This window comes from Mesoplodon mirus (genome assembly GCF_964341445.2).
Source record: "Mesoplodon mirus genome assembly, chromosome: 19".
In the NCBI taxonomy this organism is placed as follows: domain Eukaryota; kingdom Metazoa; phylum Chordata; class Mammalia; order Artiodactyla; family Ziphiidae; genus Mesoplodon; species Mesoplodon mirus.
The window spans coordinates 28,788,282-29,025,420 of NC_138995.1; the positions used below are offsets into that span (position 1 = coordinate 28,788,282).

General features: G+C 47.6%; 2 protein-coding genes across 5 annotated transcripts; one reads left to right on the forward strand and one right to left on the reverse strand.

Moving 5' to 3' along the window:
* Positions 1-42,627: 42,627 nt before the first annotated feature.
* On the reverse strand, positions 42,628-43,478 carry LOC309795412 (peroxisomal membrane protein 11A-like; the record flags this gene model as incomplete). Its single annotated transcript, XM_082607730.1, is given in 2 exon segments — positions 42,628-42,920; positions 42,924-43,478. Coding segments are annotated over 2 exon segments (741 nt in total). The 3' UTR covers positions 42,628-42,734.
* A 17,436-nt stretch (positions 43,479-60,914) lies between these two features.
* On the forward strand, positions 60,915-232,633 carry GNAO1 (G protein subunit alpha o1). Of its 4 annotated transcripts, XM_082607729.1 has the most exons (9): positions 60,918-61,803; positions 62,020-62,062; positions 149,501-149,642; positions 208,363-208,523; positions 213,283-213,411; positions 215,313-215,442; positions 219,376-219,529; positions 221,374-221,470; positions 221,699-221,763. In XM_082607729.1, exons 1-8 carry the CDS (start codon positions 61,686-61,688, stop codon positions 221,424-221,426), a joined length of 930 nt encoding a protein of 309 aa, XP_082463855.1. In that variant the 5' UTR covers positions 60,918-61,685; the 3' UTR covers positions 221,427-221,470; positions 221,699-221,763. The 4 variants fall into 4 exon arrangements, with proteins under 4 accessions (XP_082463853.1, XP_082463852.1, XP_082463855.1 ...); XM_082607727.1 differs by lacking the exons at positions 219,376-219,529; positions 221,374-221,470; positions 221,699-221,763 and adding exons at positions 229,219-229,372; positions 232,442-232,633 and having other exon boundaries at positions 60,915-61,803; XM_082607726.1 differs by lacking the exon at positions 221,374-221,470 and having other exon boundaries at positions 60,917-61,803; positions 221,699-226,120.
* Positions 232,634-237,139: the final 4,506 nt, after the last annotated feature.

Here is a 237,139-nt window from a genome sequence, read left to right on the forward strand (position 1 = left end):
AGAAAGTAACAAAACGAATTGTTAAATCTATTTAGGTATTGGTTGCTAATGATAATAATCATAATGACAACAACTAATTTTTTACCTTTAAATACTGGTAAAACTAAAATTCTATGTGACAATAAAATGGCAGATTGAAGGAAGGATTCTGTGGGTAATTAAAGTCTGCTAAATTCCTTGTCTTGCTCAGAAGGAGAACAGAGAAACTAAAGAGTGATAGAAAGCTTAATGTGTATGTTAAAAATGTGAAGAAATTATTTTTAAGAACCCAGAATCTAAAATTTTCCAACCGCTGGGGATGAGGTGGAGGAACAAATAATAAAAATGTATAAATCTTAAATAAAACAAGAAAGGATAAAAAAAGAAGTAGGTAAAAAGCTTATTAAATAGAAAATAACATAAGATGGTAGAAATAGGTCCAACTGTGCCATAATCACAATCAATGGAAACAGATTAAACTCAGCTAATCAAGAAAGTTGCCATAGCTGGGGATAAAGAAGCAAAATTAGCAATTGGCTACTTCCAAGAGACAGACCTAAAGCAAATACAGAAAGGTTAAAAAAAAAGAGATGAGAAAAGGCAAATACTTACCAAAAGAATTCTAGTGAGCAATACTGATAGCAGATAAAATGGAAATTAAGGCTAAAAGCATTAACAGAAATAAAGATCTTCACTTTAAAATGAGTTTTTTAAAGTCTACAAGAAAATATAACTATCATGAACTTGTATGCATCAACTAATACAGTTCAGGCATACATAAATGAAAAACTGACAGAATTACAAAGTAAATTGGATAAATCCACATTTATAGTGGGACAGATTTTAACACAACCCTCTCAGACACTGATAGATAAATCAGACAAAGAATCAGACAATACCACTGACAAACATGATATGTTTGACAGCTACATTAAAAGAAAACTAAACCCCTCAAAATGGAGATTATACATTTTTTGATGTATATGTGGCATATTTACCAAAAAAATAACTGTTAAATCACAAAGAAAGTTTCAACAAAATTCAAAAAATCAATAGCACATTTTTGCATACTCTGACCACAATGCAATTAAATTAGGATCAAGCAGAAAAGAAAGGAAAAATAAAACATCCTATATTTAGAAATGAAATTGCACTTTTAAATAATCAAAGGTTAAGGAGGAAATTACAATGGGAATTATAAAAGACTTACACTGAATGACAGTGAAAATACTTGCTCTCTGAAAGTGCTCTTTCAAAACTCATAGGATGGGTGAGCAACACCACCCCTGAACCTTCTCACCTCTACACTCCCCCCCAGCCCATTCACCTAGAGCCAAGGCTGAAACAGGCAAATTTCCTTTCTGACTACCTTGAGAATGTGAGAGGAGTGTATTTTTTTTACAGTTTAATCACTGAATGGGTCACTTTTCAGGTCCTGGACTCATTCTGGAGGTCTTTAATCCAACTCCTCATCTTGCTTGAAACCTTAGCTTTCTCTCCTGCTCCCCATTAAGGGTCTATTAAAATGGAAGCACAAAGGATAAAAACAGAAGGGAATCTAAGGTTTTTCTCACTTTCTTTCCACAATTCATCTTAAGATTTTCAAAAATGTTTTATTCAGCATTTTAGATGTTTGTATTAGAAGGGCTTCTTGGGATATCCAGTCTACCATTTTGCCCCAAATGGAGGGCCACCATAAGTAAAGTTACCAACCCCCTCTGCATCTTAGCTTTCTCTTCTATTAAATGGGGCTAATAATATAATATATTTTATAAATTTGTTGTGGAGAGTCAATAAGGAATGCATGGAAAGCCTCTGGCACTAGTAAGTGCTCAAAAATTGCTGACTATTACCAGCAGCAATTGTAGTGTGAACTTGGTACCAATAAGGAGAGTATCAAAAAAAAAAAAAAAAAGAATATCATAGAGCAATCTCACCTGCGAAAAAAATTTTTTACATGGAAAATTCCCAAGTAAAAACAAAAGTTAAGCAAATTAAATCCAACAGGGTATAAAAGAGTACAAAATAGCCAGGTAGGTTTATCTCTGGTGGCTTTACACTAAAAAAAAGAGATTAACTAATATAGTTGACCACACTAAAAGATTAAAGGAAGAATCTACATGCCTATCCTAACAGATGCAGTCAAAACAATAGAATTTAATCTTCGTTCATTATAATTACTCTCAACAAAGTAGGAATAGAAGAGAATTTCCTTAATTCAATAGACAGCTACGGGCTTCCCTGGTGGCGCAGTGGTTGAGAGTCTGCCTGCCGATGCAGGGGACATGGGTTCGTGCCCCGGTCCGGGAAGATCCCACATGCCGCAGAGCGGCTGGGCCCCTGAGCCATGGCCGCTGAGCCTGCGCATCCGGAGCCTGTGCTCCACAACGGGAGAGGCCACAACAGTGAGAGGCCCGCGTACCGCAAAAAAAAAAAAAAAAAGAAAAGCTACAAAATACCAAAAGCAAACATCAGAAAGAAGGGTTTCCACTGAAGTTACAAATAAAACAAAGAAGTCTACTTTCACCATGATTATTTAATATTATACCGGAGTTTCTAGACCTCTGCTGTGCAATAGAAATGTACTAAAATCTACATATGCATTTTTAAATTTTCTAGTAGGCACATCTCAAAAAGTAAAAAGAAACAGGAGAAATTAATAATATATTTTATTTAACCTAGTATATCCAAATTATTATCATTTCAACATGTAATCAATATAATTATTTTTTTTTATATTTATTTATTTATTTTTGGTTAGGTTGGGTTTTTGTTGCTGTGCGCGGGCTTTCTCTAGTTGCAGTACACAGGCTTCTCATTGTGGTGGCTTCTCTTGCTGCAGAGCACGGCCTCTAGGAGCATGGGCTTCAGTGGTTGTGGCACATGGGCTCAGTAGTTGTGGCTCGTGGGCTCTAGAGCGCAGGCTCAGTAGCTGTGGCGAACGGGCTTAGTTGCTCCGCAGCATGTGGGATCTTCCCAGACCAGGGCTCAAACCCGTGTCCCCTGCATTGGCAGGCGGATTCTTAACCACTGCACCACCAGGGAAGTCCAATATAATAATTAATGAGACATTTTACATTCTTTTCTCATATTAAATCTTCAAAATCTGGTGTGTATTTTACTCTTTCAGTGCAACGCAGACTAATCATGTTTCAAATGCTCAATAGGCACAAGGGAAAAGGTGTTAAACGACACATGTAATCAGGGAAACTCACCAGACTGACAAAATTTAAAGGTCTGACAATGATAAGTATTGGCAAGGATATGGAGGACTCATACATTGCTGGTAAAATGTTCTACTATTTGGAGAACAATATCTAATATTTGAAAATGTGAATAATATTCATCCCAATGAGTCCACTTCTAGATATATACTTTAGGAAAATTCTCCCCTAAGTGTGTAAATGAATATTTTTCAAGGATGTTCTCTTCAGTATTATTTGTAATAGGAAAAAAAAATGGAAATGCTCTAAATAATCATAGGTAGAAAAACAGACAAATTGAGGTATGCTCACACAATGGAATAATATATAGCAGTTAAAACAAACTAGATGTATACGCACTAAAATGGGTCAAGCTCTAAAACAATAAAAGAACAATGTATACAGCATGATAGTATTTATGTAGAATTTACCAAATGTATAGAAATAATACTACGTGTATTTTAGGCAGATTCTATACCTAGTAAAAATACAAACAATATAGGGATGGTTACCCAGCAGAATCATAATAGTGGTGCCTCTAGGAAGAAACAGAGAGAGAGAAATGAGAATGAGAAATGAAGATATCAAAGATTTATCAGTAAAGCATTACTTCTTTGATTAAAACTGAAGCAAACATAACAAATGTCCCTTGGAAATTCTGCTTGATGGCTACATTGGTATTTCACAGTACTGTCCTCAGCACTTTTCTGTATTTTTGAAAGTGTTCATAATAGTAATCATACAGTCCTTGCCATCTGTGTATTAGGGATGAATATTTCGTACTAACTACATAGAATCAGGCCATCTGCTATTAAAAGGAAACTTAAAGGAAATGAAATTCTACACATGAAGATCTGCATGTACACCTGCATATGGATGCACACATGTAAGTGGCAGAAGTCCAGTCTGGTACCAGACATGCCATGGCCTGTGTCCAGAATTGTGTCTGGCACATAACAGACACTCCATTGGCACAGGTTCAGTGAATGCACGAAGTGTGTTGTGCTGGTGGGTGGGACCTTCAAGAGTCAACTTGCATGAAGAGAGGTTTGCCACTGTTGTGCTGTGATTGCTTAAGAATGAGAATTTGCTTTTGCAGGTACATTTGAGGGTTCACCATGGGGAACAGAATATGGTGCCTGACCCAGATATTGGTCTCTAGTCCAACTGAGGTCATTGGTTTTTGGAAAGAGGAAGTGACTATAGGGGAAGTCTATAGGGGAAGTGACTTTTCCCTGTGTTACTCTGAACACAGCAATTCTCCTTTGGTAGCCAAGTGACAAAGTGTGTCACCCACTGGATGAGCATGAGTGAGTTGCAGAAAGGATATTTTCCCTACTTTCTCAGACCCAGCATGGTATTGACTCAGAAAGGACTCCAGGAGACTCTTAACTACTATGGTCCTTAAAGAATTTGTCACAGAAAGCTGCATGTATCTCTACTGATAGAGCTTCATGGTAACTTGACCTGACATTACACAGATTTCAGTGTCTCTTCCCCATATAAAATATTTATGTAGCATAAAAGCTGATCAAACAACAATTTATAGAAAGACAAAAAAATAGATGAAAGATAGTGATAGACAGATTGAGATAATAGATATAGAGATATCTTTCCCTCTATTTGAGAAGATTTCCACTCTTAGATAAAATGTAGCTGCCAAAAGATTGAGCAAATATACCAAAACTCATGAGACTTCTTTGTTAAAAAAAAAAAAAAGTAAGATCCTCAGGAATGTTTCACAATTAACTATGCTCCAGGCATAACAAACCTAAATATGTGAATTGGCAACCAGACCAGCAGATAGTGTAAAGAAGGGGATTTGGAGTGCCTCACGTTGTCTTTTTTGGCTCCAAGTTAAGAGGACCAGGATGTGGTTTCAATTTTGGATGTGCCAATTATGTCTGTCAACTGTGAGCTTTGCTTAATTAATTGCTCATGCAAATTTAATTTAGTATATTTTGCACATCTAAATCATTACTATAGCAATTAAAAAGCTGCTTTGATTAGCTCCTTTCACAGTGTGTAGCACAGCATACTTTTGTCAACTTCCTTTTGACAACCTAGCATTTGGGTACTGTTTAGAGAAAATATATTCTATATGTTTGGGGGAAAATAAAAATCAAGACAGGTGACAATAAAGGTGGCCTAGCAGTGGAAGATAAATCAGCAACTGTTGGCACCATAAAATCAGTGAATACAGACTAGAAATTGTAATAGCACATGTTCAGGAGTTGTTCCCAGGGGTGGAGAGAGTTGGTGTGCTGAATAAACCAGGAACATGTATCTCTTGGTAAATTAAGCTGAAAAGACGATGACAGTCAGATATTTATATGTCTTTGCCCCAAAGTCAATGTCAAAACCTATACAACACCACAGGAACCAGGCTTGTCCCTGACTGGGAGACCCAGCCTGACTCTCATACTCACTAGTAAATACCATGGCCTGGTGAAGCCTGTGCCAAGTGCAGCTCTCCCTGAGGGCCACTACACATTTTTAACAAGCCCAACTGTCAGGAACATTTTATGATATTAGGTTGAACTTCCTCTTAATAGCTAAACAGGTGTTGTGTTCCCCTATGAACCGCCTTGTGGATGCTGTATTACTCTCCTTTCTCTAGAGTGAGAACCTGACACATAGTGGGATTTAACATACTTCTCCCATGCCACACTGGACATTAGTAGCAAATTCAAGAACAAATATAGGCTTTTAGCCCCATGAAGAGATAGGTGTCAACCAGATCTTCCCATCCATTCCTCTCGCCATCAGCCCTACAGGCAAGAGGATAGCAAGTGACATCTACGATTTTTAAAAGCACAAAACAGTGACTGTTTACAGAATATGATGCCATTTCTCATTTTAAAGTCATCCCCAAAGGCTAATAACTTCACACATCTGGTTTGTCTCAGAGGATCACCAGCATCTCTGAAAGAATCCAGCTGTGGAATAGAAAATAATATTTCATCTAAGAAGTGTATGATCCATAGGTGGCAAATGAAAAACCACTGTTGAATGCTGTAAGGTACATTTAAAGGGGGGGGGGGGAACAGCTTTGAGTGACTCATGGAAAACTCAGAACCAACAAGAATAAAGGAATGGAAAAAGGTAAAAAAAAGGAAGAGTTTCTTAAGGAATCTCCAATGATTAAAAAAAAACCTATGCAGTTCCTGAGCACTCCAGAACAGATTATTATCAGTCACGCTTAAACAAAGGTGGCTCTGTCATTCAGAAATGTGAATGTCCTAAACAGAGAAATTTAATAACTAAAAAGGCATGATTTGAATTCCACAATTCCTTGATACCCCAAATCCTCCACTACCCTGAAAAAACAAATTTATTTTCAAACATTCCTCAATAAATTTGCCTCCTAAAATATCCTAAATATGTGGATACGCAGATACATGTACGCATATGTGCTGAATACATTCCAATTAAATTCTCGTATATTTAGGGCTTCTCAATAAAGACCCATGCTGGAGACTAGTTTCCTCCCACCTGCCCACCTGTTCAGGGACCTCCCTCAGCAGTTACACACACACACACAGAGCATTATCTCCAATTTTCCATCCTTCTGGATTTCTCTACTGTGCATATTGATAAACTCATGCCTCCCACTCCAGCATTTTCTCTAGCAATCATGCTCTCTCCCCTTCTGCCTTCACAGCCATTCTCATGAAGATATCTAGTCTTACTGTCTCCACTTCCTCACCACTTCCTCACTTCTCAGCCCACTGCAATCTGGCTTCCACTGAAAATGATTCTGCGAAAGTCACCCAAGCCTCTGTATTTGCCAAATCAAGAGAACACTTCTCAGTCTATCTTACAACGTTTTCCTGACAGCGCTGGACAATACTGGTCTCTCCCTTCTTGAAATTCTGTAACCAAGCCTTCCCTGGTAACACTTTTTCCTGTTTTCTCTCTCTCATTCTCTCTCTCTCTCTCTCTCTCCCTTAGTCTCTTTCACTGGCTCTTCCTCTTCCAACATCTCCCTAAAAGTTGAGAGCCCCAGGGTTCTACTTCGGTCCCCTTCTCTTTCTCCTAGATTCCTTATGGTACATACATCCATCTAAGCCAGAAGCCTGGGACTTACACTACTATGCCATCGTCCTCTTCCCCACATTCAACGTACCTCAAGTCCTACTGATTTCATCCCTTCATTTTCTGCCCAGCCTCTCTGCTCTCTCACCTTCTGTCCAAACTGCAACCAGAGTGAGATTTCCAAGAAGCAAATCTGATCACATCACTCTCTTGCCTGACACTCTACAGTGTCAGGTTCCCCATCAATTATAGCTGTGGATTTCTAACTTTTTTATTTATTTCTTTCTCTCTTTTTTTTTTTTTGCGGTATGCGGGCCTCTCACTGTTGTGGCCTGTCCCGTTGCGGAGCACAGGCTCTGGACACGCAGGCTCAGCAGCCATGGCTCACGGGCCCAGCCGCTCCGCGGCGTGTGGGATCTTCCCAGACCGGGGCACGAACCCGTGTCCCCTGCATTGGCAGGCGGACTCTCAACCACTGCGCCACTGGGGAAGCCCATTTCTAACTTTTTAAAAGGAATATTTTATGCACTGGGTGACTAGGAATTGTGTATGTCAGCCAAATGCCTTGCACCTAGTATGTGCTCAATAAACATTGGTTGAGTAAAATAAAGTCCAACTTAAAACATGCACACATGTGAAATCTGAGTGGTTCCTGCTGAAGCAGGAGTAGGAGCAACTCCCTACCTGTTAGGCCAGATCACATTCCCACCAACACCTCTGGGTGCCTCTGTGAATCCTCTGGCATGCTAGGGCATACCTGGAAAACCAGAGACCCATGCTTCCTAGCTTGGTTACAGACCCTGGACAAACTGATTTCTACCCACTCTCCAACATCATTTCCAACTGCTCTCCATCTTCACCCTTTACTCCAGCAGTGCCTAGACGTGCAAGGGCTTTGCATGTATAGTTCTTTCTGCCTAGCATACTCTTACCCTCCTTGACATCCTTGAAAACTCCAACTTATTCCTCAAGACCAGCTCAAAGATATAGCCTTTTCTGATTCCATAAGCAGAATGTATCACTCCTTTTGTGCCATAAATACATCTCATACCTACCTATCTTTATTATAAAACTATCACACTCTAAATAAATCAATTTTTATTTATAGACATATCTCCTCTACTTAGCTATGAAGGCAAGAATTGTTTCTGATTTATCTTTATAACCCAGGGCCGAGCAAGTTGCCCAGTACCCAGGAGTTACTCAATACATGTTTGCATTAATAAACAAAATTCTACCGGAACAAATCATTCTTTTAGTTCATATCCTTTTTTGTAATGAGGTGGAGAATAAACAGTTTTTAATCCTTTCTATCATTTTGCAAGTCACATCACTTTTTACCATGTTAAAAACTGGGCAGCTAATCTTCTTCTACCTATGTTTCAACAGAAATGAGTTGTGATTAAGCCTTATGGACTCACGTAAATGTTTAGAGAGAATATTAGTCTTTTTAATTGAAAATGAGATGTCTGAAATCTAATGGGTTATTATAACTGTCCTTCTCTTGGGCACTATTGAAATAATGTCTCGCATCTTAGATTTTAGACAATGAAATAAACAAGACAGGAAAAACATGTGGATCATATTTGTTCAATGTGGATGAGATCAACAGAGCAAAAGAATCTGATCCCTTAACAGATTCAGATGAGGACCATCTCTTTAATGATATAAAATAGGAAATGAGAAGTATCAGATGCAAATTAAGAAAATTTGATAGCAAAATTTAACTCAAGCTATGTAAATGAGTCTTTTCCCAAGTAATTAAAAAATATCTAATTCTCCTCCATTGGTCTCCAGAGTCAGTGTTTCTGCATCAATTCTTGTATTAGTTTCCTCATGATTCTGAAATATCAATGTGTTGGTCTCCTGGGAGATGATTTTTTTGACATTTAGGTTGTTTCCTTAAATTGGATTCTTTTTTTTTTTTTTAACATCTTTATTGGAGTATAATTGCTCCACAATGGCATGTTAGCCTCTGCTCTACAACAAAGTGAATCAGCCATACATACACATACATCCCCACATCTCCTCCCTCTTGCATCTCCTTCCCTCCCACCCTCCATATCCCACCCCTCTAGGTGGTCACAAAACACCGAGGTGATCTCCCTGCACCATGCAGCCACCTCCTACCAGCTATCCATTTTACATTTGGTAGTGTACATATGTCCACGCCACTCTCTTTGTCCCAGCTTACCCTTCCCCCTCCCCGTATCCTCAAGTCCATCTCTAGTAGGTCTGCGTCTTTATTCCTGTCTTGCCCCTAGGTTCTTCATGACCATTTTTTGTTGTTGTTTTTTAGATTCCATATATATGTGTTAGCATACGGTATTTGTTTTTCTCTTTCTGACTTACTTCACTCTGTGTGACAAACCCTAGGTCCATCCACCTCACTACAAGTAACTCAATTTTGTTTCTTTTTATGGCTGAGTAATATTCCATTGTATATATGTGCCACATCTTCTTTATCCATTCACCTGTCGATGGACACTTAAGTTGCTTCCATGTCCTGGCTATTGTAAATAGAGCTGCAATGAACACTGTGGTACATGACTCTTTTTGAATTATGGTTTTCTCAGGGTATATGCCCAGTAGTGGGATTGCTAGGTTGTATGGTAGTTCTATTTTTAGTTTTTTAAGGAACCTCCATACTGTTCTCCATAGTGGCTGTATCAGTTTCCATTCCCACCAACAGTGCAAGAGGGTTCCCTTTTTGATGATGGCCATTCTGACTGGTGTGAGATATCTCATTGTAGTTTTGATTTGCATTTCTCTAATGATTAATGATGTTGAGCATCCTTTCACGTGTTTGTTAGCAATCTGTATATCTTCTTTGGAGAAATGTCTGTTTAGGTCTTCTGCCCATTTTTGGATTGGGTTGTTTGTTTGTTTTTTTGATATTGAGCTGCACGAGCTGCTTATAAATTTTGGAGATTAATCCTTTGTCAGTTGCTTCATTTGCAAATACTTTCTCCCATTCTGAGGGTTGTCTTTTTGTCTTTATGGTTTTCTTTGCTGTGCAAAAGCTTTTAAGTTTCATTAGGGCCCACTGGTTTATTTTTGTTTTTATTTCCATTTTTCTAGGAGGTGGGTCAAAAAGGATCTTGCTGTGATTTATGTCATAGAGTGTTCTGCCTATGTTTTCCTCTAAGAGTTTTATAGTGTCTGGCCTTACATTTAGGTCTTTAATCCATTTTGAGTTTATTTTTGTGTATAGTGTTACGGAGCGTTCTAATTTCATTCTTTTACATGTAGCTTTCCAGTTTTCCCAGCACCACTTATTGAAGAGGCTGTCTTTTCTCCACTGTATTGGTAGATGATTTTTGTCTCTCACTTCTGGGGTAGTTTTTAAATTGTGTAGTAGAGAATCATATTTATCTTTGACATATATCACTCAATCGTACTACAGTGACAAGTAGTTCACCTACCATCTTATTAACCAAAAACTATCTGGTATAATCCAAGACTCCTGTACATACGAACATAACGTACTCAATGTTCACAAAAATGGCACTGCAGAACCCAGAAGTACCCTTTGAATCAAGGAAGAGAAATGAAATTAATCCCTTAAGTTTTCTTTCAAATCCAAGTGTACATTACTGTATTCTAATTTCCTGAAAAATCACAGTTCTCATAAAGTGTACATGAAGTGTGTATGTATGTGTAGGATATTTGTTTGTAACACCCAGTCCACCAACCATGACCCATATAGGAAACTTACTATAAATTAGGGGTTCTCAAAGTGTGCTCTAGAGACCTTTGAGGAAACTGGAGAAACTTTCGAAAGCTCCACAAGGTCAAAACTACATTTGTAATAATAATAAGACATGATTTGTTTTTTTCCTTTTCATACACTCAAAACTTGGAGTTTTCCAGAGGCTACATGATATGTGATATGGGAACAAATTGAATGTGGAAGCAGATATGAGAATCCAGTTGTCCTCTTGAGCCAAACATTAAAGATATTTGCAAAATGTAAAACAATCTAATTTTGGGAAAATATAGTTACATTTCATAAAAACATGTTATTTATGTCAAAATGCAATGGGAGAATTTAGAATTTATTGTGCTTCCTGAATCTGATGAATCATGTCTTTTATCTATTCCATAAAATTCTCACCTCATCAAACATTTCCTATTTCCCTCCATTCTCTTCTCCATCTAGAATACCAATACAATGTATGTTTGTCCTTTTCTTGCTCACATGTTCAACATCTTTCATATTTTCCATCCTTGTAACTTTGTTCTGCACTTTGGAAACTTCCCTCAGATCTTCCCAGTTTGCTAATTCTTTTCACAACTGAGCCTAATCTTCTTAATGAGCCCTTCTATTGCATTCCAAAATTTAATTGTCATATTTTTTTTAGAAGTCCTACTTTGTTTCTTTTTAAAATCTGTCAGGTCTTGTGTGTATTCTGAGTTGTATCTTACTTCTGATATTATTTCCATAAACCTTTAAAAATATAAAACTCATTTAATATTCACTATCTCATTACTCAGTTATCTGAAAATCCTGCTAATACTGCTGTTTTCTCTGCTTACATTCATGCATAAAAATTTTTTTCCTATACGATGCTACTTTGGATTGTGAGTTTATATTCAATCAAACCTTTTATCTACAGGAATCTTATGAAGCCTGGGTTGAAGACACAAATCTTTGGAGAGGACTTACATTTGCTTCTGTTAGGCACCCAAGGTGCCCAAAGTAGTATATATTAGAACCCCTAATCCACTTGAGGGCAGGCCTGTGGTTATAAATCCTCAGCAGAAACTTTTTTTCCAACAAGGCCACTCATTACCTAATGCTCTAAATATAATGGTATAGACTGAAATAGACAGACTTCTTACTCCCATCTGCCCTGAGAAGGAATGGTTTGCAGTGTACATGAAGGACTTAGATTTTAAATGCCACACCACTGCAGAGGGAAAGGAAGGGCTCACTGAGGGTTAAGTGAGAAGCCAGGCCTATTACTTTGACTGTGTCACAGTTTGATCAGCAGGAGATACTGATTTCAACATCTGAGCCCAGATGTAGTTTCTGGCTAGAGCTTGAATTTTCAATGAGCTCCTTAATTTTGTAAGGACTAGTAGCTGAGTTAGGCATTTATGCAGCTGGAAACATCTTCTGGCATGAGCCTGAAGGTTTTCCTTTGAATGGTTTCATTCTTTCACATGATGAACTCCTGGAGATGACAGTGCACAGCTTCAGAGTTACTTAATTTCTCTTAAATTTAGACGCACAAATACTATGACACATCCCATGTAATTTTACCTAGACTTTCATATACTAAAATGCTACTTCCAGGCTTCCCTGCTGGTGCAATGGTTAGGAATCCACCTGCCAATGCAGGTGACACGGGTTCAAGCCCTGGTCCAAGAAGATCCCACATGCCGCAGAGCAACTAAGTCTGTGCACCACAGCTACTGAGCCTGCGCTCTAGAGCCCGCAAGCCACAACTATTGAAGCCTGTGCACCTAGAGCCCGTGCCCCGCAAAAAGAGAAGCCACCACGGTGAAAGCCCACACGCAGCAACGAACACCTAACACAGCCATAAATTAATTAATTAATTAATTAAAAAATTTTAAATGCTACTTTCCTTTTTCATCATCCTTGAACTAGGCTTCATATTAGTGCTATGATGAAAGCTGGCCCAGGTATTATTCTACATCTGGACTACAATTTTCACCATTTTGTGACGCTATGTCATGAATTATATGTTTAAAACACTTTTGTGGAAATAGGTTATTTTGATTATGGGAGGATCGTTTTATTGTTTTGGTTTTTTAAAGTTTATTTTGTTTTGAGAAATAATGGAGAAAAAGATTAGAAGAAGAGAGAAATTTTCCTTTTAGGAGGATGATTATTTCCCTTTTGGGTTTTTCTTAATAGTATGATACTGGTTAAATAGAGTTTAAAAACATGCAAAAGAGCACTATACATTGTCTCTGGGTGCAAGCATACAAATCAGTGATAAAACCATACCTACCTATAAACAGTATAAAATTGCAGGAGATCTGTGCCTTCGATTCGGTTTCCCTCAGCAAAGCCTTAGACCAGGATTGGGTGCAGGGTGTTTACTGAGGGGTGATCCCAGGGAGTAGGAGTGAAGGAGGAGGGAGAGTGAGATAGAGGAGGAGAAAGCCAGGAAAGGAAGTGTTACTGAAGTCATTGTTTTAGGCAAAAGGGCTCGACTCCACTGGGTCCTCTGAGAATTGTCTCTCCTAAGGGCATTAATACAGGGCTTGGTCCCCGTTGGTTCATATTTTTCCTGAGGGTGTTATTTCTCCCACACTTTCTTTTTTTTCCAGGTAATAGTTCCTGACGTGATTTGATTTCAGCTTTACTGAAGTATAACTGACAAGTAAAACTGTAATATATTTAAAGTGTACAATGTGATTATTTGATATATGTATACATTGTGAAAGGTTTCCACCATTGAGTTAACACATCCATCACCTTACGTATTTACCTCTTTCTTTTTTGATGATAACACAAGTTCTACTGTTAGTAAATTTCATTTATACACTAACAGTGTTATCAGATATAGTCAGCATGCTATACATTAGATCCTAAGACCCTATTCATCTTTTCTTTTTTAATATTTATTTATTTATTTGATTGCACTGGGTCTTAGTGTGGCAGGTGGGCTCCTTAGTTGCAGCTCGCCTGCTCCTTAGTTGTAGCACGTGGGCTCCTTAGTTGTGGCATGTGAACTCTTAGTTGTGGCATGCATGTGGGATCTAGTTCCCTGACCAGGGATCAAACCCAGGCCCCCTGCATTGGGAGTGTGGAGTCTTAACCACTGCACCACCAGGGAAGTCCCCCTATTCATATTATAACTGAAAGATTGTACCCTTTTACGAGTCTCCCCCAATTACCCCAACTCCCAGCCCTGGCAACCACCATTCTATCCTCTGTTCCTATGACTTTGACTTTTTTTAATATTCCACACATAAGTGATACCACGCAGTATTTGTCATTGTCCAACTCATTTTTCTTTCCAGTAATCCACTGTTAAGTATTTAGAAACACAACTGATCTTTGTATATTGATTTTATACCCTATAGCTTTACTGAATTCATTTGTTAGTTCTAATAGTTTTTTGGTGGAGTCTTTAGGATTTTCTAATGTATTATCACGTCATCAGCAAACAGAGACAATTTTACTTCCTCCTTTCCAGTTTGGATGGCTTTTATTTCTTTTTCTTGCCTAATTGGTCTGGTTAGGATTTCCAGTACTATATTGAATAAAAGTGGTGAGAGTGGGCATGCTTAGTCTTGTTCCTGATCTTATAGGAAAAGCTTTCAGTTTTTCACCATTGCGTATGATGTTAGCTGTGAGCATGTAATATACCTCCTTGATTATGTTAAAGTGTGTTCCTTCTATACTAAATTTATTGAGAGTGAGTTTTTATTATAAAAAAGATGTTCAATTTTGTCAAATGTTTTTTCTGCATCTATTGAAATAATCATGTGATTTTTATCCTTCATTTTTTTAATGTGATGTATCTAATCTATTGAGTTACAAATGTTCAACCATCCTTGCATTCCTGGGATAAATACCATTTGATCTTGGTGTATGACCTTTCTAATGTACTGTTGAACTTGGTTGGCTAATATTTTGTTGAGGATTTTTGCGTTTATGTTCATCAGATATATTAGTCTGTGGTTTTCTTTTCTTATAGTGTCCTTATCCAACTTCGGTACAAGGGTAATACTGGCCTCATGAAATGAGTTTGAAAGTGTTCCCTTCCCATCTATTTTTTGGAAGGGTTTGAGAAGTATTGAAAAGGATTGGTATTAATCCTTTGGTAGAATTCACCAGTGAAGCCATTTTGTCCTGGACTTTTATTTGTTGGGAAGTTTTGATTACTGATTAAGTCTCCTTACTAATAATTGGTCTGTTCAGATTTTCTGTTTCATCATGATTCAGTCTTTGTAAGTTGTATGTTTCCAGAAAGTTATCATTTTCTTCTAGGTTATCTACTTTGTTGGCATATAATTGTTCAAAGTGGTTTCTTATGATCTTCAATATTTCTGTGCTATAAGTTGTAATGTCTCTCCCATGCACCTATGGTCAATAAACCGATGACAAAGGAGGCAAGAATATACAATGGAGGAAAGACAGTCTCTTCAATAAGTGGTGCTGGGAAAACTGGACAGCTACATATAAAAGAATGAAATTAGAACATTCTCTAACACCATGCACAAAAACATACTCAAAATTGATTAAAGACCTAAATATAAGACCAGATACTATAAAACTAGAGGGAAACATAGGCAGGACACTCTTTGACATAAATTGCCACAATATCTTTTTGGATCTGTCTCCTAGAGTAATGGAAATAAGAACAAAAATAAACAAATAGGACCTAATTAAACTTAAAAGCTTTTGCAGAGCAAAAGAAACCATAAACAAAACCAAAAGACAACCTACAGAATGGGAGAAAAATATTTGGAAATGATGCAACCAACAAGAGATTAATCTCCAAAATATACAAATAGCTCTTACAGCTCAATATCAAAAAACCAAACAATCCAATTAAGAAATGGGCAGAAGATCTAAATATACTCTTCTCCAAAGAAGACATAGAGATGGTCAAAAGGCTCATGAAAAGATGCTCAACATCGCTAATTATCAGAGAAATGCAAATCAAAACTACAATGAGGTATCACCTCACACCAATCAGAATGGCCATCATCAAAAAGTCTATAAATAATAAATTCTGGAGAGGGTGTGGAGAAAAAGGAACCCTCCTACACTTTTGGTGGGAATGTTAATTGGTACAGCCACTACAGAGAACATTATGGAAATTCCTTTAAAAACTAAAAATAGAGCTACCATATAATTCTGCAATCCCTCTGCTTGGCATATATCCAGAGAAAACCATAATTCAAAAAGAAACATGCACTTCAGTGTTCACTGCAGCACTATACACAATAGCCAAGACATGGAAGCAACCTACATGTCTATCTAGAGGTGAATGGATTAAAAAGATGTGGTATATATATGCAATGGAATATTACTCAGCCATAAAAAAGAATGAAATAATGCCATTTGCAGCAACACGGATGGACCTAGAGATTATCATACTAACTGAAGTAATCCAGACAAAGACAAATATCATATGATATAGCTTATATGTGCAGTCTTAAAAAAAATGATACAAATGAACTTATTGACCAAACAGAAAGAGACTCACAGACATAGAAAACAAAGTTTTTGTTAGCAAAGGGGAAAGGGGGGTGGGGGGAAGGATAAATTAGGAGGTTGGGATTAACATATACACACTACTATACATAAAATAGATAATCCACAAGGACCTACTGTATAGCACAGGGAATTCTACTCAATATTTTCTAATAACCAGTATTTTTTATATATACAGTTATATATATAACTGAATCACTATATAACTTATAGTGACTTATAAGTAGTTCATTAAGGTGTAAAGTTAGGTTGTGTATTGGAAATCTTTCTTGTTTATTAATGTAGGCATTTATTGCTATAAAAGTCTCTCTTAGAATTGCTTTTACTGCATCCCATAAGCTTTGGTATATTGTGTTTCCATTTTAATTTGTCTCAGATTTTTAGAATTTCTGCTTTGATTTCTTCTTTGGCCCACTGATTGTCTAGGAGCATGTTGTTTAATCTTCAGGTATCTGTATATTTTCCAATTTTCTTCTTGTAATTGATTTCTAGTTCCATACCATTATGGTCAGAAAAGACGCTTGATATGATTTCAATCTTCTTAAATTCATTAAGACTTGTTTTGTGGCCTAATATATAATCTCTCCTGGAGAATGTTCCATGTATGCTTGAAAAGAATGCCTCTGTTGGATGAAATGTTCTATATTTTTCTGTTACATCCATCTGGTTTAATTTATAGTTTAAGTCCAATGTTCCCTTATTGGTTTTCTGTCTGGATGATCTATTCATGGTTGAAAGGAGTACTGAAGTCCTCTACTATTATGGTATTGCTGTCTATTTCTCCCTCCAGATCTATTAATATTTACTTTATATATTTAGGTGTTTTGATGTTGGATGCATAAGTATTTACAACTGTTACATCCTGTTACTGTTACAACTGTTACTGTTGTTGAAATGATTCCTTTACCATTATATAATGACCATTTTTGTCTTTTGCTATAGTTTTTGGCTTAAAGTCTATCTTCTCTGATATATGTATCGCTACCCTTGCTTTTTTTGGTTTCCATTTGCATGGAATATTTTTTCATCCCTTCACTTTCAGTCTATGTGTTTCTTTAAAGCTGAAGTGAGTATCTTGTAGGTGGCATATAGTTGGGTTTTCTTTTATATCCATTCGATGACTCTATGTTTTTTGACTGGAGAATTTAGTCTACTTACATTTTTTTTTTTTTTTTTTTTTTGCAGTATGCGGGCCTCTCACTGTTGTGGCCTCTCTTGTTGTGGAGCGCAGGCTCCAGACGCGCAGGCTCAGCGGCCATGGCTCACGGGCCCAGCCACTCTACGGCATGTGGGATCTTCCTGGTCCGGGGCACGAACCTGCGTCCCCTGCATCGGCAGGAGGACTCTCAACCACTGCACCACCAGGGAAGCCCAAAGTCTACTTACATTTAAAGTGATTATTGATAGGTTTGGCCATTTAGTTAATTATGTTCTGGCTGTTTTGTAGTTCCTTTCTTCCTCTCTTGCTCTCTTGCATTGTTATTTAACAACTTTCTGTACTTGTATGTTTTGAGTCTTTTCTCTTTATATTTTGTATTTACTATAGGCTTTTGCTTTGTGGTTACCATGAGGTTATATAAAATATCTTATAGTTGTAACAGTCTATTTTAAGCTGATAAAAACTTCACTTCAAATGCATGCAAAAGCTCTACCTTTTTATACTCCCCCTACATTTTGTTTTTGATATCACAATTTACATCTTTTTATATTGTCTCTCCATTATCAAATTAATGTAGTTATAATTTTTAATACTTTCATCTTTTAACCTTTATACTAGAGTTATAAGTGATTTACCCATCACCATTACAACACTAAAGTATATTGAATTTAACTGCATATTTACCATTACCAGTGAGTTTTATACTTTCATATGCTTTTGTGTTACTAATTAGCATCCTTTCATTTCAGCTTGAAGAACTCCCTTTAACATTTCTTGTAAGGCTGGCCTAGTGGTAATGAACTCTTTCAGCTTTTCTTTGTCTGGAAAATTCTTTATCTCTCCTTCAATTCTGAAGGACAGTTTTGCTGAATAGGGTATTCTTGTTTGACAGTTTCTTTTCTTTCAGTACTTTGGATATATCATCCCACTCCATTCTGGCCTGCAAAGTCTCTGCTGAAAAATCCGCTGATAAGGCTTCTCTGGTGGCGCAGTGGTTAAGAATCTGCCTGCCAATGCAGGGGACACAGGTTCGAGCCCTGGTCTGAAAAGATCCCACATACCATGGAGCAACTAAGCCTGTGAGTCACAACTACTGAGCCTGCGCTCTAGAGCCCACGAGCCACAACTACTGAGCCCATGCAGCACAACTACTGAAGCCCATGCGCCTAGAGCCCATGCTCCACAACAAGAGAAGCCACTGCAATCAGAAGCCCGCGCACCGCAACAGAGTAGCCCCATGCTCACCACAACTAGAGAAAGCCTGTGGGCAGCAACAAAGACCCAACACAGCAAAACATAAATAAATTAAAATAAATAAATTTTTTAAAAAAAGAAAAATCTCCTGATAGTTTTACCGGGTTCCCTTGTACATAACAAGTTGCTTTTCTCTTGCTCCTTTTAAAATTCTTTGTATTTAGCTTTTGACAATTTAATTATAATATGTCTTGATGTGGATCTCTTTACCTTCATCTTATTTGGAATTCATTGGGCTTCCTGGATCTGGATGCCTGTTTCCTTCCCCAGGTTAGGGAAGTTTTCATCCATTATTTCTTTGAATAAGCTTTTTGCTCCTTTCTCTCTCTTCTCCTTCTCAGACCGTTATAATGAGTATATTGGTCCATTTATTGGTGTTCCATAAGTTCCTTAAGCTGTCTTCACTCTTTTTCATTCTTTTTTCTTTTTGCTCCTCTTAAGGGATGAATTTGACTGCACTGCCTTTGAGTACATTGATCCTTCCTTCCAGTTGGTTTGTCTGCTATTGAACTCCTCTATTGAATTTTTCAGTTTAGTCATTGTACTCTTCAGCAATATGATTTCTGTTTGGCAGTTTTTAATATCTTCTCTTTGTTGACATTCTCACTTTTTAAATGCATTGCCCTCCTGACCTTGGTGAGCACCTTTATGATTGTTATTTTAACTTCCTATCAGGTAAATCATTCATCTCCATTTCATTAAGATTGGTTTCTGGACATTTAGCTTGGGTTTTTTTTGTTTGTTTGTTTAACATATTCCCCTGTTTCTTCATTGTCCTTGACTCTCTGTGTTGTCTTCTGCAGATTAGATAAAACAGCCATCTCTCTGAGTCAGAACAGATTGGTTGTATGTATAAGATGAACATCACCAATCAGCCTGGCCCGACCTTCTGATTGTCTCTCAAATTTTTGTCATTGTCCAAACCACTGTTTTTGTGCTTATGTGGCTCCATTAGAGGATATGCCAAGACTCATCAGTGTCCCAAAAGGGAGGATTGTGGCCATCACATAGATGCCAGCTGATTAGAAGCTAGACCCTCAGATAGCAGCTGGGAAAATACGTAGTTAGGCCCCTCCAGGGAGAATATGGGAGATGAGCATTTTTGCCTGCTCCCTCTGGACTGAACCTGACTGTATAATCATAGAGGAGTGTTCCCACACCTGTTTAAAAACTGTTTGCTTGCTACAGTCCTATGGGACCCACTGGCTATCAGAGCCAGGTGATCCAGAGCCCCATCCCTCAGTTTACAGCTACAAAAGCTGAGGTGCCAGGCATGGCACAAGCTCCTTCCAGAGAGATGTTGGCAACCTGGTTTTATCATTGGACTGAGCCAGAAGAAGGTGATATAAATACCCACCAGCTCTCCCAGGCTTTGTGGAGGATTTCAGCTAGCCCCTGGACGTATGCAAATTAGAAGCCAGACCCTCAGGCAGCAGGTTGTAAAGTATGCAGTCCATGCACTTCCAAAGAAAGACTGGAAGATGGGCATCTTTGCCTGCTCCATATGCACTGAGCCCTGGAAGGATAGCCACAGTGAGTGCTCAGTCACCCATTAAAAACTACTTCTTTGTTTCCCATAGTCCTGTGGGTCCTGGGGATAAAAGCCCTATTGGCTTTCAGAGATAGATGTTTTAGGGGCCCATCTCTTAGTGGGAATGTTAAAAAGTTGGGGCCCTATATGTGCAGTCCAAATCCTTTGCACCTCATGGAGAAGTTGGAAGTTTCAGGTTCTCTCCCAATTGTATGGTGCTGTGCTGGGGTGGGGCCTGGCCATAAAGTGAGAGTGTGTTTTAGCCTTTCCTACGCATTTCTATGTGGGTATTTTCTCAGTTGCCTGATGTGTAGAAGTTACTCAGCTAGTTTCTAGGTTTCTTTCAGAGGGAATTGCTCCATGTGTAGCTATTCATTAGGTGTATCCATGGGAGGAGAGAAGTCCTATGGTACTATCTTGATCCTTCCCCAATTTTTAGTTTTTATTCACATCAAAGTTCATGAGATTTGACACTGAGTTCTTAGAGGATGCAGATATGTTTAAATAGAAATAGCAAAGATAGCAGTTTGTGAAATAATGTAGTCTATGGGTACAAAACAAAAATCACACCAAGCCAGATGGTTTTTTAGGAAAACACAGACAAACCTACAATGATCATTATCTTAATGTTTTTCAAGAGAATACAAAAACATGGAAAACTTCCTATCCCATTTTAATGAGGATGACATAACTTGACACCAAGACTGAAAAAGTACGATTTTAGAAAGAAAATTTGTAACTTAGCTCATTTCTGAACATATTTGCAAAAATCTAAATAAGATATTAACATACAAAAGCCAATAATTTATACCATAAACACATATATATGTAATATTACCAAGTAAAATTTATCCTAAGAATTCAAGGATGGTTTAACACTAGAAAATCTTTTAATGTATTTTAACACATTTATAGACTAAAGGAGAAAAACCATTAATTATCTTACTATATGTAGAAAAAAGCATTATTAAGTTTAGCATATCATCATAATAAAAAGAAAAATCCTCAGAAAATCAGGAATACAAGCAAATTTCCTAAACCTGACAAAAGCATATTTTAAAACTCTACAGAAAACATCACAATTAATAATGAAACTTTAGGGACTTCCCTGGTGGCACAGTGGTTAAGAATCACCTGCCAACGCAGGGGACAGGGGTTTGAGCCCTTTTCTGGGAAGATCCCACATGCGGGGGAGCAACTAAGCCCGTGCGCCACAACTACTGAGCCTGTGTGCCACAATTACTGAAGCCTGCGCACCTAGAGCCCGTGCCCCACAACAAGAGAAGCCACCGCAATGAGAAGCCTGCGCACCGCAACGAAGAGTCGTCCCCATTCGCTGCAACTAGAGAAAGCCCACGCACAGCAATGAAGACCCAACGCAGCCAAAAATAAATAAATAAATAAAATTTTTAAAAAATAAATAAAAATAATGAAACTTTAGAAGCATTTCCTTTGAGACAAGGAGGAAGAGAAAAATGATTGTTGGGCCTCCCTGGTGGCGCAGTGGTTGAGAGTCCGCCTGCCGATGCAGGGGATACGGGTTCGTGCCCCGGTCTGGGAGGATCCCATATGCCGCGGAGCGGCTGGGCCCGTGAGCCATGGCCTCTGGGCCTGTGCGTCCGGAGCCTGTGCTCCGCAACGGGAGAGGCCACAACAGTGAGAGGCCCGCATACCGCAAAAAAAAAAAAAAAAAAAAAAAAAAAAAAGAAAAATGATTGTTGTCACCACAATTATTCAACACTGTTCTGGTAGTCCTAGCCAGTGGTATAAGATGGGAAAATAAGTAAATACAACTTCAAATAATTACAAAGTAATCATTGTTATGTAGGCCTGTCCAAAAGTTTTTGAAGGCCTTGGGCTGATTTTGCTATTTCTCTACAGAGTAAATCTTCCTAAACTAGAATCCCCAACTACATTTCCCAGACTCTTTTGCTGTTAGGTATAGAACTGGGTGATGAGTAGGGTGTCATGTTATAATTATTAATAATGCTTCCTTTCACACTCAAAAGAGTTCTGATTTGGGGGCTTCCCTGGTGGCACAGCGGTTGGGAGTCTGCCTGCCGATGCAGGAGACACGGGTTCGTGCCCCGGTCCGGGAAGATCCCACGTGCCATGGAGCGGCTGGGCCCCTGAGCCATGGCCGCTGAGCCTGCGCGTCCGGAGCCTGTGCTCCGCAATGGGAGGGGCCACAACAGTGAGAGGCCGGTGTATCGCAAAAAAAAAAAAAAAAAAGAGTTCTGATTTGGATGATAAATTGTATTTATCTCAATCACATGGGCAAAAAAGCAACATGTAGAGATCTGTTTGGCTAGTACAAATCATGACATGGATCTAGAGCCCTTAGCTATGGAAGCCTGGATTTAGCAGCTTTTGTATTATGGTGGAGAGCCAAGCAATTGGTGTTTTAATATGCATTCGAGGTGATTCTGATACATGCCCAAGTTTGAGAGCCACTGCTCTCAATGAATTCTTGTCCATTTGCACAAGGAGAAACACATAGGATGTTTACTATAGCATTATTTGTAATATTAAAAGAAGTGGAAACAACCTTAGCATCTTCAGTAAGAGGAGGGGTAAATAACTGGCTTTATTTATGAATGAACTATGGATAAATCTCAAAAATCTAATTCTGAATGGAAAAACCAAGTTGCAAAAGGATTTATATGGAATGATGCTGTTTGTTTAAAATTTTGAAACACACAAAAACATGGAATATTTTATGATATTTACACAAGTTTTTAAAAACAGAAAATCATTAAGTGAATCTCACACACCAATTTCAGGACAGTGGTTACTTCTAAGGAGGAAAGGAAGAATATGGTTTAAGGGCATCCTTTAATTTTTTTTTTTTTTTTTTTTTTTTGCGGTACGCAGGCCTCTCACTGTTGTGGCCTCTCCCGTTGTGGAGCGCAGGCTCCGGACGCGCAGGCTCAGCGGCCATGGCTCAGGGGCCCAGCCGCTCCGCGGCATGTGGGATCTTCCCGGACCGGGGCACGAACCAGCATCCCCTGCATCGGCAGGCAGACTCTCAACCACTGTGCCACCAGGGAAGCCCTCCTTTAATGTTTTATAGGAAAATATGACAGCATTTTAGTATTTATTAAAACTGGGTGATGGGTTCATTGATCTTTGTTATGCTTCCTATACTTTTCTTCATATTTAGAAAAATCATAGTTAAAAAACATGTTTGTTTATTTTTTAAGTTAACTTTCACTTGATAAAATGGTTTTATAAAACATCCAGTAATGCTGCTGTGTTTCATTTCCAGGGACCTATTGTCAGACAGAAGCTCAGTCCACATTCAAAAGTAAAATGGTATACCAAGCACCTCAGTAAACATGTATTTTAAGTTCAGTTTGTATTCAACTTGATTGCTGGAATTGCTGGAAGCCAACAATTTAGGGAGGACAAATATACCAATCCCAAATGAAAACTATAGGAGTAACACATATATGGGACTGGCTTGCCTTACATATTACATGAGATCTAATGTTTCTTAAATAAGGAGTCTGGGTAAATCATTTTGTAAAATAAATAATTATTCTTGAATCCATTTGTAAGTTCCTATTTTCAAATGTTTTATTTTCCTGAAATATTACACACCTATAAAAACGTATAAACTAGAAAACTCAGCATTCTAGCATTGTTAAACTCCTATATCACTGAAAGGGTAATTCAAGAACACCTTGGGGGAAGAAAGTCAAAGCATGAGACTAATCTATCTATCTATCTATCTATTATCTATCTATCTACTTATCCATCTATGTTTTTCCCCCATCCATCCATCCATCCATCCATCATATGCTCAGGTACTCATCTGACATGGCTATCACACACTCATTCCAGACTGTGCCAGCATTTAGTATTCATGAAAAATCCATGACTGTTAGTTTTTAAATACTACATTGACGGGTAATGAGTGACTATTTATAAGAATTGTATATGTTTCTAGGATTTTATTTACTTAATCTTACAAAATCAGCTTAGAATTTCTACTAGGTAACATTAAAATGTATCACCCATGTGAACTTAGCAGAATGCATAAAATTGTTTTTACTAATCTTATAGTATGAAATATTTATGTATTGTTAACATTTAGCTACCTAATCAAACATTTATAGTCTTTGAAGAAAATTGCTAAAGTGTGAAGAACTCTGAAAAATGGTAGGAAAAATGCTCATGAGACATGAGAGAAGAACTCACAAAGACTAGGAGATTGAAACAAAACGCTAGGAAAAAAAGAAGGCACAGAAAGTTGAGGAAAGGCAACTTCTGAAAATGACAAGAGTGAAGTGCTGTAGTAGGAATCATTAAAGAGAAGTTCCAGATTCAAATCTTTAACTAGCTGTAAACAAGTACAAGGGTAATATAAAAAATGAGAAGTACTACTCGGCAGACTGCATTTCATGATACTGGGATGAAAGTTAAGTGCATCAAATAAATTCATTAAATGTGGTCATTGTGGAATATTTCACTGCAATATGTACTCGGCCATGAGAGCTGTTTTCGTTGCACACATGAAAAGCAAAAAAAATGTGGACAACGTATATACAAGAGGGCATTGAGATGGAATCACTGTATTTAGTCACAAACCGTATAGCTTCCTCGAGTTTAACAATTATACTAATCAAGTATTGTATTTAAGATAGTTAATTGTGTTTATCAGACAATATAAGTAAAGAAGAATAAATAAAATGTGTTGCTCTTTTATCAATTATAATTAAGAGCTTCTAGAACTACATATGTTCAGTAGTTTATGTCATGAATCTTTTGAAATAACAAGAATCATAATGTAAACTTCCATAAAGAATCACAGGTTTGAAACAGGAAAACTTGAGATCAAAACAGAAAAACTTCCCCAAATTTTAAAGTACAAAGAAGATGGTATCATCACAAGCTTACAATCAATGTCTATCAGTAGTTGATTTTCGGCCCTAAAAAGGGTGTCGAGGGTGTTGCCTGTGGCACATTAAAAAAAAAACACTCTGAGGGTGTTGCCTGTGGCACATTAAAAAAAAAAAACAAAAACAAAAAAACAAAACCTCCTTGAGGTTCTTCCAAGATTAGATGGGAAGCAAATGTGAGGGGCCTTAAACCAAGGAGAATATTGGTTGGTGCAGGTACAGTTTGAAGTGTCTTGGTTTGTTTGTTTTTGTTTTTTCTGGTTTAAGCCTTTAAATATACAATTTGTTTCTAAACAAATTGATTTGTTAGGTGGAGTTTAGTTTTTGTTTCTGTTGGAGAGAGTGTTATTCAAAAGAACCACCAAAAAATTGGGGGTTATATTCCACTCCCCAGGAGCAAATATTTTTAAATATTTTAGCTGTTTCTCTCTGTGGTTATCTTCTTATTTCTAAATAATGTGCTTAAACAGCTACATCTTAATTCATCAGTTTTGGACACTGACTTACCATACTATTTTGGTGAGAACGTAGCTTACTTCCACCCATATTCTTCTCCCTGTTTTCCCATCATAAATATTGATATATCCCACATTTTCTTTTTAAATCAAAGCAATAGAGTTTACATTAATTGGACATTTAAATACTGTTCACTGCTGAGTTAAGCAGTTGACTATGACTACCTCTCCTTTTTCTGGCAATTTTTTTTTTCTGGAGTCAGTAATTGTTGCTCCTTAGAATTTGTTGAGCTTTGTTGCTGTTGTTGCGTTTTTCTAGTGGCTAGATCTTCCCATGCCCTTTAACAGCAATAATTCAACTTTCCATATGGTGAAAGCAAGCAGATGATCATTTTCTCCTGGAGCCCTCCACACTCCCTGCCAGTCTGGACTGGTTGCTCTCTAGGATTAATGCACAGCTGTCATCTTGGGATTTTCCTTCAGGACCATCCTGAGAATTCCCTACACATTCTTTCTGCTTCCTGAATCCCATACCTTCTCTTTCTTGGTTTAATCCCTCATTGTGATGGAGTACATCTTCCTGCAGCTTCCTGAGAAAAGATAAACGGATAAGGAAGGAAGCTGAGGGATCTCACTATTCTTGTGTACATTTTAACCTAATCTCCCTGTTTTCAGTCTAGGACCTCATTCCCTGCCCCTTTTCCTCAGTTTTTAACTTCTGACTTTCATAATAGGTTCTTAAATAAAGAGTATTTCAGAGAAAGCAACTGTTAAAGCTAAAGTTTTATTTCATTTGTAAGGGCCAGGGTTTGTGGCAGGGAAAAAAAAAAAAGGATTTATAGGTCAAAAGCTTGGAGTATGTGGAATGAAGCATCTTTACTCTGAGTCACAGAGCAGGAAGGATATAATTTATGATGTAAGGGCATTTCCCAGTACATGGGGTACATGGGGTAGAAGGAAAAGGCCTTCCTGGGCTGGGGGTGGGGGTGCGGTGGGGTAGGTATCTAGGGGGAAAAAAGCAAGAAACTGGAGATTCAGAAAAATCCTACTTTGTGCCTTGTCAGCTTAGAATCAAAACCCCAAGGGATGATGGAGACTCTCAGGCCTTAGGAAATGTGGTTGGTCAGAGCATAGCCCAGGAAGCTGCAATATGAGCAGAGGGGCGAGGCGAAATGTACTGAGAAGATACACTTAATTTAAATCTGATTTCACTTATACCAAGCTAGAGTGATGGGGGAAACAGAGAGTGATATGCCTTAGCTTCTATTCCTCCTAGAAGTAGCCTTGGGTTCCATACCACCTTGGAATAGTATAGTTATAATCAATGTATCTTATGGTAGCGTGGTTAGGCTTGAGCCAGGGCAGGGGTGCCTGCTTTGTCAGTCAACGATCTGAAACTCTGGTGAACTTTTTCAGGTTGATGACACATTGCTGACATGGCTGAGGATGTGGAAGCTGAGCATGACTGAAGACTTTACAAAGGGCCATTTTCCTATTCAGATGATCCCTTTTTACTCTATCTAGCTGAAGGGAAAACTGAGTTATTCAAGAATACAGTAGGCCAAGAACAAACTTGTCAGTGAGACTTAAGTAAACAAACTTTTGGCATTCCCCTCAGTAAGTCAGACACCCTATCTCTTTTTTCCAGAGCCCATATGAAAGCCCATGTGAGATTCTGAGTGAGGCATGCAATGATTGGCTGGTAGCTGAAAGAACACCTAGACTGGAGCTTGCAAGAGTGGCTTCTACCCTTATGTACTGTATTGGTGGGAATGTAAACTGGTATTGCCATGATGGAAAACAATATGGAAGTTCTGCAAAAAAAACTAAAAATAATACTATCATCTGATCCAGCAATCCCATTTCTGGGTATATATTCAAAGGAAAAGAAATCACTATCTCAAAGAGATATCTGAACTCCCGTGTTCATTGCAGCATTATTCACAATAGCCAAGATGTGAAAACAACCTAAGTATTCATCAACTGATAAATGAATAAAGAAAATGTGAAAGCTATATATAATAATAATAGAATATTATTCAGCCTTTTTTTGAAAAAGAAGGAAATCCTGCCATTTGTGACAACACGGATGAACCTAGAGGGCATTATGCTAAGTGAAATAAGCAAGACACAGAAAGACAAATACCACATGATCTCACTTATATGTGGAACCTAAAATAGTCGTATTCATAGAAGCAGAGAATAGAATGGGGGTTGCCAAGGGCTGAGGAGAGGGAGAAATGGGGAGATACTGGGCAAAGGGTACTAAGTTTCAATTATGCAATATAATAAGTTCTGGAGATCTAATGTACAGCATGGTGACTACAGTTAACAGTACTGTATTGTATACTTGAAATTTACTAAAAGAGTAAATCTTAAGTGTTCTCATACACAAAAAAGATGGTAACTATGTAGGGTGATGGATATGTTAATTAGCTTGATTGTAGTGATCATTTCATAATGTATTTGTATATCAAAACATCATGTTCTCCACCTGATACATTTCTATTTGTCAATTATATCCCAATAAAGCTGAAAAAAGAGTGGGTTCTAATCTATTTCCTCAGCAACTAGCTCTGTGACCTTAAACCGTCACATCTCTTCTCTCAGCTTCAGTTAGCTCCTTTGTAATTGAAGGGGTTGAACTGTGCCTTTGTCCTATGGGTCATCTGTGTGCTTCAGCAGAAAAAACAGCTAAACATTTTTAGGTGGCTCAAATGAATAAAAATTAGATTTAAACCACACTGCTGTTATTATTAAATGGCTACCTAATCAGACCTCTCTTTCATCCCAAATTAATCTGTAATGATATAAATGGTAACTTACAGGTTTTGAAGTGTTTGCGTCTACATTTCCCCCTTTCTCTCCCTTCAACCCATTTGTGGTAAGTAGGGCAGACATTCTATCTCCATAGTCGCCATAGTCTATAGCAGCAATTCTCCAGAGGGTATCTATCACAAATTCTTATTCCTGGGCCCTACTCATTTAGAGCTACTAAATGAGAATCTCTGAGATTGAGGCCCTGGGATTTATTCACTTTTCTGACATAATACCTCTAGGTGATTTTTATACACCCTGAATTTAAGAATCACTAGTTTACAGAAAAACATTTGAGGCCCTATTACATGTCAGGCACTATACTACCTGCTTTGCATATATTCTTTTTTTTTTTTTTTTTTTTGCTGTACACGGGCCTCTCACTGTTGTGGCCTCTCCCGTTGCGGAGCACAGGCTCCGGACGCGCAGGCTCAGCGGCCATGGCTCACGGGCCCAGTCGCTCCGCGGCATGTGGGATCCTCCCGGACCGGGGCATGAACCCGTGTCCCCTGCATCGGCAGGCGACTCTCAACCACTGTGCCACCAGGGAAACCCTGCATATATTCTTTCATTCAGTCCTCATAACAACTCAGTGAAGGATATATTGTTTTTAAATAAACTTTTTATTTTGGAATAATTTTATATTTATGGAAAAGTTGCAAAGATAACGGTGATAGTATTCACCTCCCCCAGTTTCAGTGGCTCCTATTGTTATTATTTATATTACTGTGGTTAGTTTGTCAAAATTAAGAAACCAACACTGGTAAATTAGTGTCAACTAAACTCTAAATTTTATTCAGATTTCACCAGTTCTTTCATTAATGTCTTTTTCTTTTCTAGGATCTAGTCTAGGATACTACATCGCATTCAGTTGTTGTGTCTCCTCTGGTCTGTGACAGTTTGTCTTTGTTTTTCATGACCTTGATAGTTTTAAGAAGTACTGGTCAGGTATTTTGTAGAGTGTTCCTCAGATTGGGTGTGTCTGATGTTTCTCTCACGATGAGACTAGGGTTATGGGTTTTTTGAAAGAATACCACAAAGGGGAAGTGTCTTTCTCATCATGTAACATGGGGTATATGATATCCATGTGACATCACTTGGTAATGTTAATAAAGTATATGTTTGTAACCCCAACTCAACCGATTAGGAAACAAAATTTTATCAAGCTTAGTGTTCCACAACTGCTAAGTGATGGAATTAGGGTTAAGTTTCATTTCTTTTCTCTGCCATTTTGGTTACAAGTGACCATTCCAGCTTTATCGTCCCCAAATAAAACTCTCCATTTCAGCTTGACTTGTCCTACCCTTATGTTATTTTATACTCCACTCAACTCCCAAGTTTTCCAAGTTCTTCAGTGTTCAGCTCATATCCAATCTGCTCTTTGAAACTCTCCATGACCCCCAACATATTCTTCGATAAAATCTTGAAGTGCTTACTGTCTGCCCCTCTAATCTTCCACTTTGCATATACTTTCTTAACCTCTGTCTTTCCAAGCTAAAATGGAATGTTAATGGAGAGAGACCAACCTACATGTGACTCTATGTGCTCCTGAGCTGAATGACCTTGGTATCTCACCAACTGCTATCTTACCCTCTTCAATCTTCCACACTGTAGTCAGAGGAATGCTTCTAAACTGCAAATCTAATTATACCATTACCTTGCTTAAAACTCTTCAACGCCTCTCCACTATTTACAAAATAAAGTCCAAATATCTGACTCTAACATATGAGACCCTTCATGATCTGACCGTTGGCTACTATTTCACCTTGTCTCTAGCCATCACCCCACTCTCAACTCCACGGTATCCTGCACTTCAGTCATGAAGAACTATTGGCAATTTCTAGGTGGCCTGTGGCCTTTCTGAGCCTTATGCCTTTGCATCTGCTCTGTTATCAGTGAGGATGCCACTGCAGAAGACTTTTCAAACTGGCTGATAGAACAAAAATAATTATAACATCATGTAACAGGAAGTTGAAAAGGAGGAACGGTTGTTCAGAACTCAACAATGTCATTAAAGATGCTGGTTCCTTTTATTATCTCTTTGCTTTGCCATCCTCAGAAATTTTGATTTGCCCTCAGATTGGCTCCCTTCAGTCACAAGATGGTTGTGGTAGTTTTAAGCATCCCTTCCAAGCACAGCAATATCTAGAGAAAAAAATGGGGGCGTATCTCTTCCAGTGTTTCCCTCTTAAGGGAAAGAAGCATTTCCTAAAGCCCTCCTAGCAGATTTCCTTTTATATCTCATTGGCCAGAACTGGTTCATATGCCCAGACCTAGGATAATCAAGCAAGAGTGGACTTACCATAATTGGTTTAAAACAATCAGCACCTCCTCCTGAAGGTAGCAATAAGGTCACTCTCCCTTGGGTCAAGTAGGGGAGGGGACACCTGAGCAAAATCTCGGCACTTCCCAGAAAGAAAGAAGGTAATGAGTGCTAAGTGGGCAGGCAGTAGTGGCTGCCACACTGTTATTGTTTTCTTATCTTTCTTGTCTACTAGATGGACTCCTTCTCATTTTTTAAGATTCACCTCAAATAATACCTCTTCCAGGAAGCCTTCTCTGATATCACCAAGCAAAATGGACTGCTTCATCCTCTGAGCTCCCATATTACTGGGTTCATACCTCTACTATAGCAGTTAATACATAAGTATAATTCTGCTACCCTCAGAAAAAGTGAAACCTTGGAAAAAGGCACCATGTTCTATAAGGCTTTTGAGTTCAAGCTTGTTGAAAGTAAGAGAGAAGGAAAGAGGAAGGAAGAGAGAGAGGGAGGGAGGAAACAATTTAAATTCTCTGGGTTCCAGGCTGTTCATCTGTAAAACAGGGATAATTTTCATTCCTAATAGTTGTTTTAAAGATTAAATGGGATAATATACAGAAAGCACCCAACACAGTTCTTAACACATAGCCTCCCATATATTTTTGGAGAACATGTACTCATCTTGTATTTTTTAAATACCATCCTCCCACCCTTCACACACATTTCCTAACAGAATGCTTTGTATACGTATAGTTGCTCAATAAATGTGTTAATAATTTGCATCAATCTAAAAAAATACAGATTACTGAATAAATTAAACAACCAGCCTAGTTTGCTATGTCCTGATTTCCTTTATTAGATTGGCTTAGAGAACTTTTTAATAACATTTCCTAATTTCTCTATTAACAGAACTCTTAATTGAGGCTTTCCTACAACCATCCAGAACATTAGCTCTGCACTCACTGCTTCAGTGACCTTTCACTAGGCACTCTTTTGCTTTTCCACTCCACTCTCTTCAGTATTCTGGACTTCATTTCAGATCTGTCCTTCTGAGGTTATGTCTTCCTCCCCTTCCTAACACTTCTTTGTTGCCCAAAATAGGTGATGTCCCTTCGGAGCAAAAACACTTGGCAAATCAGCTAGCTTTAATAGGTACAGCTGTATACTGGTGTCTGAGAGATCGGGGCATGGATGGATTAAATAAAGGAAGAAGCTCACCACCATCTCTTTCTCTCCATGTACCCCTGCATTCCTCAAAGGAGTTTACAAAACATATAAAAATAGCAATACCATACTCATCAAAAATGCACAAGCTAAAGGATGCTAAGTGAGACTTTGCAGAATGCTAAAGAGTAACTAAAACAGCCAGCTCAGAAGATCATCAGAGAGCATGATGAGGAAACATTTGATTAAAGGGCCCTACGCCCAATCCAGCAAACTGGGACTGGAGCTGTTTATGATCACAATTTAACAAACACACTTCTTCAAAGAAAACTGGAGCATGTAATGTGGCCTGTTTCCTGTAGACTATAATGGATATCTTTAGGACTTCTCTCACCTAGACTAGCTCCTGGTATGATACTGTCAGCTTGGGTTCTGCCTGTACTCAGTTCCTTAGACACCCTGTGAAGTTTTGTGACATTAACCCTGAAAGAAGCATCAGTATATTACCTAAAATATTCTTCTCATCCATTGGATATTTGCTTTGAAATACTCTTATTTCCCTGCATGTGAAAATTTTCTATTAGATACCATATTTAATCCTCCTTATATCTGGCATATGTGTGAATGAATATATTCGTGTGGATCGATTCTTATCTCCATGGGTATCAAGGCATGAACATGTTGTTTTATACATGCATATATTCATGCACAAATTTATATATGTATGTACTTGAAAAATGAATGTTTTTACCACTTTGCATTTCTGAAACTCATCTTGAGTTGCATTGTCCTAATTTCTTTGAATGAAAGTAGCAAAATTGCAGCCCAAACTAAAATTGCTCAGAGGCCTCAATTTACAGGTAACTAGCCCAATTTAGTACTCAATTAAATCCTATTCTGTTTAATCTATTAGCAACTGTGTCAACCTGCTTGTCAACTACTATCTTCTTATCTTCTATCCTTAACTCAAAAATCATTCTACCTTCTCTTCATTTTCTAGAGTTCATGCCAAGTACCCTACCTGTTATTTGGTATTTCACACACATTCTTAGGGTCATAGTTCTCAAAGCTTGATTTGTATGCCTCTGGTTATCTGTCAAAAAGATTCTTTAGGTGTATAAATAGTCCAAAGAGTGAGTCACACAAAAATGGTATGGGTGTCAGGGGAAGGTGTGAAGAATGAGAAGTATTCTTTAGTGAAGACTGATATTATCATAGAATCATAAGGCAGAAAGATCCCAACGACATTATCACTGTTGGGTCATCCAGCTATTAACATCTCCAGTGTTGGGGAACTGAGAGCCATCCCCAAACATGCTTTCCGATCATGACAACACTCTCTTGTACATCAAGGTCACATCTGTCTTCCGGTTGTTTCTCCCATTCAAGTATTCATCAAAAGCCCATTAGAGGGCTTCCCTGGTGGTGCAGTGGTTGAGAGTCCGCCTGCCGATGCAGGGGACACGGGTTCGTGCCCCGGTCCGGGAAGATCCCACATGCCGCGGAGCGGCTGGGCCCGTGAGCCATGGCCGCTGAGCCTGCGCATCCGGAGCCTGTGCTCCGCAACGGGAGAGGCCACAACAGTGAGAGGCCTGTGTACCAAAAAAAAAAAAAAAAAAAAAAAGCCCATTAGAGTGGCTAACATATAGTGGTTAGCCATTGAGCCACTGACCCCCTTGAGAATCTAATGAAAATGTTGGACCCGCTTCAAAAATTGCACATGCAAAAATAATTTTTCTTACAATTTCAGGGAGCTCACAAGTTCTGTGAAGCCCATCCATCCACGGACTCCCTGGCAAAGAATTCCTCACTACTGTTTTGTCCTGAGTAGAGACATAGAGGAGAAATAAGCCATTGTTTCCTCCTTCAAGGAGCTTACTTTTTAATAGCAAATGCTTGTGAAACATTTCATAGCAATGAGGCAATATATGGTAAAGTACTCATCATACATAGAAGGACAGAAAATTCCACTCTTGCTTATATAGCAGGCTGGAAGGCCTTACAAGTGGCCATGATGCACTCACATTTTATAAGGGAAATAAAAGCCTTCTGCTGTGTTCTCAGAAGCATCACCTGATGGCACAATAACAGGAGAAAAGTGGAGAGTGCTGGTCATGGTCTGGTACATGGCACTCAATAAATGTTTGGTGAATAAATAAATGATCCAAGAATAAAGTGCTCCTTGATCTTCTGAGGAGCAAGTTGAACAGAACAATAAAAATATTTTATTCGCCTCTAAGCTTTTTTAGGAATAGCATTTCCATCCACTTCACCACTTAATCCAAAAATGTTAAAGCATTTCTAAACCCAAAACAAACCTCTATGAGACATGTTTTAGATGAGTTAATAAAGGTTAAAAAGATGTATCTAAGGTCACAAAAGCCAAACTACAGATTAGAACCCAATCAAATCTTAGGAAGGGGGCACTGGTACCTCCATTTTAATTTCTTAATAATGATACCTTCTAACAAAGTATTTGGACAGCTTTAAGAAGAAGTGATTAATTTTCTTTGAAATCCAGATGTTAGTCTGCATTCTTTATGTGAGTGTGACCTTGGAGTTTCAGTAAAGAAACTTCATCAAATAAGGTAAAAGGAAAAACCTTTTAGCCGGTTCATAATCACTTCTATTTGTGCTGTTAACACTGCTCTGTAATGAAACACAAAATGTTTTCTTTCAGCTGGGATTGTTGCTCTTTAGTTCTTTATATTTATGTTATATATTGTAAGGATTGTTTTGTTTGGTGTAGTTTTTGCTTAAGTAAAAAGTTATTACAGAAAGACAAATAAAATCTTGCAAGGGGTCAAAGCAGTTAACACTCTACCAACTATAAATGGAATATTCCCCCTTACAATGTCTTTCCCCAGAAAAATCAAAGATTTTGCCTAATGTAAAGAGAGATTTGAAAGTATGGATTCAAGTCCTGGCTCCACCATCCAATAATTGTGTGCCTTTGATCAAATCACCTAGCCAATCTGAACCTCTATTTGTCACCAGTAAAATCGGGGTAATAAAACCTGCCCTATTACCCTCCATGGTTGAAATGAAGTTTACATGAGATTATGCACATGAAAAGAGCCTTTTAAAAGTCTCTATCAGTGTTAAGACAATATAGTTTCATCCAGAAGAGATGCTACCCGGTGATGGTTGGGTCACTTGCGCAATATCAGAGTTTTAGGGGTCAGACTGTAGTAGTGGGTGTGAGAATTAAGATCACTGCCACGCATACTTCCCTTTTACCTTCTCCTGCACCTCAGCTCGGCTCTACCAGAGTGCTAATCAGCTAAAAAGCATCTGAGTTGCCCCTAATTTCATGAACATTCAAAGCTATTTATTTGGGGGAAAGATAAGACGTACATAATGACTTGTTCCAAAGTCTGATAGCAGAGTAAAAACAGTCAGCAACTGAATTCAGAGACTCCAGGATTCCCAATTTAATTTGTTATTCAGTAGTCAATTGACAGTTACTAATGCACACTAGAATATAAGTACATCTTTATGATAGTGTTGATAAACAAACTTGATAAAGGGGGAAAACGGTCCTTATTTTTAAAATTAATATATACAGAGTCCAGTGAGTTCAGAGAAACAGCAATTCAGAAGCGTAATCCTGAACAGATGGCTGCTCTCCACATGCTATCTCTGAAGGGGAGTTTTTTTTCAAGGTAAATAGAAACAAATGTTTTGGTGCATTGTGTACCAAAATACAGATCTCACAAAAAGCATTTTCCAGCATGAAACAATTTTCTTATTAATCATATCTTTATGACAAAGACAAAAACTGGTGTGAGCTACTTTAAGGCATTCACTGTCATTTCATCATTAAATTATTCTTATTAATAGACAATATGTTCAGTTACTTTTAAGATATTCACGTTATTTTAAATCTGCCCATTCTATCCCCTCATTCCTACCCCACCCTCCCTTGGTTCCTAACAACACTAAGCCACAAAAGTAGTTTGTCTCTCTTTAAAATGTTCCTTTTATAACCAATAAAGTATGAATATACTTTAAGAAATATGTTAAGAATATGTTTTAAGAAAACAATACATATTATTGTTTCATTAACTTATTTATTCAACAAACGTAGTTCAGGGATCTACACAAAGGGTAAAAGATACAAATCCCAATTCTGTCACTGATTATATGACATTAAAGACCCCTCATAACTTCTCCTAGCCTCAGTTCCACCATCAATAATAATAATACCGGACTTGCTCACTTGACAAGCCTGTGTATGAAAATGCTCATCTGTTCATTCATTCATTCTTTCATTCAACAGATATTCATTGAGCCCCTACTCTTTGCTGAGCACTGGCGTGGTGCTACAGATATGGTAGTAAACCAAACAGACATGGCCCAGCCTCACGAGCTCAATCTATAACTATTCACAGAAGGAAACTAAAGTGAAAGGTCTTATTTGAACAGGAAAGTGAGAGAAAGATATCCTAACTTTGGAGCCATTAGACTCTAGCCTCTTTTTGCCCAGAGCTACAGGTGAGGCTCCAGAGAATTGGCGTGGATTACAAGAGAAAAACTTTATCAAATATGCAAAAAGGGACCATCTCATAACTGCTTCATTTCTATATTGGCACAAAATATGAGTTAAAATACAATCCAAAATGTTTCATCCTTTAGGTGTGTTTTTTTCCCCCATAATTGCTCATAGTGGCTTTTTTCTTTTTGGAAGGTAGGTGTTATAACTTTAAATACAAATGCATAAACAAAAATAGCATTCTAAACAACACAGGACAGTGTGACTTCTTTTCTAGTCCAGAATTTCCCAAAATGTGGTATGTAGACCACTGCAAGACATGAAATCATTTTAGGTAGTACACAGATAAAATTTTCTTAATGGTTATGTGTCTACTTTAATTTATATCAGAAAAGACATAGCACATCAAAACCATAATTTTACTGATATTTGGGCTTAATATGAGGTTAAGAGCCCCCATGAATTATAGGAGCAGGGCTCAGGTGGGCCCATGAATGTTTCCAATCTTCCATCATAACTTTAGAGACACAGGAGGAAGTACAAGTGAATTGAATTTCGCATCCTGAATGTCCACATGTATTGCAGCAATCTTATCTGAGATAGACCATACTATTACTGAAAACAGTAGCTCCAGAAATGGTCTTGGGGAAGTCTTCACTGACTCAGCTTGCATCACTTGCCTCTTTAAAGCGAACATTGTGGCCACTGGGATGAGAATCTCAAATTGGCCAGGCCTAAGCTTTGTTGCCCCCTCTGGAACCTGGGACTGGAGCAAATCTACCTAAACTGTATGAATTAACAATGGAAGAGATGTGGTTCCACAAAAGAAAACTGAGGGAGTGTTCCTTGTATGTATAATGAGGATAGTAAGTCTTACATTAGAGGACTGTGGTGACGATTAAATGAAATAATATATTTTGCCTGACTGACCCAGTGAATGGCTCAAAGCAAGTGCTCACCAAATGGTGGTACTCTACTAGCGGTAGTAATAACTGCTATTATTATTTGTTAACATGAGGGTTGTTGTTGTTGTTATAGCAGTGGTTTTCTAAAACAGTTTTAGGGTCACATTTTTAACTTAATTATTTTATCAACCTAGAAATGAAGAGTAATTATTTGAATATAACCTTTGGAGAGTCATTAAGCTAAGGTAGCAATTCCTTCGATTATATCCTTAATTTGTTTATCATCCATGCATAATCCAGGCACTCAATTACCACAATAAAATTTTCAGTGTCTCACCAAATAGGTTTTTGATTCATTCTTAAGTGACACAAGTTTTATCGTAACATAATTTAATCTAAATAATTATGCAACAATAGTGTTAGTATTTCTGGTAATGCTATATTTACAATAAATTGCAATGTATTTTTCATAGAACCCATATGATCTTGTGGGTTAATTTACTGTTTAGAGTTTCAAAATTAAAAGTAGTGATTATAATAATAAACGTATCAGCAAGAACTTACTAATGTTGCTAGAATCTTTACTTGTTAAAAAGCACATTATGTGGTTAGGAACAAGAGTTAAAACAAACGTAAAGACTAAAAAAATAACAAAGCTGGTTAGCCCTCTGTGGACCAAGGATAGCACTGTATACACCCTTTAAGTAACCCAATTAATTGAGGATTTATGATAGACAGACATGAATGCAAAAGTTAACCAAAATATTTCTAGTAAAACAATATATGAGTAAAACATATTTGGTTCATAATTTTATGAGTAAAGATTATTATCTGTTAAGATTATCATGAAAAAATACACATAACAAATATAAAGCACTGAAGGAAATGAAGCATTGAAAAATTGAACTTTTAAAATATACATACAGTATATTTCTTTTACATGCATTACGTCAATCCTTGACAAATTTCAGGAGAAATGAGACAACGGTGGGTGAAATATTATCTAAATACTATAAATTTTAAATATTCTAGAAGTCATAGAAGGAGTTTTAAAACCCTGAAATTACAAGTGGTAATTGCTGCTGAATTTTTAAAATGTTAAAGTGATTGCCAAAGGAAACAAAGAATAAGCTTACCTAAAAGTTAAATCCTATCCAGAGTGTCAAAAAAATTAAATGATGTATAACCAGAGGTGGCCAGTCTACTACCTTTATATAGTGAAGGCAGCTATAAAGTCCCCCAGAGGGCAAAGCCATTTCTGTTTGTGGCTTTTTTATGTTCTAGTGCTTCTTCACTAGAATCAGTTTTTTAGGAACACCAAATACCAAAATGTACATCTATAGTACATACTTATTAGAAATATAAATGCATGTGGCTTTCTACCAAAAACCTCAACTGAATTAAGAGAAGCACTGGGGTTTTGCTTTTAGTAAAGAATTATGAGTTCTTTTTTCTTTAGAATGTTTGCATCTATATTCATGAGGAATATTGGTCTGTAATTTTCTTTTACTGTAATGTCTGTCTGGTTCTGGTATCAGGGTGATGCTGGCCTTATAGAATGAGTTGGGAAGTGTTCCCTTCTCTTCAATTTTCTAGAAGTGTTTGTGAGAATTGGTGTTTTTTTCTTCTTAAAAGTTTAGCAGAGGGCCTCCCTGGTGGCGCAGTGGTTGAGAGTCCGCCTGCCGATGCAGGGGATACGGGTTCGTGCCCCGGTCTGGGAGGATCCCATATGCCGCGGAGCGGCTGGGCCCGTGAGCCATGGCCGCTGGGCCTGCGCGTCCGGAGCCTGTGCTCCGCAACGGGGGAGGCCACAACAGTGAGAGGCCCGCATACCGCAAAAAAAAAAAAAGTTTAGCAGAATTCCCAAGTGAAGCTATTTGGGCCTGTCATTTTTTCATGGGAATATTTTTAAATACAAATTTAATTTCTTTAACAGATAGGATTATTCAGGTTATCTATTTCTTCTTGAGTAAGCTTTGATAGTTTGTGTCTTTCAAAATGAATTTGCTTATTTCATCTAAGTTGTTGAATTTATTAGTATCTAAGTTGTTCATAATAGTCCCTTATTATCCTTACTAATACCAGCATAATCTGTAGTGATGCCACTTCTCTCATTCTTGGTATTAGTAATTTGTGTCCTAAATCTCTTTTTCCTTATCAGTCTGCCTAGAGGTTTATCAATTATATTGATCTTCTCAAATAACCAACTTTTGATTTCATTTATTTTTCTCTATTTTTCTGTTCTATATTTAAATGATCTTTGTTCTAATCTTTACTATTTCCTTTCTTCTGTATACTTTGGGTTTAATTTGCTCTTCTAGTTTCTTAAGGTGGAAGGTTAGGTTACTGATTTGAAACTTTTCTTCTTTTCTCACTTAGGTATTTAGCACTATAAATTTCCCTGTAAGTACTGCCCTAGCAGCATTCTATGTGTTATATTTTCATTTTAATTCAGTTCAAAATATTTCCTAAATTCCCTTCTGATTTCTTCTGACCCATAGTGAGTTAGAAGTGTGTTATTTAGCTTCCATATATTTGAGGATTTTTCTAGACATCTTTCTATTACTGATTTCTAATTTGATATCACTGTGGATAAAGAACATACTTTAGGGCTTCCCTGGTGGCGCAGTGGTTGAGGGACTGCCTGCCAATGCAGGGGACACGGGTTCGTGCCCCGGTCCGGGAAGATCCCACATGCCGCAGAGCGGCTGGGCCCGTGAGCCATGGCCGCTGAGCCTGCGCGTCCGGAGCCTGTGCTCCGCAACAGGAGAGGCCACAACAGTGAGAGGCCCGCGTACCGCAAAAAAAAAAAAAAAAAGAACATACTTTATATGGTCTGAATCTTTTTAAATGAATGAAAAAATGTTTTTTTGGCCTAGAATATGTGCTTGAAAAGAATTTGCATTCTGCACTTGGGGCGTAAAGTGTTCTATAAATGTCATTTAGGTCAGGCTGGTTGACAGTGGTTTTCAAGTCATTTATACTTCTATTGATTTTCTACCTACTTATGAGTCACTGAGAAAGGAGTGTTGAAAATTCCAACTATAGTTCTGGATTTCTCCTTTAATTTATGTCAGTTTTTTTCATATATTTTTAAGGTTGTATTATGATGTGCATAACATTTTTGATTTTTTTTTTTTTCTTTTGCAGTACACGGGCCTCTCACTGTTGTGGCCTCACCCATTGTGGAGCACAGGCTCCGGACGTGCAGGCTCAGCGGCCATGGCTCCCGGGCCCAGCCACTCCGTGGCATGTGGGATCCTCCCGGACCGGGGCGCAAACCCACGTCCCCTGCATCAGCAGGCGGACTCTCAACCACCGCACCACCAGGGAAGCCCTTGAATTTTTTTTCTTGATGAATTATCCCTTCATCACTATGAAATGATATTTTTTTCTCCCTGGTAATATTCTTTGCTCTGAAATCTACTTTGATATTAGTTAGTCCCTCTAGTTTATTTTTTTATTTTTTATTTTTTTTAAATTAATTAATTTATTTATATATGGCTGTGTTGGGTCTTCGTTTCTGTGCGAGGGCTTTCTCTAGTTGCGGCGAGCGGGGGCCACTCTTCATCGCGGTGCACGGGCCTCTCGCTATCGCGGCCTCTCTTGTTGCGGAGCACAGGCTCCAGACGCGCAGGCTCAGTAATTGTGGCTCACGGGCCTAGTTGCTCCGCGGCATGTGGGATCTTCCCAGACCAGGGCGCGAACCTGCGTCTCCTTCATTGGCAGGCAGACTCCCAACCACGGCGCCACCAGGGAAGCCCCCTCTCTAGTTTATTTTTGATTATTGTTAGCACAGTATATCTTTTTCCATCCTTTTACTCTTCTTTTGCCTATAAATTTATTAGGCATAATTTATTACAGTAGAAGATCTGGACAAAGTAAAAATAGTTAAATTTTTTATTTGCCCTGACCTAGCAGCTTTTATTTCTCTTAAAATTCCCAAAATGTTCTTTCTCAAATCCCGTATCTTGATTGGTCACTTTAAAAATAGAGAGCCAAGGACGTGAGTCTACTTTTTAAGAATCTCAATCACATTTATGGGAAATTTACTTAGTGCACATTTCTTTTCTCATTTCCAATTGAATAAATGTGATGGCTTTACTGGCAGGACTGACACTGACCTCTTACCTGATGGTATCCTATTTCTCTACCTCACTTGCCTCAAATTAAGAGGATCTGTAATCACAAATAAGAACCCAACATCCAAGATGAGAAGTAGAAACACGAGTAAGTGGCATTGACCCATTGTTCTACTGTCCTCTTCACTAGCCACTTACTGCTCTTCTCCACCTCCCCCAACCACCCTACAAATATGAACTCTGATTTATCGTAGAATATAGTAGAATTTCATCATATTTGTGAAATTTCTCAACTGTACAAATTTTGATGAAAATTAATGCGTAAGTGCCCAAACTGTTATATGGTTTTAAATAAACAATCCTACTGGTGGATCTAGATATAGTTTTAATTTTTGTAGAACAGAATATAAACCACTGACCAAGAAAGGTTCTAAAAAAGGATTTTCACAGAGGATTCTGGAGAGTCTTGCACTTCCACTCAATCAGGAAGGCAGTGAAATACGGAAAGAGCACTGGATTGGGAGTCAGTTCTGTCCTCAGTTTTAACCTCAGTCTCCTCATCTGTCACAGGGAAACCCACAGGCACCAACTGTGACTTACCACATTATTTTTACCTCAAGTCCTTTCTATCTGCTTCGGATTTTTTGTTTCCTCACTGCGTTACCTAAAGACACAATTTATACTATGAAGGTGCCTGATGCACTTCTGATTTTACTACTGGACAGAGGAAGGACAGGAGCACAGTGATGTAAAAGTCAAGTTAAGAGGCTATAAGCCCAGCTCTCCTCTATCCTGGCACTGGCAGCTATGGAGGAAGTGGGGTAACTGATCAGAGAATAAGGGGCCTCTACTAGATCTGAGAGAGGGTGTGTATCAGTCCTACTGTAGTTGGGCGAAAGTAGTAAGGCACATGGCCCAAAAGTCGCTTACATTAGTGTCCACTTGTTAGTTTGGATCTTTCTCAATTTTTCTCTTTCAATTTTTATCCGTTCAGCAACCAGTAAGTTCCTAATATGCACATAAGAGATGTTCAATAAATGTTAGATGAAGGAAAAATACTCAGAAATTCAGAAGTCACTCCAGCGCTCTAGAAAACACATAAACCTTCACATTCTCCCCTCCACCATTCTTGGCCCCACCTCTGTTCACATCGCAGGTCACTCAGTGCTCATGTGAATAAGTCCGTAAGCACAGCATTACATGGCTGTGCCTAACGCAAATGTCCATTTCACTAACAGGTTGTCTTGAAAGCAGGTACTAGTCTTCAGCCCAAAACCACCTCAGTGGGTCTTCAGTTTCATCTGAGGATACGCCACAGTGATGATGCCTGCTATAGAGGACACGAGACCTCCAAGGCCTATGATGCCAGGATTGGACTTATAGATCCCCAGCTGGTCCAAAGGGTTCAGGATATCACAGAAGTTCTTCACTGTGTACAGGAGCAAGGGAAGATGTTTCTTCAGAGATCAGAATAAGAGAAGAAGAAAGAACTGTAGCCATTCTGTTTCCTCACTAGCCACGCTATACCCAAGAGGATCCTGGGATGGTGATTTCTCCCTCTTTGCCCTGTCATGTGCAACCTGTTCCATCTGCAGGGAGATTTCATACAGATCCATGACCAGGCTCAGCAGAAGAGAATAGTAGTAATGGCGTCCAGCCCACATTCGCCATTTCTCTTTGTTAATGCCAGAGGCGAGCCCTGCACTCCTCACGAAGATGATGGGGTCACAACTGAAATAAATCACAAGGTTCAGGCTGGCTAATGTTAGGCATACGTGGGGCACCAGGTCAGTGGCATGAATGCTCTGCTGAGTCGCCTGTACAGCATGTACCACATTGCCTAGTCTGAACCATTTACGGCCAGTGCTCACACTGGACTCCAGTTTCTTGAGCTTCATAACAACCTCCTCTTTGTCAGCTTTAGGCTCTAACAAATATCTAAGCAACATGCATGTGTACTTAGTGGCTCTGAAGAATTGGTCCTGGCCCTGGGTCTGGTTGGTGAAGCTGATAAAGGCGTCCATGGCACCCAGCCCAAGGACAAGAGTTGCACTGGGCTCTGTTGCGAGTCATCAGGGTTGCCGACAGGTCCCCACGGGAGGGTTGGTCTCTGCCCATCTGAGGGGCTGAGTCTCCCCGCCCCTGTGGGGGTGGGTGCCCATCCTTTTACTTTTAAACCTATTTGTGGCTTTATATTTCATTTGTATTTCTTGTAAACAGTACATATACTTTGGTCATGGTTTTTTAATCTGATCTGACCATCACTGCCTTTTAATTAGGGTGTTTAGACTATTTACATTTTATATAATGACTGATATGGTTAAGTTTAAGTCTATCATCTTGCTATTTCTTTTTTTTTTTTTAAGTTAAACAACAGGCTTTATTTGGGTTTCACCAGTTTTTCCACGAATGTCCTTTTTTCTAAGATCTAGTCCACTATCACCTTGCTTTTAGTTGTCATGACCCCTTAGTCTCCTCCAATCTGTCTTTCTGTGTTTCACAGTCTTTCCTTATTTCCCATGGCTTTGACACTTTTGAAGGTCACTGATCAGGTGTTTTGTAGAATGCCCCTCAATTTGGGTTTGGTTGATGTTTTTCATGATTAGATTGGGATTATGGATCTTGAGGAAGTCTACCACAAAAGTGAAGTACTCTTCCCATCAAACCATGTTAGGGATGCATTGTGTCATCATGACTTAGTGCTGATGTAAACCTTGATCATTTGGTTGAGGTGGTGTCTGCCATGTTTCTCCACTGCAAAGTTACTATTTTTTTTCCCTTTTCATACCCTCTTGGGTAGAAGTGAGTCACAAAGTCTAGCTCACACTTAAGGGGAGGGGAACTGAGCTCCACTTTCTGGAGAAAGGAATACTGAAAAATTTTTGGACATACATTAAAACCACCACAGTAATTAATGAATGCTATTTATTTTCTATTTGTCCCAATTATTCTTTTTTCCCTTTTCCTATTTTTCAGCCTATTTTTGTACTGAATACTTTTTATTACTCCATTTTATCTCCTTTGTTGGCTTACTAGCTATAACTTGTTTTACTAGTAGTTGCTTTAGGGTTTATAGTATACATCTTTAATTACAGTATACTTTCCAGTGATATTATATCAGTTTACATAAAAGAGCCTTAAATTGTACACTTCCATTTCTTTGCTCCTACCCTTTTTTGTCCAGTGATATTATATCAGTTTACATAAAAGACCCTTAAATTGTACACTTCCATTTCTTTGCTCCTATCTTTTTGACAAAAAAAGGTAGGAGCAAAGAAATGGAAGTGTACAATTTCTGAAAAGCTTTTGTATTTCTGAAAAAGTTATTATTTTGCCTCTGTTTTTTTTTTTTTTTTTTTTTTTTTTTTTTCCGTACGCGGGCCTCTCACTGTTGTGGCCTCTCCCGTTGCGGAGCACAGGCTCCGGATGCGCAGGCTCAGCGGCCATGGCTCACGGGCCCAGCCGCTCCGCGGCATATGGGATCCTCCCAGACCGGGGCACGAACCCGTATCCCCTGCATCGGCAGGCGGACTCTCAACCACTGCGCCACCAGGGAGGCCCTTGCCTCTGTTTTTTAAAGAGATTTTTTTCTGGGTGGCAAATTCTATGTTGGCAGTATTTTTATTTTAGTACTTTAAGGATATTGCTCCACTATCTTATCACTCTCATCCTTACTTTTTTAGGCCGCACCACACGGCTTGTGGGATTTTAGTTCCCCGACGAGGGACTGAACCCAGGCCCTCGGCAGTGAAAGCATGGAGTCCTAACCACTGGACAGCCAGATAATTGTCTTGCACTTCCTTGATGGTGTCCTTTGAAGCATGAAAGATTCAACTTACCTAGTTTCCTTTTGTTGCTCGTACTTCTGGTGTTGTATTTAAGAAACCATTGCCTCAGAATCACAAAGATTTACTCCTATGGTTTCTTTTAAGAGTTTTATCATTTTAGCTCTGACATTTAGGTCTATGACCAATTTTGAGATAATTTCTGTGTGGGTGTGGGGTAGAGATCCAATTTTATTCCTTCGAGTGTGAGTATCTAGAGTGTTCTTTCTCTATTAGATTATCTTGGCATCCTTGTCAAAAATCAGTTGACCAAAAATGTAAGGGTTTACTTCTAGACTCTTAATCCTATTCCATTAATCTATATGTCTGTCCTTGTACCAATATTACACTGTCTTCACTACCGTAGCTTTCTAGTAAGTTTTAAAGTCAAGATGTGTAGTCCTCCAACTTTCTTCTTCTTGTTCAGAATTATTTTAGCTATTCTGGGTCCCTTGCATTTCCATATGAATTTTAGGATCAGCTTGACAATTTCTTCAAAAGAAGCCAACTGAGACTTTGATAGGCATTATATTGAACTTGTAGATCAATATGGGGAGTATTACCATCTCAATAATATTGTATTCCAACCCAGGAACATGGGATGTGTTCTCAGTTATTTGGATCTTCAATTTTTTTCAACAAAACTTTGTAGTTTTCAATGAAAAAGTCTTGCATTTCTTTTTAAAAAATTCATTCTTAACTATTTTATTGTTTTTGATGTTATTGTAAATTTGTTTTCTTAATTTCATTTTCAGATTGTTTATTGCTTGTGCATTGAAGTAAAACTGACTTACATATTGTCACTTGCAGTGGTTAGGAATCTGCCTGCCAATGCAGGGGACATGGGTTTGAGCCCTGGCCCAGAAAGATCCCACATGCCGCGGAGAAACTAAGCCCGTGTGCCACAACTACTGAGCCTGAGCTCTAGAGCCCACAAGCCACAACTACTGAGCCAGTGTGCCACAGCTACTGAAGCCTGTGCGCCTAGAGCCCGTGTGCCGCAAGAGAAGCCACGACAATGAGAAGCCTGCGCACCACAATGAAGAGTAGCCCCTACACACCACAACTAGAGAAAGCCTGCGCACAGCAACGAAGACCGAACACAGCCAAAAAAAAAAAAAAAATTGCAGGATTTCATTTATATCCTGCAACCTTGCTAGGTCTTGTCAACTACAAATACAAATAATTTTACTTCTTTCTTTCTTTCCAATCTGGATGCCTTTTCTTTTTCTTGCCTAATTTCCCTGGCCAGTATTTCCAGTAAAATGATAAATAGCAGTAGTGACAGCTGACATCCTTACCTCATTTTTGATCTTAGGAAGAAAGCATTCAGTCTTTCACCATTAAATATGGTGCTATTTATCTGTGAGATTTTCATAGATGCCCTTTATTTATCAGACTGAGGAAGTTCTCTTCTATTCCTACTTTTTTCACTGCTTTTATCATGAAAGACTGCTGGATTTTGTCAAATGCCTTTTCCGCATCAACTGAGATGATCATGTGTTTTTGTGCTTCATTCTATTAAGATGGTATATTACATTGATTTTCAGATATTAAACCAAATTTGGATATATTCCTGGGATAAACACCACTTTCTCATGGTGTACCCCTTTATTCCATGACTGGATTCAGTTTGCTAGTATTTTTAAAGGATTTTTATGTCCATATTCACAGGGGATACTGCTTTGAAAATTTACTTTCTTACGATATCTTTGGTTTTGGTATCAGAATAATACTAATGTTACAGATTAAGTTCTTCTATTTTTTGAAATTGTTTGTAAAAGATTGGAATTGATTCTTTAAATGTTAGGTAGAATTCACCAGTGAAGCTGTTTGGGCCTGGGATTTGTGGGAAATTTTAAATTACTAATCCAATCTCTTTACTTGTTATAGGTCTATTCAGATTTTTTACTTCTTCCTGAATCACTTTCAGTTTGTCCATTTCATTTATCTAATTAGTTGACATACAATTATTCATAGTACTCCTTTGTAATCTTTTTTCTTCTCTAAGGTTAATGGTAATATTCCCTCTTTAACTTCTGATTTTAGTAATTTGAGGCTTCTCTACTTTTCTTTATCAGTCTACTAAAGGTTTGTATTTTATTGATCTTTTCAAAGAACAAAATCTTGGTTTCATTGATTTTCTCTATCATTTTTCTATTCTCTATTTCATTTATTTCCACTTTTATCTTATTATTTGTTCCTCTGCTAGCTTTGAGTTTAGTTTGCTCTTCTCTTATGATGGAAAATTAGAATATTGATTTTAGATTTTCTACTTTTATAATATAGGCACTTACAGCCATAACTTTCCCTCTAAGCATGACTTTAAGTGTTGACATGTTGTGCTTTCACATTCATTTATTTCATAATATGTTCTAATTTCCCTTGTCATTTCTTCTTTGGCCCATTCATTATTTAGGAATGTGTTATTTATTTTCCACACATTTGTGAATTTCCCAAATTTCCTCCTGGCATTAATTTCTAATTTAATTCCATTGTGGTTGGAAATGCTCTTTGTTGATTTCAACCCTTTTAAGTTTATTGAGGCTTGTTTTGTGGCCTATCATTGGTCTAGCCTGGAGAATATTCAATGTCGGCTTGAGAAGAACGTGTATTCTGCTGTTTTGGGGGTGGAGTATTCTATAGATGCCTGTTAGGCCTGATTGATTTATATGTTGTTCAAGTCTTCTATTTCCTTGTTGATCTTCTGCCTAGTTATTCATTCATTATTTTATTATTATTATTTTTTTGTGGTATGCGGGCCTCTCACTGTTGTGGCCTCTCCCATTGTGGAGCACAGGCTCCGGACACGCAGGCTCATTGGCCATGGCGCACGGGCCCAGCTGCTCCGCGGCATGTGGGATCTTCCCAAACCCGTGCCCCCTGCATCGGCAGGCAGACTCTCAACCACTGCACCACCAGGGAAGCCCTATTCATTCATTATTGAGAACAGGATATTGAAGTCTCCAGTAATTACTGCTGAATCATCTATTTCTCCATTCAATTCTGTTTTGTCTGTCTGTTTTGTTTCATGTATTTTCAGGCTCTGTTGTTAGGTGCATATATGTTTATAATTGTTATATATCTAAATGTTATAAATTATTATATCTTCCTGATATCTTCCTTTTATCATCATAAAATATCCCTCTTTGTCTCTAGTAATACTTTTGTCTTAAAGTCTATTTTGTCTGATATTCGTATAACCACTACAGCTCTTTTTTGGTTACTATTTTCATGGTGTATCTTTTATCCATCCTCTTACTTTCAACGTATTTGTGTCTTTGAATCTAAAGCGTGTCTCTTGTAAACAGCATATAATTGAATCATACCTCTGCCTTTCACTTGGAGCATTTAATCCATTTACATTTAATGTAATTGCTGTAAGGTATGATTTATGTCTGCCTCATTTTTTTTTATTTTATTTATTTATTTATTTTTTTTTTAATTTTATTTTTTTGCGGTACGCGGGCCTCTCACTGTTGTGGCCTCACCCATTGTGGAGCACAGGCTCCGGACGTGCAGGCTCAGCGGCCATGGCTCACGGGCCCAGCCGCTCCGCAGCATGGGGGATCTTCCCGGACTGGAGCACGAACCCGCATCCCCTGCATCAGCAGGCGGACTCTCAACCACTGCGCCACCAGGGAAGCCCTGCCTCATTTTTATAAATTCTTTTTCCTCTGTGTTTCATTTTTGATAGTTTGTATTTTGTGCAGTCAAGTTCATGAATTTTTCTTCTTTAACATTTAATATGCTGTTAGTGTATTTTTTATTTAAGACATAATTTTCACCTCTAGACATTTAATTTGTGCCTTTTAAAAAAACATATTCTGGGCTTCCCTGGTGGCGCAGTGGTTGAGAGTCCGCCTGCCGATGCAGGGGACACGGGTTCGTGCCCCGGTCCGGGAAGATCCCACATGCTGGGGAGCAGCTAGGCCCGTGAGCCATGGCTGCTGAGCCTGTGCGTCTGGAGTCTGCTCGTCCGGAGCCTGTGCTCTGCAACGGGAGAGGCCACAACAGTGAGAGGCCCGCGTACCGCAAAAAAAAAAACCCAAAAAACCATATTCTAAGTATCTACCTACAGATAGGATGCAATTATAATAATTTTTTTTTTCTTGCAGTACGCGGGCCTCTCATTGTTGTGGCCTCTCCCGTTGCGGAGCACAGGCTCTGGATATGCAGGCTCAGCAGCCATGGCTCACGGGCCCAGCCGCTCCGAGGCATGTGGGATCTTCCCTGACCGGGGCACGAACCCGTGTCCCCCGCATCGACAGGCGGACCCTCAACCACTGCGGCACCAGGGAAGCCCTAATAATTTTTAATGTCCTTCTTTACTAATTCTAATATCTGTGTCAGTTCTAACCTGGTTTTTATTGATGGACTGCTTTCCACATTATGGGTAAGATTTTCTTGCTTATTTGAATGCATAGGAATATTCACTTGCATGTTAGACATTGCGACTGTTCCCTTGCTGGGAGATGAGTATTTTTGTATTTCTTTAAATATTCTTGAGTTTTATTCCATGACATAGTTAAGTTCCTCAGAAACCATTTGATCATTTTAGATCTTGCTTGTTAGGCAGGATCAACGATTAGTCCCTGACTACTGATTACTCCCCACTACTGAACAAGATCTTAAGTACTCTCTCCAATACTCTATGAATTATAGATGTTCTGGTCTGGCTAACAAGAACAGGCACTACTACTGGACCTCTGTGAGTGCTGCCACTGCTCCCTCTAATCCTCTCTGATGGCTTTTTCCCCAGTCTTGGGCAGTTTCCTCACATGCATGTACCAATCAGTAATCTGAATACTCAAGAGGACCCCTGGAAATATCCAGAGTTCTCCCTCTGTGCAGCTCTCTCCTCTTCAATACTCTGTCATGAGAGCTCCAGCTGCCTTGGGTCCCCTCGATTCTCAGCTCCATCTCCTCAACGCAGGGATTCTGCTGAGCTCCACCTAGATTTCCCCTTCCTGCTCCACAACCTGGAAACTCCCTCAAAGCAGTAAGCTTTGGCAATAATAGGGTTACCTCATTTGTTTCTTGTCTCTCAAGAATCAATGTCCTTTACTGCCTGATGTCCAAGGTCTAAAAAAACATTATCGTGTGTATTTTGCTTTGTTTTATTTTCCAGTTGTTTCAGGTGAGAGGGTAAACAGGCAGTACCTGTTACTCCATCTTGGCCAGAAACATAAATCTTTTCCTGAGTTTCTTGATGACACCCAGGGGTTAAAAAATTGCTCAGAATTTTTTCAAATTTTGGGCACTGGGAATATACCTTATCACACACTTGACACAATGGAATAGGAGGTACACAACATGCCCTATGACGTATTCCTTCCAAAAGTGTTTAACCTGAATCTGAGGAATACTGCATCTGAGCCAGGGTGGGCCTCATATACGGCAATACCTTACAATAGAGAGCAGTTCTTCTGCACCTATATTCCTCCTGTCTCCAGAATTCTTGTGTCCAGCTTCATTCTCTTTATGCCATCTATACATGAATTTATGTTACTCCTATAATGGCATACATAGGCACATTGATGAGGCAATATTTAAGCATGAATCCAAACCCAAGAGGAAGAAGACACTTTCCTCTATTGCCCTAAAATAAATGCAGGGTGCTGAAGGAGAAAATAATTCATGCATTTCTAAAACACCCTGTTATCTTTACCACAAGAAATCAGAGCCCAAAGCATGAGCAAAATCTGCACTCTTTAAATTGTGGTATGCTTGAATGACTTACTAGCTAGGTATTAGAATCTCTGTAAAGTTTCTAATGAGCAGAAAAACAGAAACAAAAATAATATTCTAAAATGTAACAATGATTATGATATTCAGAAATTCCTTATGGAAAAGTCAAAATCTTTCTGTCAAAATCAAGTTTGGTTAGTAATGGGATGAGCCTAAGGAAGGATCAAGTCCCAGAAACTAGAATAGGGGTCTTAAACTGTGGTTTTTGTACTATCTACCTCAAAATTATTTAGGGGTATACGTTTAAATGCAGATGTCTAAGCCCTGTTTCACAGAGTTACTGAATCACAATCTCTAAGGGTGGAACCCCAGAACCTGCACTTTTACTAAGCACTCTTGGTGATTTTCATGAACATTAAAGTTTGAGAATGACTATAAGTAATCTCATTGGAACAAGGCAGGACATCAGGTCCACTCAATAGGCACCAAAAAGAAAAAATCCAAAATGCAGGCAAGACATGCTATCCAGGGAATCTGACAGTAAGTAGAGGGTTCATGTAGACAATTACAGGAGTGGGAGGAAGGTTCTACAATGTCAACACATGGAAATCCAAAAGTGGAGTGATTTGTTAGGAGGCAGGCATTGGCAACAGGTAAAGTTTCAAACAAACTGATGATGGGCATCAGAGATGTAGCAGTTTGTAGTAAGGATCCAGTTGTGCAGACTTGGGTTTAAGGATTGGGTTCTAATTTCTATGAAGTTGAGGAGATCAAAGTAGAACTCCAATCCCAAAGCAGGGTCAGAGTCAGATACGAGAACCTAAAAAATGCCTGTTACTGGAACCAGTCACAAGGACCAAGGTGAGAGCCTACTCCTTAGGGACAAGGTTAGCTCAAAGAAGGACCAGCACAGAGACTAATTTGATACGCAGCCACCAAGCAGCACAACTAGGGGCTCTTGGATTTATCTGCTCATGGCCTGTATCAAGGGTTAGCTTGCCCCAGGGAACTAAGTTGCCCCTGCTGAAAGGACTGGAAAAGGCCTATCTGACCCAACTTCTCATCCCCTACTTGAATTCTCTTTCAGACATAGCCTCAGGATGTTGTCACAGAGGTAATAGTGGTTTTTCTCAGTAGTTATAATGATGGCAGCCAGCTGTGAAAGAGGCTGATTGCTAAATAGAATAGCTCCCTGAGGTGAGCAAGGGGCAACTGGATTCTGGAGCCAACAGCAGGTTGTCTGCACCCCCAAGAAATTCTGAAATGTCACAGCCTAGGGTTGAGAACCCAGGTGTCCCGTGTTCAACTCTACTTTTCTTTAAAATAACAGATCACATTCTCAGTGAAAGAACAACTAATTTTTTTTTTTTTTTTTTTTTTTTTGCAGTACGCGGGCCTCTCACTCTTGTGGCCTCTCCCGTTGCGGAGCACAGGCTCCGGACGCGCAGGCCCAGCGGCCATGGCTCACGGGCCCAGCCGCTCCGCGGCATGTGGGATCTTCCCAGACCGGGGCACGAACCCGTGTTCCCTGTGTCGGCAGGCGGACTCTCAACCACTGCGCCACCAGGGAAGCCCCCTATTACAACTAATTTTTAGCTCACTATTGGATGAACCCATAAATCCTTTCTTTCATGCTTAAGTTCCTTCATGCTTAGAGACTGATATCTGTAAGGTGGTAGAAGCATATGCTGAATTCCTCCACTCCCTCGATGAAACCTTTTCAGCAAGTAGGCAGGGAGCAACTAGTAATCACTAACCAAGCGATTACTAATCTGGCAGATACACTCTAGGGGTGTGGGAAGTGAGTGAAGAATTGAGATAACTGTCAGAACAAATGCCAGAGAAAATCACAGGAAGGGCAGGACTGAATAGATCTAGTAGAGGCTGTTGAGAGAAGGCCAACCCCTTGTCAAGCTCACCTGTCCCTTTGGTTACTTACCACTGGCTGTCTCGCTCCTGGATCTATGCGACTCCCTTGACACTCCTTCCCCAGCCCTGTGGGATGTTCCCCACTCATCCTATTCACCCACAAAGAAATACTCTCAAAATCAATTGGGTGGTGATAATGAGCCATGATGTGCCTGCTATGCTAAAACGGATATAAGGCAATCTGGAGAAAACCTTTCAAGACAGGCTTTAAAAAAAATCCCAGTATATCTAGGAGTGGTGTCACTTCTAAGTTGAAAAATCAAAGTCAAGCTACAGTCCTTTCATAATATTGGCTTGTTTTGTTTACAAAGGTGTTATATTTCTAAAGCAAATGCCATAAGAAGTATGAAAGGTTTACTCGATCTGAAGGGAGGAAAAAAGAAACAGGAACCATTTCAATAGTGGAACAAATGGACCTAGATTCAAGAACTGAATGGATTTGTAACGTTTTCTTGCTTTGCCCTTTGGAGGGGTCTATTGCTCTGCCTTCAATAGTTTCCTAAATATCACTCTCCAAGATCTCTGTTCACTTAACTCAGATTTAGAATTATGGATGTAGAATACAGAAGATGCCTAAAATTCCATTCCTTAATTGAGGAAATTGAGGTCTGGAAAGAGAACAGAATTTCCCAAACCAAGACTAAAAGTTTTGTCTCTTGATTCCTAGTCCAGTGCTCTTTTCACTCTGTTGCCCTTCTTGATGTTACTTTTTTTTAGTTTTGAAAATTACTTTCCCAACCTACTGGGACTAAAGCTTTTCAATATCTTCCTTTAATAGTTCTATATCATCTACTCCCCATTTCTGGTTGTTACCTTTATGAGGGAGAGGGTGTAGCAAAACATGGAGAATATTCTGATAATTATACACTACAAAGATAATCTATTTTGTATTAAGAACTAGGAATAATTTATTGGAATAAATATCATTGGATCATGAATTGTTTAGATAAAGTTCATTTATGATGATTAATAATATCTGACAAAGGGGGGAAGGAGTATTGAGTAAAGTAATAACTCACTAAAATATAAATAATATAATTGGTCTAGGTACTGTTTAAAAAAGAAACTTAAAAAGAATCTGAAAAAGAATATATATATGTGTATATACGCATATATATGTGCATATATGTGTATATATATATATATATATATATACCCACATATGTATAATTGAAACACTTTGCTGTACACCAGAACCACTGCTGTACACCAGAACCTAACACAACATTGTAAATCAACTATACTTCCGTTTAAAAAACAGCAACTTAGATATAATCTTTGAACCTTGGATCTTAGGGAAGTGGCATAATGTGGCAGAAAGGACACTGTCTTTGAATTCAGAAAATTTGGGTGACCATCTGATTACACAATTTACCAGCTGCATGATCTTAGGTAAATCAGTTGAACTTCCCTAGGCTTAATTTTATTATGCATAAAATGTAAATAGAAATCTGGGCTATTTCAAAGGGTTCTTAAAAGGATCAAATTAAATAATGTATGAGAGAGTGCTATAATTCAAAGATCAGAGACTATATGCATCATGATGGCAGGGGACCTAGCGTGTTGTTTTCAACAGTGTATTCCCAGCGTGTTCCTAGAACAGAGTCTGGCATAGTAAACACAGTAAACACAATAAGTATGTATTAAATAAATGAAGGCAACGATAGGAAAAATTTCATTCTTATCACTATTTTCTTACTGGAGAAATGTTTATGGTAGGATAAAGCCAAGTATCGGAGTACAGCAGAAGTGGAAGAAGCAAAAAAGAAGGAAAGAAGGATTGGTGTCACATCTTTCCTAAAACAGAAGCAGAGGTGGTAGAATCAAAGAAAGGATGATCAAATTGAACAATCCCCAAATTTACCCTTTTGCTTTCCCTGCCCCATTCATCCCACCTCTCAATCCATGAAAATTAATCCCAGTATTAATTTTTTTAAGATTGTCTTTGGGCATCCACCTCTTTAATTTTGGTCATTTTAAGCCATTACATTCAATGTTTTTATTGAAATCTGTATATGTCCTCTCTTTGGTCATTAGGAACAGTGCTGTTTTTAATTTATATTGGATGTAACTAATTCAGAGTCCTCCCTCCTCCTTTTTCTTTCCTCTTCTCTTAGCCCTCTCCAAAGGCTACAGTGGCCAAGGGGAAAGACAGCCAACTGCAGGTGTTCCTTGAGAGGAAAATAAGTTCAGTTCTTTCCTTTCTACTTCAAGCTCTGAATGATCCTAGCTAAAAGTCCTACGGGATGGGTGTCTGGTTGAAAATACAATCTCACTCTGAATTACCCTTCTTCAATTTTATAGATGTGCTCCATCACACACACACAGGAATTTTATAAAAATGTTTTTCTCTGCCACAGATGTCAGGGTTTTACAGGCCTTTGGGGAACAGGTAATACACCCAAATGTTAGCTCAACTGAAGAACCATGTTTCCCCACTGGAACACTATGTTCTTGGTACTTGGCAGACTTTGGGAACACCCCAAACCACATGTACTTTAGAGGATGCAGACAGGTCACAAAATTAAATCATTCTAGTCTGGCCAAACACCCTCAACCTACTTCTAATAAGTTTGAATTAATTGATAGCCTCCCCCTCCCCCAGTCACACTTGTTACAGACAATCCAAACTGGTTTTAACTGAATTCAGATAAATTCACCTACTTTTTGCCTTCACAAACACAACTGACAGGAGCAAACAAAAACATTTCTATCTTTAAGGAGCAATGCGGTAATAAGACTTTGGACCTTGAAGCTTACAGAAGACTAATGAGATAATGTCTAAATGTGTTTGAGCTGCATGTGTGAAAGGCTCTATGGAGATAGAGAATATGATAAATAATGCAAGAAATCTTTGTGTCAGGAAATCTTTTGTCTTCTGGAGGACAAGAGTATTAAATAATATTTTACAAACATGTACCAGCTAATCACATCTGTCAACTCTAGCCCAGGTAGGTTAAAAAGTCCTATTATTCCTATTATAACAAATAAGAATCTTGGTTTCCGATGAAAGATTTTCCAAGAAAATGCCAACAGGAATCACAGCTGTTAGGAAATGCTTTCATTTTAAGCCAAGCTTCCAACTTCAATTTCAGCTCTTGGTCAGTCTTATCAATGTGAAAGCACCAGTCCTAGCCCCCTCCAACTTTCCACTCAATTCAAGCCAAATGCATCCCTGTGGGATTCTCTTGCTATCCTAAATTGAGAAAAATCACAAAGCACACTCTCTTTGGGGTTCTTGAACCATCAAAATACACTCAGCAAATAATGTTCTCAACACTGACCACATAATGGACTTCAATAACCTAAGAGCTCAACTCAATTATCTACAAGCCTTCAAGCAAGTCCCTCCGTTTAAAAGTACACAAAACCTTTATTTCTTCCCATGTCATCTTTTATTCCTAACAACGATAAACTGATTTTTTTCATGAAGTCCGAAAATAACAAATGAGAGACGAAATTTAGCAAAGAATATTCTGATTGAAACTTCAAAAACATTTGGCATATGCTCTTCTCACAAGTTCCTAAATACCAACAAATCTCCCATTTTGTTTGTTTAAAATCAGTATCATTTCATTTTTCAGAATCTTACTTGAAAATAAGTCATTACCTCTTTGAACTCACCCAATCTTAAAAGTTTTCCAGAATCAAGTCACAAAATTTCTATTAGAATAATCAAAAAGTCTCAGAACTGCAAAGAACTTTGATATATGATCTGATTTAGCCCTTGTCTACAGACAGGTGAATTTGGTTAATAGCATTAAAATTGATGACCTGTGGACAATGGGCCATGCTTGACCTTTTGGGATATATACAAAGTGGTAACTCCCTCACCTCAAAGGAGTTTATAGTCCAGTGATATGTTTCCTGAGCACATCACTTGGGGGAGAACGTATGATTGTAAAAATGAACAACATCAGGCTCCACCTCAGACTCACTGATTCAGAAATTCTAGATATCCACCCAGGAATCTGCATTTTAAAAAGCATCCCACGTAATTGTTATGCACAATAACATTTGATAACCACTGTTCTGGTAGGTATGAGAGATGTGCACAAAATAATATTAATACCAGTCAGAGAAGCACTGAATAACAGCTAACAAGGACAACAGGATAAGGATAATAATATCTTCTAGGGACATAAAAAAAAATTGGATCAGCATCTTCCCTCATTAATGCCAGATATTTATCAGAAAACTCTAAGTCATTTCTTAGCCTTACCTAGACATTCTTCAAAGTTATATTCACCACTAAGTTAGAGTGTGAGCTATCAATTTTATAATAAAAACCCTTAGTGCAGAAACTTAAAAATTTCTAGTGATCTACCATTCTCCCCAAAATGCCTAATACATTTGACATTTAGTTTGATTTCATTTAGCTCATGAACCACACATTTTAGCCTATTTTCTTCCCACGAGGAGAGTAACGTCTATAAGGAATAGTAATTCTCATAAGTTTTTCCTTTGACAGAAATACAAAAACTACTAAACATAAAGAAAATTTGAATTCAGAAACAGGAGAGATATTTGGACTTTAAGAATGTAAGCTATTAGAATTAATTGGCACAGATTCTCTACAAGACCTAGCACTTTGTTCAGAAAAATCACCTAGGGAGTGGATACCAATACAGATTTTAGAATAGTCTGACTTGGTAGAAGTAAGATGGGTAACTGAATTTTTAACAAGCACCCCAGCTGATTCTGATGTGAATTGTTTTGAAACATTCCAGGGATTTCAAGATTTCAGGAAGCCAAGCTCATGTCTAAACCTCCCTTTGAGTCTAAGTCAATACATTAAACACAGTAGATGGTCAATACATGCATATTTAATTAAAGTAACCTCAAAAGGGAACAAATACGGAAATTCAGTTCATCAAATCAGAGCCCACATTCTGTAAGTTAGACCTGGAGGATCTTGCTTATATCGTAAATTACTGTCCTCCAGAATAGGAGCCACATGTGGTACAAAAGCAGCTCAATGTAGGCTTTTGTTGTTCCTTTTAGAAAGTATATAAAATATTCTGATCACCTACTTTTAAAATTAAAAGTATGCTGAACCATGTGTGGTAAGGGCTATAGTTGACCTAAGGTGGGGTAAAGGAGAATTATTCTTTTGGTCAACAGGAACAATCAGAGAAATATAATTCTGAGGATCATATAAAATAAAATCAAATTGAATCCGTCCCTGATTTCTTCTGATGTTAGGACTATAATTTCCTCATTCCCACAGGAATTAACTATGGACAAATTAAACACTTGTGGTATTATCTAATTACTAATAACTCACAAAGAACTGAGATGTTATCCTTACTTCTTTTGGTGGGGGGGGGCCAGAATATGATTGGTTTCTGGAGTTGTAAGCTTTCTGTGAGTCTAGGAAGTATGATATATATATGCAGACATAAATATATATATATATTTAAATATAAAATAAATACGTATAACATGTCCTCTCTCAAATAGTCCACAAACCTGTAAAAGGAGCCCTGCATTAGTACTAAATGACTGCATGACCTTGAACAATTTATTCAGCCCCTCAGAGGCTCAGTTTTCTCAGCTGTAAAATGGGTACCCAGGTTGATATGGGCCCAGGCTCTTTCCACTCAGCCATGACACTGCTCACACCACAATCCCTAACTGAGGTTTATGTGGGAGGATCACTAGAGATAATTTTCAGAAAAGTGCTCTGTAAGCCGTAAAGCACTCTACAGGTGAAGCAGATCATTATTAGTCTTTTATGAAGCCGAGCTATAAAGATGCAAAGTGACCCAGAAAAAGAAAACAGCGTAGACAAACCTGAAATACAACACCTACAGTGCCTAGAACATTACCCTGTCCATGGCAGGTACGTGCTTAGTAAGTATTGAGTAAAGAAAAACACAAAACATAGGTTTGTGCCTCCTCCATACTAGGTATGATACCAAGAAGGAATAAATATACCCAAAATCAAAGATAGTTTGATTCAACCATGTAAACCACAATGCCCCAAGAGTCTAAGATCTTCAATTAAAAATTACTTCATATGAAAGAGCATTAAAATGTAAAATATGACCCACCATTTACAAAGAAATGGTTATGGTCTTACCTCTTCAGTATTTCAGATGCAGCCTCGTAGGGATTGCAGAATCTGGGTGAGGTGGCTGAATTTTTTCCCTATATCTGAGAGATCTGCATAACCATCCTAGCAACCTTTAAAAGAAATAACAAATTCTATAGAATATTGGTCACCTAAGCTCTGTTTTGGATCTGGGAGGCTGATTTTTAGTGACAGCCAGATTTTAAGCAAACCAGATTCATCCCCTAAGCTCCCCTCCTCAATACACACACAAAAGGAGACTGGGTAGGGGTGGAGGGGCAAGTGGGGAAGAAGTTATTTACTTTATAAAACAATTCTTTATAAGAGTCCTTTGTCAGTTTTCTACAATATTTAAATGTGATCTAAGTTTAAATATTCAAATTACATTACATACAACTTTTGACATAGACAGCTATTTGTGGAATGAGGCAAACCCAAACTGGGAAACAACAAATTGAAAAATTCAGGGGAAAAAATGTTTTCTTCTGTGTGGGCCTTAATTGCCCACCCGCCCCCCCCCCATTGCAAATGTATTTTTATGCTGGGTAACATTTCCAAAAACAGGGGTGTTTTTTCTATTGTTGAAATGAAACAAACAAGTTTGCCTTAAGAGCCACAAAAATGCCCAACTATTAGAAAAAACGTTTTCCACTGGCCGGTTGCCTCTCCTATCCCCATGCAATCTTTCCTATTGGCCCCTTTTTCTAGGAGGGCCCCTGAGGCTCTGATGGAACTGATTGTAAAACCATTTTGTGCAGTGAGAACTAATTTCTTCAAAATCTCAGAGACCACCTAGAACATGCCCGATCTTTGGCAGAACTGTATGTGTTTCCTCAGTATTTGATGAGTTGTACGCTGAGTAACTGACCCAGGGTTGCTGGGTCTTTATTTTAAAAAGAGATGGGGCCGGGGAGTGTTTTCAAAGATTTAGAGGAAGAAGCTCTCTTCTCTCAACATCTATTCATTTAATGTATTTGTGTTTCGGGAAGAGGCAGGACAAGAGGGCTCAGTGCAAAAATCTCAACGGAACTAAACCTTTCAAAATGAGCAAAAGCATTTAAGCTCTGTGTTGAGAAAGTAAGCACCACTCGCATGAAAACCTGTCCCTCCCATCCAAAAGCTGCCCAGTGTGGGAACCGTCTCCTGCGTTGCCCTTTTGGCCGGCAATCTTGGAGCAGGGTCTGCGATGGCAAAGGGAGGCAGAGGCTCCATGAGAACAGGCCCTGGCTTTGTCTCATCCCGCTGTGTTCCTCTCCTCACAGCCTCCTCTCTCACATACTAGGTGCTCAATAAATGTTTGTGGGACGCAGGAAGCGAAAAACCCGAATCTGCCCCTACGCCCCAAGGGCGAATGATTGGGAACGCAGGTTCCCTCAGAACCACGGTCTCCTCAAGTTAACCGAGGCCACCTGACCTCGGCAGCTACGGCCTCAGCAGCCGGAGAGCAACCAAGAAGGCGCGCTGCTGGAGCCAAGATGGAGAGGAGGCAGGAGAGCGAGGGAGGCGGCGCCGGCCGCGACCTAGTGGACCCACCTGACGGTGGCGCGGGCGACCCAGCCCCGAGCTCGCGTTGACCAGGCCCGAGCCGCCAGAGCACTGAGCGAGGGCGGAGGCGGAGGCGGAGGCGGGGAGGGGCGCCCCGGCTCGAGCCCGGCCCCAGGCCCCGCCCCCGCTAGGCCTCGCACGAGCCCACCTCAGGGAGCCGCGGGCCCTGAGGGGAGTGGGGGGAGGGTGGGGGAGGGGAGGCCGCGCCGCGCGCGCGCCCCCGCAAGTTACGCGGACCTCAGCGCGCGCGCCTCCCCCGCCCCCCGCCCCTCCCCGTCTCGAGGGCCCGGCGCGCGGCCCTGTTGACGTCAGCAGGCGGCTGGCCGTGCGGGGTGCGCAGAGCAGCTGGCGCACTCGCGCGCTGCGCTCGCCCCCTCCCCCGCCTGGTCTGTGGCGCGCGCGCGCTCGCTCGCTCGCTCTCCCTTCATTTTTTTTCTCCCCTCCCTCCCAGCGTCTCTCCTCTCTCGCTCCCCCTCGAGCTCCCGGCTGCCCGCGGCTCCGTCGCGCTCTTCCTTTCTCTTCGGTAGGCTCCACCGAGCGATGCGAGCTCTGGGAAACAGCGACGCCGTCTCCCGCTAGAGACTTGCCCCCCGGCCCGGCCCCTTGCCCAGCCCTGCCCAGCGCGCGGGGGTCGGCGAAGGCGCCGCGGACGCACCGACGGCTGAGGAACAGCGATGCAAATAAACTAGCAGCACCCCCTAACTCGCTCCCTCCACACCCCGCGCCGCCTCCTCCTCCGGCAGCAGCGGCAGAAGGACCCACCCTGCCCCCCACCCCACCCTCCGCCGGCTCCGGCTGCGATTCCTGCCTCGACTATTATTTTATTTATTTTGGGTCGTGCACAAGCTTCAGTGCCTGCAGCCCGCGCCTCCTCGGACCGCGGGCGCCTCCTCCCTCGGCTCCGGAACCCCAGACCCCGGCCTCCCTCGCCTCGACACCCCCAGAGCCCCGCCAGCTGCCGCGAGTCTCCGCGGCTGGAATCTTGTTAGAGGCTGTCTTTTTGGGGGGTTCTGTTTTCCCGACATTTTTGTTTTCAGCCAAGGGGAGGCTATCGTGATTTTTTCCCCTTTGAGCCCAGGCTCTGCTTTCTGGGGGGGTGGGGGGCGCGCCGAGCCGGGGAGCCGTGCCAGCCGAGTCGTGCGGGCTGTGGCAGGGAAGGGGCCACCATGGGATGTACTCTGAGCGCAGAGGAGCGAGCCGCCCTCGAGCGGAGCAAGGCGATTGAGAAAAACCTCAAAGAGGATGGCATCAGCGCCGCCAAAGACGTGAAATTACTCCTGCTGGGTAAGGACCGGGACTGCCACCCCCATCCCCCGACCCCGGCCACTCTGCACCCCCCCACCAGTCCCCCCCCAACTCGCTCCTGGGGAGACCTGGTCCCCGAGTTGGCACCACCATGTGCCCAGGATCGCCCACTCCCTCGCATGCCTTACCCCCCAACCCCCCACCCCGGTCCCCTAAGCTGACACTCACCAAATTTTCCCCCGTCTGTCCCAACAGGGGCTGGAGAATCTGGAAAAAGCACCATTGTGAAGCAGATGAAGTAAGTCCCTGTGGCATTGGGATTTGTACTTTTATTAAGCATAATTTTTAAATAATTTTTATTACCTTGCTCACTTCACATTGCTCTCCAGGCCCGGTTTTTAATTCGTGCACACACACACAAACACACGCACACGCATACACACACCTGAATTTGACTCCCCTCCCCCATGCCCTGCGTTGGTTCTGGGTCCTCCACCCCAACTCCCAGGGTGGGTGTTTTCTTCTCCGGGGGGGTGGTGGAGGGAAGGGGAGCGCCTGTAGTTGTATGAATGACAGCGTCCGCCATATTGATCAGAACATCACATTATTGGCATGATTATGATCATTACTCGATTGTGTGGTGTTTCCTGTGTGTCGCTGCCTCTATTTCTATCTCTGTGTCTCTGTATCATTCTGTTTCTATTTCTCTCTCCTCCTTCCTCCACCCCCTACTCCACATCCATAATCCCACTTCCCCCTACTCTTCTCCTGGGGCAGTGATTTTTGAACTTGGCTAAAACGTGGAGGGGACCCAGCCCTAGGCTGGGGTGGAGTATCAAGTGTCTGCTGTTCATGGATTTGGTGCTGAATTAGAGGCTGTGGTTTCTGCCCCTCCTCCCCACCCCCAAAGGACGGAGGTTGGGGGAAGGGGCGTGTGGTAGGGGAGGGTGTGGGTGTCCAAGCGAATGTGGCTGGCGCAGGTGTATCCAAGGTAGAGGTGGAAGGAGGACGCTGGCTGTGAGGCTGAATGCCTGCCCCTTGCTGCTCCCCCGCCTTTCTCCCCCACCCTCCCAGCCTTTGCTCTCCTGACACTGGCAGTTTTCGTTCACTCTATGGCCTTTATCAATGTATTTATTTACACTCTGCATAGGCTGTGTTCCGTGTTATCTACCCACAATGCGGATTTCAGGCCCCACTTGCTGCACCACCCCCTTCTGCCTTAGATATCAGTTACCCCTCCTAATTAACTGGGGGTGGATTTGAGTGATGGTTGAAAATTAAAACAAAATGGGATATTCCTTCCCTTCCACACTTTCTCAGTAAGGAGCCTTGCCCCTCCTTCCTACTCCCAGGCTTGCTTCTTGCCCCATCCACTCCTGGTTAGCAGTTCCTGGTGAGCCCACAGGCAGCTTTGCTTGGGGAGGGGGTGACCTTAGGAAAGGGGTGCGCGCCCTTGGGCCTCCTAGCCCCGCTGCTTCCGTCGGCCTGTCGGTTCGGGACGGAGGAGTTCGTTAAGACCGTTTAGCGAGGATTCCACGTCGCTTTGCTGTGACACCTTCGTGCACACACAGCTCCTAATTAGGGGTTGCTGTGCAGTAAACAAAAATGATTATTTTTCAACTTGACAGAATAGCCGAAGTAATTGCATCCCGTAGGAAAACAATGGAAAGTAAAAACCCCTTTCGCAGAAAGGTGGGTGGGAGACGAAGCATGCTTGCGGTTTCAGAACCAAGATGCAAAAAATCTTGCATGTGTAACAGGCATGACAAGCGGGTTCTAGGCGGCGCCATGATGGTAGGGAGTAGCGTCTCGGAGACAATTTCTCCCGTCTGCTTGACGTGTTCTTATTTTTGTTCGAGAGCTCCCTGGGGCTTTCTGTGCAGAGGCCCCTCGGTTTGCCGCACCCAAATTATCCACGGGTAATTTGGCCTGGGGCTTCTTTGAAGCTTGTGCAACCCAAATGGATGGGAAGGCGGGGCCTGGGGAATTGCTCGTTGCAACAAGGTGCATGTTGCATCTGCCTGGAGGAGGCCTTGCAGGTCGGTAAATGCAAGCAGCACCACCCCTTTCTCCCTAAAGGGGACGTTTCAAAACTTCAGAACTCTAATCTGCAGTGGCAGGCTTGCAGCCCAGTAGAAGCCCCAGCCACCGGAGCTGGGTGAGGTTTCAGGCGCTGCGAGTGGTGGACAGCGCCCAGCCGAGGCTGGAAAAGTCGAGGAGGCTCAGCTTGGTGGCGCTCGGCTCGGCTCGGCGCAGGCTGGGCGCGAGGCTCGGAGGGACTCGGCAGTGTTCGGAGCCGAGCCGGGGCCTCGGCGGAGAGAGCCGAGCCTCTTCGAAGGAGGCCGAAGGCATTCGGAAACGCTCGGTTGAGGGAAGCGGGGTGTATGCTAGAGTCTGGAAATTAACTTTGAATCTGCCAAAGCAACTCCTTACCTGCTTTTCCTGAACAAGCCCCATAACTTAGGTTGATTTAATAAGAAGTTTAAAAATATATACTGAGTACCCTGAAGGATACCTCGCCTTTTTTATTCAAACAGAGGCACGCTCTCCAAGGAGATAGGCGTGCCATTTTAGAATGAAATTTCCTAATTATGTACTGGGGCAGAAAATGTTAAATGAAGGCTGTATTTAGACTTCTCCGGGAAAGTCTTCTGCGTCTCATATTTGGTTACACGGAGGGGGGGGCGGAAATCAAGCGTTAGCTATTTCAGATGGTTAAATCAGACGTCCTGGCACTTTCTCTCTTTTCCCTGCACTCCCCGCTTTATCACCCGACAGGACGCCTTTCTGGAGAAAAATAACAGGCAAAATTGAGATTTTGTAGGTAAAACTGTTAGTATATTTTTAAAAATACACCAGTTCTCTTTAGGAAATGAGTAAGTTTGCTCAAAAGGTGAGTCAGAAAGATTTCTGGCCCATGTAAATTTTGCCACAAGGGACCCTAGTGTCCTGTCCTCCTGAAGCATTCATGAATGACAGCTTTTCCTGTAAGCCCTCCAGCTTGGCTTGAAATAAATCAGATCAGGGCCTTGTGCCAAGCTGGATGCAGGACTTGTTTTATTAACCACAAAATGTGGGATTGGTGTCACTGTATCCTAGTGACGAATTCTTTTGAGCCTTCCCTTGCAGAGGTGATTTTCCAGATTGCCACTTGGGTGAGAGTCACTTGAATCAGGAGAACTGTACTTATGGGTGGGGCTGGCTCTGAAAATCTAGGTGGCATTTACAAAACGCAATTTTGGACTTGCCTGGCCAGTATGATTGGTTAACAACCTATCAGACCATACTTACGAGTTAATCAGGATGCTCTTTTATTTCACCTGGGCAGATGAAATTAGAGCGTTCTCTGTGAGTGATGCCCTGTGAGAACTCGATGACTTCCTAATGGGGACTGGGGTTTAATAGCTCAGCCTGTTGCATTGAGAGGAAGAATATTGATATTGAGACATCTCCAGATCCTTTTTAATCAGCATTTCCAGAGGAGCAAAGAGCCACTCCATTCAGCGTACATTCTTATCCACGTTATGGCGTGTTGATTAGAAGACGGACGGGGCTTCCATATATGCCTGTAGTAACTGAAATTATATTACAGAGGCCTTGGCTGGCAGATGCTGCTTAGAACAAAGTGTTAACACCCATACCAGCCTAGGAACATTGCAGGGAAACTGACCTTTGACATTCTTTTGCTTGATACATGTTGCAGTGGGAAACTCGCATCCATTAAGAGAGGCTACCTGTTAGACTGTCATTTGAAAAGCGTGATTCTTAATACTTCATTAAAATTTTCATTTGAAAATAGCTTGCTAGGTTTTTTTTCCTTTGTGTATGTGATTGTGAACTAGTGTTTGGGAGCTCTGTGTCGGACAATCCAGAACATTTCCGTACTGAGAAATAAACAATGATCATTGAGACGGCAAAATATAATTTTACACATATCATGAGTAATCAGTGACTTTTTATGTGTGACATTTTAAATAATTTTGCTTGTTAGGAGGTCCTGACCTCACCTGTGATACAGCCTCGTCATTTTTGCAGTCAATCAGGGGACTCTTTTATTCCAATTAATCAAAATTTTAACAGCAAGTGTTAATTTTATTTAATCACCAAAACCCTCTCAAAGAAATCTCTTCAGGCATTATATATGGAATCAACAGAATCACTTTAAGTGACTTCCCATTCTGAGCAAATAGTGACAACTACTTGGACCATCTACCTGATGAAAATGTAAAATGAACTGTGGAATTGCTATGGACACCACAGTTTGTCCTCATTTGAGATGTTGAATTTTCTGTGATGTCATATTCAGGCTAGCTGTTGTCTCTGGAGCATTAAGTGAATTTTTAGGGAGCTAGAGAGTCCGAAGGTGACAATTGAGGCCTGGCTTGCTAGCTGGTAGGCTTTATATAAGTGAACACAGTAAAGTGGAGCACTTTGGATGTGTGTTCCTTTCCAAGGTGCTTGCTCAGTGCCACTGGTAAAACAAAATTTAAGGATTTGCCTGGTGAAGACACCATTGCTCATACAAACATCCCAGCCCTTCCAGTAGGATTGGAGTCTGAGGACAGACCCTACCAGACAGGGAAGACAATCTTAAGATTGCCAAAAGCTGTTGGTTTCCTCCTACCAGCTGACCCTGACTTTGTAATTAGGGTGTTTAGTCTTTGGCTTAGGTTCAGGGCAAGCCTGTGTTCATTCAGCGCACCGCTGTTTGGCACCGGCTAAGTGGCAGGCATGAGAGGAGGTGAATAGCAGCTTGCAGCCATTACTCAGTAAAAGTACAGTCGTCTGAAAGGGCGTTTCCTGCACATCCCCAAACGGTCCCATGTTGGGGCAGCGCTCCATTGAGAGCTCCTCGATCTGTGGACTTCTTGTTTCTGCAGTCATCTCTTTGGCTGCTTTGCTCCCCCTCCCCTTCCTCCTGTCTCCATGTTTATTCAAATGGAATGCACCTCTCTCTCTGGAGACAGTGTGAGCTCAAACAGAATGTCAGATCAAGTAGCAGATGAGTTCTCCTTTGCTGATGGATGGTGCTGTCTCCCTTCTTACTGTTCACTGAGCTGTAAATACCAGCAGACCTTCCTGCCAGAAGAGTAGCACACAGTCCACCTGATCTCCTCAGGAATCAGCTGTGGAATTCTTGAACCTCAGTCACCTGTTGGATTCTGAAATCGAACCCGTGTGCTTACTGAAAGGGTTGTTGCTGATGAGATTAAATGGATGAAGCTTCATGCAGGATTGACAAGACTCCAAAGGAATCCAGAATTTCTAGTCTCTGTGTGGGGCTAGATTAGATTTATAGTGCCCAGAGTCAGAGGACTGTCTTGTTTTTTTAGGACTTGGAACTCCCCAGATTATATCATGCATCTTAGCCACACCTGCTAAAGATAGGACAGGATCACTTATGTTTTTCAGCTTCTCACTGTTAACACTGGAGATTTAATATGAGTAGAATAAGGTCATATTTTTCAGACATGTGCTCAGTCAATCTGGATGCAGGGACTTGGTTCCCTCTCTCCCAGGGTGTTCTAAGTCTCTCATTTCTTACAAAGCTAGACGGACCATTATCACAAGAGCACATTTTGATCTGAAAGACAGACAAGCTGGTGAGGAGGTGATTTCAAACTGAAAAAAACATTTTGGAAAGAATTACCCCAAAATATGACACTAGCAAAGAACAACTTTTGATTTTGAAAATTTTTTAAAAATGTGCACGTATGTGTATGTTTACATACATACTGCATGGATTTTAAAATGGTTAGCAGATGCTGTAAGAAGAGCACTTCACCTCACTTTATTGACTGCATCATAAAAAGCTTGAAGGTGCTTAAACTGCATTCTAAGAATTTGTTCAAACCAGTATCACATTCTTATTTTATTCTATGTCTCTCATTTATGCACAATACTGGTTAGGAAAGAAACCTCCTGAGAAATCGGTCATTAGCATAGCGGAGGAAGGAGAGAAAGGAGCAGTGACCTGTTAGTGGTTCAAAGAGATAGGTGGATTCCTATTGAGAGAAGCCGTTTAGCGTGCTTTTAAAACTGAGAGGCAGTTAGCAGCTTGGGCTCTGTAACCAGGCTGCTTGGCTTTAAATCTTGACTCTACCACTAACTAGAAGTGTGCCCTTAAACAAGTTACTTTTTTGTGCCTCAGTTTCCTTGCCTGTAAAATAGGGCTGATAATAAAAATACCTAACAGGGTTGTGAGCATTAAGTGATGTAATACATGAAATGCCCTTTTAACAGTTTTCTAGAAATCATTTTACACATGTCAGCTACAGTTTTGATTCCTTTGATTGATTAGTGGGTGTTCTCTTCCTATATGGAGTTCTCAAGTATGTGGGCCTTAGCTTCCCTGAGAGCCAGAAGTGGGGCGCTGTGGTTCACGCTCAGGGCTTCTTCCCCTTGCCTGCTCTGCAGCATCAGTTATATAACTAACTGTGTTGTCATAAGTGATATGACATTTTTGATGGCGCAGCTGCTTCAGCCCAGGAGGCTGGAGTGATATTACAAAGAGTGGGAGAGAGCGCTGGACCAGGAGTCGAGATAGGTGGCTCTGCTCCTGCTGCTCTGGGGGCTCCGTTTCCTGGAGTAGTTGGCCCAGGGCTACCCCAAGCTCCTTTCCTGCTCTAAGTGAGCTATGAAATTGGGAATTACCTTCATGTTCAGATTCTTGAGGTCTTTGATGCGAGGTTCTAAACATAGAAGAATCAATTCTGGCTCCCTCCTGAGGGGGTGCGGGGTACCCATGAAAGCTCTTTTAAGGCCAAGATAATTGCAGAATAGCAACCTCAACCACAAAGCTTTCTCAGCCAGGAAAGTCAGTCCTGAGAGGCATTTAGAGAAAACCACCTCTAACCAAACTTTTCATGCAGATGTGCTTCTCAAACCAAAGAGGAGGATCTGAAAGTATCCTGTGATTGAGAAACAGGATGTTTCTGGGAGGAGGGACCCAGTGACATGTTAAAGGAAGAAGTGGTTTGTCTGTGGCTTCCAGGATGCTTAGAAATGGAGACAGCCCTGACTTCCACCCTGGATGGGAGGGCTACATAGACAGGAAGGAACTTGCCGGGGTTCAGGTGCCTAAGATCCAGGGAGTTGGGAGATTTGCAGAATAGTTAAAGGGGAGGATCAGGAGAGCTGTGTTTTAATTTTGGCTCCTTCTCTAACTTGACTTTGGGCAAGTCGTTTAGCCCCTCTGAGCCTCAGTCTTTTCATCTCTTACTTAGGATATGAGCTAGAATTCCTCAGGCCTCTTTCAGGATTCTAGCTCAGTAAATGCAAAGAGAAACCTAGAAGCCTGAAATGCAGGGGGGAATAGTAGGAGTATTTACCGCCCACAGCTTTTATCTGCTGAGCCATCTTTAGTTCTAATTTTCTTTACAGAAAAGAGGAAAAACATTGTGCTTTTCATAGCACCAAAAAATTAAAGTAAAATAAAATCCTGCACGGCTAATAGTCGGTGCCTTGAATTTGTCCCGCTGCTCACTTGATTTCTCAACCAAGAATAGAGGAAAGGGAGGTAATATATTTAAGGATAGGACTGTATCACCAAGAATTTACCCTGGATTCCCTGCTGATGACTTAGCCAACAGATAGGTTTTCTGTGGAAAATTGTTACTTATGGGAACAACTTCCCCATGCTGTAAAATCAACCTGGGCCACCTGCCTCCAGAGTCTTAGAGCACTAATATTTATTACACAGTGCAAATTAATTAGGTGTTTATGTATCTGTCTCCCTTGCTAGTCTGGGTGCCCCCTCCCTACCAGGGCTCCCTAAAGCAGGAATGGTGACTTATTTTTGCTCATCATACAGCACTGAGCCCAATGTCTGGCACAAAGGAGGTGTTTAATAAATGTTAGTTGGAGAAAAGAGAGAACTGAGGTGCACAAAGAATGCAAACTCATTTCTACAAAAGACGGAATAATAATATTGAAAGCCTTTGATGGTCATAGACTGTGTTCGTCATTTTCAATCCCATCTGTTATCCTCATTTGTTTCTTCTCATCAACCTATGAGGAAATACAGTCATCAATTCCATCTTACAGATGAGGAAGTGAGGGTCAGAGAAGTTAGGTTAACTGTGTAACTTAATGTCACACAGCTTAGTAAGTGACAGCAATGTATTGAGATCATGATTTGCCTAATTCCAAAACCTATGTCCTTTCCATTCTAATACCACACAGTTCTTACTAGACCACCACTAGTGTCGGCAATAGAGAGCTGGCAGGCCAGGACCCAGTACCCATCAGCAGACAGTATGGCACAAGCCTTGATTGAGGTCAGTGGCTGAGAGAATAGCAAGTGGTTGGTTGGGGCCAGGTTCCTTCTGGAGGTGGAGGTGGTGGTCACCATCGTGTATCACATTGATTCTGACACGAAAGTGGTTCCTAATCATCATCTGGACAGCTCCTGGAATCATTTTCCATTCCTGCCTCAGAAGTGTGGGCCATTAGTAGGTGGCAACAGAGAGGAGCTGCCACTGAAGGTTCAGGCTTTGGTGGAAGGAAGTGGTCGGAGAAGACTTGGGAAAGACAGGATAGTAGGATATCCATCCATTCAGCCAGCCAGCCAGCCAGCCACCCAGCCGTTAATCCATCTGCTCACCCATAAGCACTTACTGAGCACCTAGTGTGAGCTAGACATATACATGATGCCATGGAAGTAGGGAGGAAGGTCTTAGTCCCTGCTCTTGAGGAACTCAGCCTAATGGGAGATATGTGTAAAAGACCCTTACATCTCAGAGCAGGAAGTGCCACGGGGCTGTGGGAGAACAGAGGGCACCTTCTCTAGGCAGGAACATTGGCCAAGAGAAATGACACATGGGCTGAGTCTTAAAAATGAGTGGTAGTTAGCAGGTGGAGAAAAGGAATGCCAGGCAGAGGGACCAACATGTAAGAAGGCACTGAGATATGTCGCCACATGGAACATGCTGGGAATGCGAAATAATTTGGTTTGATTAGAACACAATATATAAAAGGAGTGTCAAGAGATGGAGGATAAAAGATGAGACAGAGATCCAGTCGTGAAGGGCCTTCTTATTGTGCCAAGGACTTTGGATTTTATTCTGAGTATAATGAGATGCCACCAAACGGTTTTTTTAAATTCAAGTATAACTGACATAACATTATATTAGTTTCAGGTGTACAGTGAGATGATTCGGTATTTGTATATATTGCAAAATGATCACCACAGTAAGTCTAGTTAACATCCATCACCATACATAGTTAAAATTTTTTACCTTGTGATGAGAACTTTCAAGAACCAGAGAATTTTAAGGAAATGGGTTGGCAGGATCGCTTTGTGCATTAGAAAGATCACCTACGTGGACTGGAGGAATCAGGTTCTGAGGTTAGGAGACCAGATGGAAAGTTATTTCTGTGATCCAGGTGGGAAAAGATTAAGAACTAAACTAAAGTGGTGGTAGTGGGAGGTAGGAAAAGGAGATAGATTTAAGAGCTATTTGGGCGTTGCAATAATAGAATTTTTTTCATGATCAACTGGAATGGCGTTGAGGAGGAACTACATTTTAAAGGATGTAGACAAAAATGAGTCCAGGATTCCTGGTTTGGGCCACTGGTGGGATGGTAGTGCCGTTCCCTGAGATGGAGAAATGCAGGAGGAAGAGGGAAGGCTTGAGGAGAAGAATGCTGACTTATTTTGGTCATGTTTGGTCATGATTCTTGTGGATCATCCAAGTGGAGATCCCTGGCAGGCAGTTGGATATGTGGATGAGGAGATAGGATGCACTTGGGGAGAAGGGTCAACTTGGAATTCTGTGGTGCTCATGGGCAGTGAGAGCCTTGAAAGTTGGGAATCTCACCAGGCTAAGTGAGAAGGGGAGAGAAGGCAGAGGATGCATCTCCCACCCCCCCCAGCTCCAGGAGCTGAGAAACGTCTAGGGAGAGGAGCCTGTGATGGAAACCAAGAAGGAGTGAGCTAAGAGGCGGAAAAGAAAATCCAAGGCAGAGCAGCATCATGGGAGCCAAGGAAGGAAAGAATTTCAAGGTGAGGAAGTAGTTAGTTGAGTCGGATACTGCAAGAGTCAAATAAGATGAAGATTGGCAGGTGACCACTGGGTCTGGAAACTTGTTGGCAACCTTGGCAAGAGCAGTTTCAATAGAGTGACAGGAGAAGAGACAAATTGCAGTGGGGTTAAGCATGTGGGATTGAGGAAGTTGTGGCCACAAATGGAGTCTCCTGGAAAAGAAACTGGAACTGTAGAAGGAAGGTGGGAGAAGCGGGGAGGGCTCAGGGAGGATTTATTTGACCTCATTTGGCTCCCATGTGGGGACTTGGATCCACTGAGAAGCCGTAAAGAAAGAGTCCAGACCAAGGGAGATGCAGAAGGTACAGGAAAGAGGAAGTGGTAGAAAGAGCAGAGCCCCAAGAGGATGGGCAGGGAGGAGGGGGTGCAGAGTATGGATGGGCAGCTTAATCTGGACATGAATGTGCATCTCCTCCCCTGAGACTGACAGGAAGGCCATAAGCATGGGGTGTGTGTACAGAAATTTGGGGCTGGGATGGTGGGGACAAGAAGTTGGAGTTCTTGCCTTATCGTTTATTTTTCTCTGTGAAGTGGGAAGAATTAAAAAGCAGCTGTGCTTGTTTACCAAACACCAAAGGCTGGTAACCTTTGTTCTATTCAAACCACTCATTTATTCATTTACTCAATATTTATCAAGCCCCTGTTATGTGTTAGGCACTGTTCTAGGTGCTTGGAGATTCGGTGGGGGGCAAGTCAGTCCCAGGGGAATCAGGCAATGACTTCACAAAGAAATAATTGGACATAGTAATTGCAGACTGTGAAAACTTTTCTGGAGACACCTTTGCGTGAAGCCTTATACTGATCACGTAGGAATCCAATTCCTGCCCTCAGAGAGTTGGATCAGTTGGGGGAGACAATCAGTGCACAGAAGAGGCAAAACTAGAATTTGATTTGGACAAGGGCTCAGGATTAAGTCTGGAGGCAGTAGGTGGAGAAATGAGAGTTCAGTGGAACTAGGTTGTTCTACTCTGCCCAGATTCCCTCATTCCAGGCTGTCCCCGTGGGGCTGCCATGACTACCCCTGCTGCTTGAAGATAGAAATGGGCATGTGACCCAGGCCTTGCCATTCACAATTTCCCATGCCCCTGGTCATAGTGATCTTTCCAGGGGATGTGGTGTGACTCAGTCCAGGTCGAGCAGAGTCCTTCTCTGGGATTTTGTAGTTACTATGAGAAAGGAGCTCTTCATCTGGGATCCCAGCAAGGTCCTCACTGGGTTGGATTGTTGAAAGCCCAGAGCTGTCTGTGGCCATGTTTTCACATCTCCATTACTCTGTGCAGGAAGGAAGTTTACCTATTGTGGGAGAGACTTCGGGGGATGGGGGAATGGGGGAAAGAGAGAAGGAGAGAGAGGGGTTTCCAGAAAGACCTTTGATGATAATTATTGTATTCTCTGAAGCTGGCTCTATGCACTGGACAGTTATGTGAACCAATAAATCCCTTCTTTCACATAAACTAATTTGAGCTTGAATTCTCTCTCCTTTACAACCAAAATCATCTTAAAAATGGGTAAGGCCTTCCAGGAAGATGAAACAGTATGAGCTGAAGCACAAAAGCAAGACTCAAACATGCAGGGCACCATTATGGAGTAGTGGACAGTCTTATGTAACTGAAGAGTTGGGATTTGTGGGAATATGAGGAGAAGTGTGGAAAGGAAGAGTGCAGCTGGACTGTAGGCTTCCCTGAGCATTTCGCTATGGGGTACACACTGTGAATACATGATAGGGTGCACTAACCTCCTCCCTACATGGTAGGGTAGTAGAGTGCCAAGTTAGGAGAGCTTGAAGAGGGAAACCAGAGAAGAGGCTCAAGAGCAGAGAGAGATTTTTGTAGTCTGCACTAGAGGATTGCTATGAAAGGCAATGAGGAATTGGACGGGGGAGAGATTTTAGAGGCAGAATAAGTGAGACCTGGTGTCTAGTTGAACATGGGGAGAAAAGAGTAGATCAGAAGAGTCCTCCCAGTTTTGAACCTGGGTTTTGGAGTTTAGTTATGTCAAGTTAGGAAGCATAAGAGCAGGGAGGGAAGTAGCAGAGGGAAGATGGCAAGTCAGACCGCAAGCACGAATTTCCGGTCCTTGTAGGATAACTTCCGTGTTCACAATGTTCAGTGGTTCTCTTGGAGAAGAGAGGTCGGGACTGGAAGGAGAGTAGGGGACTCTTGGCTGCCCTGTGTGGTAAGACCATGAGAGTCAGTGGATGCAGTGCCCCTGGGGTGGGAATGCAGATGAAGAGGAGAAGGGGTCTCAAGGAAGGATTTCACCCCCCACATTGTGGAGGTGAGGCAGGGGAGCCTGCCTTCGATAGACCCAGAGGTAGCTCCAACTGGGAAAAGGGGCTGGAGGTCAGAGGCACAAGAGGAGGCCCTGCCACGTGTGCTTCAGGAAGTTTTGTGTGGCGAGCAGGGTTCTGTTCCGTGGTATTGTCCAGTTAGATGAGGACTAAGAAAAGGCTGTTGTATTTTGGTGATTGAGGCTATTAGTGGCCTTTAAAAGAGCAGTTTCAGTGGAGAGGAAGGGATAAAAGCCAAATTCAAGAACATTTTAAGGTGGAGATAAGGCTGAACTGGGATTAAGGAAACTTGAGTTCTACCCCAGCTCTGTCCCTATTTAGCTTGGTGGCCCCAGGCAAGTTCCTTAACTTCTCTCGGATTTAGTATCTTTACATATAAAATTAGGAGACTGGACCGAAAGAGCTATAAGCTTCTGCTCAAGTCTTGAGGTCATAATTTAAGTTTTGCTATCCAGCAAAACAGATGTTCTCGTGGCAAAGGAATTCCCCGCCTTCTCCCTTGGCCACCCCCACCTGAGATAATAAATTATAACAAAATTAAGCTTTCAGAACTCTAGTGCTAATTGAGAGAGAAAGCTGGGACATCAGCTCAGGGAACTGTGGACACCAGTGTATACCCTTCGCTGAGCGCGTGGGGCCCTGCGAGGCAGGAATTTGTCTCATAATCTCTCAGGGTTTACAAGACCAGGGTCCTGTGTGGCTCTTCCCCGGGGAAGAGTGCAAGACAGAATAACCCCTGGGCTCTCCCTGCCTCTCTGAATTCACATGGATAGGAGAAAGAAGGCCTGTGAGCCTGAGCTGGCTGTGTGTGGGAGCTCCAGCCAGGTGGGCAAAGAAGAGTTGAAGGGACCCAGGCCTCAGGAGAGAAACAAGCCTGACGGCTCCAGAGGGCCAGGATGGGAGAGGCCCCAGCTCTGTGTCCCAGGCACTCTGTGGCCCCATCATTGGGGACTTTGGGGAAGGGATGGTAGAATGGCAGTAGGGAGACCCTGGTTCAGAGTTGTGGCCAGTCCTCCTACCCTTTTTTTCCCCCATGTGCATGCAATATAAGGCCTGTTTCTTCTTTGAATCTTCTTAGAGTTTCAGCCACGTGGACCTCACTAGTCCCTGCTTCTTTGGCACACGTGTGTTCATTCTGTGAATCCCAGTGGAAGCCCAACCGTGGGTTGGCGTTATTCTAAGTTTCTAGGAACGGGAGCTCTTAATAAGACCTACAAGCTCCCTGCCTTTAAGGACCTTACAGCTTTAGAGAAGGGGGATAGACAGTAAACAAGTAAATGAATGAGCAAGGTCATTTCATGTAGTGATGTGTTTGTTCTAAAGGAAGAAATAGGGCTCAAACAGTGGGGAGTGGTGAGAGGCGATGAGGGAAAGAAAGCTGGTCAGGAAAGAGCTGAGGAAAAGGGAAGAGCAGATGCAAAGCCCCTAAGGCAGAAATGAGCAAAAAGGCAGCCCGAGAGGCTGGACCACAGGGAAGGAAAAGTAACGCGGAACAGGATTAAAGAGGCAGAGAGCCACCGTGCAACCCACGGAGAGGCATTTGGGTTTCATTCTGAATGCCATGGGGGCTTAAAACACAGGACGACTGGACCTGACTTATGTACTAAAAAGATTCCTCTGCATTCTGGAAAAAGCAAAACGATAGGGACAGAAATCACATCACTGGTTTCTAGGGATGGTAGGAGAGAGATGACTACAAGGGGGTAACACGGGAACTTTTGGAGGTGATAGAAAACATTCTGTCTGTTAATTGGTGGTTACACAACTATATATGTTTATCAAAACTCGTCAAGCTGTATACCCAAAAAGAGTGAATTTACTGTAAGTAAATTATACTTCAGTAAATCTGACTTGTAAAGTGTCCATTTTTTAGGAGTTCCCTGGTGGTCCAGTGGTTAGGACTCTGCACTTCCACTGCAAGAGGCACGGGTTCGATCCGTGGTCAGTGAACTGAGATTCTGCATGCCACGCAGCTCGGCCAAAAAAAAAAAAATACATTTTTTAATTAAGGAAAAAAAATTGCAGTATGCCTTAACAAAATACCTCTGGCTGTGTTGCTGCGTGGCTGGTGGACGAGAGAGCCAGCCTTGCACAGCCCAAGCAGTACACCCACTGCTGGTCTGACAGTTGAGCCTGTGTTGTGCGCTCTTCCTAAAGGCTTCCTTAAATCAGTTTACTGATGTGTGTTCCTAGTTTTCCCGTTCACATAGCTTTCCTTTACAATTGGCTTGAAAGCTCAATGTGGGTAGAAACCATCTGCTTGTTTTGTGTGGGCCCATGGTAGATGCTTATTACATATTATTTTCCTTACCTTTGAATGGCACTCTAGAGTTTACAGGCTGCTTCTACATTCGTTAATTGCATTGGAGCTTTACTTACAACAGCCTTGTCAGGCCACACAGACATTCCTGTATCCCCATTTTATAGATGAAAAACTGAGGTGAAAATCAGTGTAGTACTATCAGGAAAGCATGAATTTTGGAGATCTTGGCTTTGCCATTTGTTGGCTGTCATGTGCTTTGGGGAAAATCATTTCATCGCTCTGAACCTCGGTTTCCTAATCATTAAAAAGAGATTGAAAAAAAATTAAACTCATTGCAGATACACTGTGAGGATTAAATGCGGTAACACAGCTAAAAGCACTTAGCATAATGTTGAAGTTCCCTAAATGGTAGCTATTTGTAGTATTTTTACTATCAGTGAAAAAAGTGATGTATTTAAGGCGATATGGCCAGTACATGATGGAACCAGAGCCTAGTTTTTCTGACTCCAGGTGGGTCTCTCCTTCCATAACATCACTCAGTACGTCCTGCTGGTTGTCAGTTGATTGGTCTGGAGCTAATTACTTTTTTACCAACTCAGATCCTTCAGTGCAGTCGTTGATTAATTTATATTTGTTGAGCACTCACCATGTGCTCAGCACTGTGTAGACACAGGATACAGTGGTGAGCCAAGACAGGCTCCATGGCTGCTCTTGAGGGCAGAGACGCCCTTAAGTTAATAGGCATTACAGCCAGCTGAGAGGTGGAGGATGCCGAGGGAGCATCTACCTAGGTTTGGGGTATGGAAAGACTTCTGGAAGAGGTAACATTGACTTTTTTTTTTGTGTAGCAAAAAAGCATTTTTGTGACATAGATCAGTACATATGCAAAATGTGCATTAATCTTACACGTTTAGCACATGTTTAAAAAGCATGCACTCATGTAAAGAAGGTCCCTAAATATCCCTTCTTTTTTTTTTTTTTTTTTTTTTGCTGTACGCGGGCCTCTCACTGCTGTGGCCTCTCCCGTTGCGGAGCACAGGCTCCGGACACACAGGCTCCGCGGCCATGGCTCGCGGGCCCAGCCGCTCTGCGGCATGTGGGATCTTCCGGGATCGGGGCACGAACCCGTGTCCCCTGCATCGGCAGGCGGACTCTCAACCACTGCGCCACCAGGGAAGCCCAATATCCCTTCTTGATCGTAGCTCTTTCCCTCACTCCCCACTACCTTGATTTTCATGGTGTTTCCTTTTCTTTAGAGTTTGTCACCTATACATGCATCTTCTTCTCAAAGAAGATTTATTGTTACCTGGTTTTGACCTAATTGGAATCATACTGTTATGTATTAAGTTGCATCTTTCCTTCAACATTGTGTTTGTAATATTTATTCAAGTTGTTGTACATAGCTGTAGTTCATTCATTTTTATTGCTATATAGTATTTTATAGCATTCTCTTCTGAATATTTATAATTTTTCTATGGAGCATTCACAAATATTTGTGTATACTTATGAATTTGCCATACATTATTCAGTTCACTGCTATATAGCTATACAGCATTATATACCAGCTCTGACTACCCTGCAATTTATTTATCCATTCTACTGTTGATGTGCCTTTGGGTTATTTTGAGTTTGGGGCAATTATGAAGGATGCTGCTATGAATATCCATGTAGATTTATATCCTGAGGCACATACATTTGTAAATGGTTCTTTGGAGTAGAATTGCTGGGCATCTTCAATTATATTAGATAATGCCACATTGTTCTCCACAGTGGTTTTTCCATATTACACTCTCTGCACTAGCAGAGAGAATTCCTGGGTTGTTCTGAATCCTTGCCGATATTTGGTGTTGTGAAACTTTAAAATTTTTGCCAAATTGATAGTGTATCTCATTGTGGTTTTACTTTACATGCTCTGCTAATGAGGCTGAACAGCTTTTCATATATTGATTGGACATTTTGGATTTCCTTTTCTGTGAGGCACCTGTTCTTTTGTTACTTTTTTAAAATTAGGGGGTTTTTCCTCATTAATCTGTAGGAGTTCTTTATATGTTCTGGACAATAGTCCTTTTCCAGTTTTATTCATTATAAATATTACCACCCTTTGTCCTTTCACTTTGTTAATGATACACTGTGATTTTTAAAAGTTCTTATTTTTATGTTAGATTTTTCAATCTTCCCCTTCTTGGTTAGTGTTTTTTGTGTCCTGTTTAAGAGATCTGTGTTTTACTTTGAGATGGCAAAAGTTATCCTTCTTTTCCCTCTTCAAAAAGCTTTGAAGCTTTTCCCTTTCATATTTAGGTGCTTAATTCCCCTGCATTTGATTCTTGTATATGGTGTAAGATAGGATTCCAGTTTCATTTTTTTCCCTAGATGGATACCCATTTGTCCCAGCACCACTTGTTGAAAAAGGGATTTTTTTTTAGGTCACTGTTCTGTAGAACCACCTCTGTCATAAATCAAATGTTTATATACACAGGGACCTGTTTTTTGGCTCTGTGTTCCATTCCATCGGACTCTTGACTCCTAGCTCATTGCCACACACACTATCTTGATTACTGTAGCTTTATAACAGGTCTGGATATTTGGTTTAGTAAATCCCCCCCACCTTGGACATCTTCATGAGTGTTTTGGCTGTTCTCAGTCCTTTGTGTTTGCATGTAAATGTAAAAATCGGTTTATGTTACACACACACACACACACCCCCCACTGCTATTGGGATTTTGAGTAGTATTTCTTTCTTTCTAATCTGTTTGGGTAGAATTGATATCTTTACATCTTGAGTCCTCCTGATCTATGAGCATATTACGTTTCACCAACCTATTTAGGTTATCATACTTTCTCCTAAAAATATTTATAATGTTTCCCATAGAGGGCTTATATACTTTCTGTTAAATTTATAGCTGGATCCTTGATATTTACAATGGTCTTATAATTGCTCCTTTTTATTAGTTGCATTTTTAAAATTTTTATTTTTTGTTGACACTAATAGTTTATTTTTTTAATTGTGGGGCAGTTGACTTATAACATTATATTAGTTTCAGGTGTACAACATAATAATTTGATCTTTGTATACATTGTGAAATGATCACAATAAGTCTAGTTAACATTCATCACCATACATAGTTGCAATAAATATTTTTTCTTGTGATGAGATCTTTTAAGATCTACTCTCAGTAACTTTCAAATATGCAATAATGAAGTATTACTAACTATAGCCACCATTCTGTACTATATGTCCCTATAAAATAAATAAGTCCCCATGACTTATTTATTTTATGATTGGAAGTTTGTACCTTTTGACCCTCTTCACCCATTTTGCCCACCTGACACCCCCTGCCCCTGGCGGCCACCAGTCTGTTTTCTGTGTCTGTGAGCTAGGTTGGGGTTTTGTTTTTAGAGAGTCCATGTGTAAGTGAGATCGTATGGTATTTGTCACAACATTTTAGATACTAATTTAACTGTTCCAACGTTGTTGGTATTTCTTGGTCTTGACATTAGATTACTCTTCTAATTTAGACAGATACTCAGTTTTAGGGTTATCATCTAGATTGACTTGTGCTAAAAACATAGAACGCTCTGAAGGGTGTTCTCATTCAATATTGCCAGCACCCAGAATCTGTACAGTGTACAGAATATCTAGCTTGTTTGCCTCCTCCCTCCCTCCCTTCCTTTGACATAGAACTATTCTCTTTATCCTCTCCCCTTTCCTGAATCCCAAACTCCCCCTACTCTACCCGACTCCAGGCAGGAATACAGCTCAACTGACATGCTTTTAGCAGCAACAATAGCAATTCAGGTCTTTGGACTGGAAAGGCTTCCTAAGGTGATGGTATAAGCATTTGAATTGCATTTTGTATCTGTTGCTGGTATATAGAAATACAGTTGATTTTGTGTATTGATTTTGTATTCATCAACCTTATTTAATTTTTATATAATTCTAATGGTTAATTGTAGATTGTGAGGCCTAGAGAAGGGAGTGAACTGTCCAGGTTCCCATGGCTAGCTAGTACCAGAGCAAGAATGAATGTGCTCCTATTTCTCCCTTGACTTCTCAAGGGAGAATGTTCAGGAAGGGCTGGGGGAAGCCAGTTGGGGAGAAGGAAATAACATTTATTGAACACTTATTATTTTAAAATGTTTAATATACATGATCATCTTAACTCTTACTGGTGGCAGGTTACTGGTTATCCCCATTTTAGAGATGAAGAAAGTGAGACTCAGGTTATCTGAAAGACTTGCTCAGGGTCACATCTTGGTTCATCACTGAGTGGACATTCCGGAGTTGGAGGAGTCCTGTTGCTCTATCATACATATACCAGTCAGCACACCTTTTGCATTCAGGTTTTGGACTCTCTGGGAACTCCTGTCCCCGCCATGCTGTCTCCCAGGGCCCCAGCCCTTGCAGATCTGGTCTGCTGCTAATAAAGCTGTCCTAGCATTTTGGACTCAGGAAGGCCTGCTTATTGTCAGCTCTTGGGTTACATTCACCCAAAGTCCCAAGATCAGTTTCCACCCCTGCCCCCCTACATAGTTCCCTCTCAACCGAGAAAATGAGTTCACAATGTGTTGGGTTCTAGGAACCAAATTAGGTGTTGCCCTGGGCCTCTCGTTTCAGTCCTGACTTGAAAATACGGTTGCAGTTTTACCACCCTGCTTTGTTATACAGTGAATTAGAACGAATTTATGGTTGCAGTCCTTCCCGGCACCCCTTTCCCCCAATCTCACTGATTGTCAGGAGCTGCCTGCACTCAAGGAGGAGGTTTGCTGTTGCTGGCTGTGCAGAGGAATTGTGCAATGCTCTGTTTGTGAATGCAGCCCAGCAGTGCTCTATTCAGTGTGACAGCTTCCTACTCTGGAACACACGGCCCTTCGCAGGGTGACTGTAAATTATGCAACCCCAGAGCTAAACAATGAGGAGTAGGGGGGAAAAGGAAGGGACAAGCTGGATTTTAGCCTGGATCTGAAATGTGAGTGTGCGGACTTAGGCTGCTTGGCGATTGATGGGAGGAAGGTCTTTAGCAATTGAGAAAAGCCAGGAAGTCCTGTCACAGTGCTACTTGTGAAAGTGGGTTTTACTTTTTTAAAAATGTAAATGTTCTTTTCAAACTCTGTTTATCAATTCAAGGAGACTTTTAGAAACTAGGAGGGACGTTTACAAAAGAAAGTAGTCATATGTTGTTACCAAAAGTAATTGAGTGCTGAACACAGTATTTAACCTTTGTCCTGGTAGCCCCAAGTCATCATTTTTTGTTACTGTTTTGATGCTAAAAATCAGCAGTTCCCCAAAGGGTAATTGATGTGCAGACTGTTTCCGCCCTAGCCCCCCGCCCCCCAGTGGTCCTGGAATGCAATTCATTCGGCTTTGATATGCTTTATGTAACTTTCCGGTCTCTTCACTTGCTGTCATCTGTCACATCTTGCTCTTTCAGTGTTCCTACCTCATACGTTATTACCCTTCTCTTCTTCTACTCTGAATCTGCAGTGGCCTGGAAAACAAAATGCCTGGCTTTGTCACAATAGTGTGTAGGGCAAGAATAAATAAGATATAAGCAAGGACCTGAGGAACTCTTGTAAAGTAGAGTGCTTGTGCTTTGGTGCCTGTACCTGGACTTTCTGCATTTCTGCTTACTTATGACATGGGATTAAGTATGTAAAAATGAATTGGCAACCGTGAAATGCTCTATAAATGTGAGTGATGGTGACAGGGTTGCTCTTGTTGTGCAATCTGCGGCTCAGAGTTCTTCGTTGTCCTTCATGACTCCTGGCAAGGTTTCGATTCACAGAAATTGCTGGACAAGTGGCTTCCAGATAAGAGTGATGTACTGTCATTTGTTACAGATGTTGTTGGCCTGACTTTAGCAGCAAGGAGGCTGGTATGAAGAATCTCTGTAGCAGAAGGGCTCTGCTTGGCCCTCTCTGTAAAATGGCATGGGTGTACCACACATGGTCAGGCTGCATGAGAGGGTTCCTGGGGAGCCCTCCCCAATGGTGGGCACCAAGGATGTCTTCTCACCTGCATGAGAACTTAAGGTCACTCAGCTGAGCCAGGCTGGATGCACTTGCTACTTTTTGGTCAAGACCTGCACTAGCAGCTCTTCCAGGGAAGAGGGAACGTGAATTTGGCTATTTTCAGATGTTTATAGTCTTTGCACTGAAGCGTTTGAAACCCTTTGGTTAAAAAGCTTTCCACCAACATTATTGTTCATTCATTTTTTTCACTCTTCAGGTATTTATTGAGGTCCTACCGTGTAGGAAAGGGGGATTAAAGAATGCAGAGGGGATGCTACAGTTTTTCAAAGTGGTCAGGGAAGGCCACAACAAGAAGATGAAATTGGAGCAAAGACTTGATGGAGGTGAAGGAGCCAGCTGTGTACAATGGGGAAAGAGTCTTGTAGGCAGAGGGAACAGAAAGCATGAAGGCGCTAAGTCCTGCTCCCGTGAGCGTAGCAGAGTGTGCTGCGCGTGGGCTGTTCGCAGAGAAGCAACTTGGGCTGGAGGGTGCCACGCCCGCCTTGGTGTCAACACTGCCTGGTTAGAATCCTGGCTGTGCCACCTTCCAGCGAGTAGGTTTGAGGAATGTATGAAGCAGAGTAGAAAATAGTTAGCCCAGCACTAGGCACATCATAATAATTATGGTTGTTATTCTTTACCAGTTGGCAAACATTTGATATGTGTAGGACTTGTTTCCTCGTCTAGGCTGTAACCCTCCTGTGGAGGGAATCCCAATGCCTATTCCGTTCTACCCCACAAGCCAAATAGGTCCATGGTGCACAGTGATATGTGGGTCAACCTTACACCATAAGTAGAGCAAACCATTTACACTGTCGTGGGTTTTCTCATAAATTGACTGTTGGGTGGGGAAGAAGTTTTCACAGGGCTTATGTGAAACTCTACTATACGTATTTGATATGTATTGTGTATGTGGGTCCCCAGTAGATTAAGAATGGCTGAGCGTATGAAACCACAGCTTTTTATTGAGCGCTATTGAGAGGGAAGGGCCTTGCTGCCCGTGCTCCGGTGCAGGAGACTTCCATCTCTGGTTGCCCCACCTCCTCTCTCCATAGCCTAGGCCTGTCCCTCTGCTCCCTTTTCCTACAGATCTTGTAATTTTCAATTCCTTCCTACAGGTGCTAGGGCCAGGTCCAAGCAGTAGAGGAGTTCGCGGCAGGGCTACAGTGCTAAGCCCTTCCTTCCTACACTAGGGGCAAAAAATCTAAGAGAAATAACATCTTGATCTAGGCAGCGGTTACACAGGTTATACATCTATAAAAATCTATTGAGCTGTACACCTAAGATTTATATGTCTTACTATATGTAAGTTATATCTCAGTTTCTTAAAAGGTAATAATAGTGTGTTTTGTTAAGCAAAGGAAGGTCCAGAAAATTAAGCAACGCTCCTCTGAGTCTGTGAGCCTCAGGAGAGTCTGATTCTGTGGGGAGCAGGGAACGGTGCTCCGTGGGGAGATGTTCGAGTCCTCAGAAGAGAAAGGCATGCCCCCCACAGCCTAGTTTTCCCTACTTAGCTGCTAGCATCAGCCATCTGTGAACCTCGCTCATCCCCCACATTTGCAGCTGGGGGTACAGGACTGGCAGGAGATGCTCCAGCACCCACTTTAGATGCCCTGAAATGCCAGCATGTGAGTTCACAGCCACAGTCCACTAGCCTGCACAAACCTGCCTGCCATTGTGAAGTGCAGGTGCTCAAGTCCTGTCTCTGCTGCTTGCCAGGTGAGGAATCAGCAAGTCCTAACCGTCTCTGAGCCTCACGGGGGATGGCGGGTTATCCCCTGTAAAATGGTGATAAGACCTGTGTTGTCTCATATGCTTGCCAGGAGTAGCAGATGAGATCATGGATGTGAAAGTCTCATATAAACTATCAACAAAGTGGACTCCCAAGCCCAGCTTCTTCCCCTGGGTTTTGAGGGCAGTAAAGCCCAGTGGTTCAGTGTGCAGGCGCTAGAGGCAGACTGGCCTGCCTGGCCCTGCCACTTACTAGCTGCGTGACCTTGGCAAGCTGTTTACCCTCCTGGTGCCTCAGTTGCGAAATGGGAATGATGACAGCACTTGCCCCACAGCTTTGAACTAGGGATTGGATGAGGAAGTCCAGGTAAAAGCACTTGGCTCATGGCTCAGTTATGCAGCTTGTGTTACCATGGGCAAGGCTCTCTGCTAAACCTTGAGAGGACATCTTTATTGCACAGAAACCAGAAAAAACAAAAACAGAACAGGTCTTATTTGAATATAACTGCTTCATGAACTAGCTATATTTTCCATGACTGGGGGCTTGAGATTGATTATTTGCTGTATTGGGGAAGTTTTCCATCCTGAAACCTTTAATCTTTCGAGTTTACCTAATACATAAAGGTCCCCTGTGACATGTCCTTGCCTTTAGGAGTTTTTCTGCAGCATCAATTGTGAGCTGTCTGATTTACGATTCAGTGAAAAAGTGACAGACTGGATATTCTTGTTCAATTCAAGGTGATTGCTGCATAGTCTTTTTTTTTTTTTTTTTTTTTTTTTTACGCGGGCCTCTCACTGCTGTGGCCTCTCCCATTGAGGAGCACAGGCTCCGGATGTGCAGGCCCAGCGGCCATGGCTCACGGGCCCAGCCGCTCCGCGGCATGTGGGATCTTCCCGGACCGGGGCACGAACCCGCATCCCCTGCATCAGCAGGCGGACTCTCAACCACTGCGCCACCAGGGAAGCCCCTGCATAGTCATTTTTAACAGGACACCAGATTTAGCTAAACACTTGCAGTAAGGTAGTATGAATATTCAGTTCAGGATGCTGCCTATACAGGCTTGAGCCGCTGTGGCTTTTTGTCGTGAGCCCGGATCCTAAAAACTCATACACAGCTGACATAATGGCTCTGTGTTGCCTAAGGGGCAAGAGACCCCTGTCGTTAGAGTCAAGCATTGACTCCTCCTTCACCCAGTTTTGAAGTGAGTATTTGTAAAGCCCCGGGCTGGAAGCTGTAGGAAAATGCAGAGAAGGAGTAAGAAGGCCGATTCATTGAAGGTCTGCCAAGTGCCAGGTGTTTTATATGCATTAAGATTATTTAGTCATCAGACATTACACCGGGAGTTAGGTATTATGACTCCCTTTTTACAGACAAAAAAACTAAAGCAAGGTTAAGTCAGCTGTCCAGCTGTCCAGGGTCACTGTCTTGGGGTGTAGTCGGGAGGTGATCTCAAGAGCTTTCCTAGGACTCTTGGTTGCACTGTTCTAGGGGTGCCATTCCCATTGTGTTATGTATGAATGACACCCCAGGATCTTATTCCTGAGTAGCTTAAAAATCAAGTAGGAGAGATACAACATACAAGGAAGTTAACAACACATGATGAAGTTCGATAAGGAGCAGAGAACGAGCTCTGTATGTTCCGTGGAGGGAAGAGGCCCTTACTGAGGTGGAGGCAGGGTGGGTGCCAAACAACTCGTAATCTGAAATAAGTTCTGTTGTGCTTTGCATTTTGTTCAGGTGTGTATTTCTTATATTTTCGGAATTGCCAAAAACAATTATCAAGCTGTGCCTGGCCCCAGGTGGACTAGGAAGTCCTCTCAAATGTTCTGCCCCTTCGTTTCCTCCCTGCCCTTTGCCGGAGATGGAAGATGCCCCACGGTACTGAGTAGAGCCGCTCTCCCCTGAAACTGGATGCCCGACTGGCACGCACTTTCTTGAGCAAGGAGGTGACTTGTATGTGGGCCTCAAATGTCTTTCCTGGTTGGTGGGGATGGACCATCACCCACCCTTTGGGTTCTTCCAGGGGTGTGAGTGGTAGGGAAGGGTAGGAAATGAGGTAGCAACGTCAGTGGAGAAATCAAAAGCAGAGCATTAATATTCTACGGCAGTTAAGTTGGGCAAGAAAGGTCCCAGCATAAAACTGCACAAAATGAGAGATGATGAGACCTGATGGTGAACTAGGGGCCCAGCCATGCTATCCACCGTGATAACTGGATCCACGAGCCAGCTTAAGAAGGGCATTTGCTTTGCTCCCAAGACAGCTCAGCAGCGACTTGCCGACTCCCTGTGGCCTGATTCCCTAGGACAGCCTCCAGGTTCTGCATGACCTGGCCCCTGCCTACCCCTCCAGCCTCTTCCCTTGCCAGTCGCCTTGCCTCCTTCTGTGCTTGAACCACACTGATCTTTCTTCAGTTTCTGAAACAGACTCTGTGTGCTCTCTCTTTTATCTCCAGGCCTTTGTCCATGCTGGGCCCTATTCATGGAGCCCTTTTTACCCCGCTCTTTGCTTGCCCAAATCCCACTCACCATCCAGGCCTCAGCAGAGATGTCACTTCACAGAAGCCTTCTCTGAACCCTAGGCCACTGGTATGTCCATTGCACATTGAACAGACCGACCCACTGCTCATTCTGTTATCTTTCCATGGTTGGTGTGCACCCACACCATTTTTAAAATGTGAGACACCACTCTGAGGGAATGTGCATAGTTGGAGTCATTCCTTGCCTCCACCCCCAGCCACACCTCTGAGTTGACCCACTCCAGAGAGCAGTCACTCGACCCTCTGGTCACTGTGGGCCATGACCACCTAATGTCAAGGCCTCAGTTACTGGTGGAGATGTGGTGGACTCAGGGAGGGTACTGGTGCCCGATCACCACAGCATTCCCATCCCACAGGATCTTGAGTTGAAACCACCACATTGGGTTAAGATATGCTATGATTTACCCTTCCTGTTCCCCTGCCTTCCTGGAGATCCAGAGACCTTCTGGCAGTGAGTTCTCACCTAACCTTCCCCTCTCTGGCAAGACCCCAACTTAGGGAGGAGGCTCTTGTGTGGTTCAGAAGCCAGCCAGTCTTGGAAAGCTGAGGTGCCCCATCGCATCTCTGTTCTTGCTTCCACTTTCTCACAGCAAAAGGCTTCCTGAGGGGCCCTTGAGTTGGTCAGAGTATCATGACTGCAGTTGCCTTCCAGAAAACCAGAGGTCTTTAAAGACTTTTTGTGTGTGTCAGATAATAAGAGATCTTTCCTTCTCCCACTCTATGCCCCATCCCCCAGATAAAGATACTAATACACAAAGAGGAAACTTAACTTTTCCTAGGTCAAGGCACATACCACAAGTTAAGACTTGAACCAACATCTCTTGACCATTGATGCAGGCCCTTGTCCATTGCCACGTTCTGCTTTTTGTGTGGCTCTGTCATGGCTCTGACTTACTCTGTTCTCCGGAGGAATCCTGAAGCCCCCAACCTGTGAAATAGCCCCTGAGAGAGAAGCATCTGGAGGTGTGTACCAAAAGACCCAGAGCAGCAGGAAAACCTACCACGTGGCTCCCGTCCGTAGGGTAGGCCTTGGTGCCTTGGGCCCTCCAAGGCCTGAGAATTTGAGTTTCTGGAACTAGAGGAGGCCCTGGTTAGTCCAAATATCCAACAGAACAGAAGAAACGTTTATGTCATCCTGATGCTGAGAAACAATAGGACTGGAATGGTAGCCCCAGAAACACAACAGGAAAGGCAGAAGATGACAAAGCTCCCCATAGCTCCTTGGACAGCCATGAAGGACAAATGGCTCTGGCCTCTTTTTGCTGGTAAACTGAAGTTGGAGGCAGACCTGGGACCAGAACTCTAGGCCTCCTAGCCTGGGGGTCTGCCATCATATCCACCTGCCTGCAAAAATTCACCCCCACCTCCCCCATGCACCCTTGCCTCCCCCCATGAAGAAATCACCTTAGAGGGTGCTTTCAAAATCATTCTTTTAAAAATCATTTAATGGGACTTCCCTGGTGGCGCAGTGGTTAAGAATCTGCCTGCCAATGCAGGGGACGCAGGTTCGGTCCCTGGTCCGGGAAGATCCCACATGCCACGGAGAAACTAAGCCCGTGCACCACAACTACTGAGCCCTCGTGCCACAACTGCTGAAGCCTGCGCACCTAGAGCCCGTGCTCCGCAACAAGAGAAGCCACCGCAATGAGAAGCCTGCGCACCGCAACAAAGAGTAGCCCCCACTCGCTGCAACTAGAGAAAGCTCGCGTGCAGCAACAAAGACCCAACACAGCCAAAAATAAATAAATAAAATAAAAAAACTTATTTAAAAAAATCATTTACTAAGAGCCTACCGTGGCCAGGTTCCATGACAGTTCCAGGCTACCAGAACAGAATGATACTTGAACTTTCTCCTGTAAGTGTTCATCAGAGCCTCCTGGAGGAGTTTAGTTCCTAAAACCAGCATTCTTAATGTCTTTTGGGTCACAGACTCCTTTGAGAAACTGATGGAAGCTATGAAGAGTCTCCTCAGAAAAATGCTCCTGCATTTTTTTTGCATTTGTAAAAACAATACTTGTATATGGGGGTTAATAGTCTCCCAAAGGCAGTCCGTGGATCCGACACACCTGGCCTTGATGGCAGATTAAGAAGGTCCGGACCAGATAATGAGATTATAACCTTGTTCTTTGAGAACAGTTGTTAATTCTCCAAAGGCAGTTTGTCATAGTGAACAGAGGATGGAAGCAGGGGTGTGACTTTGTGGTCATCGTTATTATTTTGACAAAGTTGTACATGCGCCAGTGTCCTGTGGTCTTTAATTTTTCATCCTGCCCAGGGTGTGAGAGGAAACCAAGGCAGAGGGAAGGGTGACCAGCCCCAGAGCCAGCGATGGTGCTTAGAGAGAATGTAGCCATTGGACCCAAGCCTCTGCTTCTGGGGGTGGGGAGAAGGAAGCCAGGTGGGGTGTGGGAGAAACTTAGGAAAAAAGCCAGGAGCCAAGCACAGAAGTTTTGCAATGGGATTTAACAGGGTTTTAAAGAGAGCTCAACTTTGAGATGAACAGGAGGTTTAGAAAGCCTTTATAAGGTCTTCCTAAGTGATGCTGACAGCTAAGAGTGGCATGCCCCTGAGAGTCTATGATTATCTCGAAGGAGAGATCTTTATGGGAGCCTTATTAAGAACAGAGCATGTCAGTGGGAGGGAGCAGCAACGTGTTCACAGCTCTGGAGGGCAAGTGAGGCAACCTCCTCTATTTGCAACAAGCTTTGCAGTCCTTTTCCATTATTTCTGCAACAGACCATGGGGTTGGTAGAGGACCCCCTTGCTCCCTAGAAATTGTAGAACACTAGGGTCGTTAGCGCAGGACGTAGTAGGCTGCCCGTCTAAAGGTATCCTTAAAATAAACCCTTAAAAAATAATAAAATATGGCTTCCCTGGTGGCGCAGTGGTTGAGAGTCCGCCTGCCGATGCAGAGGACACAGGTTCGTGCCCCAGTCCGGGAGGATCCCACATGCCGCAGAGTGGCTGGGCCCGTGAGCCATGGCCGCTGAGCCTGTGCGTCCGGAGCCTGTGCTCCGCAACGGGAGAGGCCACAACAGTGAGAGGCCTGCGTACCGCAAAAAAAAAATAATAATAATAATTAATTAATTAAATAAAATAAAATAAGCCTTTAATTGGGCCTGGGGTTTGCCCCTCTACAGCCAGGGTGATGTGACAATCTAGATTAGAATGTGCCCTCCGCCCCCCGCCCCAAGCTCTGGAGCCCTGGAATTCCCTGGATTGGTGGCCTCCAAAAGAGCATGAAAGCCATTTCCCCTGTGAGATCTTATCCCCTTCATGTGTGCTCACCAGGTGCAGGGAAATCTGTCAGCCCCGCTGAAGGCTTGAGGCTCACCCTGGAGCCTGGCAGCCTGTGCTTCCATCTTAGGTGGAAATGCAGAAATGGAGTGAGCAGAGGATAAACCCAGAAGAGCCAGGTCCGGGAGAGCAAGAGAGCGTGTAGTCCAGTCCCTTCATTTGATACATGGGGAAACAGTGCAACATAGCTTTGCTGCTAGATTGTAACAGCTGATGAGGAGGGTGACAATAGTAGTACCATATTTTGAGCACTTGCTGTGCACCAGGCGTGGTGAGGGTTATCTCAGGCACTCTCCATGAGATGGGCATCACAGCATGGTTGGGTGTCCATGTTATGCACAAAGGTCCTACATAGAATGCGGGCCCTGGAGCCCCAGCACCCAGCTCCAACACCTGGGTGTGTAGCAACTATATTAGTTTTCTCTTGCTGCTGTTCCATATTACCACAAGTTTCATGGCTTAAAACAAGACACATTTATTCTCTTATCATGCTTTAGGTCAGAAGTCTGGTACAGGTCTCATCAGACTAAAATCAAGGTATTGGCAGTCTGTGTTCCTTTCTGGAGTCCGTAGGGAGAATTTGTTTCTTAATCTTTGGGATTGTTGGTGGAATTCAGTTCCTTGCAGTTGTAGGAGTCCCCCTCTTCTTCTTGGTTGTAAACCGAGGGCTGTCCCCAATTTCTAGAGGCCACCACATTCCTTGGCTTGTGGCCCCTTTCCTCCATCTTCAGTGCCAGAAGTGGTGAGTCGAGTCCTGCTTCATCACGCCTCTCTGATCCCTCTTCTAGATTTGCATCTCTCTCTGACCCAATTGGGAGAGGTCCTCTGCTTTTAAGGACTTGTGTGATTAGATTGGGCCTATCTGGATAATCCAGGATAATCTCCTCTTCTCAGTGTCCATAACCTTGATGACATCTGCAAAGCCTCTTTTGCAAGGTTCCAGGGATTAAGGTGTGGCCATCTTTGGGAAGGTCATTATTCTGCTTATCACAGTGACCTAGGGAAAAGTGCTTGACTTCTTGGTTTTGTTAAGTGAGGGAGATGATGGTACCCGCCTTTGGGTTATGAGGATCAGTCCTGGCACATTGGTAAATGCTTATTTGGTGTTAGCTGTGGGAATTGTTACCAAACCTGTTTTATTTTGAGGAATCTGAGACTTGGAGATGTTAAGTAACTTGACAAGGGATAAGATTCAGAACTCCTTGAGGGAAAGGACTGCGTTTTATGCATCTCTTTCATCCCCCGTAATACCTAACACAGTGCCTGGCCCAGAAAAGATGCTCAGGGAATGTATGTTGGATGAATGGCTGAGGACCGGAAAGAATGAATGAATTGTATGAGCACCATTAGAGATGGAGGGACTCTGAGAGGTCAGCAGTCCCAGCCCCTCGTTTCACAGCTGAGAATGCGAGGCTCAGTGGGGAAGGACGCTGCCTCCGGTGATGCCTCAGGTAACGGTAGAGCCCAAAATGTAGCCTGTGACTCCCTGACTAGTACGTCTTCCTCTGCATCAAGCTGTATTCACTTCTGTCGGGCTTTCTAGACCCTGTGGTCTCAGCTAAGCTGGAGGCCAGTCCCATGGGATAGAGGTGTTGAACCTGACCCTGGCCCAGCCTTGGAGAGAGGAACTAACAGACAAGTGAGAGCTCCCGTTCTTTCTTCCTGGAGGTGGCCTTTGGCAAGGCCTTTCTGTAGTTTGTTCCTCGGCCTTCTGTAGATTTCCGGCGGCAGCGACCCGGTAGGACAGCAAGCAGATGCCTGACTCACTCTTGCCCACATCAGTGCCCCTCTGCTTTGACATAAGGCTGCATGGCATAGTCAGGGGACCTGGGGGTAGTCTGCTCACTTACACTTATAGTGTGATGGAACCAGGGACCATTTGGCTCCTTGGGACTCAGTTGCCCCATCTCTAACCCATCTGGACACCTCCAGGGTCCCAAGTGAACCCTGCATTTCAAGACCCTTTCAGAGAGATGGCTGGAAAACATTCACATCACACTCCGGGTCAGAGATGCACTGTCGTCTCCAGGGCTCCCTGGCTCTGCTTAGGCTGAGTGCAACTCGGCAGCCAATGAGATCTTTCTGGGCAGCTGGTAGTGTCCCCTCTCTTCACAAGAGCCAGCTAAAGCGGGATGGGGTGGTGCCCCATATCTCTGGGCCCTCAGCTGTGCCAGGCTGCCCCTGACACGAGGCAGCCACAGGGACAGCGTTATATCACTGTAGAGCAGAAGGTGGCATTTATGCTGTCTCATTGGAATGAGGGCTTTGTCGTTGTATCTGGTTGTTTGAGGAGAGTTGAGCAAAGTCAGAACTGTTCTTTTCTGGGCAAGAAATGTCAAGTGTTACAATGTCAGGGGTATCAGGTAACTCATGGAGGAATGGAAGGTATGGTGGGTGGTACCATGAAAAGGACACTGATGTGTTCCTCCTGTATGCCAGGCCTGGGCTCGGCACTTACTTTGATTTACAGTAATCCCTTGAGGCAGGTATGATTTTCCTAGCTTTACAGATGAGGAAATGAAGGTTTGGAAGTGCTGACTCCCTGGTCACCCGGAGGGTACTAACAGGAATTATTTGGCCTGTAACTAGTTGAATCTGAGCTTTACTTGGTTGTCAGGTGAGGAGGTATGCGCTTTCTGATGGGGCCGGAGCATCTTCCCTGCCTTCTAATGGGAGGATGGAGTCCACTCTAGCAGAGAGGGAATGGATTAATCAGTGGCCTAATAATCATAGCCCCATTTATCAGTAATGACATGTCTGCTGTGTGTACTGTTCTAGCACTGGTAATATGGCTGTAAAAGGAAGAGTCGGAGTCCTTGCCCTCAGGGAGCTGCCATTCTAGTTTCAGGAAGACCTACAAACACACAAATAATAAATTGCAGGTACTGAAGGCCATCCAGAGAGTAAAAGAGGGAAGTGTGATGGAGGCTAGCTGGGAGGCTGCTTTAGCTAAGGTGGTCAGGGGAGGTCTTCCTTAAGGAATGAAATCTGAGCTTAGACTCCAGTGGTGAGAAAGGGGCAGCCATGCAGAGACCTGGGGAAAGAACTTTCCAAACAGAAGGAACAGGATAGTGGTGAGCATGTGATGGCCCGGAGACGGGAAGGCTGCCAGGGTGGCTGAAGCCAGGGGAGTGAGGGAGAAGGGGGAGGGGAGGGAGCTCTGGAAGGGGCCGGCAGGGCCCTCAGGAAGTCTTTCTGAGCATGTTGAGGAGCCGTTGGAGGGAGTTAATTAGAAGACAGCTATGCTCTGATTTATACTTGGAAAGTTCACTCTGGCTGCTCTGGGGAGGATAGCAGTGGAGGGGCAAGAAGGGAAGCAGGGTGACAGGAAGAAGGCCATCGTGGTCTTCCAGGTGGGTAACAGGTAGTGGCAACTGGGACCTGGTAGTGGACTGTGAGAAATTACTGCAATCAGGCTATTTTGGAGGTAGAGTCAGTAGGGCTTACATATAATTAGGACAGTGGAATGCTGGTACGCTAGCCAGGGTGTAGTGTGCCAGTTTCTGTGGTGTAATATCCCCACCATGGCTGATTCCAGGCTACCAACCTCACAGTGGATGATGCAGTTAGCTCTTGTGAGCGCGACTGAGCCAGCTACAGTGCACTCCCCGGTTCGGCTGTGGGATCCCAGGGTCTTTGGTCTGCGCATCTCGGTGGTAGTGATGCTGTCCACTGAGGTGGGAAAGATCAGAGGTCGAGAGAAAGAGGCTGGGGCTGGGGAAAACAGTTCTGTTCTGGCCATGTTAAATTTTAGATGCATGTATTAAACAGCCTGTTCTGTAAGTTCTGGGCAATTGCATGCTTTACCTCATTTTAATGCTAGTCCCTCTGATACCTATCTGTGAGTTTGGTGGTTTCTCCATTTACGGAACAATAAAAGAGGCCAAGAGGGGCTTCCCTGGTGGCGCAGTGGTTGAGAGTCCGCCTGCCGATGCAGGGGACATGGGTTCGTGCCCCGGTCCGGGAAGATCCCACATGCCGCGGAGCGGCTGGGCCCGTGAGCCATGGCCGCTGAGCCTGCGCGTCCGGAGCCTGTGCTCCGCAACGGGAGAGGCCACAACAGTGAGAGGCCCGTGTACCGCAAAAAAAAAAAAAAAAAAAAAAAGAGGCCAAGAAATTGAACTGAAGTTGTACAGCCAGTGAATGGCAGAGCTGAGTTTGAACTTAGTTGGTTTGATGTCACCCCAAGAATCTAACCACTGCACACACTGCCCTCCAGAAACCACCCCATCCTCAGTGCCATGCTACTTTTCTTAGGATGTTAAAAGTGGGTCTTTAGAAAGTTTTGGAACAGTCTTCAGACCAGAGGTTACAGTATGGTTACCCACAGACCTCATCCACCCTCAGCTGTGTTGTATGGGGTGGGCTTTTTCGATGAGGGGAACCTTTTCTTGTTGGAATCATTTTGTTTTATTGGCCTGTACAGTGTTAAAAAAAATAGAAGGAGAAGAAAGACAGACATGTAATTCATCTCGCCTTAGACGAGAGTGTGTTCTCCGGCTGCCACCCTCAGGGTCCTCCATTCCCTCCTGTCTCACCACCTTCCTGCTTTACACGCGTGTTACTTGCTCGGCCCAGGAAGCATTGAGGTGTCCCTTGCTCGGGAGGAACGCAGCTGTGGTGGCCTCCGCAGGCTAGCTCTTGGCTTGGTCCTCGCACATCAGGAAGTGAGCTCTGAGGCTCCTGTCCCGACTCCCAGGCCTGAGCCTGGCCTGGGGCTTGAGGAGTGTTTGATCTGCACCCTCAGCGGCTCCCTTCTTGACCAGCACCATCCACCGGAGGCACCACTGTACTTGAGCAGCGAGAACTGTGATTGTTCTGACTCAGTAAATACTGAACCTATCCCACCTCTTTCCCTGGCTGTATTACTATTAATTTGCTAACAAAATGAGACATGGGGGCATTGTTTGTCTCCATCAGCAGCCTTTTGACCTTTCTCACTGGTGATACAATCTATGAAATGGTACACTTCAGCATCGCCAGGCGTGGCTGGAGCTGAGTGAAATCTGTGGTCAGGGAGGCTGAGTGGAGTGCACAGCCCGCTGTGGTGGCTGCATCTGCCTGGCTCCCCTGGACCGAGAGGGCCGTGCTGGGCTGTGTTACCCGAAGCAGCATAGCAGGATTGACTGGAAGGTGTCACCCAGAGTTGGCATGACCAGTCGGCCCTGAGCACTGCTCTGGAGCTGATGGCACTTTCCTGAGCCAGGGAGGGAGGCCAGCCTGCCTGCATCTGGGCAGGTTCTTGCATTCCAAGTGCAACTGGCAAGGAGAGTTCCCCCCGGGTTTGGTCAGGGCCCTGCCAGGCTGGAATAGGGTAGGTAGAGACTCACCTAGGGAGCATCAGGGCTTTGCAGGCATTTCGGACTTTGCACGTCTTTAGTAAAAGATGTTTAAGTCTGTATCCCCAGTACATGTATTTTTATATTATGTATATTAAAATGCATAAGGACAAAAAGAAAAATAGAAAAGTTAACTAAAAATTATAACTGGAAATAACACTTTCTCCCATGCGCCCATGGGTCACGGCGGTGTCCTCCCTCCCTTCTGCTGGCCTAGAGCTAGTGCAGTGGGAAGAGCACCAGGGGCTCAGAAACCTGCGTGCCGAGTCCCAGGTCTGCTTATTAATCTACTATCTACTGCACGCTGTCTCCTCGCCTCACCGCCTTGCTTCCTTCAGCTCTGTGTAAATGTCACTTTCTTAGGTCTTTTCAGACCACCCCACCCTATGTAAATCCCAGCCCACTCCTTACCCTGCTTTGTGTTTCCTGAAAGTACTTACTGCTACCTGGTGTGTTTATATATTTTTGTTTGTTTGTTGTCTGTCTTCCCCCATGTATGCTCCAGGGGAGCAGGGGTTTTCTGTTCTTCGTGGTATGCCTGGCACAGAGTAGGAACTCAATAAATATTTGTTGGTTGAACAAATTAACCTTCTCTGTATAAGGTAATGCTGCTCAGTGAACTTTTGTGTTGGAGGAGAAATGACAAATGACTTTAGTGGTTGAAAGGAGGATTTAGAGGGTAGAAGTGGAATTGTTTTAAGGGATGTCTGCTTTGTTGGAAGACATCACTGTTGCCTTTACCCATGGTTGGGGACAGGAGCTACAAGTAATTGGATCTCTGCTGACTACCAGGCACTGTTCTAGGAGATGATAGCTAGGTAGGTAGGTAGGTAGATAAAAGGAAATAATTTAATCTTCACAATAACCCAATGAGGTAAATTCATTATCTCCATTTTACAGATTTAAACAAAACAAAACAAACAAACAAGCAAACAAAAAATAAACTTGAGGCCCAGAAACTCAAGTGCATCTAACTCCAAAGTGCCTAAAACCATGGCTGGCACAGATCAGACACCCAGTGAGTATGTGTGGAATGAAAGAAAGCCCAAGTATGTATATCCCTAAAGCTTCTCAAGCTTTTATACTAAGTAGCCCTTGTGGAAGAGGCTGGTGAGTGTGTGCCCAGGAAGGTCAAAGGGTATCACCTGAAGCAGCCCATCTCAAGCTCAGAGATTCTTTGATATCTGGCTTTTTATTTTAAAAATTAATGTGAATTTTTGCATTTCCTTTATATTATAAAACAAACCCCTCTTTATACTATAAAAACGATGCTTTCGATTATTTAGCAACTTACATAATTTCTTCAAACACTCCAATTAAAACTGCTGCTCTGCGTTTAGCTCGTGGCTGGTATGCTCCTGGTGTGAGTTTTATACACCCAGGAGTCGTTCAGCCCAGTGTGCAGGGGCCCCAGTGGAGCCTGGTGTGGGGCCTGGTCTCTTCCACGGCCCTCAGCAGGATCTCATGCCGCTTGTCCCTGTGTAAACATGGCTTGTCCAGAGGAAACGGGATGTTCGCTTCCAAGCCTGGGCCATCTGTTGTTTCAGACCTGGATGGTGGCTGCACCTGGGCAAACGGGGCCTTCAGCAAACAGTGCCTTGCCGGCCCCCTGATAAGGGATTGCCTCCCAAGCAGATTTTATAGCTCTGCCCTTCATCCCCAGTCGGAGAGCGGGCGGGGAGTGTATAAAATATCCCTGAAACTGTCGGAATAATCATTATGGTCTGTTTTATATAAACCAGAGGTCCAGTGTGGTGTGTGAAATGGACCACTGAGACTCGGCCCACAAGACTTTGGTGTCAGAGAGCTAAGGGCCTCCCAGAAGGACCTCTTTTTGGGCTAATGCTTCAGCGATTGCGTTTCCAGTTATTCTCTCCAGTGTGGGAGTGAATGTGTTCCACTTCACTCCCACAGAAACCAAAAGGTTTCTTCACTCTCTGTGTCTTTGTTTGCCTCTTCCCGGAAACCCAGTTTGTGTCAGTCCAGAGTCATACAGTGGTTTAGAACTGGAAGGGCTCTTAGAGACCATCCAGCCCTCGCATTTCACAGATGGGAAACTGAGGCCCAGAGACAGAAAGGGAGGCCCAGCCCCACCATAATCTACCAGTCTGCACCCTCACAGTCCAGGGCTGTGGAGTTGGGGCACTGGATGTCTGTCTCTGTAGGGAAACAGCTGATGCTTTGTTCACTTTCCTTGTCTTGTTAACCTCCACCCCACGGATACATCGCAAAGCCAGGTGCCAAAGACTGCAAGAGGTGAGAAGAATGAGGGTGTTCAGGTTCACAAAGAGGATGCTGCCGTGACCTGGGCAGTTTGGCTTACTCTCTCTCTGTGAAGGGCTTGGCTGGTTCCTGTTCAGACCCAGCTCCATGTTCAGGTCCTGAAACCCAGGGTGGCTGGCTTTGAGAGCCATTTGGAGGTGGGCTCAGAGCAGACTCACTCTTACCCAGGGAAGGGACTCCCTTTGTTCATGTCTCTGCCCAAGTGTCACCTCCTCCAAGAGGCCTTCCACGATTCCCTGCCTTTTAAAATAGCATTCCTCATCACTCGCTGTTCCCATACTCTGCTTTAAGTCTTCACTTATGACCACCTCTTGTGTGCTTTTTTGTTCATTTTCTGTTTTCCCTTTCTAGAATATACGTCCCCTGAGAGCCCAGTCCAGGTCTGTTTTGTTCACTGCCGTATCCCCAGAACATAGAAGAGCACCTGACATGTTTTGTGTGCTTAATAAATACTAATTGACTGAATAAAAGGAGGACTCGGGGATCATGGGGAATAGGAAGAACTGGGTACAATGTGAGGATACTGGGAAGATGTGGAACGGACAGGAAAGAAGTGTGTGGGCCTAGGGGCCTTGCAGGACATGGAGCACCTGGAGGTGCTTATGGACTAGGGAGCAGGGGGAGCTGGGAAGGAGAGGCAGTGACGGGAGTAGGGATTGGGGATGGATCAGGAAAGAGAGTGGACACAGCCTACCCTCTGAACCACCTAAACAAACCTGAACACAGACTGTGCACAGAGCTGCTTCAAGGGGCTCATCTGTGATTCTTTCCAAAGTCACCAGGCTTGATACTAGGTCATCAAGGTCACTGGCATCTGAGGTCACGTGTTTTTGATCCCTTGGTGGCCCAGCCTATATTTCCGCAGGGGCCTCTGCTCCTTTGAGGCTTGACACCCTTCCTGTTCTTGATACCCTGCAGGGCAGGGCCCCTGGCAAGGTGGCACCTGGTCTCAGGAGACAGATGTGTCTCAGTTACAGTGTCATCCCCAGGGCTGCCCACCAGCACTTCCCCCATTTAGGTGGCAGGGCAGAGTGAGAAATACAATGTGGGAGCTGGAGGGGCCCCCAGACCATTTGGTCCATTCCCATCTATTGCAGAAGGGTGAGTGTGGACCAGATTGATGCCCAGAGAGGGTAAAGGACCTGTCTAAGGGCACACAGCAAGACAGTGGCAGAACCCAGTCTAGAACCTTCTTTTTTTTTTTTTTTTTTTTAGTTCTTACTTTACTATTGCTTATCTTTTGATGGTCCTCCTTCCTACAGCCTCCCCTACAAAAAAAAAAAAAAAAAAAGTCCATGAAGCCCTGACGCAAGGACCTCCTGATGCCTACTCTAACATGATTGATTGACCCTCTGAAGCCTCGTAACTCTGAGGTAGTTGCTGGAGAAATTCATGCATCTTCAAAGATGTGCCCAGTAAGAAAAACAGTGCTTCTGGCAGAGAAAGTGGTTCCAGTGAGTCGAGCGTTTCCCAGGTTCATATTCCTTGGATTTCTGGTTTCACGAGCTTTTAATATTTGTTCTGCACCTCCCCCTAAGATAGTTGTACGGTCAAGTAAGAAAATGCTACCTCCTGTATCCCCATCTTGGAGAGACACAATGGTCTTTAGCGTATTAAATGCTCTGAGAAGTTCTGTAGTTAAAAAAAAACAACAACAAACCCAGCAGGACAAACAAATTCAGAGTTTCCCACACTTGTTTGACCTCAGAACTCATGAAAAACTGTTGACCTCTCACAGAGCTGGTCTTCCCCCAGCTACAGACCAACTAGGTCGCTCACACAAGGTAATACCCAACTTTTACTCTTTATTTGATATACTCCTGTTTTTTTTAAACTTTAATCATAAAATATATTTTAAAAAATAGGTCATAAAGGACTTTACAAAAGGGGTGAAGGTGGAGTGCCCTCCCACCAGCTTCTTCTAACTAGACGGACAGAAGAAAGACAGCTTCACAAAGATTATCTCCTCTTCTTTATATCCTCGTGATTCTGTTTTTATTGTCCTCAGAAAGCCTACCGGCACTTTCCATTTTGTGAGTAAAACACGTCCTCTACAGAAATGGCTTTCAAGACAGGCCAAAAAGAATTCCCCATCAGGAAATGGTATCAGTGACTGTCACATACCTCGGGAGGCAGAGTATCAGAGTGTTTAAGTGGGTTTGAATCCTTCCATCACCACAAAACGTTACTTCCTCTGTCTTTCTGATTCCTCCTCTCTTAAGTGGGGTGCTCATAGTAGGGCCTGTGAGCCTAAGGTTGTCTTGAGGATTACACAAGATCTATGTTGAGCATTTAGAATGGTGTCCGGTGCAAAGCCAGTGCTTACTGGGAGCTCACCTATTAATATCACTGTCACCGCAGTGAGAGCTGTGTGTAGGCAGCAACTTTGTTTTGTTCACTTCTGTACCCCCGGTGTCTAGAACAGGGGCTGGCGCATAGCTGATGCTTAGTAAAGACTGGTTGAATGACTGAGAAAATGAATGGATGGCCTTCCCTGTATGGAGAGGAAAGCACATTTCTGAGAGTCAGATTCCAGCAGAGTAGGTGCCAGGGTAAAAGTGAGCGGCTTTCCGCAGGACGAGGCTGTTGTTTCCTCTGCCTTGTCCTCCCTGCACATGAATGAGGAGCCAACACCCGAAAGGATGCAAGTCTCGGCGTGGAACTCAGAAGTAGAGCGTGAGGTGATTTCCTGGAAGGTGACAGTGTCATCTGAACATTTTGGGCCTTGAGGTTCCAAGCCTCGTGGATTTCTATTCCTGGTGACTACGCAAGGTCTGTGTTTGTCCCAGCCAGAGAGTTGCCAGCAGAACTGCTTACCTTGGGAGTGCCACAGGAAATTTGCTGCCTGGGGAGCTGCTTTGGAAGGGGAAGTGCCCACGGCTGTTCAAGGGGGACCGAGAGTCCCTTGGCCACCTTGACACCCTTGCCCCGCAAACGCTCCACATTCTCTCCTCTGCGAGTTGGCACCACAAAATGGCATGCGAACCCTTGGCCTGCTGATGTTGACTTTACCCTCTCTTGAGAAAACAAAACCAAGTCACTGGACCAAACTAAGCAGCCCAGACACTGTGCTAACCCGGCTCTGCCGGGAAGTCTGATATTGATTTGCCCCTGGCCTCTCTTTGCCTTCAGTAACCTAAGGTCTGCCTGTCACCTAAGCTGGGAGGTTGACTCCATTACATTCCCTCCAGACACCCACACCCGCATTGTTTTTATTCTTGAAGGAGTCCGGGTTTACCTAGAGTTAGGGACTTTTAAGGACTGTGAGTGGCCCAACCCACCTGGTCTGTGGCGGGAGGTGAGCGGTCGCACCCCTGTCCTACCCTCTCTGGCTGGAGGACTCAATAGCAACCAGTCTAGGGAGCAGCAAAGGCCTGAGCAAAACTTGTGTGACCAACCAGGTTCATGACCTTGGCCCCCTGGCCCAGAATGTCCTTAGGCTGGGGATACTTATGGCTGGGGAGGGGGGTAGATCTCTGGGGAGGGGGTGGCCTGCAGCTGAATGCTGTCTTTCGGGAAGTATAGCTGGAAAGAGAGGTTATTGTGATTCAGCCAGGCCTGAAGTTCCTCAGGCTCTCCCATGGGGTTCTGATAGCCAGTTTGGGGAGATCTCACCAAAGGCAAAAGCCTGGATGAGCCTGTGAGCTGTTTCAAAGCTGAAGTAGCTTCTCAGTTCTGCCGCTCCCATTTTCCCCACTCTCGGGCTCGTTTGCTCTACCCAGAGGGTGTTCCGTGAGGGGATAGGAGTTCTTGAGGTCCAAATAGGACCAGCACTCCCCTCTACCCTCCCCACAACGCGCCTGGTCTGATGACCACAGTGGGTGTGCAGGGGGCCCTTTCCAACTCAAAGATTCTCCAGGAGAGCACATTCTAGCCCTAGGAATTGAGGAGACCAGTCTGCCTCTCTCCCCGTGGTCATCTGTCTATGTCAGAAACCTGTTTGCCTTGGAGTGGCGAGCACACGGCCATCTGCAGCTGCCCTGCACCTGGCTAGTTAATGTTCAGCCACCTGCTTGCCCGGAAAATGTTATCCATGTCTCTCTCCCCATTGACTCATCAGAGTTTAAATGTAGCTCCAGTGCTTGAGTTCTAGAAATGACACCTGTTCTCTCACCGGGCAGACATACTTAGCCACAGCTTACAGCTCTCAGGGTGCTGTTGGAGGTGGGGGAAAGAGTGTTAAGGTCATGCTCTCTTGAGGGCTGATGACTGAGGTGCAATATTTCTTCTAGCATTTGGCTCCCTCAAAGAAATTCAGTACTTCCCTCTGATTGCAGGGAGCTTTAGGATGTTAATAAAAGGCTCAGTCCATACAGATCATCTGGCAACTTGATAGAGATTTAGACTCTTAGAGAAGACGGGAGCTTAGAAGAGCATGCAGCCCGGCGCATTTACAGATGAGGAAGCTGGTGCCTGCAGAGACCACAAGAACGTAGAGAGTGCTAGTGCACCTGGAGGGCAGCCCAGGTGAGCATCCTCCACTCTCGTAGCCTCTGCCCATCCACCATTTCCCCTTGGCTCCTTTAGAGCACACACCAAACTTGTTTCCAAAGGTGGTGCTTATGGTGGAATGCTTGCTAAGAGAGAACCTTCCATTTTCCATGGGATTTTGATGGATTTGTGGAGTATGCCCAGCCCTCCTCTGGCCTCCCTGGCTGTCCTGCTGGGTAGACTGCAGTCTCTGTGTCCTTCACCGTCTGCCCCCATCACCCAGCTCTCTGCTGGGGCTAAGAAAGAGTAACCCCACCTTGTAGCTAGCCACTTGCCTGTTGGAGTAAGATGAATGTGCATTGATTCTGGCGGGAGGTAAGATATTTATCTTCATCACTTGACCTGTGAGGATCTCATGGCCGTATGTAAAATAGGAGGAGAAATGGAGTGGCACTTTATGTACATGACTTGGGTGAGTCTCTGTCATTGGAAATCACCATAAAGGGGGATTGAGCCTGCCCTGTTTTTACCTGAGATGGTGACTCTTTTGGATCAGTGCATTTTGACACAGAGAAGCTAAGCATCAGTCTTTTTCTTTTTTTTTTTTTTAATTAAAAAAATTTACTTATTTTTGGCTGCGTTGGGTCTTTGTTGCTGTGCGCAGGCTTTCTCTAGTTGCGGTGAGGAAGGGCTACTCTTCGTTGCGGTGCGCTGGCTTCTCATTACAGTGGCTTCTCTTGTTGCGGAGCACGGGCTCTAGGCACGCGGGCTCCAGTAGTTGCAGCACGCGGGCTCAGTTGTTGCGGTGTGCGGGCTCTAGGGTATGAGGGCTTCAGTAGTTGTGGCACACGGGCTTAGTTGCTCCAGGGCATGTGGGATCTTCCTGGACCAGGAATCGAACCCATGTCCCCTGCATTGGCAGGCAGAGTCTTAACCAGTGCACCACCAGGGAAGTCTCAGCATCAGTCTTAAGACTTCGTCAGGCATGATTCTTGATTCTACTTCTTAGTTAAAGTGAAAACAGTGTTCTCCCATCATTGCTTCCTAGATCTTTCCTGAAGCTGCCGAACTGGTTGACCTTTGCTGGCAAATCAACATTGATCTACTTTAAGGAAAAGAAATTAATGGTATGGGCAATACTCACTGTAGTTTAATTCAAAGAATCGAACCTTAGGTAAAACTTGCAAAATAGATCATGTTGGAGAAAAGGGAGGCTTTGGTAAATTGTATCTTTTCTATTCCCCCCGCCCCCCCACATTCTGTCTCTGTCTGTCTGTCTGTCTGTCTCTCTCTCTCTCTCTCTCTCTCTGAATTTACTGTCTGAGGTAAATTGGAAGAAAGGAAGGGCAAGTAGAGGTGCCCTTCTTAGGGACTTTAGAGATTCCCAGTGATGACTTCCAAATAGGTGTGAACTGCATTGGTTCAGGCCAGCCCAGTCACTTTAATTGGCCAAGGTCAGAGAAATGAAGTAGCAGTCTTTGTTTATCCTGCAAACAAACCTCTTAACTTCCAGTCAAGAGCTGTGTTTCACTACAGTGTGCTACTTCTCTCCTGGAGTGACCTTTCCAAGCTGGTCCGTGATTCACCAGAGCAAACTGGTCTCATGGCGTTGTTGTCACACCAGCAGCTTTGTTCCCAAACTCAGTGATCCTCTGTAAGCATCACACATCTTATGGCTTTGAATGACTTTTATTTCACGAAGTCAGTGTCATCAATAGAGAATCAAGTTTTACCACCATTAAATATTTTCAGATTCTGAACACATTCTGGAAAAGGCAGTGAGAAGTGCTTTAGCCAGTGGCAGTGTTGGTGGAGTGTGTGGGTTTGTGCATTTGGGTGTCTGTGTCTAGTTCCACCACTTACTGCTGGGTGATCTTGGGTAAGTTTATGTAATTTATCTGGGCCTCACTTACATCATCTAAAATATGGGAGTGATAATAGGACCTAATTTATAAAGTTGTGAGGATTAAGTGGCATGCTGTACATAAAGTGCTGACTAGCTTGTTGCTGGTGCATAACAAGCACTCACAGAATATTTGCTATCATCATCATCATCATCATTTTATTCTTCTCTCTCTTTTGTGTTTAGATTGGTCTCTCGTATAGCTGTAGATGTTATCACCCAATGCAGATAAATATAAAGAGTCAAAGAACTAAAGAGTAGTGACATTAGGCTAGTGGGATTTGTGCAGCCTTTCAACAGACATTTATTAAGCACTTACTGTATGCAAGACATAGAGCTGCGCATTGGGGTGAATAAGACAGATGTGGTCCTACTTTCATGAATCCTATCCTCTTGGAGGGGAGACAGGCATTTAATGGTTACTTACCAGTGTGCAGAGCGTTACAACATGGATGCCCTCTGTCTGACAGAGGAGGGAGAGAGGAGAAATCATACATCTTGGTGGCCACCCCGCTCTTCCAACCAGAAGAATGCCAAGATCTCCCTGGAAATCCATCTGTGTAAATTTAACTCTAGGGGGAAAAACACAGCCGTTCCATTTCCAAACTGGAATTCTCCCCCATGTGTTTTTGGGAAGCACAGATGCCTTGGTGTTTCCCTCTAACAATAACAGAGATTGTTCACAATTATGAATGGTATTGGTTGACTTCAGCTCCAACAAAACCATGAATCATTTCATAACTTCTGAAATTGCAAAGAAATAACAAACACTCTGGCTCTAGAAAAAAAATGGACAAGTTATGGAGCACAAATTCATCTAATTAAAACGTGAATTCTTTTTTGTTTGTTTATTTAACAGCTGCACATTGCAAGGCCAGCTGGCAATGGATAAAAAGGCCAGTTTAGTGTCTAGGTACCTGGGGTACCCCTTGAACAGTCTCATCTGTGTAATCTGTAACTGGCTATCCATAACTTCCTTTCTCCATCTCTCTCAAAGCTTTGAGCCAGAAGCATTATTTCATACATTTTACCATGTTCTAAGGAAGTGAGGGTAAAAGGAGATACATGGGCTGAGGCTTATGTGACAGACAGTCTCCATCATGGATCCCCGTCACAGATACCCATAGGCACATACACCCTTAGGTGGGACCACTTTTTCCAGCACACTTGTTGGATCCTCCTGATACCTGGCCACAAGATGAAGTTTTCTAAAGGTGGGATTATGAGGGTCAGGCTTTCCCAATGTGTGATAGCCTATGAGGTGCCAACAGGGCCTGGTATTTGAGATACAGGCTGACAGCTCCTCCTCTTCCCTCTTAATCGAGAAAGGTGCATTCTTTCTTAAAAAAAAAGATGCATTTTGGCCGTCGACACCCGGATGCCTTTGCCCATGCATACATTCAGAGGCACAGCTGGGTTCTAATATCTCAGAGCTGAGACCAGATGGAGAGTGGGGACAAAAACGTGATGTGTCACAGCATCTGAATCTTGCCTCCCATTGTATTGACATTCTTTTTTAAGTTAGTAATGTTATGTGCTATAAAAATTTGTTGAAAAGGTACTTCTTTTGGAAAACAGGCTCAGGGAAGCCAACTCTGCTTCCACTCCTGGTCTTTTTCCACCCTGGAGGGTACAAAACAGGTAGCAGGAGACTCAGACCCATTGGCATAGCATGCCCTAACACACACACATTTATTCTTAATAACATTTTTGTTACACAATTAATACTTGTTTCTCATAGATAAAGCATACAGACTTTATTTATTTTTAAATATTTATTTATTTATTTGGCTGCATCGGGTCTTAGTTGCAGCATGTGGGATCTTTTACTGTGGCGCACGGGCTTCTCTAGTTGCAGCGTGCTGGCTTCTCTAGCTAGTTGTGGCGTGCAAGCTCTCTAGTTGTGGTTTGCGGGCTCTAGAGCACATGGGCTCAGTAGTTGCGGCACGCGGACTTAGTCGCCCTGTGCATGTGGGATCTTAGTTCCGCAACCAGGGATCAAACCCGTGTCCCCTGCATTGGAAGGCAGATTCTTAACCACTGGACCACCAGGGAAGTCCCAAGTATACAGACTTTAAAATGGAAGAAAATAAATATAACCTGTATTCTCACTACTCAAGGAAGCCACAGTTGGCATTTTGGTGTATGTATTTCCAGACTTCTTTCAATGTATGGGTACATGTTTTTAAACAAAAATTAGTGTCAGGGCTTCCCGGGTGGCGCAGTGGTTAAGAATCTGCCTGCCAATGCAGGGGACACGGGTTCGAGCCCTGGTCCGGGAAGATCCCACATGCCGCAGAGCAACTAAGCTCGTGTGCCACAACTACTGAACCTGCGCGCCTAGAGCCCGTGCACCGCAACAAGAGAAGCCACCGCAATGAGAAGCCCGTGCACTGCAATGAAGAGTAGCCCCTGCTCGCCGCAACTAGAGAAAACCCATGTGCAGCAACGAAGACCCAACGCAGCCAAAAATAAATAAGTAAAATTTATTTTAAAAAAATTAGTGTCAAACTGAACACCCGATTTTTTTACCCCTCCTCACACTCAATATACACTCTGAACATTTACCCATATCAACAAATATGATTGCATATCACTTTGTATGCTCTGCTTATCTCTTGGAAGATCTTTCCTTTCGTTTCTGTCTTCTTGCTCTCAGACAGAGAGACAGTAGAAACTACACTTTACCACTGTATCGCAGACTCACATCTTGGGCACCTCTGAAAGGTTTGCACTGGCCCATCACAAACACTCCACCTAAGATTCTTCCCACTCCAAGTTGTGATTATAAGTATGCCCACCATTGCCAGGGTGAAGGGCAGCTCTGTAAAATGCACCACCAGCTTTGGCACCATGGAGACTGTGGGAAGTTGCCTTGGGTACCACTTAGAAGCACTAAGTAGGTTTTCTTAGCAAAGAAAAAGGGACTAAATTTTATTTATTTATTTATTTATTTATTTTGGCTACGTTGGGTCTTTGTTGCTGCGCGCGGGCTTTCTCTAGTCGCAGCAAGCAGGGGCTACTCTTGGTGGCGGTGCGCAGGCTTCTCATTGCAGTGGCTTCTCTTGTTGCAGAGCATGGGCTCTAGGCGCGTGGGCTTCAGTAGTTGCAGCACACAGGCTCAGTAGTTGTGGCTCGCGGGCCCTAGAGCGCAGGCTCAGTAGTTGTGGCGCACAGACTTAGTTGCTCCGCGGCATGTGGGATCTTCCTGGGCCGGGGATCGAACCCATGTCCCCTGCACTGGCAGGCGGATTCTTCCCTGAGCCACCAGGGAAGTCTGGGACTAAATTTTAATAGAACTCTCTTTGGTGGTTAGATACTTATAAAACGGAGCCAAGTCAGCATTCCCCTCCCCAGCCTAGGCTTCCTGCAGCTGAAAACACCTTCCATGGACAGAGTGGGTCCTAGGGACATACTGGACAGGCCATCCTTAGCTGCTGAGCCCACAGGGGCTGGTAAGGCGCCACTAGATAAGAATATCTGTCTCCTTTTGGAGCCTAAATCCAGAGGTGCTGAGGCATCACATCCTTCAGGTTTTTTGTTTGTTTGTTTGTTTTTGCGGTACGTGGGCTTCTCACTGTTGTGGCTTCTCCCGTTGTGGAGCACAGGCTCCGGACGTGCAGGCTCAGCGGCCATGGCTCAGGGGCCCAGCCGCTCCGCGGCATGTGGGCTCTTCCCGGACCGGGGCACGAACCCGTGTCCCCTGCATCGGCAGGCGGACTCTCAACTACTGCGCCACCAGGGAAGCCCCATCCTTCAGGTTTTAATGAAGAATTGTTTCAGTGATGAGTTCTACAGATGATTGCTGAGGGTTTGTTACTCTGGGGGGAAAAAATGTTAAGAACTTCCGTATTTAGAGCAGATTGGCTAATGTGGGAACAACTACAAATAATCCAGGTGGGGGACCCTTGTAAATGTCATTGTTAATTATCACTGGAGCCTTCAGCTCTGGATCTCTTTCCCAAAGTGAATGAATAAGATTGCCATTTATTCACTGAAGGTTAGAAACAGCATACAGCATCTTAGCGTAGGCGACTCAGCAGAGGCTATGGTAGTACCGTTGAGGAGTGAGGGGGTCTCAGTAACTGTCCTTGAGCCATTCAAAAAAGGAGTCCTGTCTCCACAAAGGTGCTCACAGGTCAAGCTTTTAAATCAGAAGAACAACTTGTCATTGTCCCCTGGGACTGCAGAAGGTGAATAGGTGGGTGGTTCTAGAAAGCACAGCAGGAGGCTTCATATAACACAGCATGGATTCAAGGCAGGGGCTCGACCAGCCCCTGGTGTCTGAGGAAGAGATGGGGACTCTTCTTCAGGTGCCTCTGAAAGCCACCTCAGTAGCCCCTGGGGAAGTGTCCTCTCATTGGTTTCAGCTCAGTCTCTGCAGGGCTCAAGAGTAGCAAGAGGCAAGGTTGGAGACGCTTCCTCTTGTGGGCACCATTCCCTGGATCCTGTTTGTCCGTCGAGTTATGGAAGGCGTTTTGCTGCCCCCCATATCCAAATTCGGTTTAGCAAATCGTCATTGGGTCCCCCCTCTGTGGCCTCGTCTCCAGGTTTCTACAGATGTGAACACCTGTAACTTCACTCCCCAGGGTAGTATCAGTTTTCAACCACTTCCTTAAAGTGTCCCATCAATCCATCATGGCTCTGTATAATGCTTTTATTGGGTGGTGGGTCCCATATGTGTATACATTTGAGCATGTCAGTTTGGTGGCCTTTTTTCTGCTGTCCTGAACTTTTATCTGAATCTCATATCAGAATCTAATTTTTCCCATTTCTGTAGACTTCCCATTTCCTCCATGGAATCCCTATGCAGGGTTGTAAATGGAGCTCCATGACTTGATCTTGGTTTAATTGGTTGGTCTTAGATTGTGATTTCCTCTCTCTCCAGGCTCAGGGCTACTCATGGCCAGGTGCTAAGGTTGACACAATTGTGAGCTGTGAAGCAAGCCAGGGTGTTCTCCTGAAGTGGGGTCATCCTTCACAACCCAGGTGTTAGAGAGGTATTTGGAAACTGTAATAGGACAAGTTCTGTGTGGTCTCTGGTTTGATTCATCTCAGCTCAGGAAGGCCACCCTTGTGCAGAGGAAGAAGGTAGGTGACAGCCAAGGCCATGGTGCCTCCAGGGCCTGAGTGCTCCTTCCAGGAGGTGGCATTGGTATCATCCAGCTCTCTCTAGGGTTCCATGCTCTTCGTGCTCTGTGTGCTTGGTGGCTTCGTGGAGCAGGGGCAGACCTTGAGAACCAAGCAGTCCCGTGGCTACATCCCGATGAGCCATGCAGGACTCTCCTCTGACCCTACAGTGCTCTGATGCTGCTCCTATGGAATTTTTCATGGTGAGTTCAAAGCACTTTGGGTGGGTGACATTGCCCAGAGCCTGTGATGTGATTCCCACCATCATAGAATGCCAGTGTGGTTGAGCAGTAGAGCTGGGGGTTAAAGCATCATTTCTCAAGCCCCTTCCTCAGCCTAGTGTGCAGCATTGGGGTGCAAGGGTAACTATACATAGCACACCCCTCCATCACTAAGTGGGGGGGAGTGAGTCCCTTTTCTGTTCTCTTTCAGTCCTTCTGATCAAGTCAAGGAGAGAGTTTCACTTGGGCACTAGGATGTCTTTAAATCCCTCTAAGCCTTGCTAATCTTCCTTTTTTAACAAAGAGCATTTTATTATGTGGTCTTACTGTAAGGTTCTGTTTCTGTTGTATTTGCTTTCATGGTTATCTCCTACTTAAAGCATGTGGTAAGGGTTTTTCATTTAAGGCAGTAATATAAAATTTCTTTTTTAAATAATAAGATATATTTGTTCCTAGCATGTGGAATTAAATTAAACTACTAAACTAATCAAGCGTGGTACGTATTATGGCCAAAAATCATGAGGGTGGTCCTTGAGTGACTAAGGTTTGAGAAGTGCTAAATCAAACTTGCTCTTTTCCTTACCACGCCATCCAACGTCCCTTCTTGCCAAGGCAGCTGAGAAGGTGTTTTGATTTGAGTGTGTGTGGTTTATGTCACTCACGGGAGCTCCTGATTACAGGCCTGTGGGACTGAACATGAGTAGAGGTTGTGCTGTCCGCTGGCAGAGACTTTGACCTTGACCCTCAGTAGGAAACCATGCTTGGGATAAAGAAAAGTCCTTGACTTGGGAGTTCCTGTAGCATACCTGACAACAGCCTGCATTCCAGTGTGGTCACCACCAGAGTTAGTGGGTACTGTGAAGGTCACTCAGCCCACTCTCCTGCCAGTCTAGGACAGCCTCTGGAGCCCAGCCAAAAACACTAATAGCAAATGTGTATTGAACTCTTACTACATGCTGGCACTTCACATGGGTTATCTTACTTACTTATCATAATGCTTAAAAGGTAATAGTTATAGTGGTAGTAATAAGAAGAGGAGGAGGAAGAAAAAGATGGAAAAAAGGCTAATATTTATTGAGAACTCTTCCCAAAATGATCAACAGATTCAGTGCAGGCCTTTCAGAATCTCAGATGCCTTCTTTGTAGAAATGGACAAGCTGCTTCTAAAATTCATGTAGGATTTCAGGGGACCCAGGATAGCCAAAACAGAGTATGGCCTATACCTCCCAATTTCAAAACTTACTACAAAGCAACAGTAATCAAGACAGCATAGTACTGGCGCAGGACAGACATACAGATCAATGGAATAGAATCGAGAGTCCAGAAATAAACACATGCATATGTGGTCAGCTGATTTTTACAAGGGTGTCAAAACCATTCAGTGAGGAAAGAATAGTCTTTTCAGCAAATGGTGCTGGGACAACTGGATAGCCACATGAAAAAGAATGAAGTTGGACCCTTATCTCACACCATATATAAAAATTATCTCAAAATGAATCAAAGACCTAAATGTAAAAGCAAAAACTATAAAACATAGGGATAAATCTTCATGAGTTCGGTAAAGGGTTCTTAGATATGACACCAAAACATGAGCAATAAAAGAAAAAAATAGATTGGACTTCATAAAAATTTAAACTTCTGTGCTTCAAAGGGCATCGACAAGAAAGTGCGAAGACAACCCAAAGAGTGGGAAAGCATATTTGCAACTCATAAATCCAATAAGTGATTTGTATCCAGAATATATAAAGAACTCTTAAAACTCAGTCATGAAAAGACAGATACCCCAATTTTTAAAAATGGGCAAAGGATCTGAATAGACACTTCTCCAAAGATGATATACAAGTAGCCAATAAGCACATGAAAAGATGCTTAACATCATTAGCCATCAGGGAAATGCAAACCTTAACACGCAGTACGATGGCAAGAATCAAAAAGTCAGATAACAACTAGTTTTAGTCAAGGTTGTGGAGAAATCGGAACCCTCCTACACTACTGGTGGGAATGTAAAGTGATGCAGCTGCTTTGGAAAACAATCTGGCAGTTCCTGCAACGATTCAACATAGAGTTACCTCATGGCTCTGTGGTCTGACTTTATGATTTCATGGTTGGAAAACAACCCAAATAGACAACTGGATAAGCAAAATGTGGTATATCCATACAATGGACTATTATTCGACTATAAAAAGGAATGAGGTACTTACACATGGTATGATGTGGATGAACCTTGAAAGCATTATGCTAAGTGAAAAAGCCAGTCATAAAAGACCATGTACTATATGATTCCATTCATATGAAAGTCCAGAATAGAGAAATTGATAGAGACAGAAGGTAGATTACCGGTTGCTTAGATGTGGGAAGGGGTGCGGGGGAGGGGAAGAGAGATGATAACTAAAGACTTCAGGGTTTCTCTTTTTTTTTTTAAATTTATTTTGAGGGCTGTGTTGGGTCTTCATTGCTGTGTGTGGGCTTTCTCTAGTTGTGGAGAGCAGGGGCTACTGTGTTGCGGTGTGTGGGCTTCTCATCGCAGTGGCTTCTCTTGTTGCGGAGCATGGGCTCTAGGTGCACAGGCTTCAGTAGTGGTGGCACGTGGGCTCAGTAGTTGTGGCTCACAGGCTTAGTTGTTCTGCGGCGTGTGGGATATTCCTGGACCAGGGCTCGAACCTGTGTCCCCTGCATTGGCAGGCGGATTCTTAACCACTGTGCCACCAGGGGAGTCCCCAGGGTTTCTTTTTGAAGTAATAAAAATGTTCCAAAATTGACTGTGGTGATGGTTGCACATATCTGTGAACATACCAAGAATCCTTGAATTGTACTTTAAATAGGTGAATTGTATGGTATGTTAATTACATCTTAATACAGCTGTTAAAAATATTTATTAAGTACTTACTAAGTGCTAAGCGGAGTTCTGAGCATTTTTACCTATATTAACTCAGTTTATTTTCACACTTACCCAGTGAGATAGGCCCTATTATATGTATTTATCCCCCATTTTGCAGCTGAAGAAACGGAGGCAGAGTTGCCCAAGGTACTCTTCTCACCTTAGCGCATGAGGAAGCCGGGGCACAGAGTTTAAGTGCTGCATCTCCGGTGATGCAGCAAGTACACAATGGAGGCAGAATTGCAGTCTGGTACCAGGCCCCTGCTCTCGGCCACTTACCGTGCTGTACTAGAGGTAAAGGAGGGGTCCCTGTCCCGGTGGAGTTACCATCTACTTGAACACGTATTCATAAGGGAGAAAGAAGCCCCAGAAACACTGACTGAATGACCATCCACACTAATTCACTCTGGGACTTTAGTTAAGGACAGTATTACTGGGCCTCTGTTCCCTCATGCTTTCAACCATGTCTTAGGCTAGATGCAAGAGGGCCCCATTCTGGGGTTCTTAAAGGTAGTAATGTGGTCTGTGGATGACCTTTAGCACTAAAAAGAAAAAATTCTAGCAGGATCCTATCTGTTATCAGGTCTTGCAGGCTAACGAGACCGCAGAGCGTCTTTGCTCTTGGCTGGAATTACATCCAACCAGGGCAGTAACCCTGGTTACCTCAGGCTGATGAGAAGCTCTGATTAGCAGTTACGTATCTGACTCTGCTTAGCAAGAATAAGAAATTGAATCCTTCATTGCTTGAGAAGTGCTGTGTGGTAGGATAAACCTTCATAGCCTGTTTTTGGGCCACTGGGTAGGAGAGGCCAACTGCAAGTCTGGGGGCTTCCACCCCTCTGTCAGACTATGATTCTCTGAGGTCATTTGACCCCCACAGGACTTACCCTGCCCTGGAACCCTGTCTTTCTGGTCACTCAGATCCCAGCTAAGGAAGCTTTCTCTTACTACCCAGGGGTTCCCTGTTGAAGGCTGGAGCCCAGGCGGGCAGTGGGTGGGCAGTGGCCACCACAGCCAGGCTGGGCAAGCACTGTGTACTGTCAGGAAAAAGGGCAGGGCCCTCTGTGCTCTGAACCATCAGTTTTTCTCTTTCTGTAGGCAGGAGGCAAGGCCTGGGTCCTGCTCATCAGCACCGTCCTCAGTTGTGCCTGGAGAGCTCTGAAAATAAGGCAGATTAGGAATAATGGCCCCTGGGGTCTACTCCAGCACTAGTATTCTCTGGCACTAATTTTCAAAGCACGTTCTACTAAAGTGTTTTCCATTGAGCAAAATAGTGCCTCTAGGATCAGCCTGTGAGAGTCTTAGGACAACTGAGCCGGAAGGAGCCGTCAAACAACATTTATTTTATAGGTGAGAAAACCCTGTTGGTTTGTCCAAGGAGCTGTCTCAGCTACCACTGTTGGTCCAGAGAGAGGTGGTCTGCAGTCTGCTGTGGCTGCTGATCTGATCATCAGGATCATTTATCCATTCGCACAAGTCCGTGACGGCTGCTTCTGTTCTTTGCTAAATTTAGTTTGTGTGGATTTGCCTTGGGATCACAGCCTCAGTGTTCCACTTGATTCAGCTTGGCTGGGGCAATGCTCAGGTCTTTTGTAGAAGAGTCCATGGCCCCGGCAAGTTAAAGGGTGGCCTGCCCTAGAGCAGCCAGAAAATCTTGCTCACTGACTCATTTGTTAACTCACGAACATAGCAGGCATTGCCCCAGGAATTGGAAAAGTATGAAAGCATTTGATGCGGATATGTTCCTGACCCAGAAGGAGCTGACGGGTGTACGGAGGAAGATAAATCTGTGTACTAATCAGGGCAGAAAATACTTGGACCAGTTGGAGGGCTGGGGCACTTGAATAGTAGAGGCCCACAGGAGGTTTTCTGGAGGAGATAGCATTTGAGCTGCCCCTGAGGAATAAGTAAGATTTGGGAACTGATATGATGTACCTTCTCTGTCAAAACATGGCCCACTGGGAACAAAAAACAAAGCAGTTGAGACATTCCCAGTACTGAGTCTGGAGGCTGGAGCTGGGCAGTGGCAGGGAGGAGGGGGGTCCTTGAAAATCACCAGGGTAATCACTTCCCCTCTTCCCCTCTCTGTGCTGGGTTTCCCATCCTCAAACTGGTGGGGTTGGTAAAATAGATGATCAGCCGCTTTCTGCTCTGACTTCTGAAAATCTAGTCCAAGCTCCTCGTGTTTTAGAAGTACTAATGTGCAGCTATATCCATTAGGTGCTGAGCGTGACCACATACTGTGCTGAGTGCTTTGTACCAGAAACACCCAGTGAGGCTTAGAGGTCAAGCCACTTGCTCACCAGGTTCATCCGTTCACTTAGCAAATAGTGGATACGTCTGTGTGCCAGATACTGCCCTGGGCATAAAATGATGAGCAGTGCAAACACAGCCTGTGCCCTCGTGGGGCTTATAAAGTTTTGTGGAGGAGAGGGACACTAAACACACATATTATGAATCTTATTATAAACTGCGGAAAATGCAGGCATCTTAGGAGAGAGACCAACGGGAGGTATGTAATTTAGATTTGGCATGTTCTGGTAAGGGGCAGCAGGATTCAAACCCAGATCGTACCATGTTCAGAGCCCCTTCCATAAGGACTGCCCAGCCTCTTCCCAGCTGAGATCTCTGCAGGGCCCCTGGGTAGTCAGGGACAGGAGTCAGGTCTCCCAACCACCTGGGTCTGCCTTCTTTCCTCACAGGCTACCTTCCACTCAGGTTACTACCTCAGGGCATGTGCCTGTCTGCACGGCTGATGAGAAAACACGGCTGACTCCTGCAGTGCCCTCTTTGAGGGGAGGTCAGGGTCAGCCCTAACACCCAAACTCTCCTTTCCATCCACCTTCTCAGGGCTCACAAGTCTCAGGTCCTCCTAAAACAGTTGGTAAGCTTTCCTCAAAGGTCATGTTATGGAAAACCCCTGCTTAAATCTGCCTGCTGCAATCACAAAGGGCATCAGTGAGAAAACCTCTTCCGGAGAGTGTCTGTGTTCATGGTAACGTGCCGAGGTCACAGTGTGACATTGGAGCCCTGTACACAGAAGCAAGGATCTTGTTGCAGGCATCCCGGGGCCCTGCACTAGAGGATGCTGGATGTTTAAGTTCAGTGTCTCTGGCCAGTAGCAGCTCTAGGACTCTTCCCAGCTGGGGGCTGAGGAGGACAGGGAGCCAATGTGTTCATGAACCAAAGGTCCTTTTCTCTGCCAGGATTGTCCTCAGGGAAGAGCTCACGGCACCACAGTCCCCCAGCATCCTGCCACGGACCTTGTTCTCTGTGCTTCCGTGTTCTCCCTCATGTGCCCTCCCCACACAACAGTACTTCTGGGGCCAGTAGGCTGTCCTTTCTCCCCTGCTTGCCCTCCTTTCCTGGCCCACGGCCCTTTCGCCTAGTTACAGCCCTCTCATCTCTCTTCCCTGGACATCAGCCTCTTCAAAGAGCAAAACTGTAATTTATGTTTGTTAACTAAATGAATTAATCAAATAGGCCTTTTTATTATGTAATATTCTGTCCATAAAAAGAATATATGACATCAATATGAGGTGTTAATAAAATGCCCATTTTGCCGAGTTAAATCTCCTTGCGCCCCACCCCTAGAGTAACAGCCTCTAATTGGCCATTTTTCCTGTTTTCTCCCCAGTCTAATCCAATGTCCACGTGCCTGCTGAAGCAGTCTTTGCCCAGCTCAGCTCCCTGCAGTCACCATCTCTCCCTCTCGCGCTCTCTCGCTCTCTCTCTCACACACACACACACACACACACACACACCCCTGACTGCACTGCCCAGAGCACACAGGCTGGGACTGGCCGTCCTGAGCAGATCGGAACCACCTGCACCCTGCTGCCTCCATGCCTTGGGTGCATGGTTTCCCTTACCTGGAATAACCCCCACCCACACGTCCCACATCTCTGCCTGTCACACCCACCTCTCCTTCTAGGCCACAGAGTGTCATGGTTTTCCCGAAGCCTCACCTGATTCCTCCAGTCAGCTGTGCTTCCTCCTCCTCTGAACCCCTTTATAACATGGGTGGTTTTTCTTTTCTCTTCAGGCATCTGACATTTTGCTGCTTTTTATTAAGGTCAGTTTTTTCCAGATCTTATCTCACATAGTGGATTATAAGCTTCTTGTGGACAGCCCTGTGTCTGAATTTGCAGGGCCTGGTAGAGCACCTTGCACATAGTAGATACTCAGTGCATAACTGGACAGTAGTGACTTGAACAGTGCTCCTCCAAAGCCCAACTCACATCCTCTTCCCTGAAATCCTGTAAAAATAGGTACCCCTTTGTCTCCCTAGGGAAATAGGGGCTCCTTGAGCAGGAATGTGGTTAGTTCTTGAAAAATACTGGCTGGATGTATGAATATTTGCAAGCATTCTGCCCGAGATGGAGGGTTAGACTCAATGCTTTCTAAGGCAAAAATTGTTTAACCTGTATTGCTTCTTGATAATTAACCCCCATGAAATGATACTTGAAATTGAAAATTAAATATCACATAAAGACAGAGCAATTGTGATATCGACTGTTCATTTTCACAAATACCTCTTGAAGATTGCGGCTCTCAGAAAGTCATTCATAAAGGTTTTTTTTCCTTTTTCTTTTTTTTATTGAAGTATAGTTGATTTACAATGTTGTGTTAACTACTGCTGTACAGAAAAGTGATTCAGTTAAATATACACTTTTAAAATATTCTTTTCCATTCTGGTTTATCATAAGATATTGAATATCGTTCTGTGTGCTGTACAGTAGAACCTTGTTGTTTATCCAGTCTGTGTATAAAAGCTTACATCTGCTAAACCCAGCATCCCACTCCATCCCTCCCCCTTGGCAACCACCAGCCTGTTCTCTACGTCTGTGTTTCCGTTTCATAGATAGGATCATTTGTGTCCTATTTTAGATTCCACAATTAAGTGATATCATATGGTATTTGTCTTTCACTTTCTGACTTCACTTAGTATGATAATCTCTAGTTGCATCCATGTTTCTGCAAATGGCATTATTTCACTATTTTTATGGCTGAGTAGTATTCCATTGTATATATATGCCACATCTTCTTTATCCATTCATCTGTCAGTGGACATTTAGGTTGTTTCCACGTCTTGGCTATTGTGTATAGCACTGCTATGAATACAGGGGTGCATGTGTATTTTTGAATTATAGTTTTGTTTGGATATATGCCCAGGAATGGGATTGCTGGATCATATGGTAATTCTATTTTTAGTTTTATGAGGAACCTCCATACTGTTTTCCTTAGTGGCTGCACCAACTTACATTCCCACCAGCAGTGTAGGAGGGTTCCCGTTCATAAAGGTTTGAAGTCTCTCTGTAGATGTCTCTGGGGATAAGGGGTTCTGAGGGAGATTTTGTCTTCATGTCTCACTTTTCAGTGCCTTTAACAAAACACAGACTGCTTTACTTTAACTGACACTGCTAAGAAGAACATGTACAATTCTTTCAAATGGTTCTTAGATAGTATAACATACCTGTGCCTTTTAATTGTACTGTCATTACAATGTTTAGAGAATATAGCATACAAAAGTTTCCACCCTTAACTGCTGTTTCTGTTTTTCTGTGCTACTTTCCAGTCCTTGTCCGTATGTAGCAAGGAAACTTTCATTTCTGCCGGAAATGAAATTGAAGTGCTGACGTGATCATCTTATAGACAAACTTTGTGAGCACCTAGTATGTACAAAATCCTGTGCCGAGAGCGGTGCAGGATGCAAAAAAGAGTTTGTCCACTGAACAGGTGTTTACTAGGTGCCTGCTCTGTGCCTGGAGCTGCTCTGGGTCTCGAGGTGCATTAGCAAATAAGGCAGAGCCCCAGCTCTCAGGGATGGGGAAGCAGACACCTAAAGAGATTTTAAAAAAAAAGTATCAGGGCAGATGGGCTATGAAGAAAGATAAAGCCGAGTAAGAGGGATAGAAGGAGCTGCTATTCTAGGTGGGTGGTCAGAGACATCCCCTCCAAGGTAACTTTGAAGCAGAGATTTGAAAGAAGTCTGGGAATGAGGAAAGAGTTTTTTGGGAGAAAGAACATCTTTTTTTGCATTTCCTTTCACACTGAATGTGAGTGTGAGAGAAAGAGGAGTCGAGGGTGAATTCCAGGTTTTTGGCCTGAGTAACTGATAAGATGGAGATGCTGCTGAGCCCTAGAAGAACACAGGAGGAACAGATTTGGGCAGCAAAATCAGGAGTTTTGTTTGGTCACATGAAGCTGGATAAGCCTCCTCCTAAGTTCGTGGCAGACACCGCCACGACACTGTTCCCTGCTCAACCCAAATGTGGCCTCAACATCTCCTCAACACTGTGCTTCAGAAACCCACACTTGGGAAGAAAACTTTCACTTTCCTGCTATTGACAGAGAATCCAGTGAGTGTGTACTGGGGAGGCCAGTGCTGGGGAGGTGGCATGATCTGGGAAAGTTGCAAGGAGGAGAGAAGCTTGAAGTGAGCTTCCTGTCAGTTAGGGGGCTCTTGGTTGTAAGTGCCAGAAAACCCAAATCAAAATGGCTTAAACCATACAGGAAATTAGTAGCTCACATATCAAGGAGATTAAGCAGTCCCGCGGTTGCCCAGTACAGCTGTCAGGGACCCAGGTCTTTCTTTTTTTTCTGCCAGGCTCAGCACTTAGCTGGCTTCTCGCTGTCGCAGCTCCAGGCATCCTGGCTTCACACACCTAAGTCCAAGGGCATCCCAAGGAAGGAATTCTTGAAGAACTCAGAGGCCTGGGCAGTTAGAATAGGAAAGGCCACTGCTAATATTCCCCTGAGCAGTTGCACTTGTGCAGAAGTTGGACCGCCCTCAGCATAAGCCCTGTGCGGAGGCCAGGTGTAGCTGATGGCTCTTGAGTATAAAGCAGAGGACAGTGCCTTCCCTTGGGAAACAAAACCGGAAACTGATACTGATTCTTTGTCATTCCCACCTTCATTCAGGTTGTGTGTTAGACCCTTTCGGCTGCAAATGATAGAAATCTTGCCCATATCAGCTTTAATAAAAAGGAAACTTGGCAGTACCCGGCACTGAAAAGCGTGGATCCAGAGGCTCCAAAGATACCCTCAGCACTTGCGTCTCTCTTCTCTGCCTTCCTCTCTCTTAACTTTGCTCTCAGATGGGCTCGCCTGTCAGGCCCACAAGATGTGGCCTCAGCCTCAGGCCATACATGCCTCAGCTTTGAATGCCCATGGAAAGTGTGAGTTTCCTTACTGGATATCCCAGGAGAGGGCTTACTGCTTCTCATTGCTTCTGACCGGCTTGCATTCCCATCCCTGAAACAATCACTATGGCTCTGGGGAGTCCAGTGTGCCCAGACCCCACCTTAATGACACTGAACAAGAGTCAGGGTGAGGTGGCGCGCCAAACCGCTGATGCTGGCAGAGAGGTGAAAGAACAGTTGGTAAACCCAGGCCACGGATGTCCCACCCAAGGTTCTACCTCCAAGTCCAAGAACTATCCAACATATTTTGGTTTTGTTTCAACATCCCCTTACGTGTTTTACAGTCTACAACAGGCTATCACAGACATCTCACTCGGTCCTCACAATAACTCTGTAAAGGTGGCTGGGGGGGGGATTATTCCACTTTACAGACAAGAGTCAGAGAAATTAAATGACTTATTCTGGATCCTCCAGGTAGTAGATAGCAGGTCTGGCCTTTGAACCCAGGTCTTCTGACCCCAAGTCCAATGTTCTAGCCTACTCAGCCAGCAGAATTGCCTGTTACATTTAAGACTCGCTGTGAATCTGCATGCGTATTTGACGAAAGAAGTTCTTAAAACTGCACAAATGAAATCAAGTTGAAGAGTCAGCTCAAGGAGTTACCATCAGTTGAAGGCTTGTGATATGTAAATGAAAAAATAAAGAATGTCATTAAGTTCAAGGGCATGTTTAAATAATAGTTAATTAACTTTTACTTTTACAGAATAGCAAATATTTTCCCCTTCTGCTGAGTTGGGTCCTAGGAAGAAGGATTGTAATACCCACAGGTGGTCAAGTACCAGTAGGATTTTCCTCAGCCTCCTTCGTAAAGAAGAGCTTGCTGTGGATGAGTCTCCTCACCCTCCCCACCCTCACCCTCCCCTGACGAACATGCAAACCATTGTCAGCTGAGGGTCCTGCAGATCATGTGGCAGAATTCAGTCTGCCCCCAAGGTTGGCACACCAAGCTTTCCCCTGCAGGAGTCGATTCTGTACCAAGTGGGATTATCTGCCCACCCCCATCTCTCCATGAACTCCAACTCCAGTCTGTCAGCCAGGCCGCCTTTTTCTCTGATGAACAGGTGGCTCCAGGGTGGATTCTGAAGCATCTTCTTAGATTTCGGGGTGTTTGGAAGTAGTTTTTCTGGGGTCTTAGATGGAATCAGAAGGCTTCAGGCCGGAAGGCATCAGCTACAGTCTCCAATTCTCTGAGGCTCTGTTTACAGACAAGTTAGGTTTGTCCCCTACAGAAGGAGCAGTGGGCAGATAAATTACAGGGAGGGCAAGAAATCATCTTCCCACCAGCAAAGTAGGGCCACGCTGAGAAGCATAGAGGGAATTCTCACCTCAGATGAGCTGATCAGGCCAGAAATGTGTTTATGATTCATTGAGAACATAAGTGAAGGTACAAGGTAATTATAGGCACTCTGCCGTCTCCCCATTGGTTATTAGTCTCTGGATGACAGAGCAGTAGCAGGGCTGGTTGGGTACAGCCTCTGTGAACCCAGGTCTTCTGACTCCACGTCCCTCAGGTTGGCCCCAGACGCCAGGCTGCTGGAAGGACCCCCTCATATTGAGGTTCAGGGGAAGCAGTGAGTCCTGGGCTGTACTGGCAGCCTCAGCAGGCCGCTAGGCACAGGGAGAGCAGGGCCAGCCCAGGAGGGAGTCAGGGTGAGCTGGGTCTCGGAGCGCCTTGGTAAGAGCACAAGCTGTGGAGTTAAACAGAAGCCCGCATCTGCCACCTACTACCTGTGTAACCTTGAGCTAGCGAGTTCATCCCCCTAAGCCTCTATCTACTTCCTCCTCTGAGACATGGAGATAATAATAGTACCTTCCTCAGAGAGTTGTTGTGAGGATGAAATGAGATGGTGTGTGTAAAGCACTGAGCACGATGTTGGCACAGAGTAATGCCTCAGTGTGTTCGGGTAGTGAGGCCGTTGACCTCTTCCAACCCATGTCTGAGGTCTGAGTCCTGCCCTGGGTCTCAGGAGTGTTGTCTCGGTACCAGCCCGTTCTGAGGACCCGTGGCCTCACCGAGCCATCAGACCAGGAGCAGCTCATCCACGTGCCGTCATCAGGGATACTCAGGCGGACTCCCAGACGCCCTCCCCACTTTTCTCCTGGCCCCATCATGCTGTACCTTCTCAGGGGCAGCTGGGTGGGCCCTGTGTTCACAGCGGGGAGACACCCCGCGGCTTTGCTGAGCTGCCCTCATGCAGCTCACAGGGCCCATCTGGTGGGTGGAGCCCCTGTGGCCCCCGAAGAGGTGCCGTGCCAGAGCCGGGTTCTGAGGCTGCGGTGGGGCTTCTGGTGATGGGCTCACCTGCTTGCCTCGCTTGCCTCATTCCAGGAGCTCAGCGGGGGAGTTGCTCTTGACTGACCTCTGAGTGTCCGACGAGATAGCAGCAGCAGCAGCAGCTGTGTCTGGAGCCAAGTGTTGGAGCAGGGAACAGCGTCACCCCCCTCGGGGCCCCTCTAGCCTGGCCCAGATTTTGGCCAGCTCTCCCGAAAGACTCCCTCGAGGACCCTGGGTTTGGTGCCAGGACCCATCACCCCCACCCTCCCTCCATCTCACCCGCAGCAGTGTGTGACTCGTCTTATCACAGAGATTAGCGGGGAGGAAGCCTGCAAGTGGAGGCAGAAGGCCGAAGGTGAGCCCCAGCACTGGCTGCTTGCCCACTGGTAACCTTGAGCAAGTCACATTTCCTTTCCAAACTTGCTTTGTTGCCTGGAAGAAGAGGGGGAGAAGAGAACAGCTCCTTTCTCCTTAATAGGGGATGCGTGAATGTCACCTAAGCTAATCATAAGGCAATGCTTAGCTGTTTGAGAAGATTTTAAAGAAAGTCAGAGGTGAATTTGAGAAATGAAAAGATTCTTTCCAGCCCAGTGGAGCAGATATTGGCCACTCTTTTCATCTATTTGGAGTGAAAGCAGGCACTCTCACTGGACCACCCTGCTAGTTTCAAGGCTGAAACTACAATTGTTGGGTCCCGCTCAGGTTCGACCCCCAGCAGGGGGTCTGCACAGACATGGAAGGTCTCGGAGGCCTGGCTCTGACCTCGTGGGCTGCATGCTTCTGTTCTCTTGTGGCAGAAGAGCGGAGGCATGCATGGGTGGCTGAGTGTGGTGGGGGATCCAGCATTGAGCCTCGACCTCCTCCCCAGCCTGGGGGTGGGAGGGAGATGTCAAGTCTTCCTGAGATTGAGGTTCCAATTAAAAACACAAAACAAAACAACCTTGTTGAAATTCTAACTAAAATTTATATTAAATTCCATTATACAAAGGGAGAGATTTTAAAAATAATACTGTGTTCTCATTTGAGAACATGTATCTTTTCTTCAAATCTGGTTTTATATCCTTCAGTAAAATTTTTTTTTGAAGTATAACATACCTAGTAAAAATACACAAATCCTAATGTACAGCTCAATGAATTTTCACAACATGAACACACCTGGATACTCAACATGGCCTGCACTGATCTCTTTTTGTCATCACCCCTACTCTCCTGACTTCCAACAGCATAGATCCGTTTTGTCCATTTTTGTGTTTTCTACAAATGGAATCATTCAGTATGTACTCTTTTGTTTTTGTCTTTTACCTGACATTCAGGTTTATCCGTACCGTTGGGTATAGATGTCGTCGTTTCTTTTCACTGCCGTATAGCATTACATTGCGTGACTAACCTCAGTTCTATTCGTTTCTTCTCCAAGTGATGGGGGTGACTTCTGGCTTTGAGCTATCCGCATTAGTGCTGCTAGGATCAGTTGTGTTCATAGCTTTTGGTGAACTTTTGCACGCATTTCTCTTGGGTATGTACCTAGGAATAGAACTGGTGGGCAGTAAGATTTTTATAGTTTTCTTCATATAGGTTCCGTAAGTTTCTTGTGTAATTTATCCCTAGATATTTATAATTTTGTTGTGGATAGGCTCTTTTTAAATTTTCTCTTTTAGGTGTTTATTACTAGAAAAAATATTAATTTTTGAATATTTATCTTGGATCCAGCCACCTTACCAATTCTCTTATTAATTATAGTAGACTTTTTTTTCTTTTTTACAGGAGTCTCTTAGGTTTTCTGGATATCCAAATATCATCAAAAAGGTTATTTTAGCTCTTATTTTACAACACTGATACCGTTTTCTTGCTTTACTACATTAGATAGTAGTAGTAGGTCATGATAAATAATAATGGTGATTACGCTTATCCTTATCTAGTTCTACATTTTAGTTAAAATGTTTTTAGAATGTCCCTGTTTAAAATCATATTTGCTATCGAGTTTTGGTAAATAGTTTCTATTTTGTATAAGCAATTAGCTTCTATTCCTGGTTTTTAATGAGAAATGATTTAAATTTTACCAGGTACCTTTCCGGCATCTGTTAATGTGAGCATATGACTTTCCCATCTTTGTAGTTGTTATAGATAATGATGTTGAACGACTTCACATTTCTAGGATGAACAGGTTTAGTTGTAACATGTTTTTTTCTTTTGCTACTTAGCTAGATTCAATTATGCAAATAATTATTGCATCGGTTTTAATAAATGAGAATGGTTTATAGTTTTCTTGTGCTGTCTTCTTCATGTTTTAATAATTAAAGTTATAGTGGCTTCATAGCATTAATTGGGGAACTCTCCATCTTTTAGTATGATCTAGAATCCTTGAAATTATGTTGGAATTACCTGTCATTTAAAGGTTGGATAAAATTCATTGAATCTATCTGGCACTAAAAACCTAGAGCCATTTTCAACAGTAGATCTTTGATCATCTTTGCAGTTTTTCTATAGTAATTTGTTTTTGCAAATGTTCCTCTACCTCTTGGATCAATTTTAGTAATTTATGTTTGTCTATGGAATTATCAGGTTTTCAGGTTTGTGGCCATAGGGCTGCATGTGGTATTCTTTTATGATTTTGCTTTTCTCTTCTGCAGTTGTGGTTGGGTCTCCTTTCTCATTTCTGATCTTTGTAAATTTGCTCTTTTCCTCTTAGTCTCATTAAAGTCTTATTTTACTTATTTTCAGTTTTTGTATTTATACTCTCCACTCTTCTACTATTTTTTAATCTTATTAATTCCAGCTTTTAACTTTATTGATTTACAGTCATGTTCCTTTCATTTTGGTTTGTTCTTTTTGTAATCTTTTGGTAATCTCTTAAGAAGAGGGCTAAGTTTCTTTATTTTTTCATATTCCTTCTTTAATCATAGAGCCTTTGAATTTCCTCTGAGCATGACTTTTGTTCTGCCCCATGGGAATTGGTATGAAGTAGTCTCTTTAACTGCTTTCTAGCTAGTTTGTCATTTCCCTTTTGATTTCCTCTTCAATCCTAGATTTATCTAGGAGTGGGCTTCTTAATTTCTAAGTCAATATTTTTCTCCTCACTTTTTTAAGTTTCTAATTTTATTGATTGTAATTAGATATTGTGGTATATAAAAGCTCTTCTTTGTAAAATTTGTTAAGGTTTTATCTCTGCAACCCAACATGTAATCAGTTTTTGTAAATGATCCAGTCCCTAAAAATAGTTTATTTTGTGTTCAAGGAATGTAAGGTCCTGCATATTTCTAGAAATTCAAATTATATTATTCATTTTCTCTGTCATCTTAATTAATACTTGCCTGTAAGATTTGTCCATTTCTGAAATAGCCATCTTTGAAATTTCACATCAATATTTTATTTATTCCATTTCTAATACTTGCTTTGTATATTTAGCTTCTCTGGTGTCTAATGCATACAAGTTTCTGATGGTTGTAACTTTTTTCATAAAGTGTTCCTCTAATCATTACAAATATCTTCATCCTCTGCAGTACTTTTCAACTAAAATTCCCCTTTATCTAATTAATTTTGGCACTCATGCTTTCCTTCTGTTTGCACTTGCCTGGTATCTATTTGTCTATGCATTTATTTTCAACATTTCTACATACCTTTATTTTAGTTAGATTCTAAAAAACGTTGTGTACATGGGTTTTGTTTTCTGTTCTAATTGTTAATCCTAATCTGACATCTTCTTCATTAACTGATGTACTTGACTTTATTCCTTCCATATTATGGTATGTTTTTAATTTCCTTCCATCACTATTTTCATGTTTTTCTTTCCTCTTGTTTGTGCTGGTTTGATGTAGTTGCTTTGCATTTCCCTTGTCAATTTGGAAGTTCTCTACTTTTCCATCTTATTAAAGGTTACATTCTTTCCCCCTTAATTCATAATCAAATACATACTGCCCTCTGATTATTTGAAAGCAAGATAACACAAAATAACTGTTTCTCCCTCCAAGTTGCTCTGTTTCCTCTCTACTTTTCTTTACTTCAGTGGGATGAGACCTTTAGAATTATTGCCCTGTCCCCTATTTAAGATGAGACCTTGCAAGACTTTTACTTCCTTCCTTTTCAACTCCTTGATTTTGTTAGGATAATTCAATATTTTTAGCTTTGGCCTGTGGTTGGACTTTCCCTGATAATATGTCCCTTCTATTTTCAGAGTCCTTATTTATCAGTTCTGTTCCCAGAGAGTCCACCTTTCTCTGTTTAGATTTAGGAGAAAGGGGAGGGAGCAAGGGTGTGAGCAGACATCCATATTTATCGTGCTTTCCTGACCTGTTTGTTCCCCGTGCCCTTCCCCGCCACCACCCCCGCCCATGTTGAAGTCTCTGTTCTGGTGCATCTGTTGTTTGTTGCTTTAAGTATTTTCCATAGATGGGACGTGTGGGTGGTAAAACTGTGGATCCTTGCATATCGGCAAATATCTTTTGCCCTGATGGGCAAAAATGATGGGCAAAATACAAAGTATCAGTATTTGAGGGATTTTGGTTCTCTTTTATGAGTGGTCTGTAGATGGTATTCTACTCTCTTTTAGCCTGTAGTATTATTCAGATGAGAAGTCAGGTATCAGTCTTTTTTTTTTCTTTCTTTATAGGTTCTTTCTGTCTAGAAGCTTTTAGGGTTTTGTGTTCATCCTCAAAGTTGAGGAATTTTACCAGGATAACCTGTGTATATGTCCTTCTTGCCACCCTTCCTGGAACTTTGTGAGCCCTTTCAATCTGCAGACTCGGGTCTTTTTTTGGAATTATCTTCTATTAGCTACTTGGAATTATCTTCTATTTGTTACTTAATTACTGGCTCTCCTCCATCAGTTCCCTTTCCTTCTTCTAGAACAACCAGTATTCTCAAGTTAGATCCCCCTAGGTCTTTCCTCCAGGTCTTTTGTCTTTTCCCTCCTGAATTCTGTCTCTATATACTTTTGCTTTGTACTTGGAGATGATTTTTCCTTTTGGTCTTCCAGACCACTAATTCACATTTCAACAGGGAATCACTCACCTACTATAGTTGGGAAGACTTTTTTTTTAATATGCAGAAAGTCTTTTATGTCTTTCCTGACTTGCTTTAGGGCACATGTGATTTTCTGTTTGACTTGTCATTTGTCTCCTGGAACATGTGCACTGTTTATTCTGACTGATCTGCTCGGACTTTGAAGCATGTTGTGAGTTTTTCGTTGCTTCTGGTTGTGGAGTCCAGAGTGGCAGGTCTCCACTGTGGAGTGGAGCTGCCCTCGCCCTCTGGGCCAGTGGTGTCAAGGTAGGTGAGCCACTGGTTTGCTCCTGGGATGTCTAGGAGGAGTTTTTTCTCCCTGGCTTCCCCTTTCTCCTTCAGTCCCAGGGGCAGGGGAAATGCAGCCCACTTGCTCAGCTCCTTCTTGGCCTCCTGAGGTCCAGGGAGACCAGGGCCAACCAGGCAAAGCCAATTTCAAACTCCCCATCCCAGGGCTTCCCTGGTGGCGCAGTGGTTGGGAGTCTGCCTGCCGATGCAGGGGACATGGGTTCGTGCTCCCGGTCCGGGAGGATCCCATATGCCGCCACGGAGTGGCTGGGCCTGTGAGCGGAGCTTGCGCGTCCGGAGCCTGTGCTCCGCAACGGGAGAGACCACAACAGTGAGAGGCCCGCATACCGCAAAAAAATAAAACAAACAAACAAACAAAAAAAACCTCCCCATCCCTCCTCCCCAGATTCCCACACACACACTGGGGTCCACAGGTCTCTCTTGGCCAGTCTCTTCCGGGTATCCGCAGCTTTTGATTCTTGCTCCAAAGCTCTCTGAAGCTGCTCTTCAAGTAAAAGGGAGAAATCCTCACACCAGTGTTTAACTCTTCTCTCCCATATGTACCCCCGTCTACCCAGAGGCCTCAGCAACTCTCTGATTCAGCATGGGCAGATGGATTAGAGATGCTAATCTCTTTCAGGTTGCTGTGTTCCCAGAATTCTTGTCATCCTCTCTCAGTTTCCATTGGATCTGCTGAGACTGGATAACCCCCTACCCTTCCCTTCCTCTGGGCAGGCTATTGTCGTGACTGGCACCCGGAACCCTAACATCCCCCCATGCCCTAAAGCCCCCTCCACTCTTTGATCTGCTTGAATCAGATTAGACACTGGACTGGATTCCAGAATCGTGTGCTCCAGGGTCCCTTGCTGTGTGGGCTGGGCACTGCTGACGACCCCCAAGATGATTTACGATGGTAACAAGGACCCGGAATTCTATAACATTGAATCCCATGATGGGAAAGTTCTTTTTTCAATTCTCTTTCAGTTCCTCTTGAGTTTGGTGTTGCTATGTCTTTGACACCTCTTTAACGCTTATGAATCTCCCTTTTAGCAAAAAAGAGGGCAGGTATCATGCTCAGAGTCTTCGGTAGGCAACAGTATTTGCCTTTAGCCGGGACAGGAAGGCTGACGGAGGAGAAGGTTTGGTGGGAAAATCAGTAGTTCAGTGCCCAGCCCATTTAGTCTGTAATGCCTAGTGCATATCTAAGTGGAGATGTTGAGTAGGCAATCCAGGGTCTGAGCCCTGGGGCACTCCAGTGTTTAGAGATTGGATTCCTTCCTCCTTGCCAACCCATGCATAGGTACCTTTCCTGCTAGTTGGCTCAGTGCCTTTGCATTGGCTAGCTCAAGAGGTTTGCTTCCCATCACTTCTGGGCCACTTCTTGGCAGCCGAGGCCACGTGATTGTCATCAGTGTTCCCTGTGTCTGACCAAGCAGCACTTAAGTGCAGACATGGCCTGTGGCCAAACTTCCAGCTGTGCAGAGACTTCTGGTTGGCTGTGCTCCTTGTCAGATCCATGGGGTGTGTCACATCCTCCAATGAGGCTGCATTAAAAGATGGAAGCAACCTGGATCTGTTTCACAAGTTTGAACATGGTTCCCACTAAATACTCCAGTGTCATTGGACCTGTCAAATTCCTGGCCATATTTATTAGTATTATTCCCACCCATATTTATTAGGATAACAACAACAAGAACAAAAATCTGCCATTAGTTTAGCACTTTTCCTTCCTACCAACATGCTGGAAACATTTAGTCTAACGGGAACAGGGCTAATGCCACTAACTGGCTCTTTGAAGGGGTCACAGTGCCAACAGGGCCAGCAGGCAGTAGACTGAGGGCTGCAGATCAGTGGGGCCAGTGGATCACTGGAGAGCACTGGCCTGCCCATAGCAGGCAGCCAAACTCAGGTCCCACCTGAGAAGGCAGATCAGCATGTCCGATTTTTTCAGGAGAAGCCAGAAATTAGTATCTCTTTGTGAGAATTCTCCTGATTTATAAATGTTTGCTCCAATGAAAAAAACTAAGCTAAACAAAAAATGAAACCACTGCAGGCCAAACAAAACACATCTCTCTCTGGCCCAACTCCAGGCTGCAGATGGCTAGTATGAGGCCTGCGCTCTGGGACGGTGGGCCAGACAGTCACTTTGATTCTCATACCTCCCCCATTACTGTGAAATGGGGCCACTGCCAGGGCTGTTGGGATGGAGGTTATGAAGGGGACCCTGCTTCCACCTGCAGTTCTGCTGCTAACCGGCTCTGAGACTTTGGCCAAGCAGTATGTTAACCTCCCTAAGCCTCAGTTTCCTTATCTGTAAAATGGGGATAACTGTGTTCCTTATCCCTGAGATCTTGTTGTGAGGATTAAATGAGATAATATACAGAGACGCCTAGCACAAAGTTAGTGTTTAATCAGTAGGAACTGTTATTATTGTTCAAATAATATCTGTGAAAATGCTTGGAAAACCCAAAAGGGAGTGTTGGGTACTTGTCACTGTTCGGGGTAGTGGCACACTAGCCGGCTCAGAAAGCCCCTTGCCGTGTCTCTACAGCAGAGGGAGGCAACAGGGCCGGCCTGAGAAGGGCCCCGTCCAGGCCTCTCCCCTTCATTTTGCTCAGGGACATGATGGTAATGATAATATTCCTGAAGTCCTGAGACTTGCTGTCTAGGAAGGCCCAGCTCCACATCCCCACGGCTTCCCTGGAACTGGTGTCAGAGGCTCGCTGCCCTCCACACTCTGGCCCTGACACACCTGTAGCCTCTGAGCGGCACCCCCTGCCATAGGATCAGGGGGTGCTGAGGACACAGAGGGAGAATTTCTGTCATCTCTTTTGGGAGAGATGAGGGATTGGGGCAGGATGTGGTGAAGGTTTAGTCTGAAGTTGCACAGAGGAGCCCTGTGCAGCCCTGGACTCCACAGCCCTGTTGGCGCTTCTCCTTTGGATGTGGACATCGCAGTCCAGGCCGCTCCTGCACAGCGCACTTTGTTCTTTGTGGAAAGTGCCACCAGGCACACGTTCCTGGCTTCAGATGGTCCATGATCTGAGCCTCAGAGCACAGTGACGGTGTCGGGCTTGAAACAACAGACCCCACACTGGGAAGCAGGATATTTGCTTACACATTCTTGCATGATCAGCCGAAGAGCCCCAGGGACGTTTTGTGATCCGTGTGAGCCGACCAGTCCGTGTTGGAGCTGGGGATGCTGGAGCCGGCGCAAGAAGAACAGCCTGGCTTCCGAGGGCACGGTCAGCACCACCCTCGGGCACTGCAGCCATCGCACCAAAATAGGACCTGGTACGCCGTCAGCCTCACACATGGTGGGAATGCTGCCTCCTTGTAGCGGGGTGTGATCTGCTTCAAAGAGGCAAAGGCTGTGCCTTGCACTGAGTAGATGTTGGCGAAGTGTTCATTGAACTGAAGTCCATTCTTGGGAGCCCCTGTTTGTGTCCACATTCGATGCTGGAAAACCGTGTGTGTTCTCTTCCCCTTCCCACCCTCCTTCCCGGGCTCTGACCATCCCTGCACCCAGACCATGCTGATCATCCTGCATGTTGGAGCTTAAAGCACATTTGATGTGGAAGTGTCTTAGAACAGCTGTGTCAGCAGTTGGCAGTGGTGCTAATAAGCAAAAGTGAGTTTGGTGGGGACACACAGTGTCAGGGGTCTTCCAGGACAGGCCCCGTTCATTCATTCACTGTTCACTCCTTCAGCAACCATGGGTTTGACTCTGGGGCAGGAGGAGGAATCTGAGCTGGATTCTGCCTTCAAGGGGCTTTCCGTCCAGCGAGAGGGCTGAGACGCATCGTAAGGAATAGGAATATCAGGTGGAGAGCGGTGAGTGGAGCAGAGGCAGTGCTGTGAAGGGCAGCAGAAGGGGCAGAGCAGGGCATTCGTTTGATGAAGATTAAGCTGTGACACTGGAAAGGTGTTAAAGACTTACCGATGAAGGGGCCGGTGTGGTAATAGCAACCTCCTGATGGTTGGGACCGCTTCCTAACGCCTGTCCCCTCCTTTCCAGTTGGTCAGGAGTCTTGCCCCTCACCAGCCTGGTCTCCTTCCTCCACATGTGCTTGATGTCATCAGTATTCCTTGGAAATTGTGGTCTGTGGGCTGTCTGTACAGTAGTTAGGAGCTTGGGCTCTTGGGAATACCCATGTTTACTTGCTGCCTGACCTTGAGAAAGTGCATTAACCTCTCTGTGAGCCAGTTTCCTCATCTTTAAGATGGAGCTGGCACTCACACTCACATAGCTGCGCTGAGATGGATGCCAGGAGCTGAGGTCCCAGGGGCATTGGGAGGATTGAATGCATGAATGTCCAGCCCTGGGCACAGTGCTGGCAACTATGAGGTCAACAGGTGCCGGCCATCCTTACTCTTCCCTAGGACCCAGCTCTCCCTGCTTCCCGTGTGGCTGAGCGGTATGCATTCGAGCAGACTTGGATGATAGGCATTGTGTGTTTTTCTTTTGTCTTTACCTGAAATCCCAATGAGGAGAGCCTGACCAAGAGGACAGATTCTCAGGATGGCAGCTGGAGAGGCGCCTCCGTGAACTGCTTGATTTCCATGTGAGCCAATTTCGGACTTGATTCACATTTGAAATCCCTCCGCTGCCAGCCACTGGACCAGGAGCAGGTCTGCTCCTCAGCAGCGGCTCGGAGTTCATGATGAGGCACCAGACTCTACTTAGCCTCCTGCTGGCCTCACAGACGAGCAGCAGAACCACCAACTGAGCCCCGATTCCATAACCCGCCAGCCCCGGCTATCACAAAGACAGGCCGAGAGGCCACAGCTGGGCTGTCAGCGACCTCCGCACCACCTGCAGCCCTAGTGGATGCTTTTGGCCTCAAGAGCAGAACACGCTGCCCCAACTCCAACATCCCTGGAGAGGAGAGTGGATGTGGAAGCCTGCAAAGTGATTTTTGTGGACTCTCTGTTTTGGGTCGTGATCATACTTATAGTGGTTATGAATGAGGAGCTTGCATCTGCCTGAGAAAGTCTGGGATGGGAAACCCGGGAGGCCACAGCGGGGCTATTTAAATCCACCACACGGAGACCGGCATCCTTTCTGGGCCACATGCACTGCCGGGGAAGGAAGGCTGGCTGGGCTGGACTCTGCTGCATGTTTCTGTGACTGTATTTCTCTCAATCTGGCAAGACATGCCCTCACCTGGAATTCTCCCTCGCTTTCTTTTAAAGACTCAACAAACGGGTGACACGGGGAACCAGAAGAATGCGGCTTACATGGTACTGTCGGAGAGGTTCAGGAGCCTGAGTGCAGACGTGGCCCCTTTGTCTGGCAGACCTGGCGTGGCAACTGACCACTGCCATTAAGTTTGGGGGAGACGTGCGTTACTCTGGAGAGGAATGTGAATTCAGACTTGCTTTTGGCAGACTTCATCATAAGCACTTCCCCGGAGGGCATGAGAAATGTGATTTCCCCAAGGAACCCTGCCCTGTCTCAGTGACCTGTACCTTTTGCCTTGAACTCTGTCCTCGGCAGGAAGCTGAGAAGAGCGTTTTGTTGTCTCTCTGTTTGAGAACAAATGTTCACCTAGAACGGTCCACCATCTGGGGCACTGCTTGGGAGGCTCTGTGGGAAATCCTGAAGCTGCCCCCTGGGTGCATGCCCAGCAGCCTAAACCAGGGAACAGGGGATTCTTTTCATGCCCCTTTGTCTCTGCCAGTTGGTGGTGGTGTTTTGGTGTCCTTCCTGCTCAGTCAGTGGTAAGAAGGGAAAGCAAAACAAGTACTCATTTTAAAAGAACAGGAAGAGAAGAACCAAGAGCCTGTGATAAGTGTTTTCCAGGCTGCCCGCATCTGTAATCGAGAAGGGAAGAAAGGAGGAAGTCGCTGGTCCCTGGAACACGTATAAGAAAAAGTGATCTCATTGATTAGCTCTAGTAGTTTTCTGGTAGCATCTTTAGGATTCTCTATGTATAGTATCATGTCATCTGCAAACAGTGACAGCTTTACTTCTTCTTTTCAGATTTGGATTCCTTTTATTTCCTTTTCTTTTCTGATTGCTGTGGCTAAAACTTCCAAAACGGTGTTGAATAAGAGTGGTGAGAGTGGGCAACCTTGTCTTGTTCCTGATCTTAGTGGAAATGGTTTCAGTTTTTCACCATTGAGGATGATGTTGGCTGTGTGTTTGTCATATATGGCCTTTATTATGTTGAGGAAAGTTCCCTCTATGCCTACCTTCTGCAGGGTTTTTATCATAAATGGATGTTGAATTTTATCGAAAGTTTTCTCTGCATGTATTGAGATGATCCAGAAAACTACTAGAGCTAATCAATGAATTTGGTAAAGTAGCAGGATACAAAATTAATGCACAGAAATCTCTGGCATTCCTATACACTAATGATGAAAAATCTGAAAGTGAAATCAAGAAAACACTCCCATTTACCACTGCAACAAAAAGAATAAAATATCTAGGAATAAACCTACCTAAGGAGACAAAAGACCTGTATGCAGAAAATTATAAGACACTGATGAAAGAAATTAAAGATAATACAAATAGATGGAGAGATATACCATGTTCTTGGATTGGAAGAATCAACATTGTGAAAATGACTCTACTACCCAAAGCAATCTACAGATTCAATGCAATCCCTATCAAACTACCACTGGCATTTTTCACAGAACTAGAACAAAAAATTTCACAATTTGTATGGAAACACAAAAGACCCCGAATAGCCAAAGCAATCTTGAGAACGAAAAATGGAGCTGGAGGAATCAGACTCCCTGACTTCAGACTATACTACAAAGCTACATTAATCAAGACAGTATGGTACTGGCACAAAAACAGAAAGATCAATGGAACAGGACAGAAAGCCCAGAGATAAACCCATGCACATATGGTCACCTTATCTTTGATAAAGGAGGCAGAAATGTACAGTGGAGAAAGGACAGCCTCTTCAATAAGTGGTGCTGGGAAAACTGGACAGGTACATGTAAAAGTATGAGATTAGATCACTCCCTAACACCATACACAAAAATAAACTCAAAATGGATTAAAGACCTAAATGTAAGGCCAGAAACTATCAAATTCTTAGAGGAAAACATAGTCAGAACACTCTATGACATAAATCACAGCAATGACCCACCTGCTAGAGAAATAGAAATAAAAACAAAAATAAACAAATGGGACCTAATGAAACTTCAAAGCTTTTGCACAGCAAAGGAAACCATAAACAAGACCAAAAGACAACCCTCAGAATGGGAGAAAATATTTGCAAATGAAGCAACTGACAAAGGATTAATCTCCAAAATTTATAAGCAGCTCCTGCAGCTCAATAACAAAAAAACAAACAATCGAATCCAAAAATGGGCAGAAGACCTAAATAGACATTTATCCAAAGAAGATACACAGACTGCCAACAAACACATGAAAGAATGCTCAACATCATTAATCATTAGAGAAATGCAAATCAAAACTACAATGAGATATCATCTCACACCAGTCAGAATGGCCATCATCAAAAAATCTAGAAACAATAAATGCTGGAGAGGGTGTGGAGAAAAGGGAACACTCTTGCACTGCTGGTGGGAATGTGAATTGGTACAGCCACTATGGAGAACAGTATGGAGGTTCCTTAAAAAGCTACAAATAGAACTACCATATGACCCAGCAATCCCAGTACTAGGCATATACCCTGAGAAAACCATAATTCAAAAAGAGTCATGTACCAAAATGTTCATTGCAGCTCTATTTACAGTATCCAGAAGATGGATACAACCTAAGTGTCCATCATCGGATGAATGGATAAAGAAGATGTGGCACATATATACAATGGAATATTACTCAGCCATAAAAAGAAACGAAATTGAGCTATTTGTAATGAGGTGGATGGACCTAGAGTCTGTCATACAGAGTGAAGTAAGGCAGAAAGAGAAAAACAAATACCATATGCTAACACATATATATGGAATTTAAGAAAAAAAATGTCATGAAGAACCTAGGGGTAAGACAGGAATAAAGACACAGACCTACTAGAGAATGGACTTGAGGATATGGGGAAGGGGAAGGGGAAGGTGTGACAAAGCGAGAGAATGGCATGGACATATATACACTACCAAATGTAAAATAGATAGCTAGTGGGAAACAGCCGCATAGCACAGGGAGATCAGCTCAGTGCTTTGTGACCACCTAGAGGGGTGGGATAGGGAGGGTGGGAGGGAGGGAGACACAAGAGAGAAGAGATATGGGAACATATGTATATGTATAACTGATTCACTTTGTTATAAAGCAGAAACTAACACACACAAATAAAGAAAGAAAAATTTAAAAAAAAAGAGAAAGTGATCTCCAGCTTGACTTGGTCACTGTGAAGTAGGGCTGGAGCAGAGGGTACTTCTCCTGAAGTACTGTAGCCCTCAGAGCCCTCAGGAGTTACGCAGTACCAGTTGTGTGCAGTAGCTGCACTGTCTTTCACATCAGCAAGTCTTTGTGGCTAGTCCAGTGTCCTGCTGCCATAGTTCCAAACAAAATCCCAAGGGCTCTGCAGTGTATCTGTAGTCATTAAAATTCCTGGTTGCTGAGAACAGAAACCTGCCTCAGAGTGAGTGAGCACAGAAGGAAACACGTTGGCTCATGTAACTGAGTAGCCTAGGAATATACTAGCATCAGGCATAGCTGGATCCAGGTGTGTGCTACACTGACTGGCCAGGTATGGATCAGGGACTCACCTCTGGAACTTAGGCTAGGGATAGGGAGATTCCCCAAAGTGGGAGGAAGGATGGTTCTCCAAAGGAAGGGAGAATAGGAACTGGGCAAGCAAAAATAGCAGATGCTACTCCAGCCCTCATTTGCTGTTTACAAAGCTCATCGTCCCTCATAGGCGTATTCCGCAGTGAGTCACCACTGCACCCCACAGCGAGTGGTGAGGGATCCAGGAAGAACCCAGAGAGGAGCCCTGTCACAGACTGAGTCCCACCTGGTCTGCTTAGATGACAGCCTTTTGGACTTGTCAGTCTGGGGTCAGAACGGGAGATGTTTTAGGTGGCTCAAGTTGGGGACTTTCTGTTGTGTGAGCTGTCTACCAGCAATAGCAGGCTCTAGTGGTCTTTGCTCTGTTTCCTGGGGTTCATGAGAACATACCCAGGGGCTAATGAGCGGGGCCATAAATAATGAGCAAACATACTGGAGGCACGAAGGGTTGTTTTCCCAAAAGGATTGAACAAGAGGAGCAAAGTGCTGCAGGCCCACTCATGCTTTCTCCACAAAACAGAATCAAAAAGCTGTGCAAACTGCCCCCTGGTGTATAATATTATCCATATATTAAACATAACGCACTAATGAGAATACTTCATTTCATTATGTCAGTGGAGGAAGAAAGGGCAATCTAGCAGCTGCCCTAATCAGGCAGATGGGAAACCAGAAATGTTACTTAGATTCAGTCAGGAAAATCCGACACTGAACCAATTTGCCTCATTCACTGGCTTTTATACTGTGTTTAACGAAAGCTCACGTCTTTACATAAGGCATTGTAAAATGGGCTCGGGAGCCATAAAGCTCTCTGTCGTGTCTTTGCAACACAACCAATGATTTTAACAGTTGGATTTCAAAACAAAGGTTTGGATTTTCCCAGAAGTGACATGGAGTGGGCCATATAAGGTGTCTGCATGTCCTCACCCTTAAAAAACCTACGAGAAGCAGGATGTTAGGGTTAAGGGGGAGGGGGATTGCGGGTGGACCGGCGCTGGTAAGGTGGGGGGGATCCTGGTAAACCACTAAGGAAAAGGCCACAGATCCTGGGCCTTCAGGCAGGAGGCTGTTCAGCGCCCTTGGTGGATCTGGGATCAGCAGCAAGGGGTATGAGGTGGTGTCAGGCCAGGGAGGGACCCATGTTTCCAGGCTCACAATTTAAAAGCTGCCTACCTTTGCAGAAGCGAGTCATGTGTGGGACCACCATTTTAGAGCTGATGAGGTCCTGAGCAATCACCTGTTTTGTTCAGCTGTTCAGCCAGCGTTTATTGATCCTTCACTGTGTGCCCAGCACTGCTTAGGGTGCTGTGGTCAGTGAGACAGACGGGGGCCCTACCCTCATGGAGCTCATTGGTATGTGGGGAAACAGATAAGATACACGTAAATCTATATTTATATCAGGTGGTGATAACTGTTTTGAAGGAGAAACAGTATACAAGTAAATACATATATTTATGTCAGGCGGTGATAACTCTGTAGAAGGAAAATAAGGCAAGATAAAGACAGGGGATGATGGAGGGCCTCTTTTAGCCAGAGTGGTCTGAGGAGGTGACATCTGAGCAGACCTTGAATTCAGTGAGGGATGCAGGCCTCTATTTCAGATCTCCTCAATCCTTGGTCCACCAAGAGCCCCTTTGATTGCTTGTCCCCACGTTTTGTGATCTGTTATACCCCCAAAAGACATAAAGATGACCACAGAGCTTGGTTAAGCTGAGTGAAGCAGGGTGACCACAGGGAGCTGACACAACCCAGGCCCGAAGCTGGCACCTGACCCAGCCGAGAGGCTGGGCAAAACACACAGGAAATGAATCCGAAGTCGCAGTGACTCACTGCAGCTGCTCGGTGACAGAGACAAGGCCAGACCCCAGGTCTCCTGAGTGACAAAACTGGGGTAGAAGCTGCCACAGGAAATGCCAGTATTTTTCTCAAAACACTAGCATGGGAAGAGCCAGTGGCTGAAATCTGAGGGTGGGTTAGGAGGCCGAGGGTATCCTCACAGGAGGCTGGCAGAGCTGCCTCGAAGGATTTCCTCTAACCCCAAGGTGGAGCCCCAGGCCAAGGCTAGTGCTGCTGACCTAAGAAGGGCTGGCCAGCGGCCCCGGCTCTCGGGGACCTTTTCCTGCCCACTTCACTTGGGGTTCCAATGCTTGTCAGTGGCCAAACTGCGTAAGAACCTAGGTCTTCTGTCTCCAAGTCCAAGGCATGATGTCTCTAATCCAAGGCTGGGGTCCAGGAATCAGACCATCCACCCTACTGAGAAGAGAAAAAGGAACAGAGCCTGAGAAGGCAGTGCTCAGAGCATCATGCCCCCGTGGAATGAGAGCCGGCGTGCGCCCACCCCCCAGCACTGGGAGTCTTGAGAAAGGGCAAGGTCCACATTGTTCTCCAGATAATGGCAGCAGAGGCTGTGTACTGGAATCACAACATGTCCTGGCCTCGCCCCTGGCTCCATCTGGTGACAGTTGGCAGCTGACATCTTTGCTTCTGGCCTGAGTTTCCCCTCATTAAAAATGGCATCTTTATAACAGATTTCTGCAAGTCACTGTCAATAGGACATACCCCTTGTTTTGTACCAGTCATTCCCCTGGGGAATTGGTCTGCCTGACACTATTCTTTTTAAATACCCTCCTATTCTATATTATTCTACATTAGAATATCAGGTTCTAAATATAGTATGAATCACTAAGGGATCTTTTTTTTTTTTTTTTTTTTTTTTTTTGCTGTACGCGGGCCTCTCACTGTTGTGGCCTCTCCCGTTGCGGAGCACAGGCTCCGGACGCACAGGCTCAGCGGCCATGGCTCACGGGCCCAGCCGCTCCGCGGCATATGGGATCCTCCCAGACCGGGGCACGAACCCGTATCCCCTGCATCGGCAGGCGGACTCTCAACCACTGCGCCACCAGGGAGGCCCGGGATCTTATTTTTTAAATAACTTTTCTCATACCATACAACTTCACCCCACAATTAAACAGCTGGGTTTCAAATCGAGTCTTTCGTGTCTTCTTTTCAAATAGCCGAAAGATCCCATTTGTGCCCACGTGCTTCAGTCTAGCCCGGCCTGTGAGGCAGGAGTTGTCCAGCTTCTGGCTTGTTCTGTGCAGGTTTCGTAGCTTTCTGCCTTCACTGGGTGGAGTAGGCTCTTAGTTGAAACTGGGAAGAGCTCCCATCCACAAGCAACCCCAACGTCCACTGGTAGGGGTTTGGCTACATGACTCAAGGCACATTCAGATGATGGGACCCCAAACAGCTGGTGACAACTCCTGGGTGGCATAGAGCCACACAGTGTGATTCCATCTCTGGGGAAACAATATGGACTCCCAGGTGAAAGAACTGAAATTTACACTAACATGAGGATGGTGCTTCCCTCTAGGTGACGGGATGATGGCTGATTTTTTTTTTCTTCTCTTCTTCTTCTTTTTTCCTTAGCTGTGTGAGTTGGAATCTATGAGTGTTCCAAGAATAGTCCTTTCAGGCAGGGCTGGAGAAGTCAGGGAAAGAGGAGGGAAAGCTGCTATTTTAAAGTGATCCGTGCTTAGAGCAGAACTGTTGGAAGTCAAGATGGTTCAGAGTGGTACACAGATGAACATTTTGTTTATTTTAATAGGTGACTGTGTAATGTGTATTAAGAAAAAATATAAGTAGTGCATTAGTCCTGTGTGATCAAGTCCCCGCTGCTCTCTCTGACCTCATCCCCTCCACTCTCCTGATTATTTACTCCATTCCAGCCGGCTCCTCACCATACTTCTCACACACAAGGTGCCCCAGGACCTTTGCACGAGCCGTTCTTTGTGCCTGAAATGCTCTTCCTCACATATATCCAAGATCCACTCCATCTCATCTTTCAGGTCTCAGCTTCACATGTCACCTCCTTTTCAGGCTCCTAACTCTACACCCCCTTTTTGTGTTTATCACTGTATGATTATTTGCTTGTTTGTTTACTAGACTGTGCATCCCTTGAAATCAGGGCTATGTCTGTTCTGTTCCCCACTGCCTCCTGGGTGCTGTATGAATGGCACTTGGCATGTAGTGGTCAGCTTTGTGGGTGAGAGGAGGAGGAAGCCATGGGTGGGGATTGGAGGCAGTAATCTTGAGGATGGCTCCAGCTCTGCCAGTCAAGGAAACAGCCTTTATGCCTAGAAAAGAGCAAAGCTTCTGGCCTCTCAACAGGGACCTCCAGGTCTCAGTCCCTCTGCTCACTTGGGACTCTGGGAAATCAGAAACAAGGGCCCAGCATAATTACTTAGTAAGACACCTGCAGCTGGTGGTCTCTGAGCCAGTCATTCAAAACATAGGTACCCTCTGGCCCCCAGCCCCTCACTCATTTAGGTCAAGGCACTGCTGCACTGGGTGCACGGGGGACCCGTGGCCTGGGAGACAAGGCGAGTGGGCTAGCCCTGCTTTGGCACTGATTAGTCTGTGATTAGTCTGTGACTTTAATACTAGGGACTGGCAGTTATTGGGCCCAACTGTGTGCCAGGCCCTCCCCACACATTCTTTAATACTGCAGACAGCCCTGTGAGGGACAGTCATTATCCCTGTTTTCTAGAGGAGAGACCTGGGCCCAGGAAGGTTAACTTGGCCGTGGTCCACACGGTTAGTGAGTAGGAGAGTCAGGGTGTATCCAGCTCCTAATAGGTACTCAGTGTCCGTTTGTAGAATGAACTAAATGGATGAATAGCATCCCCTGGGGGATATGGGCTGCTGCGGGTCCTGGAAATGCCCACCTGTCACCAACCCCCTGTCCCTGCTCACACAGTGCCCTCTGGACCACTGTTGACTGCCCTGCTTTGTCTTCACCCTTGGTGGCATCCAGCAAACCAGGGACCAGGCAAGACTTCATCAAGTGAGAATATATACAAGAACAGAGTCAACAGAGCCCCAACAGGGAGAGGAGGGCATGTTTCACCAGGGCCAGTCCCCGCCGCCACGCACACATTATCCTCGGGTGCCTCCCCTTTGCTGTGCCCGCCTCAAGCTGGTCTGCTGTTCCTGCCAGCGCCCGTAGCCTGGCTGGTGTTTGTGATGCTTCCCCCATTGAATTAACTCATTATTTGTACTTCTCCATGAGACTCAGTGGAATCCTCCCTCCGGAGGGAACATCAGACCTGCACCAGCACCAGATCCAGAGCAGCCTTCCTGACTAGGCTCTCTGGCTTCCAGTCCCACCTGCCAGCCTATGAAGTGCCTTCTGTTCATTTAGCACACATTTCCCAGCACCCCGTGTGCCAGCTGGGGGCTCTGGAAGACACGCAGAGACCATGCAGGCTCTCCACAGTGCCGCTTCTGCCTGTGCTGTGCCCTCGCCCTGCCCCCAAGTCTGGAGTCCTGTCTTCCTCCCTGTCTCTCTGGCCTGCTCCCACTCCACTCGGAATGCTGCTTCCTGAGAGGTGGGCCCTGCGCCCCTGCTGTAGGTCCTTCTCTTGTAGCTCTTTCTGGTTGGGTTTTTCTTCTTGGGTAGCACCTACTCCACTTATAATTTAACCATTTGTAAAAGTACTTCTTTGATATCCATCTTCATATTCAAGCTCCATGAGGGCAGGGCTCGTATCTGTCGGTTCACTCTTATATCCCCAGCACTTAACTGGCACATGGTCAGTACCTGAAAAATATATGAAGACTGAATTAGGGGCTGAATGAAGAAGCTTACAGAATACCCTCAGAGAAGCCCCCCAAGTTACTGGGAACTAGAGCTTTTAAGACAGAAGTGGAAAAAAATCTTTCTGTTTTGCAATTGTTAGATGTTTTTATTACCTGGTATCACCCATCACCCCCCCATCTCAGGGGTGCACTAAGGTAGATGAGAGGTCTATGACACAGTGGAAGGGCCTCTGAAAATTTTGTCCCTGCTCTGCCACAAGCTAACCATGTGACTGTAGGCAAATCTGTCCTCTCTAAGTCACAGTTACCTACCCAGGCAGGGAGCATCATGGTAGGAGCGTGACCTTTGTCATCAGATAGTATCATGGCTGATTTGGCAGATGCACGTGTCACTAGGAATGCCCTATACCCCTTTGACCTGCCGTCCTTAGGGTGGTGGCCTTTAACCTCTTGGTCACAACATGGCTGCCATGGTTCCAGTATTTACTTCGTCATGCAACCACATGTTAAGGCAAGAAGCCAGGCAACGGCTGGTGGAGGGACAGCCAGGGACACGGGGGCAGTGGAGAAATGAGGGGACCGGAAAGCTGTTCTCAAAGGTCTGTCACTGGAACAAGAAGAGAAAGTCTTTCTCAGAGGCATTTCTAGCCAACTCCCCTTCAGTCTTACTCGCTTGAGCTGGATCACATGGTCACTCTTAGCTGCAAGGGAGACAGGGAAGGGAACGCACCATGGTGAGAAGGGAATGGCTGTTGGGCGGCAGCCAGCACGTCTGACGCACATACCCTTCATTTGGCCCTTGGCAGATGCCACTTTATACTGTTAACTCTCATGTTCTCAGCACTAGCTTTCTCACCTGGAACGAGAGCCCTGGGAAGGCAGGGACCAGACTGAACCCAAGTGAAACACGTCAGGAAATTCCTATTGATTGACGACTTTACCCCTTGTTACTCGATTCTTCTCTCACGGCCAAAATGGTCCCCCTGTTAATAAACACCAGTCTGTCTCCCATCGAACATGATTTGTTGTCCTTTCAAATAACAAATGCGCGTTTTTTTTAATGAAACAAAACAAACATGATAAGAGAGTAAAAAAAAAATCACTGAATGCTACCATCCAAAAGTGATCTTGATGATATTTTGTTAAGCATCCTCCCACGTCATCCTTTCTCTCTCCCGCCTTCTCCCTCCACACCCCCACCTCTTACCAACACCATCACACACAAATCTAGTTTTATACAAATGGCTGCATGGGGCACACGTACTCTAACCGGTGTTTTCATTTTACAATCCTGTCCGGGTCTGTTGCTCCGGTAGGTTCTGTGGAGCCCCTAATTGCTGGTATGTGGCTCATTAACTCACTGGTATCTCACTGTTGCCTGTTTGATTAAAACTGTGTTCTCTGAAGCCAGGGTGGTCTTTTTCCCCCGCTAGGGAGGGCTGTGGCTCTAGGGCCAGAGCCACATTGCTGATCAGGTTTCCCCGACGACTGGAAACTGTTGTCAGTGGTCACACGAGTGAATTCCTGAGCACTGACCCTAACCCAGGCAGCCCACATGTGATGAGAAACACATTTTATAACCTCATTAAGCGGCCCCCAAATCAGGAAATTTAGCTTTTCGACCCACTGCTGCTCCTGTGATGTTTGTTAGGTAAATGCACGGATCCTGTGCTCCAGTCTGGGCCATGCGCCCTCTCGCCGCCCCGTCTTCCTTCCTGTGGCTGTGAGCCCTGCTTCTCCTCCGGGGGGCGGAAGGGGTCTGCCCATGGTGTCCGGCCTCCCTGCTGCTCCATGGCCCCGGGTCACTTCCTGTCCTCAAGAGGACAGACACCGGACACCCAGCACCCTGTACTTTCTCCCCTGGCTCCACTTAGCAAATGCAATAATATCAATAACAGTCATCATAATAGCTGAGCTGATTGAGTGCTTCCTGTGCCAGGCCCTCTTCTTTACATACCATGGCCCAGTGAGCGTAGCCACTGTTAATTACTAGGCCCATCTCCATGGAAAGTTGAGGAAACTGAAGCACCAAGCAGTTAAGGAAATTGCCCAGTCACACGTCTCAAGTCTGACTCCAAAAGCACCCCCTTAATCTAAACTCTTAAAGGGATTATTGTGGAGGATGGAGAGATGGTCCTGGTGCCAGGGAAAGGGTGCTGATAAAAGGAAGCAGAGGAGGGGCATTTAATCCACCATGGAGATGGAGTGAGAAATCATGTGTTCCAGCAGCTTAGAGTCTGTGCGTTTGTGAACCTCCAGAAATGGGGGGTAAAACTGTGTGTGTGTTGGTGCGTCTGTCACAGTTTCAGAAGCATCTGTGATTCAGAGAGGGAAAATGGCTGCTGGGCCGGATGATCCTCCAGGGTCCCTTCCAGCTCCTAAGCCTGTGGTTCTGTGACCATATAAGGCCACTGTGCCTGGGGAGTCTCACTGCAGCGGAGTGCAGTCCTGCACTGAGAAGGGGAAGCAGAGAGCAAAGGGAGCCCCAGCCCAGGCCCCCCTGCAGGGTCTCCAAGGCAGCAGAGAGAGGAGCTGGGATAGGGGAGGTGGCAGGGGTGGTGGTGGGGGGAGTGGGATCCCTCCTTGATCGCCTCTTCCCAGAAAGCTGAGACCTGCTCCAGCCGGCTTGGCTGCTACCCTCCCTCTCCCTCCCCATTTCCACTTGGGATCTTCTCCCTCAATTGTGTTGCCAGGTTTCCAGAGTCCAGCTGGTGGCTCCTGTCCAAAATCAAACACTCAAGGCTGCAGAATCAGCCTTGCTTGCTCCCCAGGTTTCTTCTGGTTTGGTAGCTTGGAAAACCCCACACCCCTCAGAGTCCCTGAGTTTGGGGTGGGCACCAACACAGCATCTAGCTTGACCCTCCTTTGCTACCCTGGCTCTGACACACACACACACACACACACACACACACACACACACACACACACACACACACACACACACACACACACACACACACACACACACACACACACACACACACACACACACACACACACACACACACACACGTCTGCCTCCTTTAGTGAGCTCCTTGGAGAGGGGTGGGTCTTGTGCATCAGTGTAATCCTGGTTCATGTAGTTATGTCCCACTTCCCCTGAGTACTATTCAGAGCCTAGCCCTGTGCCAGTTGTTATGGAGAGCAGGAACTGAGATGGATGAGATGTGGTGCCTGACCTCCAGGGACTGACAGGCTGGTGGTAAAGACAGAAAGTTAATAAATAAGTGCACTAGGAAATGGTCTCCTAAGGTACGAAACATGTTTTAGTCATGACTGTATTGGTTGTAAGTGACAGAAACCCAAATCAGATTAGCTTATGCAGAAATAAGAGGGAGTTGTTTGACTCATATCACTCAGAAGTGTAGGGATAGGGTTAGCTTCAGGAATAGCTGGATCCAGTGGCTCAGATGATGTTTCTGGGACTTGATTTTGTACTCTGTCACTCAACTATGTAGATGAAGCTTGGTTTGTCTGGGGCTGCTGCAGTGTGAGGTGTCAGAGGTGCCACATGCAGCCTCACTCCTGCTTTCCAAATCCTGGCCAGGTCTCCTCCAGGGCTCAAACCTGGGCTGTCACAAGAAACCAGAAACGAGACTCCCCTGCGCTGCCTCTCCAACCCCTAACCAAACACCTCCTTTCCTTGCCCCATACTCCTTGGGCTGATATTATAGGAGATGTTTTGATGCTCACTTTGTATGGGAAATCTCTGGGTTCTCTGGGAACCTAGATATAGGGATCCCAACAGAAGAAGCAGTCCTGCCTGTCAGCATCCACCCGGTGGGCACAAGCACGGCCTCGAATGCCATTGTCACACTTACCAGCTGTGTGACCTCGGGTAACTGGGTTAACCTCTTTGAGCCTCAGTTTCCTCTATCTGTCAAGAGAAGATAAATTTATCTCATAGGTTTGTTTTGAAGATTAGACGAGATAGTGCATGTAAAGCACTTAACACAAAGACTAAACCCTCAAACATTAGCGGCTGTTATGATTCTGCTTCTTTTGTACCACCAGTGAAGGAAATTCTATTTGGGGGATTTTGACTTTAGAATGAAGATATTATCACTAACAGCTACTATATATTATATACTTACTATACAATAGGCACTTTACATTTATTCCTCACAGCAGTTCCTTGAGGCTGAGGAAACCAAGGCCCGAGGGGTTAAATCCTTTGCCAGGAACACACAGCTCATCAGTGATGGAGCTGGCGACCCCGTCTTTCTGACTCCTAAGCTCTGACCACTCTCCGGAATGAGATGGGAAATAGAAAATAAAGGGGCCTTAAGTGATACTTATAAGGATATATGACTGAAATCAATGCTGGGGCGAGGGGTTAGGAAGCAGAGAAGAATGGGGCATGAAAGAAATACTGAAGGACTTAACACTAAAAAAATCCAGCCTTTTTCTCTGAATGGCAGAATTATGAACATTTATTTATTTTTGGTGTTGTTCTGTATGGTGCAACTTTTCTATGGTTGAGTACTTACTACTTTGTAGTCAGAGGGAAGGGAAGGTGTAAAATTCTACCCTGAAGCAGGAAACCCAGTTTTAAGCTAATATAAGCCAGTTTGAACAAGTTTTGCAACCAGTAATCATGATTTGAGCAATTTTTGGCCAAACTGCATCATTTTTGTAAACCCCAAATGAAGCTTCTCTATCTTGGGCCACCCCAGGCACCAGTGAGACCTTCCAGGCAGTGTTCTGCCTAGTCCAGTCTGAGGCTTGAGGGGTGGCAGAAAGGACTGTGTGCTCAGAGACCTGGGTGCTGCTCCTGCACGTGGCTCTCTCCCTGCCTGCTGACAGCCATTAGGCCAGTTACTCAGTCTCGCTCAGTCTCCTTTTCTAGAGATGGGTATAATAAAATCCTACCCTCCCTACCTTGTTAGGTGGTGTAAAGAATTAATACTAACAGGTGTGAAAAATGATAGTCCCATCCCCTAGTGGAAGGAAATCCTGTAGAGGGTCTAGAGAGTATTCCCAGAAGAGTGGCAAGGCCTGCTGGTCCAGAACGAAGCATGAGAAACTCATTGCACTGGCTTCTTGGGAGAGTGTGTCATGGGGACCAGTAAATCCAGGCTGCACCTCTCAGGTCACCCAGAGGTCACCCTCTGAGGGGAGTCTGGTCTTGGAGACTTTTTTAGTGATGGTTCTAGAGTTTACAATATGTACCTTAACTTATCATGCTTTACTTTCAAGTAATATTATGCTACGTCATGTATAATACAAGAATTTTTCAACAGTATATTTCCATTTTACCCCTCCCATCCTTTGTGCTATTATATAAATTTTACTTCTATGTAATAAATTTTCAGCCTTTTTCCTCTCTTTGCTTCAGTTTGGATGGTTTCTGTATCTGTGTCTTCAAGTTCACTAATCTTCTGTGTGTCTAAATCTGCTGTTAATCCCCTACAGTGAAATTTTTATCTCGGATATTGTATTTTCATCTTTAGATACTTCATTTTGTTCTTTTTTATCTTCCATTTCTTTACTCATTATACTCATGTTTTCCTTTAATTTCTTGAAAATATTTTAAATAGGTGTTTTTGAGGTCTTATTTGTTAATCCCATCATCTCTGTCACTTCTGGGTCTGCTTCTGTTGACTGATTTTTCTCCTGGTTATGGGTCACACCTTCCTCCTCCTTTGCATATCCAGAATTAATTAATTAATTAATTAATTAATTTTATTTATTTATTTTTTTTGCGGTATACTGGCCTCTCACTGTTGTGGCCTCTCCCGTTGCAGAGCACAGGCTCCGGACACACAGGCCCAGCGGCCATGGCTCACGGGCCCAGCCGCTCTGCAGCATGTGGGATCTTCCCGGATCGGGGTACGAACTCACGTCCCCTGCATCGGCAGGTGGACTCTCAACCACTGCGCCACCAGGGAAGCCCCCAGAAATTTTTTATTGGATGCTGGATATTATGGATATTATTAAGTGTCTGGATTTTGTTGTCCTCATTTAAAGAGTGTTAGATTTTATTGTCAGGCAGTTAAGTTACTTGTGGGTCAGTTTGCTTTTTTAAGGCCCGTTTTTCAGTTTTGTCAGGGCAGGTCTAATGTAGCCTTTACTCTAGGGCTAGTTTAGCCCTACTACCATGGCGTGAGCCTTCTGGGGTTTCTGCCAAACGCCCTAGGTGTCAGCTCTCCACTCTGCTTAGTCAGAACTTGAGCATCTCCCAGCCTTGGGCCAGCTCTGGGAGGTGTTCACCTTATAAGCTCCCTGACACTTGTTTCTTGAGCTCGTAGAGTCTCACTCTATTCAGCCAAAGACTCAAGGAGACCCCTGTTCAGATATCTGGAGCTCTCTCTCTCTCTCTGCACTTTTCTCTCTGGTACTCTGCCCCTCAATTCCCAGTCCCCACAGCTTTCCTGAACTTTTATCTTTATCCCATCAGCTCAGTAAGACCCCTGTGCTCTGCTTGGGTCCTCCCTCCCTGCACTGAGGTCTGGTAGACGCCTCCAGGCAGAAAGCCAAGGCAATCATAGGACTCACCACGCTTTGCTTCCTTTCTGTTCCGGATTACGGTCCTTTGCTGCCTGTTCTCCGGTGTCTGAAACCACTTGTTTAATGTATTTTGTCCAGTTTTCTGGCTGTTTACAGTGGAAACTAACAATTCCCTTTGAGATCCCCCGTGGTTGTACACCAATGCCTCAGACTGGGAGTACACTCAAGAAACTTGTACAAAAACGGAGTTAGGACTAATAAAAGTCAGTGAAAAGGCAATAGGGTCATTTTGATCTGCTTCTTAGAGAAACTCAGGATAAAGACTCACAACCCAGCACCAAGTCATATTTCATAACAGGAATCATTAGTGTCCATCAACTGACGAATGGATAAGTAAAACGTGGTATATCTGTACATGGAATCTAGTTTGGCAATAAAAAGAAAGGGAGTACTGATGCATGCTACAACATGGATGAACATGCCAAGTGAAAGAAACTAGTCACAAAAGATGACACCTTGTGTGATTGCCTTTATGTGAAATGTCCAGAATAGGCAAATTTATAAAAACAGAAGGCAGATCAGATGAGTGGTTGCTTACTGCTGGGGTAGGGGATGGGGAGGGACTGCTAATGGGTACAGGATTTCTTTTGGAGAGGACAGAAATGGTCTAAAATTAGCCTGTGGTGACCATTGCCCAACCTTGTGAATATACTAAGAAGTACTGAATCACACGCTTTCCATGGGTGGATTGTGTGGTCTGTGAACTATATCTCAGTAAAACTGTTTATACAAAGAAAGAAAACTTGTTAGCAGTTTTCTCCTGTACTGAAGGGCGTGAACAGCTGGAGAGGGGCTGTGGAGGTGGAAATGGAGGTCTGAGCTACTATACAGGTGGATGTACATGTTACAGGTAGCGTTCAGTCTTGGACTGAAAAACATGACCACAGGAGAGTTTGCACGGGGGATGACTAATGTTGGATGTTAGTCTTGAAATCCATTTGTCCTTTCTTAATTACCTCAACCATGAGAGGATTCTTGCAAAGTCTTGGCTTTACCCCCTCTCTAGTTCTCTCTCCTCCCCAGACCCTTGTCGGCAGCAGGCATTCACTGAGCGGCCGCCATCTGCAGGGAACAGGGACCTCAGGGCATGTCTAGCCTCAGCCCTGACCCCAGAGGAACCTGAGAACAGGAGGGCAGGGAGTATCGCATGGCCTCTGAGAACTGCCGTGTCGCCTTCGTGTCCTCCATGTCATGTTCAGAGCCATCAGAATAAGGGTGACACAGTGGTCACATCCCAGCTGAGGATGGGGAGTAGGCAACTCCTTCTGTTGGCTTTTCTCTGGTCAAAAAGGAAGGTTTTAAGTGAGTGCTCTTCCCTTCATTAAAAGCAGCGTAAGCTTTCTGCGAAAGAAAACATGTATTCTTCGTTTGCAGGCTTCTCACAGGGGTCTTCGGCAGTGTACTCCTAATTGGATATTTAAGTTAAAACCCTGAGCTTTGCTTAAAAATACTAATGGCGAACATTTATCGAGTGCTTAGTGTGTGTTCTAAGTGCTTTAAAGTATTGTCAACCCCTTGACTGATCTTTCTTTCACTGTACATAGGGAATGTAAAAAGGCTGCATTTCTTTTTTCCACTGTTCTGTTTTTCAGATTAATTTTCAGTAATTTAGTTTGATTTTTCCTTCAGATTTTGTGGTTTTATCACAGCAGCTCAGTAATTCAGCATCCGAGCTGGGCTCGGCCCTCAGCCAGCTAAGCCGGGAGGTTGGCTGGTGTGGGGCTTCACATGCCCGGCACTCTCGGTGCCAGGTGTGGACAGCGCACTCATCAGGCATGCTGTGTGTTGTTTTGCTCTAGGATCATCCACGAAGATGGCTTCTCTGGAGAAGACGTGAAACAGTACAAGCCCGTTGTCTACAGCAACACCATCCAGTCCCTGGCAGCCATCGTCCGGGCCATGGACACTTTGGGCATCGAATACGGTGACAAGGAGAGAAAGGTAGGCTGCTGCGCCCATGCACACGGGGAGGAGAGGGCCGTCTCTGGTACCAGCTGCGTCCTCTTTATAAGGCCAGGCTGCCGTGCAGGGACAGGACGAGACTGTGCTGTGTCACCCACCAGTGTACCAGTTGACCTGGCCAATACAGTCAAACAGGGACTCTGGTGACAAGTAAACCGCCACAGCACAATCGCCAAGGAGACAACAGCCATAGAATTCCAGGGTTTATTTTGCAGATGAGAAAGGGTTGGTGACTGGGACTCTCACAACATTGTCCAAGTACATGCCCTTGGGCAATTAACTTGAACAGAAAAAATATTTCTTAGACAAAACAAGCCCCACCTGGCCACAGTCTTCCCTCCTTAGGAGAGCTTTCCTTACCTTGTTGGGGGGTGGGGCAGCCATTTGAATTCAGTCTCTTCCCTCCTTTGCCCCATGGGTTGTGTTTTCTGCCCCTCCGAGGTGAGTCTGAGGACCGAAGAGGCTCTCCTTCCTGTAGGAGGTCGACATCCTAGAACAGGGACAATTTTTCAGTTGAGTTTCCAGGCATCTGATAAGTGGTGAATGGAATAAGTTGTAAAAGCCTCTTTTTTGCAAACATTTGTGTTAACTGTAAGACTGAACCTTACACAGCTATACTGGCAAAGCCAAATAAAAGGTGGTGGGGGAGGAAGGGAGGGAGGGAAAACAGCCTCAGATAAGTCTATCTAAAAGGGACTCTTCGTCTCCTGGTGGGACCCTGAATCCCAGCGATCCCCTTCCTGTGACCTGGAGCTTGAAGAGGGGAGCAGGTAGAGGCCTCCGAGCACCTGGGCCCCTCCTTGGAGCCTCTGGACAGAGAGCGTTAATCTCCGATTACTGCGTGGTTTGGTTATACATCGTGTATATATCCTGTCTTGGCTAAAAAATCACCTCCCTCACAGAGGAAAACTATCCGCACCTTCTCTGGGTCTGATAAATCATCTGTGACAGATAGCTTTAAATGTAAAATTCAATATTTTATGTACAAAATCCTAATTCCATGCGACAGAGTCATCCCAGCTCAGGCATTGCCTCCTTCCGGAAGATGGGAACTGGGTGACTGAGAGTGTGTCCAAGACCAGCCTGGGGTGGGGAAGCCGGGCGCTGCCCCTCTGCAAGGCTGAGTCTGGAAGCTGGTTCTGCAGAGGAAGTACTTCTCCCCAGGGACCAGCTTTGGATTTGGTCATAGAGCCAGGGCCTGCAGAACCAGGGGCACTGAGTTCTTCAGTCTTGTTTCCACTAAGTATTCACTGAGAGTACAGTGTACCAGGCCTTGCTGGGGATACAGGAACGAGCACAGTAGGAGTGGAGCTGGAGAAACCAGTCAGCAAAGAGCAACTCAGATCATCAGAAGTAGCCAAGACAGGTTACAAGTAGCCAGACAAGTTACAGGGCTTCATTCATTTTTAATGATAATGGCCACAGTGGTTATACAAATAGCTCTCTTGTATTGAACACCTACTAGCTGCCAGGCACTGTGCTAAGCACCTTACAAGTATTAACTCACTTTAGTCAACTTAGGCATTAAAGCCCAGAGCAGGAAATGCCTGGTATGATCTTCAGACATGGGACAGGCCACAGGCCTTTGGTCTTTCTGTCTGCCTTTTGGCCAAAGAGAGAGCATGGAGCCTGAATCTCAGTTAACCAGACGACAGGCCTAGTGCAAAAGCTCATGTGTCCACAGCTCACACCTTACACAAACACAAACACACATGCACGCAGGCACACACAACCACAGCCTGCGAGATCTTCCAAGAGTATGTGTGTTCACCGCCACACCCACCTCCCAACCAGTCTTCTTTCCCCAAAACCTCCTGCCCTGATTATAACCCAGACAGTCAGTGTGACTTCAGAATGCTTTACTCCTTCAGTTTTGGAAAACGTTTGTTGTTCCCGGGGGGATTTTTTTTTTTTCCATTTTATTATCCTGAATAGAGAGATAATTGCTTGGGAATTGCCAGGAAGATGATATATCAAGGACTATACTGCGGAACCCCTTGGCTTCTGTGGCTGTTCCTCTTCTGTGGGATTCCTGGTTGAGACAACCCTCAAGTAGGAGATCAGGAAAGGCTCCTCTGGGAAGGGAGACCAAGAGCAGAGTGGGGACTCCCTGGAGAGTCCACTGGACACAGAGAGGAGCTGGAGCCCAGTCCTCTTCCGGCAGGTGGCACCATGGCAGACGCCTGACGGGTCTGTGGGGCAGCACAGGTTTGTCAGGCACAGTCCTTCTGGCTGGCAAAGGCCTCCAGGCCCTGGGGCACCTCCTCCTGTGTTATTTCACCTTAGGCTAAAGTGAGCCAGGCAGCTGGAGAAGGTGTTTCCTGGGAGTGGGCTGCTCTGGATTTGCTGTCTGGGCAGCGGGGCGCAAGGATCCCCCACCTGCCTGTATATCAGTTGTCAGGGGCTTGAGGTGGAAGGGGGCAGCCACTTCAGACTGGGTGGCCAGGGAAGGTTCCCCTGAACCTGGAATGGATATTTGTGATGAAACTCGACTATAAGAAGGAGCCAGCCATGGGAGGAGGAGGAGGGACAGAGGTTCTAAGCGGACACTACCAGGGCCCTGAGTGAGAAGTGAGCCTGGCAAGTTGGGAACGAGAAGCTCTGTTCAGCCTGAACTGCACCTGGGGGCAGAGGTGGGCCCTGGGGTGTTGGACTCCCTCCAGTCAGGTCTGCCTGCATCTGGCCAGTTGTTGGTGCCCAGATGCCCTGACCCCAAGGCTGGGTCTCCAAACTCTTGCCTCTCTTGGGTTCCCAGGGGCTGCCCACCTGGGGGATCTGCTGTTTGGATCTGGGAGAACCATCCCATGCAGAGCCGACCCAGATTGGTGTTTTGGTGTGTAAAGAAAAGACCTCCTTCTCTCTCTTGGCTTCCGCATGTCCGCCATCGTCCCCCCACCCATAATGGTGTATCTGGAGGAAAACAGCCCCACACCCAGCACCTGCTTGGGCCAACCAGTTTTATACTCTCCATACAGAGAAGTATCTAGAAGCTTCCTTGCCATACCTCATTAGAACAACGTCCTTGACTTCTCCTGGCAGCTGGCTTGCCCCCCTGCCCTGGCCCCCCAGTGGAGGGAGGACTGATTGGTTTCTCCTGAAGCCTCTCTGGGGTGTGGACTCACCTAAGGCCATATGACAGTGCATGAGCCCAAGCCTGAAAGAGCCTCTTTGTTGGGCAAACAGCAGGGATCTCCTTATACACCCCATGCCCCAGCCCCCCCAGACCACAGACTGCTCCCCATAGATACCACACACTCCCACACCTCCAGGCCTCGGCTCAGACCACACCCTCTGCCTCTTGTGCCTTCTCCCCTCTCTTACCCCTGGAGCTCTTCCTGCTCAGCAAGGACCAACTGAGCTCCCGTCTTTGCATGAAGGTTTCCTCCTTCCCCTGAGAGCTCAGCTCAGCTCAGCTCAGCTCAGCGCTTTCTCTGTTGAGCATGTATGTCATGCAGTGTGTCACTCTTTCCTTAGAGCAGTGACCCTTGCGCTTCAGGGTGATCAAAACCCATTTGAGCAGCTAATGAAAGCCATGAGCCTTCTCTCCAGAACCGTGCACTCACTCACATGTCCAGGAAATTTTTCATACGATTTCAGGGGGCTCTGGAACTCATAAAGCCCACCAGTGCAGCCTAGAATAAGAACTTCATTATGTCTACGGTCTTTCTGCTCGAGGCCTGTGTCATTCATCTTTGGGTCACCTCCCCACCCCAACAACCAGCACAGTGCTCAGCACATAGTAGGCCCACCCAAAAAAATCTCTTGAGTAGAATGACATTTCTGACTTTCTCGGTACTTAGAGAAAAAAGGAAAAGAACCTGTAATGTTATCACTACTGAACAGATGTTGACTGAGTACCTACTATGTGTTCAGTTTGTACTAAGCTCTGGAGAAAGATTCAGAGGAATGTGGGATGGGGCCTTGAAGGGGCTGGTCATCTGCTTGAGAGGACAGGGCTCATAGGCTCATTCTGTGAAGTGGTCAGGGAAAGCTTCTTAGAGGAAGTGAGGCTGGAACTGTCCTTGAAGCAGAGGTACGGCTTCACAGGCACAGATGTAGGTGAGGAAAGGGACTTGAAGCAGAGAAGAGCATGAATAAAAGGCATGGGTTGGTGGTGACCAGAGGAGATTTGACTGACGGAGGAGGCCAGTGGCCAGGACAGAGGATCAGGATGTAGGAAGGTGTGGGAAAGTTAGAAGATACAGTTAGGTCCAGATTGGGTAGGCCTTGGAAAGTATGCCAAGGGGTTTGGGTTTTATCCTGTTGGCAGTAGGCAGCCATTGATAAAGTTTGAGCTGGAGAAGGATGGGATGAAAGCGAGTTTTAGGAGATTATCATGATGGCATATGCATGGTGGGCTAGTGGTGGGAGAGACTGAAGGTCAGGAGGCAGGTTGGGAGCTACAGTAAGGGTCTCGATGGGAGTTGGAAAGGAGGGGCAGCAAAGTGATGTGCGGTGATGAAAGAAAGGGACCTGGTAGTTACTTGGCTACTGGGGCAAAACTGTAAGGATCAGGAAACTGGGACTCTAGTGTTACCGGCCTTGATGACTGGGAACAAGGTGACACCTCTGGCAGAAAGTCAGGAGATAGGCTGGGCTGGGCCAAATATGGTCTCAACCTCATGGGCTCCAGGTGGAGTCAGCAAGTAGTAGATGGACTCAGAGAACTGCAGCTCCAAGAATTGAAGGTGATGATAATAGTTGCTTTCAATTTTTATGTTCTAGGGCTTGCATTAAACCATTTATATTAATTAAAAATTTTAATCCTAACAGCTACCTGTGCAGTGGGTGCTATTGTTATCCCCATTTTACAAGTGAAAAAAAAATGAGGCACAGAGAGGCAAAGTGACTTACCCAAGGACATTCAGCACAAAATATATACGTGTATAATACAGATTTGTAACCCCAAGGAAGCTATGATTCATATGGCTCAGGTCCGGAGCAGAGTCCCATTTAAATAGGCACAGTACAACCAGGCAAAACAAGTCTTCAGAATCCCATTCTTTCTTCTGAGTTTCTCCAAAAATATGAAAAGGGACTCAAAGGGCAACTCCCACTGCTTTTCTCACAGGTTGTTTTCTGTCTTCCTCATGTCTGTCCCAACCCCACTCTCTTTAGCTGCTTTCTCTCGCAGTTCCCCAAGAGACCATCTCTATACCGCCAGCCTGCCAGGCTTTTCCCCTCCTGTCCTCTTTCTCCTTCTTGCTATTCCGCCTTTTTTCCTCCTGCTTTCTTCCTCCCTCTCCTGCTCTATGCCTAGAAGGGGCTCCCTCTCCTCCTCTCCCTCTTTCCCTTTCTCCAACTGTTCCTCAGTTTCTCTCTTTCTTCTTCTCCCTGTCTCTCTCTCCATCTCCGTCTCCCTCCTTCCTTCCCTCCCTACTCACCCCCAGTTCATTATCATGTAAATTCTCTTAACTTTTTGAGTGGAGTCCCTCCCCCTCCTCCTTCCTCCGTCTTCCATCCTCAGCCCAGGGCCTTCATCTGCATCACAAAAGCAGAGAAACTTGTGTGGCAGAACTGACCTAAACTCAGACACTGGAAGAAAGTCTGGGGGAAACTGGACAATTACAGGTTTAGGAGGTTCACTTGGACCACCGTGGGAGAGGGGGAAAGTCTGTGAACAATCCCATGTTATAAATTTTATCACACCCATGTGTATATAAAAATATACATAAAATTTATGTGCATATACATGTATACTTGCATATGTAAAGTACATTATAATGGGACAATAGCGAAGAGATAATGCTTTGAACTTGTATGAGGCTTTATTCAGTTGAAAATACACTCATTTTCGTTTTTTTCATCGTTTGTGCATATGCCTATTTCTCCCACTAACTTATAAACTCCCTGAGGACAGAATATAGATCTTATCCATCTAGTACAATGCCTGACACAAGAAGTATTGGATACTGCATTCAAATCCCAGCTGGATCACCAGCTATATGGCCCTGCGTAAATTATTTAACTTCCTTAACCCTCAGTGTTTCTGTATGCAAAACAGGCATAATTCTAATACTGTCCCCTTTCATCTGTTGTAAGATTAAATGAGGTAATGCATGTGAAGTGCTTAGGACAGTGCCTGACAGTACAGCACTTAATGGGCGGCCCGGGGTCAGTGACCCAAGCGGGACTAAAGATCAGTGCTGTTGCTGGAATTGCTGCTCAGCCTCTAATGTCACACCAAGAGGCTTCATTAGAACACCCCCTCCTTAGAGATAATGGCACTATTTGGGGAGGCAGAATCAAATTTCATACTTAGATTCCAGAATGTCATTGGATCTCCTCTGGTAAAGGAAATCTTGACATTTAAGTCACACAGCGGAGCGCTGAACACTAACTTCTTTTTTTGTGTGTGTGTGTGGTACGCGGGCCTCTCCCGTTGCGGAGCACAGGCTCCGGACGCGCAGGCTCAGTGGCCATGGCTCACGGGCCCAGCCGCTCCGCGGCATGTGGGATCTTCCCGGACCGGGGCACGAACCCGTGTCCCCTGCATCGGCAGGCGGACTCTCAACCACTGTGCCACCAGGGAAGCCCCTAACTTCTTTTTAATCGGGAATATGGTGGTGCCATCTCCACGGCGCAGTGCCGTTCACCCTGTGGTTTATACAAATTCTGAAACAGACAAAAGCAAGGATGCTCTCTGGTCTGTGTCTGCCTGAGTTCCTGGGGTCTAGAGAAACCGCAGCGGTCCTCAGTGGTGGTTGTCAGATCTGATGGGGGCTGGGGAGGTGACACATGAAGGCCCAAACCTGAGGCCAGGAAGAGGCTTCCTCTGGGCAGCAGCATGTACACTGCTGCACGCTAGGTACCGCGCCGCTCCTCAGCTGTATCGGACCAGGCCTGGCCTGGCTCTGTTCCCCTGCCTGCCCAGGTTAATAGAGTTTGAAACTCCTCCATTCAAGGCCATCTAAGTCTGCTGCTCCATTTTGCAGATGGTGGCAAAAAATAGGCCCCACCTGGGCCCAACAGGAAAGAGACTTACTCAAGGGATGACCTGGCAGGCCCAGAACTAGAACTTCAGGTTTTCTGAATCACTGTTCACTTCTCTTTCCATCTCAGCGGTCTGCCCCAAATCACTCAGCCAACTTGGGGCCTCGTTTTCTTTCATTTGGTTGGTTAGTCACTCATCCTGCAGATACTTCGTGAGCAGTCACATCCCTGGCAGACAGTGCACAGGGAGGTGGGTTTACGTGCAAAAATGAAAAGATGAGGGATCCCATCCTTTGATTTCCAAGGCCTCCCCAGCTCTGCAGGGCTCAGTGCAGCCAGGTTGGCTTGCTCCCTGTGGTCTAAGGCTGGATCGGGCCCCAGGCTCTGGGTTGGGGCAGGCATCTTTATTTTAAGCCCTGCCATAAGGAGTTCCAGACCTGGCTGCTAATACCTTGGCCCAGGTTGGTGGCACAAGTGGCTCTTCCTGGCCTTACTCCAAAAGGAAGAACCGGCTCAAAGGAACAGCAGGTTTCAAGGTGGGAAAGGAAGAGGAGGGATTAAAATTTCAGGTTTTTGAGATGTCCCTCCAGTTCCTCTCCTCCTTAGAGTATTCTTGGGTTTCCTCAGCTGCAAATGGTTGCCCCCTCCTCTTAACGCTTGTCATTTTGGAGCTCCAGCCCCAGCTCTCCCCGGCCCTCTGCCTCAGGATGCCTCCCCTCTGCAGCTAGACAGTGAGTCTGGAGGGCCAGGATGGTCTTGTCCACCTGAGCATTCACCCGTCCATTTGTCCACATTGATGTTCCCGCAGTGGTGGGCAAGACCCAGTTCCTGCCTCCAGGGCGCAGGCAAGGAAGGCAGATGCTTCAGCAGATAGTGTTTTTTATTCTCGTGAAAGTGCAGTGATAATGACATACCTCACTGGGTTGTCTTGAGGATTAAAGGACTAATAGGTACAAGCTCTTAGAGCAGGGCCCAGCACACAGTAGGTACTCAGGAAAGCTTAGCTGTTATTAGCATCATGTGCCTTGAAGCAGAGTGACAACTACTCTAGTTTTCAAAGGTTGATTAGGCCTTACAGATGAACAATGGTAGGAGGGAAGCAGTCCCCCCTGGCTGAGGGCAGCCTGAGCTGAATAAAGGTGAGTGCCGGGGTCTGAGTGCTCATAGGAGGAGCCCTGCCTTTGCTTGGGTTCCATCCTGCTGTCAACTGCCCACCCTAGAGAATCCGGAAAGCCGCAGCAGGCTTGGACTTCTTGCATGATTGGCATTTAATGAAGAGGTGCTGATGAGGGGAAGATGGAGCGTTCTCCTCCACTGAGTTTTGGAGTTTACTGAGGGCTAAATAGAAAACCATTTTTCTGAATCTTGATAAAATGCTGAGCCATTCCCTGCCTTAGTAAGTCAAGTGTTGAGAACGCATGAGAGTGTTTCCTTGTTGATGGAGGGTCACACTGGGCCTCGAGGTCTTCTCCGTGGACTTCAGGGGTTGTGGTCCAGGCCCAAAGATGAAGGACATTCCAGGAGGAGGCTGGGCCTAGTATGCTTCCCCAGGACATTCTGAAGAAGTTACCTTTGGGACTAAATTGTTGGAAAAACAGTTCACCTAGGAGAAAGCCCACGTTCCTTCCTGCCTTGAGGCCTTTGATCCACAGGCACCAGGCCAAGCATGAACACGCTCCCTGGCCTTGTTCCTCGAGAAGCAGGGTATGGGCTGCCATTACAGTTACGGAAGGATTATGGAGGTATTCCCTGTGTTGGGTTTGGGGTAGTCACAGCCTTAGCTTTAAATGGTAAGCACTTTCACTTGGGCAAGTCACAAAGCTCCTCTGAGTCTCCCTGTGCAAGTTAGGATATATTGGGCTGCACGTAAAAACCACACAACCAGCAGTGTCCTTGACGGTAGGGAGGGCCATGGTTTCCTGGACAGGGACTCCTGAGAGTCGGCAGCCTGGGGCTGCTCTGCAGCTGTGCAGCATCGGGGCCTGGGTCAGCACCTCGGTGGCTCTCCGGGCGCTCATGGCTCCAGGATGGCAGGTGACCCCCTCTCACAAGGCCTCCAGAGGCAGGAGGAAGAAGCAGGGCAGCCCGACTTCTTACTTCGCATCGGCCTGGCAGCACGGGATCTGAGGAAAGCAAAAATGTGGGGTTTTTGGCCACTCTAGTAGGACACAGAGGCAAGAGACAAGGTGCTGGGGGACAGCACCAGTCACCACCTGCCACCCTGCCTGTGGACTGTCATGGGAATTAGTAAGAATGTGGAAGCAGATGTACTGAGTCAATGGGAAGTCCAGTCCAGCGACCAGGAATGGGGGAGGTACTCTGGTGGATGGGTGCTCCTCCAGGCTGGGGCAGAGATGGGTCCTCGTTTCTTCTCCAGTTTCTGCCTTTGTTTTCCCACTGTCTTAGTCTTTTCTGGCTGATATAACAGAAATACCATAGACTGAGTGGCTTAAACAACAGAAACTTATTTCTCACAGTTCTGGACATTGGGAAGTCCAAGATCAAGGTGCCAGCAGATTAGATGTCTGGTGAGGGCCACTTGCTGGTTCATGGACAGCCGTCTTCTCACTGTGTCCTCTCACGACGGAAGGAATGGGGTTGATCTCTGGAGTCTCTTATAAAGGCACTAATCCCCTAATCCCCATCCCAATATCACGATGTTGGGGATTAGATTTCTACATATGAAGTTTGAGAGGACACAGACATTCAGTCTACAGCACCCACATAGGCTCAGAAGCTAGAATGTTGTCCTGAGGGGCACCGGAGACAAGAAAATGGTTCGTGGCAGGTAAATCTCCTGGCAGCACAAAGCTATGGCAGAGTCTCTGGGAAGAATGTCCGTGTGAGCCTGGGACAGGGCTCCCCGAGAAGAGCACAGGCACACCACCACCCGCCCGCCCTGGCACCTGCAGCAGCTCCAGCCCCCCAGCTTCTCTGGGTTCGTTGGTGACTGCCGCACCTGGCCTCCGTCTAGCCCCTCCTGGCTGCCCTTCCACTGCGAGCCGAGTGGAGTGGGCGTTCGAGCCTGGGCCTCTGCCAGCCTCTGCACATTCATTGCCTGTAGAAAGAGGTGTGGAATATGTAAAAAGAAAGAAAAGGAAACCTAAAGGCTCCAACCAACAGTAAATGAAAAACCACAGGCAATGATGCCTTGCACTAGTGTCCCCTCCCGCTCTCTCTCCCTCTCTCCCCACTACCCCTTCACAGTAGCTTACACACCCCTCATCTCTGTCTCTCCCTGTAAGCCCTCCATCGCCCAGCTCTAATAATGGTGGGAAAATGTTACAACTGTGCAAGTAAGTAGTCCCGAGCATCAGGATGAGGGTGGGGTCCCCACTAGTTGCCTTTCCCTTGGATGTATGGGGGGGCCTCACATTACAGCCCTCATTCTCCACCCCCGCCCCCCCCACATCTCTGCCTGGCTACTCCACAGGGGGAACCAACAGCCTCCTCTTTGGAGAGGGAACATTGTGGGTGCATCCTTTGGGTTCAGAGGTGTCTTTAGGGTGGCAAACAAGCTGCCAAGGAGACCTCCCAGCCTCAGAAGATGTAGAGAACAGCTAAGAGAGGCCTGCCTGGCCAACACTCATTTGTTTTTTTAATTAATTAATTAATTAATTTATATTTTTGGCTGCATTGGGTCTTCGTTGCTACGCACGGGCTTTCTCTAGTTGCGGTGAGCAGGGGCTACTCTTCGCTGCAATATGTGGGCTTCTCATTGCAGTGGCTTCTCTTGTTGCAGAGCACAGGCTCTAGGCGCATGGGCTTCAGTAGTTGTGGCACGCGGGGTCAGTAGTTGCGGCTCGCAGGCTTAGTTGCTCCACCGCATCTGGGATCTTCCCGGACCAGGGATCAAACTCATGTCCCCTGCATTGGCAGGTGGATTCTTTTTAAAATTTTATTTTATTTATTTTTTTTGCTGCTTTGGGTCTTCGTTGCTGCGCGTGGGCTTTCTGTAGTTGCGGTGAGCAGGGGCTACTCTTCGTTGCGGTGCGTGGGCTTCTCATTGCTGTGGCTTCTCATTGCGGAGCACGGGCTCTAGGCGCGTGGGCTTTAGTAGCTGTGGCTCTCAGGCTCTAGAGTGCAGGCTCAGTAGTTGTGGCGCACAGGCTTAGTTGCTCTGTGATATGTGGGATCTTCCCAGACCAGGGCTCGAACCTGTGTCCCCTGCATTGGCAGGTGGATTCTTAACCACTGCGCCATCAGGGGAGTCCCAACACCCATTTTTTGAGGCTCCTGGCATTTGAAAAATGAAGAATTCTTAAAACAAGGTCACAAAATTGTGGTACATTTAATTTTATTTTATTTATTTATTTTTTAAGTTTCTTTTTTTTTTTTTTGATGTGGACCATTTTTAAAGTCTTTATTGAATTTGTTACAATATTGCTCCTGTTTTATGCTTTGGTTTTTGGGCCACAAGGCATGTGGGATCTTAGCTCCCTGACCAGGGTTCAAACCCTCACCTGCTGCATTGGAAGGTGAAGTTTCAACCACTGGACTGCCAGGGAAGTCCCATGTGGTATATTTTATTTTATTTTTTTTTAAATTTTTTTTTTTTTTTTTCTTTTTGCGGTATGCGGGCCTCTCACTGTTGTGGCCTCTCCCGTTGCGGAGCACAGGCTCCGGATGCGCAGGCCCAGCGGCCATGGCTCACGGGCCCAGCCGCTCCGCGGCATATGGGATCCTCCCAGACCGGGGCACGAACCCGTATCCCCTGCATCGGCAGGCGGACTCTCAACCACTGCGCCACCAGGGAGGCCCCCCATGTGGTATATTTTAAATGTGTGTACTTAACAAATTAATACTTTGGACCCACCACGAATGCAATGCAATGTAATTGTGCTACCCAGAACATAGTTACCGGATTTATAAAAATGTTAGTACACAGCATGTGTCGGCTGTGCAGTCCTATAGGGGGACACAGGTTAAAGCTTTCTGGTGAGCACAGTCACCATTCACCCCAGAGGTCTCTCCCTGACTGTATCTATTACCTTATTTGGTCCAAACCCCACATTTGAGCCCTTTGTGAATGTCAGATCCTTTCCCGGGGACCCAGTGTACTGCAGAGAAGCTTGGGGGCCAAGAGGTGGACTTTGGCCCGTTGAGGGGTGTCAAGGATGGGAAAGGGGTTAGGTGTGCCAAGGCAGTGGCACTGTGTGGGTGAGACCGTGAGTCACAGGCAGGGGTGGTGGCCAAGGTGTGGTATCTGGGTCCCTCCCTAGCTCGGAGGCCCTGCTCTGCATGCTTGTGGGGTGGGGGGTATAGTACCACACACGTGGGTTAAGGGATGGCTTCCCTAGGAAAACCAGAGCCCATCTGCCCTTCCCATAGCCACACACGTCCATCTTCTGCTTTACTCAGCTCCCTCTCCCCTTCTTATTTATTTGCTCCGCTGCAACCTACAGTGGTCTTGCATCACTGCCGAAGACCCTCTCTGAATGTTAGGACACTTTTTGTTACAAAAGATAAGAGATACAATCAAACTGGCTTGTGAGAAAAAAAATCACCTGACCCAGGGATTAAGAAGTCCAGAGTGGGGAATTAGTTCCCTGGTGGTCTAGTAGTTAGGATCCTGCGCTTTCACTGCCGTGGACTGCGTTTAATCCCTGGTCGGAGAACTGAGACCCCACAAAGCCGCATGGCATGGCCAAAATTAAAAAAAAAAAAAAAATCCAGAGGTCCTGCTGCAGGTGAGGCTCAACTCAGCAGCTCTGATGATGGCCCTGGCTCCTCTTCATCTCTCCATTCTGTCCCCCTTACAGCCTTCCCTTGACACTCCACAAAATCACTTCTTGCCTTGCAAGAAAATGGCTACAGCAGTTACGTCACCACATCCTCCCACCCCACCTGACCTGTGAGCATCCCGGGATGTACAGAACACAAGATGTGCCCCTGCAGTCCCTTCCCTGAGAAGCCACTTAGGTCCTGGGAATCCCTCCCTCTCCTTGGCCCCAATTAGATCACACGCCCATCCCTGAAACAGTCACTGTGACCAAGGGGATGCAGTACTGATTGCCTGAGGGGTTCCTGGGACCAGAGTGAATTCCCCAGAGGAAAATCAGCTCATGAAAAAGGAAAGGGGAGCAAAAGAAGCAAATGCTGGGGAGGCCACCATAGCCATCCTAAATCTCTTCTTGAGTTCAGTGCTGCCAACTGTGCCTGATTCATATTGTATCAGAGGATGGCAGGCCAGGCTCAGGCTAGCACAGCAGGATTATGAGATAACCCAGTTTGGCTGGAGCCAGAGCTGCTGTTCCCATGGTGGCCTCTCCCTCAGGTGTAGGGCGTGTGGACACACAGCCCCCAGCCCACCCCTCCCCTTTCCCATCTCACCTTTTCACTGGGGCTGTGGCACAGGGGTGATGGCAGAATTGGAGGTGAAGCCAGGTGGGGGATACGGGCCCATGTTTGGGGATGTCACCTGGGAAGTCTTGGGTCTTTGCCAGCCCACCTGAGCCAGCAGGGACCTTAGCCATGTGCCAGTCAAGACTTCATTTTAGAGCTGGGCAAGTGCAGCTGCAAAGGGCTGTGCCCAAGAGAGGCAGCTCAACAGGGGTTAGAGCCAGGTTTTGGAGTCAGAGACACAACCTTGAATCCTCACCCTGCCTGTCACCAGCACTGGACTTCAGGGTGGTCATTTGGTTCACTCAACCTCAGATTCCTCATCTGAAAACTGAAGATGATAATAATATGACCTACTCACAGGGTTGTTATGGTTGAAGAATTCATGTGTGTTGAGGGCTAAGCATGGGGCCTGGCACCTAGTAAGTGCTCAGTAAACAGCTCTTGTTTGCATCTTCCTCTCACCCACACTTCACTGCCTGTCTGGTGGAGAGAGTGCCAGGACTAGAAGCCTGGCTGTGACAGTTGTTTCAAAACAGGGTGAAGAGCTAGTGCCAAGGCCTCTGAACTCCCACAAGTCAAAGAGGGGGCCTTAGCCCCTCCCCGAAATTCCCTATCGGTTTTGGTTCCAGGCTGGGAAGCAGGGTGTGTGTCCCGGCCTCTGTCCCTCTTCCTGGCTTTGCTGGAGTGGAGGTGAGGAAGGCTACTCCTGAACCAGGGTCTGGCAAGGCCTGAGACAGAGACCCAAAGAAGTAGAGCTAAGGAGAGCGAAAGCAGGATCTCAGAGAAAAGGAGAGAGGCAGACAGTGCTGGGTGACAGTCCCCCGGAAACACGTGAGCTGGTTTCTTCATGAGTAGGAAGGGCGACCATATGTCCCAGTGTCACTGGGGTGCCTGGCACAGAGCAAGTGTTCCTTAAATGGCAGCTACCTTGTTCCTTTGTGTTTAGTCTGTCCCTGGCTCCGTGAATGTCATTCCCGCTGTAAACCCCTCCCCAGTCCCTGCGGCTGGAAGTGTCTTTTCCCTCTCCTGGGCACCTACAGCATCTCTCTCTCTTTCATTTGTTCACTCACTCATTCATTTGAGAAACGTGCCTTCTGTGCACTAGCGGTGTGCCAGGCCCTGGGCGCACTGGGGTGAGCAGAGACGAGCAGCAATGCCGCCTTCACAGAGCTCAGTCTGGGGGAAGATGGGTGCCCCTCAGTAACTCCGGAGAGCTGTGAGCATCCCAAGAGCAGGCCTGGCCTGGGCTCTGCTGCCAACGAGGTGTTTGATGGAGAGCAGGAAGGAGCTGGCACGGTGGGGCCAGCGGCAGCGGGAGAGAAGGTGCGTGGGACAGCTTGTGCAAGAGCACGTGCAAAGGCTCTGAAGTGGGGAGTCAGGGTCTGAAGGAAGGCCAGTGTGACCGGAGCTGAAAGGTCAAGTGGGGAGAGTGGCAAGAGATGAGGCTGAAGAGGGAGGCAGGGGCCAGCCAGGTGAGGAGAACTTCCAGGCCATGAAAGGAATTTTGGCTTTGTTCCTGACTCAGCAGGAAGGCATCGAAGGTTTTAAGCAAGGCCAAGACATGGCTGGCCTCTGAGAGGCTTGCTGTGGCTGCCCTGTGGTGAATGGATAGATGGGCGGCCGGAGAAGAGCTGAGAGGCTACTGCAGGCCCCGGGGGGTGGAGAGGTAGTCTGCCCCGAGAGGAAGCGGGCCTCTTTCTGGGCCTGCCCACTGCCCACCTGACATGGAACCCGGTGCAGCCGCCACATCCCCCACGGGACCACGAGCTCCTCTGGGTGTACTGCCCGCACAGGGCCTGCCAAACCCTGCAGAGTCCTATGGGTGGGCCCACGGAGGTTCCCGCCTCTCCGACTCAACCGACACAGACAGGGTACCCCAGGCCCTCAGTACCATAGCAGCCCTAGCCTCCCTGCTCTGGGAGTCCTCAGTGGGAACCTCCTCCAGCCTCCCCGACCTCCCCTCCAGCCCCTGACCTCAGCCCCTTCTGGATATTCTGACCTCTTCTCCCTCAACCCCCACCCCTGGCCTCAGTCTCCTCATCTGTAAAATAGGGATGATTCTATACTTATGACAACAAACACCACAGATGGGGAGTCCTTACAAGGCAGTGTGCTCCTCCAGACACAACATGAACGTGTTACTAGCTCTGATGTGCACAGACAGACCCTTATGGCTCAGACAGCAAGCTCGCATCGCCCAGCACAAGTGCTGACAGTCGGCTTCTCTCCTTCCTCTCTCCCAGGTGAGCCCAGGAGCAGTTGACTGCCCTAGAGGAGCCGTGGATTAGGAGCATTTGCACAACCAGACTCCCCTCCCCCAATATTTCTGGTCTGAGGTCCCCAAGGCACAGTCCTGAAATAGCTCACTGCCAAATTAGGTCCCGCTTTTCCAGCTCTGTGGGCGCCCTCCCCTTTCTTGCCCAGCCCTCTGTCTTCCTTCCTTTCTCCTTCCTGCCACACTTCCCTGCCTGGTGCCACGACCAGCTGGTTCCCCTGATGACAACTGGCCAAGGAGAGGAAGGCAGCTCTCCTGGCCCAGGGCGGCTCTGTGGGTCGAGCTTTTGCAGGCCAGGTTGCCTGCTGGGGGCCTGGGCCGGTCTGGGGGCTCCACCGCTGTTCTCAGCGTCTGCAGTTGTGCACCTGAGTGGTGCAATACCTTGATTCCAGGATACCACCCTCCCCAGGACCACGTCCAAGAGTTCCCCTCTGCAGCAAGGAGCATGATGATAAGGTCTCAGCCTCTTGTATCTTCCTATATGGAACCACAGTGCACATCCTTGAAGTGAAGCTCTGTGTGTGGTAGGGCAAAGAGCACATATTCAGGAGTCAGGCCAAAGGTCTGACAAGGTCAAAACTGGATACTCCTTTTTTAGCTTTGTGACCTCAGGCAGGTTCCTTAAGTACCCTGAACCTCAGGTTCCTCCTCTGTAAAATGGAAATAATACTGGTGTATATCAGTCAGGATGCAAGCTTCCCTGCTGTAACAAAGACCCCCTAAATAACAGTGGCATAACTAAGATAGATATGCATTTCTCTCCTGCCTGAGCAACCCAGATGTGACACCAGTCAGGCCCTTCTGTCCTGTTGCTCTGTCACACTCAGGGTCTCTGCTTCCGTTCCAGGCCCAGGATGCTGCCCTTGCTACCCCTTCTAGCCAGCAGCACGGGAGAAAGGGAAGGGGATTGGCTTATAGAAGGCCTTGAGTGTCAGGTCAAGTATAGATGCTCATGGCCTGGACTGGGGATGTCTAAGTTGGGGGAAGAACCCCTGACCAGCAGTGCTCCACAGAGACTGCATGGTGGGCAGGAGAGTCGCGGTCCCCTCCCTGGAACTTGTTGCGTCATGTCGGTGTGCTTCAGATTTACTTCTTATCCAAGGCCCAGTGGGTCTCCCCTGGCCCAGGGCATCAGAATCTCAGACCCCCTCCCAGCAGCCACTCAGGGGCAAGCCTCCCTGCAGGATGATAGTCCCACCTTGCCCAGTGTTGTCCTCATACCTGGAGGCTCAGGCCCTGCCTGCTCCTCTTCCGACGATGCTTCCCTTCTTTGTGCGTCCTCATCCCTTGCAGTCTACAGCAGCCTTATTGGAGTTTAATCACAGCTTTCTTAGTGAGCCCTTTGCTGTGAACGTACAATTTTGTGCCAGAGGAATTGTTGACACTCTTCTAGGCCAGGATTCCTCAGACATTAGTCCCTCGATGTGATGCAGCAACACTCTCTTTTCTTGTTGAGTACGTCTGGGGACACAGGCTATATCTCCTCTTGGGGAACCACGGTGTGCATTACCGTATCCAAGGCACTCAGAGCCCTACAGAAAGGAAGCTTGTTGATGTGTGTCTCATGCAGAGTTTCCCAAACCTTTTTTTTTTTTTTTTTTTTTTGGAGTAACCCAATTAAGTTGTATAGCCGTTATATGGGACCTGCCGCTCTCGTCCAGGTCCTTCCTTTTACAGAAGGGGATGCTGAGGCACAGAGCAAGGAGAGGCTTGCACAGGATCATGCCGCAGGCCCAGCAGAGCTAGCACGAGAACCAGGTCTCCGTGGATTGGAGAAAAAAAGGGAGGATTTTTTTCCCCTTGGCTTCCTCTCTCCTGGCCTCGCAGGAGGCAAGAATCACACTCCCACATTCCAGTAACCGTTGGAGGTGTGCCTTCCCTGCTCCAGAGTCCCTGTCCCATGCCCCCCCGCCATAAGCATCTGGTCTCCCCGAGCAGTCGGAGGGCAGGGCCACTGCCTTCTGCTTCTCTTGCTTTTACAGGTGGGGGGATCAGCCTGGGACTAAGGGTAAAGTACAGAGATTGGGTCAGTGACCTCCTTTTTTATTTTTTGCCACACATGAGTTAGAGTGGATTCTGGGTTATCCCTCTGAGACTTTCACCCTGACTTGCACTCTGCATGCCTCCAGGAGTGCAGACAGGGGCAGCCCTGGGTGCTTCCATGTGATCTGATAACACCCCGTGCCCTGCACTGTTCTGAGCACTGTCCACATGTTAGCTCATTTACTCTCTTCTCTTGTCCCTTTCAGGGCACCCTGTTTCATGACAGGACCATGATTGATACAAAGACTCCATTATTGCCCTCATACTATAGATGGCAAAACCGAAGTTCAGAGAGAGAGAGGAAGTAATAAGCCCAAGGTCACACCACTGGGACTGGGTGCAAACCTAGGCAGTCTGACTCCAGACTTTTAACTAATCTAATGAGGGTGCTGACCCATGACCTCCACCTTGGCTTTCCCACCTAGAAAATCACTGGGAGCCACAGCCTGGGACCAGGCCCTGAGCTGTGTGCCGGGTAGATGAGTACCAGGAAACCAGGTACCTCGACTCTGAGGCCAGGCCGGGATCGCTAGCCTACTGGCAGATGAGGCCAATAAAGGCCTCGTCTACTCTGGAGAGGCTGATTCTGCCCCCTTGGCTGGCTGCTGGGGGCTTGCCAGCCACAGGGGTGAGTGAGTGGAAAGACTGCTCCAGGTGTCACCATCCGGAGCATGCCAGGAAGCAAGCCCCGAGCACACCTTGGGCTCCAAGTCCTAGACATTTCAAAGCTGGGCAGGGACAGGAGAATCAGGTCTAGCCTCTGTGAGGAGGCTGTTTCCTCCTGGGAGAACTTGGAGAGGTGGGAAAATGCAGCCCCCCCAGCCCTTCTCTTACCAGCCACCCAGCCAGATGGGGAGAACAGCCAGCATGGGGACTAGTCTTCCCTCACTGTGACTCTCTGGCACCTGGAGGGGCAGGAGCCCAGTGTGCCTAGGCCCCCCAGGAACTCAGCAGGGAGGGGCTGGGGTCTTTGTTAGATGAGGGTCCATCTTGAGCTGGAGGCGTGCCAGGCCTCAGCTCACGACAGAAGAACACTGATCCTTCACAGAAAAGCTGGGCTCTAGGCCCTGCCCCAGCTTACTCTGTGACCTCAGACAAGTCCCTTGTCCTACAGGGTCCTACAGAAAAACCAGCTGGCCTCTAGATCTCCCCTCCACCCCACCCCCCATCTCAGTTCTGTAACTTCTAAAAAGTTCTATAAATTCTCCTGGCAAAACTTAAATGCTAAGCTCGGGTGATTGCCAAGCACAAGGCTCTTCCCTTGAATCCAAAAGAGAAAGAATCCCCCGTGTTTCAAAGTCAGCGCAAGTTAAAGACCGACTTCTCTCGGGGAGGGAGTTGGTGTAAGGTGGCCGGCAGACTATTGTCAGCAGGGAACACAGCCCCCCATGGGCACCCAGGGCACGCAGCTTGGGGTTGGAGCCTGGGGCTGTAGATACGGGCACTGTCCCAGCCTTAGGGGTGCTCCAGTGTGGACTGGCACATGCAGGCCGCCAAGCCACAGGGACAAAGCCACTAAGGCAGAAAAACACTGTCAGGTGTTACTGTCACGGCATCTGTGTCAAGGGTAACCGTGTCGCAGGGCTGCAGGGGGAGATGAACATGAATGGCCGTGTGAAGCTGTCAGCTTCCCTCTGATCACTCTGGAAGGCTCCCTGGGTGGCAGGCAGGGGAAGGTGATTTCAGGAGCCGTTTACGTGACGAGAATGAGATGGCAGAGCAGACGGAGCAGGTTCAGGGTGGGGGCATGAGGCCAGGGATGCCTTTGGGCATCATCACAAACGTGCACACATTTTCATTGACTGACCCGTGCCCTAAGCCCAGAGCATGTGGGCCAGCATCCCACAGCAGCGTCAGGGCACCTGGAGTGCCGAGCAGTGGGAACTGCTGCTCCTGAGTGGGTAAGCCCCAGGCAGTTGCAACGGTCGCCTCTCCTGCCCCCCCATAGTCTGCTGCCCGCAGCAACCCGTGTGAGCTCTTACAAGTGCACGTCTAACCCCCTACTTAGAAGCCCTCAGCAGAAACCTCGGCCCTCAGGTAGAGCCCTGCCCGCCGTGGGTCTCTGCTCCTGCCACAGCATCTGCTTCTGATTCAGGGCTTTTGTGTGAGCCACGGCCTCTGCAGGAGGCATTCTCCACCCCTGTTCCCCCCACAGAACTGGGCTCTATTGTCACCTCCTCTGTGAAGCCTCTCCCACACCCCCAGACCAGGCCAGGCCTTTTGTCCTGACACTCTCAGATCCCTGGGAGCTTACTTCAGGGCCTTGTCATGTTTGTAACTGTATGTGTGTATGAATATTCCCTCAATGTCTGTACCCCTGCTAGACCGTAAGGGGAAGGGGCAGGGCCTATCTGACTCCAACTGGAATCAGTGCTGAGCACCCAGCACGGTGCCTGACCCAGAGGGAAGGGGATGCTCAGCTAAACTCTGATCCATGGCCACGGTGTGCCGAGTTGTCTGCTGGGCTCAGAATGTACATATCTCTGGCCCAACCATCCACAACTGAGAGCTCCCTCCTGCTATTGTTGCTGTTCAGGAAACAGCCACTGGCAGGCTCTGCCCTGCCCAGCCTCTCAGCCTACAGGTCTGGCTACCCCTCTGGTGCTCTAGCCTCGAGAAGCAGCCACCATGGAGCCCAGCAGCCCTGTGGATGCCTCTGCACCGTGAGGCCTGTGGGCCTGGCAGAGACAGGGGCTCAGACATCTCGCCAGGCTCTTTCCGTTTCCCCAGGCCTTGGCCTGAGAAGAATCTGGTGACAGTATGAATTCTGGGTTTCAGGCCCAGCTTTGTTTGTAGCTCACTGTGTGATCCTTTGAAAACCCCAGAATACGTGCTCGTACTGGATCTCTTGGTCAGCTGACTGTGTAGATGCTGAGGTCCAGGGGAACACAGCGTCCTCAGATATGCAGGGAGATGGCTTCCCGTGGGTGTAGCAGAGAGAGTCACTAAAAGAACCAGCCAGAATAACTTTGAGAAGTGCAGCCCACTGACTTGGACTCCCTACAGCACTCACAGGCCCTGAGTTGGGATTTCAACACCCACCCCACCCCCCAGAAGATGAGGTGAGAGGATGGAGACTGTGCTTCCTCTGTGGGAGCCAGAAGGCCCTGGTGGCCCTCAGACTCCGTGCCCATCGTTGTCCTAGGCCTGGACATTCTCTTCAGCGTTTTCGGGGCACCTGGTAAGTGCCAGGCTGGCAACGGACAAGCCCTCACAACCCATGCGCATGAGGAGCTCACAGACTTGTCTCCCGGTCCCGTACTGAGCGGTGCTCAGGCTCACACTCTGCAGCCAGCCTGCCCCCGGCTGAGCCCGATGCTGCTTTCTGTCAGAGGTGTGACCTGGGGGAAGTTACCGATCTGCTCTGTGCTTCTTTTTTTTAATCTGTAAAATTGGGATAGTAACGGTTCTTTATCTCATGCTTGGGACAATGTAAAGGGCTTGAACAGTGCCTAACGCACGAGTATGCGTGAGCTCTTTGTATTAGTCGGCTTGGGTTGCCGTAACTAAACATGGACTGGATAGATTAAACAACAGAAATTTATTTTCTCACAGTTCTGGAGGCAGGAAGCCCACTATCGAGGTTCTGGCTCAAATAGTTTCTGGTGGGAGCTCTCCTCCTGGCTTGCCGATGGCCACCTTCTTACTGCGTCCCCACCTGGCCTTCCCTAGGCACGTGACTGCAGAGAGGGGGAGGAAGAGCCCTGTGAGGTCTCTAATAAGGATGTCAATGCTGTCAGATCAGGGCCCCACCCGTATAATCTCACTTAACCTTAATTACCTCCTTACTCCAAGTGCAGCCACACTGGGGTTGGGGCTTCAACCTGCGAATTTTTCGCCAACACGTACATTCCATCTAGAACACTCTTACTGAGAGGATTTAGCCTTTATGATCTACTACCCTGATTTGGCCCTTGGTAGTGAACTTGCCTGGCATGTATGAGGCCTCTACCAATTACACAGCTCTGTGATGAGCCCCTGTGAGGACAGGCACCCTTTGTTTTCCAGCTCTGAGCCCTGGGTTTGGCGCAAAAGTAAATCCCTTTTACTTCTGCATCTTTTTTGAACTCTGGACCTCCCACCTGTGGGGCAGGCATAACTGGTGTCTACACTTGGGGAAACTGAGGCTCAGAGAATTCGACTGGCCCACAGTCAAGCAGCTAGTCAGTGGCAGGTCTGTTCTTGGGCCCAGATATCTCAGAACCTGGCCCATTGCCCTTTCTACCACTGGTATGACCCCCTGTGAGATCAGAGTCAAAAATCAGATTGTGGAGAACCAGAATGAGTTTGGATCCTGTACTGTAGAGCCATCTTGTTCATAGGCCATCTCCCAGGCCTGAGTTTTCTCAGCTACTGAATGGAAACCACACCCCTTGCCCTAGTACTGTGTAGGAAGGGGAGCAGGGTCACACATGCGAGAGGTGATACCTACTGGAAGCTGGCTCTGTGCAACTTCCCCTGGAACAAGGCCCCTCTTCAGGCAGGACACAAAGGGCAGGCACCCCAAAAAGAAACCCCATACGCACTAGCAGTCACTCCCCATTCCCCCCCACCCTCAGCCCCTGGCAACCCCAATCTACTTTCTGTCCTTGTGGATTTGCCTGTTCTGGACATTTAATACGAATGAAATTATACAATATGTACTCTTCTGTGTCTGGCTTCTTTCATCCGGTGTAATGTTTGCAAGGCTCATCCAGGTTGTAGCCGAATAGTATTCCATTGTATTGGAATTTGGAAACACCAGACTTTGTTCATGCATTCATCAGTTGATGGACTTTGGGTTGTTCCCACTTTTTGGCTACCCTAGTAATAATGCTGCTGTGAACATTCATGCATAGGTTTTTGTGTGGACTCATGTTTTTGTTTCTCTTGGGTGTATACCTAGGAGTGGAACTCAGGGGTCATATTCTAAGTCTGTTTTAACTTTCTGAGGAAGTATCCACCTGTTTTCCAAAGCGGCTGTACCATTTTACATTACTATAAGCAAAATAGGAGTGTTCCAGTTTCTCCACATTCTCGCTTACATTTGTTATTGTCCATCTTTTTTATTATAGCCATCCTAGTGGTATCTCAGCATGGTTTTAATTTGTGTTTCCCTAATGACTAAGGATGTTGAGCATCTTTTCATATGTTATTAACTATCTGTATGTCTTCCTTGGAGAATTGTCTGTTCAGAACCTTTGCCCACTTTTTAATTGGGTCATTTGTCTTACTATTGAGTCGTAAGAGTTCTTTATACATTCTGGACACCGGTCCTGTATAGACATATGATTTGAAAATGTTTTTCTCCCCTTCTGTGGGTTACCTTTCCCCTTCCTGGATAGTGTCCCTTGAAGTCTCACCCACTTCTTCCCCTGCCGCCTTACTTGGGCCTCCTTCTTTTCTGGTCCTACTCATCTTTCTTACCAGCTCTCCCCTGGGGACTTGCACCCTCCTGGAGCTACAGGAGCTGGCTCTTTCTTGCTTCGTGGACAACATTCCCAACAGGTTCTTGCCCAGCCAGCAGCCTGAACTGCACCCAGACTGCGGTTGCCCTGGGTTTGGGGGCTCTGAGTCTGTGTGATGAGCTGTGCCCACAGCCCCATGGGCCGAGTGTGGCAGAGTGGAGAGGTGACCACCATACACTGATCATCCACTCAGCCCTCGATGCTCTGCACGTGCTCTCCCATCACATTCCCAGAACAGTCTCGAAAGATGCTAGTATTTTGTCTTTCCTGGGTATAAAATGGAGCCAGGATTTGCTGTCCGGGGTGTCAGAGTGCACAGCATGTATATGGCTCACAGGCAACAAGTTTGCCTCTGCTATCTTATTTGGTAAATGTCTATTCTGGGAGGAGCCCAGTGTTGCTCAAAAATTCTGGAGAATGTATTGGTACCTCCCTAGGACTAAGTTCCAGGATAGTAGCAACGGAATTCCCTTGACATTCCAGAAAACGCCTGACCTCACCTGGTGTAACAAACAACCCCCAAATCTCAGCGGTTCAGCACAGTAAAGGAATGTTTCTTGTTCACATCACAGTCTGATGTGAAAGGTGAGGGGTGCTCTGGCCCATGCAGCCAGGAGGCAGCTCCCCTCTGCTCTGTGGCTTTGCCAGCCCCTCAGCCTCAGGGTCTTCTGCTGGACTCCTGACATCAGGCCAGCAGACAGGGAAAGGAAATGCATGGAAGGTTGTAAGGAAAGTTTAGGGAGGGCCAGGCCACATTCCATTGGCCAGAATTTGGTCACTTGGTCATACCCAACTGCAAGGGGGTCTGGAAAATGTCTAGCTGTGACCTCAGGAAGAAAAGTCAAAATGCTGTCATTGCAGGAAGGCAGTGCCTGGCACAAGGCACAGGTGGGAATTTTAGCCAAATTGCCTCCTGCTCCTTGAAGCCCCACCTCAAGCGTGGCGAGAGGTCCATGTTCGTGGCTCCTCCGGGCCTGTTTGTCCCCTGCTCCTCCTGGGGACCCAGCGAAGTTGTGGGGGCTGAGCAGTGAAAGAACATCGCTGCTCTGTGACATGATGGAGCAAACCTGAGGTCACTTGCTGGTGGCAGCTGTGGCAGAGCCTCCCTGCCCCCCATCTCCTCTGTCCCAGCTCTGTGAAGATGGACCGCCTTCTGACGCTGATATGCGTGATGGCCCTGGAACTTTGATTCCAGGTGCTGTGTTCTAGGAGCTTCTGTGTTATGTCATTGTTTCTCTAGCCTGACGCACATAACTTTGGTTGTTGTGAGATACATGTATTTTTGGCTGCGTTGGGTCTTTGTTGCTGTGTGCAGGCTTCCTCTAGTTGCAGCGAGCGGGGGCTACTCTTCGTTGCGGTGCACGGCCTTCTCGTCACAGTGGCTTCTCTTGTTGCAGAGCACGGGCTCTAGAGCGCAGGCTCAGTAGTTGTGGCACACGGGCTTAGTTGCTCCGCGGCATGTGGGATCTTCCCGGACCAGGGCTTGAAACCCTGTCCCCTGCATTGGCAGGTGGATTCTTAACCATTGTGCCACCAGGGAAGCCCTAAACCTTTTTTTTTTTTTTAATTTGTTACATGTCTATTGTAATGCGTGTTAGAAAAAAAACCACTTAACACATCAAACTCATAATTTCACCTAAATTACCATTTACGATGAGGCTAATTTCAGGGCTCTATTGATATGGAAGAAAAAGTGACCCCTGAATGACTGAGCTTGGGAACATGGCATCGGGTGAAAAGGCTCAGATGCTAGACTGCCTTAAGGAACCGTGGTTCCAGTGCTTGCCGGCTGTGTGACCACACTGCACCGACTCTCCTCCTCAGTAGCCTGTTCCCATAATGTAGATAGAGCGTAGGGTGGTTCGGGTGTCAGGTGACGGACGGCAGTATCTGGCACATGCCATGTGCTCGGTGCACGTTAGTTACTAGGAGACACGGCGTCCTGTCATTTAACTGTGCCAGCAATCCTGTGGTGGGTGTTACTACTGCCATTTTATAGATGAGCGAAGAAAGGTTAAGTCACCTGCCCAACTGGTAGCAGGGCCAGGCCCCCGGTGTGCCTGACTTTCAGGCTGGGCTCTGCCAGGGGAGTCCTGTTGCAGTCCTGGCTCTGGCACTAACTTAGGAGGCCAAGTTAGGCAGGCCCCATCCTCCTCTGAGCCTGCTACATGCATGGGGCAGGGGGTCAGCTTAGTGGTTTGTGTAGGACCAGGCTTGCAGAGCGTAGGGGCTGGTATTCTCACTTCAACCACAGCAGACACCTTTGCTTAAAACAAAAATAAAAACAGAACTGGACCGGATGTGTTCTAGATGCCCACAAACTTTGCCCCTCCCCAACCCCTTGCCTGGCTGTGGATTCTTGCTGCCATCTCTCTCCATAACACCTGGGTGCTTTATTGTGACCAACTTAACTTCAAACTTAACCCAAGTATAGACCATCATTTGTCTGCCTAATTATCTGTTGATGGACATTTAAGTTATTTCCCTTCTAGTGCTAATATATATAATACTGCTAGAACACTGATGTACAGGTTTTTGTGTAGACACATATTTTTAATTCTCTGGGTATATACCTAGGAGTGGAACTGCTAGGTCATATGGTAAGGGTATGTTAACTTTATAAGAAAGTTCCAAACTGCTTTCCAAAGTGGTTGTACTATTTAAAACTCCACCAGCAGTGTGTGAAAGAGTTCCTGTTGTCCTGCACTGTCAACGACACTTGGAATTGTCAGTCCTTTATATTTTAGCTGTTCTAGTTCGTATGTAGTAGTATTTCACTGTGCTTTTTAATTTGCATTTCCCTGATGACTAATGATATTTGCACCATTCTGGTCATTTGTGTATCTTCTTTTGTAAAGTATCTGTTCACACCTTTTTATTCTTCCCTTTTAGTGGGTTGTTAGTCTTCTTATTAATGAGTTGTAAGAGTTTTTAAAAAATATATCCTGGGGCTTCCCTGGTGGCGCAGTGGTTGAGAATCTGCCTGCCGATGCAGGGGACACGAGCTCGTGCCCTGGTCCAGGAAGATCCCACATGCCACGGAGCGGCTGAGCCTGCGCGTCCGGAGCCTGTGCTCCGCAACGGGAGAGGCCACAACAGTGAGAGGCCCGCGTACCAGAAAAAAAAAAAAAGATGCAGACCTACTAGAGAATGGACTTGAGGATACGGGGAGGGGGAAGGGTAAGCTGGGACAAAGTGAGAGAGTGGCATGGACATGTATACGCTACCTTCCTTCTTTATGTTGAAAGCTCCACCCTCCTCCCAGTTACTCAGGCCGAAAACCTCGAACTCCTCCCTCCCCTCCTGTGTCCCACTTCTTTTTCCAGAATGGCTCTTGCACCAGCCCCTTCCTCTCTCTACCCAGGCCTCTGCCCCGGCTCAGGCCTCCTTCCTTCTGCAGTGCTTTTGGAAAAGCTCCTTAGCAAGATGGTCTGCCTGCCTTCGGCCTCCCCCATCTTCCATCCTGCGTTGCCAAAGGCGTCCTTTCTGAATCAGAACCCTGCGGCCCCGGGGTGGATGTTTGGCGGAGACCACTTCGTAAGGGCAGGGCTCGGCTGTCACTGGCTTCTCTGGTTATAAATAACAGGCTCTATTCTTAGGCCACCAGTAGTTAGTTCTCGTCCCCTACTGTGCAGAGCCTCCATCAAGGACATTAGCGTCCTTACTGGAGACAGGCCATTCCTTGGCCTTTGGCAGGACCCATTCCTTTGATACGTGATCAGAAAATTCAATTATAAAACCAGTTACTGATTTCCTGAGCTTTAGAAGGAAGACATGAAAGTTTGATTAAGTTTGAATTCCTGTTTGGCTGATTGCCAGCCAAGGCCAAATGGGCTTGTGGGAAGTTTTTTTGTTGATTGTGTTTTGTTTTGTGGCTGCGCTCATGGGAAGAGGGGGCACACTGGTTTTGTGTTGTGGGGTTTTTACCACCCCTCCAACTTGCTGAATGGCTTTTCCCCTGTTGTGATGCATGAGATGTAAATCCCCCCAAAGACCCGTTGCCAGGGTGACAGGCTCTGGAATTGAGCTCAGCTAAACAACGTCCTTCAGCTTTGAAGGTTGAAGCATTTGTTTCCCAAGCAGAGTCGGGTTATAGTGGCCCTCCACAAGGCTGCGTTCAGGGCCACCTGAACGAACAGGGACACAGAAGGGGCTCTCTCACTGGTCACTTTGGAGTAGCTTCAGCAGTGTGGCTGGGCTCTGACTGCTTCCAGCCTAGGGAACACACAGAGGCCAAGGATCAAGGGGTCAAAAGACTGGAGCCCCTGAGTGCTTCTGCCCAGGTGGTCCTCTCTCCCCAGAACCTGCAGCGCTGGCCGGCAGTGACAAGCTGCTGGGCCCCGACAGCCAGGGCCTCGGGCGGGAGGGGATTGGAGAGCAGACCTTTGTCTCTGGCCAGAGCGCCTTGCTTTCTCAGGTACTTCTGGGAAACTGAACAAAGCCTGTGACGGGAGCTGACAGGGGCTCTAGGTCAGAGTCTGAGTTGGTTCCAGAAGCCAGGTTCCTTCCCTAGGAATAAAATGAGAGGATTCCAGTTGTTTGGAAGCTGTAGCCATCCCAGAACTCTTCCTATGGGAGGCATATTATCCAAGAGTGGGGATGAGGCCCCACTCAAAAGCATCTCCCCCGTGCCTAAAGTGCCCCAATTAGACATGGAGCCTTCTGGATTTTAAAAGCCTTTAAGTCTCTAGGAGTCCTGGTAAAGTACTAATACCCCTGGAGGGAAAAGCATCTACCAGTGGGGACTAGCCATCAGCTAACTGAGAAAATGGCCCTCTGGGAGTAGGATGTGGGATTCCCTGTGCCCAGAGTAGGGTCAGATGAACTCCACCTGCCTTTCAGCTCAGTCAAGGCTAGACCCAAAAGTGACCCCTCAGACTAGAAAATACTTGCACCTCTGACATCTGCGTGGTGCTCCACACCTCACAAAGCACTCACACCCCGCCCTCGGCCACACAGCAGCCTCACCGGCCAGCTACCACTACCCCCAGTCGGACGAGGTAGCCGGGGCTCAGAGGGGTCAAATGCCTGGTCCAGTGCCACACTGCCGGTGAATGCAGATTCTGGACTTGGCCCTGGGACTTCTGAGTCCAGCCCAAGCCTGTTCCTCTGCACTCACAGCTTCCAACTGCATTGAGGCCACGGACACAGTGCACCTGCTTTGTTCAATTGGCTTGTTTTGTGTGTGTGTGTATGTTTTTATAAGGTGAGAATTTTTTGTAAGGCTTGAATTTGGGTTCTTTTCTCTTTCTCTCTCTTTTTTTTTTTTTTTTTTTTTTTTTAATGAAACTGTTACAGCTTCCTGGTGGAGTTGTAATTAGGAAATTCTGGAGTAGTCAGCCAGGCAGAATTGACAAATAACCAGGCAGTGCTGGATAGAGTACTCTCCCCTCCTTTGAAATTCAGGAAGTTGTGAAGGTGGGAAAATTTTGTGCAGCTGGGCTGGGCCAGAGAGAATGGACTCCCTCCTTTATGTAGAACTAGACAACAACAAAAACATTAGTTATCTTTGTGTAGCATGATTTTTTTTTTATATGTGCAGACATGAGGTATTATGGGAAGGGTAGGGGGAGCAGGTGAGGGAGGAACCCAGGTTGGGGTCTAGGCTTTGACAGGAAGGGATTGGCACCCCAGATGGGGGAAGGGTTCTTGAACAGGTACCTGGATAGACCCTACAATCACCCCCACTCCACTTGTACTTCTGAGTGACAGTGATGACAACCCGGCTGTAACAACTACCCCATGTAAGGAGCACACTCAGGCAGGCCCTGCGCCAGACACTGTTGTTTATGATGTTCTTCATTTTCATTCTTCATTTTAATAGTGACATGTTTATTTTAATATGAATCCAAAAAGTATGTAGCCCATCTAGCTCATGATTGCCCAGATATTAGAGTAAGGCCAGTGTAGGGGCTTAACTTTTTAAAAAAGTGAGTCAAGTAAAAGAAACATTATACACATAAGGCCAGGGGTATTACACAGAACGGGCAGAAATTACGAAAGCAGGACAGAAAGGACTGAAGTTTGGGAAAGCTTGCCTTAGCCATATGAGCTAGGTAAGTAATATGGTTATGCTCATTTTACAGACAGGAGACTGAGGCTGAGAAAGGTTGAGTGACTTGCCCACAGTCACACAGCTGATAGGTGGTAGAGCCAGGACCAAGACCCAGGCCTGCCCGACTCCAAAGGCAGATGAGCAGCCCCAGCGAGGCTCAGAGCTCAGAGCCCATAGCCCAGGTGAACAACCTCATCTTCATGCTCCAGATGAAGGGCCCAGTGCTGGCCTGCCGGCCAGCCTTCCTGAAGCTGTCCACTGGGGAAAGAAGGCTTTTCCAGCTCCTCACTGAAGGGTTGATGGAGGTGAATCCCACTCTAGGGAGGGGGGCTCTGGGCTTGCTTTCTCTAATCAGCCGCGTCTAATTCCCTCAAATAAAAGGCTTTTCAGAAAGCGCCTGGCAGAGCTGCGATGCCCAGGATTCTCTGTGCGGAGGCCCCGGCCCAGCTCCACCCACCCCCAGGGCCCTCCTGGTCTCCCTTCCTTTCTTCCCTGGCCTCTCCCAGCCCTTCCTTTTCTTCTTCCTTTCTTGTCTCTGAATCACTTTTTCCAATAAGCTGTCAACTCAGTATATCAAGTAACTCCCTGAATGATTTCTGAAAGACTCCTTCTGGGGACTGAAACCTCAGAGTTGGAAACACATTTATATTTATGTGGGGCTGAGATTTCAGAGCAGTATTAAATTTGCATGGGGAGCTGACAGAGTAACCTCTTCCACACAGTATAGACGGTGAGGAAACGCATCTTCAGCAGGATAGAAATAGTCAAACAAGCAACTTTTCCAGGCCTATTACTCTACTGGGAGAAATCAGCCCAGTTTACCTAGGCATGGGGGAGCAGCAGTCAGACAATCAGAGCAAATCTTGTGGCTTAGAAACCATTTGGGTCCCTGTGTTTTATAGTTGGCTGGATACCTAACCACGGATTCTGGGGCTGCAACCCCAGAAATAAAAGGCAGTTGGTGCGTGCACGCATGTACACACTTGTGTATTTGGCTGTGTAGTTTGTGTGTGTTTGACCATGTGCCTTCTCTAAGGAAAGGGCCTGTAGCTTTTGTCAGCTCTCAAAGGGGCCTCCTACAATCCTAAAAAGGTTACACTAAAGGCCTACTATGTGCCAGCCATATAAGCTGCTAGCTGAGGCCTCTGAGGAGAGTAATTCTCACTGAACTTAGACTTTAGAGGTGAGAAACGAACAAATAAACAAGAAAAGCCAGATAGTGGTCAAGCAGTGCAGAGGATTTAAATAAGCAGATTCCATGAAAGGGTGGCTGCTTGAAGTCAAGGTGGTAACCAGCCAGCTTCCTGCAGCAGCTCACACTGTGGCCGACCGTGTGACATAGCCACAGCTGACATCTACTGACAGCTCACCATGTGCCAGGCTCTGTCCTAAAGGGCTTATATTATTTCCTTTAAGCATCCCAGCACCCTGAGAAGTTGGGACTGTTTCACAGATTCAGGTGGTAAGGCTTGGCGAGGTCACACAGACGGCTAGTGAGAGAGCCAGACCTAAATCTAGGGTTGCCCACGTCCAAATGCCTCACTGGGTAAAACGCTTCCCTCTCCAGACCTCATTTTTCTCATCTGTAAAAATGGGATGCTTCTATACTCAGCAGCTTATCCCTGAGAAGCAAAGAGAATAGTTTTTAAAATATAAACTTTTTTTTTTTTTTGCGGTACGCGGGGGCCTCTAACTGTTGTGGCCTCTCCCGTTGCGGAGCACAGGCTCCGGATGCGCAGGCTCAGCGGCCATGGCTCACAGGCCCAGCCGCTCCGCGGCATGTGGGATCTTCCCGGACCGGGGCATGAACCCGTGTCCCCTGCATCGGCAGGCGGACTCTCAACCACTGCGCCACCAGGGAAGCCCAAAATATAAACTTTTATACAGATAGGTGTGAAGGAGCCCCAGGTGGAGCTGATGGTGTGTCTGTGGTCCCACAGAGGTTCCCGAGTTTTCTCAGACCCCTTCAGGGCTTCCAGGGGAACCACCAATGTGAGAAATTTTACCTAAACCTCATTTTACTAATTGGAGAGTTTGCCTTGTCTCCCACTCTCCTGTCAGAGTTCCAGGGAACAACAGCTTTAGTTCCAGAAGCCTGGCACTCGCGGCCACTGGTGCCTGAGGTGGTGGTTCTCACCACCTGCTCGTTGCCAAGTGGCCACAGGCTCACATCTCTCAGCCAGTGCCAGGCCTCGTTCCTCAGACCTTTGGGAGCTCCAACGTTAGCCTGTGTGGCTAGTGTGGCCAATGTGAACACAGGCTGACTGATGCTGACAGTGGTTGATGCTTAGACTTAGGCTGACAGCATCAGATAGCTACAGTGGTCTAGAAAACGGAGCCTGGGCCACTTTAGCCCTTACCGTTGATTGAGGGTTTTTGATGTCACCCCTCTGAGAGTATTAATGGAAGGGGTAACACACTTCATTAAGTACCTTGGGGTGACTTGGATGTGCTTTTAAAGGTCAAGGCTCTTACAGAAGGGGTGTGGTAGAGCCAAGAGCACAGGTTTTGGGGGTGAGAAAGATCTAGACACACCCCAGCTCTAGCTTCCAGCTCTGGGACCTTGCATCATTCATTTGCCTCTTGACTCCATTTTCTTCTGCCTTGTTCTCATTTATCCGGGGCTGTAGGAGGTAGGGTTGTTCTTCGCTTAACCCTCTAAGCACTTATCACAGAAGTAGCTAATTTTGTTCGTTATTGCTATGTGTGTGCTTATGTGCACAGGGAGATCGGGTTTTTTTACATATTTGTTTGTGGGTTTTTTGTTTTGTTTTGGTGAGTTATTTTTAACCAACCCCCTGACTTGTACTTATTTTACTGTGCATTTCTTCCAAGTAGGACACAGCTCCACTGTTCTGCTTGATTGAAGGGTTCAGTCACAGCAGTCCTGTGTGACTCATAGACCACAGTGGCCGTTACGTTACATTTTTACTCTTTGTCACGCTGAGCACCTGACTGCGCTAACATTGAAAGCACCCAGCATCCTATGCTGTTATCACCTCCATGTTACGGATGTGGATACTGAGACTCAGAGAGGCTAAGTAGGCATGGTTCCAGGGTCCAATTACTCTCGCCGTGTTGCTGTCTGGAAATGTGGGTGTAACCAAAAGGCCCAGGGCCCTGAGTGCCCCGACCCGAGGGTCCTCCCCTGCCTTATCCAGACAGTGGCACCTGTGTCCCATCTCACTTTGATGTGAGCAGTCTTCTCAATGTGCAGCTCGGAATCTGCTCCTTCTAGCCCCATGGACAGCCCCTTCCCACCTGCAACGTTCAATTCTCAGGGACCCCAGTGCCAGCCCAGGCAGACTGAAGTTCCCCGGGCCCCAGCTACTTGGCAGTTCAAACTGTGGCCTCTCCCTAAAGGGTCTCCACCAGCATCCTCCCCCTCCCCGCCACGTGCCCCACTTCCCAGCCAGCCGGAGCTTAGTCCTATCTCCTTGCTGGGAGCCACCAGCTGAACCTTCAGGAACCCTGTAATCCCTCCTCTCTGTGCCTCAGTTTGCCAACTTGTATGATGAGGCAGCGTAGACAGCATAATTTCTGAGGGCCCTTCCAGCTCTGACGTTGCAAACCTCCACCATCCCTCGTCTGCTGACTGCAGTGGCCTCCTTGGTGTTCTCTCTGTGGCCACCATCCCAGCCCTCCCACACCCAGTCTGGCTGCACACAGCAGCCAGAGTGAGCTTTCAGACCCAGATAGCATTTCTCAGCCCTCCATTAAGCCCTCCAGTGGTTTCCCACCACACCTGGAATAAAAGTCGAACCCCTTTCCGTGGTCGGCAGTGCCCCGATGGGGGCTGGGGGCTCACACACCGGCTGCGCTCAGAAGGCGGCTCGAGCACAGCCAGCACACCAACCTACCTGCTGTTAGGCCCCGTTACCCACATTACTGGTATCATCACTGTGTGTCTTGATTTCTCACCCAGCCCGTGTCCTCAGTTTTATATTTATGGCTTGCCCTGACATTTTCCTTTTCTTACATGTCCTAAATTATTTAAAACAGTTGCTTTATGGTTAATTGAATGAATCATGGGAAGAACATTTTTTTCCTGTCTATAAATAATTCCCCCTAAAATTTTTCTGGGAGGATGCAGTGCTGTGACAAGCCCCCAGCACATATCTGATGAGTGCCATCGTGCTCCCAGCCTCAGCTCATGAATGTCCAGACGTCACTGGAACTCCCCCTGGCCTGAAACAGGACCTCCAGGGTCAGGCAAGCTGGGGGGTTGGTGGAGAAGGGGCACAGGAGTCGTAAGCAGCCTTCAAGTGTTAATCCTGCCACTTCCAGACATTGAAACTGCCCCCAGAGGGATCAAAGTCTTGTTTTTCAAGACTGACACACAGAAGCCCATTCGGCAACTAACTGGTGCGATTCAGAGCCAAGTGTAGGCATTCAGAGGCGAGGCAGGCGTGGGAGCTAGTGCAGAGCCTTCCCAGAGCAGAAGCTCTCCTGCAGCGTGTCCTGGAGCACAGGGTGGGTTACAGGTGTGCCCAAGGGAGTCCCTCCTACGTGTACGGGAGGTGCTGTACAGATGCCATCATTCTCTGCTGGACCCTGACTTGGGAAAGGTTGGGGGGACCAGCCTACAGGAGGCAAAGCTTGAGTGGGTATCTTAGGTGGCAAGGCCTTGGGTAGAGATTTCACCTTCTGGGAGAGGAGAGCCCCTTAGATACTCGCACGCTTGTGCAGCATCACACGGTGTGATGGTATTGGCCACCTCACAGATGATCACATCCAAGGAGGTGCACAGAGGCGGCTCGTGTGCTGCCATTGACCCCCAGCCCTCATGCCTGGCAGTCACTGCCCATCAGTCACAGCACTGAGCCTGGCCTCAGAGTCCTGTCGTGGTGGCTGTGCCCCAGGTGGCCGCTGAGTTGGTCAGAGTTGGCCTTCAAGTTGAAGCCAGCGTCCTGCCTCTGGTCTGCCCAGTTCAGCTCCCTGTTTTTAGAGGCCGGCAGGGGAGAATGAGCTGGAAGGCCACATGGGAGAATACCCATCTTGCACCCCAAGTCTTGTAACCCCCTGGTGCAGCGCTCGTTGGTTCCTTCCCTAGCAAGTTCATTTGTTCATCCAGTGTTTACTGAGCACCTGCTGTGTGCCCCACTCAGTGGTAGGTCCTGAATGCAAGAGGGAGCCTGACTTAGGAGCTCAGGGTCCAAGGGGAGGAGGCCTGGAAACACATACCCTATACCGTGGTGAGAGCCACACTCGGTGCCACCCTCATCGGGGGAGCAAGACCCTGCAACCCGAGGCTTCAGTGGGCCCCTTGTCTCTGCCCCACTCAGGGGCTTTGCCCACCATGCTGGACGCCTGTGTTCTGCCACTCCTTGCTGAAATCCTTGCCCCAAATTCCAGTCCTGTCTCCAGGGCTGACTAAGACCCATGGCATCCCAGGCAGGCAGATCCCTGGGGATGTCTTTTATCATTTATTCAGTGGGTCCACGGAAACCCTGGTTTTCTATTAGTGGGCATTCTTCCTGTATTGTTCAAAATCAGAGATATATTAGATGCACCGAGCATAACCTCGCGTTTTAACTTTGGGGCGCTGGCTTCCGTGTCAGTCATCTGTAACAAGAGAACATTGGTCCCTCACAGTCCCTGAGGGGAGAAGGGGCCCACGTGGATGTGATTACACAGGTAGGCTCGAAAGTCAGTTTACAAGTTCCATTTTGTTTTTCTTTCTTTTTTAAATGTTGGCAAACATTCTCCACTTTTCTGCAGTTCGTGTTCTTTCTTCGGTTTTCATTTGCAGTACTTCCAACCAGACAACTTCTTGGGAGGAATATTAGAGGATTTGAAATTTAGACAATAAAACAAATCCCTTCACCCCTGAAAACAGCCCTATCCCATGCACAGTTCAGTTCCAGAATTCCACTGACCACCTGTCTCAGCCTGGTCAAGAGTCAGTGAGCTGGCCCATCCCTGCATGTGTGTCCCACACATATGTGGTTGTGTCAGTGTTCAGCTGGCATAGGTGGGCACCTAGGAGGGACACGGTCCACCTCTCCTAGAGCAGAGCCAGCACACTCCCCTCCAGTTGCTCTGGAGGCATCCAGGACAGAGGGGGGGTTTGTGTTCAGACCTGTGACATTTCAGCTCCTCTCAAGACTAGTCTGTCCCATAACCTGGCTCTCCTGCATTTCCTGTTGAGGTGAGGAGAGACCTTGAGAGTGGGCACTCCCTTCTCTGCTTCCTGACCCTGTCTTCTGCTCACCCTGGTGCTGCCAGGCCTCCCAAGGACAAGGAGATGGCACCTGGTACCCAGCTCAGTTTATGTCCCAGAATTCATTCATTCCTTCATTCCATAAGTGAACAAACTAGTCAACAAAGTAGATGCAGGCCCTGTGGGTATGGAGCTCACAGTCTCCCTAGGAAGATAAATAGTGAGGAAACAAATGTACCTAATTACACACTGTGATAAGTTCTGTTAAAGAAAAGAATGCTGGCAGGAACAACAGGAAGCACCTGCTTTAGATGTGGTGGTGGGGAGGCATCAGGGAAAGCTTTGAGGGGAGGGGTGTGTTACATTTAAACTGAGACTGGAAACTAAGAAGAGCCAACCTCTCAAAGTCTTGAGGTAGCAGGAGGAGGCGTGCAAAGGCCCTGAGGTGGAAATGAGCTTGGCAGGTGTGTTGCCAAGCCTAGAGAGGGGGGTTAGGGTGGCCGGCAGATTCAGGTAAATGAGGGCAAGGGAGCCTCAGGATGAGGTTCAAGGCGAAGCAGGACCCAGACCCTGCCGTGGCCTTGTAGGTAGAATCTGGGAAGGTGGAGGGAGAACCCCCACTCCCAGCCCCAGGAGAGCCCCGTCTTGGGCTGTATTTGTTTGCTAGGGCTGTCGCACCAAAGTACCACAAACTCGGAGGCTTAAGCAACAGGAAATTTTCTTACTGCTCTGTAGGCTGGAAGTCTGAGATCAAGATACCAGCAGAGTTGGTTTCTTCTGTGGCCTCTCTCCTCGGCTTTGTAGAAGTCTGTCTTCTCCCTGTGTCTTCACATGGTCTTTCTTCTGTTTGTGTGTCCCAATCTCCTTATAAGGACACCAGTCATAATGGATTAGGGCCCACTCTGATGGCCTCATTTTAACTTAATCACCTCTTTAAAGACCTGTCTCCACATACAGTCACGTTCTGAGGGACTGGGTGGTTAGGACTTAAACGTATGAATTTGAGGGGGACACAATGCAGCCCATAACCAGGGTCTTTCCTGACATCCTCTTTGAGGACAGGGTTGTGGTTTTGGATCAGCATATTCAAATGCCCTGGGAGGCCAGGGGAGACAGTCCTGCTTAGTCCTAAGCAGCCCCACTCCCTCTTTGTTGAAAGAGCTAATTAACAAATGTTTAAGAGTGTCAAAGACTTAATGGCACCAAACAGAGACTTTCTTACCCACGATTAATCAGAATCCTTGAGAGTTGGAAACCTCCCGGAGTGATTCATTGGTTTTTTACTGCGGGTCCCCAGTGGCCTACACTTTGGGACACCCTCCTTCAACATTGCCAGGCAGGGCAGAGTCTAGGCAGGGAAGTGAGTGACAAGCTGAGTAAGGAAGCGGGGCTGGGGCTGGCCAAGCCCACCCAGGCTCCTTCGTGTTTTCTCCCAACCCCTAGCATAGCCCCTTGCCCAAGAGGGAGGCCCAGACAGCCTTGTGCTGAATTAACTGGAGGGAAGAACCCACTTCCGACCTCAGCACCTGCCTTCCCCAAACCCCTCAGGGCAGTGTGTTCTCAGCTTCCAGAGCCAGGGGGCAGCTGACCCCCAGCTGCTGGAGGATCAAGGTGTCTGCAGACCCACAGATTAGCCTTGGGTGGCTGCCCCCGCCCTTATGCCAAAGATAAAAATAACTAAAAGGAGGGAAATGTCCTAGAGAAATTACCTTGAACTTCAGAAAACATGAAGCCAGGCTTCGTCTAATTAAGATGACATTTTAAAAGGGGGTAGGGGGGTAGGGGGACACCTGGGTGGCATTTTAAATTGCAAGCTGATTGTGCAGCGTCTAATTTTGGTTCTGAGCAAAGTTTCCAATTGGAACAGAGGACCTGACTTCAAAGGCAGCGCCGGTTGGGGAAAGAGTGAAAAGAGCAGCAGGGGGCCTCTGGGCACAATGTGGCCAGGACTCAGCAAAGGCTGGCAGCCCGGGGATGGGGGGGAGGTGCATGGGGGGGAGGTGCACGCAGCCCTCGAGAGCCTGCTGTGCCTTTTAGGGGATCAGTGGAGCCGCTCCTGGGAGGAGAGCTAATTGAGGCAGTGGTCTTGTCCTTGGAGAGTGAGCTTTTGTCCAGCCTGGGCCATTGTGGGAGCACTCACCGGGCAGAGCGCTGGCCTGGGCTGGCTGCAGGCCTCCCCGCTACCCGGGTCTCTCCCTGGTGCCATGGAAACAGGCCTGGTTCTCAAGTAACAGCCCCTAGCACCCTCGGGGAGGGGCTACTCCCTCCAGGTGACTTCCTCCCGCCAGCCTCTAAGGCCCACCAGGTGGAGAAGGCCTGCTGCCCCCCTCCCAGAATCCTGGGAGAGGCGGGCTCAGTGCCTTTCAACTTGGAAGGCGGGTGGATGGGTCTCTGAGTTGGAGGGAGTTGGAGAGAGTTGGAGGGCTGGCCCATCCCCCCAGGGCGCAAGATACTGCTCTCGGGCTCTCTGGACAAGCGGCCGCAGGTGTGTGCAGAGCCAGCTGCTCTCAGGGGCTCCTGCGTATCCTCCCTGCTTTTGTCCACCCCACGTTATCTCACAAAGATGGCTCAACTAGGCAGACTTACTATTACTGTTAGGACAACTCAGACTACTAACACTGATCTGCACATATGCACCCACGCTCAGGCACACTCACGCACACGCATGCACGCCATGATTGAAGCGTTTCACAGTTCAGAGAGCTGTGAACTCCCCCAGAACCCGGGTTCTCACAGAAACCCTGGAGGGGAACATGGCGCGAAGAGCACCACCGCTTAGAGCTGAGGAAACTAAGCCACAAACCGTTGAAATGACATGCCCACATCTTTGAAGGCCAAATCCTTGCGTTTTCCATAAATCTTACGTGGACTCTGTCTCTTGCTCCACTGGACTCTCCCCGACCCACCTGGCTCCTGATCAGCCACCGAGGTCTCTGTCTCCATCCCTCCCTCTGGCCTCCATCTCACTCTCTCAACTAAGGTCTTTCTCCAGGGCCTTCGCAGGGAGGCAGGCTGCATGGTGGGGTGGCTGACTAGCGAGGGCCTGGAAGAACTTCTAATAGGTAGCGGGCAGGTGACGAGGCCTTGGTTGCAGCGTAGTGGGGTTTCGCAGGGGTGATTAAATGCTCTCTCGGCAGTAGCCTACTTAAAGGGAGAGAGCCTGGAGGCTGGGAGACTGGGCGGACCCCTGCTGTCATCCATGCAGGAGAGGCAGGGGTGGCCTTGCAGGGGAGTCAGACCTTTCTGTGGGCAAATGTCAGTTCTTGGGAACCATTTGGCTGCAGGGACAGAAGAGAATGGAGTTGGCCTTGGGGTCTCTAGTTTGTGTGATGGGAAACACAGAGTTGCCTTTGGAAAGACAGCGTGTCCCCAGAGTGGTTCAGGTGCTCCTGGGGTCACACAAGTTGACCTGGCAGTTCACATGGACCAGTATCTTCTGTTTGAGTAGTTTTGTGTATTTTAGTGTATATTAGAAAAATTAGCACACCGACCTCTGATTTCACTGATATTATTGTTTAGGATAAGATGATTTTTTTTTAACTTATTTTTGGCTGTGTTGGGTGTTCGTTGCTGTGCGTGGGCTTTCTCTAGTTGCAGCGAGCAGGGGTTACTCTTTGTTGCGGTGCGCAGGTTTCTCATTGCGGTGGCTTCTCTTGTTGTGGAGCATGGGCTCTAGGCGCGTGGGTTCAGTAGTTGTGGCTCATGGGCTCTAGAGCGCAGGCTCAGTAGTTGTGGCACACGGGCATAGTTGCTCCGTGGCATGTGGGATCTTCCCGGACCAGGGATCGAACCCGTGTCCCCTGCATTGGCAGGCGGATTCTCAACCACTGCACCACCAGGGAAGCCCCTTTAATTTTATTGAAATATAGTTGATTTATAATGTTGTGTTAGTTTCAGGTGTACAGCAGAGTGAGTCAGTTATACATGTATATATATATATATATTCTTTTTTTACATTCTCTTCCATTATAGGTTATTAACAAGATATTGAGTATAGTTCCATGTACTATACAGTAGGTCATTGTTGGTTATCTATTTTATATATAGTAGTGTGATATTTTCATCCCAAACTCCTAATATTTCCCTCCCTCACCATCCCCCTTTGGTAACCATAAGTTTGTTTTCTACGTCTGTGAGTCTGTTTCTGTTTTGTAAATAAGTTCATTTGTGTCATATTTTAGATTCCACGTATAAGTGATATCATATGGTATTTGTTTTTCTCTGTCTGACTTACTTCACTTGGTGTGATAATCTCTAGGTCCATCCATTGCTGCAAATGGCATTATTTCATTCTTTTTTGTGGCTGAGTAATATTCCATTGTATATATGTACTACATCTCTTTTATAGGATAAGCTGATTTTTTTTTTTTTTTTTTTTGACTGCATTGGCTCTCTGCTGCTGTGTGCGGCCTTTCTCTAGTTGCAGCGAACGGGGCTACTCTTCATTGTGGTGCACGGGCTTCTCATTGCAGTGGCCTCTCTTGTTGCAGAGTGCAGGCCCTAGGGCGTGTGGACTTCAGTAGTTGTGGCATGCGGGCTCAGCAGTTGAGGCTCATGGGCTCTAGAGCGCAGGCTCAGTAGTTGTGGCGCACGAGCTTAGTTGCTCCGCAGCATGTGGGATCTACCTGGACCAGGGCTCGAACCCATGCCCCCTGCATTGGCAGGCAGATTCTTAACTACTGCGCCACCAGGGAAGTCCTGGATAAGCTGATTTTTTAAAATGAGTTGATTTAATGTCGTTTTAAAAAATTAAGAAAATAGCAACGGTCGTTTGCTGGTACGGCAGAAATCGTGAGCCTGAGATGGGAAGGAAGGCAGTGACGGAGACTGTGGGATGGGAAACCAGGGCCGGGGGGAGGGTGGGACTGACCGGGAACGTGCTGAGTTGAGTGGAGGAGCCAGGGAACCTCGGGTCACTGCCCAGAGAGCCTGTACAGAGGAGGATCTGGTGACATCCCACCCATCAAGAAGGTGGCTTGAGAAAGCAAGAAGGGTTTTGAGGACTGAGGAACTTAAATGTCTGGTGGAGGAATGGGGCCCACAAGGGAGACAGAGGAACTCACTGTCCAGGAAGCAGCATCCATGGGGCCCAGAGCCCGGAGAGAAGACAAGTGAGCAGAGGGCAGGCCAGAGATGGAGAGGGGCACTGAGACCCCTGGCGGGAGTGGGGACGGAGGTAACAGGACGAAAGGAGGAAGAGGAGGACAGTGGCTTGAGGGGGAACAGGGGCAGAGGAGGGACTTAGTTTGGGGAGGCCAGAGCATGAGTGCAGAGAGAAGGTGAGGAGAGAAGGAGTGGATGGGGGTGCGGCGGGGTGAGGATGAAGAGCCAACAGAAATGGAGTGGGACCAGACCTCCATCCCCGCCTTTTCAGCAGGTCAAGCCTGACGTGGGATGCAGGGCACAGTGACTTTCCTTTCAGGGTTTGGCTGAAGTTCATCTGGTGGCTGGGGGGGTGGTCCAATAGGCCTGAGAGGGGGCAGTCCTAGGTTTGGATTCAGTGGCCCTCAGGACTAGGTTGTTCTGGCCTCCCCACAGGCAGGCCGAGAGGACCGGCCACCTCACTGGAGGGCAAGTGCCCGCTCAGCCACAGGGCTGCTGGGGACAGGTGGGCAGGGCGGGTCCCTCCCTCCTTCCTTCTGTCCTCCCTGCTGGGCTGGGGGTTGGGCACTTACCTTCCCGCTCCCTTCCAAGAGGACTGTTGGCAGCTAGTAGACCAGAAGTCGCCATGACAACAAAGCTCCTTAACAGGCCAGAGCCCCTGGATCTCCTGCATCTGCATCCAGGCAACTTGGGGCAATTGTCTCTTAACAAAGGTGAGCCCTCGAGTTGGCTGTTGATGGTGAGGAGATGGGGCGAGTTGGGCAGACTCACTGTTGCCATCCCCCTACCCAAGGCAAGGAAGGCACAGATGCCCCTCCTTTCCCATGAGAATGCCACGTGCTCCTTGGGAGCTGGAACCGACAGTGAGCTCATTCTCTCTGGAAGCCAAAACCAAGAACCAAGAACCAAGGAGGGAGGCAAGGACAGAGAAGGAAATAGGAGGTCTGCAGCTGGTGAAAGCTGGAGCCCATGGCCTGCCCCCTGTCCTATGCTGCCCACCAGCAAGCAGTGTACATGCCCGGTAAATCAGGGTGGTCCTCCAGGCTTCACAGAACCTGTAGCAGAGGCCCTGATGGTGAGAGGAGGGTCAGGGCCGTGCAGAACTGTAGTGAAGCAGGTTGTTTCCAGCCTCCCTGCCCAGGGCCCAGAACCAGCCTCACAGCTCCTGGGTGTACTCCTTCTGTTCCGCGTCCCGAGGCTGCACTAGCCGTGTACCTGTCCTATGCTGCTCACCATGGCACGGCGCTTCCCAGTTGAGGGAGTGGGCAGGTTTGAGCTAGCATGATGGACAAACATGTTGATGTTTATCTCAGTAGCTACTAACTCATTTTAATGCATTTTAGAAAAAAAATTAAAACTAGCATATCAAATATCCTTTTGCAGATATTTTTGCTAGTGATACTAAATTTACTTTCTTGTACAATAAGTTTAAGTGGATAAAAGTCTAAAGAAAGATATTAAGTAAATTATAGTAGATGGTATAGAAACACAACAAAAATTTACCATCATTTATCAAGCTTCTATATTATGTGCCATGCATTGTTCTGTGGAACAAAAATTATGCCAGTGGTCGGTGTGTAAGTGACTGAGGCTTGAGAAACACTGCTTCAGGGCACAACTTTCTCCTTTTTCCAGGAGAGTAGACGGGAGCGGAGGGGGGACCCAGATTCTTCAATACTCCAGAAAGCTTCACCAGCTTACAGTCTTCTGGAGAGGGCAGCATCTTGCTCATTGAAGCAATAGAAGAGGAACAGTCCCAGATAATCCATAACCTAGGGCTAAACAGAGGCCAGATGTCACATAGGGAACAAAAACCAGAAGAGGAAGACCACTAACAGGTTGTATTGATCAGGGTATCACTAGCTGCTACAAAAAATATACCCCAAGGGTTTCATGGTTCAAATGCAACAGGTTATTTCTTGCTCAGCTAATAGTCTGGGCAGGTGCTCTGGGTGGGTGTGTGGCTCTCCTCCACATGGTGATTCACGACACTGGATCTTCTATCTTACGGACTTTGTCATCCTCTACATTCAGGGGGCAGGGAGCACACTTACACCTGAAGAGCCTTGGTCCAAGAGCAGCGCACTGCACATTCACACTCCACGGACTGCAGCTCAGTTACGTGGCAGGTTGTAGCCTGCAGGAGAATCCCGAACCCAGGGGCCATGAGAGGGCTGAAATGCAGCCCACCTTCCCCTCACCGAGCCATGTGGCCCGAGGAAAAACTCCCTTTTTCTAACCCCAATGAAGGTGCTGTGTGGACTGTCCTCTACCCTGGCCAGGGCTGGGGGAGCAGGGCATGGAAAGGGGTGAGAGGGGAGAGAGAGACAAAGGAACCTGAGCCCAGGTGGCACCATATGGCCCCCTTTGTAGCCCCACTGTTTCAGAGAGTGAGGCCAGCTCCTGAGTGGGGGCGTCCCGGGGCTGCCCCTCTCGCTCAGTGAGCCCTGTGCAGCTCTTCCTCAGCATAGGGCCGAGCTGAGTCCTGGGACGCTGCCTGGTGGGACAGTTGACCACCGTCCCACGCCCAGGTCTGTACAGACTTGTTCCGCCCCGTGTCCATGGTACCCAAGATCACCCAGTGTCAATGTCGGGGAGATGAGAATGGCTGGGGATAAGTGGATAGGGGATACCATGTGCCCTGATCCCAGGCCTCAGAGAAAGCTGCTCAGGTGGCAGCCCCCAGGCTGCTGCAGCCCCGTCCCTGCCAATATCACATCACACAGAGAGACAGGCCCCTGGAGGCTTCGCTCAGCCCCAAGCCTCCCCCAGCCCCACGCTCCTCTTGTGGCCAGGTGCTGGGAGTCCAGGGAGCTGGCAGCCAGCCTGGCCCCACTGTGCCTTCCTCCTCCTGCCTGCCAGGGCAGCCCGCTGGGACCTCTGCCTGGCCCAGCTGGTGCACAGCCGTGGGTGCCACTCTGCCTCACCTGTGTTTTGGTTAACCCGCATGTTCATCACCCTTGTTTTTTACACCTGTCGCCATCCCACCTGCCTCATTGTAAATACTGCAGCATCAACATGCTGACACTGGTCCCCAGGATGGGCACCAGCGGGCCCCTGGGGAGCTCCAGCCCCTTAGCAGTGGGACCAAGCAGAGCAGGCGATGGCAGCAAGAGAGTGTGCACGGGCCAGCTCTCCCAGACCCTACCCTCACGGAGACGTCAAAAGACCAGGGCTCCGGGCCCGGCGCTGCCAGGGGGTGGTCATCCAGCAACCAGGGGAAGCAGTGCTTCGTGGTGCTGACAGAGCATGTGCCCTGGAGGCAGGCAGCTGGGGCGCACATCCCAGTCTGCCCCCTGCCAGCTGAGTGAGCTTGGGCCGGTCTCATAACCCGTCTGAGCTGTGGTTTCTCCAATTATAGAAGGGGGGAAAACGATAATACTGGTGAACGTTAAATGAAATAAAGCCCTTGGGAAGCTCTCACTAAATACAAGCTACTGCTATTATCTCTTAGAACTCCTTGACCACCAGAGTTCTGAGCACGTGTGTCTCTGTGTGTGTGTGTATCTGTGTGTCTCTGTGTGTCTTTGTGACTAAGTCATCAGCTCCTAGGCTCACAGGAGGTCCCGGGGAGGCCGCAGCCCTAGGCTTGCTGGTCCTCTGGGCTGGCTGGCTCGGCCTACCCTGGCCCCTGACCCTAGAGGTACCTCCTCAACCCCAACCCTGGCAGTCTTCCACCACTACTAGCCTTTGGCAAAAACTCATAATTCCTGATTTTCTACCTGAGACGTCTTGTCTGTAGCTCAAAGCCCTGCCTCTCAGCCCATGAGAAGGTCTGGTGTGAGTCAGTTCCACCTCATCAGCTGGCCCTCAACGTGTGCAGCTGGGGGCCTCCGTCTGCATGGTCCCCCTTGCTAACAAAGGGAGATAGGGAGCAGGGTCCTGCTAGAATTTCACATTAGTGTTGGGCTTTCCTTGTCGTTATTCTGCTGGGTGTCTTCTATTTAAGTCACTTCATGCAGAGTTTCCGTTTACCATAAGGATATGAAGTTCATAAGTACAAAGATGTGTCTAAGATGTGATGGGCATCAGGTGGAACAGAACTTGGGCAGAAGTTAGAAGGTGTTCAAGGGATAATGTTTGGGAAAGAGTGATCTGGTCTAGTGATTTTCAAACTTTTTGGCTTGAGAACACCTTTACACTACACTTTATAATTTTAAAAAAATTACTGAGGACCCCAATAAACATTTTGTTTATGTAGGTTGTAGCTATCAATCTTTATTGCATTAGAAATTAAAAACAACAAATGTTTAGTATTTATTCATTTAAAAGTAACTATAATAAACCCATTACATATTAATACAAATAACATTTTTATGAAAATTACTATCAACATATTGTCTAAAACTACTTCAGTAAGCAGAATATCGTTGTCTCACATTTTTACACGTCTCTTTAATGGGCTTAATGGAAGACAGCTGCGTTTCTCACACGTGCATCTGTGTTTAGTTTGTTGTAATGTGTTGTTGGGTCGAAGAATCTGAATCACATTTGGCCCCACACAAATACATGGTTAGAAAAGGGAGTATTTTACCAGCCTTTTCAAATAGTCCTTCTTTGAAATTCACTAAAACTGAACAGTTGGTAGCTTCTTTTTTTATTATTATTTATTTTATTTATTCAGTTTTGGCTGCGTTGGGTCTTCGTTGCTGCGCGCGGGCTTTTCTCTAGTTGTGGTGAGAGGGGGCTACTCTTTGTTGCGGTGCACAGGCTTCTCATTGCGGTGGCTTCTCTTGTTGTGGAGCACGGGCCCTAGGGCTTCAGTAGTTGTGGTACATGGGCTCAGTAGTTGTGGCGCACGGGCTTAGTTGCTCCGCGGCATGTGGGATCTTCCCGGACCAGGGCTCAAACCTATGTCCCCTGCATTGGCAGGTGGATTCTTAACCACTTCGCCACCAGGGAAGTCCCAAGCAGTAGTTTCTTAAAGGGTAGAATCTGAAACTATATCAGTGACCATTTCCTACTCTGTTACATTAAAATTCATTGGTCTCTTCAACAAGCAGTATGGGAACAACTGGGCATCCACATGCAAAACCGTGAATCTGGACACAGACCTTATACTTTTCACAAAAGTTAACTCAAAATGGATCACAGACCCTAATGTAAAGTGTGAACGTATAAAACTCCTAGAAGATAATTTAGAGGCAATCTAGATGGCCTTGGTTGTGACCATGACTCTTTAGATACAACACCAAAGGCACAGTCCATGAAAGAAAGAATTGATAAACTGGGCTTCATAAAAATTAAAAACTGTTACGTGAAAGACACTCTCAAGAGAATAAGAAGACCAGCCTTGGACTCGGGCACAATATTTGCAAAAGAAAGGTTCAGTAAAGAACTGTTATCCAAAATATACAAAGAACACTTAAAATTCAACAATAAGAAAGCAAACAATCTGATTTTAAGATGGGCCGAAAACCTTAACAGATACCTCATCAAAGAAGATATATGGATAGCCAATAAGCATATGAAAAGATGCTCCACATCATAAGTCATCAGGGAAATGCAAATTAAAACAACGAGACACCACTACACACCTTTGAGAATGTCCAAAACCTGGAACACTGACAACACCAGATGCTGGTGAGGATGTGGAGCAACAGCAACTCTCAAGCATTGCTGATGGGATGCCAAATGGTACAGCCACTTTGGAAGAGTTTGGTGGTTTCTTACAAAACTAAACATACTCCTGCCATACAATCCAGCAATCATGCTCCTTCATATTTACCCAAAAGATGTGAAAACTTATGTCCGCACAAAAAACCTGCACACAGATGTTTATAGCAGCTTTATTCATAATTGTCAAAACTTAGAAGCAACCAAAAGGTCCTTCAGTAGGCGAATGGATGAATAAACTGGGCAACACCCAGACAGTGACATATTATTCGGCATTAAAAAAAATGAGTGATCAAGCCATGAAAAGACAAGGAGGAACCTTAAATGCATATCACTTAAGTGAAAGAACCCAATCTTAAAAGGCTACATACTGTATGATTCCAAATATATGACCTTCTGGGAAAGGCAAAGCTGTGGAGACAGTAAAAAGATGAGTGGTTGCCAGGGGCTGGGGGAGGGAGGGATGAATAGGCAGAGTGCAGAGGATTTTTCAGGACAGTGAAAATCCTCTGTGTGATACCACAGTTCTGGATGCATGTCATTATACGTTGTCTAAACCCAATGGAATGTACAACACCAAGAGTGAACCCAAAGGTTAGCTACAGACTTTAGGTGATTATAATGTGTCGATGTAGGTTCATCTTTGGTTTAAAAAATAAATTAAAAAGTGTACCATTCTGGTGAGTGATGTCAATAATGGGGGAGGCTCTGCATGCATGGCTCAGGGGTGTTATGGGAAACCTCTGTACCTTCCTCTCAGTTAAGTCTTTTTAAAAAAATCCATTGATCTACTTTGCACTTTGAATGGGTCAACTGTGCATGATTCTTAATATCATTTTGATCATTTGGAAGATACTGGTTCAGAGTTATGCACATCTTCCAAACGTTGACGTATTTCAGTGGAGAATGTGAAGAACTCACATTTGTTAACAAAAACATCTATCTTATCAGAAAAGTCTTCAGGTATTGGGAAGCTGTCAAGTTATAGTGTTAAATACAAATTTCCAGAATTCTGATTTTTCGCTTGAAAGTTGGAATGTTTTCATTTTGGTAACAAATTTGTTAGTTGCTTTCCTTGAAGTGATAGGCTCGCTTGGTTTTTTAGAAAATGTCTTCCAAAGACCAAGTCTGAATTACCATTGTTTGTCTGTCAGGCATTCTTTCAAGTAAAAGTGGTGTCATGTGAAAACAAAAAGGGACCGTTTGGGCTGGCAGGGCAGTCTTACAAGTGCCTTCCCTCCAGACAACCATCATCTGCAATTTGCAGCACACTTCATGTTTTATCACACAGAATATGAAAAAGACGTACGTGCAGGGTAGAGATTCTTTTTTTAAAAAATAAATTTATTTTTTTTATTTATTTTTGGGGTTGGGTCTTCATTGCTGCACGTGGGCTTTCTCTAGTTGCAGTGAGCAGGGGCTACTCTTCGTTGCAGTGTGCGGTCTTCTCGTTGCGGAGCACGGGCTCTAGGCGCGTGGGCTTCAGTAGTTGTGGCACGAGGGCTCAGTAGTTGTGGCACGAGGGCTCAGTAGTTATGGCTCGTGGACTCTAGAACGCAGGCTCAGGAGTTGTGGCGCATGGGCTTAGTTGCTCTGCAGCATGTGGGATCTTCCCAGACCAGGGCTTGAACCCATGTCCCCTACATCGGCAGGCGGATTCTTAACCACTGTGCCACCAGGGAGGTCCCTAGAGATTCTTTTAATTCATAATTTTGACGATTTCCTCAAGGACATTCTTAAGTAGAACTGGCATTGGTTTTATTGTGAATGCACAGTGGCAAAGAACAGAATGCAGCTGGTACAGTTCGGTGCCACTGCTTCCTGCAAAGGGGCTGCGGTTTTGTCTCCCGTTGCTTTTGTACCATCAGTGCAGGCAGAGAAGCCAATAACATCGTTATAGAGTTAGGAAAACAGTTTTGATCTTGTGGACCCCTCAGAGACCTCCAGGGGTGTGCGGGCCACCCTTTGAGAATCACTGATCCAGCCAACCTCTTCCTTGTGCCTTTGAGGACAGAGACTCCAAAAACAGATGAGACTTGCCCAGGGTCGCAGGGTCAGTCAGGCAGAACGTGGACACCTGGTACACTGCCCCAGGCTGTGTCCCTGAGGTCCAAGAAACAAGTGACGTGCTCCTTTTCAAACAAAAACATCATCCCATCACTTTTTTTCTTTTTTTTTTGCGGTACACGGGCCTCTCACTGTTGTGGCCTCTCCCGTTGCGGAGCACAGGCTCCAGACGCGCAGGCTCAGCGGCCATGACTCACGGGCCTAGCCGCTCTGCGGCATGTGGGATCTTCCCGGACCTGGGCACGAACCCGTGTCCCCTGCATCGGCAGGCGGACTCTCAACCACTGCGCCACCAGGGAAGCCCCCAATCACTTTAATGGATGGTGCGGGAACTGACGTCTCCAGTGAGGAGACGAGGAGGGAAGGGGTGTCAGCGAATAAGCCCAAGGAGAGGCACCATCAGCCAATCCTGTCGTCTCCAGGACCTGCCGGCCTCCCATCATGTACATGCTGTTTCAGCTTCCATCTTTTCTCTTCCATAATTGTGTCGCTAATATCTCCCAGCTGAGACGGCTCTAATTAAACTATTCACCGATGTCACTTAGTGTTCTGAAGAGACGAGGTTGTCCATTATCACTTTTCTTCCCCTTTGACTGAGCTCTGTGTGGGTAATTTCATTCTGCCCGTGTTCGTTTCTTAGAAATTTAGCCTATCCAATTTCAGTTCTTTTCTCCCATCTCAGGACATTGAGCTCAGGAGAAAGGAGGCAGAGTATGAGGATTTGGACATTTCTGTCCCTTTCACCTTAAAGTTTATTTTGGACTGAACAGTGCCTGCCTGGTGGTTCAACTGTCCTCCCTGCCCCCGTCTAGGAGAGCCTCCCAGGAGGTATAGACTGGTAGGTCTGGACCCACCAAGGGGAGAAGGGCAACAAGAGAAAGTGGCACCACCCAAGGCTGTTCCAGAGGGGCTGCTGATTGGGGTTTTAGGCAAGCATGCTTCCCCACTCCATCCTTGGGATCTGAAGCAATCGGAAGCCGTGGTGACATAAACACACCACTGCCCCAGAGGGCCCAGGACAGCTGCTGTTCTGCACCCCCCATCTCTGCCAGTCACCCACCTAGGACACCCCTCTGCACTCTGGCCGGCTATCACTGGCTGGGGCACTGGCCTCCTCTGCAGGCCCTGCTCACCCCCTTCTACACTGGCCTCAGCATTTCCCACCCTGTATCTGACAGTCTCCTTACCCACCTCTGGCCCTGAAACCCCTGCCAGGGTGGTTTTAGGAGACACACGCAGCGGCTTCACCTAAGAACAGCACAGCTGGGGAGAAGGCCGAAAGCCATGCCTCCTGAGAAGGGCTGGGGGCCTGAGAATGTCCCCAGACCCACACTCAGGGAGTGTTAGCATCTGCTCGGTAAGGCTCCATCTTGGAGCTGCCCACAGTGGGACCCAGGCTGCCCCCAGCCCTCTCCCTGGGTTGGGGGTACACAGTTCGCACTGCACTCGGTCTGTGTGAGAGCTCCTGGACCATCTGTGCGGGCCGGGTACTATTCTTCATTTAATGTCCATGGGCTGTGTGGACCTCGAGCCCACCATTGTCCAAAGGCCCTGCTGATGGCTGTAGGGGTGTCTGATGCCCTCCAGGATCCACTGCTTCCTGGCAAGGCCCTCGGCTTCCCCTTTAATTCCCTCGTGAGGGAAGAGCAGTCTCTGGACTGTGCCTGCCTCGTGGGCACAGCTGACCCACGACTGCCTGCTCCCAGTCATACCCCTCTCGCATCCCCCGTCTGCACCAGTTTTTCCTTGAGCTGTGGCCCTTACTTAGTGGCTGCCTCCTTGGAGGAGGCTTCCCGGACTCGGACTCCACAGCTTGGTTGATGTGTCTGACGCCCCCACTGGACAGCAGGCTTGGGTGGGCAGTTTCCAGATCCTGCTGGCTGCCGTATCCCCGGCACCCAGCCCTGGGCTCAGCCAGCCTGTGGTAAGCAAACATTCACTGGTCTAGCACTGGCTCCTTCTGCTTAACTTGGGCCAGGGCCAGGGGTGGGACCCACACCAATTACAGGGGCTGGCAGATGGTTTCTGAGTGGAAACTTTTAGGTGTCGAGCGCTAGAACCAGTGAGCGCTGGAACCCGGGCCAAAGTCATCCCCACAACCCCCTGGTTTTTGAAGATACATAGCAAGCCAGAAGGAAAAGCTGCTTCTAAACAACTGGAAGATCCCAATGGTTTTGAGATGGAAAAGGGTGTGATCCTTCAGAAAATGAGGTTCTTTAGAAAACCCAAGTCTTTCCCCCCTCCTCAGGAGGCAGCCTGGGCTCAAAACAGAGAAGGTTTTTAGAAGGGCTTAGGACAAATCAATCCCTGAGGAATCCTCTGAGCCCAGCTGGAGGTCTTAGGAGAGTCTTCCTTTTACAAGGCCCCAGGCTCCTGACAAAGATGGGACCATGGGACAGAGGGAGGGGACGTCAAGGGGGCAGTTGTTCCGTGATGTGTTCAAGGCTGGGGAGATGCAGACAGTCTCTCCTTATGCCTAAATATTTCTCTTTCTGGCAAATGTGAAAGTTCCTAAGGCGGGGACCCCACTCGGTAGTGGGTGTACTATGGATAAGTGAGTGAATGGGTGGGTGGCTACATAGATCAAAGAGGAGTGAAAGGAATGAAAAGGGTGCACGAATGAAGAGTGAAGGGATGGGCAGACGCTGTAGAAGGATAGAAGGGATGGGCGGGTGGTTGTGGGAGTGAGTTGGTTGATGGATGAACAAGGGTGGCTGATGGGTGATGATGTAATGGGTGGGTGGATGCCTGATGTTGGATGGGTAGGTACCCTAGATAGGGGGTGAGGGATGTGTGGATGGATGGCTGGAGAAGGGATGGCACAGCTGAAAGGAGGCAAGATTAGAAACAGCACCCAACCCTTGGTTCTGCTGTAGGATCATTCTGGGGAGCCAGGAAGGTTCCCTTCGCTAAGGCAAGTGGTAGGCCTGTGAGGTCCCCCCGGTCCCCCCAGAGACCCTGTGCCTGACAGCATGCTCTAGGCACAGGCCTTGCAAAGTACTCCTAAGTCCAAGTGAAGAAAGAGCCCCAAGCTTGCCCAGCCCTGAACTGCTAAGTGCCTGTAGTGCCTCCAGTTTTGCCACTAACAACAACAACCTCATAGATGTCTAAAATACCCTGGGGACCACCACTTCCACTGAGAGTCACAGTTAGGGAGCCATGTGCCAGCCCAGGGCCAGGGAAGCAGGGGTGAGGGAGGGGGCCCCTCTCTCCCCCACTGCCCCCAGCGGCAGATGGGAAGGGAGGGGCACTCCTCTGCACGTGCAAGAGAGAATGTGACTGCCGCATTTCCTCAGATGCAGGGCCCTGGGTAGCATGTACGAAGTGCCCAGAATGTGCACGCTGCCATTCTCCATCTGCTGACATTGCAGTACTCAGGCTGGGCCTCCAGCATCGGGAGTCTCTCTGTCTCTTTCCCTTGAGGAACAGAGTCAGCAGCCCATGAAAGGCAGCTGTGCCCACTGGGCCTGGCCTGCCTGGTCTGTTGGGTTGGACTTGTCCAGCTCGTCCTCCTTCTCCTGTTGGCCTGTGCACTCCTGCCCCCTGGTGGTAGCTGGGGCTACTGCAGTGCACACAGCAGGGCTGGGCAGAATGGAGACTTCCCTGCAGCTAGAGGACTGTGTGTGCGTGTGTGTGTGTGTACATGCACACAGTCACACTTTACTTGGTCTAAAAGATGAGAGAAGGAGGAAAACTCTGAAAGATCCAAAGCAGCTCTTCAAATGGAAACGGTTATTATTATAATTACTATGATTATTGTTATCAAGTTTATCATGCTTACCTGAGAAATCTTGTACAAAGCGGGCTTATTTTATGTCAGGTTGTTGTTGTGTCTCAGAGACCTCACCTTTGCTTATAATAACTAGCATTTGCGGGGCTCTTTATGTTGCAAAGCTGTGTCACGTTGATTTAGCCTCTTTCATCTGCACAAACAACCCTGTGAGGTGGGAACTAATAAGAGAGCAGAGGCTCAGAGAGGTTAAGTGGTCTAAGGTCACAAAGCTAAAAAAAAGCTACAGAGCCAGGATTTGAACCTGCGTCACCTGACTGAAAATTCCTATTCGCTTCCCCACCATATCCTTTGTGTTTCCTCTCTTGAGAGTGAAAAGGCTCTCTCAAACTTCAGTTCCAAGCCCCTTTGCTCAGAAGAGAGGGGAAGAGTTTTGCAGACCCAAGTGTTTAACATGCACTTGGCAGTCCCAGTTTCAGATGATGAATACACCGGGGCACTTGCAAGGCCCTGCAGTGCCTGGCGTGTGCACAGAGATGTGTGGTGTTCATTGCCAGTGGCTCAGCCAGGCCAATGCCAGCTTCCCTGGGTCACCACTCATCCCACCATCACCTCTGGTGTGGCACAGCACAGGCTGGCACCTGCTGCGTCTCTGAGAAGGGTGACCAGGAGACACTGGGCAAGAGAAACTGGTGCAGAGGGGCTCTCTGTGTCCCGGAGTGGGCAGGCGGGAAGGGGCCTGTGGGCCATGGGAGCCCACACCCCTCCTCATCGTATGGGTTCCGGCTCTCAGGACCAGCTGGCTGACTAGAGATAGCTTTCTGGAAGTAGAACCCCTCACCCCTGGACACCAGCAGGCATCCCCACTGACAGGCCCCTGGATCGCAGGTGCTGCTTCCCAAGCACACTCGTGGCCAGTCCCCAGTAGTCCATGTCCCCGTGGCAGGGGGCCCTGGGCTGCATGTCACAGTGAGGGACCCCTGCGTACTGTCAGTTCACGGGGGCAGCCGCCCCCATCACCACCCTAGGCACCCTGCTCCCCAGCGTTGGCCCAGGGCAGCCCACTTCTGGAAGGCACCCTGTGCTGAGCTCCCCACCCCACCAAATGCTGGAGATGCCCCCCATCTCCATGTGCCGCTTCCTCTCCCTGCCCGCCCCTTTCTCCAGATGCTCATGGTTAGGGTTTCTATGGGGTTCTCTAGTGTTGCGGGGCTTTCCAAAAGTATCTCACCTCTGCCTAGAGCAGCTTCAGGACATCTACATGTGACCATTAAGATGTCATTTAACCAGAAAGGTTACACTGGCTCCGATGAAAAGAAATGTTAATGCTGATTTTAAATCATTGGTATGGTGAGAAGAATCCTGCAGGTGTCCCTGAGAGTCATAACCTCTCCAGAGCCTCCTGATCCAAAACCTATAAGAATGGCATCTTGTATGACAGTCTGTAGGTCCATCCACATCTTACAGAGTGAAGTAAGTCAGAAAGAGAAAAACAAATATTGTATATTAACGCATACGTGTGGAACCTAGAAAAATGGTACAGATGAACCGGTTTGCAAGGCAGAAATAGAGACACAGACACAGAAATAGAAGCAAACGTATGGACACCCAGGGGGGAAAGCCGGGCGGTGGTGGTGGTGAGAGATTGGGATTGACATGTATACACTAATATGTATAAAATAGATAACTAATGAGAGCCTGCTGTATAAAAAATAAATAAAACTCAAAAAAAAAAAAAAAAGAATGGCATCTTGCCTGTGGTTCACATTCAGAAATGCAGGGTCCCAGCATGTCCTTAAATGTCTCACCCCTTCCCACGCCCCCACCCCTAGGCATCCCGAGAGCAGGCAGATTGGCCTCCTCATCTCTTTCTGGTCCCCAAGGAGCTGGGGAGGTGGGGCAGCAGCACGCCCGCCCCCAGGGCCTCCCTGTGCTGGTGCTCTGTCTGCTCACACGACAGCTCTGTGAGGAGATTGAGATACTGTCAGCCCCTTTTTCAGGGTAGGATGCTGAGCCCAGAGACGTTAAGGCCCTGCTCAAGCCAGGACCCCAGTTCTGGGTGGTGCCTTGAGCCTGTGGCCTGAGCCCCTAGAAAGCTGCATGGAACAGGACTGGAACCCCAAGGCAGGGGTGACCAAAGGGTGCTGTCGGAAAAGGAGTGAGTCTTGGGGTGCGGGTGGCATGGGAACTGGACGTTACAGCACGGGCAGCCCCAGCCCGTAGAGGGTGGCAGCCGGGGAGGGGTGGGCATACTGGGTACTTTGTAAGTGCCAGACCCAAGCCACCCAGGCCCGTGCGTCTGAGGAAGGGCATGTTCTCTCTCACATGCAGGGAGCGCCCCTCCCTTGCTCTCTGCTGCTGGGGGCAGTGCGCGAGAGAGGGGCCCACCTCCCTAGCCCCGGGCTGGCAGATGGCTCCCTAACTGACCCTCAGTGGAAACGGTGCCCCGCAGGGGCATGTTAGACGTTTGTGAGGTGTCTGTGGCAGTGGCAGTAATTGGGGCACTACAGGCACTTAGTGGCTGGGGGCCAGGCATGCTGGTGTGTGACAGCGGGACACAGTGACAAATGTCCTGCACCCACTCAGCCCAACCGTGCAGGGCCCTGCCAGGCACGGTGTCCGTGAACAGCCTCCCTCAGCTCCTTGCAGGACTGTCTCCAGAAGCCCACCAGATGGCCTCTAGTGTCCAATACGTGGCCAGTGCCCACAGGGTATCTTAGTGCCCCCCCCCCACAGGAAACAGTGCAGCACATGGGCGTGGACGTGTGCCCGGGCGTGACAGGAAGAGGGGAGGGGAGTCTGATGCCAGAGGAACTGTGTGGGCCGCAGTAACGGGATGGGTCTGCCTGGAGGAGCTAAGCCTGGTATTGGCCTCAGCACACCAGGCAGCGTATTGTCAGGACTCTCTGGGGTACGTGTGCAAAAATAAACCAAGCAAACAAAAACATGTCTTTAACTAGGTTAAGAAAAAGAGGATTGATTAAGGTAGCTGGAAAGCCAGAGGTATGTGTGGCTGCAGGCACAGCTGGACCCAGGTGTTTTGCCATGTTATGGGGACCCGGCGCGCCTCCCTCTCTCAGCTCTGCCTCAGTGATGGCTCCACATTCAGGGGGGCCCTTCCTTTGAGGGTCTCTCTCTCCTAATAGTTTATACGGGTGTCCTGGAGCTGGTAGGGTTAGTCTCATTTGACAAAGTTGGATTCTTTGTCCACCCCAAACTGTTCACTAAGGCCAGCAGGATGGACTGGCCAGGGCCAGACCCTGTGTCCATGCTGGAGCCATGGGACAGAGGAAGTCCCACCCAAACTACTCAGACTGAGTCGGGGGAAAGAGTGCTTTCCTTCAGGCAAGCAGAGGTTCTGGTGTCCCAAAAGGAGGGAATGGAAGCCACATAGGTGGAGGGGGCAGCCATCCAGCAGAAAAGGATGGAGCAGATCAGAGGGGACGGGCCCTTCACTGTCACCTCGAAGCTGGTCACTGCCCCAGCATCCTCCACTGAGTAACACTGCACAGGTCAGACCTAGTGGGTCTGCTCTGGTACATGCGTCTGCTTTGTCACACCTCATGCTGCCGGGACAGCTGGGCACGCTCTGACCAGCAAGAGGTGGCAGCGCCATGGGGGCTGTAGCAGAGGGCAAGGTGCTGGAAAATGCCTCCCCCCACCCCGCCACTGGCCCAGGAGGGGACTTGGACAGGAAGGTCGGGCCCAGTGTGAGCCCCATCCCCCAGGGCCCCAAAGGCAGGAAGACAAAGGGACAAGGCCCTCCTCTGGCTCTATTAATTGCTTGTTAAGCTTGACCCCCACGGGGCTGGCCCAGCCAGACAGCTGCCACTGTCCTCCAGGGCACATTGGCAAGGCCCCTCCCTCCCGCCACGCCTGACCCTTCCTACCTTCCTCCTTATCCATCTCCCCTACCTTTGCTCAGGGGGCTGGGCTGGACACCAGTGTCTGAGATGCAAGTCCAGGGCTGTTGGCTGGAGCACAGTAGAGGTTAACCTTGGGTCCAGGCTCTCCCACTTACTAGCTGTGTGACCTTGAGCAAGTTACCTCACCTCTGAGCCTCAGTCTCCCCATCTGTTAAACAGGATGGCTACCGGGCAGAGCTGCTGTCATGGTTGAACGAGACACAGTGTTGTTGAAATGGACAAGATGAGAGGAGTTGGGAGATAGAGAGGGTGGAGTGAGAAATCGAGGCCGTGCCTGACAGTAAAATGCCAAGGACCCATTCATCTCACAAATGCTGCTGAGCACCAACAACTATGTACAGGGTGTTGTGAGGTGGGGGTGCCGTGAAAGACCAGGAGATTATCCCTGCCCTGAGGAACGGGCACACACAGCACAGCTGCGGCAGTGGAGTGGTTGGTGTGCGCAGGGCGTGGGGGAGGGCTTCCCTGAGGCAGCGACACTTGAGGTGGGGAAGAGCCGGGGAAGGGTGTTCTGGACGGTGGAGCACCCTGAGGTGAGGTGACCCTGGCTACCTGGGGACCAGAAGGAAGGGCGGTGTGCTTGGAGGCCCAGGAAAGGGGAAAGGTGGGAGGAGGTTAGGACCGAGAAGTAGGCAGGGGCCTTTGGAGGCCAAGGTAAGGAGCTTGGAATTTAGGGATAATGGGAAGCTATTGAAAGAGTTTAAACAGGGAGAGTTATTGTGTCCATTACAATTAGGTTTGACTGAATATCCGAGACCTAGAAAATAGTGATTTAAATGAGGTATAAGTTTAATTTCAATGTAAAAAAAAAAAGTCGTCAAGGACCTGTTTTTAGATCACCCGTCCACTGTCCCTAGGGTGTAGACCTTGTCTTCATGATCCAAGTTGGCTGCTAGAGTTCAGCCATCACAGGCTTCAGGAAGGAGGAAGTGAGAGAAAAAGGGTGCATCTTCCCTTTACAAAGACTTCTCCAAAGACCTCACTACACTTTGGCTTACCTCTCCATGGGTAGGACAGGTCACATGGTCACATCTTTGCCACAAGCAAAATTAGGAAATGTAGTCTTTTTTTTTTTTTTTTTTTTTTTTTTGCGGTACGCGGGCCTCTCACTGTTGTGGCCTCTCCTGTTGCGGAGCACAGGCTCTGGACGCGCAGGCTCAGCGGCCATGGCTCATGGGCCCAGCCGCTCCGCGGGACCTGAGATCTTCCCGGACTGGGGCACGAACCCATGTCCCCTGCATCGGCAGGTGGACTCAACCGCTGCGCCACCAGGGAAGCCCGGAAATGTAGTCTTTAAGTCGGATATCAGTGTGCCCAGTTAAAAAAAGTTGTGGGTTCTTTCTCTACGGTCTCCTGCTGGCTGTTGTGTGGCAGACAGACTGAAGAGAAGCAAGAGGTAGGCAAGGAACCCTTGGGAGGGGGCTCGGGCAGCCAGGGAAAGACGGTGGTGGCTCGGACTCAGGGCTGTGCAGGAAGAGATGGGGAGAAGTGGACATTGGGAGGGAGGTGGCAAAATCAAGGATGACTCCTAGTCTTTGAGTCTGAGCAGTTGGGCCGATGGTTGTGGCGTGCACTGAGCTGGGGAAGATGGGAGAGAAACAGAAGGGCAGACAGAGAGGTGTCGCCAGCACAGGACCTTGCCCCACCCCCGCCTCCGCCACACCTCGGTGACGAGATGGAGCTGGGAGGACAGCGCCAGGCCAGCCTTTCCCAAACCATGCACTGCATCCCACTGGAGTGGGATTCCCAAGATTCCAGACCACACACAGAAGAGCATGAAGTGGCTTTGTGGAGGCCCATGGTTTCTAAACCACACCCTTGAGTGGCCTGGCCGAGGCATAGTGCGGCTCTAGGTGGGAGGGTGTCTCTCCCCCAGCAGGAAGTCTTGCCCTACCCACCCCTCAGGTCCCAACTCCCTTCTCACAGATCAGGCAGGAACCTTGAAGGAGGGGTCCACAGGAGGAAGTCTGGGAAACTGGCCAGGTTTATCACAGTCATCCCACAGGTGGGCAAGCAGGCTGAGATTTCCCGAGGTCACGCAGGCACACAGGAGCAGCATCAGCACATAGGCCCTGACTCACAGGCCTGTTTTTAGCCCCAGGTGGAGGCACCAACCCTGCTCACCCACCCCTGCATCCCTGAGTCACCGCCTGCCTAAGGCACCCAACGCCTGGGTCCCAGGGCCAGCTTTGCAGGTGGCTGCCCCCAGGGGAGGCTCCGGTGCTGAAGAAACTCATCTCCCAGATGGACAGGGACCCACGCTCTCCTGGTGGGCAGCCCTTTCTGTCAGCTGAGGGTGACTTTGGGAGTCCGAGGGCTGAGGTCTTTGGGACCCTGGAGCCCCCGATCTAGGGGCCAAGGGCATGTAAACTTCCAGATGCCTGGAGTGACAAGGCTGCAGCAGGCAGGCCTGTGTCCCTAGGGAGCTAGATCCGGGCCAACATCATGGGCATGGCCTGCTGGCCTCCAGGCCAGTTGTGGCTTCCTTCCCAGGGCAGGCAGGCAGAAGCGGACACAGTGCCAGCATTTTCCCATTGACCTTCTGCAGTAGACAGGCTCTGAGACATAAGTAGCTACTTAGCTGGACAGCTTGATCCCGGAAGTCTCCACAGAAGGCTTTGTCTCCATGTACCTTGGTACAAAATGTTTTGTTGGCTACAGGTCTTCCAGGCGTTGACCTTGTCTCCTTCGTGTCTCTCCCACTGCGAAGGACACCTGCAGGTTTCCAGCACCTCCGCTCGCTTCCTGAGCCGCATGCGGCGGGCTGGGGAGCCTGGGTCTCTGGCTCACTTGGAGGGCGGCAGGGTTGAAAGGGCTCGAGATGGAGCAACCGTCTAGTAATGATTACTGTGCCCTTGAGTAAAGGACCCTCTGTTGCTTCCCCTCTCCCTGACCAGGCCTAGGGCTGAGCCCTTGTCCCGGTGCCCTAGCAGGTGCCCGACCGGGGCTTCTGTCCCCACCGAGGCCTCAAAGCCGCCGTCCATGTCTCCTCACAGGCTGATGCCAAGATGGTGTGTGATGTGGTGAGTCGAATGGAAGACACGGAGCCCTTCTCTCCAGAGCTGCTCTCCGCCATGATGCGACTCTGGGGCGACTCAGGGATCCAGGAGTGCTTCAACAGGTCCCGGGAGTATCAGCTCAACGACTCTGCCAAATAGTGAGTGTCCCAGGCAGGCGGGAGGCCGAGAGCGGGGCAGCAGTGTGGGCGTGGAAGGGGCTGGGGCCAGTGGGGCAAGGAGGCGTCCTTGCTGAGGTGGGAACCACTGTGAGGTGTTCTGCCTCGGGTGTCAGGAAGGAAGGAGAAGGGGCTTCTCCTCCTGCCCCCGGGATGAGAAGGAGGCCAGGGAGGTGGGGGGCACAAGCCGATAACAGGGCTCCCAGAGGCCCAGGGAGCCTGCTTGCTCTGGAGGGGGCCTGGCCCTCCAGAAGGAAGATTGTCAGGGTAGCAGCATTTTTGCCCCCTGGAGAACCCTTGACCCCATAAGTACAAATCAAGGGCAACATAGACAGAAAATAACTTACATGGTGCCCTTTTGTCTTCTTTTTGAGAAAATAATACCTTTTCCCTTCCTCTATCTTTAAAATTAAAAATAAGGAATATGTAACCCATCAGATAAGTAAAGTAAATAATCAAACATACACTTTAATACTGTGTTACAACTAATAAGGGGAAGAAAAGGACAGAGGAGAGAGAGGGGCCAGGTGGGGCGGGCGAGGAGAAGGGGTGAAGCAGCTGAAAGCCAGAGAGGGCTGGAGGGGTAGGAGAGGGGAAGGCAGAGGGAGTGACAGGGGATCACAGGACTGCCCGCTGCAGCCTTGTCACTCCAGGCGTCTGGAAGTTTACATGCCCTTGGCCCCTAGATCGGGGGCTCCAGGCCTCTGGGAATGGTCTGTGGTGGTCAGGGACACGCCTTCTGTTTTGAAGACATTGGCACTGCACTCCAGCTTTCAGGAAACGCACCCACTTTTACAGTCTCGTGTCCAGGTTTTCAGTGGGAGCCTCTGGGCTTAAACCCCACTGTCTTAGGATGCATGTGCTCCAACACTGATCTGCTCAGCTTCCTCACCAGCGCTTCTCATCTGGGGCCACTTTGCCCCCAGGAGACATTGGCAATGTTTGGAGGCATTTTCGATGGTCCTGACTAGGGTGGTGCTACAGACGTCTAGTGGGGTAGAGGCCAGGGATGCTGCTGACTTCCTACAGACACATTGTACAGTCCTCCATAGCAAAGAATTACCTGACCCAAAATGTCAGTATCACCAAGATTAAGAAACGCTTGTCTCCATGGTGCTGATGTAGTGGAGGCTAACGCTGAGAAAACAGTGCTCACTAATGGATTCTGGGACATTGCCATTGGCTGTGACAACAGCTAACAAACCAGGGACTTGTCTTCCCATCTCTGCACACCTAGATTGTCCACAGGGCAGGTGCCTGGGTCCCGTGAGTCCCAGGTGGTAACGACCCAGGCCCCAGCCACTGATGAGCCCCCAGGACACCTTGGTGGACCAAGGGTACGAGCCCAAAGGTTCAAGTCCACACCTCTCTCTGTACACTCAAGTCAGAGACCTCAACCCAGATCTCCCCCTCAACGCACAGCCATTCAGGCCTGGAGAGAGTCCCCCCCTTCCTCTCCCGCTCCGTGCCCACTGCTCTGCCCAAGTCCAGGCCCTTCCCATCCCCCCACCACCCTCAGGGGCTCCTCAGGGCATCAAATCGTGACCCCCACTTAAATTGTTACCACTTAACTAATTATAATATGAACCCATGGCAAAAAAATTTTAAAACAATACAGAAAGGTATAAAATTGTTAGTGAATCCTCCTCCCGGGCCTGTTCCCCTCCCACTGTTAACTATCTCCATTTACTTGTCCCAGTGATGTCCAGAAAAACCTGACCCTCCAACTATAAATAGTATTTAATGACCTCCAGCTGTGAAAGCTGAGGGAGTCAGACCTTCCTTCCTTCCTTTGCTGTTCCCCACTTCCACCACCAGTTTTTTGCTAGTTTTACAGGATTATTTTTAGTTCTTCTGGTGGTTACCTTTATAACTTGAAATGAACGACTTGAGTCAGTACTTGTCAACTCCCCCCAGCTAAGCTGAGGAGACCCACCCTCCTCTCTCTGTCTTCTCTGGGAGGGGGCTCCCAGGAGAGCAAGGGCGGGACCTACAGGCAGTCAGGTTCGGAAGGACCTTAAACACTTTCTGGTCCAGGGTTGCTTTGCTGTTGTAGTTTCAGCTGCTAAATCTCGTCTTCTGACAAGAGCTGAGGCCCGAAATGTCAAACAGTTCAACATAGATTTGTTGTGACAGAAAGGAGAGGCCTAATAGGGCTGTCGCCTGGCACACTCCGGGGGGCACCACTCACGTCCTAGACTGTGTGAGTGTCTGGCCCAGAGCCTCAGTCACCACATGTCCCCTTCCAGCCCTGGGGAGCTGGCCCGTCCTCTCATGTTACCGGTGAGGCTCCAGGGCTCTCTGTGTCATGCACCGGGGGTGGGTGAACACGGCTGGCCCTCCCCTTTCCCTTCTGAATGATGGCTCTGAGACAGGCCCTAGAAACCCAGAAACCCGAGCACATCCCAGCAGGGGCTGTAAAACGTAGTTCTGTGGTTTGGTAGGATTATTTTTTCCCAGACTGAGGTCCCCACTAAAGGTCAGCGCTGGCTGGCAAAGCGTCCTCTCCTTCCCTCCTCTTGGGTCTCCCTGCCCCCTCCCCATCTGCTCTCCTTAAGCCGCAGAGCCATCATTCCAACGCTCTTCTGGTCAGAGCCTTCCAGAGTGAAATTCCAAGTCCTTACAGTGACCTCAGGGGCCTACGTGCTGTGTCCCCCTCACCTCCATCACCCCTCCAGTCTCGCCGCTACCTGCGCCTGCCCCGTGTTCAGCCTCCCCACCACCTCCCGTCCAGCGCCTGCAGCCTGGGCTCCTCCTCCCCTGAGGTCGTGGCCTCTGTTCCCCCTGGTCCTGCTGCTGGGGCATGAGAGGCTCATCCCCTCACCTCCTCAGTCTCCATTCGAATGTCATCCCGCTTGACAAGCCTTCCCCAGCCACCTGATATCAAATAGCCGCCCCCAGCCAGCCTCCCCACTTACTGATAGCTTGATTCTTTCCTCCTGACACTTACCACCTCCTGACATGTTGTACAGCTTACTCATCTGTTATTTACCTCACACACACACACACACACACACACACACACACAAACAAACAAACACAGGCTCCGGGGCCTATGCCCCCCCCAGCACCCAGGACAGTCAGCAGACAGTACATACAGCAGGTGCACAGCCCACTGTGCTCACCCTACCCCCCACCCCCATGGCCGCCTCCCTGCATGAGGCTCAGCCAGCACCGAGAGACAGAGGGCCAGGTTGTCTGTCTAAAGGAGGGTTCCCCAGCTGGGATGGGGGCCAAGACCAGAGGCTCCCAGCCCTGGTCTCCAGCTGGAGACGACAGGAGGAGGCTCGATTTGAAACCAACACAGCTTCTAAGCAGAGGCAGTGGGAGTGTGGGGAGGGGCATGCACAGAGGGTTTGGGAGGATTGGGAAGGGTGGGGAGGGGCCCTCCAGGCTGAGATCAGAGACTGCCCAGACACCCACAGGCCTGGAGAGGAGGCTCTGCAGCAGCCAGAGCTTTCAGGTCTGCTCTGCTGCCTCTACCTCTCTCCTTCCACAGGGGAGAGGAGGCCTGCAGGCCAGTTTAAGAGCACGGGCTTTAGAGTCAGGCAGACCCACGCTCGAGTCCTAGCAGTGTCCTCTTTCTAAGAGTGTGGCTTCAAGCTTGCCTTCCCTGAGCCTGGGAACACACCGTCAGCTTTATTTCCTTAGGGAGAACTCTCACAAGGATTTGAGGCAGCCTGGGTTATTGGTTTACCAAGGGACACCCTCCTTGGTGAAGGCGTCTACCCTTCCCAGCCCTGTGGACATCCACAAGCTGGGGAGCCAGCCCCGCGGTGGGTCCCAGGACAGGTGCTGATAAAGCACAGGCCCTCCACGCGCAGCCTGCGACCCCATATAATGCCATGCCTCAGGCCCTCAGGGCTGCTTCCCGTGGGCTGTGTGTGGGGCTCTCCCTGCACAGGGGTAGCCCGGCTGGCCCTGTGGGTCCTTGAATCTTCCTGCCAGCCTGACCAAGCTCCCTCCTTCCTGGTTTCCTGGATCCCAACCTGGCTTGGGGTTCAAACCTAACCGATACCGACCCCTAAAGCCCTTCCCAGTGAGTGGCCTGGGTGGGCGAAGTGCAAAGGCCTGGTCTGTCTACAGAGCAAGTGGTGGTGTGGGAGGGGCTCTGAGGCCAAAGACCTGGGTCCCAGCAAGGCCCCGCCCCTGCCTGGCTGTGTGACCTCTGAGCCTCCCTTCCAGGAGCACCATATGGGACGATGCGATGGCCCCCTTGATAAACCCTAAGGAGCATGGAAGAGGCAGGCAGAGGTTCAGAGGGCCTCTGGGAAGCACCATAGGGAACTGTTAAGAGTTGGAATCCCAATCCCTGGCTCACAGCTGGGCGAGGCACTCACCTTCATTAGAAAACCTAAGTTTTCTAATCTGTGAAATAGTACATCTAACTCAGGAAATTAAAGATGAAACATGATGATGCATATAAAGACTAGAACCTAACTGTTGCCCATTATTATTGTAAGATGAAGAAATGACAAACACTATTATAAACATGTTAGTCTCATTTAAAGGTTCGGCCTTGTCTGAGTGTGCCTGAAACCGTGCGCGTAGCCCTCAGTCTGAGCCAGAGGCTCTGAGCGCGTGTGGCCGGGACGTGAGCTTCTCTTTCTCAGCCGCCCCCCCACACACCTGGCCCTGGACGGGTTGGTGCCATCATTCCACAGCCCCGGTCAGGACTGGCTCTCGGGGAAGGCAGTGCCCAGCACCTGGTCTATGGTCCCCTGTGTGTTGCCATCCCCAGCTACCTGGACAGCCTGGATCGGATCGGGGCTGCCGACTACCAGCCCACCGAGCAGGACATCCTCCGAACCAGGGTCAAAACCACTGGCATCGTAGAAACCCACTTCACATTCAAGAACCTCCACTTCAGGTGAGGCCCAGGGAGGCTCCCGAGCCCTGGCGAGGGTGCCAAGAGATGGGCAAAGCCTGCCTCTCGGCCTCGCCTTGTCTGGAGCACCCAGATGTCGCCCTGCCTCGGGGAGCGTTCGAGTTGGGACAGGCAGTTAGATACGAGAAGGGGCCTGTCTGTGTACCTCTCTTGCACCAAGTTCGGGGGCTGGGGTGAGCGGGGAGGCTTCCTGGAAGAGGGGTCCTGGAGTGGGTCTCTGAGGAACAGGGAAGATTTAAGCGGACAAAGGAGGGGAGTCCTGTCCCTGGGTGATTTCTGAGGAGGAGGAAGAGGAGGGGAAATCACCTAGGTGGCCCCTTGGAGGCCACCTTGTGAGAGGGGTGGGGAGTAAGGTGGTTGAACCCAAGCGACATGTGTGCAACCCCAGGACCCATGTCATCTCAGAGCTGGAGAGGGTTTGGAGATCAGCTTACCCACCCTCTCCGGGTGCACTTGGGGAAACCGAGGCCTGGGAGGAGTAAGGCTGTCCCCAGGCACAGAACACAGCTCAAGTCCAGGGGTCTGAGCACCTCAGAACAGGCCCTGCTGGAGGGTTGTGGCGCCACCTGGGGCAGCTTCCAGGCACTGAGGCCTGGGAGCTGCTGTCCTTCCCCTACCTGCCTCCATGTGTGGTTTCCAGGTGTCAGAACAGGAGGAGTGGCCTGTTTAAGGCCGCTTCTTGGCCCCCTGCCCGCCCTGGGAGGGCTGGACTCCAGGACCGCTGGCCAGCCCACGGCCCAGCCCCTGCCCGTTCCCACTGAGACAGAGGGCGTTGAAGTTCTGTCTCTACCTCCGCAGGGCTGCACGAGCCTCACTGGGCACACGGGCCTCTAGGCCTCCCTTGAACCTGGGGAGCACAGTGATGGGCATGGAGGCCCCACAAGGTGCCTCTTGCCCCCTACTCTCTCCAATCTCTCCCCCCTCAGCCCTCGGGGGCAGAGGGTGCAGGGCTGGGCTTGGGGCTGCCCGGCCTGCAGAGTCTGAGCATAAGCTCTGTGGAGGGGCTGCAGAGACCATCAGCCTGTGCCCAGCATTTCAGACGGGGAAGCAGGATCCGAGGGAGGCGGTGATGGGACGAGTACAAGGCCTGTTTCCTTGTTCCAGGCCCACTTTGGGCTCTGCCTGCGGTTACTCTCCTCTGTCGGGAGGTCAGGGGCCAGCCCACCCCAGCAGCTGTGTGCCAGCAGACCTCCCGGGCCTAGGAGGCAGTGGACCTTCATTCAGGGCGTTAGGTGTGAGGTTGACCTCTTCCTTCCAGGAACCAAGCCACACCTGCCACAGTCAACCCCCACGGCCCTCCTGCCCCCTGGGGGATGGTGTCTGAGATGGGGAGAGGAAGGGGAGGCACAGAGCAGAGGCTTTGTCTGCAGACAGACCTGGGTCTCACCCCACCTCTACCACACCAACTCCTGCCGGGCACTTAACCCCTTGGTGCCTCACTGTCCCTCCATGTAGCAGGTGACGATCCCTGCCTGCCTCCCTCCCTCCTGGGCTGCTCTGGAGTTTTCACAGCCCACAGACGTGAACAGACGTGAACAGACACGCTCAGAAAGCCAGGGACAGGATGTGCGTATTACCCTGAGAGGAGGACCTCACAGAGGTGTTTCTCGGGAACCTTGCAGAGGCGTTAGTAAAAGTCCTGAGATGTAAGGGCAGGTCTTTGAGTCTCTGTATGGGAGCACAGCCCAGTCATGGGGCAGAAGCAGTGACGGCCACCCTGCCCCGGGGACGCGGCGGTCGGCCCTGAGCACCCGGAGTGAGGCTCCTTGGGAGGCTCGTTGCGTGTACAAGCCCCCTCCCCCCCGCCGCCTACTCGACCAGTGTCCGCACACCGGCCGGGGCCCCACCGCCCACCACATCCAGCTTCCCTGTCTCCCCTGCAGGCTGTTCGACGTTGGGGGCCAACGATCTGAACGCAAGAAGTGGATTCACTGCTTCGAGGACGTCACGGCCATCATCTTCTGCGTCGCACTCAGCGGCTATGACCAGGTGCTCCACGAAGACGAGACCACGGTGAGTGGCCCTGGGCCGCCTGGCCTCAGTGGCCCAATGCAGCTCTCAGCTGGGGCTGGCTGCGGTGGCCGGGGGTCCCGTTGTCGGCCAGGCCGTGCCCGGGCTCCCTCTTCTGACTTCGTTGTGGGGCAAACGCCTCGTGATGCCGATGCAGCAAAGGCAGCCACAGGCCACCCCGCTCAGAGGCTGCATGCAGACTGGTGACAAACGTCTCTGCAGACTCTGGGTCTCAGGCAGTATGTGCCTCTTTAATAAATTCAGCAGAGTCACAGAGGCCGTCAGGCCAGAACCAAATTAAGCAAATCCTAAACGAAATCAGGGTGCAGTCGAGCAAGAATGTACTTAAGACAGAAATAGCAGTTCTTAGCCCTCGCGGCCCTCCCTGAGCAGTGGACGGGGCTGGCAGCCGGAAGGGCAATGGGACATGGCATGTAGGCGAGTGACAGTGGGGGTGTGGGCCCCTCCCCTGGAGGACGCCAGCCCAGGTTCCCGCCTCCCGTCAATGCGTCTTCAGTCTGGGGCCTCAGAGAACTGCCAGGCTGGCTTCAGAGGGGTGCCCTCACCTGGAGAGAGGGCGCAGCCTTTCTCTGGGCCTGGGCTGGGCCTGGGCCTGGGCCTGGGCCTGGGCCTGGGCCTGGGCCTGGGCCTGGTTTGCTGCTGAATTCAGGTAGCACCCTCTCTGCCTCGGTTACTGTCTGCTGTCAAAGGGGTGTAACCATAGTACCTGCCTGGTGGGGCCTTGGCAATGGAGTGAGAATCCGCGAGAAGTACTTGGAACCGTTTCTGGCACAGCAGCGCCGAGCTGGTGGTTGTATTGGCACCGGGGATTGTGCTGAGCTGGGGGCCCACTGAGCTGCCCGTGGAGAGGTGGGCCTGCTGCAGAGCCTGCAGGGAAAGCCGAGCACTGGCCCAGCGCGCCACGGGTTCTCCCGAGACAAGCACCTGCCGCGGTAGGGCTCCTGGGCTGTGGGGTCACACCTTTGGCGATCATTAGCTCCTGCTGTGTGAAGCAGGCACAGAGCCCTGGCACTGAGGGTTTGGGGCTGGGCTCGTCACGGTGGGCCTTGAGCAAGGCCTGTCTTCTCTCTGGGCCTGTCTCCTCATCAGTCCTGCCTGCTAGTCCCTTGGGACTGCTGCAAACATCTGCTGAGCTTTGGGGTGCAACTGTGGGGAGGAGGAGCCGCCGTCCTGTGGGACTTATGCAGCGATGAGGCTGTGGAAAGATTGGGGCCAGGGCCGCTGGCCGGGTGGGTGATCCGGACTCGCACCACGTGCTGGCTTGTCCCCCTTGCCCTTTCTCCTTCAGTCCCAGGTACACTCCCAGGTACACTCCTGAGTTAGGCATCAGCAAACCCCTGAAGCCCTGTCTTGTTCCAGGGAGAGTCTCTGGGGCCCCAGCTGTGCAGCTCTTTCTTGTAATGCCGTAATCATTCTCAGTGGCCTCAGCTGGCTGTGGCGTCCAAGATCACCAGACCTGGACCCACTGACCACCCCCAAAGGTTGGCTCCTGCTGCCCCCACAAGGCCTCTGCGTGCAGGGACTGCCCCGGCACGTCTCTCACTGGTCCGTTGTTGACTCTCCTTTTGGACCAACTGTTCACGGTCCACTTGGCCACTCACATGGTCTGAGATCCAGGTGGCTCATCTTTTCTTCCTGCAGTGCCTGGGAGTGGGAAGCAGGGCTGGTGCAGTGAGCAAAAAGCTGATCCTGCCGTGGGTTTCAAAGAAACTGAAGCACTGGGGTGTCAAGGGCCCCAGGCCTCCCCTGGGGACCCGCTCAGCTCAATCCCAAGTCCCAGGCCCATCAGCCCTGGGGCAGGGGCTTGCACTCACCTCTGGAGCACAAGGCAGAGCAGAGGGACATCTGGGCGGGTCTGGCAGCCACGGGTCCCAAGCTCCATGGCCCTCGGGTGTCCAGTAAACACGGGTGGGTGCCAAGCCTCACCCTCGGATGGCCTCTCTGGTCTGCTCGCCCAGGCAGCCCTCGCTCTGGAGCAGGGCCCATCCTGGGGCACCTTCCTTCTCGCCTTTCTGCCTTTACTGTCTCTCTCCCACCTCCCTCCTTCTCCCCCATTTCCCCGCCCTTCTTCACAAGGGCTGGAGCAGAGGACCTTGGGGAAGCAACAGCACGTGGGGCCACAGCCACGAGCAGGCTCTTCCTGGGGCTCTGTCTGCCCAGGCAAGATCAGCAGCCCCTGCAGGGCAGGGGAGTTGGCTTTACCACTTAACAAGAGCCCACAAAGGCGGCTCATTGCCACGGTGACAGCAAGAACAGCGCCGTAGAGCTGAGCAAAACGCCTGTGTGTCCAGGGCCAGGCGGCAGCGTTGGGCAGCTGGGGGTCCAGGCGGATGTGTCCCGCGGTCTAGCCCCGCCCCTTCCCGCTGGTGAGTGTGGCAGCTGCGCCACCTGCTGCTCTGTAAAATGGAGCCCGTGGCAGAGCAGCCTCTGGGCGGCTGTGAGGGCCAGCGGGCTCGGAGCTGCAAGAGTGCCTGCCCTCAGGACTCTCCACTCAGCAGACGGCAGCTGTGGGATGGCTCTGTCCAGGCACACGGCTCAAGGACAAGCTGTGGGACGAGGACGCTCTGCCCCCGCGAGGCAAGAGCTACACCCTGCTGACCAGTCCTTGGTCCTCCACCTTCCTCTCCGGTCGGCCCTGCCCCTCCCTCCCAAGCCTGGGGCAAAAATTGGGGCTGCCTGAGAGAAAGGTGTCTGGAGGCTCCTGGAGCTCGGCCAGGACCCCTGGGGCTAGTGGCTGCCCACCCACCGGCCGGCCACCCTGCCCGCTGCGGCCCAGACCCCAGCAGCCCCAGGCCTCACCTGCCACAACTTCTCAGCTCCAGTGCCGTCACCGCCACCTGCAGGGCCTTAACTTGCCAAACCAAGGCCAAAACCATGAGCAGATTCTGAGAGACCCTCCAAGTCGGGAAGGTATGAAGCGCCTCCTTTCAGTTGATACCATCAGCTAAGAGTTGAAAGCAGCAGGTTCCCAGGGCACCGCCGAGTGACTTTGCTGTGAAGCCTGCCCCCCACTCCTGCGTTCCATACTCCTCACCAGCCACTCGGCTTAGGCTGGTCCTCCCCACCCTCGCCTTCCATCTCCAGCCACGCAGTCCACAGCCCCAGGGTGGCCGTGGCCTCCAGAGCCTGCACGGGGGCCTCCGGAGGGACCGGCTTTGACTTCCTGGCCCGAGACCGGTTGAACCAATTTTGTTTTTTGCTTTTTTTTTTCTCTTTCTTTCTCTCATGTTTTCTGCTGGGTTTTTATCTTCCTCTCTGTTTTCATCTGTTTTGCTGGCTTTCATCTTGGGGTTCTTCTGGCCCCTCTACCGGGAAACCAGCCTCGATAAGCAGCTCACCCAGAGCCGCCCCACGGCCCAGCCAACCCACCCAGTCTCCAACCACACCAAGGCCACAGCAAGATCACTCCCCCGACGCTGTCCCCCTGGTGTCTGCTTCCAACTCTGGATTAATTCGAGGATCTCTTGGTCCTCGGTTAATGTTTCCCAACTGAATGCGTGCACCCTCCCACCCCTGCTGGCGAAACCAAATGAGATCCCAGTAGAGAAATCTGCATGCCTGAGGTCCCGTGTGGACGTGTGGATGGTGGTGCGGCCCCTGCCCCCGTGTGCATGGTGCATGTCCTCTCCGTGGGCTAGAGTCCCTCTGGTGACCCCGCTGCCCTGGCCCGGGTCAGCCCTCTTCAGTGGGGGGCAGCGTTCCCCACCCTGTGCCCTGCTCCACCCCCCCCGCCTGCGTGTGGAATGCAGCAGGGACCATGTCCTTGTCCTTGTGGATCCTCCTGTCTCCGTCCCTGGTGGTGCATTCAGCCGTGTTGGTGGACCTTCCCTTCGCTTGTCCTGCTTTGTCACTGGCCGCAGTGGGTCAGGGCCCTGGGCACCGCCAGCCCTCACTTGCCTCTCCATTCTGTTGCAGAACCGCATGCATGAATCTCTGAAGCTCTTCGACAGCATCTGCAACAACAAGTGGTTCACGGACACGTCCATCATCCTGTTTCTTAACAAGAAGGACATATTCGAAGAGAAGATCAAGAAGTCCCCGCTAACCATCTGCTTTCCTGAGTACACAGGTAGAGACTGCCACTCCCCACGGGGACCGCAGGGGCCACGCAGCCGCTTGGGCCACACCAGCTCCTGAGGGAGCTCAGTCCCCCTTCACCATGCTCTGCAGACACACCAGATTCTGCCCTGGAGAATCCAACACAAAACCGAAGGCGGGTCCCCTCCCTTCCCCACAACATGCTGTTGTGAAGGGGTGGGGCAGCCTGGTCAGGGGAAGCAGGGCTGGAATCCCGGCTCTGCCACTTACGAGCTGTGTGATCTCGGCAACCTCTGGACCTCAGCTTGGTCATCTGTAAGTAGAGCTTATCAGTGAAATGGCAATACCAAGATGATGATGGGGTTGAAGATCGGGGCTTCGAGTCAGACAGCCCAAGGTTCGTGCCCCCACTCTGCCACTCACAGCAGGTTACATAACCTCTCGGAGCCTCCGTTTCTGTGTCTGTGAGATGGGAACAATCACTGTGATTATCCACCCTCCCTCCCAGAGTTGCCAGAGGACAAAGGGAGCTAAAAAGCATGGAAGGCTCAGCACGGCAGTTGTTGCATAGTAAGTGCTCACTAAAGGTTCGCTATTGCTCTTACGACTGTGATGCTGAAAAGCATCGTGACAGCACCCCATACAGGTAGTTCCACGATTCGGACGGCCTGCGGAACGTGAGAGAGCTCCACGAGCAGCAGAGATCAGGGCCTCCCTGCGGAGGGTGCTCAGGATGACGGAGGCCACCTCTGTTAATGTTGCCGTGGGTTTACCTGACTGTGGGTGGGTGGGCAGCCTGGCCAGGGCCCTCATGGAGCAGCAGGGTGCCTGGAATAGCCCACGGGCTCACTGGCTCTTAAGGATGGCCAGGGCCTGGAGAGGCGAATGGAAGCAAAAGCGGGCATCCCCAGCCTGACCAGCCCCCCGGCCTGGAGAGCACAAAGATAGACAGAGTCCCAACAAGGTGGGCCTGCTAGTTAAGCCTCCGGGCTGAACCCCAGTTCCCCGAGAGTGGACGTGGGGGCCATGGCTTGGAGCCGGACAAGCAGCGCAGCTCACTCTGTCTCCCATTCCTCGAGATCAGGCTGCCTGCCCCGTGGGTCAGGCCCCAGCAGCATGCAGCCAGAGGTGGGCTGGGCTCAGCACCCCTCACACCTGCCAGTCAGCCTCCTTTTAGCCGTATCTGAATTGGGGGTCTGTGGATCCTGCCCTAGGTGACCTGGGCTGTGGCCCATGGTGCAGCAGAAAGAAGCAAGGTGAGTCAGTCACCAAGGCCGTTTGGTGCTGACGAGGTCCCAAGGACCCTCTCCCTCACCTCCGGCCCAGATTTAGGTAGACCCTTAAGGCCAGGCCTGGTGGCCTGTGCCCATGTGCCGAGGGGCTGGGTCCGTCCCGCTGTGGCTCCGAAGTCCAGCCTCCCTCCCTCCCTCAGTGGGTTGTGACAGCCCTGCCTGGGCCTGGGCCTGGGCCGGGGTTCCTGGAGCCTGTGGAGGCTTCAGGGCAAAGCCAGGAGTCCTGTTCTGTTCCTCCCTAAACAGCAGCTCCTCTCCTGGAAACGCCTCTCCCTGGGCTCACCAGGGACAGAGTATATGACAGCAAGGAAGGCAGCAAGTCAGCAAGCCAGACAGTTCTTAATCCCTGGAGGGTGAACATGAGAAGGAGGAAGGGGGAAGGAAGGAGGGTGGGGCAATGAGAGGAAGGAGGCCAGGGCGGCTCCCAGGTGCGACACAGTTTCCACCCACCTTGCCCAGCAACAGCCAAGGGAGGTGAGGTCCCTGCCCACTCCGAGGAGTCACAGCCAGGAGAGGACAGCCTGCAGGGGCTGGCGCAGACTTCTGCACCTGTGTGAGGGCTGGTTCAGATTTCTTTGGGCAGGACCCACAGGAAGAGGGAGTGTTTGCCTCAGGAGCCTGTACATGCATCTATGAAAAGAAACAGGAGTTCCATGAAACAGTGTTCACCCTTAGCACAGGTGAGGCCCGGTGAGGTTTGACCTCTTGTTTCCGTCATTGGTTTTAAACTGGATGTGGACCACAGACTTGGTTTCATGACCCACTGTTGATTGAGCTGAGCTGTCGTCAGGTTTCTCCTGCAGGGTTGTCACTGAGAGTCCCTTGGTGTCCACTCCCCAGCCCGTGGCCTGACCGGCACCCAGGTGGGGGCCTCGCCTCACCAGCTCCTGACCTGGTCTCTCCTGCAGGTCCCAACACCTTCACGGAAGCCGTGGCTCATATCCAGGCGCAGTACGAGAGCAAGAACAAGTCGGCCCACAAGGAGATCTACACCCACATCACCTGTGCCACTGACACCAACAACATCCAGTTTGTCTTTGACGCCGTGACGGACGTCATCATCGCCAAAAACCTTCGGGGCTGTGGCCTCTACTGAGCCCTGGCCTCGCCACCCAGCTGCCCACCACCCTGCCCAGCCTGCCGCCCCACCCCTGCCCTGGACAAGGGAGCACCAGCAGCTGGCACTGAGCCGGGAAGAGGAGGCGCCCTCCATGGCCTCCCCCACCCCAGACACCAGAACACGTGGTAACGGGGCTGGTGGGAGCGCCGAGTGCCCACACCTGCCGAGACAGACGGCCCGCTGGCCTCCGCGCCATCACTGGGTGTCTCCCCGGGGGAGAGGCGTACGGGGGCCACGCCGCCGTCCGGGCCAGAATGGGCGCGCTCTGCACGCAGTGGTTCATGCTTGAGGTCCCAGGGTCCCCTCCTGTCTTTGAAGCTGTGTAGGTGGTGGGGCGGTGTGCTGGCCGGAGTGGGGGCAGTGGGAGCCGCTGCTCAGCTTTTCTTGGGGTCTCTCTGGTCGAGGGCAGCTCCGTCACCAAAGGCCAGGGTGGGACCAGGCCACCAACCGTGTGTGGGTCCGGGGGCTCAGGCCTTGGCAATGCCTCCCTCCTCCTCCCCTTGGACCTCAGCCCCGGACGCTAGTCCTTCCTTCTCTGGGCCTCCCTCCCGTCACACCTCTGGGGCTCCCCAGTGCCCTCCTGGGGAACCCCCACTCCGACCCCTCACAGGTCTGGAAATGCTTCTGAGACCGACTTCTTGCAAAGGCACTTGGTAGATGGTCGATGGGGTTGAGTCCCGCGGTGCCTGGACGGAGGTGGGGAAGAGATGGTGCGGGAGGGGGTGCCGGGGGAAGTGGCTCTTGCGTTGACTGGGATGGGGGCCTCCCACCCGGTCTTTGCAGGCCCCGGGGTGGCTTATCTACTTCTCCCGTCACCCGGGGCTCGGGCGGCCGCTCTGGAGTGTGAGCAGACTGCTTTTTCTTCCCAAATTCACGGCGAATCCAACGCAAACCAGCTGGGCAGCAGGGGCCTGGGGACTGGAGGTTCTGTAGTTGAGGAGGCCCGGGGGAGGTGTGGGCACGGCCCCTGTAGCCAGTGTCCCAGCTTCCTTCTGTCTTGGTGAAGAAATCGGAGAGTTTGTCCACAGCCCTTGGGGTCCCGCCAGCCCCCGGGGGCAGAGGAGGGCAGGTGGACAGGCCCATCATACTGTGTGTTGTGAGGGGCGCAGCCTGGCTCACACACACACACACAGCCCCAGCCCCCTCCCCAGACAGAGAGTCCTGAGACCCCTTGGAGGGGCTTTGCTGTAGAGATCCCTGAGCAGAAAAGGGTGGGGTGACTCCTCCTGGTGACCCAGGCCCTGGCGCACCTTGGACAATGAACACACCTCTTTCTCTCTCTCTCCTGGGCGCCTCCCGTTGGCGGATGCCACCAGCCGACACCCCAGGCAGACCCTGTGTGCTTGGATGGCGGCTTTGCCTGGGGCTCCAGATGTGCCCACAGGAGGAGAGGGGCCGCCCCCGAGGGGCCTCGGGCTCCCTCCTCAAGCCCTCTGCTCCTCCAGCACCCGCTCTGGGCTCTGCTCAGTCCCGGGCCAGGCAGGACCCCTGACTGCCCTGCAGCCGGGAGCTCTGGGCTTCTCGCTTCCAACAGACCCGGAGCTCTGGGTAGTGCACGGGAGACCCAGGGCACCTTCCCTAGTGCCAGACGCCTGCAGGGGTGGGTGCCGCTGGGGGGAGCCCCATCCCTGCCTGGCTGTCTTGCTGCCACCCCTGGCCTCATGATCAGCAGGCAGCCCAGCTCCATTTTGATTTTGCTTGCCTTGTTGTGTGCTGCGCCTCGTACCAGGTGCTGGGTCATGGCAGAGGACAGGCCCCTGGAGCCGACAGCCGCAGTGTCCCGCACGGGCAGCCAGGGCCAGTCAGGCCATGTTGCCCAACACTGAAGGCATAGCAGTTATTTCCTGGCAGCACCATCCTGGGTGTGGGCAGCTGTGCCTCTAATGCTGCCCTGTGACCCCAGACTCAAAAGCAGCTGCTAAGAAGGGTATACTGGCTAAGCCCCACCTCTAATGCCATTGTCCTGGAGGTGGGAGTCACCTGCTTTCCAGGCCCAGGGCAGCAGACAGGCTGAGGGCCCCGGGCCGTAGCGCACCCCGTCTACCATGTTAGGAGGCTGGGGAGTGGGGTGCTTGGAGCCTTCCTGCCCCTCCGTGCCCTGGGCTGCCTTTTTTCTCTCAGATGCTCTGCCCTGCTCAGCTGCTTATGCTACTATTGCCCTCTGCCCAGGGGGTCTTCGGCTGTCTAGTCGAAGCCCCCAAGGAGCAGGTATCCAGGGTGAAATTCCTTCCCTGTCCTCTGCGTCTCCCATCCACGTCGTCACAGGTGGCTCCACCGTGGGGAGGAACGACTGAGGGGACAGATAGATGAGTTTTGGCTCCGTCGTGGGTGTGGGTGTGGGGGAGATGTTATGAGTGACCGGACGTGGGTGATTCTCTTATCCACAGTGGCCCCGTGTGTGCCCCAAAGAGGCCATGCTTCGACTCTCTGCATGCCTCTAGTTTATCAGGGCAAAGGGAAACTGATCTCTAAGAGGGGCGCCTTTACCAGACCCGTGAAACTTATGCCTGCCGTCTAGATGCCTGTGGGCAGGTTCTATGCCCTGCACCAGTTGCCCTCACAAGAGCCGGGTCTTGGCCTTCCCACCAAGAACTGAGAGAGGCCCCCAAGGCTCTCTGGCCTGCCTGGAGGGGGCAGTGCCCGAGGCCCCAAGGAAGGGCTCTGTGGAGCCTGTGGACTCCGGCCTGAGGAGGGTGCAGGGTCTGCTCCAGCCCTGAGCAGACAGCGCACCAACAGTTCTGACGTTCTGGTTCTATGGCCCCCTTGCCTGGAGCCCTAGATGCCTGGTGCCCTGGCCCTTTCTCTCCTCTCTGGTCCCAGCAGAACCTGAGGACCCATGGCCACATGCTCCTACCATGGGGCGGTGGGCGCAGCCCAGGCAGAAGGCCAGCACTGGATCTGGTGTCAGGAGGCAGCTCTCCTCCCAGCCTCTCCCCCGAGTCCAGCTCCGCCCCACTGATGGGAGCTGGAGGCACCCCTGCCCTCCACGACTGCCCTCCCTACCCAGAGCCCCCATGACCAGGGTCCTTAAACCCCCAACACGGAACACCCAGGAGTCGGCTCACCTAGCTCACCTCTGCCAGGGTGAGTCCTGCAAGGGGAGAGAATATCCCACTGCTTCCACCTAACCCTGTGACAGTCTCTGCCCCACTGCTTGATTCTGCAGGTTCTCCTCTCTGGCCTGCATCATTCCTGGCTCCTTCCCCTCTTCCCTTGGCCTGACCTAGTACACTCTTCAGCCCTCTTGGTGAGTAAATCCACCGCAATCCGGGCCTCAACCTCTTGCCTCCAGACCAGGTAGTGTCCTGCCCAGCCCCCTTTTTGAGAAGTCTGGTGCACAAGGCCTCTTCGGGTGGCCTCTGCCCTTCCCCGGGCCTTCCGGAAGCCTTCAGGCACAACCTAGCAGTTCTCAGGAACTGAGGCTTGAGGCTCTGCCTCCATGGCCATCAGAGATTCAGTCTTGGGTGCCAAAGGCCAGCACCCTCCAGACAGCGCCCCCTTGTCAACCCACAAGCCTACAGAGCAGAGGGTCCAGCAGCCCAGAGCAGTAAGACAGGACACAACATCCAGACCAGGATCAGGGCCCGGTTGTGAGCTGCTGCCCCCCAGCGCCCGCCCCCAGCGAGGTGGGTCCTCAGCCCTCTTTCCCAGGAGCCAAGTGGGGCCTTCCCTTGGGGGCTTCAGACATGCTGCACCCCCAGCCAGATGAAGGCCCCTGTCAAGGGAGGGCCTGCTCGGGGCAGAGACAGAAGGAAGGCCCATCCAGGCCCAGGGCGCCCAGGGCACCAGCGTGAACCCACCACCCGTCCCCGGCAGAGCCAGCCGCTCGGAGGCACCACCCCTCCTGTGGCCCATCCTTTCCTCCCCCACCCCCCCGCCCGGTCCCCGCGGCCTCCCTGAGCAGCCAGGCCCTTCACCTCCTGGTCCCCTCTGTCTCGGTCCCTGCGTGCTCTGTGCCCTGTGCCTCCTCCCCTCCCCGTCCCCGGCAGAGGTGGGCTTGGGCGCCCCTCTTCTTTCTTAGCAAACCCCTCTTAGGTGCCGTGGTCCCACTTCCCGACCCCAGCGCCACCCACCCCATATTAACTGTAATTTTGTAAGAAGAGTGACTCGTTGGTTTAATAAATCTGTAGTCATTGTAATAATTTATTGGCTGCCGTAATGTATTTATTAGTCACCCACCATTAATAAAAAGTGCCAGCTTTTTCTAGCATGAGTGTGGTGTGTTGCGTCAGTGCCCAAGTTGCTTCCACCGGCGCCCCCCGCACGACACGTGTCTTGGGGCCGGACTGCGGGCCGCCTGGCAGAGGGGCACAGCCCACTGGGGCAGGATTCCAGGTGACCGGGATTGTTGTGAGGGCAGAGGCTGGTCTGTCCCATCCCGTGTGCTTGGTGCCGGCCACGCCCCTGCTCCCGTGGCAGCAGCCAGGCCGCTGGCCATGCTCTGCTGGAGACTGGGAGGGACAGGGTGGTGACGACGGCAGGGGTGGGTGCTGTCGCCTGGCTGTGGCCCCTGGCTCCCTTCTCTTTTCTCACATGCTGACATCTCCTCTTGTGAATGTGTTCTTGCATCCGTGTTCTCTGGGGAAGCTTGGAAGGACAAGCTGGGCTCTTGACTCCTTGGTGATGGGTTCCAGTGTGTTTGGAGGGATGGCGGTAAGGCCTGTGGGGTGTGGAGGGGTTCTCGGTGCCGGCGCCTCCCCTCCCTGCAGGGGCTCCCGTCCCCACTGCCCTCCCTGCATCTCCTGGCTCGGCCCCTCCTTCCAGGCTCACTCCGATGCCCTCCCCACGGGACCAGGTCTGACTGGGGAGCGTCGCTGCCTCCCCGGCCCCTCCCCTGCTCTGTGCCGCTCGCTCGCTTGCTCGGAACCGGGACTTTTTCACGTGTGTGCATTTTCTCTCCCCAACTAGACTGTGAGCTCTCGGAGAGCAGGAGACTGTGCCGGTCGTTCCTACAGCCCCGTAGCTGCCCCACGGAGGGCCTTGCACACAGATCCAACTGGTATTGGTGGGAAGAGTGCCCGCTCTGCAGCCCTGGGGCGTGGAGGGGCCGAGCCTTAGCCGAGTGGAACTCTGGAGCCCAGGCAGCTGGCCTGGATTTTTCCTTCGGACCTAAGCTTGGCGGCCTCCAGACCAGACCTTCAGCTCAGCCCACATGCCAAATGGGCACAGTCTGCACTCTCAGCTTGGGCCTCCCTGGTGGCCCCTTCTGGTCCTGGGAGTGCCCTGGGCATATGTCTCCACTGTGTCCCCCAATGTCTAGATCAAGTCGAAATAGTTGGGCAGTGAGTTGGGATCTTGCCTCTGGCTGAGGCCTTCCAGCTGTTGGTTGAGCAGAGATAGGACAAGGTGGTGTCGTGTGGTGGTGAGGCTTTTCCTATTGAATCCTTGGCTCTCCTCTGCTCCCTGGTGGCTCGGGGACCCTGGGCGTTCCCAGCCCCCACCCCCCTGCACGTGGATCCACCTGGCCTCCCAGGAAACCTCCGCCTGCCCTTTTCTGAACAGCCTCCATTGAGACGGCACCGGGCGGAAGTGTCTCATGCCTCCCTGAGCGTGTCTATGCAGTGACTGGCCGGCAGAAATTGTGGGGACTGAGAATGAAATTGACTGGTTGAGGCTAGGAGGGTAATAAGATCATAGGAGTTTGCTGAATATGTGCGGCAGAGTGAGAGGACGATGCCATTTATTTACTACAGATCCCAGAGGGCGTTGTAAATCCGTGCGGTTGTCTAGGGGCTCCCGAGGGGCAGCTAAGAACCTAGACTGCCCCCTCCACCAACTGGCCTTGACCATAAGGACAAGGGTTTGGTACCAATACCCTTTCCAGGTCACCAGTATGACTACACAGTCATGGAAGAGATGACGGAAGGCGCGCGGAGCTGGCCATGACTCTCTGATCATTTATTCTAAAGCCCACAGGCTCCTCACTCTGGCTGGAGAAACCAACCCATTGCATTGCAGAAGCTCTGGTCTGGCCCAGAGCCGGGTGCAGGTCTCTGCTCTTCCCCATCCCAGCCATGTCACCTCTCATCGTCCCCTAAGGATCGATGAGGTTAAATGACACAAGGCAGGGGAAGAGCTGGCAGAGTGGGGCTTGGTGATGGGCGGTGGTCACTTCATCTTCTTCCCGCTCCCACTCAGCTGGAGGGAGATGTCGGAAAGCAGTTTACTCAGCGCCACTGCTTGCTCATCCATCTCAGTGATGAACGCCCAGTGATGCCCACACCACTGCTGTGCTCTCTCCTATGATTTGCTTCAGTCTTAACTTCAGAGGGAGCGTGTAGCTTGGAATTACTCCTGAACTTGACCTGCAGACCCATGGAGCTAGGTTTGGGGCGGACAAGTTTCCAGGGCTAGGACAGGGTTCTTGGGGGAAATGAACGGCTCTCCCTTCCCCGAGAGAGCTATATCACGAGGGAGCCACCTTCCTGTGCAGAAATGGGTTTGTACACAGACAACAAACTGCCAAGAAACAGACTGCCCAAGTTCATGTGCCTGGCATCCCACAGTAGGATAAGTCCGTCCTTGCCCCGGACAGAGGACTGTCCCCTGGGATCCTGCTTGATTTGGAGTGCCCATTGTGTTCACTCATTTGCTAAATGAACTCCTGTGTGCAAAGCAGTTCTCCACGTCTACGGTGCTTAAAGCTCCTCGCGTGACCAGTCGTGGTTGAGCTTGACCCAGCCCGAGGGGGTACGGCCAGAGCCCCAGGCACTCCTGCAGGCAGCCTGGGCAGGAGCGTCTCCCCAGGCAGCAGCCCCTGAGGATGCCTGCAGGAGCCTGGCGTGACTTCCCCTCAGACCACAGGAGGGGCCTAGAGGCCCTCACCACTCCCAGAGGACACCCCGACCCACAGGTTAGGCCCAACAGGACAGGTCTGGACAGGAAGAGCCAAAGCGCAGCTCTCAGGCTCCCGTCCAGCAACCCCCACCCCCCGCCAACACGCACGTGCACGCGCACGCACGGAGACCTTCCCGTGGCTGGAGACTGCGGACGGGAGAGCTCGGTCACCCCGTCCTCAGCCTCACTCAGGGAGCCCAGGTTGGCTCCAGTCCAGTCTCTGCCACCGGCCCTGAGACAGGGGTGCAGGTTGCTCTGAACACTGGAAATGCGAAGCTCCATGCTGTGCGAGAATGTTCTGTCAGCCTTCGGAGGAGCTGAGGAGCCGTGGGGGCCCAGGAGCCCTGCCTGAGCTGCCGAGTAGCCCAGTTCCTCCCTCTCAAGCCTAACTTCCGTCTTCTCTTTCCCTGTCTCCGTGTCTGTCCCTCTCGCTGTCTGTCTGGCTCTCTCCCTCCCCGCCTGGGCCTGCAGAACCGCATGCACGAGTCTCTCATGCTCTTCGACTCCATCTGTAACAACAAGTTCTTCATCGATACCTCCATCATTCTCTTCCTCAACAAGAAAGATCTCTTTGGTGAGAAGATCAAGAAGTCACCTCTGACCATCTGCTTTCCTGAGTACACAGGTACGTGTCGCGCGGACCTGCCAGGGACCTGTGTCTCCCCTGCGGGCACGGGCACCCCTGCAGGCATCTGGCAGAGGGTAGAGGAAGAGGCGAGCGGGTGACCAGGTCTGGTGCCCTGGGCGTGGTGGGGAATGGACCCTCGTGACGCGTGTGGGTTGTGAGCAGGCGACTCCGGAGAGACGTGGCAGGATCAGGAGGCAGCACAGGCGCACAGCTTCCCCCTCTCCTTCCGTCCTGGTCCGCTGCCTCCCCGGTCACCCCCCCTCAACCCCTGCCCGGGCCGCCTCAGCCCCGCCTGCTTTCTCTGCTCCTGCTTCGGTAGCCCTGCCCGTGCCAGCAGAGCAGTTCCCCCGCCCCACGCCGTCGGGCCTCCTCTCCCCACCTCCACCCGCATCCCGCCTGCTCTTTCCCGCTCTTCTATGCCCCTGTGCTTTTCCCCGTCAAAACACCCCTACTTCCTGCAGGCCTTCTCCATCTCCGCTTGCCTCTCTTCCGCCTTTTCCAGGGCTGTTCCTCTCCTTCTGGCTCCAGGGAGTGTCCCACCCCGCCATGGGAAGCTGTCTCTGGCAGCTGACGGAGGCTGGCTGTGTAGGGTGGCCCGGCTCTGGGCTGCTGCTGAAGGCTAGGGCAGCGCTGACGGGAGGCCGGAGCCCAGCCTTTGTCGCTCTGGGGACTGGGAAGCTTCTAGAGGCCCCTGGGGCGTGGCAGTAGAGAATGTTTCACAGGTGGGCTCAGTCTGGAACCCACTCCCTGACAGCCCCAGTGAAAGATCAGGGCTTAGGCTCAGCTCCCAGGGCGACATGGGTCCCCAAACCCAGCCAGATTCCAGAAGAGATGGTTGCTGGCCCCTCCGCCCTCCTCCACTCCTGGGGGTCGGGGGGAGCCTGCCCTCACCCTTGGGTGTGGAGGGCGCATTGGCTTGTTCTGAGCGCAGCCTGTCTCCACTGTGTGAATCTGCCAGCTTCCCGCCCTCCCCAGGGTGCAGAGAGGGAGACAGGGCAGGCTGTCGGGGCTGACGGGCGTCAGGAGCATGGTGCAGGCAGGCCGGCAGACAGGCAGGCCAAAGCAGCTTCTGGACCCAGACTCTGCAACTTGGGACAAGTTAATCGCCTGCGCCTTGTTTGTCATCCGGGCACCACAGCAGATAATGATGCCCACCGCTTGCGGGGCTGGGGGTGGGGGAATGAACGGAGAGAACGGTGCCTGGTGCCAGGTCTGCACCATAGCTGCCATCACTGCCCTCGTACCATCCAGAGGATGGAAACCAAGCAAGAGGGATTGGCCGTGGAGGAGGCGCCCTCTGCGGGCGGGGTGGAGCGAGTCCATGTGGGCATGGGACAGGCCAGGGAGGGCCCTGCCTGTGGGCGGAGCCGGACGTTAGCCCCCTTGGCAGCCACCTCTCCCAGCCTCAGCAGAGGCCCTTCAGGACTAATTCGGGTCTTTAGATAAAGTTGCGATGACCGGATGCGGCTCGGAAATCTGCAGGCTCCAGCAGTGCCACCTCGGGGGGCTGGCCTGAGCCTAGGGCTCTTCCTTGTCCCCAGGGACCTGGCCTCACTGGAGCCCGATTTGGGACGTGGCCCAAGGTGCGGTCAGTTTCACTGTCGTGTTGTATGGGGCGCTGGATGCACCCAGGGAAAGTCGGTCTGAGTTTGGGAAACATTTGAGTTCTTCAGGGCCTCCAGAGGGATCCAGTTTGAGTTCAGAGAACACGCTGGGTGACAAATGGTCACCAGTGTGGTGGCCCCCGGGGGTACCTAGGCCTGTGGGGACAAAACAGGCTGGAGGGGCTGGGGCGTGCAGGTAGCTGTCTGGACGTCCAGGGGGAGCTCTGCGGGACCGCCAGGCCGTGTAAGGGCGCGGACTGAGCAGACGCTGAGAAGGTGGGAAGTGGACGTCCCCAGTTACTCCTGGGCACTTTTCACCTCCGTGGGTGCCGTCTTAGCACCCTCTGGGCAAGAAGCTCCTTGATGGAGTCCACTGTGGGGTTGTGTCTAGTCTGCGAGCTGCCACTAACTTGATGGCTTCACCTTGTTGGTGGCCAGCCAACGGTGGCGTGGAGGAGGCTCTGCCCCGTGGGCTGTCAGAGCCGCTCTCCACCCTGTCCCCACCCACCCCGTGGCCCTGACCCCTCAAACTTGCTTATCTGGCTGCAGACACCTTCCAGCACCCAAGCCCCAGCCCCAGCCCCCCTGTGGCTCACACCCAGCCGTTGGAGGATGGCGCAGGCGGTGGTGGGGGCATGGCCCACCCCCTCAGTATAAGACTGTGTCATTTCCATGCTGGCTACATCCCCGGGGCACTGCAGAAAATGGGGCAGCCTAACTTGGATGGGCTTTTAGGCAGTTCTCTGTTGGTCCACGTTTTATGGTAATTGAAAACTACAGGATAGAGCCACAGGGTTTGGGTTGCAGCTGGTGGGCAAACTGTCCTTACATCATGCACAGATACCCCCACCAGACCCCGGCCAGGATCGAGGGAACACTCAAGGAATTGCGGGGGGGGGCAGCGGGGCTCCAGTTGGCATTACAACACTGCCAGCCCCTTAAACGGCCCACCTGGGGGTTCCCAATGCCCCCTGTCCTGGCCACTCACCCAAGAACGGGGACGGCTTAGAGACAGTCCCAGCCCTTCTCATTAAGAAGGAGCATCCAGGAAGGAGTGTAGGCGCTGCGCCCCCACCCCCACCCCACCCCGCACACCCAGGGCCACCACCCCGCCGGGAACTCGTGCATCAGAAGCAGGACCGGTTTAGACCAGGGGTGAGTGTTGTGAATGGCAGACTGGCCAGCCTCAGTGTGCTCATCTAGAAAGCAAAAGGGACAGCCTGTGGCCGCTGTCCGCCCAGGGCTCCTGGGGGGACCCTGTGTGAACACAGAAGGAAAGACCTGGGAAAGTCAGAAGCCAGGCCAGTGCTCAGCCGCATGTGGTTTCAGTGTAAGATGCGACTCCACCTTGGAGAAGGGCCCCAGGCAGCCTCCTGGAGAAGATCACGGCCCACATCTTCAGCCCACCCACCCCCTCTCACCAGGGCCTCCCCCCGCCCCGTTCTGCTCTGTTTCGTTACAGGCCCCAACACCTATGAAGATGCCGCCGCCTACATCCAAGCACAATTTGAAAGCAAAAACCGCTCACCCAACAAAGAAATTTATTGTCACATGACTTGTGCCACAGACACGAATAATATCCAGGTGGTATTCGACGCCGTCACTGACATCATCATTGCCAACAACCTCCGGGGCTGCGGCTTGTACTGACCTCTTGTCCTGTATAGCGACCTATTTGGTAATGATTCCAGCATTCACAGAAAAGCTTGCACACATACACACACACCCCACTAACAAACAAATGCAAGTTGGTAAATTAACTTTAAAAAGGCGTAACAAACCTTATATATAGACAAATAAATGTATATTGTTTTTTTAGTTTGTACTAGAAGGAGCTTCAGACAGAACTGACCGACATTCCATTGATCATCAAGGTTTTCCTGGGACAGCACTTGAGCACGCACTTACATGCACGCACACACACACGCGCACGCGCGCGTCACGATGGCAGTCCTGATTTGAGTCCATCCTTTTAAGAACAGCCACGTGATTTTACACTCCGAGACCCATTTCCGTGAGCAGGGAGAGGGCAAGGAAAGGCCTGGCCTTGGTCCTGCCTTTTCCTCTGCATCCACCCGCTGAGGCTGTGTGCTGTCAGTTCTGTCCTGCTCTTGTGCGAATTCCAAAACCCTTTGAAAAATGGCCAACATCCCAAATGTCTCCCTGCCCTATACTCCCAACAGAAAAATTAAGGATGCTTCTCTTTTGGGTGGTAGAGGTGGTTAATTTCAAGAATTTAGAAGAATCATTGCTCCGACCAACCCACTGTCTGTCTCCTGAGTTTTCTTTATTCATGTGAACAAGGCAAGAGTCAGAGAAAAGGGAGACTCCGGCTGCTTTCTGCAAGCAGCTGATGGGAGGGGCCATGCAAAGCACAAGGTCACCTGCAGAGATGAAGCTGCTCCTCCCTCCAAAAGGGCTCCCCCTCCAAGAGGGTGGGAGAAAGAAGGGGAGTGATGTGGAGAAGGGGCAGGAGTGGCTGAGGGGAGGGCGGATCTGCAGACCTGGCTGCGTCAGGGTCCCGAGGGGTGAGGCCTCCCAGGAGGCCCGGGCTAGGCTTCCCCTGGATTCCTGAGCCCCGTGATGCTGCCCCATCTTGCCCCACCTCAACGTTATTAAACATGTTGGAGGGTTGGTTGGTTGGTTGGTTGGTTGGTGTTTTAAATCAAGGAAAATGGTCAGACTGGACCCCTTATCTCTCTCTCTACAGACTGCTTCATGGACTCTTTGCTGTTGACGTTGATCTCCTGGTAGCATGACCTTTTGGCCTTTGTAAGACACACAGCCTTTCTGTATCAAGCCCCTGTCTAACCTACAACCCAGAGTGACTGACGGCTGTGTATTTCTGTAGAATGCTGTAGAATCCGGTTTTAGTTGAGTCTTTACATCTAGAATTTGAAAGGAAAAGAAGAACATTTCCCATGTGCTTTGTAGCTTAAAAAAAAAAAAGATAAAGGAAAACTCAGCATCTCATCCATCTTTTTTTCTTTCTGAAATAAACATCCACAGCTGCACCCGTGCCCACCCCATCCCACCTGCAGAGGTGCCGCCTGTCCGCACCCGGGGCGCTAGTTCCCGGGAGTGTGCTCAGGCCACGCTTTCCAGACGCGGCCTCACCGTCCACAGCCCTCCCCGCGCCCAGGCCCGAGCCACTCCAACTACCACACGCTCACTCCAGGTTTGCATAGAAAAAGCACAGCTCTCACGGGCCAGTAGCTGCCCCAAAAGAAAGAATATGGAACATATATATATATATATATAAATAGAGCCCTATAGGAAACAATTTCCCCCCAGCTCCCTTTCTACAGAGTACCTTTATCATTTTTTTTTTTTAGTTTTAGATTTTGTTTTTATTTTTGTCCTGATGAGCACTATGTATTACATACCAGATCAGCTTTCATAGTCTTTGGGAACCGGGTTGTGGTTTTTCCCGCTGACATTTCGCTTCTCCGTCTCTCAGATGGATGCTCCCTTTGTGTGTGTGCACCCCTCCACCTTTTCCTTTGTTTCAGTGACCTGTGTTCACTCTTTCTCATGTGGGGATGTTTGTGCTGCAGATAAAAACAAAAATTTTTAAATACCACAAGATGGAGAAAAAACAAAAAAATTTTAAAAAAAGATGGAATGTAATGTTTACAAGAAAGCCACAGTTCTCATGATCAGTCCAATGTCATTTCTACTTTGACTAGTATCCAAACTCCTTCACGGTTTCACTTTTAAGACAATATTTGCTGAAGACCAGTCACAGCCATTTCAGATAAAGAGGCAAACAGACAAAACACAAAAAATTTAAAATGCAGAAAAAAAAAACTTGGGGAAAAAAAAGCCCACGGGTCTTTCTAAGCCTTTCTATTCCCAATCGGTGAGGTTTCTGTGATATCTTACACACTGCCAGTCTACTTCTCTGACTAATGGAAAATTCATGTGTAGCTCAATAAAGAGAATGTTTGTCTGTATTCCTGAGTCTCGCCCTCGGGCTTCATTCTGACAGGAAAAGGAAGGGGGATTTGACTGGGCCACAGATGCTGGGAGGCTGGTGGGTAGGGCTGTAGGTGCCGGATAGGGATCCCCCGCACCGCCTCCCCCCACCCCCGCCATCAAGGGGAGCCAGCTGAGCGCAGCCACCTGGGGGCAGGGCGGGCAGAGGAATGGGTCGCTGAGGCCTGCAGGTGCCCTCTTCCTCCCAGCTCCAGCATCTCCTCATGCTCAGCTGGTTTGGTTTTCGAGAGTAGGATGGAATGGAGCATTGGAAAGGGGGGGAGGGCAGGTAATCCCAAATCTCCTGCTAATACGGGATCCTGTACCCAGTCGCTCCACCACAGCAGAATGGGTGGTCCCAAGAATAGGCCAAATTGCCCCGGCCCTCTGTACCCAAGGGGTCACATGCACTCACTTGGACACCTTTAAAAGCCTCTCCTGTTGCACCTGGATGCCAGAAGTCCCCGGCAGGCTGAGCACACACAGAGCAGCTGAGCACAGCCTGGAGTACGGAATCTGGTTCTCAATTCCTCCAAGTGGCAGGTCTCACTACTTCTCCACTGGGTTGCCAGGTTTCTACCGCAGTTAGTTGCACATCAGTTGAGACTGAGACCTGGAGGTAACACAGCTCATCAAAATCCTTGCATCATGTCCATGGATCACTTACTAGCCAAGTAGTCAAGTGCTCCACCTAGGAGACGGCGGGGTCTGGGCAAGGGCAGTTAATTGGAATCCTCCGCACACCAACAGCCCAGGAAGGCCTCTCCTTGGCAATTCCAGTGGCCTTTTGAATCTAGTGAGGATGAAAAGTGGGGGTTAACACTGCTGCAGAGACTGGGGTGTAATAAGAGGCTAGTCCCCTCCTGTTACAAAGAACGGATCCAGGAGCTCCTCAGCCAGGACAAGCCTGCTGGTGAGCCAGCCAGGCCCACCCCTCCCCCAGTGCTGCTCCCACCACCTCCCCTCACCCCAACTTATCTGCAGAGGGAGGCTCACAGCCATCTCTGTTGATGGGAAGCCTGCGCTCCTGGCCACAGCTTGACTTCAGGACACTGTTCTGGGGGGATGCAGATGAAAGGCTGAAGGATGCCGTGACTTCTACATATGGCGTACCTGAACTCTAAAAAAAAATGAGCCATAGAATAACAGTTCTTGCATATGAATTTTGTAGATAAAAACAACGGAAGTTTCTTTGCCTTATCTTCCTTAAAATGGGATCCAGAAGCATTTTCTTGGGAAAGGGTGCAGGGAAAGACCAATTAGATGAGACACGTGGGGGCAGAGCCTACACATCATAGTCTCTAGACACTCCACAAGCAACTCTAAGGTGCAGTCAGGGGCGCCGAGAGATGGAGGCGTTGAGGTGACGGAGAGCCTTCAGGGCAGGCAGACGCTGTTCCCTGACCAGCTCGGCGGCAGGGCCACGGCTCCTCCTGCATGCAAGGCCCTGCTCCACAGAGCTCTCTGCACTTCCTCCCCGTAGTGGGGAAAGGCGCGCCCAGAGAGGACCACGTCTGCTGGCTAAAGATAAAAAAGCATACTGTCTGCACAGCTCAAGTGGGAAACCAGGTCCAAGTGGCCACCTGGGCACCCAGGATTTATATCAACACAAGAAAAACATCCACAAGGACCATCAATCTCTACAGTATATAAAAGCCTCAAAATTAGGGGGAGAAAAAAAAAGTGAGAACCCAAGATGTCAGCAGAGCCAAAAGAAAACGGAGGGAGTAAGGGAGAGCACTTCCAAAAGAGCCCAGAGAGGGCAAGGGCACCTCCACCACCATTCACAGAGCACCCAAACACTCAGTTTACAAACGTGAACCAGCAGCCTGGCCTCCGCTTTGGGCTACGTGGCGGAGCACGAGGACAGGCTCCCTTCCTGGAGACAGCCAGCACAGTGAAGGGGCCATGGGATGGGGACCGCCTGATGGAACGGGACACTGGTCTAGCCTCCTGCCCTTGCCCTTGGCATCTGTCCCAGATGGCCTCAAGAAGTGACAAAAGCCAAGAGAGACAATACAATTAGTGCCCAGAACCCTTTACTATCCAGGTGTAAAATCTAAGGGTGAATTTAGGACTTCTCTTTTGGGGTCATTTTAAAGGCATGGCTCCACTTTGATCACTGTCATACTGCTGTATTCCAATGTCTCAGGTCCCTCTAAAATTGACTCCAAAACATTTT

Coding starts and splice junctions, on each gene's coding strand:
- GNAO1 (XM_082607727.1), top strand. CDS start 61,686: ATGGGATGTACTCTGAGCGCAGAGGAGCGAGCCGCCCTCGAGCGGAGC. Junction 208,524..213,282: donor CTCAACGACTCTGCCAAATA/GTGAGTGTCCCA, acceptor TGCCATCCCCAG/CTACCTGGACAGCCTGGATC. Junction 215,443..229,218: donor TCCACGAAGACGAGACCACG/GTGAGTGGCCCT, acceptor CTGGGCCTGCAG/AACCGCATGCACGAGTCTCT.